The 243,793-nt window shown below is 45.3% G+C and overlaps 1 protein-coding gene across 3 annotated transcripts; it reads left to right on the forward strand.

Annotated features, from left to right (window-relative positions):
* Nucleotides 1–85,070: 85,070 nt before the first annotated feature.
* NTNG1 (netrin G1) lies at nt 85,071–241,080 on the forward strand. Of its 3 annotated transcripts, XM_086753343.1 has the most exons (10): nt 85,071–85,169; nt 90,945–91,652; nt 153,930–154,570; nt 182,617–182,789; nt 193,619–193,645; nt 203,064–203,129; nt 205,074–205,133; nt 210,186–210,353; nt 215,734–215,871; nt 239,859–241,080. In XM_086753343.1, the coding sequence occupies exons 2-10, from the start codon at nt 91,407–91,409 to the stop codon at nt 240,098–240,100; spliced, it is 1,761 nt and encodes a 586-aa protein (XP_086609469.1). In that variant the 5' UTR covers nt 85,071–85,169; nt 90,945–91,406; the 3' UTR covers nt 240,101–241,080. The 3 variants fall into 3 exon arrangements, with proteins under 3 accessions (XP_086609469.1, XP_086609467.1, XP_086609468.1); XM_086753342.1 differs by lacking the exons at nt 85,071–85,169; nt 203,064–203,129; nt 205,074–205,133; nt 210,186–210,353 and adding exons at nt 85,737–85,841; nt 85,995–86,119; XM_086753341.1 differs by lacking the exons at nt 203,064–203,129; nt 205,074–205,133; nt 210,186–210,353.
* The last annotated feature ends 2,713 nt before the right edge of the window (nt 241,081–243,793 follow it).

The raw sequence follows: 243,793 nt of genomic DNA on the forward strand, positions 1-243,793 counted from the left end.
AAATCTGGATAAAATAAGATTTTACTGGATTTGGGCCAAATGGCTAGATATAGCACTCCTTTATCCCTATTCAGGAACTCACATATACTTGAGAATCAATCTGATATTTACTCCTGCCTAGAATTTATGAAGGCAAAACCGTGAAATATTTTTGATCTGAAGGATCTGAGGTCTGCCTGATTTCTGCCCCAAAAACCTAGAAAGAGCACCCTTCTTAGTATGAATTACTAATATGAATCTAGTGGTTTATCTAAAGGGAGAAAAACCTTTAAAATTGTAATGTTTTTTCCTTACAACCTACCAAACCAACATACAAATTTTACATTGACAATGGACAAATCTTGAAATTCAGATATCTACACATGGAATTGGGAAAATTTTTTGTTTTGTCCATTTCTGTTTAAAACCTCTCCTACTAAGACAAAAGTCTCTAAAGATGTCTAAAAATTAAAATCTGCAACACTATCTTACCGTGGCCTCCCTTACTCCTGCCTCTCTGGATTCTCTCCTCTCTCTGTTTACTCCTTTCCAGTTTCATCTCTATTTGTCTCCAAATTTCTGTGGTGGTTCCAAAGGCCCTTTTTATATTCAGCCCTTATTCCTGCTAGTTTGATCATAAGCACTAGTTTAGCTATTGGCTTGATATTGAGAATCCAAAGCTGGGGATGTAAGGGGTCTGTAGTACAAAAGACAAACGAAAATCTTAATCACTACAATATTCACCAAGTTCTAGCTGCCAGATGAATGTCCTGTGTGAAATTCCCACTGAGTAGATGCAACAACAGACAACTCTGAAATGCAGAGGGAAAATAACAACAAAAAATAACAACAAAATCTATGGAAATTAAGTACCTATACTAGAACAAGTTATGACATACTGCAACTTGATACATGGTGGAGATTTCTTTGTTCTCTTAAACCTCTGTTTTGTTATGCCACCACTATTATGATATAACATCAAAAATTACTTTAACAAAGTTCTGCTGTGACCCACTTTCCTTTACCTGAGAGCCACCCTCTCTCTAGAACCATCACAGCCTCCAATCATTTTTGGACAGAGTTTGGTCCGCTCAATTTCCAGTTGCTCTGACACCCCTTTTTTAGGGTTTGCATCCTACTTGTACCCAGCTGAAATGCTCCTGTGAAAATAATTCCATGTCTGGCACTGTACCCATTGCTCTTTGCACAGTAACATGTATCTCTGTTCACAGAAATGTCTTTGAAAACAATGAATCTGGCATATAATTCATTTAGTGCCTGAGCTCTAATAAGTGCTATATAATGCAAAGTTGTATATAACAGAAAGATCTAAGTAGCTGGTACCTAATCCTGCAAAAGTACAGTTCTCCCTCTCCACCCCGGCATCTATCATCCCGGACATAACAGTTGGGTGTTTCTTCTTTTGGGGCTCTGTCTCTCTCACACAGGACCTAGACCACCCCGATCAGGGACGGCCGGTCACCCCTACCCCATCTCACCTTCCTGGGCTCTAAAGGATCTGCCCAGATTTAATAGTCCTTAGGAGATTCTAAACTACATTAATTTGCTCCATCATATTTAGCACTCACAATATTCTGCAGAAAGAGTTCATAGGTTAATTCCCTTCATAACAGCTAATTTTTAAACTGCCGTTTGCTGGGGGCCCGAGGCTGTTCGGTGATACGGCAACCAGTGCTCAAAACACAGTTCACACAGTAGGGTCTGTCCATGCAACGGCCTGGCACCAGCATCTGTGCCGTAAAGCCCGTCTTTATACACACTGTAATGCCCACTGTGTCCTTTTCTGTTCATTCTCATCTTCTGTGTTGATCAGCCCTTTATTAATACATTACCCACAAGTTAAAGTACATTTAATTTCCAGTTTCTGTCCGCGTCACCAGATTGTTTGTACGTTGTTGTGTATATGAACATCCCCACACCCATGTACCCTCATTGTGCATGCAATGTTCATGCAGATACGCAGCAAGACCGCCGATGTCCGGTCCTGGGCACGTCTGTTAGTCCAACAGAAGCCTCGGTGCATGTGACAGTGTATCCCGGTTAATGTGCATTCATCTGCCTGCTTCCATTCCTCCCTCAAAATTTCCATCATTCCATCAGACAGAGAAAACCCTGCAATTCTTCTACCTCAGACCTACCTATCACAGTACAACTTTACCTCTGAAACAGTCAGTTATCGGCTTAACCTTGCAATGGTGATGTATTATTTGAGGAATACACCTAAACTTTCAGAGTAGGACTGGGTATTTGTCTTCAGGTCATTTCTTTAGTCTAAGCTCCATTTTTTGCTCTTTGTGAAGACTTTTCCATATCAAGCATCCCGCTAGGTGTCCCAGGTCATCAGGGCCACGTCCCCGGATCCCTTCACATGGGAAGGGACCAGCGGGCTGCCAAGGGCCTTCATACTCCTTCCTTGAAAGCTTGCTTGTTGCCTTCCATCGCTCTTATACCCTTCTCCTCACGATGTGCCTTCGCACAAAATTAAAGTCATTGCAAAAGACATGTTGCATAGCTAAGCTGTGAACCATAGAAACCACTTATAGCACCTCCAGTAGTACTTTGGGTGCCTAAAACGATCATTACTGAAGTGTTTACCTTCCTATGCCACTTCTTATAAGCTTCTTATTTTGTGAGCTTATTATGGAGGTATCATCAGGCTCTCTACTGTAACCTACACAACAGTGGATAACTTTCTACAGCTGTCTTCAGAGCCAATGGTTCTGCCAGAAAAGACACCAACAGAAGCAGTTTCTTGGTTAGGAAAAAATCTTTTCTCAGTATTTTTTCAGAAATCGCTTTACATCCGACTCATGCTGGTGCCTCACTGAGGGAGCCTTGGGAGAGCGTTCGTAAACATTACTCGCATATGGAAACTTTAGTATCTGGTTTGGGGAAAGTTCTTCTCTGGAGGGAGGGCAGTGGGTTTTTTTTGGAGGGCTTTAACTTTGGTTTTTACTTGTTAGGTTAATACTCCTGACACTGCATTCAATATTTAAATGTTTCATTTGAGAATAGCAATAGGGAAACGTGGCCAGTCACAGCTGGGTGAATCCACCTTGAACTTCCCCTTTTTAAGTGCCTGTCCAAATGTTTGCTCGTAACACGGCAGCGAGTGCGAGGACTGCTTTCCATCCCTAAACTGAAACTTGTTCTCAGCATGCCTTAGTCCCACTCTAAGAACCTGTTTATAACCACTGAGCATTGTAATTATTGGGCTCTTATTAGGGTTTTTTCTGTGAAACAGCCCTTCGAGATAACAGGATGCTGAAGAAGAATGTAATTCTCTGCCGCTCAATGGGTGCAGCAGAGGGATCTGCTCTCTCTCTTTTGCTTTAGGTTTGCATTTTGAAGCACGCAGTGTGAAGCAGGCTTAACTGCCAGCTTATATCCCCTCTTCTTGGATTTCTTTTACAGAAGGAGAAAGGTTGGAGGACAGTTGTCCTTGCAATCCCAGAGGGAAGGGAAAAAAAAAAAAAAAGGAAAAAAAACAAGCAAGCAATTTCTTGGTTCACTTTTTGGAAACTAAAGTTCCATCAAGAGTAACTTTTTCGTTTTCTTTTTTCCACTCCCCAAGGTATGAACTTTACTTGGCATAATATGAAAAAACACCTTCAAATATGTCATGCATTTTATTTACCTTCATCAGTAAAAAATAAAAAAAAAATAAGTCAGTTATGCTTTACACTTTAGGAAATAAAAAACAGCCAGATGACATCTTCCTTCTTTTATTAACTGGGCAACTTAAAATAATTTAATTTCCACTAAGCTCTCATCTCCTTTTTTAATATATCTAGCAGAGTTTTTAAAATCTTACATTATATTCACACAGAGTATTACCACACTCTCCTTCAGACCCTTAAATCCGTTAAAGCTGCTGTTGCTTCAGCACCCTCAGAGCTTGATTTCCTCAGCTACGCACCCACCATACCGTTTCTTACTACTTCTTTACCCTCAGCCCAGGGTGTCTGTCACGGCTAGGGGTTGATAACGAAACCCGGATTCCCTGGGTGGGTGTAAGGCACCGTTTCCTTCTCTTACATCCCCTAAGGGCTAATTCTGATGAGAGTGAATTAATGAATAATGACTTTTATTATCACAATGCTTATGCATTAGAAGGGAAAAACAGAATACAACAAAAACATGCCAACTATTTCATGTCAAATTCTGGCATGGAAACATTTTGCACTGATCTCTGATCTGTCGCTCTGCAATTTTGGATTACTTTCTTGTGATCACTCACACCGGTTAGAGCTCCAGCCATGCTGCTAGTTTGCCGCACTATGGTATTATTGCCGTCCTTCTATTTCTGAGATGATTTTTAGTGCTTGATGTGATGGGTTTGTTTCCTTTTTTGGATTTATACACAACAGCAAAATCCTTTACAGAGTCGTTCCTTTTTAGTTTTTCATCTTCTGACCTAGAGTGAGTGTAGGTCGGAGTCGTTTGTAGTTTGGGGTGGAAAGGAGTTAATTTGGTTCTTGCTTTTTAAATGTAATAATTAAATCCATTTACACAACAAGTGTTCCATCATTTGAGACATTAAAAAAAAATTCTCTTCATTTTTTGCCAGCTTTCTCACATCTTTTACTCTGCATATTTAAATCTGCAGAGTCACGTATTGGCTATTGCCATACCCGTCAGTCTCAGAACTCCCAAGGCCCCCGAGCATGTTAGTTATTTATTCCACACAAGTTTGTTTTCAGGTCTTACTGAGGATTATTATCAATAGTGCTAGGAAAGCCAAGACAATTCCATGAAAGCAGCATAAACACAGTATCCCAAAGGTGGGGCTGCCTATATAAATATTCTGAGACTGACTTGTACATGTTTCACAGTCTGAAGAATTTATAATTTTCAGTTTTCCTCTGCCAGCATGAATTTTCAATGATAGAGTTACAATAGGGCCTTTAAAAAAAAAACATAAAGTGGTGGACAATTTACTTTTGGAAGCAAAACATTCAAAACAGTCAAACGAAATGTGAGAAGTAGCAGTGTCAAAGACTCATAGGGGTGAAAATGGGGAAAAAGTAGGACTGCACCTTTGATGGGATACGGCATACACTGTGTGTGGTTCTGGGCTCCACAATAAAATGATATTAAAAAATATTAGAGTGTGTCCAAAGGAGGGCCACAAAGATGGTGAAAAGACTAGAGGGTGTGACTTAGGAAGAGCGGCTGAGGAGATTGAGGGGTGACCTCATTGCTGTGTACAACTTCCTCCGAGGTGGAACAGAGAGGGAGGTGCTGATCTCTTCTCTCTGGCATCCAGTGAGAGGATAGAAGGGAAGGGACTAAAGCTGTGTCAGGGGAAATTCAGATTGGATATTCGGAAAGAGTTCTTCACTGAAAAGGTCGAGCACTGGAACAAGCTCCTCTGGGAAGTGGTCATGACCCCAAGGCTATCTGTGCTCAAGAAGCACTTAGACAATGTTTTTTTATGTTTTAACAGGTTGCCCCGTGTGGAGTCAGGAGTTGGACTCAATGATCCTCATTGGGTCCCTTTACAACTCGGGATAGTTTGTGATTCTAGGAAGGGAACATTCCCACTTTGGGCTTCATATGCAAATGAAGTACCATAAGCACAGAGCTGATGGTCCATTTCTTGGTGGCTAGTCAGACTGCACAAACCAGGCAAGATCAGAAAGGAAAAAAACAAACCCCCAAACCACACCAAAGCATAAATTATTAGTTGGGAGATTTTCTTAAATGATTAAATAGCAAATCTCTAAATACCCTAGTTAAGCACTGTTCATGGCAGAATTACATCAGCATCTTCGAAAGATGTAATCCTAAGTGGCTATCAACATATGGCAGTGTTGTTTTTGTTGGATTTTTGTGGGGTTGTTTTTTTTTTTTTTTTGTAGTTTTGTTTTGTCTTGGTTTTTTAATCCTTTCTTAAGGGTTTTGTTTCCTGTTTCGAACCCAGTTCATTATTTTGAAATTCAGTTTATGTGTAGGAGCCTAGTGACTAGGCTCAGCTAGGAAGGTTTTTGTCATATGTCTAAAGACCAAGACTAGAAAAAAAATTGCAGTGACATAAATGTGACATATGACACAAGTACAAGTTAGATCAAATTAAGAATATGATAAAAATAGCTGAATGCCAAAACATCCAGAGATACAAGGAACTAGGTCATCTAGACCCCCTGTATAAAACTACAGACTCAAGAGAAACCTAGAGATAGCAGGGAAGGGAAGAGAAACTAATTGACCTCTTACATCCTATCTTTTCATTTCTAATATTTTAAATTCAGTATTTTCCACAGAAACAAATTCTGACAATGTTCGATTGAAATGAACTGCTTGGAGTGAAGCTGGTGTAAAGCCAGTCAGAATCAGGAAGGGATCCCTAGATCTGCGAATCTGTGATGTTTTTACTTCTCCCCTCATGCCAAATTTGGAGATTCATTACTTTGGCTCCAAAAAAAAAAAAAGCTCAGGATTAATATTTTGGAGGCAAATGAAAGCATTCCCATTAGCTTTAATAAACTTCTTAAGCTACTTGAGATTTCTTTTATGACGTTCTCGTAAGGTTAGAGCTACAGACAGAAGACAAATAATGCATTGTAGCATGGGAGAAATGGATTAGTTAGAAATGACTTGAAACAGTTCAAATTCTATTTAGGGAAGGAATGTGGAAATGTATACACATTTGGTGGAAAGCACTTAATAGAGGTACTTGCTTATAACTGTGCACAGATGAAGAACCTGGAAAAAGTACCCAAAAACTTTTTTGCCATAGTTGAGGAAAAAAAAAAAATTGAAGAACGTCGTGCAATTGCATATGCATACCTCAAAGTCTTTTTGAGTGCAACTGCTCATCATCCTTCCAAGGTGTGGTTTTCAGTAAAAGGTAAGCAATCAGTAATAGTGACTACCAGTGATTTACTGGAAGGCCCAACTTAGAGATTATCTGAGGGTTATGTGATAGAGCCAGAAATTCTAACAGCCTGGCAAGAAAACCTACTTAGTAAAGCAGTATTGCAATAGTTCATAGTGCTATAGCTTGATTTGGCCAACAACACAGTGTATGAAGGGAAGAATTCAAAATGGATCTGGGTAGAGCAACTTTTTATTATTACTTTAGATTTCAAAAGGGTAGATGTAAAAATACATAAACTGTGGTAAGTATTCTCGAGTGGCAATATAGAATCATAGAATCACAGAATGGTTAGGGTTGGAAGGGACCTTCAAAGGTCATCTAGTCCAACCCCCCTGCAAGGAGCAGGGACATCCCCGACTAGGTCAGGTTGCTCAGAGCCTCATCCAGCCTGGCCTTGAACGTTTCCAGAGATGGGGCCTCCACCACCTTTCTGGGCAACCTGTTCCAGTGTTCTATAACCCGCATCGTAAAAAATTTTTTCCTAATTTCTAATCTAAATCTACCCCCCTCTATTTTAAAACCATTACCTCTCGTCCTATCGCAACAGGCCCTACTGAACAGCCTATCCCCATCTTTCTTTCTGTATCATACAGAAAAATCTGGTTTAGTACTATAACTTGAAAATACCCTTCTTTTATGAGTAAATATTTTAAAATATAAACATTTCTGATTTTTCAGTCCTTAAACATGTCACAAGCGTACTTTTATACTTTTAGATTTTTTACTTTGACAAAACAACTCTGATTATTAATAGCATGGCCTACAGCTAATGTTCACCAAACTCTTGCATTCATTGCTTTAGTGGGAATTTTAAATACAGATTATGTGGTCTCTGCCTTGCAAAATGCCCTTGTACTGCAGGGAATTTTATTAGCATGTGCCCTGATCTTGTCCTCCAAACCCTCATCGCTTTAGATAAGCACGGATTTAATTGAGAGAAAACCAAGCTGTGACTGTGGCTCAGGTGTGAAGGCTGTTTCCCTCAGCAAATTAAATCCAATGTAATGATTGAGCTCTCTTTTCTTTACTGTTCACTTATGAGAGATTTAATACTGCATGTTAATTATGTTGGGCTGTTTTACTATGATGTTGTTTTTCCCATCGTTTTGTGGGAGATTGATGCACAGATAAAACTGTTTAATGTACTGTGAGGATGATTAACACCTTGAGGATGGATCACAAGGTTATAAGTCACTAATTTTTATATGACTTCACTTTAAACCATGAAACTCAACAAATGGTAGCCCCTGCTGATACCATGTTGTATTTGCCTGAGCCCCATAGCCCCTGGTTTCTCCAGAGGCCTGACAGAGGTTTCTCCAGAAAGGCCTGACAATCTCTAGTCCTCTGTACTTGTGGGGAGCTCTCAAAGCACCATGAACTCCCACATTCATGTCCAATAACTAACCCCTATTTGTCAGCAGTGCTGATTCCAATTGTCACAGTTTAACCCAAGCCAGCAACTAAGTACCACGCAGCCACTTGCTCATCCTCCCTGCTCCCAGGTGGGATGGGGGAGAGAAATCGGAAAGAAAGGAAAACTCAAGGGTTGAGATAAAGATAGTTTACTAGGAAGAAGAAGAAGAAAATAATAAGTATGTAATAATATGTATTAATAATGATAATAAAAATAAAAAATACAACTATGATAGAATATACAAAACAAATTGTGCACAATTTCTCACCACCTGATGACTGATACAGCCCATCCTGAGCAGCAGTCACGGAATGGAACCAAGACCGAACTTGGAATGATCCCGAGAGAGAGTTGCCCACCTGTCAACCCCCCCTATATAGTGAGCATGACGTTTATGGTACGGAACGCTTCCTTTGGCCAGTTTGGGTCAGCTGTACTGGCTGCACCCCTCCCACCTTCCTGCACCTGCACATTAGCAAAACCTGGGAAGCTGCAAAAAGTCCTCGATCTCTTAACAACAACTCATAACATCAGTGTATTATCAACAGCCTTCACGTACCAAATCCCATACTAAATCCAAACCACAGCAGCTACTGGGAAGAAAATTAGCTCCAGCCCAGCCCAAATCAGGACACAAATACTCAGAGGTAGTAGCCTCAGTCAAAACTCAATTTATGGTACCTCCAACCCCAGAATAAACTACACAGGTATGAACCAGCTATCCACCTTTGAAAAAAAAAAAAAGGCTGCAGCCCGTTGGAGATATTGCCCCAGCAGAAGGGATTTAAGAAGTCAGACAAACAGGGCTCTGCTTTCAGCATGGAAAGTGTTTCAGCAGCTTGAATCTGAGCTACCAGGCCTGATCTACCCAAAATGTGCATTATGGTCACTAAATGTGAATAAAAGCTAAACATCTCTGATATACCACATGATGAGTACATGCCATGCGTGCACACGTGTACAGACACACGCACACCAAATTCATTAATCCGAAAGGTAAAGCACCATTTCTCACTTCCAGTCATCTGGAGTGAAGCAATATAATCTTTCTGCTGGGGATGTAAGCAGTAGCTACACCTGCATGTAAATCCTGTTTATAACTATTGCCTTCAGGTTTATGGGCACATAAATTTCTTTTCATAATACTTTTTCATCAGAGATCAATAAGCAGCCAGTAGCAAATCACCAAAAAAGAAATGAATTTATATAATTGACTTGCTATATTACATTGAGGAAATCATTCTAAAGAGTTTCCTATACGGCATGCAAAGTCTTAATTCTAAGGAATTCAGTAAATGACAGGAATTTAAGGAAGATCAGCCGTAGTAAATCTACTGAGCCTTTTGTCGCTGAGTATCAAACCCAAGCACATTATTTATCTTGCATTGTAAGATCTTCTGTGCATGGACCACATTGTTAAGCATGTTAGAGTCAAGCAGACAGGACCAGCTATTGAGAAGATTATGATAAATTAAATGGATTTATAATCCTATAAATTATAACCCAGGGCAGAGATTTGTACTTAAATGGTGAGGAGGAGGAAGTTCATTAGGTAGCCTAGCACCATGAAGTCAGCATTTGGACAATATGGCACATTTGCCACCCACTGGGTCAGAATGAATTGAATGGCTCTAGAACACCAAATAAAATATTTTATCTTCTCTCCTGAACCCAAGGCTAAAAAGTCAATACAAACTGTATACTCTTAAGTGCCTGAATTGATAACAAATCTGATCATAAGCAGAAAAATTGTTACAAACTCCATTGTAGTCCTTCCCTACCCATCATCCAAACTTCTCCAACACCACTCTCCATGTCACTTCTTCCATGTGTATTCTGTGCTTGCTATTTTGTAACTCAGTCCTTCAGAAAAAGTAAGCGTTGATCACATGGTTTAGGGGGAAAAAAAATCTTTCAGCAATTGATTTGCCTTATTTTTCTCAATTCAAAAAAATGTGTTTATACACATCAAATGACATGTTCTTAAAAAGCTTAGCAAGAACTATAGCTCTGACTGACCTCAGTGAATAAAGTCCTCAATGAATAGAACTGTTCTTAAAAAATCCCACAGTCCCCCCAAAAAAAACCCACACCTCCCAAAAATAACTAAAAAAAAACAACAACATGTGTCATCTCCCCCCTCCAAGAAAACCAGACCCACCCCAACTAAGACTCCATTGGCTATGGGGTAGCAGAAGCCCCATTTCTTCATAAAAATGGATTTGGATTGCTCAGCTAACACAAGGGGCGTAGCCCGTTGACTTGAAAAGGAAAGAGACCAATTTGCCTTGGCTGAAAATCTAGCTTTGTGCTTTAGGCAAACTTGCTATGAACTCCTAAGATGGTAGTATTCTTCCACATTACATTACAAGCACTCCTCCTCTCAGGTTCATCCCCTAAACCACGCAAAAGCCTGTTTGTAGTCCTGCTAACAAGAACACCACAGAAGTTGGCTGGAGTGACCTTAACCTGCACCTCCATCACTCAGAAGTCTCTGGTTTCATTGACATTCAGCCTTGACAGTGCATTTGATGGCATTTCAAACTTTGTGAGGGTGGTGCAGGGTTTTATACATGTATATATAAAACCACAAAATCACACACTATATATACAATACATATGCAATATTCTTTTAATACTCTTCATCCTTAAATTACTCCTGTGTTCTCAAACTTATTAAGACTTTAACAAGCTATTTTGGATGGGAAACTGCACAGCAAGAGATCACATACTTCCTCTCTGAGATTTCCTGAAAAGTTCCAAATGATTGCACTGAAGGACAACAGAAAAAACTGAAAACCAGGAAAGCAAGCAAGCCTGTTGAATCAATAATAGACTGTTTCACTCAGAAGTACTCTGAAGAGACTGCTCTCGGGTCACGAGCCCGGGCAGGTTTCTGAACACCCCCCTCTTCAGAGGATTTAGCCTTTTGGCTTTCCCTGTTCAATGTAAAAGTCATCTAGCTGCCAAGACTGTAAGACGGTATCTCAATCAATATCTGCTTTAAATATTTCTGGCAGGCACTCTGCTCTGGTTGACAACAATCTAATTTTATTTTATTTTATTTTATTTTTTGTGCTGATTTCAGCCAGAATTTCCTTGCTATTGAATGTTTCACAGGGAAAAAATATTTATGGAAGGTTAGTATTCTAGTATGAGGCTTATTTTCAAAAACTTTTTAAAACTTTTTCATAGCATCTAGAAATGAGTTAACTAAGAACTTACTTTTTCTTTCACTGTTATCAGTAAGAATTAATAGCTTTTCAAACACAAGTTTTATTTATCTATAAAGCATAGTAAACTGTTTTACAATAAATAAGAATAGCATCTTTTTCACAAATAGAAGAATTATTTATAATTAACAGCCCAGGACAGATATCAGTCCTTCTTCAGGTTGGCAAAATGTAAAATTTAGGCTGGTCTTAAACAGCTAAGGATCCAACCCATTGTTTCCCAGGGCAGAAGTCCCTCTGTCCTTATAAAAGGTAAAGGTTTGCTCTTCGTGTGGGAGAAGTGAGTGACAAAGTTCATGGACTTCCCTCTGGATTGGACGGGCGACGCCGGTGGCCTTTCACTAATCCCAGGAACATCTCCAGCATCAGCATTTTATTTTTGTTTTTATTCATTTAAAATATTTCTCTCATTAAACGCAACTCTTATTTTCACTCTTACCTCCAGGTAGCTGGAGAGATTTAGGTCATAATTTAGCAAAGCATTTAGATGGGTATGTGAGTCCTAAGACATTCGGTGAGAAGGCTTAAACACACCTAAAATTAATTCTTATTATACACTTTCCTGTACTAGAAAGTTCTCCTGCATTTCTTCTTCAGTGCTCTTTACAGACTGAGTCGCTGTTTTGCAATATTTTCTAGTAATTGTATAGCAGTTATCAACACAGACGGGTTTAACTGGCATGTTCTGTGGTAATAACCAATGTGGGGTGCATAAATGTTTGCAGTCATGAATATTTTCAATATATTCTCCCCTTTTTGTCAATATTATTTCTGTGTACCATTTTCATAGCAGAGAATTGCTGAGCTGCAGGAAAATAACAGGAACAAATAATGACTGCAGGAAAACTGCAGGTAAGTGGCTAAAATGGGACTACTGTAAACATTTGCAGTTTTAATATAGCAAGTAGCACTTCAAAAACATTTTCACTATTTGAAGCTTAGCATGCTGCCATCCTGCTCTGTCCAAGGAAAGCAAGCTGCTCCGGGGAGTCTGGGACCAGCTGTTTATTTTAGGCCACAGTCAACCACCTTCCGCAAAACCACGTTTTCTGTATCAGTTTAAAACTTTAATCACAAAAGTCTCTGAGTACAAGTCATGTTCAGATCCTTAGAAAGAACAAAAGCAGGACAGTTTCAGATGATGCCACTAAACATGAAGCCATGCAGGACCTGAGTTTTGCTGGCTTACTGCATTTTATTACCACTGAGAAATTAAGATGACCTACTTCACCCTTTGGGGGAGCTGGAGGAACAACCCAGACCTCCAGGCAAGTAGGAATTCTTCTCCTTCATTATAAGCCTGACTTTGTCATCCTGTATAGCCGCTGCTCCCAACCCACCACTTATTGCTCAAACTCATGTTTGCACAGCCTCAGAGATGCTGGTTAAAAATAAGTTGTTCCACAAAAGGTTTAGATATCACACCAGTGGCTCCAGAATAATCTTCTCATTGGAGCTAGTTGATGAAAGGAGCGACAACTTCACTGAGCTAACAGAAAAATTTAAGTTACTTAGAATACGGGATGAGACTCACTGCCCCATCACTGATCCCTCACCTTAGCTCCAGAATCACAATTATCCTGCAGCCTCTCCATCGCAGAGGAGAGGGCGACATCTCCACCAGGAAAGGACAGTGCTGGTGCAGAAGCAGATGGCTCCTGTTTGACCAAGAGAGACATGATTCAGCACCTGTCCCTGGGCAGGAGAAACTCATTCATTTGGCAGAGCGCTGCAGTAGAGCCTTGAGCAGCCTTGTAAAGCCACCCTCCCGCCCCTCCGCAATGCAGCTGCTTTCCAAGGGTGCGAACCGGTGCCAAACTGCCTAGGGCCAGATTCATAGCTAAGATTCAGTTTACGTTTCTTTGATTTATTTTGTTTTCCATTACTCGCTTGCTGCTCTTTTTTTTCCAGACAGCAACCTATGATTTTAATAGAAGATGCCTTGTTAAACGCTGTTTAACGCTATGAATGCACCCCTCATATCCATTTTGCCTATTTTAAAGTGGTGCTACAAAGCTTCTAAATCTGTATCTTGGCTATTAAAAAAAAAAAAAAACAAAAAAAACTTTCTTTGTTTAATAGATTACAAGTGAACTAGTCAGCCCAGGTTCCTGGAATAGCTATAGGGAAATAGCAAATATACACTTATAAACATTTTCTACAAATGAGTTGTTATATCCATACAGTCATGTATCTCCAACAGAGAAGTGCGTAAATGAAAGACAGAGCTTGCTGGAGCACTGGAAGAATGAGTTTGAGAGAGGCCATTTTGCAAGCCACCATTAGCACACTGCACAGAACCATCATGTGCAGATGCAACAAGGATTCGTATCTATAAACAGTGTGCGTTGCACAGTAGAATCATAGAATCACAGACTGGTTTGGGTGGGAAGGGACAGTTAAAGTCCACCCAGTCCAACCCCCCTGCCAGGTGCAGGGACATCTCCAACCAGATCAGGTTGCTCAGAGCCCTGGCCAGCCTGGCCTGGAATGTTTCCAGGGATGGGGCATCCACCACCGCTCTGGGAAACCTGGGCCAGTGCTCCAGCACCCTCAGTGTAAAACATTTCTTCCTAATGTCCAGTCTGAATCTGCCTCCCTCTATTTTAAAAACATTACCCCTCGTCCTGTCACACCAGGCCCTGCTGAAGAGTCTCTCCCCACCTTTCCTGCAGCCCCCTTCAGGCACTGGGAGCCGCTCTCAGGTCTCCCCGGAGCCTCCTCTTCTCCAGGCTGAACAGCCCCAGCCCTCTCAGCCTGTGCTCACAGCAGAGGTGCTCCAGCCCTCTGAGCATCTTTGCAGCCTCCTCTTGACTCGTTTCAGAGGTCCAGTAAATCACTTGTAGAGCTCTACCCTATCTAACACTACTTGATGATATCTATAGCTCTTGCCTAGTTCATGGGAGGGTGTCTCTCCTATGCAAAAGCACTTGGTGTGCCTGCTAATTCTGAGTACATGAGAAATAGCGAGTGTTGCTGCAGGTGTTCACAGACCTCCTCATTCCTCAAGCCTACTCCCCAGGAAGGGAATAACTGCAGATAGCATTTTTTTTCCTCTCCTTTTTTTTGCCAGCAGTGAAAGCAAATCAGGACACGCTTGCCTCAAGCACTTAACAGTTATCTGAAATTGTTAAGTTGAAATTTAACTTGCTGCAAGATTTTTTATGCAGTAACAGCAGTGGTTAATTTTAATTTTAACCAACTAAAATAATATTAAGATAATGCTGTAAGTCACACAAAACATGCTCTAAAAGTCATAGCAGAAGTTTTTCCAAGCTAATTGTAACCACTTAGAAAAAAAAAAAAGATTAAGAATGCTATGGAATGCAAGAGTGAAAAAAGAAGTTCCCATGGTGGTATCCTTTGAAAAGATACCCAGAATTATTGCACAAAGAATGATAAAGTATCACAGTAACATTTGACAGCAGACGTCAAAATCATATGTAAAGGCAGTGGCAGAGAAAACTTACACCGTGCATTTGAAATCAAACACCGTAACAAGAAAGGCAGGTCTTGGGATTAGTCCCGCTCATTTCCAAGGCTTATTATGAATGACATCATGGGGTTTTTTCTTCTGTGTCAGAAATATTCGTTTCTGTTTTGATTGCTATTTTGGTTTCCTTCACTTCTTGTTTTCTCTTTTTGCACTGACACCACGTGGACTCATCATTGATTCTGTGCTGGGTCAGTGAAAGCCTGAATCCACACCGCACTCCAGGAGTTTCACTGCCTTCTACAAGTGCCCCTGGGTTATGTCAGCATCAGACCCACAGCATGATGTGAATCTCTTATCTTTGTGAAACACCAAATCCAAACTAATTTTGTTGTTGTTGTTGTTGTTTGCATTTCAGTGCCTGAAAACTAAGATGAAGTCTCTCCCTCTCCTTCTACGAAAACCCCAGGAATGGGATTTTTGCAAATACTACCCAGTAACAGTAGCCTAAAAAAGTACCCTTTCAAACAGTGATCTACTTAGAAAGATTAGTCCAAGACCTAGAAATGCAGAAGATGCAGGTAGAAGCATAAAACTCCAAGGGATTTCCTGGAAAAGGTCATTTTGCAATCACTCACAACGAAACTGAGGCATCCAAACATCAGAGGGATGTAGGGAAATTAGGGATGAGCAGTCTCTGTCCTACAGAGATACAGGTTGTGAGGGAGAGGCCTCAAAAAGAAAAGCCTTTGTATTTAACGGGTGGCAGGTTATCACTGGTTAAACTAGGTGACATAATCTTTGAGCCCCAGGCATCAAGAGGAATGAGTAATTATTTATGGGACAGATGTTGCTCTCTCAATACTCCTTCTGTTTCTCCAGGTATTAAAAGGTTCACCAAGGACAAGTTGGGGATATTCCCTTAGGTTAATGAATATCCACAGATAAAAAATGTGATCATTTTAATGTACTTCTGTGTAGAGAGGATGATATGCTCCATTAGGATAAACCCAGCGAGGTCAAAGCTGCCAGAAGAGAATCTGACTCCCAGTGCTTATCTTACTGCAAATTGGAGAGACCACAGCAGAAAGTTCTGCTCAATTACTGTGCTGGCAATACCCAGGCAAATTATTCAACAATGCAATAGAAACCGAGAAGTAATGCACACTGTACAAGCTGTATGTGACAGTTTACATCTAAATTGTTTATCAACATAATTACAAGAATCTACAGACCAAAATTAAAAGTTTTTAGAGATTACGGCTAAAGTCTTGAAAGTACATATTGAAAGCGTGTAATGGTTTGCAGTGAGTCAAAGCATCGTTTTAGCAAAACCACAAATTATTTATAACAATAGGTAAAGTGTATCATTAATTATAACCATTTATATACGGGTTGAACTCTCTCAGCCAGTGGATCACTGAGTGTTTTACTGTCCGTATTCATGGCACAAACCCACTGTCTGCATAAGTGGGCTTTCATTCGGGAAAACGTTGAAGAAGTAATTGATTGCAAGGCTCATCTTCGTTCTCAATTGCACCAATGACTTTTGTGCGTGACATCAGCTAAGCTATTATCTTCCCTGCGCTCGTCCCAGCGCAGGCTCGCGCTCTTAGGAACTCCTCATGATATCCCAGAGTTTTTGTGTTGTTAGCAAAGGAACTAGCAAACTAAGTTAAATATAATAAATGGGGTGAAGGCAGACCAGGGTCCTGCGGTGACCTCCTGACCTGCTGAGGCTGAAAGGGAGTTTTGAATGGAGCTCTTCCCAACATCACCAGGAGGTAAAGCCAAGGATGGAGCAGGGGGCGTGGCGGGAAATTAAAAGTGCCCTCAGATGGAATCTGCTTCTAACTAATTATTTTTTAAACTTACTTCTCCAAACTTAGACAAAGTGAAAAGCATAGAACAACCACTGTCTTCGTAAAAACTGCTCTGCTGACAGGGAGAAAAATGTCTCCCAACATTTAATCAACCTTTTTGTTTTTATTATTTGCTGTGAAAAAGATATCATGTTTCAAACAAAACAGAATGATGTGAAATACACCGAAGAGGTTTGTAATGGTATGTTAACAGATTAATAATACTTTTCTTACTCCCCCAAATGTATTTATGCTTATAGCAACACACACAGCATAATTACAGAACGTGATAACCAATTCTAAATGAATTCAACAAGGAATGCAAATCTGCATAGCGAGAGCTCACTCCCAGCACTTCCAGATCGAACAGATGCAGACCCAGGCTTTCAGAAGAGCCCAGGGAGTTGTTTTCAAGGGCTCAGCACCCCCAGCAGTGAACAGATTTTCAATATGCCAAGGTCATATTTAGACACTTTCATGGTTGCCGGATCCGGAGCAGCAGCTCTCCCCCCGTTGCCCCAGCAGTGCCTTGGAGATCAGCGCTCTGCACACCCCCCCACCACGGAGCTCTTTGGTTGAATATGGTTGCTTTGTTTTGGTGCCTAAAGCGGGGATGAGCGTTTTGCTGGAAGTCTGGCTCATATTGTGGATAATGACTTTCTTTCAAAAATCTGGCCCACAGAGCATTCTTTGGATTACTGACAAGAAACCCCTTTCTCATCTAAATCCAGACAGACCAGCTGGGTGACCCGCTGTGCATAGTTACACGGAAGCCGAAAGCTCATTGCTCTATCCGAAGGGTGTGCTGGCCAAGCATCCTAACTAGAACACAAGTTGTCGCTTTTCCCTCTTTGGTTCATTTGTAAAATTCTCAGGTTTCCCGTCCTTCTAGAAGAGGTTGTGTGGTGCTACAGAAACACCTGCAAGCTTTACAAACGAGCCCTGTGATACTGCATTACTGCCACAACCAAAGGCTCCAACCCATATTGGGCCCTAACGTGCTGACTGTAGGACAAAGGATGTTGAGACAGGCTCACACGCACAAAGATTTATTCTAGGGTCCATATGTATGCTAATGGCATACGCTAACTCTAATGGTTAAAGTTACTTTGGTGAAAAAAAGGTACAAGAAAAGGACAAAGAGAAAAGGGAAATGCAATCTCTCTCCAGTGGCCAACTGGGGGGAGATGAGCATCCCACCCTGGGCATCCTTGCCAGTGCAGCAGGTTGCCTACCCCAATACATCTCCTATCTTGTTTCCATCAGGGCCTGATCAAACTCCCAGCAGGTTGCTCCTGCTGATGATGCTGCTTGCAATGACTGGAGCACATGTTAATCCGGGGCAGGAGCTGCACAGCAGCTCATTTGCAATCTTTACACACATATATCATTGGGTTCCCTGCCGTAAACCAAGAGCTACAGCCAACTGTCAGGAGAAAGGGGGTGGGCCGTGAAAGACAAGGCATCGCTTCCTATGAGAACTGTCAGCCCCTGATTTGAGGTTTGCAGGTGCACAGCCAGGAAAAAGGCAGCCCAAGAGCAAGGGGCGAACACTGCTGCAGCGGCGCGGGAAGAGGTCGCAGAGGTGACAACGAGGTAGGCCGCAGCAGTGCGTGTCAGCCCCTGATTTGGGGTTTGCAGGTGCACAGCCAGGAAAGAGGCAGCCCAAGAGCAAGGGGTGAACACTGCTGCAGCGGCGCGGGAAGAGGTCGCAGAGGTGCCGACGAGGTAGGTCGCAGAGGTGCCGACGAGGTGGGCCGCAGCAGTGCGTGGGGTGCTGCGGCCAGACAAAGGCTACGGCACTGTGTGGCACAGTCACTGTTTGGTTACCAAGAGGTCAGGCTCTCATTATGAAAAATACAGAAAGAAACAGGAAGGTACCACATCTTGCCCCAAACCTCACCACTGTTCAAACAAGGGAAAGGGAACCAAAGCAACATTATCTCAGCTGAGCATCCCAGCCGGGACAGAGCGTTTCCTTGTGCCTTCCAGGTCATTCCAAATCTGTGTCACTTACATAGCAGTGGCTCTGTACAACTGTTTTCCACACTCTCACAATGTACTCACTCTGCCTGTGCTCCAAAATGAGCAGGGGAGTGGGGCAGGCTGGAAAAAGTGTAGACACATCTATACTGGTGCTAAGGAAAATTCTACCTAGAGTGTGGGAGAAAGAGTGGACTGTAACACTTATTTTGTGCTTTATACACGTTCCCTCAAAGGTTTTGAGGCCTAAAAAGAGACTTTGAGAGGTATAGGTACATCTATATTTGAAGGTAATATAATTCATACACTTTTATCCTTCAGCATTAGGATGAGCACACACACTCAGAAATTTCCAGATAGTAAAAGACATGATGCTTTCAGCTACACAAAGCTATGTTTTCTCCTCAGAGATGCAAAAAAAAATACCCCCCCCCCAAAAAAAAAACAGCAACAAAAAAAATCCCACACCACTGGAAGACAGTGAAATTCCTGATCAGCCAATAAAACAATGAGTGCCTCATCAAGTAGGCATTTCCATCTGCTGAATACAAGGATCTATACAAGGAGCTGATATTCTGTGAGATCACTTCCTAATAGGTGCTGTAAAATGGTATCCACCAAAGCCTGATATGTAGGAAACTGGCTGTCAAAGAAGCGGCTAACAGCTACCAAACTCCACCAGGAAACAGGTACTTACAGCCACCAATGCAGCGTGGGAGTTCTGCTCGCTAAGCTCTGAAGTACCGTCCATGCCAACTCAAACACCTTTGTTGGATCTTCACAAAATCCCCAACAAGAGCTGGATTCATGGAAAGCCCACAGGTCAAATCAACACCACACAGCAGGGAACAACTCAGACAACAATTACACCATTGCGAAAACTGGAAGCTACCAGCTGCAGAGTACTAAGGGGAACACACATTGCTCTTGAAGAACCATTTCTACATGATGATGCCGCTGCCCAATGTGGATGGCTCTCTACACTTCAAACCACACAGGGAGTTGTATGTTGTGTTATTCTGCAGGTTGCAGACACACCTAAAATGTTATTCAGATTAGGTGCAATGGACCCTACATTCATCTTTCCTTTGTACCAGAAGCTGTGGGAAAGGCAGCAATGACTTGCTATCGCTATTATGAGAACAAAGACTATACTAATGTTTTGTGCACCAAGGATCTTCACCATCTTTTAATAACTGTGGATAAATCTAGGGATCTGTAACTGATTCTCTGATTCTCTGAGAATGCTTTGCTCAATTATTTGCTGTAAACCCACAGAAACGTCAGATAAGCCCAATGGGTAAATCACTGTGGAAAAAGATGTTGAGGCCCCTGGGCACACACGTAGTGCTCATGGTTAGAGAGGACAGGGCAAGCAAGGCAAAATTGCAAGCACCTGTTTCTGTTTTTTGTGGAAGCATTGTTTGACTTGTGGGAAAGCCAGTTTGTCAGAGCACTACCTGAGTTTTGTGTTCTTCTCATAGGAGTTAATTCAAAAATTACCTCCTGTTTACCTTAATTCATAAAAGTATTGACCCCTTAAAATAAGGAGTCAATACTCCCTGGCTTTCAGAGAGAGCCGCCACCCCAAGGAGTTTGCAGGGGTTTGCTGTGTTTGTGCAGCACCTGGCTACAGCGGAGCACAAGTCGGTAACTGGTGCTCCTCAGGAATGCTGCAGTAAAAATAAAGACAGTACATTTCTCTGCCATGTTACAGGATATGTCATGATGTACTTTACCACTCTCTCAGGAGAGATGAGTGGAGGAGTGAGGAAACTCAGCGATTAAACAGTATTCCCTCCCACTCTCTTGTTAAGGGTGCTTTAAGCTTTAACTTTTTGACAGGCTGCTCCTATTTCTCCTTCCCCGTTGCTCCCTGTGTGGGTGTGAAAAGGCTCTTGTGGGCCTGGACTCCTCCGGCTTACACGTCTGCTCCCTCATGGGCAGATGGCGACCCAGGCACCACCCTCCCTCAAGGGCTTCTGCATTCGGCCTGCCAAATGGGACGGGCAGAGCCAACCCCTTCATCCTCCGAGAGACAGCCACGGGCTGGGAGCTTGAGCCTGCTGACTAGATTAAATCCTGTGGGCAGAAGGACGCTGGCATCAACCCGGAGGCAGACATTCACACGGGAGGAGCAGTTAGTCCTTACCTCTGTAAGGAACATTTGGCTTGGGAACATCTCACTTCCTGGGGATGTCACCTGTCAGTCCTCGAAGCTCTTACCTAGATTTCTTGGTCAGTGGCCTCACTTTGCTCTCCCTGCCGCATGGTGGACCCCGTAACGCCCTTCTGAGAAATGGCGTCAAGGCAAAGGCAGTTCTACAAACCCCCCTCGAGGGAAGTCACCTGGGCTGAAGGCACATCTGAACCCATCAGCCTGCATGGCTCGGCAGCTTCAGCGCTTAACAGGTCTCCATGTTTCCTGGGATGAGGGGGAATCTCATTCTTCCTCAATAAAGGTCCTGGCTGAGAGCATGGCCCCACCTCAGCGTCCTGGGGCAATCCCACAGCAACCTCTGACCCTCAGCCAGCTCCAGCCCTTCTCCTGGACCTTCTATGCTCACTAAAGCACTGGAGGCTAAAAAGTGACGTTTTCTTCTTTTCATCCCAAGGGAGCCACATCTTCCTGCCCACACTCAGACAGGAGGGAGAGGCAGGGAGGGCCAGGCCTGGGGAAGACAGGAGGAGCAGGGCACAAAATGGCTGGCGGACACTGCCTCGTCCAGGGCGCTGTCCAGAAGCACACCGCAGCAGTATCACAACATCTCCCAGGCTCTCGAAGGACAAAAAACATATGTCAGACTCTGGCACTGACTCCTGCATGATTTTTGACAAAATATCCTTGATCTCTTTGCCTTCAGCCGTCTTTGATAAAATAATGTAGCGCACTGCTGTGTGGCTCAAGAGAGGTCAGGCTCTGGTCCCAGCAGTGGGGGCTGTCAGGAACATTCCAAAACCAAGATTTACCTGGGCTATAGACCCTGGTTTAAGTTTCTCAGGTTTCTTTCAAAGAGCCTGTCCTGTTTTATTCGTGAAGCAGTGAGGTAGGCACAACAGGCCTTTACACTCACAGTAATGAAAATCCAGGCCTCCACTGCTGGTAAATCAGCCATAATCAGCATAAAAGATGTTTTCTTTTTTTTTTTTTCATCTTGTTGTAATGTTTTCAAATTACCTTAACACACTGTCTGGCATGACAATTTTCTAAAATTACCATAACAGTTACTATAAAAAAGCTAGAAGATATTACTCCACTTTTTCATCTTTTTTTCCCAAATAAAATGGGAAGCTGCAAGCAAATAGTGTTATAGAAAAAAGACAAACAAACAAGTGGAAATCGACCAAAACTGTGAATATTTAAAAAAAAATTACTAAATCCCACTTTCATTTCTGTAAGGTTGTTAAATACTTATTTCTTCTATTTGGTGGTAAGTGCTTAACAAATATAATCTATGTATTGGGTTTGGGAGAGCCCTATTTGTGGTGTAGACAAAATAATTTTGTTCTCAGTTCCCCCATACAAAGCTGTAACAAAAACTGACTCTGTGGTGTTCCTCTACATTCATCGGAGCGCAACTGAGTCTAGTAGACCCTGGCTCTTGAATTGTTCGCTGTGGTATCAAGAATGCAATACAGCCCTTATTACTCTTGATAATAGTCACATTAGTAGAGTGCGTACTTGAAATCATGCAAAGTGCCTCTTCGATAATGCCGCTTATGAAGCTACATCATGTTTGGTTCATGATGGATAGCTTTGACACTTGTTCAGTGCTGAGGAAGAGTTCCTAGAGAATGCAACAAAGGAGATCCATGGGATAGCTATGTTACTGAAACAAATAAAATCACTTTGAAGAAGAGAAAACATCCAGATGGATGAGATGAGACAGCTACAATTACACAGTGACCAGCAGTTTTGTGACAGATACCCAAAACAGAAAGAGATCTGTACACAACAGAAGGAACTTGCATTGACAATGCTTTTAAGAAAACATTTCCGAAAATACCCTTTGTTCTAGGACCAAAATGTTTTCCAGGACCATTATATCTTCCAGGCTCCTCACTCCCTTCATTTTTAATTAGCTTTTTTCTTAGCTGTGCTTGGTTCCATTTCCTCTGTAATAGCTGTCTTTCTTGCTGTCCTTGTACCAGAAAGTTTGCAGGCAATCAGTGCTCTTTGAACAGGGATTTGGATCAGAAAGGCACAGAGAAGCAGATTTAAGGGCCAGGCTTCCCCTGCCTTTGGGCAGTGAGCTGGTCTGAGTAGGGGGGGTCTAGTCAAAATTGGCCACAGACACATCTGGCTGTACCTAGTTATCTACTCATGGGTAGAAACAGAGCTGCTTCAGAGAAATAATGAGGCAAATACTTGGATGTGTATTGTTTGAAGAGTAAATATAACTCCACAAGCAGAACTCAAGTCACCACAGCCACAAGGTCAGATATTGTTAGTTACACTTCTGTAACGCCATTCATTTTTATAAAGTGATTCCTGGCTTCTACCATTGTGTCTTAGACCAGAACCTAACCTCTAGCTTTCTCCAACAGGAATAAATAAATGAACTCCCTTTTACACTGTCTCCTTTCCATTATGCTCTGAAAGTGTTAAGCTTCTGAAAGGGCTGATTCTGGGGATTTTGGATTCATTTCCTCAAATTCCCTGAAACATTTTGTCATGCTGTAGTTTTATCTCCCCAGCTACAATTGTTTGCTCTCTCCCAAGTGGAGTTTCAGCCAGTAGCAAGAAATCCATGTTAAGAGTATGCCAATATGGGAGAAGTAGACAGCAACTAACATCCAGTAGCCATTTTAGCTGTTCTCATTGTACTTGAGCACAAACTTGGTAGAAGTCAGAGATTTTGTGCTCTCCACATTCTCAGATCACTCAGTTCTGCTGTCACTTCTGGTAAGGCGTGTTCCAGAGGGAATCAAGAACCACCACCTTTTTACCGCTGACAAAGGACATTCCCAATGGCAGCAGTGTCCGCAAGCAACCGCAGGAGCTGATGCTGGGATGCTGTTGTTCCATTCGGTTCCCTACCATAGCTGTTTGTAAACACTACAGCAGACAAGACCACAGGAAAAAAAAAACATTCCATACAGAAAGCTCTCTGCAAACAGTCAGAAGAGGAGGGAATAGCGGTGATAGGACAAATGAAAAACCACCCAAACAAAACACCCCAAAAATCCAAAAACATGCATGCACACAACTGAGTATCCAAACTACACATGCAGAAGCAAAGAGGCAAAAAACACCAAAGATCACCAAAAAATGAATGTCATAGAGACTCCCAAATATCTTTCCCTAAGCTTAGAGCACTAAACCATTTCCATCTCCAGAATTACCTTGTTTATGACACATTTCCATGCTTTCTGGTCTCTACGAACCTCAGGAGATACCACAATATGCAAAAATGATTATCAGTTTCTCAAGCCTTCAGTATTTTTAATATTAGCTATAGGTTCAGTTTAATGCTATTTTTATCTGAACTAGTCTGTCCATATCTAATGGCCTAGTTATATTCCAAAAAAAACCCTCCCTTTCTAATTTTAGAACAGAGATTGCAACTCATTCTTCTCCTCATTTATAAATGTTTAAAGGTCTCCATACTACAGGTTTTTCCTCCCTTCTGTGTTAGTAAGGAAAGGTGTAGTTTCTGTTTCAAGCTGCTTAATTAACACAGTCACTTTGTAAAATATTTGGCAGTAGTAACTCCCTCAAAATGATGATCTTGCAATTATGTGTCTTAAGTTGTAACAACAGAAGGCCAATTCAGTTGCCGCAGAATTAACAACGTTGGCATCAAAGGGCTGTCTCCCTGAGCCTGTTTACTCTTATCTACTGATCTTTTAGAATTCTTATCAAGAGCGTAATAAATTATTAAGATGTATGACAACAAAGACTCCTCCTTGAATGAAACTACAAAGACGTTCCTCTAATGCTAAAATTCTGCTCCTTAGCAAAGAAATTGTAGGAGGGGGGAAGATGAAGGAGAGCCCTGCGTAAGATTCATTTTAGGAAGATGTGTGCTTGAGGTCCTGTAAGGAGAGAGGAGAGCCAGTCAGGGGAGAACACTGAAGCTGAGGCGTTTCACCCTAACGTTATCCTCATCTTCCATTCAGACAGCAACTGCGGAAACTGCTGAAGGAAAAGGTTATGATCCAGTATTCTGCTGGCAAAGTACAGTCACTGTCGCTTACTTTATCATCCTAATAGCCCTTGGCAGGCTATCCTTCCCAGCAATACAACAAACATTTTAAACGTCTTTTAAACCTTGGGAGAGCTGTGCAAAAATAAACCGCAAGTAAGCACTTTCAACCCAAGAGTTAAAACAACAGTAATTATTACTTAATTCCCACTCATTTGCATCTCCTATTGTGCAGCACAAAGGAGGCGGCCAGTGGGGATTCATGGCTGAGGCACAGGTGACACACAAAAGGGATCAGCTGCTTAGTTGTCAACAGAGATGATCAAATTTTCACTGCATTTGCTTAGTGGCATAGAGTTGATAAAATCTTTGGGATGAGGAGCCAGCGATTGGCCATGAATACTAAATGACTACTGAAAAGACCCACAGATTGCTAGTAAACAAATGTTTCAGACCACCAGCACCAGTGTGTACTGGATTTGAATCAACAGCAAGCTTTCAGCCCACAAGGTTGTCTTCACTTTCATTTTGTACTTAAAACTCCCATCTTCTTCTAGAATATACGATCATTTTTCTACCAGTTGAAATCGTACCTTTCTCAAGAACATTCTCACTTCTACTGAGGAGATCCACCTTGCTGCTGACTGTAGGAAAGGAGCGTTTTCATGGAAAGGGATCAAGGAGAGAAGAGACACTCAAGTGCTCTGTTACAAAAACTAGTAGTAGTGGAAGTGATTGTTTTTCTCCAATCTCGGACCAATCACAGCTTCAGTCTTTCTGAGTCTCAGTCTCTAGCATTTGATAAGCCTTCAAGACCTTGAAAAAAAATATTTTCTCCAGATCAAGAGGTTACTATCATTCATCTGTAGTCTTCCTATTGGTTTAATGGGGATAAGACTCAATTGTAAATGCATGTGATGCCCAGAAGCAGCAAAGGAAATCAGTGTGACAGTTAGAAATCAGTTAGACAGTTCACCCGGTAGGCACTAAACAGATGCACAAGCCTAGACCCAACTGCTCCGCAACGCACGTTCCCTGAATGATATGCTCTAATGCAGCAGAGGATCTATGCTGACTACAGAGGCACAGACTTTGCCCTTCAAAGTGTGACTAAACACACTCACCAGATATACAATTTTGAGAAATAACATGTTCTTTAGGATAAAGTATGGATGATTACAGAACTGGAACTGACTGGACACCCAGTCCAGTCTGGGCCCCATGATTTCCATTTTCAAGGTCAATCTGCCTCCCTTTTCGGTACCAAGGTGAGAGCCCCCCTGCAGCACCCACTAAGAGGAACGCAGAGGCACAGCCGGCCTGGTTGCTTTGCCCTTTCCGTGGAAGGCAGAGGAAGGGTCTTGCCCCCTGTCTGCTTTCACCTGCAGCCATACGGCTCGATTTCCCACTTACGAGTCTCGCTGGAAGGATGCTCCAGGCCCTCACTCCAGGAAGATTAGAAATCTATTTCTAAATCACAACCTAAGCAGTCACAATTTTTCTAGATTTTATTTCCTTGACATTAAATTAAACATGCATGATGTTTCCAGTCTTCATATATTTGTGATTCTCCATTGTATTTCCCTCCAAATACTTTTACAGCATTCCCTTCCAAATATTTCCCTGCTAACCAAAATGATGAAATACAGTGCATTCCCTTTGTCCGTCACCTTATCAATGTACGATACCAGTTTAATCTACCATTGGTGACCTCATTCTGATTGTGTACTGTTTATTTTTCTCTTCTCATGTATCGCTATTTTTTTTTCCTTTCCAAATTTGTTAGGGATTTGCAAGCTTCACGGTCAAAGAAGGCTGTACCAGTTAAGTGGCTAAATACTGTACTTTTCTAAAATGATTGAATTTCACTGACATTAAGTGCCTGTTCTTAAATAAGCAACCTGAACGGCAATCTCGTTATCAGAGTTAAAAACCTTTTACATTTTGCTCCCGCAAATCTCTTTTCTGATCCTACCTCTACAAGAGAAAGAGCAACAGGAACGACTGGGCTGCTTGAGAACGTGCCTTACAAGCCTGATCTTGCAAGGTGATGAGTCATTAATCCCGACTGAATTTAGCAAGAGTTCAAGTTCTCGGCAGGTTTTGGGTTACAGCCCCCGAGCTCAGAACTGAACGCTTTGGTGAGGTGTTTTCAGTGAACATCCACTGTGCAGCCATCGAGAACAGGAAGACTGAAGAGTTTACAGAAGAGTAGGTAAAAGGACAGGAAAACCGGAGAAAAATAATTTGAACATAAATCTTTAAACACCTAAAAATCCAGACTAGCAGCCAATGCATATGCTGAATAAATGAGCCATTTTTCTTACTCAAATAACCACAGCAGCATGCATTTGGGTGCCTGTTTGAAGAGATTAGAGCGGTGATAATAATATTAGAGTTGGTAAACAACTAGCGTACGTATATTAGTACTCCACATCGTATTACTTAACCCTTTGGAATAGCAATTAGTCTTCAGTTTAATTGACCAAATAAAGTCGGTGGAAAATTTAAAATGTCGTTTCCAAATGACAAAACTGAGGGATTTTATTGATCATAAAGGTTCTTAATGCAAAGTGAGGACTGCTGAGGTAGCAGAACTGTCGACAATAGGTTACAGCGCACAGCGATAAACTTCCCATCTCCTCTCGAGCCTTCAGCGTGCTGTTCACTATGCAGTCTTTATCTTCCCGTGCTGACACATGTAATCTAACATCCTCACTTTGCCACAGTAGGAGCAATTGCTTGACAATTTGATTACGGTTTCCTGTCAGCTCATACACAGAATATTCTTTGAGCTTTCAAGTATTGCAAAATATTTTGATTTTACAATGATAATAATCTTCTGGGGAAAACATCATTTAAAATATTGATTTCTGATGGTAAGCCTACTCCAGATCTGCATGCAGAAAGTGCTCTGAACATCTAGAAGCTGATATGCCGCACATGAGAAGAGAGGCAGAAATGACAGTGATGTGCAAATACCAGGGGGAGAGGGTGGGTGAATGGAAGCACGCGCTATCTGACAGCTGCTCCGTGCCCTGTGTGAAACGTGTGGATGGTGCCCGTCTGGGCTGTGGGAGAGAGGCATCCTCCCCACAAAACTCCAGACAACAGGCTGAGCATAGAGGCCAAATCCTGAAAGGACGTGAGGGCACCTTTATCCCCAAAACTAGCTCTGGCAGGTCCCAGGTGAGGTTCATGGGCACAAGTGGAAGACATGGCGGGTTGCTGCCTTTTTGCTTGCATCGTTGAGGCAATGAGCACTCCACAGCAATCGCTGTCAGTCTAGCACATCTGGGTTGTTTTTCAGGACAATATGTTATATAGCTTGTCGCAGGTGTGTTGCAGCCAAAGAGCTATTGCCGTGTCAGAGGCTGGGGCCCAAACTGAACTGATGCCCCCTTTGCCCTGTGCTGGTATTAAATTGCTCCCCCCATGATTTGTTCCGTTTTACATTAATTGTCAAACCCCCCAGTGGGTCCAGGTGATACCTGTCACCATGCAGCACCATGGTCAAATGCTCTGGCTCTGGCCATGTCCTAGAAGCTTGGTGTTCACTCTGATCTCTCGGTACGAGCCAGAGGTACCAGCAAAACAGGCAGAGCGGCTGCGACACGCCTGGTAAATTAAGCCCATGTAGTTTTGTAGAGATAGCACGAGGGGTGATGGCTTTAAACTGGAAAAGGGTAGGTTTAGATTAGACATAAGGAAGAAATTCTTCACTGTGAGGGCAGTGAGGCACTGGGGCGGGTTGCCCAGAGAAGCTGTGGATGCCCCATCCCTAGCAGCATTCCAGGCCAGGCTGGACGGGGCTCTGAGCAACCCGGTCCGGTGCAAGGTGTCCCTGCTCAGGGCAGGGGGGTTGGAACGAGATGATCTTTAAGGTCCCTTCCAACTCAAACCGTTCTGTGATTCATTCTATGTTTGTTGCCTTCAAACAAAATTTCCAGAAACATTTTTTGTAACAGAAGAGCACACTTTCTATAAGTTTCACTGAATGTCAAGTGATAGGGAGGTCTACATCCTGAGGAACAGACTGTGACCAGTTTCTTTCACCATATAATCTGGACTTCTATCTCCAATTGAAGCAAATGGGAGACAGACATCTAAATAGTTTTACCTATGTGGCTGTTAAGTATTTGTGAAAACATTATCCTAAAAGCCAAATTGCCTTGTCACAACAAAGTCAAAGTAGGCCTTTTACTTGCTTAAAAAGTAAAGGTTTGTGGGTTGGGTTTTTCTGGTTGTTTAGATTGCTATTTTCATCAAGACACCAAAATACATTTTCTTTTCATTCTTCTCGTTGTTGTTGTCCCTGAGGTATGACAGTTACATGAAAGAGAACAAGGGAATAACTACAAAGGGAGTGATGCAGGACAGGGCACTCTTAGACATCTAGAATCAGACCGAAAAGTGAAGACATTAACATGGAAGAGACATCACGGAAAATAATCTTATTACTGAAACTGCATGACTAACCATAATTTATATGCACCCAGGAACATATGTGCACCCCTAGAACACAATCAATCACTTCACCTGGAATTCAGCCACTCAGCATTACAATATTCATACATACAAGCTGTTAGCTACCATTAATCAAAAAGCTTTTAACTAATTACTTAAACTTTTAAACAACAATTTTATGAATTTGCACTAAATTATCAAATTACCATCATATCTTGTTTTTATCAATAGGTGTTCAGCTAATATCTTGCATTCTGCCGAATGCTGCAGACAATCTAGATGAGTCATGAGAGGGAAATATGTCAAATTAGACAGCCAGTACCGTGAAAACCTTTGCAAGTCTGAAGAGCTGTGACATGCTCTGAGGTGGAGAAGTCTCAGCAGAGATTAAGAGCCACATGGACCTCAGCAGATTTAGAGTTTCACTCCCTTACATGTAAGGGATGACAAGAAGTCTCCAGATACAAAATATCCAAAAGAAAGTCATCATCTTCACTTGCACTGCTATATACCACAATTTATTGAAGTCAATTAATTGTTGAACAGGACAAAGGGCTTAGCAAGCAGCCTTCTTTATACTGCACTAGATAGCTCTCTCTTCCAGCACACAGAAAAGTAGAAAAAGCATCATAGAACAGTTTGGGTGGGAAGGGACCTTGAAAGCCCACCCAGCCCAACCCCCCTGCCAGGAGCAGGGACATCTCCAACCAGATCAGGTTGCTCACAGCCCCGGCCAACCTGGCCTGGAATGTTTCCAGGGATGGGACATCCACCGCCTCGCCAGGCAACCTGGGACACTGCTCCACCACCCTCAGTGTAAAACATTTCTTCCTGATGTCCAGTCTGAATCCCTCCCTCTATTTTAAAACCATTACCACTTGTCCTATTGAAGCAGGCCCTACTGGAGAGTCTCTCCCCATCTTTCCTGGAGCCCCCTTTAGGCACTGGGAGCCGCTCTCAGGTCTCCCTGGAGCCTCCTCTTCTCCAGGCTGAACAGCCCCAGCTCTCTCAGCCTGGCCTCACAGCAGAGCTGCTCCAGCCCTCTGATCATTTTCGTAGCCTCCTCTGGACCTTCTCCAACTGGTCCACGTCCTTCTGATGTTGAGGGCTCCAGAACTGGACACAGTACTCCAGGTGCGGTCTCACCAGGACAGAGTAAAGGGGGAGAATCAGCTCCCTCGACCTGCTGGCCACGCTCCTCTTGATGCAGCCCAGGATGTGGTTGGCCTTCTGGGCCACAAGGGCTCATGCTGAGCTTCTTCTCTACCAGCACCCCTGTTGTACTTCAGCCCCGATCAGGACCAGACTACGCAGTCTCTCTCTCACTCCGCCCACCCTCCAAGAGAACAGGGAGAGATAATATAAGGAAAAACGTCTCGAGGTTTGAGATAAGGACAGGGAGATACTCCTTAAAGTTACCGTTACAGGCAAAACAGACTTGACTTGGGGAAAAGTATTCATTTATTACTACAAACAGCAGGATAATGAGACAGGGAACAAGATAACCTCGCCCCACCCCTCCCTTTTCCCGGGCTTAACATTATCTCTACTACCCTCCCCCCCGCGAGTGTCACAGAGGGGAAGAGGGAATGGGGGTTGCAGTCAGTCCATCACACGTTGTTTTACGCTGCTGCTTCCTCCTCGGGGGAAGAACTCCTCACATTCCTCCCCTGCTCCAGCGTGGGGTCCCACCCATGGGCCACAGTCCTTCCTGAAACTGCTCCGGCGTGGGTCATCTCTTCCATGGGTGCAGCCCCTCCAGAACGGCTGCCCCAGCGGGGCCTCCACGGGCCACAGCCTCCTTCAGGCACCCGCCTGCCCCGGCGTGGCGTCCACCCCGGGCTGCAGGGGGACAACCTGCTCCACCATGGTCGTCACCACAGGCTGCAGGGGAATCCTGGCCAGGAGCCGCATTACTGCTCCCCCTCCTTCTGAACTGACCTTGGCGCCTGCAGCTGTTCCTCGCACAAGAAAAGTTCTTCACAACAGGCTGGCAGATGCCTCTCAGAATCTCTTCACATCATCCATCTCATCTCCTCTGTGCTTCTTGCAGCCAGGCTGGGCCGAGTTGTGCCCAGTCGGTCACCTGGCGAGAGGTCAGAGGATGAGGCCTGCGCCTCCCCCTCTGCACCTCTACCCCCACTCAGCTTCTTCACATCTTCTCTTCTCTCTTTTTTTTTTTTTTTTCTGTTTCCCCTTCTTAAATCTTTTATCGCAGAGGCGTTATCAGGGAACAGTCTGCTACCAATTGGCTCAGCCTTGGCCAGCAGCGGGTCCGCCCTAGGCCCGGCCGAGTCCACTGAACAAAGGGGAGCAACTTCTAGCAGTTTCCTACAGAAGCTGCCACCTTAGGGTGTCATCCCCCCCCCCCACTAAACAAAACCACAACAACCCCCAAGTCGTTCTCCTCAGGACTTGATCCAGTCTCCACCCAGTCTGTATTTGCACCCGGGATTGTCCCGACCTTTCCCTCAGCCTTCTTAGATGAGACTGTCTAACCTACTGCACTATAGTTTGTAGAGGAATTTTTTAGTTGTTACCAGCTGATTCCGCTGTGGTGCTGTAGCTAGCCTTGCCAAGAGTGTTAAAATACCATTACTACTTCAAGACAGATTTTTTTGGTAAGAAAAGAGAAACAGGACAGCCTGCATGAGAAAGGAGTATGAACTGCTACAGCTGAGTAATTTGACAAATGGAGTTTCAGATTAGATTAAATTGCAATTATTGAATTTTTTAAAATATAAAATGTATACATTTTATAAGTAGTGATGACTTATACAAATGAAAAATGGAAAGCAAAATGTAGCTCAGCTTTTTGAATTCATATGAAACTTTCCATCTTTAAAGTGATCCAAAATTTAAACGGAAGCGCTGTTCTAGATGATGTCGAAATGGCTGAAGGGGCTTCTTTTCTGTTTGTTCCAGCTTAACGTTTTGGTGACCAATACAGCATTTCTCACCAAATTGTTCATTTCAGAAGAGACCCAACGTCTGACGCTGCGCTGCCCAGCAGCGTAAATGCGACGTTGTGATAAAACACTGCAGGAGTATTTTTCTTCCACCATTCTGTTTCCAGGACTATGCAGACACCCTTCCCAGAAACTGCAGGGAAGCCACGAATTGAGTGGCATCAAAACCACATCATTGGTGCTTTGCAGTCAGATCTAATAAACGTTGAGAACACAGAGAGATTACCAAAAAGAAATGCCTCTCATCTCTCTGGTTGACTCCCTGAAGCATATAATTTGTTTTAAAAATGAAGAAAATATATTTTTATAATTGCAGCAGGTGTGGAATATAGATGCCTCTATTTATGCTAATAATTAAAAATAAATGTCAGACCTACCACATCCCTGACCATTTAAGTCACTTTAATGATACATGAAATATAAAAGAAGACTTCACTAAAGGTCTCTAAAGAGAAAAGGGCAACACCACTAAATAAAGAAGGATTGTCGTGCTGGGGCAAACTTGAAAGGAGACGGCATTCATACAAAATGCAATTTACTTTGACAGTAATTTTCTGTATTCCCCTGCTATTATTGAAGATATATGTGTTTGAATAAGAGCTTTTTTTCCTTCAAGAAGTCAGCTGTTCATTCTCTTTGGTCTGCAGTTAAGTCATATTGTCCTGTGTTAATGGCTTCACCATTTATTACATAAGAAAAATTATTATGATGTCATCAATTTGTCATTTAGAGCCCTGCTTCAGGGTCAAGTAGCTGAAGGGTGTCTTGAGAAACTGAACTTCAGTGTGCCTTGAGAAAAATCATTGCTTTCAGAACTTTGGGGGAAGTTTATTTTGTTTACATGGTGAACAAAAAAATATGAGGAAAGGCACACGCAGTTCCTCAGAGGTATATATGCTTTTATGTGGGTGCTATAGAGACTTATTTCAATGTCCATTTTCAGTTTTTTGGCATTAATGTTCTTGAATACACTGCTTACCCTTAAATCAGGACCAGCGCTCTCTTTCCTACCTCTTTGTTCAGAGTGGTCACACGTGGTTACGAATGTCCTCACAGAGTTTTAATTTCAAAAAAGTTTGACAAAACATTTGCCCCTCAGCATTCACTATACATCAGGGTGTTTTTCCTTCCAAAAAGCTCTGTCCCTTTGTGGTGGGCATTATCCAGCTTATTGTCATGTCAACAGCATGGGCAAGTACAGTTCTGCCTAAAACACCTCAGTGTGAGCGGCAGAGGGGACGATGAGGCCTTCTCCAAACTGCTGTGCAAGGACAGACCCTGGGTGGACAGGCAGGTGACCTGCAGCAGGACAGGAATATCCGCTTTCATTGAGTCCTACAGACAGATGAGATGAGTGCCGGCAAGGTCCCACTCGGAGGTTCTCAAGCTCAGGAGAACAACATTCCTCCCAAGCAGCAATTCTGGCCCCAAAGTTCTTGGAGACTCTTGGAAATCAAATATAATTTGACAAAGACTGATTTAAAAAAAGAGAAACTAACAATATGGAAAGGTCAATATGGAAAGGTCAAACAGAATACAAAACAGACCAGGCTGAAGAACCATCCAAACAGATTCACTGCTCCAGAAAGGGTGCTTACAGTTAGGTGTCTGAGTCCGTTTAAGATGGAAAAGTTACTTAAGGCAATTGACACACTACAGCTATTAGCATAGCCCTGTAAAAATAGTGCATTGATCTTCAAGGTCGGAATATTTCGCTTTCCTTCCCAGTTGTAATACTCAAAATACTGAATTGATCGTCACTATGTGCAAGTTGCCTTTTGCCTTACAGATGTTATCCAATTATGTATAAACACCTCAGGTACACACAGCTCAGCACCATTATTCCTCCTTTTTAGAGCGCCATAAAATACAGCTAACAAGCCTTCTTGTTAGAACATAGGTGTCCAGAGCTCTTATCCTGGCCTCTAATGATGAGACCCTGTGGCTTCCTTTACAGGCGAGAACGGCTACAAGACCGTGCTTTGCTTGGGGATTAACTGCGGCGTTTCCTGTAGTTCTCATTTAAAAATTCTTAAACTGTCTGAAACTGTAAACTGCAATTCAGTCCCTTCTCAGTCAGCTCTTTGCACAGAGAAGCCAATGGTCATCTTCCAGTCATGGTTATACTGAATGCTTCCCATGTGCAGGGTTAACTGACATTGTGGAGAAAAGAACTCGCAGCTCTAATTGAATTCTTGTTTGTCATCATTGAAGTTCTTGAACTGATTTCAAATATGCAGCCCTAAAAGGGAAAAAGAGTTGACCCCAATAACTCCATTATCTTTGGATTCTATACATCCCCAAATGAGCAGATTAGATTTCACCTTAAAGGCTTACACAAAATAAAAGACCAAACATACGCAATTAAAAGGAATTACTTCACTTACACAGAGTTTAGATGTGGATGATGGATGCACAATCGTTACAGAATTCTTATTCTACCCTCAAAATGAATATGGTGCAGGCAGATAATCAACAAATCCATTTCCAGAGACTGTTTCTGAATGATCACGGATGATTATAAATATTAGTGCTAGTTCCTGTACTTTGAGCTTCAGGGACCTCAAATCACTCCAAAAGGAGAAATCTAAGGACAAAAATGAACATGATCAGGTACCACCGTGAATCCTTCCCAGCAAAACTAGGTGCGGTTGGGCACTGCAGGAAGACAGACCTCAGTGTCCACTCAGGCTCTAATGTGAAACCCTTGGATATATTCCCTGGAAGTCAGTGTAGCCTAAAAGGAAGCCATGATCATATATTCCATCTCTGATTTACAGAGGGGTGATACACTAGGTAGAGCAGAAGGCAGTGTGAATCGGTGTGCTCCTGCCTTACTCCACCCTCAAAGGAAAGGCAGAAGCATCTCTCTTTCCAAGGTCGGACACATCACCACCTCCTTACCCACCCAGTGCGACCAGCCCGCGCTCACAGCTCCCAGCTCCACGGCCCTCCGCCAGCGGCGGGCTCCGGCCTTCACTGGCGCTAGTGCACTCATGTCCACACACCCCCTCTTCAGGCTCTAAACCCTCATAGTGGAGCCTTCTGAATTAAGTTTGTCTTTGTTGTTTTTCCCTTCACTGTTCTCGTTTATAAACCACGTAGCTGTAGAACAGCCCTTTTGGGGAGAATGCTTTTAGCAACTGCATCGCCTCATGGTGCGCGTATGTAAAAATCAGGAGAGGGAACAAGCCTATCTTTATATTAATGTGATTTTTCTCTGCATAGCTTTTACAAATTACTTCCCTCTATTGGCAACCATTTATGTCCAAAAAAAAAAAAGAAGTATCTCTCAAACCATAGCAATGTTGACTTCATTGCTTCACCAGTGTGCTCTTGTACTTATGTTCTTACAAGGTAAAATTAGTATAAGTGGCAGCACGTTTCCACAAGGCACAGCCATGAAGCTGTCATATCAGGAAAGCTGGTTTGTCTCACTAAAAAAATTACAGGCAACACAAGCCACAGAAGGCTTTTGCTGAGAAACCATCTGCTTTAGCTAGCAGACCATTTCCTGCTCACTATCTTACGCTGCTGCAGGGGTAAGGATGACAAAGAATTTCTCCCCTTGTCATGCAGCCTCCTTGCATGAGAACCTGAGCTCCAGAAAGCATAGCTACGGCTCTTGTAACATCCATGATTTACAAAACTGTCTTAAAGACAGAAAAGCATGAGAGAACTGGTGGAGAAGCCTTCCTCTCGGCACAGAGAGGAGCGAGTTGCTACAGAGGGGCAGGGACCAAGCTTCATCACCTGACGGTAGAGCCACCCTCACATTCAGGACTGCAGAATTTCCCACAGCCTCTCCGGCCTGGCAGCACCCAGCTTCGGGGGACTGCCTACGTGCACACAGATAGGCTACTATTCACGCCGAGCCAAAGTGAAAATACAAGGCAGACAAGCAAGCAAGGGCAGCAGTTGCTATTTAATAGTCACAGCTTTATCCAGGGCTGCTCGTCTGCACTTCCCACTCCCTCCCTCCCTCTGACCATCTCCCTACCATCCCCGAGATCTGTGGCACTAACTGGTCTCCTGTAACGAATCCCCTCGGGGCCTTGTGCTGTCCCCCACGAGCCTCCTTCAATGGCCAGCATTTCATGTATGCTTTGTTTCTCACCGGCTACAAACTGGCTTTTTTTTCCCCCCTCTTTTAAATCCCAAACCAAATTCATGCCTTCTACTCAGTTGGTATCTGTCCACAGCCTATGTGAAATGGGTTAGCGACCACTTCCCACTTTTGCAGCAATGAACCCATTATCCCAGCTGGCACCCGTGCTCATCCCACCAGACCAAGCGTTTTGTCTGGAGTCCAGCAAGGGCCAGCCCCTGGGGGCTGTGGTGTGGTGGCTGTGGCAATGAGGAAGAGCTCAACCAAACCACCCTTGTGTTCTGAACGCAGCATCTGCACCTACTGTATAGACTTCAGTTTACCTGGAGATACCAGGAGATGGGTGGAGGAAGGAATACTTGATAATCTGTTGACTGTATCTTGTCTGCACCCCCAGTGTAAAGCCAGGAACACCAGCAACCTTACACGCTTACCAGAACAGCTAATAGAATCATAGAATCACGGAATGGTTTGGGTGGGAAGGGACCCTTAAAGCCCACCCAGTCCAACCCCCCTGCCAGGAGCAGGGACATCTCCAACCTGATCAGGTTGCTCACAGCCCCGGCCAGCCTGGCCTGGAATGTTTCCAGGGATGGGGCATCCACCACCTCTCTGGGCAACCTGGCTCAATGCTCTACAACCCTCAGCATAAAACATCTTTTCTTAATATCTAATCTGAATCTGCCTCCCTTTATTTTAAACCCATTACACCTCGTCCTGTCACAACAGGCCCTGCTGAAGAGTTTCTCCCCACCTTTCCTGTAGCCCCCTTTAGGCACTGGGAGGCCGCTCTAAGGTCTCCCCGGAGCCTCCTCTTCTCCAGGCTGAACAGCCCCAGCTCTCTCAGCCTGGCCTCACAGGAGAGCTGCTCCAGCCCTCTGATCATCTCCATGGCCTCCTCTGGACCCTCTCCAACTGGTCCATGTCCTTCTGATGGGGGCTTAATGTTGCCCACTGGAGCCGCTCTCGGTTTACCCATGACAAGGCAGCCAGGCCAGAGCTGTATTTAAAATAAGGATGTGCTGTGAGGTTACTGGCGTCTCCCTGCTAATGACAGGTTCCTGACGCAAAAAGAGCTAAGCCACACGCGCTCGTCCCACCCTGCCACGCTGCCGCTTCCACTGGCAGCGATACCAGCTCTCCCACTGCCAGATCCCCCCCTTCCCACCCAGGGAACGCAGAGAGGACTTTCACACTGCATTTAAATTAAATGCAAAAGCTCAGGAGTAACTCCGACTGTCAGGATTTATTCTGAACCACCTTTGCCTGTAATAAATAGAAGTCCAGTTCTCTCATGGTTAAACAAACTGAAATGCATGCACTGAAAAAAATAAAGCTGCTGAGCCATTCAATGGTACATAATTATGTGCGTAAGTGTTCATATTTTAATGGTGAAAGGTATGAGTGTTAGTAATTAATATTAGATGTTGCCAGTAAAGATTAAGCTTAGTTATCAGAACACTGGTTGACCTCCTGAAACTCCAGATCATTGCAAATGAGATCCTTTTTTCATTACACAGTGAGTGTTCACGTACAGCAACCTATTTCTGATGAATACAGCTGGCAGAAGGGGTATTTCTTCAGTAATTTCCCCACAGGTTTGAGAAGCCTGGAGTGGGGAAGAAAGAATTTAAACAACTAGCTGCTGACAAGTTGGTTTATACCATAATTACTGCCATAAATTATTTTTACCTGAATATTCTGCTCTGTATTCCAGTTGTGGAAGGGTGAGGTTTTTTGGGTTTTTTTTTTTTTGCACCTAACATTTGAACTACTTAGCATCTAATTTACATACCAGGCAGTGTAATTCCTAGTCTAGTTTCCAATAGGACTTCTGGAGAATTAAGGAAAAATACTTAATATCGTTCCCCAAGTGACAATTTGTGGCTGCTGAGCATAGAGCCCACAGCAGCAGATCACGTGCTGTTCAGCAGGGCCTGTTGTGACAGGACGAGGGGTCATCGTTTTAAAACAGAGGGAGATAGATTCAGATGAGATATTAGGAAGAAATGTTTTACGCTGAGGGTGGTGGAGCAGTGTTCCAGGTTGCCCAGAGAGGCGGTGGATGCCCCATCCCTGGAAACATTCCAGGCCAGGTTGGCCGGGGCTCCGAGCAACCTGATCTGCTTGGAGATGTCCCTGCTTCTGGCAGGGGGGTTGGTCTGGGCAGGCTTTAAGAGTCCCTTCCCACCCAAACTGATCTGTGATTCTATGATTCTATGCTCTCTAGGCAAAAAAGAAAAGGTGTCCTCTGCTACAAACCGCTGCTAAGGCTGGAAGTAGCCACCATGTTGTTCGCTTGCTTACCGTTGGTTTCTGTTTCCAGCAGAAAGCAGTAGATGCATTTTACGTAACGTAAAATGGCAAAAGAGAGGATCCCAGCCTATGAAATGCCGTAGTTCTGCCGTGTCTGTGTGGGGACAGGCAAAGCAAGAGCTGACTCCGCTTCCCCAGCTGTCCTCACGTCTCACCATTCCTTTCAGTGAAGCCTGCCCAGACCCTCTTGCCGCCTCTTTCACACGGCACTGCCACCAGGTTTCCTTCAGTTAAAGTTTACGGTGATACACAAAGCACTTACAAAGCTATGAAAAGTAATTAATTTACACTGACCATTCAAAATTGACAGCCGGGCTTGAACAACCCAGCTGCTCAAGCCTCCCCCCACCTCATTCTGCTGCAGCATTAGGTCATCCTGAAGTGGGGGAAAAAAAATGGGATTCATCTCAGGAAAGCACAAATAAAAGTGATTTTTCTTTTACATATCAGAACAACATTTTAAAGTGAAAGAGGAAAAAACAGCAAATACCGTTGAGTGTTTAATGCAAAATTACTAATCGAACAAAAGCCAAGCAAAGAACATACGTTCTGGAAATACTGCATTTTTTATTAATTAGCTGAAAAGAAAGAAGTCTCCTGGTAGCTTGCTCTAAGACTCACTGTTGCCTAGGAATGAGGATTTCTAAATAAGAATCATACAATCGCAGAACGGTTTGGGTGGGAAGGGACCACCAAAGGCCACCCAGTCCAACCCCCCTGCCAGGAGCAGGGACATCTCCAACCAGATCAGGTTGCTCAGAGCCTGGGAAAGATAAACTGCTTTATAATTAGCATAACTCATAATCCATTATGTATGTGAACTAATGGAGATGTAAATATCACTGTTTCTACAAATACTCCCTGAAAAAGCCCATCCATTGTGCATTATAGAAGGGAATCACACTGGGCTATATGCCACACGAAATAGTCCCCAGGGCTGAAATAGCTCTGGAGGTTCGGAAAATTCGGAGTTTTACCTGGGAATGCACTAGCTCTGCCTCATGCAGTAGCTCTGAATGACTGTTTCTGGCTATCATTCCTAACTGCCTGCCTCAGAAATACAGTGCCAAAATAAAACTGTATCCGTGGATATCTGAACCAGGCCACGGTTTGCTAGCTGACAGGCAGCCATTCAGCACGCTATGCCACACAGCGGTCATCGCCCGGCTCCGGCTCATGGGCTGGGCAAGCAGACTTGGCTGTTCTCTCCTCAGCTGTAATCGCCCCAGAGCATTTACTGGGGAGGCAGGCAATGAGGCAACACTCACCAGGATACGCAATGGGCTAAGAGAGCTCTTCGTACTTCCGAGTTCCTAGTGAAAGGAAGCATTAAACCACACAAAAAGCCATCCAACCATAGGCTTTCAGTAATTCCTCTGACTCCTATCATAAAGCCACAGGTAGGAGCTAGGTTTGTTATTCTGTCCTATTCCTGGTTTAGGAAGAGGTTTACTACAGCTTCTCGGATCACTCCCTACCCAATATTGCTGTTAAAATCAACTAAAAAAAGAAGAAAAAACCTCCTCTCCTATTCCTTCCCGATTAAGATCCATGTTTGGGAGTCCACTGGTCCTTGTACACAGCTGCTCTTTTTGCAGTTTGTTTTGTAGAATCTCAGATTTGAAAGAAAGTATGGCAGAAACTTATTTCGTTTCTGTAACACACAGATATTGACCTCCTATCGTTCAAGACCCTCTCGGAGAGGGACCCCAAGTTAGCCCCACTTGGAGCTGGCAGTCGGAAGAGCAAGGTAGTGTTGGCAGCATGACTCATGGAACCCATGTTAAACATACCTGCAGTGACCATAGGAACAGTCAGCTGGTAACTGAGTCAGTTCTAGGTGTCAGCCAGCAGAAAAACGCATGCAGCATTGCGTGCCCTGGAAAAACGGGATTAAATAGTTGGATATCTATCTATACACGAAGGTACCTAGACAATCGATCACCTGATTCTCCTGTAAGATTCTGATTACTGCAGTTGCCATCTACTAGAAGTTTCACTTACAGGTTTGTTTCCTTCTTCACTTTTCCTTTTATCAGCAGGAAACCCTTTTCCAGCTCAGGAGCGTAAGCAGGAATTGTTGACAGAGACACGGCTGCTGATGGCAGCCCGGACACCCGCTACGGTCCTTACCCAGCTCGCTCCCAGCAGGCAGGCGCTGCAGAAGCTCCACACAACTCGGGACAAGCAGGCAGTAGGTTTCCCTTCACAGCGGGTTCCCACTCGTGTGTGGAGACTGGTACCAAGTTGCCAGTGCCCGTGTTGCTCCCCCAGCTACTCAACAGGAGCAAGAACCCTACAACTCGGCTGTATTCACCCTGCAGCAGACGCAAGTCAGCCCTGTTCTTTCAGTATCAGCATTGCTGCACCAGTTTGTACCAGAGCTGGGCAGTGCCTTCACTACCACAAAAATACTTTAGATAAGTTGTTTATTAAAAACTTTGCTGCCTGTATCGTTTCAAATAGCACACACTTCTCCTTGATCAATGCCTCTATAGCATATTCACCTAAAACACAAAAGAAAGCAAATACTAGCTGAAGACCAAACTCTTCATCAGTTAAGGAAGGGGGCAGGGGGAAGGGCAAGTTTGACATTAGCTTTTAGAATTAATGCCAGTTTCGAAGTGCCACTTAACAAGATACAGCTTTCCTCCAGATGTATTCTCAACTCTTTCCTTCCATAATTCTTACGTCCGTAAGGGTATAAGCTTGGACGCTTCCAAGTTCAGGCCTAGAAACAATCTGTCCAGTCATTTCTCGTTTGACCTTTATGGGCATAGCTACATAAATGATATAATAGGAGTCTTTATTTTAAAAGCTTTTTCTCATTAGTGTCTGCTCTCAGTTCTATAAATCAGAGCTGTACATGCGATTGTGCCCTGCCATACCACTCCCAGTACAGAAGCAGACAAATGAAGCTGTTACCCACCAATACTGTTTGACATTTTTAACCCATATATTTTGAGAACTTTTTAATTACACATTTACCATGATTTCTGATTAAACTAAAATTGCTTCCCACGGCACGCAATAAATCACACCACAGAATTATTCACATTGTTCCCAAAAGTAGTGAAATGATTTGTTTGCCACATTTGCGACTGAAGTCCCTCTTACATTAAGAAGACAGTAAATTAAAAGAAATTACTTCTAGATACTCAGATAACTCCAGATCTTTCTACGGTTTGCTCTGCCCTATCTCGCTTACCCTCCGAGGGAGGATTTCTACCTCTTCTCTAGGTAAGAGACGACAGAACACACGCGTGTGCACGGCACTGCCTGCCAGTTAAGGTGGCTGTATTTGCTGCTCTGTACCGGAGCCCCTGCACGGCTGGAAGGATTGCAGTTTGTGGTCAACTTGCATCCTCATGAAAGCATTACAGCAAAAATTCAGGAGTGATCCTGCTTAGGAGTACAGATTCTCCACAGCCAAATACTTTAATGAGAAATAAAGTAACCAGTAACTTATTTTCTTCATCTGTCCAGGCCTTGTTTCTGTAAGAGGTGGCTTTTAGACTTTTCTCACAGTATCAAGCCATACAGCTCTTCTTTCCTCCTCATTTCCAACAAACACGTCAACGATGCCGCAGCCAACTTCTAGAAATACCTGGACACGAAAAAAATTGCTTGGCTTCTGAGTATTTTATGTAAAATCCAGAATTGATGACCACAATATTGAGAAATCCTTTCCTACTGGTCTAAAAGAAGTCTCATTTGATCCTTTACTCATGTGGAATATGCAAACACCCGTATTAAATAGAGTTACAATCACTTGTGTTCTCATGGGTCTGTATCCTTATATTTCATTGCAATGAAAAATACAGCCATTGCCAGCTACAGAATAGGAACTAGTAATTCATGGGGAAAAAAGCCAACTTTCCTTCAGTGCTCCTTAAACATGCCACAGCTCTTTCTCCCTCCTGAGAGGGCGTTGTGTCCCGTATCTCAGTACTCCAGAATATAATGCCACTCAACCGTTATGCAATTCTTCAAGACACAATCTAGAGTTCTTGCTGGGAAGAGGTTTTATTTACCGACCTACAGGAGATTACAAGATGAGCAATACAGACTAATAAAGGATAAAAAGTTGTGCCCGCCCAGAATTAATTTATGCTTTAAAAGCCCTCTTCAGACAGAACATTTGGGACTTTACTACCCCCGTGACAGGCTAGCTAGGGTAACGCTAACTTTGGGAGAGGGGAAGGCTGGGAAAGAGTTGCTGTAATTCTTTCTGGATTAACATGGGAAAAGACATCCCCAGTACAGAGAATATTGGAGAGACAATTACCAGCCTCCCGGTGCGCAATGGGAGCAGCCACAACAAGGCCGAGCTACAGCACGCTGGCCTGCAGTCGGAGAGTTTGCGGTGTTTGTTAACATTTCACCAAGGCTGCTGTTCACACGACCGCTGGGAGAAAAAGAGCTGTCTTCCCATTCCACAGCCCTTCCGCCAGCTCCCACAGCTACGCTCCCTTCCACGCCTGGGTTTGCGGGTGAGTTTCTGGGGAAGAAAAGGAGCCATCAACAATTCCAATTTGCCTCCTCAACCAAAACCAGAGTAAATTCCCTGGTTTGTTTACTCAGTTCTTGAGAGAAGGTCATGTTTATCACCGCTCTCCCCTAGCAAGTTGTCATTAGAACATACAAAGCCATCAGCCAAAAGCCAAAAAAGAAAGCAGTGGCATGTGCCAGCCCCGAATGTTCACAGGGCAGCCACACGTAGGTAACTGCATTGAAGGATAAAACCCCAGAATTGTGTTTTTAAATGGATCGTGCAAACCAGGCGCTTCGAAATCCTAGAAAACAGATTTTTCAAACTCTCCTGTTCTCTCAGCTGTTGGTTTCATGCCTTTCTAGGGGAATCACACCACAAAGGAATTTTAATTAGGCGCTTCTCCTTTACTGACAACCTATCTCCAGCTGAATGGCAGGAAACAATCAATGCCGTGATGAATAAACTGCCAATCAAAGCATATCCCTACCTTTGGTTACCCTGAGCTTCCCCAGCCAGAAGAGCACAGTGCGAGAGCCCTCCCGTCGTTAACCCTGTCTGCGCCGCGGCCTCAGGGACGGGGTGGTTCATCCGCTCCCCACCTTCCCCTCACACCGCTGATCAAATCCATTCTCACAACAGCAACCTTGCATTTCAGCCGCTCACTCTGCCACTTCAGACACCCCGACAAAAGACATTTTTCAGATTATTTTTTTTCTGCGGAGCCATTTCTAGCATGGTAAGTGCTAATCATACTGACCCATTTTGCAATATAAAATATTCAATTAAGCTGCACACAACATTAATGGTGATTACTAGAGATCAAACCGAAGGGCGACCAGAGTGACTCACCTATGCTCCAGCCTGCTGACCCCTTCACTCCTTGCCAGGGAACGTGAAGGAACAGATTAATCAAACACAACGGCCACATCTTTACAATTTTTTTGTTAGCAATCATCAGACTTCCACAGTCAGAAAAGCACTGACAAGCGGATGTGTGATTTTTCTCAGCACCCGCGGCCCTCAAAATCTTGTTTGTAATCAAACCACAGTAAATGGCTGCAGGTCTACCAGCCACCACTGGCTCAAAGGGAGGACAGGAGCAGCGTGCGACAATTGCGCCCAGGATGTATCCCTCACGCTGGAAAAACCAACCTTCTGAGTGAGCCGCACTGATTTAGGGTTGCTGGACTTAGAGCGGGATAGAAAGGCAGATGTGTAAGCAAAACATCAGAGAGCTACTTCAAGAGCATCAATGCTTGGCCTACATTTTCATGTGAAAAGTCACTAAGTGTAAGACATTCTTAATATAAGACCTTTGACTGAAATACCTCTACCGTTTACAATAAGATTTATAACTTGAAATTTTTCTTTCCCCCCCTCACAAGCCTCATTAAGGGGGAAATGGGGGAGAATAAACATACTGATGAGAAGAACCTTATATTAATGGATTGACAGAGACAGTTTTGTGGATGACTATACATCTGAACTTATTCATTTTTAATCATAATGTATTATACTAACCTGTGGTAGAGAAGGCCAAAGTCAGCAGTGCATTTAAGGAAGTCTTTAAATCAAAGCAGACAAACAGCCACACTACTGGCTCCTACCATCAGATCATTAAGAGATGCTTACAATTAAGCACAGGCTTAACGTATCGTTGGATTGTGGCCTTAACATTGGCAGGGCAGAAAATCCAGAATATTTAACTCATCTTACAAATATGTTCGATCATTGCAGGATTCTGAACTGTTCGAGAAAAGAGTTCCTGCAGTCCTGTGGAGTGAGGGTCGTGGGTCTAACTTTAGGAATTTCGCTGGCAGTGAGTGACATTTGAGTAGGATGCTCAGACAGCGTGGTTTACAGGAATGCATCCCAGCCTGAGCAGCTGCCGCTGTGTCCCAGCACATTATGTAGAACAATGGTTTGGACCCAGTTCTGGCACCACTGTTGTTTAAAGCTCAACCTGCAGCTGACTGGCTCTCCTGGGTTTACCTCTTTCTCTTTCCCTTTCCATTTATCTTTTTTTTTTGTCTTTTTTTAAACAAGATTTTCTCTTCTAGGCATGCAGCAAGAGGGGAAAAGCAGGAGAGAGGATAGGTTGGGCCCAATTTTCCTAACGATCAACTACTTATGCTGCTAGAAACCTAGCACGCAGGCTGGGAACCAGCGGGTACACAAATAAGTGAGCCCGCGCGTAATCCTACCGCTGAGCCGCCGAAGGATTGCCTCAAAAGCCGTATTACACAGGGGCCCAAACAACAGGTGGTTTTGTGGAGCTGCAGGATTACCCGCTTAATCTTCTTAAAGAATGAAACAGGACAGCCACAGAGGGCTCTTACAAAGGAAGATCACTAAGTTCATCAACTGAGATGTGATTATAAGAGAGCTAATCAGTTTAGTCACAAAGTAGATGATGCTATTTGTTCTTCGGAAAGCTCCTCAGCTTCCTCAGAGATTCCCTTCTCTCCCCTTTCCCTGTCCTTGTCCCCCTTCTGTTTACTTCCTTTTGTCCACACACACAGATTAACACACTAGGTTAAATGTTTCAGTTTAACCAAAGCAAAACAAGTACATGTTAAAAATATTTCCTACATACCAGTGGCATTCTAATGCAGTACAGTAAGAGCCTTATAAACCTAGGGGAGGATCACTCCAAAAATTATAATTTCTATTTGTACTTGTGGGGTTTGGATAGAAATCACAAGCTGGTGCCAGGTACCCGTCGGTGAGCAGCCAGCTCTCTGTGACCCCTCCAGCTGCTGGCCTCACAGCTCCAGCCAGGAGCTGCAACAGCCCACACGCCCAGGAACCACGCAGCCCCACTAATATTCTAAATATTTTCGTTTTCTAAGGCCTGCTCTTGAAATCTCTTACTTCACACCTGCCTGGAGGTTCCCTGGCATCACTTAGGAGATGGCATGATGGGCCTCCACCTGCAGATCCGTACGGATCAGGTGAGGCGACGCCGCTGCCAGACCCTGGCCTGGCTTTGGCATCTCGGGGGCGAAGGCGCCTTTACCACCGGGGATTGTTTCCCTGTCAGAGCGCTTACACGCCTCAAACCCCTGCTGTGGGGGAAATCCTAATAGTTCCTTTTTGCCATATTGTTTCAGTTCTTGTCACACTTCCACTCGCTGAATCAATATCATGAAGATCTGTAAGAGAGCTGTAAAAATCATGGGATATATTGATAAGTTTGTACGAGTCAAAGAAATAAAATTTTACAGAGTCTAACACGAAGCACAAATTGATGTAACTTGCATAATAAAATTTTAGCTTCGATTTATCTTTACTTGATTTTTAGCCATGTCTGAGTTCAGCTTAAGTTTAAAGTTGTGAGAGGCTTCTCTGTTTGCTACTTTGCAAAGTCATCTCAACTCTAAAATAGTTAATAATGTTTAACTACTGGGACCAATTTAAACGAATATACACACCTGCTCAGCCGCTTTCCCAGGATCTGTGCGCTTCTGTCCCAGTTCCCTGCGCAAGGGTGGCCAGCATGGGCTACCTCCACGTCTAGCAGAGGCACGGAAGGGCCGACGTAGCTGGTCTCCTGCTTCCAGCAGCACGAAGGAGCACCGCGTCGGTGTCGGTGTGCTCTGTGTGCAAGCAGATTTTCACAGAACAGTTTGGGTTGAAGGGACCATTAAAGCCCACCCAGTCCAAGCGCCCTGCCAGGAGCAGGGACATCTCCAACCGGATCAGGTTGCTCAGAGCCCCTGACTCTCAGATTTTGGATGTGTATTTACACATTTTCTTTGATCTTAGCTCAAGAAAGAACTTGCACATGTTCCACAGCCCACCTCCTCCCAGGGAAGCATGTAAACACATGCGTTGTCTTTCAGTGCTCTCCTACGGATATTTCCTTGAGTCAGGACTCGAACTGAGGTCCACAGCACGTGGTTTTCAATCATGTATTTCTTATACATGCATTTCTTTGTGACTGCGATGACGTAACTCGGCACCAGCTCCTGTGAACAGGCTGTTTTCTTTGTCATCTCTGAGGAGTGGCATTAGCCTGGGAAAACTGGGGTCACTGGGAAATGCAAAGGAATTCTGAATATGAGAATACTGTTTATGCAGCTACGTAGAGTATCCTACTTGCGGGATATTATTTCTGAGATTAAATTAAAACCATAAAAAACTTTGTCATGCGTTCCTATGGTCTCTTCAGGCAGGGCTTTATGATCAACTCTGATGATATTTCACTTGCATAGAAAAAACGCGAGCAAACTTGTCTAACTAGGCAGCCAGACTTACACTAAAACACAGTTCTTTTCAGCGAGCTGTTAAATGAAAAGACATGAGAGAAACTGAATCTGTAATCTTTACTGAAAAACAAAACCAGTACTTGTCTAAAAATGTTCAGTGCTACAGGAATTGTATGAAGAGAACCAAAATCTGCATCCCAAGCGGCTTCTGTTTAACACAGACCACGCTCCCGACTGCCTGTCAAGCTGGGGGACGCTGCAGATACGCACGCAGCCAGTGCATATGCTGGCTTTCTAAATAAAACCTGCCAGCCTCCTAGTCAAGGGTCTGGTTTCCATGTCTGTCTTCTTAGGCTCTCCATTGTAAAGTAAAAAAAGAAGTTTTTTACTGGCTGTTGCCAAGAGCAGAGACAACACTACAGATTTCTTATGGCTTCCACTGTCCGTGGCCTGGACGTACGCGGGCAGCCAGGCAGAGCTGTGGGGATGTGCCCCTCTCCGCCGCTCCCCTCCATGTCACAGCTGGGCTATTTCAGCCCCCGCTGCTGAGCTCAGCCTGTGCTTCTGGGGTGGCCCCTGCTAGAAATTACCGATTACAGCTGAAATGGTGGTCTCTTTGAAACCAAGGACAAAAATCTCAATGATTTTTCAAGATTTCTGCCACTCAGCTAAGAAGGGTCATTTTGTGTCTGTGAGTCAAATTCTTGAACAATTCATTGAAAAGTCTCTTCTCTCCTTCTGTAGAGGCTCATAAAGGAAGTTCTTGATTAGGCAAAGCAGTTAGCTACCGCTAAAGCGGTAGGTTCGTTTATTTCAAAGCCCATTTGAGTTCCTACTTTTCCCAGACTGCTGCAGACTACCTGATACCGTCTCGATATTTCTCTGAGCTCCTCCACCTAACTCCATCACCTGATTTAGTTTCAGCACCACGTTTGCCTCTCTGCCCTGCGTGTACCTAACACACAGGGTCCTCTCCGTGCCCAGAGCTGTACAGCAATCGTTGGGCTTGGAGCTAATAACTCTGACAGTGAACGTGTCCATGGGCCACTTTGGGCTCCCACGAGCGTGCTGCCAAGGGAGGACCATACACGGCTGACGTGCTCTTGGTTCCGCGCGTTAGAGTGACAATCAAGCAGGCTCTCCACAGAGGGCTCTGGATCCCAGACAGAAGCCATTAACCGGACCTTGATCGACAGGAACCCAGGCAAGGTGATGTGTTGATGCTAATCTGCATCACTCAGCCGGTAAGTGGCTTGCAGCGGTTAGAGGGTTTTCACAGTATTTATCCTCAGGCCTTGATGTAATGAATTGCAATACTGACAGTTAATAAGCTTATGTACGTGGATCGTGATTCCTGGACCTTTCTAATAAAAGGGGGCTCAGTCTTCAATCCGATCAGTGGCAAACAGAAATAGGTGCGCTTTAAACACAACAGTGCAGCATCAGGATAAGCCCGCCGGATCATTCCCTTCACAGAGGCGCTGTGGAAATGAGGCCTAAATTCATACCCTGAGAAGCCAAACAGTTAAATTACCATATTATCTTCTTAAATGAAATACTTTGTTAAAGGAATAAAACAGGATAGAATCAATTTTTATTGCTCTATCATGCCTCTAAACCGATTGCAGCCGTAATAAAATTAGGGATTCCATTTAATTTAAAGCAAGGGAAGAAATTTTATTTACTTTGTTCAGTCACACCCCCACACAAGCGCGTGCATGCACAGCGCAATCGGCTGCCGCACTTGTTACCTCGCTGATTAAATACTTTGTCACTTAACTCTGAACTAATTAAAGAGAATTGAAGCTGCCCGTGCGTCAGCCAGCGCGGCATTCACTTTAAGTGAAATTCCTGTGCTTCACTCATTCCTCGTCTGCAGAGCTGGGGGAGGGAGCTCCTTCTTGCTTCTTCCAGCCAGCAGTTCCACCAACGCCATCCTCGCCCAGCTGCTGAGATTTCCATGGTCAATAGCTTCTGATAGCTGTACTAAAGCAATAAAACTCCCCTGAATCTGCAGCTTTGTGACCCACAGGACGGGTAACGGTCCAATGCCACGGTTCTAGCCGGTATCCGATACACACCAGTGACGTGTACACAGACCCTGCTCATCCAGCCTCGGAAAACGTCTGTTTGTCAAAACAATCGCTAAGTGTTAGAACAGTTTCAAAGTCCCAGCCCCTGGATGTCCACTGATTTGTGAAAATCATAGCTGCTTTTAAAAAGTTTTTGTTGTTGTTGTTGTTTTATTTTTATTTTAAGTCACAAACTCTAAAGCCTCAAAGTCTAGAGACTAATAAAAAATGTTTTCCAAGCCTTTACATTTGAAAAACTGTGATTTCTAAGCCATCACCAGGGTTCTTGGGACTTTAACTCACCAACTTCAAATTTTGTCACCGAAGTGGAATTACAGCCCAGGGAAAACATAAAGCCCAGGAAAAGCCTTCTCACGCCAAAGTTAACTACCTTAAACGTATGGATTTGTCTTCTGCCCTCCAAATGAGGTGCAGTGTAGCGGCAAATGAAGGCTGCGTGTCTGCGTTCGTAGTTTGTGGAGCTGGTAAGTTAATCTAGACTGACGCCTTGACTACGCACACGGCACCATCACGTTTTTTGGCATGTAACCAACCAGACGGTGCACGAACATCACAATATATCCTCAGGTTCCCAGAAGGAGTTAGCCATTTTTTTCAGAAAGGCAGCTCACGATCTGTCATAACTAAGGTTGTGTCACCCTTTTCCCTATAAACTATGATTTTCAAGGGTTTGTGATGTAACCATAAAAATTCACTCAAGCTAGAAAAATAGCCTGAAACCAAGAGCTCAGTTTTTGTTGAGAAATGTCAAGCAGGCCACCCCATCATTATAAAGGTTTCATTTTTTAATTTTTCCCCATGCATTCATATAAATTGGGGGAGAAGGGAAGGGAGAGCTCCTAAAACTAAATGCGTTTTTTGAAGCAGGTAAATACTTTGTACTTTTATGTACTTTTATGCCAAATCTTAAAGAGGTTTAGTATATGCCAAACAGTTTTTTATTACACTTGTGCAGGTTATAAGCCAACAAAAGCTGGTAAGCTTAAAATAAAGAACAATATTCCTTCTTGGCCACAGCTTTTTTTTAATGTCTGAATTGGAGGGACTTTAGAGTCCAGATATTAGGGTTTTAAAATATCCATATAAAGTGTTACACCCCAAAGTTTGCTTTCTCCATGTCATCTACCAGTTTCAAATACTTTGGTCTCAGCCCCTAGGATGTTTAAAAGCAGTGGTGAAAAAAAAAAGAGAGAGCTCATTGGTATCGGCCTTAGCCAGTGCTGCCAGGCTGTAAAAGCACCATCTTGCTCCCGCTACAAGATGGGTTGACTCCACCTCCCTTCCAGAGGTGAAAGCAGAAGCAGAATAAAGTCTGGACAACGAAAGGATGAGTCTTTCCTTGAGCTTTTAAATCTACGGTCACACTGGCAAAATTTTGTTTGGGATTTTATTTTGGATGGGCTCAGGTATGTGCATACGAACACACGCACACATGCCTTTTGTTACTGTACGTTGTTTTGAATACATCAAGCCTGCCCTGCTGAGCATCCCTTGTTGGCTGTCTCTGTATTTCATTCCACTCTGTCATCCCTGCGGCTCACACCGCTATTGGCAGATTTTTGGGGCCCCGCGCAAGGTAAGATGGATAGGGCCACATCCACCTCAAACCTTGCTCTCCGTAACTCCGCAAGCTAAGCTGTGCGTTATGTCTTTTTCGAAGTGCTGCAGGTTGGACAGCAGATGAGACAAAAGAGAAAACAAAACCACGCAGCATTTCAGAGCTGCCTCCCCTATCACTGCACTCTCTGCTGCCTCTCCGGTTTCCATCTCCCTCGTGTTCCTCGTCATTTTTCTTATGTCTTTTTTTTCTTTTTTTTTCTGTTTGAGTCTGTAAAATGGGGCTTCTCTGAAAATTCCTCAGACACTCCGCGCACATTATATAAATGTGGCTTTGGTAGAAAGACACACAACGGCATGATCGTGCTGGCAACGTACTGGTCCTTGGCAAGCAGAGTGCAAACAAAGTCCCTGAACCTGCCCCGGACAGCCAGCACGGCATGGGGAGCCGGGCGGCCGAGGGAAATCACTGCGGGGCAGGCAAATTGCCACAAATTCTCTCAATTGCAGAACAAAGTTACCTGCAGTGGGAGGCCTGGGAGACATCAGTGGCTCTGCTGAGGCACAGACTCTCTCCGTGCCCCTCTCAGGAGCACAAGTGGCATACAAGCCCTACGAGTATGGAGGCCAGAAGGGACTGGCCCATAAAGGGACAAAACTGAGGAAAAACAATCATCACGGTCTTATGCCCTTGGCCTCCTGCTGTCCAAAGTCCCCAGGAGGCCACAGAGGTGAACAAGAGCAGCAGAAGCAAGCCCAGCGACAGGCTGTGACCCGAACCGTCTGTTACATACCCCATGGCAGCCCTGGGGCTCGGCTCTGGTCGCCAGGATGCCGCCATCCGCACCAACTTTCACACATGGGAACATCAGGGCCATCCTCAACTATTCCTTCATGGCGAGTTCTGGTTGGGCTGCACCAAAACAGAGGCAAAAAACGGGCTTAAGAGGACTTGTTTAATACAAGAGAAAAGTTATAGGCACATGAGACTGGAAAAAAGCTTGACATCTGTTGCAAAACAGCACTAATTAGGTATTACTTTAAACAATGAATCATGGCCCGTTCCCATGTGAGCAGCTGGCAAACGTACTGTTACAATCAGGTTGGACCTGGGGGGTTAGGGGTGTTTGTTTCTTTTTTTTAATCAAGATATTTTGTTATAATCACAGTCTATTGAGACTTTTTTATTTGTTTATTAACTTTTGCTTGTTGCATGCATGAGATACACCGAGTGTCTCATGTCCCCTTTACTAGTACTTCTATGGGATATAAAACAACGGCATTAGGGGTAAAAAAGTCCCCAAAATGCATCAATAAATACAGCCTTTTGAAAGTGCAGGCATGATTTGCACTCTTTGTGACCATTTAAGTGATGAATGACTTCTGTCCACAGCATCCTTGTTTATTCAGCTGGTTGATCGCCACATGATCAGGATTTTTTTGTTTGCCTCTTTCAGCATATGTTCCATGCCTTGGAACCGCATACTTGCGAGAAGCGCCCTGCCTTGTTTAGATCAGAGAGATTCGTACATACTGTGCTCTTTTTCCGAACAGATTTGCCTGGAATGCATTCAGGCTGACGTTAACAAGGTAAGGCAATATGCAAGAGAGCTGTGCTATACTACTTAGAACCATCGTTGAGATGAATTGTGTGCAAGTCTGGGTTGGTTTTTTCATTTAATGCAGGCCCACGCTTATCTACGATGTCAGTGGTGACCAGTGGTTTTTCACTAACGAATTTCAAACAAAGTTTTCCCTTGATCTTTCCCATGCCATAGAAAGTGAAATCTGTTGTCTTGGCATACTGAGGGAAAAACTTGGTTCAGCAGTTCCTAAATTATAATGTCATTAAGGGTACTGCAAGGGTGGTTCCTTGTATGTAGAGCTGTAGGACAGGATCAGACAATTTAGGGTTAAATGCTTCCAAAAAGATGATAAAAAATAGTTCTCTTTATATGCTCAGTGCTTATCCAGCAAAATCAAGAGAAACTATTTGCACCATTGACAGCAGAATTTGTTTTTATCTGTAACATTCCAGAAAAAAAAGAAAACTAAAAATCAGAGTAAGATTGGCATTGATGACAAACCCTTTGGGGCAAAGGCTGTCTTCTCACACAGTAGCCAAGACTCATTGACCCTGAGACATGACTCCAGCTTTTGGGCACTGGCACCAAGAGGGGTAAAACAACGACACCCATGACGCCCGTTATGTGATGTCCTGGGGTGTCTTCGCTAAGGCCCTGCGTATGGACGCTGTGTTGCCTGAGCCCCTTAGAAGAGGTGAAACACCAAGATACCTATTTTCACCGGCCTGCCGTGCACGGCATTTAGTATTTTTAAAACCCCCACTTTGACAATTGCAATTTGTCACTGTGTAAAAGATGGGAAATGTCACTTATTTTTAAAAAATGCGTTCAAATGCAGTTAAGGTTGTGACAAGCCATGAAATGTGTAAAATTGCAAATAATGCAAAATGGCTTCTCAGTCAGAGCAATCAAAAGTTTCAAAGTGCATTAAACCTTTGCCTCCTTGCCGTGTAGCGCAGCAGTGTAGAGCTGGTGGCAATCTGAACAGCTGGCGGTTTGCTCTGCCATCGGTAAAGAAAACATGTTTCCTTTTACTCCTTCTTCCCACGGAAAATTATCTTCAGGTTTATTATAATGCAGTGCAAGTATCAAGTTTATTCTTAGCAGCATTTCTCTTCAGTTGTGTTGTGAAAGTAATTGCAACAAAGGGAATATGAAAAGTATTACTAGTAAGAATAGACGTCACTTTTACGCAGATCGTTTCATCCAGAAGGGTTCCCAGTCACTCTTGCACACCACTGGCAACATCTTGTTCTCTGACAGCGTGCAGGCCCAGCGCTCGGCCCTGGCTGTGCGTGCAGGGCCCAGGCAGAAGGACCCTGGCAGCTCAGCGCAGGTGAAGAAGTCATCGTGATGAAAGCCACAGCCACCCTATGAATCTGCGATCTGATATTTACTCTAACTTCACCACTGCAAAATGCTTTACCTCTCATCGTACCCATCTCCCAATGGTTTCTGGAAAAACATCTCAAGGCCTTGGCATTTCTGCTGAAATCTTGGGTCTTCTTGCGGAACCATGGCCAAGACGCTTTCAGCTTCTGCACGCCTCTCATGTGCATGTGGCTGTTAAATTCATGAAAAGGACGCTGGAGAAGGCTGACAGACAGACCGACGATTGGCTCAGAGAAGGCAAGCTGTCTGAGGACAATTTGTACTCAAAGGCCATGGAACCTTCTCCTGATTTAAGAGTGACATACATCCAGGTCAGTTGTTCTTCCAATAGCAGAGGGAAATTTGGGCACGCTGGTGCAGCAATAGGACTCCCTCCTTTGGGCTTTATCGCATCTGTTTTATGGAACTATTGTCCACTAAAAATACCTGTTTATCTCTGTGCTTGGCCGTGATAACCACATACCCTAACAAAACGCGGTATTATGAGACAATTTCACTTACATCCACAAAGTGTTATAGCATGCTGCAGTTCTTGCTGCAGTCACCAACAAAGCAGTGTAATTACCTTCTTAGAATCTCCAAGGGGGAAAAATATAAATTAGTAAAGCATTATGTAATGATAATATTCCATCTTCCAAACAATGGTACCTTCAGCAGGCTACAGCGCTGGTTTAGTAGCAAGTTCTCATCAATGGTATTTTGATGTTGAGTGGAAGAGTCCGGTCGTGATCTTCCAAAAGCAGGACTTCAGGTTTCAAAGCACTCCACCCTCTAGCGCAGGGTGCACCCTCCAGTCTAGGAACGAAGTTGGACAGCATATAGAAGGGCCAAGAACGGAGAGCTGAAAGTGCCCATGAACGCAGGAGAAGGGAAAGGGCTGTCAGATCAAACACAGAACAAATGTTCCGAACCGGCCAAGAGGATTCCCCCAGAGCAGAACAGAAAGGACAGAGAGAAAACAGACTTTTGAGGAGACAAAAAAAAAGAAATAAGCTAGAAGAGCAAAAATGTAAACAAAAAAGTCCTAAACTAATGAAGAGAAGTGAAGAATGAGGCAACTGCGCGTGCATGTCTGCATGTGGACGCTCAACCGCCCATGCAACCAAAGTCATCCTGAGGGAAAAGTAAGCCTCTGCACCGACAAAAACATGCATCTTCCTCCCGTCTGGCTTTTATCATTTATTCAGTTTTCTGGCTAGAAATAAATGATTTGGCCACAGTAAATTGTCAAGAGAAGTAACATCTGTTATGGAAGGCAAATTGGCAAGGACCACATTAAAGAGGGATTGGAATAATGGTTGTTTTCCTCAAAATTTAGACTATTTCCATTTTTTTTTATAACTCCAGATACAATTAATGAATTCATATAAAATCAGGCCACACACTGTTTTTATTCCTGAGCTTGGACTTCAGCTATAAACAGTTATATCTGAACATGCCTCCTGATGACAATTAGGCCTAAATTGCAGTCTCCAGAATTCTCCCCCAAACTGGAAAGACTCAGAGTTAGGGCTTTATTTGCCTGAATTTTGTATTTGTTTTTCACCTTAATAAAATCTGTGGAGTTGTTTCAGATTTATCCTCATATTCTTACTAAGAAAATCCTCGTACAAACTTTGGTCCCAGACAGCAGCGTGGTATCTTGTTCTAAACCTGTTGCATTGCCCTCGTATTCGTAGTCCTGTTTCTATTCCTCATTTTCACCAGGAGTAGATCAGCCACAAATGTGATAAATACACATGCATATGCTGTATTTCTATTTATTGTACCACGGAAAAGTACTTTATGCTGTAATAAAAGCAAGTATATATAGTAGAAGGCATTAAAATGAAGGATCAGTCACTATATCTTGAAGAAAGGCTTTCTCTTTCAGCCTGTGTGGGCCTACAGCTGTTCTAATAACCACCACACCCGGGAAGTGATTCCAGTTACGTACGTTCCCGACAGCAACACCTTTACTGGAATGGTGCAGTGCAAACATGGGCAGTAGCATAAATTCTCTTGTTTATGCATTCCATTAAGATATGGAAATGTTAAGTTCGTGTTTAATCCAGACGCCTTTAGGAGTTGAGATGACACAAGGAGGAACATGTCCGCGTCCCTGCACAAGGTTCTAATTCCTGCTCGGCATTCTGGTGAGAGCAGCAGCCCTGGCAGGGAGGTTTTCCCCACCATGATTTCTTGGTTAATTGGTAGGAAGAAGTAAATTAGTAGGAAGAAGTAAATTGGTAGGAAGTCTGCAAGAAAGGCCGGAGCTGGGCAAGTTGGAGCTGCCGTCTCCGCTTCGGGGGGACTCCAGGACGGGTGCCCCAGCAGAGACAGGGGAGCGATTTGCCGCCCGGGGCCAAGGCTGCTTGGATGAACACCGTTGTGTCCTGCTCCTGCACCACACCAAATCCCTGCCCGCCCCACAGCTCACGCCGCCGGTTGCAGTTTGCCGTTGCTAGATAGCATTTTCAGAACTGAAAGCTCCAGGTCTCATACACCTGCGCTTTCAAATGTATTTTTCACGGTCTAACAACACAACTTCAGTTCTTGTTCCAATTTCACATCTTTTTCGCTGAAAGAGTCTTCCTTTGGAAAACACAGCATTGTCGATACATTATTTCTCTGCAGGAATAACTCAATTTTGTGTAAAGGTCTTTATCTTCCAGCCAGGACAACTGAAGCATAATTGTTTTAAAGTAACATTTCAAAACAGTTCTTATTTTAAATAAAAATTTGAAACAGTGACTTTTATTTCTGCTTGCTGGTTCCAAATGGGAAATTTGATTTGAACATGTGAAATGGCTTCTGACTGATGGAGCAGTCAGCGCCTCCTGCTTTGGCATTTCTGACCTAAAACTTTTCAGAAGTTTTTTCCTTTGCAGAACTGTTGAAAGTAACAACTTTCTTTCTAATTTGAACCTGAGGTAGCACCAAGTTATAACTATTCTCCCAGGAAAGGATGATTCTGTTTCAGTCACGGGCTGGGAGCAGGAGGGAACAGTAAATTGCTGCTGTGAGTGAACAGAGAAACTGCTGGTGCTTTTCTGATTTTCTTTTCTTTTTACTGCGATATATACTCATCTGCGTGCTTTACCTTAGCGGATTGCCTTTTCTAACGAGAATTATGTGGGCAGTTTATTCCAGTTTCAGACTAATGCAGGTCTTATACTCAGCGTTTAAAGGCCGAGTATTTTGCATTTTGCATCTCATTCCTCCAGGGAAATAAAGCAAGAGAGTCAGCAGTGCAATGCCCGCGAGGAGACACTTGCCCAGCCTGGCTACGTACCCCACCATGCTGAAGGGACGGAGCGCTGTGGCAGGCGTTGACAGCAACTCGAGAGCTGGCAAACCACTCTCAGAGCGTGTTGCGGCTCGCTGCCTCACGAGGCGAGGGGAGCCCGCGTAAACAGCTCCGGAAACGTGGGCCGCTGAGCCACCAGGAAAGGCAGCTTCTTCCCGGAAGGGGATCAGAAGCCATGAGGTGACCCTGGAGCCCGGCCACAGCGTCACTGCTTCGTCAGGAGCACAGCTGGAGCCCCACGGCGCAGGCTGGCACCCTGCGCCACTCCAGCCTTCTTCTCATCAAGCTGCAGGAAGACGTAGGAAGAGAGAAGGCAGTGTCAGTCAAACGGGGGCCTCCAAGGGCTTGTTCGTAGGTAGATCGCCTGCCCAGAGAGCAGGGACCCTGGCTGCCACCTCTGAGAACAGTAACACCAGGAACAAAAGCCATGTCAAGATGTTCCAGCTCCCGCTACTCCCGTTCAATAAAAAAAGCCAGCGAGAGGAAGAGTCAGAGATCCCACACAACCTTTCCGGAGCAATCCTGGTGCCCGCGTGGGGCGGGGGTGGCTGTGCCGCCACGCAGCCCAGCTTCAGGGGAAGTGTAAAGCCAAAGTGCTGGGGAGAGCCGTTGCTGGAGAGCCCGTGGCATTTTCTGCACGTGTGGGAGTGCCAAACATAACAGTATCTGGGAGAAATTTCAATTTGGATGAACTGATTTGGATAAACTAAATCACTGCTGGATTTACAGTCAGATGCAGAATCATTTTTTCTTTCTCTGCCAGATTGTTCTGTGGTACTTCTGACCTACTGCAGCCCAGACCAGAAGCGGGAGAGATGATTCCTGCCTTGGGATGAAAAGCATCTTTTCCTTCTCTCTTTTTTTTTTTTTTAAAAAAAACCAACCTTCACAAAGCAGCTGAAATTGAAATCTTGAAGCAGTGATACGATACCCATTCATTCTGTTTTGCATACGAGTAAAGCAATAATGTCTGAGGTGCCGTCATGGGATGCTTGGTTATTTCTAACAGTACTGGTGTGGGGGTGACCACCAGCTCCGCTCTGGGACGAGGAAATCCCTTATATTCTCAAAGGACCCACAGAGAGGTTATTCTCCAGCTGAAAATGTGTTTCTATCTCCCTTGTTCAAGAATTTTTATCTTCCTTGTTGTTTCTTGTCTGGTAGATTGGCCACTGTAACCCTCGGCATTCAGTGGATCACATCGAGCAGGCAACCAAAACGGTATGTGTCTATGGTAAGAGATGGTAAGGTACTGCCTTACTGCCCACGTGAAATCACTAGGTATTAAATCATTAAACACACTTATGATGTGCGTGCTTAACTTCTCTGTGCAAAACAAAGCATGTAAAAACACAGGAATTTTAAAATTATTTTCACCGAGTTTCTGCTTGTGAGCTGCAAAATACAGTTAGCTTGTTTTACTTACGATTTTCTGTGAGGATATATGGGCAGCTGTCACATTGAACGAGGCATTTCAGATGTATTTTATGCATTGGACCAAATCTGAGCATCTAAAAAAAACCCAACCCTTCACTTTGATACATCCACACAAATGGAGTAATAAGAGTAAAGGGAACCTGAAACTTAATTTAAATTTGTAAAGGTTTGTGAATTTCTCCTCTGAACACCTCTCCGGAAGAAAAAATATTTGATGCAGGAACACTAAATTACAAACCACCCTATTCTCTGATGGGAAATGAGAGAGTGTGTGACTGCCCAAATTGTGCTTCTTATTGGCTTCTGTATCATCGATTCCTTTTGGCTCTTTCTATCTAGAACACAATCAAGTTGTTCCATCTTCACCATCGCGCTACCTGCCAACCTTGGCACTGCCTGAATGGTGCTGCTTTGTTTGGAAAGAATTAAAAATTATGTATTAGAAAGGGTGAAACTGTTTGATGCTCCGGTTTCAGAATGAGCGACTGTTCTCACAGTCATCTATCAGAGCATCAAGAAGACATTATTGTTGCCTGTGCTTCATGAAAAATATGTGAGAGCCAAAACAACAAGAGTAGATTATTATTTTTTTTTGCTTTTGAAGTCTGTGCTCATGTTTAGATAAACTTTTCACTACCATGGCATCACCTGTCTGATTCTTCTCATAATCCTCAGATGACTATCACGACAGATGTTAGCATATGGGAGGTGGAGCAGTCGCAGCTCCTTCACTTCATAAAATCTTGCAGATACCCAAGCCAACAGGAGACTGTAGCCATGACTCTTCTAAAAATGCCTCAAAATGAGGTTACTTGCATTCCCAGCAGATGAAGTTGTTGCTCACCAATGACTGTGGAACACGGGCAGTAACAGACTCCTCCAACAAAGAGCCGATCAGCTGGTGATGCAAAACACTAGCTGGGAGATAGAGCGTTCGCTGCCGTCCTGATCCTATCGCATGAGTTGTGAGATGAGGAGCACTCTGCAATCCAATTTTAAGAAAAGAGCAGTATGCCTGAAAAATAACTGAGGAGAACCATGGCCAGCCATAAACGGGAAATGTCTAAGCAAGACACACTCTGAGCATGCCTCTGGCGAGAGGGGCTGCCATCAGGGCTTTATTCCCACTGATAATTACACGGAGGTGCAATTTGAAGCAACAAAAATGTGCTTTTAATTGTTCATTATTAGAGGGAGAACCCACACAGCAGCATAAATAACAACAGGCAAAGAGAGCCCGAGCGCTGCGTTGAGGAGGCAGCTCTGCTGCAAGGCTGGCAGAGAACCCAGACCAAAATTTCCCAGTGTTTCCCAACAAAAACTGCTGATGTAATGAAAGATGTGATCCTTCTAAAAACCTTGCCCCAAATCCTTAGAGCATCAGCACTACGTTAACAATACCATGAGGATCTTAGACGTACATACACACACACACACAGACAGATCTCCACGGTAAAGGCTTGTAGTGATAGGCAGATTGTTTGGGACACTTCCTAAGGTTTTTAGCACCGTAACGATCATCACGTTATCATGGAGGGGCATGACAGAAAGGAGAATTTCTCTAGCTCATTTATAATGAATAACGATCTGTCCTTATGAATGATGAGTTATGAGCTGGTGAAAATGTTTAAGTTAGAGCTACAGCAGCTCCCTCTCATCCGGGACAGACAGAACTACCAAATTCCTTCGTTTATTCGCAGTTCAGACTACAGGAACAGCACAGAAAATGCAGGCACTTTGTGTTCAAAACCAGCCCACGGAACGCAGGCAGCTCAAGCAGCCGTCTGTAGACCACACTTCGACTCCACTTCTCAGTTTTTGAGCAACTCCGTAACCCCAAAAAGCCACAGCCAAAAGCTAAAATCCCCCATTTGGAAGATCACTTTCCATGTTCCCAAAACACAGACAGTAAAATTTAACGTGAGGACTGAGGTGCGTTTGTCCGACACACAAAAGCATACCCACTCACAGGGAAGTAGCTTTTGCAAGGCAAAGTCAAATTTTTCTCTCCTTTTCCCTCTCATCCTTTTTTTTTTTTAACAGCGAGAGAATAACAGAAATGGCTTGAGCTCACTTTGCACAAGTTCAGCCTACATTAAAGTTCCAAAAGGCAAAAGCACTAAATCCTGGCGCCAGTGTTTGCCAACAACTGCACCGAGAGCAGGGACCTAACGGCAGCAAACGCCTTCCCAAAGGCGTCCCAGGTTCCCACTCCGTGACAGATCCGCCTTCCCCACCCGGCAGGCTCCAGGACTTTTGGAAGGACAAAGAACACACTCAGCCCTGCGGCGATCGGGTGCTTCTGCCAGCCGGGATTTAGGAACAGGGCTGGGCGAGGGCGTGGGCGCTGCTGCTGACTCAGCATTTGTTGGTGCCGCGGGTCGCTCCAGCGCAGAAGCCAGCAGTGACCATGGGCTGCAGAATGAGGATCAGGCAGCGGGAGAATGAGGGTCATTAAAACATTTGCAACTAAAAAAAATTTAAAATTCAGCCTAGCAAGCTTGAAAATTGCTGCAGTCAGTAGAAATTCATAAAATAAATCTTATTGTAAAATATATTTTCCTGGGGTTTTCTTTTTATAGCAAGCTTTATTTTTTCTAAATTGATATGCAGTCTTACGAGATATTTACAGCTCTTATGAGCACGGCGATTCCTGCTTTCCTTACTGTTGCGATGTTAGAACTTGAAGAACACCTTCGGATGCGTCGATCTTTATTATCAACCGCAGCTCCATTAAAAACTCACAGGGAAAAGATGTTGGCTCACCTGTTTGCGAGAGCCGTTCGTTACAATATGCAGAGGACTGGGTTGCACGCAAGCTCTAATCACAGTAAGTAGGAGGCTGGAAATGTTTGCCATTGTCAAAACAAACAAAAAAAATCCCCAAATCAGGGAACTTTCATTTTTATGATTTATTTATTGTAAAACAGCTGAGGTGATTCTACTCCGCAGACGCCGGACTCCATGCCCGTGAAGCCAATTAGCACAGTCACTGTTCGTTCATTACTCAAACCTGTGTCCTCCAATTTACACCACCCATATGCTGGGCTAATTTTGTGTGGCATAAGACACCGGAGAAAGGTGCCAGATCACTAATACATAAAAATTACAAATACTGCGGTGGCTCAGCTGACAGGCAGGACTGCTTCCAGGATGGAGCTCCGGACCAGTCTGTCACAAAATTCGCCCTGCTCATACGAATCCTTTAAATCCTTTTTTCCCAGGCTAAAATTGGATTTTAGCAATCTGAGGGGGCAGGAGGGGAAGGATTTTCCACGATAACTGATTCGGTGGTGACTGTGCAGAATTGTATGGGAGGTATTGAAGAGATTAAAAGAGATGGTCTTAAGGGGTGTGTGTGTGTAAACACGCATTTATCACAGAAATAACTCTTTTAGGACAGAAAATAGTTTTCTGCACCAATCGTTTCCTCCGTGCCACAAGCCCATGGTGTGTAACGCAAGATGGCCTTACAATGAGGCCTGCACCACGAGGCGTCGCGGACGTGCGGCTGAGGCGAGGTCTGGCAGGGGAAGGCCAGGTTTGCCCAGAGTTGACAGGGGAAGCATCTCACTGATTTTTTTCAGCAAAAATGTAAATTTTCAAGCTAAGCAGAATATAGAGAGAAATTTCTGAAAAGAAAAGCCGAGTGGTTGTGGGGTTTTTTTCCCCCTATTCCTACTAAGGAAGACCCTGCAGTGGTGCGGGGGCCGTGTGAACCTCTCCCCAGGCGGTACTGTTCACGACGGAGCCCCGTCGGACAGGGAACACCCATTGAACAGGCCACAAGAGATGCAGAGGCACCATTAGCACCTGAACAATGACTAACAAGGGCGAGGTGCAGCCCTCGGCCAGGGCAGGAATGCAGGTGCACAGCCTCCTCCGCCTTCATCATCCCGTAACGCGACCGCACGAAGCTGTAACTGGAAGATCCTCCTCACCGAGAGCGACTGCGAATGCAAAGATAACGGTCTACAGAAATTAGCAAGGCAAATAGATCAGCAGAATCTTATCAAGGCTGGTGACTGCTATTATATTTGGCTGCCGCAGCTTTCCTGGTGCATATCAAACACTAAGCGAAGGGAAAGAAAAAACAAATGTATTGCACCTTCCCCGTCAGCGAGCCATGTGCAATGCAGCCTGTAAATAGCTGAGCTAATTCACAGCTGTCACATTTATAAATGCCACTGAAATGCCAAAGAGAATGCAGACATCCGGAGCCATGCGTTGTCCCTGATCGGCAGGAACAACCCCACCAACCCCTGCTCCTCCTCTGCCAAAGGCCGCTGGGCTAATATGGCCGATGAGCGTAATTCAGAAGGCCAACTGTCAAAGCAGATGAAATGCATGTTTTCTTCCCAGCCTTGTGATGCAAATCAGTACGTCCTGTCGGAAAATGACAATTTCAGGTTTCCTCCGTGTGCTCGAATGAAAAAGCCGCCAGCTCTCCAGATAGCAGAGTCGTGTTCTCTCCACGCACAGGCCAGCGAGGGCAGCCAGCTACGCCGCGAGCCTCGCCAACATCCCCGGCCAACGCGCCTCACGCCAGACCTCGAGGTGCAGCTTTGAGGTACAGCCATGTCCACTCGGAACCACCCCAAAATCACAAATTCCCTACGTGTATATCGCTCAATCCTGGAGAAAAATGTAAACACCTGCTTGTTGCTAATTGGGAAAATGATTAGACTGTACTCAGAAGAAAAAAAAACCAAACAAACCAAAACCAAAACCAAAAGTATTTTTGCATCTTGTAACCTTGTCAAAAAGCCAACGTCACCTGTTTAGCGCGCACACAAAAACGTTGCTCATGTCTTGCCCCTGGTACAAGAACCTGATCACTTCAGAAAACACATTTAACATTATAGGAGTTTAAGCCTCTGCTGAAACATTTTAAAAACGTCACATACAGCTCTTCACAGCTCCAGTCCCAGAGTCTTCCTGAGGATAATGGAGAAGTTAAATCAACTTTACTCTGGGATTACCTTGCCCCTCCAAGTCTCCCCTTGGTCAGAAGTAATTTATTAGAAGATTACCTCCATTAAAAACAATTCTCAAGCCTCCTTGGAAGTGTTTCCTTTCAAAGAGTAAAGAGCTTATGCTAGACTTTGAAAAGCTGCTTAATCAGAAGGGCATCTCAGTTAATTTCTCTTGTGTTCTCTGCAAAGTGCTGGCATTGCCGATGCTCTGCTCAGGTGTGTGGCCAACCACCCTGTCTCCATTTTTTCCTCCATTTTCTACAGATAAATTCAGCCTCCATCAAAGCCGTGCACATAGACGTCCCAACGTCCCTGAGCAGTGAGTGGTAGGTGAGCTACCTCGTTACCAGCAACGGCTTTCAGTCGGCGCATCGGCGATCTACAGTGCAGCAGCCGGAGCTCTTTGCGTAGCCATATAGGACAGTACATAACACAACATAGGAAAGTGTGAATTAATTTGTAAAGTATGCTCACAGGCAGGGTCAATGGCATATTTATTATTTTTAAAAATAGTTCAAGCTGGCCTTGCTAGGACAGGGTAAAAGGTGGGTCTGCCAGTCGAAACGTGAAATCCCTATCTGTTAGCCTATGATACAGAGTAAGCAAAAAGAGCCAAAATATCAAGTATTCTGTGCCAAGAAAACTGTTTCAGAGAATGCGTAATTCAGTCCTTTAAAGGATGGAGATAGCTTTTTTATCTGTTTAAATTATATGTTTCTTGCTCAAGAATAACAAAATGTGAAAACAGCAGAGGCCTTAGCTCGAGGGGAAGCAAGCTGAGGAGATGTTTGCAGTCTTCCCTCACACACTGTTAAGCGCACACGGAGCGGTTCGCGATGACCAGGGACCCCGTGCAGTGCCGTGCAGCCTGATCTCCAGGCTCTGGTCGCTGGAGAGCAACCACCACAGCTAGGCAGGGAGGGAGCAGGATCAGGATCCCGGCCAGAACCCCGCAGCTCCCTGACAAACCCCAACTCCAGCTAGAACCCTGAGAAAATGAGCACGTTTCATCGGCCGAGAACGGAAAATGTTGATTCAAATACTTTGATGGTAAGCAGGCTGGATTTTATCTGTGTTGCTTTAAAAAAAAAATAACAGATACAAAAGGATCATAAAAGTGTAACTTCAGATTTCACACGCAGAAGGAGAACTGGGTGTCATCAGCGATGCACTGTCAGAAGGAGCACTAGAAGAGAGCCTTTCCCCTTCTGACACCCCTTTTATGATTTGGCGGTGTGAGCTGTACCAGTGCGGCATCTCTCTGGTATTTCAGTCGCACGTTCTACCTGCCCTCCTCTCTCCCCACCCTCCCAATACCCTGTCATTTACAAAGGGAAGGATTTTGATTAATGAGTTCTTCCTGCCAAAAAGAAACCCTCGCAAGCAGCAGAAGGAAAATACGTTAGGTTGTATGGAGCCCATAAACGCAATCCTTCTGCACAAAAATCTCCAATTAGTAGCCAAGCGCGCTCACTTGTGAGTCATTAATGAATAGTTCTATATGCTGAACGTTCACATCTTTCCGTTTGCGACACCGCCTCCGAGCTTGACCCCCTGTCATCACATCAAAAGGATCAAGGTTTTAAACGAGGTATTAGCAATTTCTTAAATAGCTTGTTTTAAATAGCATGGAACAACTATTGAACCGTGACTGTTCGGTCAGAGCTGACTGCTGAAATCTCAACACATCATCTCCTCGTTCCTTCAGCAGCTGAAGGTACGAATACCACGTGTTTCAACACACACAGCATTCCTGTACAAGAGCGCAGGGATTTTTGGTTATTTAGGTCCCAGCCACGCAGTGAAGTCTCCCTGAGCTCGTGTGGAGATCTGCAGGTACAGGCAGCAGGAAAGCCGGGCTCTGCACTGGAGGATCCCACCTGTAATTCGCTTTGACGTCTAAAAGGCAGTTTGATTCCACCAGGTATATAGATTAGAGAGTGCTTAATTAGTATGTCTTTTATTTTTCTACCCTTTTAACTAGAAGTAAAACTGCCTTTTTAATTATGTACAACCTACCCTGTATTTTAAAGTGAGGTAATGACCAAATTGGGGCAACTCACAATTTTTTTAACCTTACGACAGCTGATACCATTTGGTTCTCACACCACATCGCTACCAGCAAGACCAGTGAGTACCACAAGAGCAGCCAGTAAACAAGGGCTCTGCGTGACATGTGGAAGCGGGGAAGCAGTTTGTTTCTGCGCTCAGGCCTCCCCTGCACACCGGGATGACCCTCGTCTGGCTTGCCTTTCGCTCCATCCCCGACACATTTCACATCCCCACGTCGCTGTGGGATTAGCGTGCTGCCGGGTTTGGCACGGCAGGGCTGGGCTCGGCAGGACCCCCAGCTTTGTCCCGGTGCTGGGGACAATTCCTAGCCCCTCCACAAAGCCCCCAGGTTTGAGCACAACAGCTGTGAGATGGCGAGGTGGGAACAGGCACCACTGCCCCCCTTCCGCTCCCATGAATCAGGATTTTACTGCAATCTGGTTCACGTGAAAGCGAAGCAGTAAGATTCAGGTACGTTCAGCTGGCCTCACCGCCTAATAAATTAATGCCGTCAAAAGAAATCCAGTTCTTGTTATTTTGTGGCTTGCATAGGGTCATTGTATGATGATTGTTCCTTAGGGGAAAAAAAAAAAAAAGCAATTTCTGTGGTAGATTGCTCCTTTTAGATACGAGAAGCTGCGAAAGGCAATGGATGTTTAAAAAGAAATTGAAGAATGTGCAGAAGAGGCTCACATACATTATTTTAGGCTGGAGGAAATACCTTACCATGAGAGACCTGAACAGCTCAATCTGTTTATCTTATCAAGAAAAGATTGAGTGGCGAGTTGATTACAACAGATAAGCACCTCATGGGGAGAAAATACCAGGCACTGAAGTGATCTTTAATCTAGCAGGAAAAAGCGTAACAAGAAGCAAGGGGAGAAAGCTGAAGGCAGATTAATTCAAACTAAAAATTAAGAATGTATTTTTAATTATGAATTCAGTGAGTTAATGAGCCTGACAGCAAACGGGCACAGACTGAACAGTCTATGAGAAAGAGAAGGTCCGACGGGCTGATCTCAAGCTCCTTCTGGCCCCACACTCCGAATTTCAGAGTGGGGGGGGGGGAACGGGGAAGCATCCTAGTTAAAGAAAGTGTAATTCATACTTCTCATCAAAGTAAAGCCACTTCACTCGCTCATGCTTGATTCCTTTCTTCTGCTGGTTGGTGAAGGGGATATTGTTAATCAGGAGTATTTCAACAGCCAAATCATTCAGGTATTTTAACACACATTTGTACTGTAACTCCTGAGGAAGTCACATCCAGATAAGATGTTTATAAATACCGGCAACTAAAATTCTCCACATACACTGCACTTCTACATCCATATACGTGTTTCATAGTAACAGAAGAATAAAACTGGGGAGATAGAACTGGAACCAGACGCAGGAAAGTTTTAAAGATTCATTAAATGGGACAACTCAAAGGGGCGGGAAGAGAGGCAGCGTTCACCTCTGGAAGGCTGAGATGCACCCCTTGGCCCCCTCCGCATCCCACGGGATCCGGCCCACCTCGTGCCGGAGACACAGCACCATGGGTGGGATGGGCAGGGGGTCTCAGGCCACAGAGCGTCACGCAGACGTGGCAAGGGGCCCTCGTCTCAGGCGGGCTAGCAGAACCCTTATACGTCTCACCGGCCGTTTCCTGATCAGGCGCTTGGACCAGAGCACTGGGGAAAGCACTTTGCTTAGCTGAAAGCAACTCCTTTTGTGCATTTTCAGTTCCAGATCACTATATCCACTGGAAAACGAGCGCTGAAAAATAAAGCCTCTGTAGAAATTCACTGCTTTCATGTAGCGCTCCTTGTTGTGCTATGGGGAGCCATAAAGCTACCGATATTTGCCTTGGGTTTTATTCGTCTATTTACTGTAGATTGCAGTTAAAGCAATTGTTCTGGAAACCCTTATCCCAGTTAGTACGATCTCAGGATGTACTGTACGTTTCTTTAAAATGCACACATGCTACAAAGAATGCCAAGAGTATCATAGGAACTACTACTTTCAAATAAGAAATTGCATCTAACTAAATAAAATGTAATAAATTCAATTCCGCTCATTTTTAACAATATAATCCAAGGGACATTAGTACTATTACATTTGTGTAAATGATATAGGATTTCAGCCAGCAAAGCATGAAAAAGTCTTAATATTTACTGAAGAAACAAAGAAAGGATCCAGACTGCCATCTTCCATCACTTCCCCAACACCTACAACAGATTCTTCAGACACTAGCCCAGCTTTGCCCAGCTGGACAACTGGGTGGGTGAAGCAGCTCGGTGCCTGGGAACAAAACACAGCAATCTCCCATCTCTGTATGAGGATTTCTGATCATTCTCAAGAAGGAAGCTGCAAACATCAAAAACACAGTGTGTGTCACTACCCCAGGTAACAGCTGGGAAGCTTTGGGAATCACCAGAAAACATTTGACCAATACTTGAACTTGTTCACAGTGAGAACTGAAAGTGTAAGACTTATGTGACTATCTCAGAAAAAAAAGACAAACAGTGTAGATGCAGCATAATAGCTTATGCACTGTGAAGATCTCTTAAAGTATTTGGGATTTTAATATCTATAGTAAATGCTCTTTAGTAATCAGCTTAAATAGTGATTGTAGTTCCTGTGGACAAGAAGTCTTCTCAGGTCACACAGGACGCGGGAGCCTGCACTGATGGGCTGCCTCAACTGAAAACGCCCACAGGAAAACAAAAGATGCTTCTACACCCAGACGACACGTCAAAAAATCATCTGCAAAACATGAGTAAACATGAGATCAGAGATTTAGGCAATTAAGCAGGCAGGAGATGAAGACGTTTGGCTGAACAGAAGCCCTGTGTGTTGGTGAGGCTGCGGCAGCGCCCTGGTTGGCTAGATGAGCAGGAGGAGGCTGAAGGAGAGCAGCCCATTCCCACAGCCGTTGCGTTACCGGAGCAGAGAGCATATACTGAAGTCAGCTCACCTTGTCCGCGATACCATCTTATGGACAAAAACCATGAGACGGTTAAGGGAAGCCCGACGATGCAGAGCACTGCTGCGGGTGTGGGATCACAGGCTGAGAAACCAGTAGGTCCCAGCACAGCATTAGGCTGAGAAGGCGAGGGTGTTTCTATTCTGCAGGTTGATAAGATAGGGGCAAAGGTGAGACAAGGAACGGTTGTACCCATGATAAATTATCCACAGAAAAATCATTGCCAGCATTCAGATCTGCAAAACATAGGTAGAGGTCTGGAATAATGAATTGGAGGATTACTCAGTTTAATTCCATCTGTGATTCTGCCTGTCAGCTGATTTCCATAGGATAGAAAATATCAGAGAAAAGAGAGCTGAAAACGAGAACAGCAGACAAAAACTGCCTTTGGCTTGCGAAGAGCAACTGCAGGAACCGAATGGCCATAGTCTGGAAGCGGGAAGCTCCTGGGGAGCTGGGCACCACTGGGAAAAGCTTTTCAGGGTAACAGCTGACATAAAAGACGGGGATTCATCACAGTCTCAGAAAGCAGCATGACAAAAGATTGTGAAGCTGCAAAAGGAGAATTTTAGGGGAGGCATGACGGAGCAGGGCACCCAGGGAGCCCGCCGAAGGGAGGGTGCGGGCTGGGGACCCGGGCAGCCTCTTGCAGCCCAACCAGTGGGATTCCCCACTTCTGCTAGTGCACGGCGGCTCCCAGGGAGCGGAGGGAAAGCAGCGCACAAGCAGGCTAGCACTCAAGTTTGTGGAATTATTCTCTTAACTATCACTTATGTGGCTTCTTAATCACCACCTAAGCAGCTATTTCTTATCAGACCACTATTCTGAATGGAGCTCTCTCCATCTCCTCTCAACTTTAATTTAATCTGGAAAAAAAAAATCCCGTAATGCTGAAGGCTCGATAGTCATTGCAAGAACAGTTGCTCTTTGCCCATCTATACTTCTAATATGTTACTGATGAGTAAGGCTGAGTCAGATTTACAATTAAGATATTTGGTCATGCAATTAATGATGAAATTCTCTGACGCGTGTGTCGGTAGCGCAGCGCGGTTCCTATGGAGGCTGATAGGAGCTCTCCTTTCGACTGCAGTTGCAGCAGAGCCAGCCTAATGGTGAGCAATTCAGAGTTTTCTACCTTAAAGCTTTTATAACGCCATGAATAGCACGCTGTATCCTTGGCAGCATATCTTTGAGGCTATCTGTGGGCACGGCTTAATTATCCAGCATCAGTTTTCAATTACAAGCATACGAATTCTGACATGGCTGTTAGAAGTCTAACAGCTTTTTACCCAACATGTACGCGCATTCTCTGGTGTCCTCAGGCACAGTTTTTCTTCTCTGTCGCAGCAAAACGTGACCTCTTTACTGGCATTAGCAGTGACGCTGTAGTTCATAAACTGTCCTTAGTTGGGGTTGAAAAGCATTGTAATGATGTGAAATATTTCCCTGGGAAAAAAAATAGATTCTGCTTGCCGAGGCGCTGCCTGACAGCTTCAACACTCAAGAATCGGAATGATGAAGATATTTTAAGTCAAAGAAAGCTTGTGGTAATAAAGCACATCCTGGTGTATACAGGGAGAAGTCATTGTCTTAAGCGTGAAAATAGAAGAGGACCCTGACTTAGACTACATTTTCTCTTAGTCTTGTCATGCATCTCGTTACATCTCCCCTGCAAGCACAGCGAGCAAGGCCGGTTTAAAGCAAGCCTTCTCCCTGGCTGCGCTCCCAGAGCCCACAGCAAGTCCTGGTGTTCCCAAAGCCAGCGCGCTCCTCTGCTTAACGACGGTGAGAAAAATGGCACTGGTAGGAGCAGGCTATGGAGAAAACTGTTCTTCTAGAGAAAGGCTTCCTAATTCTATTATGATTTTCATTATGTTTCCATTTTAAAATGTCCAGATGATAAACTCGTAAAAATACATAATGAAAATAGTCAGGCCATTAACTACAGTCAAAGGCAGTGCCGCGATAATAAAACTTGCAGGTGCTCCTGTAATCAGCAAAGCAACACGATGCAGATCAAACAAGGAAGGGGGGATTCTTTCAAATCTTCTACTCCTGCTTCCAAATATTTAGAAAACGCAGCTTTAATGCTGCAAATTATGTTTCTTTATGTTGTTATTTTCCTGAACTGGATGCTGTGACAGCAGTGTGCATTTCATAAGGCAGTTTCCAACCAGCAAAATCTACTCTCAACAGGAAATACGCTCCACTTAGTCCAAATGTTCTGAGGACATCAAACATATTTGTATAAACATGCTGTATCATAATTGAGAGGCTTGCTAGCACTCAAGATTTAGGCAGCGCTTTACAGCTTCAAGGTGCTGTACAAACATTTAACTTATTTATTAATTAAATTTTCTAACTAGGGACATAACCTAGATTTAGTTGGAAGAAGGCTGTGGATGAGGGGAGGCTGGGTAAACAGGTTTATCATGTTTATGTACAAGACCATATGGAGTCCTCTTAGAAGAGCTTCCTTACCAAAACAAAAAGGTAAAACTTCTCAACAGCTCTAATTCCCAGTGGGAAGCCAGCGGGCAGCTGTATGACAGGCCAGCTTGGAGCGCCAGGCCGAGGGTTTCTGAGGTGTTTGTGACTGGTCTCCCAGAGAAGGAGGTTCAGGTTCTCCCAGAGAAGCAAAGATGCTTTCCATGGGATTCAGTGGAACCTGGAAGAATATTTTTTAAAAAATTTCTTCCTGTCACTCAGATAGCTCCTTCTCTACTCTATAAACTAGAGCACTGCAAACCAGCAGCCTCAGTAGTGCTACTCTGGCTTCTGGTTTTTATTACCACACTAGGGGATCTTTTCAAAGACTCAGTTTGACCTAGATCTGCAAAGAAATATCTAGATTTGTAATTCCTATTAGCTGCTGAATGTTCAGTGACAGCAAGAGCCTCGCTGCCCATCTCCAGCAGGGTTTTTGGTAAGAACCATTTACTTCACAACCAAATTTTGCCCAAACTACAAAATTGCTCCAGATCAAACACAGTATAGCTAAAATGTGAAACTCTCCCATCTGATACAGGAGTGTCTCTGCAACTTATTACTCTTTCATTGGCACATAGTAAATTGAGCTCTGGCAACAGCAATACTACTGGGAAATAAAGATAATTAAGAAACATAAAGCATGTCACACTTCTTGAACCCAGTTGGAATCTTGGTTTTGTGTGTCTCTCTTGTCATAGGATTATGAGCCTAGCTTTAAGTCTGTATTCTCATAATTTTACATAATTGACCATTTGCAATCTTCTGTAATCTAAAACATCTAATAACTATGCGCAGAAAGTGAGCCGTTTCCATAATATTTATAAATATTTCATATGAACTGGAGTTAATACAATTTATTTATAATGCATGGGAATCTGCAGTGGGTTTCTAAAAATAATGGGTGTTAACATGCAGTCATGATTTAATAATCAGAGTCTAATTTCTAAAATACATATGGAGAGTGGCTGGTTCCAGTAATTGGCAGCAGGACTGCGAGGTGCAGATATAGATGGATGACTGCGGTGTGGTTGATACACCACACAGGGTGGAGCAAAGAGGCATTAACAAGAACCTCATCCTAATAGTCCCCTTATTCTTTTCAGTATCTGCCAGGACAAAACTAGAACAGCTTCTCCAGAAATCATCCGGCTGCTGGATGAATTCCATCCTCCTGCTAACAACCACGGTGGTAGAGGATGATGTCACAATTATGTCACAATGGTGCAATAACACTATCCAAGGACTCCTGCCTTCTCAGAAAGCTGCCAAGGAGCCATTGAGCTATGTGAACCACTAACCATCTATTAACTAATTGATTCAAAACTGTTAAAAGGGAAAAGAAGTTCTTTATCTGTTCCACAGTGAATGCCTCTTATCTGAGACACCAAGTGATTCCCACAACACTTTAGAGATCTGCATGGCAGATGGGAGTGAAGAAGCCTTTCTGCAGGAGAAAACAGATGAAGTTATTAGATCGACTGGAGAACGTGGACACAGCTGAAACTGACCTTCTGGTTTTCATTTGCTGTGAATGAAAGGATGCAGAAATAAGCAAGTGGATGCATCTGATGGCGATAACGATAAGACCACAGCTGCGGTGGGACAATGATGCACGAGTTACCCCAGAGAGCACCACAGCAAGGGAACAGACTTCCCATGTTAATGTCCTTTTTGACACACATCTCAATTCACTTCCCATACTCTTTGTGTACAAACGACAAATGGAACGGCAATTGTTTGTGCCACCAGATGCTCATTTCTGCAGTCGGGGAAGGGGCGAGGACCTTACCACCCACAATTAGCCCACGAGACAGCCACTGCAGTCACGCACGTGCCTCCTCCCTGCAGTTCCAGCTGCACGTTGTTTATTATTCATTATGAGACTACTCACACTTTCTATGATGGTCCAATGACAAAATGACTCTAGATGTATTTCATAATGTTTTGCACTACTCAGCATCAATAAACTGTGGAATGTATTAGAAGACAACGTTTCTAATAGCTTTCTTTTAAAATATGTTTCAAGTGCTTCATGTTGCGAAATGCTTATCTTTTGAACTCTCTGATCGCTCAGCTGATCAAAACACGGACTTTTTAAAAAAAATGAAAACTAGTTCAGATCTCAATTTTAATAGATTTTTTTTTATAAGAATCTGAATGGAGTAAGCAGCTATTTTCAGGGCAGCTGGACCAACTTTCTCAGAAGTAAACGGCTGTTCAGGCAACAACTTGTGACATGACAGGACGCTAAATACTGCAGTTCCCTATTGTAAAAGACTTAGTGTTTTCTGTTTGCTAAGATACCCTGCATATTTATTTACAAAAGAATGCAATTACAAAGACAAAGAAACCCTTGAGAACTAATATGAAATTATCCCCCTAAGCAGAGTTACCTACAAGCTTCAGCATCTGCAGTTACAAGCTGTCCTGCCTCAACTCCCCGAGGAGTATTTAGCATCCTCCCGCTGGCTCCCCTGCCCTGTTTTGCCTGCCGGTGGTGCCCGTTATGGGTTGTTTCCAGCAGGGTCACTTCAGATTCCAATCACAGCAGCAATGTTTTTATTTCCTGTAAAAATATCATTTAGATCCATGCCACTATATATCTACAAATATAAAATCATATATTTATGACTGTCTATAAATAATACATTCTTTAAATGTTGCAATATATATTAGTCAAGCACACAATGTTTCTCATTCTGGATATAATTTGTGATTTCAGCCATCAGGTGAAGAATATGAAAAATTAGAACAAGTATTTTGGTTTCTGTTCTTACAGATGTGGCTATGCTCCTTCTGCTCTACAGCTTCAATTGTATGTTCCTCATAAATTTAATTACCATTTTTCTGTTTAGGAAAAAATATAAAGGGGCACTGCAAACTGGACAGTCAGAAGGACACACATGGCCAACACTTAAATTTACAGCATCAGCCGATATCGGTTCTCACCTGCATGAACCAGACTGGAAGCCAGTGGCCAGATTCCCCAGCGCGGCAGACGCTCATGTCAAAACGTGCTCTCCCCGTTCTCAGTCCCTGTGAACCCAGCCCGAGATCGGCAAAGAAAGCTGCTGAAGTCAAAGAGCCAAAGAGGGTAGAAAGCCCGAAGGACACACTGCAGGCGTCTTCGAAAGAGCCAAATCTGTGCCCTGCACCCACAGCTTTAGCATTGATGGATGCTGGATACATTGGTATTTAACTTCTGATTTCAGAAAAATTTCTTTCTAAAACTTTTTCTATGTTTGTGCATAAGTCTGAAAAAAAATTAATTCTGTTCAACTGTCGGCCTTTGGAAATCCTGTGTACTTTCTCTTTTACCAGCAGACTGTGTCCATTGCCCGGCTTTCTGCTCTTAACAAACCCCAGGTTCAGCTTGATCCAGTTTTACTTTTCTGGAATTACTTGTCTATTGCAAACAGTCTGTTTCAAGCTTTATTTTACAAAAGAAACCTCCAGGTTCACATCTTTTGTTCTCTGTACATGCCTTTTTGGAGCGTGGTACAGCAAGTACCCATACTCTCAGGTCCTGAAGTCAGTTCTCGGACCCCTCAAAAGATCCAAGCCCAGAAGAGGGGAGGGCATGCAGGCACCCTTCCCTGGTGGCATCCAGGTCATGGCTATGTGTGATGTCTAATACAATGCCTTTTCAAAGGATGTGTCAAGAAAATGAGGAACAAGGGATTCGGAAAAGAAATACTTACCCGCAGAAACCTTACTTTCAGAAGCACAGATCTCTGAAAACAAACAAAAGAAATCTCCAGAGACGCGGTGCCCTGCGGTCCGAGCTCACAAGCCCAACACAGGTCCGTGTTTTAGATGGGTCTGACCTCCTCCTGCCTTCCCTCCCCTCCAGATCTTCTTCAAGCCTTTTTTTTTTGTAGATGGAAGTCCTGCCAGTGCATGGAAAGCAGAGCTCCTCAAGGTGTCCCAGCAACTGCAGCAGCTCGGGTAATCAGAGTTTGGGCTGAAGTGCCAGGGCCCTGCTCACGTAACCTAGAATACTTGTAACACAAGAGAACACAGTAATAATGATGCATATGAGAATAAATTTGTGAACATTACTGATCAAACTTCAGATCAATTGATGTTTTACATATCAGAGTAAACATACAAACTTCAGCTCCAGCTTAAGCTTTTAATCATTTAATTCATTTGTTGATTCATTCGTCTTTTCTCTAATCTGATCTATTGGTCTGGTTGTCAAGCATAAAAACCATCACTGCAGCAAATGTCGCCATTTTAATTTGTAACTAGTGTCCCAGATGCATCCTATAAAATAATATTTTAATCCCTTAAAAGGAGAAGGGAATTTTTCATGAACTAATTGGACAGTCTTGCACAATAAATATAGTAATAAATGTCTTGTGATGCAGGTGAAATTTAAAATATAAATAAATGTTGTTGACTATAGGAATGTGAAAATCTTGATATTTATGTTTAGTTAGTACACCAGTCTGCTAGAGAAAGAAAACAACTAGAGTCATCTTGGCCCTGGCACTACCGTAAGACTGAAGGAATCGCCGGTCTGTGTGAGGGCGAGGGAACAAGGCTGGCACCTCCCGCAGAAGCGGTTCAGCAGAGCCGTCCCGGGGCGGCAGAGACAGCGCCCAGGGGATGGATGGTGTCGTGGTTCAGCCCCAGTCGGGACCAGGCTGCGCAGTCCCTCTCTCACTCCCCCACCCTCTGAGGGAATTATAACAAAAAAGGCTCGAGGTTTGAGATAAGGACAGGGAGAGATCATTGAAGTTACCGTTACGGGCAAAACAGACTTGACTTGGGGAAAAGTATTAGTTTATTATTAAAACCAAAGCCGGATAATGAGACAGAGAACAAGATAACCTCCCCCTACCCCTCCCTCTTCCCAGGCTTAACTTTATGTTCAGTTATCTCTATCCACAACGCCTCTCACATCTCATCTCCTCTCCACTTCTCTCAGCCGGGCCGGGCCGAGTCGGGCCCAGTCACCGCCCGGCGGGAGGCCAGAGGGTGAGGGGTGCAAGGCCCACAAGGCTCGCGCCTGCCCCTCTCTGCTCCTGCTCAGCTCCTTCACATCTTCACTTCCTTTTTTTTCCCTGTTTTTCTCCTTCTTAAATACATTATTGCAGAGGTGTTATCAGGGAACATTCTGCTACCAATTGGTATCCCTACCTAGGGTCCGCCCTAGGCCGGGCCGAGTCCACTGGAGAAAGGGGAAACAACTTCCAGCAGCTTCTTACAGAAACCGCCACCGTAGCCGCCCCACTACACAAAACCAACAGAGATGGCTCACCCTGAGCCTACCCCTAAGCCTTACGGCTCCCACTTGGGTCCTCTCTGTAATCAATCCTCCATAATTCAGACGTTTTACACGGGATGAATCCTTGCCCATCTCGCCCCCTCGCACCAGAAGCCCAGGTAACTCGCTCAGACCAAACACCTACTTTTCTGTGCTGCCATTCCTACTCTGTTCTCCACCACCTGGACCTTTTTTTTTTTGGGCAGGAGGGCCAGCTCTATGCCAGAATGACTTCTGTAAAGACAGCTTTAAAAAAAACCAAAAGCACTCACATCACACAGAACTTCCCAAGTACACAGTTAAGTGGCACGATCTGAATTCATGTTAGTACTTCAAATATTCAGCACAGATAAAACAACAAAAATAATTCCAGACAAAGCAAGGAGCTCTGTTAACTCTAGGAATTGTTTAAAACTTTTCCCTCAAACTTCCTTTTTGCTCACAGTGGAGGCAGATGCAATGATTACTCGTGTGTACGTCACACACCAAAACTTCTAAGGTTAAAGTAGATGCTTTTGGATTAATCGGCGAGGGCTTGCCCGACGGTCGGGCTTCACGCTCACCTTGGTCATGTGCCTGAGAAGCTCCTCAGCAGCGTACGACCCAAAGGGTCGGAGGTGCCACTCCACTCAGGACTGCTCCTGGAGACCCCAGCCCCATCTCTCCATCTCTCGTCAGCTCTGGGGACCGCCCTGGGTCTGCGCAACCCCACGGCGGAGTGGCCGGGTGGGCAGCGGCCGCGGCGGGCGGCGCGGATGTGGAGGAGACAGTAAGGCTGAATGCGCGCATGCTTGCCTGTATGAGCTGAGCCAGGATGTCTTCTCTTTAGCACTAAAACACTCCTAGTATTAGAGTTAGGATTTTTCCCTGTAAAAACGAACAGTGCTGCAAATTAATACTGTTGGTAACTATTTGGATATACACGGAGAGACCTTCCTCTAGTATGAAATCACAGTGAAGATCTTTATTTACAGGGGATTCAGTTAATCATCTAACAGGACTGATTCATCCGTTTTCCACAGCCGTGACAAATACTTCATATTCAGAATGATGTATAGCTTTGATTGTACAAGTAAATTGATGAAGTATTGGTTGCATAAACTTATAGTATAACATAGATTTCTATAGAAAAAAAAGTTTGTTAAAGTAATTTTTAAATGTGCACATGAGCATAGGACATTTAAAATCAGACTAAATAGTAGAGCACCCTTTGATTTATTCCCTCCCAAACACCAGAGTAAATAAGATAGTATTTTGAAAGAGTTTGTACAAGTTTACAGCTAAGTTTTCAGACGTGAGGAAAAAAAAAAATTTCCAATATCCTGTTATATTGAGTATGAATATGACTTTATCAGATAGACAAATCGTTATTTCCTATTAAAAAAAAAGCTGAAGGAAACTTCAGAAATAAATGAATTCATCTCATCTACCAATTTGTGCAGAAAAGTATACCTCTGGTGTTTTGAAATACAAAAGAAATCTGTATTATGGTTTACATATTTCTGATATGAACCATAATTCAATCTGCTAAAATCTGTTTTGATTTGTAGATCCCACGCTATAACCTAATAAAGCAATCGAACTGACCATACTCTTAGGAAGGGATTCAGCCTTTCAATGAATGAAATGCCCTTTCCTATAATCCGTTACAAGTAAGCTGTTAATTTGTGGCTGCAGAATTTTGCCCTGACAAATACAGAATGCTCTGGAAGTTACTGTTTTGCAGTAATGCAGCAATGCAACCAATTTCATAGCAAATCCAGTCGAACAATTAATGTTTACATCATCTTAAACCCGAAAACATAATTAGTCATCTTTCTAGTTACCTAAAACAGTTGGTTAGTGCTGCCCTTTACTGGTTCATAATGGTATACCACAAATCAAAAGTAATGGTTACCTGACAAAAGTGTGGTTCAGCCGTATGAAAACAGAGCTTTCCCTCCTTCTCTCTCCAGGAGTTCCACGCTCCCATCAAATGAGCATGCCTCTTCACAATCCGAGTTTTCAAGTAGTAAATGCTTTTATATACTTATTTCTCCTTCTCATTGGGAGGGATAAGATAATTTCAAATACTATCTCTGCCCATTGTTTTTGTGGTTTTGTCCCATGTCAGAGCGCTACTGTAACTCACTCCTGAATGTTAAATTACGCTTTTCCTCCGTGAAAGAAATTCATCAACAGTAAAACAATGAAAATCATCCCTGGAGTGTTTCTATTCAATAGCAAAATATTGGGCTGATTAGAATTGGTACAAAGCAATCTCCACATTTGCATTGGAACGCACATGAGATTGGGTAACTAACTGGTAGTCCTCAATACACACAAACAACTGGTTCTTTAACAGCAAAAATAATCGTCGTTGTACCCGAACATTAAGGTCCATTTGGGAACTCGGTTGAGACGGGCTGGTTCTTTCAGCTAGTGATCACATACATACATACTATGAGAGCTACATGTCTTCAAAAAGCTATTTTTGAAAAGGAAGGATGTTTAGGATACTGTTAACAGCTATTAGATATCTGACGACACATGATGGATTACTGTTAATTACCGTTTGTGTTATGTGTGGCAAGTCCACTCAGATGACAGCAGTGTCAGGTTCTGTACGCAAACGTACGAAGCAGTCCCCGACTCTGTGACCTGACAAATCTATCTGCTGAAAACACGAAATATTTTCAAAAAATAGAATTAAAAGATGGAACCTCCATTTCAAAACCAGGTTCAATGTTTGGACAAATAATCTATTCCTTTTTATAATCTATTATGCTTACTATTATGTTTGAAAAATGGCTGAGGCTGGCACTAGTGCTGGCCATTTCGATAGAACATCTCATTCTTACAATCCTTTTTGCAAATGCAAAAAAAGAAAAACCCTTTGCTGTGCACATTTCTGATCGATTGTATTGACAGCGGTACCCTATGGTCACTCATGTGGGTGAGTAGGCTTCCCAGGACTCGGCTCAGCTACAGCGACGTGAGCCTCCACGACGCTCCACACGCCTGCAGGTTTCCAGCAGAAAGAGTGCCCAAGCAGAAGGTGAACTGGGCAGAGAGACATTCAGAAAATGGAGAATTATAAAAACTTTCCTCCAAAGCACCTTGGACAATACCATTTCAGAGGTTTGTCATTGTAAAAATGGCTGAGTCAGCCCAGCCCAGTTACTCTGAACCCATCCTTATTAGGGCACCCTACGTCAATTTGATTAATGAGTGTTGGCCCATGAACAGCAATTGGACTTTTATGATCTTCATCTTCGACAGAATGCAGAATGATATCATGAAAATGCTTCAGATAAATATCTTTCCACTCCTCTCTTATTTCATGCTGCAATATTAAGGTTTGCCTTTTCTGGAAGGTTTGACCAATTTCTGAGGACCCTCACCTCATCCAGGCTGCTAACCATAACCAGCGAAGGGAACAGTTAAACCTTCAACAAAGGTGAGAGTTACCCAAAGAGAGAGTCATCAGTGGGTTGGAATAGTATAAATAGAAGCAGAACAAATATAGAATCCGTGAAGCCCTAACAAAACAGGCTAATAAAACAGCCCATGTTTTGTTACTCCTCTGGTGTTAGCTTATCACTGCCTTTCCCAAAAAGCCGGCTCAACCTTCTCTGGAAAGACAGCAATTTCCAGTGCAGTTTAGCGAACCACAGTTACCTGTGGCTTCACTGACGATGAGACAAACGACATTCCATCTTGTAGCAGAAATCCGTGTTAAAACATGATCCGATGTGTTAAGTGGGGCCGATGAGCACAGCTACAGCTCTCAGCCCAGCGGCTGCTGCCGGTTGCATGAACACAGTGAGGAAGAGCGGCGAGGCTGAAGCTGAGGGCAGTCACGCTGCCGGCCGCCGGGCAGGACAGCCATTAAGAGCCACGCACCCCAAAGGCTTTGTCAGGAGGTTTCTCAGCTACTGCTGGTTTCTAGGAAATGATAAAACCTAAAAATATTGGGCTCTGAGGGGAGGAATCAAAAGGTGAGAGAAGGGCGTACCTCGATCCGCTACCCTGCACCGCTCCAGTGTCCTGCTCTGCACCGCGTATAGTCACGCTCCGTCCAGCCCCGGGAGGGACTTTGACCCGAAGAAGGTCATTTCCTTCTTTCCCCTGCAGAGATCAGGACTGATGCTCTCCCATCTCACGCTCCCTTCCCTCCGCTGCTGGGATTTTCCACATTCCTGTCTGTATTTTGCTTCGGACACAGCTGCAAAGATTTTGATATAAGCCACTTCCCCTTTTTTACTAATTATTGACTATTTTTCTTTTGGAAAAAAAAAGTGTGAAGTATTTGTTATTTTCAAAGGAAAACATTTCATCTAATGACATATCTGTTCACAAAGCAAATCTCCAATGACTGAAAATAGGAAGTAAGCTACCACTTTGTGAAAGTCATTTACAGCACAGAAAGACCACTTTGGCAGACACATTTATGTCTACACAAGATTAGATTTTGCATTTATTATGGGCATGTGGCATATTATTAATTATTAAGACCAAAAATAAATGTTTATGTTTGCAGAAAAACAAGCTGCTAAATTCTGAAAAAATATTGTCAAGGATTTACACATTGTGTCATGTGTGTTATGTAAATGGAAACAGCAGAGATTCAGTATTTATTATTAGAACAAAACATTTTTCATCCTGCGAGGGGAAATCCAGGCTGTAATTTACGTGCGTCTCTGAATCAACAAGTCTGATACTTAAGAATAACCCTGAATAACTGACTTTTCCTTCTCACTGAGGGCACACCTCGCAGAATGCCTTGGCCCGCATTCCCTGGGGAACTGCAGAGGAATTACAATTCAGAGAATTCGGAGGCCCAAAATGGTTCCTTTTCTATCCTAGACCCGAGGAATGAGTAACGGGGTCCCACGCCCCGCCAGCAGGAAACAATCCTGGGCAAATGGAAAACCCTGCTGATGAGGTTGTCTCTCTTCCAGATGTCATACACACCCAATTTCAAGATTTCAGACCAAGCTGCCCTGCTCAGAGAAGCTCTCAGCCCTGAAAACATGACTGGGAAAGATATCCTTACCTTCTAAGGAGAAAAAGTCATTATCAAGCCGTATGGAAATGGAGGCAGGAGTAGGATGTCAGATTCGCGTTATCTCTTCACGGAGCGCGCATCAGTGCAACATCATACTCCCAGCTGGCCGCCCAGATTGCCTTACTCGGGGGCTGGAGGGCTTCTGAGAGCGTCACGCGCCTCCACGGCCCTTTTCCATTAAACCTCCCCAGCGCCGCCAGCCAGGTCCGCTCCGGGCAGAGCGCGGTGATGGAAGTCCTGGTCTAGACAAGGCACTTGTAGCTGCCAGCATTTCTCTGTTCTGCCATCCATCCTGCTCAGAGAAAACCTCTCGCAAACGGTACCACGATGGAGGGTTGAGAGAAAGGGGTGATGTTTTCTCCCTGTCCCCTGCCCTCAAGCTGTGTCAAAGCTCAAGTGGTGGCAGAACGCTGCTGGGGGACGTCCGCCACTTGGCTGCTTTGCTGAACAGAGTCAGGATTTGTCCCCCCTGCCTGCACGAACGCAGAAACCTTTTGATTTTGTCATTTATCTCAATACAGTTTTCCAGGCATTCTGCTGGAAATGATGCTGCTGGAGGCACTTAAGGTGCAAGCCCAGACCCACGTTCAGATCCTCGCCAGGCAAGTGACTTTACGGGAGTTAAACTGCTGTGGGCGAAGCTGCAATAAAGTGGACAGACGGGCTCCGACTCTGGGAGACTTCGCTGTTCCTTGGCTCTTTCTACCCCCGTCTCGGTTCAAACCTCCTCCAGCTGGCAGCAAAAGAGGTCAGAAACGCCTAAAACGCGTATGCAGCGTGCCAGAGGAGCAGAGCAGCATGTGGAGCCGCCGCTGCGGGGAAACATGCTAATAAAATAATTCTGCTGTATCATTAGAGGTCAACTCGGACTCAAGCAGGTAATAAAAGATTCATAACAGCACATGAGAGGATGCACTAAATATCCAAACCACAGCTTGAAATCATGCAAAGCTTGATTATGTTTAGACTCGGTTAAAAACTCGCGGTTCAGCTGGCGTTTCACAGAAAACTTGGCCACCAGCGGTACCACTTCCATATCAGCAATTTGTGCTGCTCCCAGTAGATATTATGCCTTGGAGCAAGGAGCATCCCAACAGGCATAGGTGCTCCCATGCTCAGGCCGGTAACAGGAAATTAATCCCTTTCCCAGATTCTGTTGGGGGCCAATACCAGCTATCACTGACCAGACAGAAGAAATACAGCATGCTGGAAGCACTTTCAGGATAACGTGTTCCCAGCACGTGACTCTCCACCCTTCGGTATTTAATGGCTGGTGAAATCTTAATTTTAGCCAATTTCCACCCTAGTAAAGCAAGCAGTGAGATCTGCAGTAGCCTGGAGGTTTTAAAATATTCCATTCAAACTTTGGTTAATCTTATTTTCTGTCTCAGTAGTAAATCTGCTTTAGGAATCCTGCTGAAGTCCACTCTCAGGGAGCCATGGCAGTGAGTTCCCCAGTCCATTTACACATGAACAATCGTTTCTCACTACTAAAGAGGCTGTCAGAAATTCAACACACAGTATTTTCAGTTTGATTATAAAGGCATCGTCCTTCCCGTGTTTTACTCCAGCTTATGACTCTACCAAGCACAAAAACAACAGAGGCAAGTCTCCTCTAGCTGCCAAATTCCATCTGCTTTTCCATCCTCACAACAGCCTTTGAGAAAGAATTTAAATCAGATCCCTTTTTTTTCTGATGAGCTTAAAATTTGGCTGTGACGTTTGGCCGCGTTCTCAGGTTGGATTTGATTTCTGGCCACCATTTTCACCAGTGCGGCACATCTCACCTCAGACTTGGTGGCACTGCACTCGAACCAGCTGCTCCGGCTTTGAGGCTAACACCATGAGCAGAGGCACTTAATGATGTTGGGCATGTCAAATGACTTGGTCCTGCCTTTAATCCTTCTGGCCAGCCAGTCCCACCAGCTGGTCTAAGCAGACAGGCCAAAGACTCGGCACGGACGACGGAGAACTTCCAACACAGCCCTGTCCATGAGGTTTGAGGGCCAAGCAGCACAAGCGGCAGAGTGGGTGCGTACGGCACGCCGGGCTCTGCTCTCCACGAAGTACGCCACTGCCGCCGGCATCACCGTGAGGCGAATAGCTGTGGGAAAGGCTTCCTCTCCCAATTCTACAGTGAGAAAGCCCTCCTCCCCAAACCACCCACCTCGCAGCGTCTGCAAAGATCCAGCCCAGGGCCGCCCACAGCCAGCCAAAGCCACCATGTCTTGCACTTTGCTGCACAGCCGTCCGTTTGTCTCGTAATGGGGGAAACGAGCTATTTCCCAGCCGCAGTGCCTCTCTCCTTTACAAGAGGCCCTGTGGAGCCTCAGTGCCTGAGATGCTTCCAGTTCCAGGGGAAGGAGGAGATTCCTCGGTGTCATCTCCTGCCCCTCCATATCAGCTCAGGGATGGGAGGCTGCATGCAGAGCTTCGGGGGCTGCAAAAGTCCAGAGTTGAATTTTCCCACCCCTTCGATCAATCCCGGCTTTTCTGTGCGTGTGGCACCTGCGCTAACACGGCCACAGGGGCGGAACGGAAAGAGCGAAGCAGCACCACTGCCCGCACAGGGAGACGAAAGCTGGGACGAACGAGAAAGGGTCTTTTTTACTTTGCTGGTTTAACCGGACAGAAGGGAGAGAAGTAAAATGTCCTTCTTCGTGGCTCCCGCCAGTGATTACACAGCTTACCGAATTCCACGGCCCGAGCGGAGAACCCTCCCCTACCAGAAACCCACCCCCTCGCTCCACACCGGGCCACCTCCCGGCCCCGGCCAAGCGCCGAACCTTGTCACCCGGGTCCCACGGCACTGCCGCCCACGCAAAACACGTCTGACACCTCTTCGGACGCGAAACACGCCAACGGAGGGCGAACGCCGCTCCTCAGCGCTCACGGCTGCGGGAGGGCCGTGGGGCCGTCCCGCGTGTGTCACCCACGCACCCCGCCCGTGGGGTCGGCGGGGCGGGGAGCGCGGCGGCGGCGGCGGGGGGGGGGGGGGGGCGGGCGCGGCGGCGGCGCTAGGGCCGCGCGCGGCGCGGAGGTGGGGCAGCAGCCGCCGCCCCGCTCGCCGGCAGTCGCGGGGAGGTCGCTCCGGAGCCGGGAGGAGCTGCCGCCGCCGCCCGAAGTTTGGCCGCCGGAGATCCCCGCGCCCGCAGCCCCGCTCCGCCCGCCTCATGCCGCGACCCCCCCCCGCCCTGAGCGGCGGTGGCGGGCGGGGGAGCCCCGGCGGGGCAGCACCTGCCCGGCGCCCGCCTCCGCGGCGATGACCTGCGCGCACCGCCCGCCGCCCCGCCGAGCGCCGGAGGAGAGCGGCAGCCCGCCCGCCGCCGCGCCCCGCCGAACTTCGACGCCGACAAGTGCCTAGGGCCGCCGGCGGCCCCCCGCCGAGCCGTCCCCCCGTCCCCCCACGGCAACTTTCCGGCGCCCCGGATGCCGCCGCCGCGAGAGCAGCGGCGCGGCGAGGCGAGAGCCAGCCCGCGCGGTGAGTACTGCCCGCCACCCCGCGCTCCCCGGGGCGGGGCGGGGCCGGACGGGACGAGGGGGCTGCGGGGCGCGGAGGGGGTCGGTGCGGTGCCCGTGCGTGTGTGCGGTGCGCCCCCCCCCCCCCCCGCGGACCGCGGGCGGATCGGCGCGGGCCGCGCGCCCCCTGCCGCCCGCGCGGAGCGGGGCCGGGGGCCGGGGCGGTACCTGCGCGCCGCTGCCTCCTCCGCGGAGAGCGCGCGCGGGCGGCGGGAGAGCCGCGGGCCTCGCGCCGGCGCCCACCCCTGCGCGCGGATTTTCCCGCCCGCGGAAGGGAGTCGCGCGCGGAAGACGGGCAGCCCGGAGTGAGCGGGGGCGCGGGCAGCAGCTCCCCCCCCCCCCCCGCCCCCCCCCTGCCCGGCGCGCTCCCCTCCCTTCATCGGCAACCGCGGGCGGCCCCTCCGCCCCTCCGGGCAGCGCTGCCCGGCCGAACGCGGCACACCGGATGCTTTTGTCCTCCCAAAAGTTGGTACCTGGGCGTTCTCGGCCGCCGCCGCGCACACTTGTTCTTCCTCCGTCGTCAACTTCACGGCGTTCCGCGTCTGACCCGCCGGCCGCCGGCCTGACTTCCGCGGAGGCGGAGAGGAGCGGCGGAGATGCGCGTGGAGAGGGGACAGATCCCGGCCCGGCCCGGGTGAGAGGAGCCGCGCTGGCCCGGGCAGCCGGTCCCAGGGAGGAAAACCGCGGGAGAACTTTCCCCGGCTTGTTTTCTGGTGGGGAGGGGGCTTTGGGTTTGGGGTGTGGATTTGGAAGAAACTAAAGGCTGCTTTCTGGCGTATTTTTGGAGCTTTGAAGGATGCTTACCAGAGCGTTCCCCGCAGTTAGCGGCAGTATCCTCATGGCGTCGTGGACTTTGCCGCCAGCCCTCAGCCCTGCGACGCCAGTGAGAAGTGGCACCAACTTTCTGGCTACGTACGTAAAAATCTGGCAACGGCACGAATTCGGGGTGCGGTAGGCTCTCGTTTTCCTCCGGTTTTGAGGCTCGGGACTCGCAGTTCGAAAGTCGTCAGCTCGCACCGCGGCATGGAAGCGTGGTGCCCCGGGTCCGCTGCCCGAGGAGCCTGCATTACCATGCTGAGGGTGAAAAATAACGACCGAAAAACCTGCAGCCGCCCCAAATGCTAACTTGAGTTCGGAGAGGAGAAACTCACAGCGCAGATTGATGCTAGGTACAGAGATATTTAAGGCAATAAGCCACAATTACAAAGATTCTGGAGGAAAAACTTAAAGCAGCTCCGTACGAAGCCTCTAAAATTTAAACAGCTGAAGTGCTTTTACACCATATGCTGACAGCTGATGACACCCGGCGAGTAATGGCAGTGTGAGGTGTCACTCAGCACAGAATGATATGGGAAAACCCAAAATATTTTAAGTATAGCACCGAATCCCAGGTTTTTGGGTAGCAGGATGCTGTGTTTTATTTTCTTCAACCAGTAGTTATTGACATTTTAAATTCCTCCTGAGGCAAAGAAATCTTTTTTTCTGGTTAGATAGTTAGATAAACTGGGTGAAAATAAAACCCAAACTTTGTTTGGAGCAGCGTTTGAGTCCAGAGGCACCACACCAGTTTGGAATATACTGTATTTCATGCAAGTATGATGGAGAGTGTGTATAGAATCATTAAATACAGGGTGCCTTCTTGTTTGCATGGATGAATAGTTTTGCGTTTATAAAAGAGATGGGGCTGATTTTTTTCTTCTTAGATATCGGAGCTTTATGTGGACCAGGTTCTCAAGTCATCTAGGTATAGCAAGGGATGAAACACTTGGTTTTTATTAAATGTTGTAACTTGCAGGTATGAGGACGAGTTCTGTTTTGTACTACACATTATTTCATACATTTTAAACTGTCTCTAAATAATTAATAACTGGAGCGGGCACAAAGGATCTTTCTACCTGGGTGCGGTTAGATAAATTCGTCTGGTGAAGCTGTTAGGGAAACAAACCTAAAACATTTCCTTTGGAAAAAAGCCTGTTCTGCAGATGCCCGTGCTGGGAGGTGACAGCTAGTGCTCCTTGCCTCGCTTCCCGATTTTATCCGGTTCTCCTCTGGCTGCCCTGCCTGACAGTAACGGGGTCTGGCTCTGGCTTTTACTCCTGCCCGGCGGCAGCGGTGTACACCTTGTCGAATGCACGATCTGCGCGAGAGGCGGGCGCCTGTTATGCGATTGCCTCTTTCGTGGCTGCCGCTCACTGAAGAGGGAGGCCAGGAGCCCACCTGTCAGGTCTGCACGGCGACTTCTCGGCGGGGAGCTGGCACGGGGCGTCCAGCCGACGCGGTCTGTGCGGAGGGAGTTACATGGGGAAGGGGGTGGATTTTCACGGTGATGGAAGGAGGCAGAGGAGGAGTGTTTGCTAACAACCCCTGAGGGGATCTGAAGTTCTTTACCAGCACTGATTCCGTCGAGATGCGTTTTAGCTGGTTGGTGAAGGGGGTGTCAGCTCAGGCTGCGGAGTTGAAATTCTGCGTGGGGTGTGACTTACCCACCTGGAAAGGGCTGCGTGTGCTCAGAGCCACCTTCGCCGCCGCTTTTAGTCTGCGGGTCAGCTGCGCGGCCTCCTTCTCAAACGTACGTGCTGTGGCCTGAATGCCTGGCGCTCTGCCGATGCAGCAGTGCTCTGGGGGAAGGCAGGGACAGGAGAAGTGGCCTTCAGCATCGTTGCGTCACGGTGTTTTCCGTATTACTGTGGTGCCTGGGAACGTCCAGGGCCTGAAACGCCCTGCAGTGTGTTGCCCCGCCATGGAGATCTCCAGGAGCAGCGTGCTCCAGAGGCTCTTGCGTATGGTAGCCCGTGTCCTTCCAGCAGTTCCCCGTTCCCTCGCCCTCGGCCGGTAAGGACGTCGCTCCCTCTTTGCCACCCCCGTGGGCCCAGGGTGTGCAATGAGCAGAGCACTGGAGGGTGGAGGGGATGGGGGCACCAGGCGTGAGTTACTCCTGATTTCTGCGACTGCTTTTTTGGTAAAGTCAAGCGCGCAGGCATCACTGGGGACAAAAAACATCGCTTTGTATTGCCCATGGCTCAAGGCTACGCAAGTGGTACAGCTGTAAACTTCAGAAGCATTATTCTAAATGTTTTTTTACGGAATAATTGAAATAGGTATGTCCTTGGCAATAGAGAACTGAAATGTGGAACGCGTATTGTGAGTGACTCTGCAGGAATAAATACAAGCAGGACAACTCGTATAGCTCCGTCGGAAAAACCCCGGCAGTGCTCAGCACATGATCCTTAATGTGCTCTGGTCAATATCTCTCCCTGTATCAATGGAAGCTCATTAAAAGAAGATATTGCAGACTAACTGAGCCGTGCCATATTAGTTCTTGCCAAAGCTTGACATTTTTAATACATTAGTAATATGTCTGTAATGTAATGGAAAACTATTAATCAGAACTGGTTATATGCCAGAAATTTAAGCAATAATTGGCTGCTTCTTGTCAGGAATGTCTGTCGTACGCTGCTACAGCTGCCTAGTGCTCTGATGTCTTGCACTCCTCTGCACTTTTTCCTTGTCAGTGCACTAAATTCGATTGATGTTATCGTCTATAATTCTGTGTAACGACGGTCATTATGGCTCTGGCTTACTTTAATGAGAATTCGTTACATAGGAAGTATTTTAGCGCAGGGTGTTAAGGTAGCGGCTTGCTTCATGTTGTTTTAGTCCTACCCAGTCCCATTTATTAGTGGATCCGTGTCCCAGCAGTTATAAAAGGTTACAGGTAACTGAAGAGCTAACAAGGAAAACATTAAAGAAAAAAATCTATTTTTTGCCTGAATATACAGGCTTGTAGTCTAAGGATAATTAAACTCTGTAAACTTATTTTCACACAGAAACATGATATTCATCTTCTGTTTATTGCAGCTATGACCGAACCTTCTCCAATACAGAGTATGTTTTGATTTGTCACAGATTTAAAATAATTTAGCTCCTTTTTTTAGCAGAGTAGTTGTTTCCCTTTTGTATAACAACTGTCCTGAGCTGTAGGGGTTGGGGGTGCTTTTTTTTCCCCTGCAAAATAGTAAAATATGTTGCAAAGGACTAAAGGGAAAGAGTTTGAGGTGTTTTTAAAACGACATGGAAAGCATTCCCCGAGTTACTGAATTCAAATTCCCACTGAAAACAAAGAATGTAAGGTCACTACAAAAACAGTGGTACTACACAGTGTGCTTCTAAAAAGATTTAATTTTAATTTGGTCTTAGATATTTCAGCTTTTGTGTCAAATTCAGATTTGAGGCTTAAATGTATTTGAACTATTTGAGAATTGTTACAGCATGAAAATTCAGATATTCTCCGCATATTCTGATAAAATATATGAGAGTTGTATGGTAACACTTGATAAAATGAATATAATGGAAAATTGCATTTACGTCCATACAGCAATTATTGTAAATTACTTTGCTATGGAAACACAATTCAACCATCTGTTGGCATTTCATGGTGTCTGTAGTTTAGCTCGGTTTAAGAGGAAGCATTATTTGTAGGGAGGCCATTTGCACATGGCTTTGAAGATAAGTTTTGAAAATGCTGAGGAGCTCACCAGCTCACGTACTGCTTCCCGTGGTCTAGGCGTACAGAAGGGTTTGTGGCGCTGGGCATGGTTTAGGAGGGGCAACAAGCAAAGCAGGCTGCAGAAGGTGGTGACTTACCGTTGTTTCTTAACATCTGTCTGATGGCTTTGCGTAGACTTTAGCATCCCGACCAACGGTGCAGAGGAGCTGCGGTGGCTGGCTGGCATCCTCCTCATGCAGAGCACCCAGGCTCCCCGTCCTCGGCTGGCCAGGCTGAGAGAAATGAGTCGGAGCTCCTAGCCCTGGTTTTCCTTGTCCGTCTTCAGGGTACTTAGTCAGTCCTTGCGGTTTCCCTCGTACGCAGTTTGTATTTTTACCTGTGTTTTTTAGCAAATGTGTATTTTAAGGCATTGTAATAACATCCCAGGATTTTGGACCTGTAATAATATGACTGAGGTAATACAAACCAAGGGAATTTATAGTTGCTTTCTGAAGAGAGGAAAGGGGATATATCTGCTGTGAAATAAAGGCTGAGTACACAGGTACCCCTGCCCCCAAACTTAGGACAGTAAGACTGCCATAACAGAGGGGGAAAGCTTATCGTAAGCGACGAATGAACCATTATCTTTATCAGCAGTTTATCATCAGTGTGGTCAGTAAATTGCAGTTCAAAGGGAAAAAAAAAAAGGAGCAGAGCTCCTCCAATGCTAATGAGAAATTTCAAGGAAACAGAAGTGTGCTTGCAATATCTTTGTTGCTCTTCAGAAAAAAAACCGAACAAACCTAAGGAATGCGTAAGGCTTCTGGAGCTCGCTGAGGTCCTCTTGCCAAGAGACTGTCAGCACCTGGTAGCCCTCATGCCCATCTGTGTGTCACCTCAATAAAAGGTGCTGCCCGCCTGCACGAGCTGGGCAGTGGCCGAGTTCAGTACTTTGCTCTCTGGTTTTGCTAGGGTGACAGTACAGCTTTGGAAGCAGAAACCTGTAACTCACCTGGAACGTTCCAGATCTGTCTTTGTTAGAGAAGAGTTACATCCTTCATGTCAAAATACTTTTCACTGCGAATGATTTTGGTGGTTTCTTCATTCTAGCACAGCACCCACGGTAAAGGTTATCCATATTATAGCAATTTGCTTTATATTGCAGCAAACTTCCAAAATGTCAACATATCATATATTTTTGTAACGCATTGATTCTTGGACAATAACTCTAACTCTTATTGTTTCTAAAAGGGTGCTGGTGCCAGAAGAAGAGAATGATTGATGGGAAACAGACACCAGCCTGTAGAGAATCATCCTTTTGCTTCGGATACTGATTTATCAGTGCATCTGGGCGTCCTCTGCGAGCCCCGAACACAGAGGATCACTCAGGGTTATCGACAGTGTAGCTGAAGACCTGCAACTTCACAAATTATTACCTGCTATTGGACATCTTTTACGAGAAGCCCTGACAGATAAGTTATAAGACAAAGGACAAGCGCTGCGTTGCTGTGAAAGGCTGTCATCGGGGTCTGGGTGGCTTCTACCAAAGTCTTCAACTTAGTGAAATAAACACCCTATCCTAATGCTTCATGTTTGAGTTGGAACCTATTTTATAAAATATATACATGTATATGTACATAGATGTATAATCTATAGACTGCACATACGCCGGTACTGAGCATCCTTACGAAGGTGACATAAAAGGATTTAGAAATGTATTTGTCAAGATTCCTGTCACTTCACGCCCTCTGGGTTACCGTATCGTCTGTGATGCAGCACTACCCTTCCGTGTGGGGACACTATGACGTGTGTAAGACTCAGATTTACACAGAAGAAGGCAAAATATGGGATTACATGGCCTGCCAGCCGGAAGCCAGAGACATGATCAAATACGTAAAAGTGACTCTGGATCCCCCAGACATAACGTGTGGAGACCCCCCCGAGACTTTCTGTGCAATGGTAAGGCAAGCTTTTCGTTTTGCATAATTGGTGGGTATATGTGTGTGATAGATGGCTTAAAATGGAAGCCCTAGAGTGCACATGTAATTATCCAAGAAAATCCGCATCATATTCCGAATGTGAAAGGTTCTGCTGAAGAAAATGCTGAGCAGTACATTAAACTGGGCAATGAGATGCTCTGCTTACGGTACCTAGCATGACTCTGAATTTTGTGTCTCTCTAGTTCAGCTTTTCCTGACTTAAGAAGAAAGCAGCATAAAACTCCTGGTGCCCTAACCCGTAACTGGGGTGCGTTTGCCCGGATCACAAAAGACTTGAGTGAATTGGTTCCAGTACAGTCACCTGAAAGCATCGTAGCGTGGTAGAATTCATGATTTCCAAACATGATACCACTGCTAGAAGTGCAAACTGCAGAAGCTTAAAAAGTGGTGGTGGGAGCTGGGCTGGTGGGGTTTTTCCAGCAAGCCCACACAGCTGTGGGCAGCATTGCTGGAGAGTTGCTACCGTGCACAGCAGGTCCATACCAGCTGGTCCATACCTGCGCGTATGGACAGTTCAGCAAGAAACACCGTCAGGTGGGGGCCAGCTCTGCCAACTACTAACAGCTTTCTTCTTTAACTCAAACTGTAGGCATCCAAGCCAACTGAGAGAGACCAAAGTCAAGCTCCTTAATTTAGGTGCTCTTAAAATTAGAGGCTAGTTTTGGAGTTGTTTGACTTGGTAAATAGTTGTACGGGTACAAAAAACCAGGCGGACACTGTATGTATCTCTCAGTCTTTTACAGCTGTGCTGCTCCCAAGTGTTGGATAGCTCGTGCTGTAAGAGGTCATTCGAGTTAAAGGAGATCTGCAACTTGTAGGTAACTTGGTTCTCCTCACAAACATGGAGAATTCATTCTCTTTGCCACTCAATATTTCTGTTATGTATTGGGTGGAAAATACAGTTTTCCTTGACTAGAAAATGTGAGTTTGAGATGCCAAGCATATGTACTTAGATCTATTAATAAAGCACTGGAAATGTACATCACATTACCTACGTAATTTAGATTTGAAAAGCCAATTCTGGTAAGTGAGGTTATCATAACTGAGAAAAGTCGGCAAGATATTTATTTGCCTGTGTACGAATCATCATTGCTGCGTGACAGAATTCCCACAGGAAGGAAATTTGCTTTTAAATGCCTTATGGTATCATTTTCAATTGCTACTGTTCTGCAAGGAGTTCAGGTCCAACCACACATACGTTTAGGGCATTACACGCGCGCACGCAGCTGCTTCCCACGTACATTATGGTAATAGCCACGCGATAAATTGCGGAGCTACGTGAATAAATTACATTCACTGTGAACCTTTGACTGCACCACTTGCTCTCTGCCCACTAATCCATCTCTGCTGACATGGCTTTGACACTCTAAACCTCCGGCCAGCTTCAAGCAGCCACTGTTTAAAAACAAATAAAAGCAACGTGCTGCATGTAATATGGTCTTTTTCTTTTTTTCTTTATCTTGAGATGTATGTTTTCCTTCAGAATTGTAGTAGCTGTGATTTAGCCCTCTTGGAGTGATGGTTAGTAACTCATCATGTGGTGAATAAAAATAAGTTTTTCTTTTAATGCAAAAGAAACTGCCCAGCAAAACTTATTTCTTCCTTTTAGTGCAGATACACATTGCAGCATTTCCTGTCTTAAGTAATTTAAGTTTCTGAATGCTGTGGTTATTAGTCCACTCTCTAGTTAAAATAATGATTTTAAGTAAGAAACAAAATCAAAGACATTTTGATTAAGTCTAAGTATTAAAAATGAAACGGAGTGAGAGGTTCACCCAAGACCTGCTGGGAGATTATGGTACAATCTGAGGCAGTCTGTGAGAGGGAGATGATGACAGTCTGCAGTAACACACAACGCCATCGTGCATTGCACTGCAGCAAGCGTACAGTGCGGAGGAGATGGGCAGGTAATGGTAAAATTTGCCTCCTACTTATTTCTGCGTATAAATGCTGTTACGAGTCCATCGTGAATTTTTACTTGGTGAGCTCGTTTAGTTGACAGACCGAATGACGAGGTTTTGCACATACAGTTTTCTTGCAAAATGCAACACTCCTCTGGTTGGTAGCTCAACCCAGCATGTGGCAGCTCACCGCTTTGGGTCATCCCTCTAGGACAGCGTCTGTGGGCAGCACGGGCAGCACGCAGTGGGAAAAGTATCCCGCAATTGCTTTTATGCAACCTATTCTGAGAATAACGTTATCGTTTCTGGTGACATTCAGTATTGACAACTGGTGATATTATTCTGAAACCTCAAGCCCCTGGAGTCCTATGATTATGTGAGATTCTCAGCTTTCATTTAAAACATCATCTCTATTTTCTTACTCCCTCTGGTTGCAGAGAACAGTTTGAAAATGAAACTGACAACCTCAAAAAGCAGATGCCAAATAAATAGCCCTCCAAATTGTTATTTGTTTAAAATCTCATATTTTTAAAGTCATGCTGTTTTTTTAGGGCTTGGGAAAGGATTTTGCTCGAGAGGAGAGATGCATGAAAGAATCCTATAAACAAACGAATGGCTTGGAGCAGCAACAGTCACTGTTCTGGCCGTGGAGTTGCTTATGTCTGTCAGGAGAACGTGACAGCATCCGTTCCCAAGAAGTGGTACTCCTGCCCGTGGGATCAGCAGCCCCCCGTGGAGGGGGCTGACCCGTCACCTCTGGCTTCCCTCTGCGCTTTAAAGCAATCCCTGGCTGCTGAGAGTGGGCATGCAGGCTGGCAGACAACGCACGTCTGCTTTGTTTCTTTCTGTCAAGGAAATTTGGCCGTCCTTTGTCAGTCACAGAGCTGGACTGGACGATAGGGATGTTTGAGGCAGCATGACCATTCCTGTAGGTCTGTAATTCATCAGCTTGGAGCCTTTGGCGTTGGTAAGAGCATCTCTGGCACCATACGCTCCCGCCTAGTTGGCCAGGGAGGAGAGGGAAGGAGAAGAGAAAGAAGCTACTTCACATTTTCAGAACTGCAGGATTCACTTTGCAGAGATACTGTAAGCAAATTTTTAAGTGCCGGGGCTGCCGGTTCTTGTGGCCTGCAGCATTTCAGTTTACAAAACAAATCTGCTTTAAATCCCTGGGGGTAACTAACAGTGAATCTTCTACTTCCCTCTTTGTAAGCGCTTGTTATAATTTCACAAAACTCTGTCCAGTTATGAAGAGAAACAAATCTGACTTTCCGTGACCATCACCATCTTTTGCCCTACAAGAGGAGTGCATAGGTGGCTTCTGACCTCTTTATTTCTACAAAGGGTTGCCAGCTGCGCCCCTGGTTTGAGCGTCGGGAGCCCCTGTGATGCCGCTCAGGGGTCCCTCTGACCCAGCGCTACAGCTGCCCCCACACGGGCCGGCCCCTTGGCTGAAATCCAGCCTGTAACATGGGGGCTGCGTTCAAACCTTTGCCAGGATGAGTGCCTCAATTCATCACGAGCGTAACCAGGAGACTCCTAGGGGCTGTGCTGTAATTTGCAAACTGAAGACGAATTTATGGTACCGACCTGTGTTTGCGGCTGAAACGGCAACATAAAAATACAATATTCTGCTTACGGTTAGACCTAGCTGTCATAACACTGTCCCACGTCCCAGTGGCCAAAAAATGATGAGATTATCAGCAATTATCATTGCCTGCAGCCAATCTTCTTCGTACGTTAAACAGAAGCTTGAAGAGAAGCCTACAGACAGGAGTCCTGTGCATTTGTACAGTTTATAGAGCAGAAATGCTGATGACAGGAGAAATTTGAGCCCTTGAGTGCTACTCTGTATTTCATCGCCAATCAAAACTAAATTAAGAAACAAAGATTATTAAAAAGTCTTCTGTGCGTGTAATTCTGGCATAATATTATGAGGTGGACATTAAATTTTTCCCTCTGAGACTTTCAGCATCATTAATATAGCATTTCTTTAATTACAAGTAGGCTCATATTCCTTGAAAAAGGGAAAATACTCCGTAGTGTAGTTAGTGGTACCATTATTATGTTTATTGAAATAATTAAATGAAGAGATATTCTTCTGAGTAACATATAAATCAAAATGTGAAATAAAAATTGGGCTTTTGGAAGCATTTTGGCGTGCATACGTGCATTCTTGGGTAAGACATTTTAAGAGTGTTAAACTCGTTAAGAGATGCTGATCAGAAAAAAACCTTTTTCCTTCGATGCGCTGAATGAGGACGTAACATCCTTCATTTTAGCTCCACCTGTGTGATCTTATCGGGTAGCGTGGGGTGGAATGGGAGCAGGGAGGTAAACATGAGGCTGTCATCACTGTCCCGTTTCATGTGGCTTTCCCAGTTGCACACTTTAGAAGCATACAGCTCAAAGTTAGTGCAGACTTTATTTACAATGCCTGCAGTCGTCTATTTTGAACACTTTTGAGCACATTTAATTAGTACAAGCATTGCTTTGTCATCGTTGGACAGAACCTTATCCTTCAGGGAGCCAAGGGGATTTTTTGGGTGTTCGCTCTTAAGTTACTGTTATTTCATTTCATTTTTAGTACTCCAAGACCTACCTGGTGAGCTGCAGCCCCCCCGCCCTTTCTCCTCTCCCCGCGTAGGGCAGGACACCCTGCCACCCCGTCAGAGCCCCGCTTCGGTTCTGCCATTCCGGCCTGGGACCAGAGCGGCTGGCGGGACGGGAGGGAAGCGAGAAGCACGCAGAGGCGCCAGCCTACGCCTGCCTGTGGTAGCAGCCAGCCCACCGACATGTCAGAGGCGCCTTGTTCCTCAGCCCTCATGGGAATGGAGTTCCTGGCTTCATAGAAAAGAAAAAAAATGGATATACTTAATGATGGCAGGAAGGAAAAAAATGGATTGGTAAAACTCAGGTTTTTTTCCAACTGGAAGCCATCAAAAAATTAATAATTTCTCATAAATTGAAACTGAGGATTGCCAGTAAAACAGATTTGCGTTTCATTCATTATCACACATTGAAATTCCCCCATAAATCATTAACAAAACTCTGTCTCTTTGCTTTTTTTATCTCCTCAGTTACACTTGGAGTACTGGAATGTTTTCAAACCTTAAACAAAGCAAAAGCACGCCCACAAAGTACTTAAGTTGTTAAAAATATTTGGGGGATAGAGCAGCGTTTCTAAACAAAGTCCAGGGCTTCTGCTTATTTCCAGTGGCGGGGTTTTGAGGCACGTGGCCACCACTGCGTGTGACAGGCTTTCTAGAAAGCGCGTAACCGCCGCTTTTCGCGCTGCCTTTATTGAGCGTGGTACTTGCTCTCCTCTTTTGTTTCTCCCCCTGAAGTTGGCTGGAAGTACTGGACATCTGTAGCTAACGCGATGATTGATTTATTGTAATTATAATTGATCATGGAAGCCGGGGGTTGCGGGGGGCGATGAGAGGTTCTCGCCAGCGCCTGAGCGGGTGTCCCCCCTGCTGCCCCCAGCACCCCGGGCCCCCCGAAGCGCCATCCCCCACGGCCGAGGGGGAGCTGCCCAAGTACGCTGCAGGAACTTTTGGTCTTGTCCGTGTGGAAACAGCAATTTTATAAAGAAATAAACAGCTTCCACCTTAAAATGGATACCCTGGCATCCACGGGGGAATCTGAATGGCTTGCTGTCAGCACGGCTGGACTTGAAATGTCCCCTCAGCAGTGCCTTTAGTGCCGCCTTCTGCTATAAAACAATACTGCTTTATAAATAAAATCTTTACTAGCGATGTATTGGAATTTGAGCCTCTTCTGGTGAGGCAGAGGTGATCTCAAGCCTGTGGCTCGCTGCAGAGAGACTCTCCTAACGTGATGTGCTGGGCTGCAGAGCGGCATTCCCACTGGCACGCGTGGTCCAGGGCAGGACAGTGCATCTCTCCCTCCTTCTCTGCTGGAAACCCTGAACAGAGATTTTTTTTTTTTTTTTTTTTTTTTCCGGGGGGGAAAGGCCTTTCAGCAGAGCAGCCTTTGCTTTCGAAGCCGCTGGTGTTGCGCAGGCAGCCCGGAGGTGGGGTGGTGCAGGACTGTCCCCCTCGTGGGGAGCAGCCAGTTTGCTTTCGCACGTCTCGGTCACGGGCGCGATGCCCCGCGGTCCCAAGTTGGCTGTGCAGCGTTAGGCTTTCCGGGCTGCTGCCTCATTTCGAGGACAGCATCTGAGGAGTGTGATATTGTATATCCTCCTGCTGTGATGGACAAGTCTCAGAGTGCGAATTTTGGATTTACTTGGCAGAACTGGGCAGAGCTAGTGTGCTGCTGCTTGAGTTTGTCCAAGTTATCTGGACAAACATATTTTTCTTTCTTCATTTAGTACCTGTATGTCTCTCAACCCTAGAGTTTTGTGTTGCTTTTTTGCAGGGCTTGTATTTTGTAACAGCTAAGAATCACTGGAAACCCAGTGCGGGTTCCTGAGGCCCTTCCCTGTATTAAAATTTCCGTTTGAAACAAAACCAAGAGTTCTGCAAACCCCGTGTACGTCAGGACAACCGTTCTGGTTAGTGGGCTCCCCTGGTTCCTTTGAGAAGGCAGAAGTTGACTCCCAAATAATGATTTTAACATGTAGACATTTATGTTGCTTGTAAAGCAGCCGGTCCTACGCACAGCCCAAGTCACCCCATGCAAACATTTAAGCCCACAGCGTTCTGCCAGAGCATTCGAGAAAAAATGGATGTGCAGACAGAGACAGTAACGGGGCGCTGACATCCCTTCTGCTCTGTGCTGTGGTGCAGAGGGGGGGAAATCCAGACAAGCATTAGCAGTCCCTGTTGACAAAGTACGGAAATTACGCATCTCCTTATGCAAGGATGAAAACCTCTCGTCGGTTTATATCCACGGAGCTTAGAAAGGGCTGAATTTGTGGGAGCTGCTGAATTTTAGTATGAGAACCACTGCTGCTTTTTTTTTTTTTTTTAGCAGTACTGATACTGTTTTGCCAAAGCTGCAATTCTTGATGCATAAAAAACCCCATATACCTGTTTAAAAGTAGCTAAAATCACAGAAGAGATCTATTAAACCAAATATTTATTGACTTTTTTCAAGGCCTAGAAGTACTGGCTGGATCTGAAATGTCAAAAATAATCCCAGATACTGTGAAGGTCATTGACCAACAAGACACATTCCCCTGTGTACACTGGGATGCTAATCTCACCGGCTGAAAGGCGGGAAGTAGTTCTGTACCCAATTTTCTTGTAGAAACAATGGCTGCTGATAGACATTTAAGGTACGGAAGTTTATGTTTTCACAGGTCACTTGCGGTGACACCATCTTGATCTACAAGTACGCGTGTAGCTAGGGACATGGAAATCCTTGGCGTTGAGTTGGCTTGGCAACGTGCATAAGTGATTTCGTGTAGCTTTGATGTTTGCTGTATCACATTTTCTGTAAAATGGTTTTATTTCTTATCGCCTAGTTCTTTAGGCAGATTGTTTATGTGGAATTTAGGAATAAGAAAGGAGAGGAAAGAAAAGGGTGCAAATTAACTTTAATTATATTTATTACGAGCAAGCAATTGTACTATACCAAAGACATTTTATGTCAGGCTTCAGCCCAGAGAGAATTTTTATAGCTGAGTAGTTGTAAACCCTTTAAAAGAAGACACCGTTATGATGAGAGGAGCGTTTTCTTACATGTACATACTGTGTCTTTCCAGCATCCTGGTGTATTTTAGATTTTTATCTGTAAAACTGTCAGGAGCCATCATTTTAACTCATCAATTTGATTTTTACCATCTACACCTGCTCATAAGGCGCTTTCCTCCAGTGAAAAATAGAAACAGAGCTGCTTGTGGGTGACATTTACAAATGACTGGGGGGAAAAAAAGGTAAAAAAAAAAAAAGGAATAGCAAACAAGTACACAAAAGCCCTGGTCTTTTAAAAACAACAATGTGCATAGCTATAGAAAAAAGTACAGAATGTAATTTTCTGACTGCTAAACCAACTCCTTCTACATGTGCTATTTTCCCCATCTATTTTTACCACAGCCTTCCAGACTCTGACATGCCTCTTGGCTTCTTGACCACGGGGATCTGCCAGGCAGCACGAGTACTGTAGGGACAGCCTGCAGAAATATCGCAAGGTGCCTTGCGTCGCAAGAGTTTGCTCCCACTTCTAGAAACGTTAAGTCATAGGTTTAATAGGTTTAAGGAGTTCAAGCATTGTAGCTTTCCTCACTAAAATTTGGGGGTAGATTTTTGTTTACACCTAGAGTCCTCTTTTTCCTGAAACAGAAGTGAGAGAAGCTTTTGAAAATAAAAGGTTGAGAACATAGAAGCTTTTTGTTATCGGAAGCACTGGCTTTGATTTTTAAAAAAAGGTATCCTTCAGTAACTAGAAAGGCAGGTAGGGGTGATTCATGGTGTATACTTTGTGTCTAAGAGTCAGTGTTTGACTTTCCATGAACAGGACTTAAAATATGATCTTCCATGGAAATCACCGTGCCCTGCGTAAGTCAGCAGAAGGACTTCTACTGACAGCAAGGGATCCTGCCCAAATACTGCTTCCCTCGTAGCACGTGTTGTCCTCGGTACCATACCGCTTTGAAATGCTCAACTGGAAACTTTAAAACCATCTTAAGTAAAAGCAAAATTAGTAGTATGGCTTTATCTTTTCACCTTTTGCTTGTCAGAAGCAATTTCATTAGTTCCTTTATTTCCAGCCTTTTTCGGTTATAAAATCTCCTTGGCTTATTAGGCTGGTGCTTGGTTTTGGATGGTTCACCCCTGTGAGCTTCAGTGCAAGGCTGATCATCTCCAGTGACAGGACAGGATTTGGTTAATGAGATACAACTCTTTTTTTCTCAGGTACAGTTTTGGCAATTTTGAGGTGTGCAAGAACGCACCGAAAGTGTATCTTAGACCTTCTAGCTGGAAAGTGCCAGCTAGAATTCGTATATAGAATACGTGTTAAGGTTTGCATATTGAAATACATTGTTCTAGCTTTATGCATCTCATGGCTTATTCGTAAATAATTAAAAAGGACAGAAGACTGTTATCAAATAATCTTCCCATAGTTCTCTGTAATTGCACCATCATCGGTTGCAGCACTCAGCATTAGCTGAGCATCATCGCTTATGAACTTCAGGTTTTACGGGTTTAAAAGCAAGTCTTCAAGCAGGAGTTCAACAGCTCCTGTTTTGGTTAATCTTAAAAGATGGGGTTTTAGCATAACGTTTTGTGAAATTTTAAGCCACAATAGAGTATGCCACTTTTAAATGTTAAACAATGACCAAGTGGTTGATGTCTGAAATTTGCAGGGGTTTTGTTTGTTTTTCCTCCTTCTACACCTTGTTTCTACAAGTCCCCAGCTGGTGTCAAGTGGTGCACGTGCACGGACCGTGCAGCCACCCTGGAGAAGGTGGCTCCTGCACATCTGCCGCTTGTGCTGTCCCTTTCAGCCCTCTCTCACCAGCTCGCTGAAGCGCAAGGTCTTCAAAACGATGGAGAAAAGGAAGACTGGGAACAGAAATGGGGAGTTGCTCCAAAGAACAGAAGAGCTTGGCTTCCTCCTGGCTGGATCCCTGTCTCATCACACCTTAAGGGCCCCATGGCTTGAGAAGCCACCAGAGCTGATGGGTTTGTTCTGACTTACGCTTCCACTACCCCTTTTTGGGCACCAGTCTCTTTTAAGATGATACAGCCCTCAGTTGTGGACCTTGGGTACAGGTGAAATGTTTTTGAAATCCTTTTGAAGTCTTCAGGTGAAGGAGTTCAGCAGCAGGATGGGAGGAACGCGTGCTGAAAGGTGGATCATAGAATCATAGAATCATAGAATCATAGAATGGTTAGGGTTGGAAGGGACCTTCAACGGTCATCTAGTCCAACCCCCCTGCAAGGAGCAGGGACATCCCCAACTAGATCAGGTTGCTCAGAGCCTCATCCAGCCTGGCCTTGAACAATTCCAGGGATGGGGCATCCACCACCTCTCTGGGCAACCTGTTCCAGTGCTCTACAACTCTCATTGTAAAAAATTTTTTTCTCATATCTAATCTAAACCTACCTCCTTCTAATTTTAACCCATTACCCCTTGTTCTATCACAACAGGCCCTACTGAACAGCTTCTCCCCATCTTTCCTGTAGGCCCCCTTGAGGTATTGGAAGACCGCTATCAGGTCTCCCCGGAGCCTCCTCTTCTCCAGGCTGAACAGCCCCAACTCTCTCAGCCTGGCCTCATAGGAGAGGTGCTCCAGCCCTCTGATCATCTTTGTGGCCCTCCTCTGGACCCTTTCCAACTGGTCCATGTCTTTCTTGTATTGGGGACTCCAGAACTGGACGCAGTACTCCAGGTGGGATCGGTTTATGACGGCCCCCGCATCACGGTGCTTTTCCTAGGCGCAGCCTCTGAGGGAGTAAACACATTGCAGGGGTGGAGAGAAAACAGGCACAGTCTTTTTTACAGGCAGCGTTCGACTCTCCTGATCAATAATAATCTGGCTAAGAATTTGGAGTAAATGTCATTCTGGTGACTGTATCTCGTCAAGGGCCTTGCATTGGTAAGTGATGGGGTTGGGATGATAAAACTGTACATAAGATCAAAACCAAAACTGGACAGCAGCAGGGCCCCACTGAATTTAACTTTATCCTCAGGGGGTTTTTTCAGTTCCCATCCTCAAGGTCAGTGCACCTATGCTAATGCAGCTGTCAGCATCCTCCTCCTGCCAGGCCGGTTCCTTCTGGTACCCCAAAAGAGGATTTACAGGAGCTGGCCAAGGAAAAATAATGCTTTTCACAAATTAGAGATGAATGGCACCTGTAATGACCTGGTTTAACACTTTTATTTTTAATGACACCACCTCTAAACTCCTGTCACGTAAGCCTGGCACAGTTGGTTTTGTTTGGCTGTCATCCTAGCCAACGTCCGGGGCCTCAGAAAGCGGATATAAGGGCGATGCTGAGCAAGCCTTTGCTGTCAGTGCCTTTCCTCTGGATTAGTAATTGGCTTGTTTGTAATTATGAGCTGTGTAAAGCCTTGCAGGAAGAGCAGAACGCGTTTACTTTTAGAACGATGACACAAATCATGAATCTGGAACACCTTTAGAATTCAAAAATGTCCCTCTTAACCAGGGATGAGATCCAGAGCGTTGTGCTGGGCAGTACCTGTGAACGTGGGCCGGGCCGCTGTAGCAAGGGGCTGCTGCTGAAGAGCTAAGCCCCCTCGCTCCAGCTAGTGACGGCAGCCTGCGAGGCACGGCTGGCCTTGGTGGCAGGCTGGCCTTGGTGGCAGGCCCTGCGCGGTGATCCCGCACGTCCCCAGGGCGTCCTGGGAGGTGGTGCAGCCCCTGCCCGGGGAGAGAAGCGTGCGCCAACGTTGCTGCCCACAAGAAGACAGAGTTCCTTCATATTTCTGTGCGGTTTGTAGGATAATTTGTTTGCAGGATGTAAGAAATGCTTGTGAGATTCCAACAGTGTTGTCACACAGACTTTGTCAGAAGGCACTGTGCCTGACAGTACACGTGTCTGCTTCAGCCCCGCACTCCGCAGACCTCCACGCGCCAGGCAGCTGCGTTCAGTTATTGTTGGGTTTAATAATTTGCAGCTTTCTGACCTAGGTTTCTTAATGCTTTATGCAGAGAAGCAATACGGAAAGTAAGCACACAACACAAAATATGGGCGCGCTTTACAGGTAACTTGCAGAGCCTTAACGAGAAATCAGAGTCCGTTTCTACAGGATCTGTGGTTCAGTGTCTTATTGCAACCAGTGAACCTCACAGGCGTTGAACGGATCTGCAGCCATAGAAAAGAGATATTTTCCGATTTGGCTTGGGTTTTTAGTGGAATCTTTTTAGCTTTTCTCAGTTTGAGTCAGGTTCCAACTATTTTTTTTTATAATTTGATTTTTGTTAATTGTATGTGTAAAGGTCACAGAACTAAAGCTGTAAAAAAAATCTAATTTTAACTTGCAGTTGATTTATGAAATGATACCCAATTCCTTGAGTTTGTGAAAATAACATATACCACTAATAATCTCTTGGAACTGATTTAACACCATATTCTATTGCAGTGCTAGGAAGAAGCCAAGGACTTGTAACAATCAGTCATTTGCAGTGACATTTTTATTACTCTTTCAGAAATGCTGTGCTTTAATTGTCTCCTTGCTTCAAACCAACTGCCCAGTCTGCTTTAACAGGAGTTCTTTCTCTATGGTTGTCATTGCCCTTGCCGTAAGAAACCTAAACTCTCCGTGTGCTCCTGGCGTGGTAACTGCTAACAGGAACAGGAGCAGAGAACCTATCCGTGCCCCTCTAATTTAAAAGGCTGAAGATGCTATATTGATTGCAAGTCACATTATTATGGAGTTCACACCAAGCTCCTTACAGACCTGCATCCCCGGCAATTCCCCCTTGATTCACTGGGATTCAGCCGAGAGGAAAATCCATCCAAAATAATATACTTTTTTTTTTGCAGTGTTGCGAAGTTTGCAGCAAGCTGCCCAATAGAGAAGCGGCTTTGCTTTCAACTATTAAACAGGAACTGCAAGCTCTTAATTTAGTAGCAATGTCGCTAGAGCTTTAGCATCTTCTGCGGCGTGCCTCCAAGTGATGAACTGAAGCGCAGCTATAAATAGCAATGATGTCTTTGTCAGCTTGTGAGAAAAAGGGGCTGGGGTTTGCTTTTTTTTCCCCACATTTCCTGAAAGGACATACAGTGAGACATCCCTAATCTCTTCTCCTGCTTAGCACAGACATGTGTGTGTTTGACAGGTTACTGGTTTGTTGCCTACCGGTTCACAACGTAGCTCAGCGCACAACAGGAGCGCGGCCCTAAGCTTGTGTCGGACACGATCAGCACCCCAACGTTCAGCGATTGCGCTTACGTTCTCAGCTTTACAGTCCGGGGCTTTGCGGTACCCTTCCCTTTTCAAGAGAGAGGCAGCTTCCCCCCACCCCAAAAACATGCTTGCCTGGCCAGATTGCGTAGCTGCGCATCCCCTGTGCGTCTCAGCGATGGGGGATCTCCTCCTGGCATCCTAAATCATAGAATCATAGAATCATAGAATGGTTAGGGTTGGAAGGGACCTTCAAAGGTCATCTAGTCCAACCCCCCTGCCAGGAGCAGGGGCATCCCTGACTAGATCAGGTTGCTCAGAGCCTCATCCAGCCTGGCCTTGAATGTTTCCAGGGATGGGGCCTCCACCACCTCTCTGGGAAACCTGTTCCAGTGTTCTATAACTCGCATCGTAAAAAATTTTTTCCTAATTTCCAAACTAAATCTACCCCGCCCTCTATTTTAAAACCATTACCTCTCGTCCTATCGCAACAGGCCCTACTAAACAGCCTCTCCCCGTCTTTCTTGTAGGCCCCCTTTAGGTACTGGAAGACCACTATCAGGTCTCCCCGGAGCCTCCTCTTCTCCAGGCTGAACAGCCCCAACTCTCTCAGCCTGTCCTCACAGGAGAGGTGCTCCAGCCCTTTTATCATCTTTGTGGCCCTCCTCTGGACCTTCTCCAACTGGTCCATGTCCTTCTTGTGTTGGGGGCTCCAGAACTGGACACAGTACTCCAGGTGGGGTCTCACCAGGGCAGAGTAGAGGGGCAGAATCCCCTCCCTCGACCTGCTGGCCACGCTCCTCTTGATGCAGCCCAGGATGCGGTTGGCCTTCTGGGCCACAAGGGCGCATTGCCGGCTCTTGTTGAGCTTCTCTTCCACCAGCACTCCCAAGTTCTTCTCCTCAGGGCTGCTCTCCATCCATTCTCCGCCCAGCCTGGGTTTGTGCCTGGGATTGCCATGACCCAGGTGCAGGACCTTGCACTTGGCCTGGTTGAACTTCAAGAGGTAGGCACAGGCCCACCTCTCCAGCCTGTCAAGGTCCCTCTCCATGGCATCCCTCCCTTCCAGCGTGTCGACAGCACCACACAACTTGGTGTGGTCGGCGAACTTCCTGAGGGTGCACTCTATCCCACTGTCCATGTCGCCGACAAAGATGTTGAACAGGGCCAGGCCCCAGCACGGACCCCTGAGGGACGCCACTCATGACCAGTCTCCACATGGACATTGAGCCGTTGACCACCACTCTCTGAGTGCGGCCATCCAGCCAACTCCTTATGCACCGAGTGGTCTGTCCATCAAACCCATGTATCTCTAGTTCAGAGAGAAGGATGTCGTGCGGGACAGTGTCAAAAGCCTTGCACAAGTCCAGGTAGATGATGTCAGTTGCTCGTCCCTTGTCCACCAATGCCGTCACCCCGTCATAGAAGGCCACCAAATTGGTCAAGCACGATCTGCCCTTGGTGAAGCCATGTTGGCTGTCACCAACCACCTCCTTGCTCTCCATGTGCCTTAGCATGGTTTCCAGGAGAATCTGCTCCATCACCTTGCCAGGCACAGAGGTGAGGCTGACCGGCCTGTAGTTACCCGGGTCTTCCTTGTTCCCCTTTTTAAAAATGGGGGTTATGTTCCCTCTCTTCCAGTCATCGGGGACCTCACCAGACTGCCACGACTTCTCAAATATGATGGCCAGTGGCTTGGCAACTTCATCCGCCAGTTCCCTCAGGACCCGCGGATGGATCTCATCAGGTCCCATGGACTTGTGCACCTTTAAGTTCCTCAGATGATCCCGAACCTGCTCTTCGAGTACAATGGGCGGTTCTCCATCCTTGCAGTCCCTGCTTGCACCTTCTGCAGCTTGGGTGGTGGGACAGGAACTCTTGTCGGTGAAGACTGTGGCAAAAAAGTCATTGAGAACCTCAGCCTTCTCCGTGTCCTGGGTAACCAGGACACCAGTTCCCTTCCGGAGGTGGCCTACAATTTCCCTGGACTTTCTTTTGTCCCCTATGTACCTATAGAAGCTCTTCTTGTTGCTTTTTATATCCCTGGCCAGATTCAGTTCTGCCAGGGCTTTGGCCTTCTTCACCTGATCCCTGGCCACTTGCGCAGCCTCTTTGTAGACCTCCCAGGCTCCCTGTCTCCATTTCCACCCTCTATAGGCTTCCTTTTTTACTTTCAGTTGGTCCAGGAGCTCCTTGCTCATCCACGCCGGCCTCCTGGCCTTTTTGCCCGACTTGTTCTTCGTCGGGATGCACCTCTGCTGAGCTTGGAGGAGGTGCTCCTTGAATATAGACCAACTTTCCTGGGCCCCTCTTCCCCCCAGGGCCGCCTCCCATGGCACTTGGCCCATCAGGTCCCTGAAGAGGACGAAGTCCGCCTTCCTGAAGTCTAGGGCAGAGAGCTTGCCATGTATTTTCTTTGCTGCCCTGTGGATCTTGAACTCCACCATGTCATGGTCCTTGGGAGAACCCTTTCACGGCTGGGCTGCTCCTTCACTGCTCTGGATCTGATAACTAAGGAGCTGTCTGAGGAGCAAATGGCTTTGTTAGAGCAGGTCTGCCTGCTCTGTTTTTTAAGAGAGTACCTGTCAGAAAAGCCTTAAGTTTCACAGATCCCTAGGTTGGGAACCCGATGGAGTGACGAAGAGGAGGGACTTGACGACGGCTGTGGCAATGCATCTGGTCCGCACACTGAGAGCTAAGGTGTTAATGGAGCAGCTGAAATCTGTCCTGGATGCCGAATCACAAATGCAGTAACAATTGGGGGAAAAATAAAAATTAACTGTTAATTTTCAGGACTTGCATGCCTTCAGGTTTGGTTGCTTGAGAATATGTTTGGAGGGTAGTGTTAGATGCCAAGGGGAAGTTACAGCAAGGCTTGTGACTAATGGATAAGGTGGGGTGTGCTCCGTGGCGCTACGAGAAAAATGCTGATGCAGTTAACTGATAGCACAGAGATAAAGCAGCACTAGCATTTAAAAAAAAAACAACCCCAAACTGCAAAATTTTATAAAGTTTTTGAGATCCCATCTTGGTATCATTTTGGAGGATGATTCGAAGTAGTAGCCGCTCAAGTAATTGCAGATTACAATGTCGTACAACTCCATTAACTAGGTGAAGGAAAAATAGCAACATTTTCATTTTAATGAGATGTCTGCTCTCTCCTCCTCTGTACCCTGCATCTTAATGTACCTTGCTGTCTGCACTGACTTGGGGCTCCAAGGCTTTGTCATTTCTTGGCAATTCCATTCTCTAATTTCTTCTGACACATGGTGCTTAAATCCACAAAGAAATGCGAGGTGAGGCAGAGAGGATTCCTGCAGACTGCCGCGCCGTAAGAGGAGCACTCATTTGCATTATTCATTAGATAAAGACATTGATTTGCATCTCATTTTGGTCGTCTCCATTTCCAGGCAGAGGATGTAGGGAATTTGCAGAATTTCTGGGTTTTCATGGTTTTAATAGTGTTCATTTGGGATTAAGTCTCCATTGTCTGCTGCCCCATATTTTGTCCCACCCTTATCTTAAATACCTACAGAAATGACATTCTTTTGTTCTTTTGATAATGAACTGTAGCTATTTACTGCATAGTGAAAGAGTGCTAATTTGTTTATCATTGCAATTTTGAAAGTGTTTTATATCAAAGCCATAATTCTATACTTGGCCGTTATTTGTAATTAGATTATTATGATCGTTTTCCCCGTTGTTCTGAGGTTACGGTTCAAAAGCAAAGCCTGTAAAGCAGCTGCAGTGATTATGTGTGATCTGACAGTATCGAGGAATTTTTTTTTTGCTGCTCAGTATTCTTAAGCAGTAAGCTTTTAAGAACTGTGTGCCTTCTGTTAAGTATCATGTTAACACAGTAAAGTTGAGAAATAGAATAGCCCTAGATAACTTCCAACACAGTTTTGTTCTTTTCTAAGCTTTATGAACCAATTTACATTATGCTTGCTTTAATACTCGATTCAGAAACCTGTGCTGTGAAAAGGAGGGGGACTGGTCTGGCCGCAGCGCGTTGTGGGGGTGGTTTTGGCACCGTTGAGCTCATTCATCCTGTTATTAAACAGGCAACTGGCTGGGGAAATTGGGAATTCTAGCAAAGACAGGTATTGTTATTTCATATATGCTTTTTGAGAAAATATAAGTGATAAACACCATAGAAAACGTTGCTGAAACTCAGAGCCATTCCCTGCCCCGTCATTTACTTCTGTAAATGGCTAAAACAAACGGTGGCTTGTTCTGACTCTCAAAGCCCTCAGTTAGGCTTGGTGCTTCGCTGGGCTGGAGACTGTCCGAAAACAAGGGAAGGCATTGTCCCCGTTTTAAACAGCTTACCGTATGATTGAAACACTGATGTAAAAAGTAATCTAAGAAGTTGGGATCTGAAGGCTGACTTTAGCAAGATGAGGTGCTGAGGCTGGCGATCGAGCATTATTTCTGGTTTTTACTGTAATTGTGGCGTGGCTCTATGGCTGATGCTGTAGTGGTCTGATTTCCCGGGGGTGCCACGCCAGACAAATTCACCTTGGGCTCAGATTAGCAGGTGGGAAAGGCAGCAGCCCCGAGCAGTTGGTGAGGACTTCATCTGTAAGCAGCGTTATAGCAGAAAATACAATGCAAATGGCGTATGAAACTGAAACCGGCTTGTACTAGGACCCTGCCTAATACACAGCTTAATTATAATTGGGTGTGCCACAAGTTAGTGACATCGCTGAATCCAAACAAATCACCTAGGTGCTGCGCTGATTGCGCTAACAGCAGTTGTTGTCAGGGGTGGAAGATGCCATATGGCTCCTCTTCTCTACCCAGGTCAAAATATTGTTAGGAAGAAGCTGAAATACATCAACACAAATGAGGAGTTAGCCGATCTGGCTTTCCTTCAGCCTGCCGCGCGCGTGCACATCCCGGGGGCTGGCCATTCCCAGGCGCGGTCCAGGCGTGGTGAGGGGGCTACCCCGATTTTCCCAGAACGTGCCGAGTGGAGGAGTATCACGGTACTTGAGGACAAGCAAAGGCAGCTGGCGCTCGGTCGCGTTGCTCAGGCACGGCTCAGCTCTCCAAGACGTGTCCGGATTACGTTTGGGCAGTTTGTGAGAGGAAAAGCAAGTATAAACGACACCGAATGCAAACCAGGGGGGAAGCAAGTAGTCAAGGGAGCAGGAGCCCGTCCTGCACCAGGCGGGGTGGGGTTCAGCCCCAGGGAGGGCTTTTCGTGTGCGTGGGGACACGGGTCAGACTCCACTAATGGCAGGGAATTTGGTACAAGTCTCCTAAAGTTTGTACACCCGTTTTATTTTCTTCTTTGGGAAACACACAAAACTACAGTATGAATTTTGCCATGCTGTGACCAAGATGTTCTCCCTTGCGTTCCCTTACAATTTCAAATCTCATCCATTTACAGTACATACCAAACACTAAAACCAGTCACTGATAACGTCGCAGAAGCTACTGCTCCTGTAAGGGCAGCAGAGCCTGCTACTACCACTGCTTTTAAAAGATCTTCCAGCATTTACATCCTAAACTGTGTGAGATGCTGCTCTAGGTTGCATCAGGCTGAAGCACAGCAGAAGTGGAGTTTATGCTACGTTGTTTTTAACTCCAAAATGTCACCCAAAGTATAGCGTTCTGCCAGTTTGAGTTACATACTTTTGTTACGCTTTTTGTTTTGAAAAATAGACATTTGAAATTTTTCAGTGTGCCAAGTAGGCCAGATGCTGCCCTTCAGAAACAAAAATTGCCTTAACTGATTCTGTGATGACTTGGGTTGTAGAAGAGCCGTAATATTTCTGCCAGACTTAAAATATCTTTCCTTGAACACTGGTCCCGCTGTGCTGATCTTGCTGTCAGCACGGGTTTGCAGGTCCTTGGTTATGAAACACCTTGTCACCACTCACCCAGCAGCTCGCTCCCGCGCCACTGTGAAGTTTCTTAAAGTACTTTGTTCAGATTTTTAAGTGTAGGGTGGGTTTCCTAATGATTTTCTTAATAAAAAGGTTGTGTACAGTCCTTCCATAGAGCTCAGGGTAGCCGTTCTGAAGCGTGTTACGCAAGCAGTGGATAATCCGAAGGTTTCTGCACAATGGATTATTCTGAACAATATTTACCCTTAAAAATGTCCTTGTCTAGTGCAAAGTGAGGAGAGCAGCTGTTCAGCGTTTATTTTTATCTTCACTCTTCAATGGATATTAGACCTCTGCCTCTTTTGGGGCTTGCCACAGTATCCCTGGTGAGTTTACTGCAGGACTCTACCTCATTCATTACAAACCAGCTACTCTGTCTGTCAGGAGCCTCTCCACACCCTCAGCCACACCTGGGAGAGCTTGGACCAAGGCCACCGCAGGCACTGCAGGAGCGCCTAGACCCTGCTTTGGGTGCTGCATGCCACCTTGGCCATGCAAAGTAGCCAAAAAACAGACTTGAGAATAGAGCAGAGGATTTTTACTGGCACAGAAGAATTCTTCCAGTGGCAGAGGAGTGGCAAAGCCAGCTCAGTGCCATCTGCTCTTTGATCCTCCTCTTATTTCAGAAAGACGTTAAGGAGACGGACTGTGCCAGCAGCTGGAGGATGTGGAGCCGACCTGACAAAAACCCTTCCAGACGGTCAGTGCAGCCAGTACGCTGGGACTTACGTGGCCAACATGAGCTGGAACAGCCTTTAGGCTGCTCTGAGTTATGCCTAGACTTGTTCCAAGTCTTCAACAGGACAACATGCTTTTTAGGACTGCTTTTCTCCCTCTTCATTTGGGATGAGCGTACACTGGAAACCAAAATCCATGAATTTGCTCCACACTGTGGGTAACAATTTCTACAATATATTCATAAATTAAAAATATTAAGCTGTTTCATACAAGCTTCGAGAATGATAACTGGAATAAAACTGTCAGTCTAGCGGGTCATGCCAAGAGCAGGTCTTGGGTACTTCTTGGCACTGAGAACACTGTTGTTCGCTGCACAGGTGACCTTACAGGATCCAGCCCTCCTAACAAGCCTCACTAATTACAGAAAGCTGGTCCTCGTGTGCTCATCCCTCATGTGTGAAATTCTGACAGCTGAATCAAATTAAGTTCCAAATATACTTTCAGTTTTTGTTGAGAGATGCCACTGTTTCAGCGAGTCCGAGAGAAAAGGAATATTGCTTTCTTTCGAGCAACACGAACAACACTGCAAGGAGATTACATCTGTTAGAAGAGTAAAATGCCATCTTTATGCCATTTTGTAAGGCAGCCAATGGCTAATGGACAGGAAGTCTTTCAGGAAGTTTTGCAAATCCACATAATATTCCCGAGTACTGGAGCATGCATTCGAATTGCCTCGGTGACTGAGGATGTGAAGCTGAAGGACAGCCTTGGCTGCAGCAACCATGACACGGTGGAGTTCAAGATCCACGGGGCAGCAAGGAAACTACATGGCAAGCTCTCTGCCCTAGACTTCAGGAAGGCGGACTTCGACCTCTTCAGGGACCTGATGGGCAAAGTGCCATGGGAGGACGGCCCTGGAGGGAAGAGGGGCCCAGGAAAGTTGGTCTATATTCAAGGAGCACCTCCTCCAAGCTCAGCAGAGGTGCATCCCGACGAAAAACAAGTCAGGCAAAAAGGCCAGGAGGCCGGCGTGGATGAGCAAGGAGCTCCTGAACCAACTGAAAGTAAAAAAGGAAGCCTACAGAGGATGGAAACGGAGACAGGTAGCCTGGGAGGTCTACAGAGAGGCTGTGCGAGTGGCCAGGGATCAGGTGAGGAAGGCCAAAGCCCTGGCAGAACTGAATCTGGCCAGGGATATAAAAAGCAACAAGAAGAGCTTCTATAGGTATGTAGGAGACAAAAGAAAGTCCAGGGAAAATGTAGGCCACCTCCGGAAGGGAACTGGTGTCCTGGTTACCCAGGACATGGAGAAGGCTGAGGTTCTCAATGACTTTTTTGCCTCAGTCTTCACCGATAAGGGCTCTTGTCCCACCACACAAGCTGCAGAAGGTGCAAGCAGGGACTGCAAGAATGAAGAACCGCCCACTGTACTCGAAGAGCAGGTTCGGGATCATCTGAGGAACTTAAAGGTGCACAAGTCCATGGGACCTGATGAGATCCATCCGCGGGTCCTGAGGGAACTGGCGGATGAAGTTGCCAAGCCACTGGCTATCATATTTGAGAAATCGTGGCAGTCTGGTGAGGTCCCCGATGACTGGAAGAGAGGGAACATAACCCCATTTTTAAAAAGGGGAATAAGGAAGACACGGGTAACTACAGGCCGGTCAGCCTCACCTCTGTGCCTGACAAGGTGATGGAGCAGATTCTCCTGGAAACCATGCTAAGGCACATGGAGAGCAAGGAGGTGGTTGGTGACAGCCAACATGGCTTCACTAAGGGCAGATCGTGCTTGACCAATTTGGTGGCCTTCTATGACGGGGTGATGGCATTGGTGGACAAGGGACGAGCAACGGACATCATCTACCTGGACTTGTGCAAAGCTTTTGACACTGTCCCGCATGACATCCTTCTCTCTAAACTGGAGAGACATGGGTTTGATGGACGGCGCACTCGGTGGATAAGGAGTTGGCCGCACTCAAGAGAGTGGTGGTCAACGGCTCAATGTGCATGTGGAGACCGGTCACGAGTGGCGTCCCTCAGGGGTCCATGTTGGGCCCGGCCCCGTTCAACATCTTTGTTGGCGACATGGACAGTGGGATAGAGTGCACCCTCAGCAAGTTCGCCAACCACGCCAAGTTGTGTGGTGCCGTTGACACGCTGGAAGGGAGGGATGCCATCCAGAGGGACCTTGACAGGCTGGAGAGGTGGGCCCTGTGCCAACCTCTTGAAGTTCAACCAGGCCAAGTGCAAGGTCCTGCACCTGGGTCATGGCAATCCCAGGCACAAATCCAGGCTGGGCGGGGAACGGATTGAGAGCAGCCCTGAGGAGAGGGACTTGGGAGTGCTGGTGGATGAGAAGCTCAACATGAGCCGGCAATGCGCCCTTGTGGCCCAGAAGGCCAACCGCATCCTGGGCTGCATCAAGAGGAGCGTGGCCAGCAGGTCGAGGGAGGTGATTCTCCCCCTCTACTCTGCCCTGGTGAGACCCCACCTGGAGTCCTGTGTCCAGTTCTGGAGCCCCCAACACAAGGACATGGACCAGTTGGAGAAGGTCCAGAGGAGGCCACGCAGATGATAAAAGGGCTGGAGCAGCTCTGCTGTGAGGCCAGGCTGAGAGAGTTGGGGCTGTTCAGCCTGGAGAAGAGGAGGCTCCGGGGAGACCTGATAGCGGCCTTCCAGTGCCTAAAGGGGGCTGCAGGAAAGATGGGGAGAGGCTGTTCAGTAGGGCCTGTTGCGATAGGACAAGGAGTAATGGTTTTAAAATAGAGGGGGGTAGATTTAGATTGGAAATTAGGAAAAAATTTTTTACGATGCGAGTTATAGAACACTGGAACAGGTTGCCCAGAAAGGTGGTGGAGGCCCCATCCCTGGAAACGTTCCAGGCCAGGCTGGATGAGGCTCTGAGCAACCTGATCTGGTTGGGGATGTCCCTGCTTCTTGCAGGGGGGTTGGACTAGATGACCTTTGAAGGTCCCTTCCAACCCAAACCATTCTATGATTCTATGATTTAACCGAGAGAAGAAAAGTGGGGGGGATTGGTACAGCCAGATAGCTTGCTGTTGGCTGTGTATCTGAGAAGGATCAAGACCGTAAGGCTTGCCAGGTAAAAATAGCATTACCTTAAGTTTAAAGTACTCCCCTCTGAGGTTCCTTTTCAGTTCATAGCATGTAAACCCCTGCTGCTGCTCGCCCTTCGGAGCGGACCAAAGCATTTTTAGGTGTTTTGCTGTGATACGCCTGGAGACCTGCGAGTGTGTGGAGGCAGTCCCTTCTCCAGAGACTCGACTCGCGTGTAACTGGGGAGGCTGATGGAAATCCTAGAGATGGATGAACTAATCTACGTTACAAGGGCCAGAAATGAAGATCTACAGTGGCAGCTGGCTACGCTGTGGTTTCTTACCATGACCTGAAGCACAGAGCAAAGTTGGAAAACCGCTTTGAGAAATGCAGCTGTGCAGCCTGCGATGACTTCCATTGCACTTAATATTTGTGTAGTGGATTCCATGCGTGGTAGGGGCACTCTCTAAAATTTGAAGACCTCTATCTCAAATAATGTGATTGGTACCATGATCTTTCAGTTCATCTGGAGCACAGTCCCTGTAGTTTCAGGGGTGCTCAGTGACCAGGAGGTCACTGCAGGCCTGCACCTCGTCTCACAGCCATTCCAGGGATGAGCTGGCAGCTTCCCACCGTACCGCAGTGCTTCCGAACGTTCTGGTGTGCACGCTCCTAGGGAACACTGTGCTCAAGGATTCTCCCAGAGGAAAACTAATATAAGAAAATTATGGGAAACCATAATTCTTATTTCCTTTACTGTCTCACTGTTCACTTTCGGTATCTTCGGAAGAATTAAGTGTGTTTTTTAGAGCTGTAGAGGCTCTGCTTTTGTACAGAATTCTTGAAAGACGCTCACTGTGGTAGCTTTCAAGGAATAACCTTTGCGTTTGCCATGCCAACTAAGTATAAAAAAAATACTATTACAACTCAGGCATTCCAATAAGTTTTTTTTTTAAATAAGTTGATAAGCTGTTGTAACAGCACCGATATACTTCCTGTCTTTGTGTTTCTTATCATTTCTCAGGCGTCTCCTTGTTCAGCTAAGCAGTCCGCCCTTCTGAGATTCTCTTTGTCAAAAAAAAAAAAAAAAAAATCATCTTTCCGTGTCTCTCATCCTTTTTTTGTCACAAGGGAATCAGAGTCCTCTGAACATCAAAATAGCGTGATAATAACCAACAGTGACAAATGTCCAGAGAGTTGCAGGAGTCTGCAGAGGAAGTCAGGCGGAGGGTGATCTTGCACTCCGCACCGGCGCTTCACCGCACATCGTTTCCATAAACTTAGTGAAGGCAGGGGTTTAACTGGCTGGTTCCTGAGTGAGCAGTTTCTGCAGTGCCGCTATAAAAGATATTTATACAACCATATTTTTTAGGAGCACTTGTATTTATGAGCCCTCCTTGTGCTAGCTGGGTGCTGTGCAAACAGCTGGATGATCCCTTGCCCCAAATGCAAGCTCTCATTTTAAGGAGACAAGAAGCATGGACAAACTGTGGAGCATAAAGTAGTGAGGGGTCAGCACGGCAGACAGGAGTCGAAATACAGCGCACGATTAATATTTAGTACTACATTTCCACTAGTCATCACTGCAAAAGACAGACTTTTAAGGAGATAAACTGAGGGAGATTAATGATCTCATGTCGCTGGTGTTTATGGAGGAGAACTCCCAGGCGTGAAAAGCAGTTTGGGAGAGAGCACGAGGGTGCCTGTGTAATAAATAAGCAGATAAAAATCAAGAAGGCGAGGAGTGAAGGCTTTTACCTCCAGGCAGCGATAGGAGGGAAGAGCTGGCTTCCTGGTACCAAACCGGGGGTGATGAGCGGGGCGGGAAAAGGCTGGGAGGGGTTTTGAAAGTGAGGGCGAGGAGCCGATGGTTCAGACAGAGAAGGGGGAGCTGGTGCTGGAGCGCAACGGGAGCATGCGGTGGCTGAAGCAGTGAGCTAGAAAAATGATCTTTGCGGCGGCGTTCGGGATGGTTATCAACAGGGCAAGATTGCATTTGTCAAGGCCAGAGAAAAGGTTGGTGCTGTAATCAAGACATGGTACGGCGAGAGCCTGAATGAGAGTTTAAGTGGGAAGATGGATAGGAAAGACCGTATCGTAGAGGTATGGAAGTGATGTAGCGTGGAAGCCATAAATCATCTGGCGGAGCCAGCGCGCGCTCAGCAAGGTCAGTTAGCCCATGATGAGCCCTGCGTTGCCATAGCTGGGCGGCTGCTGCTGCTACCCAAGCTATCAGGTTTGTAACTATTGCAGGAACACCTAAACTACAGATTTATAGCTAGCTTGTGCCTCTGCTCTGCGCAGCTAAATACAGCGTAAACATATTTAGCCTAAGTGTGACTACCAGAGTCATTCCACCTGGCAGGGAGGAGGTGCAGCAGATCCTGCTCAGTTTAAGTCACTCTTTGCAGAATGTTTCCTGCAATTCTACATTTCCTTCTTTACTTGCAGTCCAGCTTTTAGCTCCGAGTTTTCTATTGCTGTCACTTACAGCCTCTATCCGGTTGCTGATCAGCTGCCCTACCGCAACCCTTTTTCCTCCCCCAGTGCCTCGTGTTTAAAACTGAGGGTCAAGTTCTGCTTTGTCTTCCACCTCACTGGGGAACACTGTTCTACCGTGATGAAAAATAGCTGGTCAGAAACGACGTGCGCTGGGAGGAGGGACATCCATCCATCTCTTGGAGTATCTTTTGGCTCTGTCATTCTCTAGGATTTCTGAGAAGCAGCATGTTGTGGTTTCTCTTGCCTCAGCATGGTGGATTTTCCATGGCTTTATTCAGGGCAATCAAACACAGGAGGGTTTCAGATACCTGCTTCCCAAGGCATCTACTTGTAATTCCAGGACACGCCTGCCTTGGAGTTGTTTGGCAGTCCCAGGTTCCTCACTTTCCGTCATTGGCCCAAGCTATTCCATGTGTTTACATTAAATTATTTTATATGCGTGAGAATTTGAAAGCTTTCCAGTGATGCTAATTGATAAACACAGGGAATCTGGATAGGGAAAAACATGGAATCCAAAATGCTCCTAAAAAGGTGACAAAAACCTTGCAAATTCTTGCTGTAGTACTTTGCATTGAACTACCATAATTTTATTGATTTTTTTTTTCTGAATAGCTAGGTTACAATAGTATCTTCTAAATATTTTTTATACTTGAGATGACATTTTCAGTGAGTTGTTAATTCTGTAACTTCCAGATGTTAAGCCTTTGAAGCAAAAAATTACAACAAGTGTACTGTGCTTGATTGCATAAAATAAGACCAACCTAAATGCCTGTACAAACTTGCTAAACGTTAACAGACTGTGAGTGTACAAGAGACTAGAGCTACGTTTGTTGTGCAGTGTCTGTCCACGGAACGAGAGATGTAGTGACTGAGAAAAGGAAAATGTAGTAGCTAGTTTCAAACCATTCCTCACCAGCTCAGAAGGTTGGTATTTTTACGGCTGGGGCCCATGGCAAGTGTTCTGGTCAGCATTAGACAAGCCAGAGGTCTGCACCACGTTCGTCGGTGGTGCCGCGGAGCCCTGAAAATACCTGGGTGCTGGTCCTACACCAGCAAGCTCCCAAGCTGTGGAGCCTGAGGTTTGATAGAAGCGTTAATACTGCATTGCTGTGACTGCACTATCAAGACAGATTTTGGATTCTGTTTCCCCCAATATTTACCCTTCTTCCTTCATTTCTCCCGATTTCATCCGCATGGATTTCAGCCCCCAAAGCAACCTACTTTCTTTACAAGGTGCACAACAACTTCACAGAGTGGGAGACCTCAGCTGCAGAAGGGTAACATCTAGCAATAGACTATCATGAGCATTGGATTTCCATGAAAAACTTGTATTTAGGGTTTTATCTCCATTTTATCTGCTTTAGACCAGTGCAAGTGTGACTCTCTAGAGCAATGTGGAAGAGGGAACGTGCAAGGCACGTTTCCTTTGGCACAAACTCCGGCTGTGTTTGACAGGGCAGCAGCTCCTACCCAGCATCCTCAAAGAATGCAAGCAATCCTGATTCCCTCCCCTCTCTCAAAAAAAAAAAAAGAGGAGAAAGACCTCTGCTCCCTTTGTTTTTCTGCAGAGCTGGCACTTTGGGATGCTGGACAATTAGTAGGATGTTTATAAACATCATTATTAAAAGCGGTGTTATCAGCAGAATAGATTGAAGGGTCTCGCTCATCAGTTGGAAATGAGAGTCGCGGGCCTGCCAGGTCAAAGGTACGGGCTTATGCTGTCGCTGCTTCAAAAATGCCAAGAGAGGGATTTTCACCTTAACTCCACTTTGCCCCAGGGAAAAGCCTCCTCCATTATCTTTTTAAATTAAAATGGGCACTGGAAAGCAATATTACATGAATTAAAAGAAGAGAGTTTACACTGTGGCTTGATTTGGAATAGTTATAATTGCAGGGAAGTATTTTTCCAGGTGCACTCTCTCTCCCTAATTAAACCCATGGAAATGCCTCATTTTCTGGTTATTGCCAAAGTGTGTTTAAAACTCTGATAGAAATGCTTGATTGTAATTTCGTTAGAATTCCATTTCTCCAGGCTATACAGGTGCAACGAAAGAAGAGGTAAAATTAATTAAAACTGTGGACATGTTTATTCTCACCAGGTGTCATAAAAGGTAGTGGCTGAGGCATTTTTCAAGTAATTAAGCAGACAGTTCTCCTTTTTCTGATGAGTTATTGCCCTTCCGTCCTTAATCTGTGTAAGAGATTTCATCATGAAGCTGCTGTCAGGCGACGGGAGTGCTCTCTATGATCAGCATCCCCCTCGCTCATGAAAATCCCATCGTCGCTGCGAAGGGGCAGTGCCGCACGGCTGGCACATTCCCAGAGCTGGGCGTCGTGTGCCAAGGTCTGCCCATGATTTAGGCCGGAGAGGGGATAACGCCATTTTCAGCGTAACCACGAGTGGGTTAAATAGCTGGGGTGTTTGTTGGAGGCATGGCGCAGCTCTGCATGCAGAGCTCAGTTCTCCTCAGCGAGGGCAGCGTTTAATCACATTCATAGGTGCTGGTGGTGTTTATGTTATGGGTTGTGGGGTTTTTTTTGTTTTCATTTTGTTGGTGTTTTGTCAGGAGTTTGTCTTCTGGCCATGTTGAAATAATCACTAGTTTTCCTCTGGATGTGCGAATTGCCGCGGTCGCATCCTCAGGCGGTATTGTACATGAGGCTGTAATGATGGCATTTGCTGAATTTTCAGTGCAAATTAGGAGCCAGATTTGGCACATTTTGCTTCTCTGCATTGGCAGGGGATGTAAATATGTCTCTTCGCTCTTCTCTTTGGGCTTCCAGCACTGTGAGCACAACTTCCATGTACCTGCTGCGTATGGTACGCGTACAGCCCCACGGCTGGGGGAGGAACGGGCGGTCGTAGCATCCGTGCTGCTTCCTGGGCTGGGACATGGCAGCGCGCGTCTTTGGTACGAGGGGCAGGGCCAGCCTGGTTCAGTCAGCTGTGCCCTTCCTGCATTTCAGTGTTTCACCCGTCTCTTGCAGTCCCGGAGCACTGAGGGAAATGGATAATCAAGTCCACCATGCTTTCTTAGTTAGGTAAAGTAATTAGTCATTTCTTATTTTATCTCCTATTTCAATTGGTTTGTATTTTGCAATTGCTATTGATTAAATATTTCCCAATAGGCAATTTTATTTTTTATTTTTAACATTGCAACAAAGAAGTCAGTGTAAAATAGATTGCTCTGTACTTGACTAAGCAGAACACGCTAACTGTTTTCAGTTGCCAGTGCCCATAGCAATGGACATACTTGCAGCAAAAATAATTCAGAATCTTTGTGTCAGAACGACAATATTCGCTGCGTACTTGGTTTAGTGTTAGTGCCCTCCCTGAGCGTATGTTTTTCTGGGTTTTTACTTAGTGCTCAGTCTTTGTTAGCTTTCTATCATTTTACTGGGATTTCCTTTCATAGTATTACAACATTCTCCTGCTTACAAAGGTACTCCTTACACGGTCATCTCTAATACATGACTAATGCATTTGCCTAAAAATGCACAAATAAAATATGATAGTCACATTAAAGCATATGGGACTGTGCTGCAAACGACAACTCGGTCCAAGCTTTAAAAAAAAAAAAAAAAAAAAAAATCAGTAAAACCTTGGAGATGAAAGATAAAGTCATACACTTCTAGCACCAAATTCAGCTTGTGTGTACTTTGTACCTGCTGTTCTGGGGCTGAATTTGACCTTTTGGGAGTTGAAAACAGTTTTTGAAACAGAGTTGTTACTTTTTTTCTCCTTTTCAAGTTTTAAATAGCTGCTTTATACTCTTTCAGTACTAAATTCTGCCTGCTGCAACAACCAACATAAATCCAGCATTCGCCTTGACCTGAGCGGCGCTCCCTTCTATTTCTGCTCCACGTTTGTCATCTTTTCTGCAGTGCCCAGGCTTTCAGCTAAACAGCACAGGAGTGAGTTTCATCAGTAGTACATTTTAAATATATTGCCTTTCTGTTTCACTGATTTGTCTCATTTCATTTTGTCAAAGAACAAGTAGAGCACTTCGTTTACTGCTTTTGTGCAAGTCACACTGTGCTGTTGTACTTCTCCCTAAACAATATCCAGCCCTCAGTTTTTCCTCCCGTAGAAGTCAGCCCGGGCACCTAATCCTTTCCATCACCTGATTTTGAGTCTTTTCTATTTCTGCTGCGTCCTATGGCAGGTGAAGCAAGCAAAAGAATATCTTAAGAGAGGGTGCAACAATGATTTATGGAGTGCCATCTCAATATTTCCAGTGTTTCTATCCTGTTCTTTTTACATCCTGATACTGGTTTGGTTTTTTTTCTTCTATGAAGGTTTCTGTTCCGTATGCATTATGCTGTCTCTGTGGTTCTTTTATTAACTGGAAAGGGCTTTGGTTTACCACAGAAAATATTTCAAAACTGGTTTAGTAGGCACTGAACTCCTCAAAGCTTAAGCAGAGAAACGTAGATATTAGTTTAAGTTTAAAACAGTACGGACCTTCACAAACATATCTAGGAAGAATCTTTTCTGAGAAAGTTTTAGCAATTGGTATTTTACATGGCCTACTGGAAGAGACATGTACTTTTAACACCTTGGAAAACAGCTGGTACGGCAGCCAGGTGCTTTCAGAGCATCTGATGTCACGCGCAGTCTCTTAAGATTCCCTTTTGGATTAGGGTAACTTTTGATTAATATAGAGTGTTACTTAAACTTATTTCTAGATGTCTCATTAGCAAAGCATTAAAACACATACTGTTAGAAGCTCTTCTTCTTCCACAGTACATATCAAATGTAGGTAGCCACAAGGTTAGAAATAAACCTACTGACTACCCATAAAAAGCCATCTTTAAATTAATATCCAAAAAATTCCAAGAGAGTGAAGAACTATCCAAGTCCTGTTACAAATAATTTGAAACTCGCCTTGCTTAGAAGTGACCAGAAGCCATCACAGCCTTCCAAACCCATGGTAACACCCACAGACTAGCCTTGACTGCTCACTTAAGCTCTTAGATAACGGGCACCACCACTGACCTTAACTGGGTAAATCTGTGGAGAGTCTCAAGCAGAAGTAATCATCCACACCTGATTAGCACCTTGTTCCTAGAAGCTGAGTCCATAGTGAGGAGAAGCTTGCACCATGGCTCTCAGAAGAAATGAACCTAAAAAATAGTTGAAAAAAAGAAATGCATGCTATGATACGCACAATATATTTATTCAGAAATGGAGCGTTCCATCAGTATTGTGTTTTTATATGATGAAAAATATATTTGTGTACTGAAGTTTTAGACTTACGTTTTTAGAGTTAGCAGTCTAGTGTTGAGATAACATATGATTTGAAGAATGCCTCTTTGTAGAAGGGTAGTACGCCCTTAAAAATGTGAAACTAGAAGCAAAGTGGTAGCACCTGGGAAAGATGTAGGTGGATAAAACTTCAAGAAATAAATCAAGCAGAGCAAATCCACTGTCATCCTTGGATATGTGGAGTGGGATTTTTTATGCTTTCTCAGTAGCGGATGCTTTAATTTTATAAAAAAGTACAACTTTTGCATGGTAAGAATCCAAACCCATAAATAAATAGGTATTTTAGAATAACATGCTGAGGCTTAACATTCAGACAAGCTAAGTCCTGCTGTTTGTACCTGTCCCCAGCCCACTCTTTCCCTAGCCCACGTTCCCGTGTTTTTGTGGGTATGGGATCACTGAGTTTTTGTACAGCGTGTAGGCAGTGTGCAGAAACAGGTTAATTCTGAGTAACTAAACTTCTCCACTGTAATTCACTAAGTGGGGATAAAAGAAAACAAAGTAATTGTAAGCTCTCTGTGGCAGAATCTGACGAAGCTGAGCTGTGCCAGCAGGGACTGGAAAACAAGCAGTGGGCTGCGTTTCTCTGGCTGTCCTGTCTCCTCTTCTCCCGGGACCACAGTCCTCCTCCGCTGCTGGGAAAGGCGAGCTAAACGCCATCACTCCCACGAATGGAGCCTGAGGGTGGACAAACATTTCAGTAAAGTGAAAGCTGATCTGGTGAAGCACTTGGAAGAGGGGTCGTAATCTTAGAGTATTTGTTGCTGTTGTCCTTTCTACTGGCCACCATCTCTGCAGGTTTTCTAGTTCCCTTCATTTTCCCTGCTATAGTTCCCTCATTTTCACTACTTCTACTGAAAACGGGTTTCAAGGGCCTTTTGAAACCTTGACGTTTTCACCAGGTGGTTCAAGATGGCATGTTCTTTGCTGCTGTCTCCTCCTCACTGTGGTCAGAGCCCGTTTCCCCTCAGCGGAGGCTGCAGAGGGACATCCCCACCGCTTCAGCTTGACGTCTCCTGGTTTAGCTTAAGCCGCAGCTGCCGGGGTGGTGAGCTGAGAAGATGCATTCTGCTCTGAGGGAGCAGCCGGTCTAGCCTGCCAGCTCTGCTCTGGGTGACGGCCCTCCGGGGAAGGACAGGACTCGTCCCTCCAGCCAGAGTCACTGGGGAGAAGATGTCAAAGCCCTGCATGAGCTGAAAGTGTCACCATGTCTGGCTCCAGCAGCGTTTCACGTCTCTTGGTTTTGGATGGCTGCATTTATCATTCAGATAAAGCTCCTTCTCTGTTATTTTTTTATTGCTTGCTGTTTTGGCATTTACAGAAAGAGGGACCAGATTCCTTCAGCCTCAGTTCTCCTCTGTGTGCAGTACCAGCTCTAGACATGCTGACCACCTGTTCTGGTTTTGTTTAGTGAGGGGGGGTTATGGTGGCAGTTTCTGTAAGAAGCTGCTGGAAGTTTCCCCTTTGTTCAGTGGACTCGGCCGGGCCCAGGGCAGACCTGCTGCCAGCCAGGGCCGAGCCAATTGGTAGCAGAATGTCCTGTGATAACGCCTCTGCGACAACGTATTTAAGAAGGAGAAAAACAGGGAAAAAAAAGGAAGTGAAGATGTGAAGGAGCTGAGCGGGAGCAGAGAGGGGCAGGCGCGAGCCTTGTGGGCCTTGCACCCCTCACCCTCTGGCCTCTCGCCGGGCGGTGACTGGGCCCGACTCGGCCCGGCCCGGCTGAGAGAAGTGGAGAGGAGATGAGATGTGAAGAGACCCTGAGAGGCGTCTGCCAGCCTGTTGTGAAGGATTTCTGTGAGAGGAACAGCTGCAGACATCAAGGGCAGTGCAGAAGGAGGGGAGCAGTAATGCGGCTCCTGGCCAGAATTCCCCTGCAGCCCGTGGTGCAGCCCATGGTGAGGCCGGCTGTGCCCCTGCAGCCCGGGGAGCCCACGGAGGAGCAGAGATCCCCCTGCAGCGCGGGGAGCCCACGGAGGAGCAGAGATCCCCCTGCAGCCCGGGGAGCCCACGGAGGAGCAGAGATCCCCCTGCAGCCCGGGGAGGACCCCACGCCGGGGCAGGCGGGTGCCTGAAGGCGGCTGTGGCCCGTGGAGGCCCCGCTGGGACAGCCGTTCTGGAGGGACTGCACCCGTGGAAGAGATGACCCACGCCGGAGCAGTTTCACGAAGGACTGTGGCCCGTGGGAGGGACCCCACGCTGGAGCAGGGGAGGAATGTGAGGAGTTCTTCCCCCGATGACGAAGCAGCGGCGTGAAACAACATGTGATGAACTGACCGCAACTCCCATTCCCTCTTCCCCCCTGTGCCGCTCGTGTGGAAGGTGGTAGAGATAATGTTAAGCTCGGGAAGAGGGAGGGGTGGGGGGACGTTATCTTGTTCCCTGTCTCATTCTCCTGCTATCTGTAGTAATAAATGAATAGTTTTCCCCAAGGCAAGTCTGTTTTGCCCATAATGGTAAACTTAAGGATCTCTCCCTGTCCTTATCTCAAACCTCGAGCATTTTTCCTTATATTATCTCTCCCTGTTTTCTCGGAGAGTGGGGGAGTGAGCAGGACACTGCGTAGTCTGGTCCCGAGCGGGGCTAAACTGCGACACCATGGAATAGTGAACTTGGGCTTTCTCACATCAAGTTCTCGCCCTCACTCCTTGTTTTACCTTGGCTGTGTGGCACGTCCCAGCTGGCCCTCTCAGCCAGGCCCACGTGGAGCTGTGAGATCTTGTTTCATCTCCCCTGTTCCTTCAGCAGCTGTTTTGATTTAAATCCGTGCCCAGTGTTACATCGCTGCAGGCCATAGCCCTGCCTGTCCCACTCTGGCAGAATGTAGCGTCTCCTTTGCTGCAGAAACAACTCCCCATCTTTCTTCTGGACATCTGGCTGAGGACTGCCAAAATTGTTTTGCAGCCCGAGCTCCTGCCAAGTCTCTGTCACGTTCAGGCAGTGACTTACATTGTTTGTTCTTCAGAAGGACCAAAGGCTATCCGTGAGTCCTTGCTTTCCCCAACACCGTCAGCTTCCCGAGGCGCTTGGGGTGCCCGTCCTGTGCGCTTGCAACTTACTCCTTTTCCCAGACCATTCGTATCAGCGCTCTAAATAAAGCACAAACTTGCGTTTTTAAGGAACACAGTAAAAAGCCTTTACACTCTGAGACAAAATTATCACCTTTCTTCTGTACCGGCTTGATCCCGTCCTGATTTTCTTCCTAAGATGGAGGCTTTGAACGGAGGCAGGAGCAGTCTGCCCCGGGGAGGCCGGGTCCCGCTCCCGGGGGAGTCTGAGCTGTGATTGTGCGTGACCTCTCTGAACTGCTGCTTGCTGGAAGCGAGTGGCACACGGAAATGTTTCCTTCCCCTTTTCGCTGCTTCTGCCGAAAACGGGTTTTGCAGTGAGGGATTCCTGGCTTTTTTGCTGTACACTGTGACTGATGCAGCTATTCTAGGTTTGCGTTCTTGGTATTTCAGAAATTATTCTTTAGTCCAGGAGCTTCTGATGGAGTTCATTAGTTATCAGGCTAGAAATCTGACCTAAGGGGGCTGTATATTCAATTTTATTAAAGCCCTCAGTATTTGGGCAACTCGGGATTACTATGATTGGCAGTTCAAAAATACAATGATCTTTTGTGCCTAGCGCATGTTATGCTGGAGAATATTTAAATCAATAATAATGCTATCAGAACTGGAAATCAAATGCAAAATAATTCCCTGGGCTTCCCGTGCATAATGACATTTGCTCTTTTGATGAATTGCTAATGTGTTCTTGGACAGGAGAGCCGGCAGCCCAGCCCTGCCAGCCCCGCTGGGTAAATGGCGGAGCGGGGGGAGCGGGCTGGTGTTTGCCTCTGTTTGCTGTTAACAAACCGTGCACCTTTCAGCGCGTTATCTGGCTGCTATGAATTATGCCAGTGCTGAAAAAGCAGCATCTACATAAACTTTAAGACCAGCCTTTTAAGAAATTACTGTTTTCTCCAAGGAAATGTTAGCTTGCTTTGTTTGTGTTTCAAAGTGACAGTATCAAATTGGAACATAATTATCTTTTTAAAAAGGCAAAAATGGTTTCAGCTGTGGTGCCTGCCTAATCCTCCCAGCAATCTCCATGACTAACTGTAAAGCGTTTTTCTCCTCTGCGTTCATTTCTCTCCTGTTTGTTTCTGACACCCCGCGCAGGAGCAGCAGCAGGACTCGCCGGCAGGCAGACCGGCACTGGCAGCAGCGAAACGAGCTGTATCCAAAGTACTGTCCTAGGGATGGATGATGAAAGAGGGGAAAAACAGAAAAAAAAATCCTCTGATCTTTTCATTTTATACAGGTAGTAATTCTGGGGTTTTATCTTTAGCAGTAATTGGCTACAACTCCCTTAAATAACCAAGCACAGATAAATCTGAGAGGTATTTTGCTTATTTGTTTAATAATGCTACCATAAGGATCAAAAAAAAGTGCGCTGAATTTGAGTTTTATTGCCATGAATTATAAATTTTGTCAGCATTTAAGAAGAGTACCAGCTTTGAGATTTTTTCTGAGCGTACTGCTGTGCTATGATTTCTTTTCATAGTGGATTCATAAAGATTTTAGAAGCATGAAGTATTTCTGATTCCCAAAGGACTCTGGCTTTGCTGGAAGGTGACAGCTATGAGACTGTACAGAAAACTTTATATTAGCATGGGCTCTGGTAATTTTTAGCAGATGCATCTTTTTATCTTGAGATGGAAAAGAATATTAATTCTTTATTTAATTTATTATGCTCACCATCTTAATTAAAATAATCAAATGCTCTACATTGTATTTGATACATGTGGACATGTGGCTGTGGTATGGTGACATTTGAAACCTTACTAGCTCTTTTCCAAAATCAAATACTTTTGTTTGTATTTACATACTGGTTCTTCTTCAGCTTTCCATTTAGACTGACGTATCTACCAGATATTACAGTAATACCACGCTGCAGTTGCTTATAGAAATCAAGATAAAAAAAATAAATATATGCATTTCAAAACCAGAAACATACTTTAGGGCTTTGTGCATTTTCTGATGGTTAATTTCCTAAATAATATGTTTTATTTCTTGTGAGTGATTGAATGGCTGTGACAAAATAAAGTAACAGAAACCTCACCAGGTGGAACATAACGCTTACAGCCAGAAGTTAGCCATTCACAAGACGACAGGTTCAAGGATACGTGATGCACCTATGTCTCCCCAGTAATCTCGGCACCAAAAGGGTGACGGGAATGGCCCCTTTGTGCCCCAAGGATACCGGGGACGTCCAGCCGTGAGGTGGGGTTGCAGTTGCTTTGCTGGGTGAAGACAGGTGCTGGTGGAGCCTTGGCCTGGGCTTGGGTCGCTCGGGAGGGAGAGGCAGAGCAGTGGTTTTGGAACTGATGCTCCACTGGGGTCCGTGTTTGCTACATCCCTGGTGTTGAGGCTCAGACTGCTGCTGCTCTGTACCTGTAATATTCAGGTGTTTTACAAGCTTAACTCTTATGATTCTGGTGCAATCGTATGACCAATATCTGCAGTCCCACACGCTCTACGTTAATCCAGCTCCAGTTACCTTTAGCATTTCTGTTAACTGCCACCAATTTCCACAAACTGTGCTTAAAAATGCTCAACTGTGTGATGTACAGGTTCCAGAACATCTCTCAAAAGGTGTGTTAGACTGTCAGAGGGGAACAGCCAGCACAGGGTTTCTTCACAGCAAGTATGGATTTTCTTCTTCATGACCACCAGAGTCTCTAATCTGATGAGCAAGCAGAAAAGCCGGGTGGCAATGCCCTGACAAGGCCACCATGCCAGCTGCCTGGCCGGTGGCACACACAGCCAGTTTATCTTTGACACTGTCCCACATGACATCCTCATTAATAAACTGAAGAGATATGGATTTGATGGACAGAGCACTCGGTGGATAAGGAGTTGGCCGCACTCATAGAGTGGTGGTCAACGGCTCAATGTCCATGTGGAGACTGGTCACGAGTGGCGTCCCTCAGGGGTCCGTGCTGGGCCCGGCCCTGTTCAACATCTTTGTCCGCGACATGGACAGTGGGACAGAGTGCACCCTCAGCAAGTTCACCGATGACACCAAGTTGTGTGGTGCCATTGACAGGCTGAAGGGGAGGGATGCCATCCAGAGGGACCTGGACAGGCTGGAGAGGTGGCCCTGTGCCAACCTCTTGAAGTTCAACCAGGCCAAGTGCAAGGTCCTGCACCTGGGTCATGGCAATCCCAGGCACAAATCCAGGCTGGGCAGAGGATGGATGGAGAGCAGCCCTGAGGAGAGGGACTTGGGAGTGCTGGTGGAAGAGAAGCTCAACCTGAGCTGGCAATGCACTGTTGCGGCCCAGAAAGCCAACCGCATCATGGGCTGCATCAAGAGAAGCGTGGCCAGCCGGTCGAGGGAGGGGATTCTCCCCCTCTACTCTGCCCTGGTGAGACCCCACCTGGAGTACTGTGTCCAGTTCTGAAGCCCTCAACATCAGAAGGATGGGGACTTGTTGGAGAGGGTCCAGAGAAGGCCATGGAGATGCTCAGAGGGCTGGAGCAGCTCTGCTGTGAGGCCAGGCTGGGAGAGTTGGGGCTGTTCAGCCTGGAGAAGAGGAGGCTCCGGGGAGACCTGAGAGCGGCCTCCCAGTGCCTAAAGGGGGCTGCAGGAAAGGTGGGGAGGAACTGTTTAGCAGCCTGTTGCGATAGGATGAGGGGTAATGGTTTTAAAAAAGAGAGGGAGGCAGATTCAGACTGGACATTAGGAAGAAATTTTTTACAATGAGGGTGGTGGAGCAGTGTCCCAGGTTGCCCAGAGAGGCGGTGGATGCCCCATCCCTGGAAACATTCCAGGCCAGGTTGGCCGGGGCTGTGAGCAACCTGATCTGGTTGGAGATGTCCCTGCTTCTGGCAGGGGGGTTGGACTGGGTGGGCTTTAAAGGTCCCCTCCCATCCACACTGTTCTGTGATTCTATGATCTTCCATTCATTTCTTCCCCACACAGGACCGCGGGGATGCGTGGAAGTTAAGTGGTTCCTTCTTTTGCTTTCCTGCTTTCTCTGTTGCTCCAGAGCCTCCCAGGCACAGGATTAGGCTCTTCGCTTATGTTCATTGCCACGCTCGAAATATCCCGAGTTGTGCGTCCCCGTTAAAGACTGTGGTGTGCGCTGCTGCCGCTCCCCTACCCCAGAACCACAGCCAGTTTGTTCCTTAACACCGCAAGCACAAATTTTACAGGGTGATGGATTATGTAAGAGGATTTTTCACTGACAAATCTTGTTTCCATTCCCCCTATTGATTAATTGTTTCAAAGGACCCATTACCTCTCCCATTTTCTATACCATTCTCCTAAAGGTCATATTAGTGTTTCTGGAACTTTTTGAGGAAAAAAATAAAACTGTGGGTTGTTCTTTTTTTCAGTTCTGGTAAAAGAAGACTTTCACGGCTGTTGGTGAGCGGGTTAGGAGCGTGCCAGCAGCTCTGATGATCAGTATGGGCTGCTTCTCTGCGCCTGTTCGGGGAGAGCCTGCGCGCCGTCCTGCGTGTTCCTCCAGTTCTCATTGCAGAGCCTGGCAGGATCCGGGAAAACTTTGTCTGTGGGAAAAGCAGCTGAGCGTCAGAGCGGTTTCACTGATAAGGTTCAGTCTGGCTCAGCGCTGGCGCTGGCGGAGCTTGGGCTGGCTGGCTGGTAACAGATGTGTTGGTGCTGCCTGTGTTAGCTGCTGGTACGGATGCAAGGAGTGCAATCTTGATGGCTTTGGGGTTTTGTAATGAAGCGTTTTGTGAAAAACAACTTACTAACAGAAATGCTCTGTTGGTCCCCTTTTGAGGTGTCTAAACGCTATGTGAGCTATCAGTTTAAAAGGATGTCTGCATACCTGAGGGCTGGATTGTCAACGGGTCTGTGCGTTGACGTGCGCTGGCGTTCGTCTTTTCAGAGCATTAAGCCCCGAGATGTAACTTCATCTCTGAACAGAGGTGCTTGGTAAGAAAGGTGGAGCTGAGTGGCCTCACTTGCTCTGCCCAGACTGGGGACAGCCAGCAGGGACAGGCAGTGGGACAGGCAGCGGGGACAGGCAGTGGGGACAGGCTCCTCCTGCCCTGGCAGTGGCGTGGGAGCTCGTGCCTGTGCCCGTGTGCGTACAGCTCCCCACGCCGTACCGAATCCACGAGTGGGTCAGTAAATCCAGGAGCTTTAACCTATTTCTGAGCAGCTGCTTAAATCGCACAGGCACCATGTCATTCTCAGCGTATCTGACGTGGCGCCTTGGCGGAGCGTCTCTTCCCGGGCCGTCAGTGTCATTCTCCGTGGCAGGTTCCATGCGAGATTTAAAGATGAAACCAAACCCTGGGTAAAGCGGGTGCTCTCCTGAGAGGGAGATGAAGAAGCTGCCAGCTGTTCAGTGCCAACTGCTGTGGGCATCAGGCAGCTCGCGGTGTCTTCCCCAGAAACACAGGCATGTGCTTAAAATACCCGGCTGCTCTCGCTGGGGCCCGTGTCCGTCCTACACTAGGTAGTCATCCTTCATTCCTGCCCATTCCTAATTGATAGCTGGGGTCTTCAACATGCGTCGTATCTCATGGCACATCGTAGCTGTGACTAAGCTGAAAATACAGAGATTCCTCAGAGCTGAAGATTTGAATGAGGAGGCTTCACAGATCTTCGTTTTACACCACACTGCCTTTCGTGCGGCGACTGCTGTTCTCACGCTCTTCAGACCCACGCTCTGGTTTGCACAAGTTAAACCCAGACTAACACCAGTGGCTTTGGCAGAACTAGTACGGGTTTGCTCTCATTTCCTCTCTCAGCATTGCTGTTTTTCAGCAGCTGCTCATGTCCCACCGCGATACGGGTCATGAAGCATTTAGACAAAATCTGAGCTGCAGGGAGGGCAGAGGTGGGCGAGCGGGGGATGCGACGGGGTGAGCTTTGCGCTTCCGCTCCCTCCTTCTGCGCCGTGCGCCTAGCCTGGGAGTGCTGCTGGAGCTCTCCCTTCCTCCCAGCTCTGGGAAAGCAAGCAATTCTTCACAGGGGAAGACTGTTAGTGGTGTTTCTCACTAATTTCCCTTAAGTAATAAATGATTTGTAATTGAGAAAGTTGTCGAAAGACAAAAGATCAAGGCTATGTGAATATCTCTTCTGCTGAGCTGCAACGCGGACAGCAGGCCCAAAAGAAGCTTGGAAAGCTTTCTTCCAGTCTTACCGCCTTCTTTCCTACCTTTCCTCTAAAAACCCTGCGGAAAATCCACTTGAAGTGTTGATCCATCTGAACTTTTAAGTTGACATCTGCATGAGCTTGTTACCTGAAGTTTTGGGTCAGCATCCTGGCTGCTGAATGCACTTTAACATTTTTAATCTTTCATTTTTCTAGCCTTTCTGCTCTTGCCGGATTTCAGCAGTTTTGCAATAGCATATAGGGGCACAAAAAAAAAGAAAACACCAATTTTTTTTTTTTTCCTGTTATCAATCAAGGGAAAGCAGAGAAGGAAAGAAAATGAGAAGAAAAAAAAAAAGAGAAAGAAAAAGAAACTTGAGCAAAAGTGCAAGCACTATTATTTTTAGAACAGGCAGCTGCTTCTGACGGTTCACCTGAGGTAGGTTTCTGTTTCTCCGTAGGACTCGAATTCATTCCTCTCAAGACTTCTTTATTGATCCTCGTTCTTTTCAGAGTTCCTGACCTTCTCCTCTCCTGTCCCAGCCCAGCTGGTATGCTTTCATGCGGCTCGGCTGGCTTCTCGGCGCTTGCATTTTACATTTCAGCAGGGATACCCTCAACACACTCAGTCTACTCCTTTGTACCGTAGCAACTGAGCCCGTTAGAGATAGTCTGTCGATCGGGGTTGGGATTTTTAAATAGATAGTGTTATCTTTCAAAATAAAAAATCAGGTTGATTTTGCCACAACTATGAAAAGGGAAATTGGTGAGAAATGCCACTAACAGTAATGTCTAGTGCTGCCATTCCTTGCTCTGTCTCTCCCACTTTTTTTTAATCTCTCCCCTTCCCCCCCAAAAATTTAAAGTGTTTTCTGTCAACATTTTTAACAATTTATCTGCTGGGTACAGAAATCCATGGAAATTTTCTTTCAAGAAAAATTTAAAAAATTTTGCATTTGATGTCCAGCTCAGAGCCCGGCCTTTGAAATCTCGGGCTCCTTCACGTGCTCCAGTTTCTCTCCTCCGCGAAGCACGACTGGAAGCTGCCCGACCTGCCTTCCGCAGCCTGTTCCCGTTCCCTCTCCGCAAGGGACGCTTCCGCACATCCTGTGCCTCGCTGTCCCCGTCACCATCTGAGAGCCCATCTGCCCGCCTTATGCCTCTGAGCGCGGCGGAGAAGATCCCGGAGGTGGGCTGAGGACGCGGCTGTCCCGGGGTCCCGGTGACGCGGGGCCTGGGTGGGAACGGAGCCCGCGGGAGGAGCTCTTGCTGGTGCTTGCAGGTAAGAGCGGCCGCAAACCAATCCAGAGGAAACGGCCGGGGTTGTGAGAGCAGAGGGAAGGAGGAGGCTTGCTTTCTAGACATTGCGTTTTATGCAGAATGGAGGAAAAAATAATAATAGTCTGGGAGCTGATGATTCCTTCTTGGGCCAGTAGGAAGTCAACAGGTGCTCTTTCAACAGCTGAGAAATTAGGAAAATAGTTTTTTCACTTTTCACCCTGTTTGGAGAAGCAAAACAGATGTGTTTTGAGGCATGATAGGGGAAGTGAAAACAAGAGCTGTCTGTGGAGACACCACAGAGAAGAGTGGAAAATAATTATTGAAGAGGAAAAACTTTTAATAAAATATATGTTAGTTTTATTAGTTGTGCTAGGGTGTTTCTTCAGCCACCATGAGCACGTTCCTGTTCTTGTATTCCACTCCTCCCTCTAGCCCTATTCATTTTACGATTTTTTTTCCCCGTCTTTTTCCATTCCTCCTCATCCTCTTTCTTTATGAGTAAGAGAGGTTATTGTTAACAACCGTTTTTCTTCTGGAGTTGTGACAGTTCAACAGCTGGATTTTCCCATCCTTTGGCCAGCCCTGCCTTTTCATGTACCTGGTGCAATGTGCGTAACCCAAGTGAGATTTTGAAAATTCACTTGCGTTGTAAAATTTTTAATGTTACTATTTCAGAAAAGGAAATGTATCGTCTCAAAAAAATCACATTACCTGTCTTCAGCTGGACTGAGTAAAAGGGCGCTAGGCTGACTTTGGCTGAGGACCAGCCTGTGGTTTCCAGAACGACGTGTCCTCTGAATTAATAAAGGAGAGCTGGGTTTACCCTGCCGCAGTTGAACCTGTGCCCAAACACATCTCGTTCTCCACCACTTTATGTTCACGGACTGTGGTGGCTTTGTGGTTAGAGGACTGGCTTTGCTGGGTGCTGGTGGCTTGGTAATTTTTTTTTTTTTTTTATTTCTGAGTGTGTGTTTTCTTTTTGTTCTGCTTTGACATTGATGTTGTGTGTTGCTTTAGTGTGAACACATAGGAGCAAACAACCAAAAAATGCCTACAGTCGGCACACCATTTGAAGCTGATTAAATTAATTGCTATTCAGGTCATAGCTTAGATTAATTATGGTGTTTGTGTAGGATGTTCGTTAAGCGGTTTCCTGATTGCTGTGCAGGAGATTGATTACTTGTTACATTTACCTTGTGGTTTCTGTGGGGAAAACATCTTTCAGGCTCCAGTGTTTCCAAAAGTTCTGAGGCCAGGCAGGGCCACCGAGAAGTGAGGGTGCCTACCCCTGCCGCCCTGAGAAGCCGCGGCGTACGTCTGCGTCAGCGCCAGAAGATGCGTAAAACAGACATTTGTTTTAAAGTGCCTCAGTCTAGAGATAGTAATGTAGCCTTAGGCACTGAGGTACCTCTCGTAATTACAGTAAGGGAAAAGAAATTAAAAAGCATCCAGAAAAATGCCAACTGGCATATTTGTGTAGGCGAGGCAGTGACTTACAAAAGAACCCACCTGAATCCTTGCTGTACCCTTCACACAATTTGCAAAAGTCCCAAGTTTCTGTGCCCTGAATCTCGTCACTTGACAACAGAGTGACCCAGGCTTTGCAGGCAAACGCAGCAAATTCCTTGATGTTTCTCCTAAAATTGGCTGTTTTGAGGCAGAAGTGGGCACATGAGGCTTCCTGTGAAAAAAAAAAAGCACAGTGTTCCAGTTAGTATCTGGAAGATTTCACAGGTATTTTTAGGCACATTAGTTTTAAAGGAATTCAAGAAGAAATTCAAGTGTAAGTCGGATTAGGGGACATCCTCAGTAAAGGATAAAGGCAAATGTGAACCATTAGATTTTCTTTTCTCTCCTGTAGCACTCTTGACATACGTTAATAACCAGATGGACTCTCAGTCCATGTTTCCTGGCCTGATCTTCGTCTCTTTTGTCCAAACGACAAACACATGATCATCAACAGCTGTTTACAAAACCAAAAGTGTAAGGTACTGAAAAGAAGACCACAAAAAAGTAGAATGAATGAATCATAACAGTCATAGTTGCTCTGAATATTTTTAAAGATTGCCTTATAGTATAGGGCTTAAATAATAGTAGGAGTAAGATTTGTATAATTCACTTTTCTATGTTTACTTCTATTGGGGGGTTAATAAAGCAGGAAAAAAATGAAACGCTTACTTTAAAATTCAAAGTGATCACTAGAGCCTGATGAAAGGTCTTTGCAAGCGCTCAAGATGGTAGGATCACCACAGGAGCTGTGTTTCCTACGAGTTTTCCTAGCAGAGCCAGTAGCAGCTCCAGCCAGAAAGGATTTTAGAGCTCCTGAGTATGAGGACCCTTTTATTTTCAGCAGTTAGGCTGAGATAACCTGTCAGGTAGAGGGTATTAGTTGTGGTGATGGCGGATATGACACAACAGCTCCAAACAGACCGTTAGCATAAATTAGTTTTGACTTGCCACTAAATCTTTGCATCACTGTCTTAACGCAGTGACGAGTGCGTGCCCACACACGGGTCTGTCTGTTGGGTAAGTTGATGTTGAACTGAGATCTTTCCCTCATTTGAGAACAACATATTTCAGAGGCACTAGGTGACTTATTTGCCAAACCCTGTTTACCTGCTGGAGTCGCCTGATGTGGAGTCACGGTGTCAGTGAACCAGTCCACCGGTTGATTTTGCAGTGGAAATGTATGAATCTTCCTTAGCGCGTTTGCAGTATCTTGAACTTTTTCTTCTCTATATTCTCATGCATTTAGTTTTAAAAACAACATGCTATGTAAAATTACTTAACATTGCGAGCCGTAAAAAGAAATTATGGTCAACTTCCATTAAGAGCCTGCTTCTGGTCCCCAAACATACCCTCTTTATAAGAGCACCTTCAGACTTCTGGGGGAAAGAGGGGAGGAACAAGAGGAGTTAGAAAATCGCACTGCTGGCTGCTCTGCATGAGAAGCTCTTGTGCTGGTCCTTACCGCTTGTTTTGTCATTTAGCATAATGTGCACTGAGATGGAGGAACGAGAGGAAATAGGCGGTAGGGAAAATGACTTAATGGTAATTCACGGTTTTGTAATCTACCACTTTTCCATCCCATTTTCTTCACCCATCTTAAGACAGTCACCTTTTGTTTTCTTAGGCTTTTCATCTTGTGTGCAAAATTCCTCATGATAGATAGGCTGCCGCCTTCAGACCGGACACTCGATTCTTTGCCTCGCACGCAGCAAAATGAAGGTGTGATTTTCTGTGCATGAGTGTAGCTATGCTATTTGGATTGCGTTAGCACATAGGGGGAAAAAAAAAAAAGATAGGAATGAGAAGCCAGGACCTCTGGGAACTCCAAGTGGCATGTGATCCTGTTGTGATCCTGTTACCCAACACGTTCAGGGCTGATGTCACGCCGCAGGATGGAGTCTCACTGCCACGGGTGAGCGGCTGTGTTGTAGTTACTCCCTGATTTGACGTTGTGCTAGGACTGAGGACGGGTAAAATGCTGTGCGTTTTGTTGCTGATTATGATGGGTGCCCTTCTGAGGGCTGCTCCTGAATAAAGAAATGGGGACCATGACTGAGACTGACTGTGGGCATGACTGGTCAGGAACAGAGTTTTGTTTTTGTTAGAATACCATCTTCTAGGGAAAGGAAAGGAACCGTAGCCAAACAGCTGAGAAAACCAGGAAGAGGGCTGAAAGGAAGAAGTGGGGAAAAGGTACTTTTTAGCCAGAACCTTGCCTGGAAAGATGCTTGGCCCAGTGAATGAGTAAACTGCCTCTCTATAGGTTACTCATAATGCCCGGTGAGAGGGAGCTTCGGCATACTTGTGGCGAGTAAGGAGGGCTGCATTGGCAACGTACCTTCTCCACTGTCGGTTTTCCGGAGGCACCCGCAGGACTCCCAGTATCACCTTACCATTTAGGAGAGAAAGAGCTGGCTGTGGCTTCCTGGCTTTTATAGTCAGAGAAATGATCTGAAATAACTGAGGATTAAGGAGGAGGAAAGCAGTAGCAAAAAGAAGTTGTCTTTTTAGAGCTTCAGTTGTTTTTTGCCTTTGTTTCTGTCAACCTCAGTTCTTCGTGCTCCTCCTTTCCTGTTTCGTACCATTATCACCTCTCTCGTTCAGTTTTATCCAGTGTTGCCGACAGTTATCACTAACTTGTTTCAAAATTCAGCTATACTCCTTCCCCCTCACCCCGTGACTTTCTTCTCAGACTCCTTTTTTGACCAAGGACACGCTCCACGGCGTACCTGTAGAAGTGCAGGAGTAAAGACTGCAGTGCCTTAGGGCTGCATCCCTACGAGCAGGCGCTCCCGCGACGTTCCGGTCCCATTTGTGCGGCATCACGTGTGAATCACACAGCTCTCGGATGCAGTCACAGTGACTTCAGGGAGGCTGCTTCAAGGAGTAAAGGCTCTCAGGTGTGAATAAAGAATTCACGTTTTATTCTCTGGCCAGGAGGTTTCACCAGCATGCGTCAGTAAATGCTTCCCATGAAAAGCGTTGCGCGAGTGCTGCTCCTCTGTCCCTGAAGCTTTCTGCTTCTGAAGCAGTTAACCGTTCTGTGGCACTTTGACAGGTAAAAACCCCAATAATGGTACTGGCATCAGTTGTGATCAGTCAGGCAACCGAAACGTAATTTGGTTTACGCATACTTCAGTGTCAAAATCTCCAACTTCGGGAATCTTAATGCATTTTTCAGAGAAAATTGATTTTAATTAAAGGCACTGCAGAAAAGCCTAATACATGTTTGAGGATTTCATTTCCTATTTTTCTGATCTGCTGCAGCTTTAATGAAGTCACAAAAGTTATTCCCACTTCATCCTGACTTACACAGATTTCCTGTAGCATTTCATTGAAGATGAGAATGTAAGCAGTGTAGTCCAGATTTTAACTGGACTTTCACAGTGCTAAAGAGTAAATATATATTTATCCAGAGATGTTACTCAGCCACTGCTGATACCTTCCAGGAGGCTAAAGCTGCTCTCCCCTCAAGCTCTGGAGTAGTTCAGGGATGTAGCACAGCATCTCCTTCATATGTTACCTTTCTTCATTGCATCATTTAAGAGTGGGAAAAACATGAGTTTCCTCTAAAACTGAAAAAGCGACTGTGCTGAAAGAAGGGAACTGTACTGTCCTTACGTGATTGGTCTTGGATCATTGCAAAAATTAAGTAAGCCTTCCCCAGCCCTTCTTGTTCTTAGTGCCCTACCAAAGACTCAAACCCAAACCAAACCCTTCCTGCAGCCTTCTCACCACGGACCTGACTGCCCATGCTGCAGCTGCCCTTGGAAGGGCATGAAACCACTAAAGAGACTGGGGTGCTACTTTTATGGATGAATGGTGTATTTTCTTACAAGATCACTCTCACATTTTATTATTATTCTTGGTATTTCACCAGTTCAGAAGAGTTTCATTTCCCAAGTCTGGCGTACGCGTGTGTGGCTGCTGCCTATTCTGCTGACACCGTGCAGCCTGCTCTCAAAGCAGCGCTTCCATTTGCAGAACATTCTGTCTATTCATAATCTAATTAAACCTACATGTTGAATTATTCTAAATGTCATACTTCCTAACTGGTGGCTTTTTAAAAAATGCAGATATAATAAGGAATAGTTAATTTTACATGAAGTGAAGTCCAGTAATGAAATCATTCCAAACAATAAAATGCAGTGGGAGAGAAGTCCTCCTCTGAGATGGCTGGAGGGGCACATCGCTTATCACAATAATGGCATTCTTTTAACCTTTGCAGTTGGTCATCGTTAACACACTGATTTTACTCACAGTATCACCCATTGAACACAATGGATGCCTCCGGTTTTTTTTTCTACTGTTTCTTCTGGGAGAATTTCCGCTTATAGACTTTTGCTGCTGTTCACATAATTCAGCATCTTGGAGCAAATTTGCTTTGCTTTAAATCTGTGCAAAGACTCACGCAGTCTTTAGCGGGAGTTAAGAGGGACGTGGGAAGGATCTCTCCATCCCAAACGCCAGAGTAACAGCACCAGATACACACGGCCTCACCTTCTTCTTGTTCTTTGCTTCATGAAGTTTTCCCGCTCCGGAGTGCAGGATGTGGCTGTTCTGCATCCCCATCCCCAAGGCACAGCCCCAAGCGAACACCTGAGCTTTGCTCACACCGGCGCAGTGCGGTGTGTCATTGTAACGGTGAGAAAAGAGCAGCTGGCTGTCAACAAAACAATACAGGTGCCAACCAGAAGGCTGCCGGGCCGCGGAACGCCTCGCGGCAGAGGCTGTCTGCACCCCTCTTCAGGCAGTGCCCTGGGCGGGCTGTGGGCTCGCCCCGCTCAGCGACGGGCTGCTGCAGCACCAGTGTGGGAACAAATACCAGTAATGAATACGTTCAGCAGCCCAGCTGAGAGCTTGGGTTTCCCCCCTTTCTCCGTTTACCTTAGACTGTTACATGAGTCTTGTTAGCGTAACTGAACTGTAACATGTCTTTGACGTAAAATGTGCTTTTTAATGGCAAATGTGGCCTATCCAGGACAAAAACCAGAATTTGCGCGCCATTGCTACATTACTTATCCTAATCCCTTCTGCAGTATGGTGAACTTTGTTACTGTGTGAAAGCTAACCAGAACCTCCACTTCTCAGCCTGTGGATCTCTTGTAGCTACGCCAGCCCGGGCCTGACTTCGCCCTGCTCGCCTAGACGCGGCTAACAAAGCCATGCATTCGTGGGCAGCATTGAAAAATCCGAAATCCCGTTCATGACGGGGACTGACAAACATCAAGCGCCTTAAATGAAGGTGCCCTGAAGGACTTACAGCCTGCGGTGTAATTTAATTAAGATATCAAAGCGATAGCAATCATACCACCTATGACAGCTATTTTGTTAGAAAGCATTTCTTTAATTAACAAAAGGTGATACCTGAGGAGGCAAGCGCTGCCATAAAACACGCTTGCTTTACACTTGGAGAAACACCGTTACTCTCCAGATTTACTTTTTTTACTTCGCAGCCTTTGTTTTAGTGCCTTTTTGTCTGCCTTCAGCAGGGACCGCTGCTCCCCACAGCCCCGGGTGCGGCAGGGACCCCGTCCTCAGCCCCGCCCTGTCTCCAGGCACAGAGTGATGACTTTGGGTTTTTCTCACTCAAAAACGAGTGCAGGTCACTGTCCTCCAGTGCCATCGGCAGAGAGCAGCTGACGGCGAAGCAGGCCAGCTCCAGAGAAGCGCGATCTCCGTGGAGCTGAAAGCTGCTGGGGAGTGACAGGATGATCCGGGGCCTCATAAGCACTGGGACACCTCCTGGAGCTTTTATTCAATTGCTGTTCAGGTTTTATTCAGGAAGAACAGCTGTTGGTTTCAGTGAATTCTTGACTAGAAGTTAAATTAATTGAATCTCAGGATAGGATTTGCCTCATTGAAAGGAACTTCAGAGAATTTAAATAAAACCATAAAGTTCTAATAAAATATTTTCTGTGGCACAAGGTGATTTTCTAACATTATAAATATTTAAATACCTCTTCATATATTCAGCATACTGACAGTTTAAAATGTTTTTCTTCTTTTGTGCTTGCATATACAAAAAAAAAAAAATCAGACATTCCTGTGTTTGAGCATTATAGCCAAAATTTTGGCATCAGCCAGGTTTTCGGTCATCCGGATACATACAGGCAGTTTTCCCCCGGTTTGGGGAGCACCGGCCCCTACAAGGAAATGCTAAATCGGAGTTAAAGCTATTTGCACACTTAAATATTTATTATTGTAACTGAGTTTCCAACTCTTACATCTGCAAAATAACATTTGCAAAATTAAGTCTAGGAGAGCAGACTAAGAAATACTGGAGCTTTAGAAAGGAGCTGTGCTGGGCATAATGTCAGATGGAGGAATTGATTTTATAATCTAAAGCTAGTCAGTACTGTGTTCCCAAATATATACAGACACGTATGGAGATATAGATGGTGATAGTCACAAATGTGTGCAAGGAGGAGATAAACAGTAGACTGTTTTTTTTAAACAGCTTCTGTGACAAAGACAAGTACCCCTCAGCTTGCTTATTGAATAAGTTACACTAATAAATCATTTAAAATAACCTTACTATGTCACTGAGTTGTTAAAATCGAAGATAACTTAACAGGCTTGCTGCCTTTTTCTGTACATTTTAATTGTTGGCCAAGTTTTTGAATTGGTAAGCACCCATGTAAAGTATTAGTTATTTAAATAGTGTATTCAAACACTATATAACAAAATTCACAAAAATAATCTCAAATCCATTTGAAATTATCAAGAGCCCTCTGTTGACTTCAGTTATCTGCTAAAATTCAGATTTATTTTCCATTGATTTCACTGCAGCACTCTCAGTAAACATCCAGTCAAAACTGAGGATAAATTAAAATGAAGACATCTAAGGGTATAAGTCTTTCAAGTTACTTTTTTTTTTCTTTCTTATTTTTGCATTAACGTATCACAGATGGCCGTGTTGAGCAGGGCGATTTGGTGTGCTGTCTAAAGGCATGGTTGTAAGCAGTCACTTCTTATCCCCAAAACACTTCACTGTGGCCTGAAAACGCTCAGACAGTCTATGCAAAGTGTTTTCCCATAAAAAAAAAACCATAAATGCTGCGTATCTTTAGAGGAAGAGGGCTATGGATTTGGTTTGTAGCAGAGTGCAGTCCTAAATTCTGTGTCAGAGGAAGGAACCTCCCCTTCTCTGAGTGCTTTTCTTTATACTCATTTTCTAGACAGCTGTTTTTCATTCTAAGAAGTGCGCTTCATGCAGCTCCTTTAGTGCAGGCTGGGACCCGAAACACTCTTTAGAGATAAATGCCGGGTGGCACCAGGCTGTTTAAATCGCAGAGGAACTGTCGGAATCCATGGAGGCCTATCCGTTTGTCGTAGTTCAGCCCCGATCGGGACCAGACTGCGCAGTCTCTCTCTCACTGCCCCCACCCTCCGTGAGAACAGGGGGAGATAATAAAAGAAAAAACGGCTCGAGGTTTGAGATAAGGACGGGGAGAAATCCTTAAAGTTACCGTTACGGGCAAAACAGACTTGACTTGGGGAAAACTATTCATTTATTTCTAAAACTAGCAGGAGAATGAGACAGGGAACAAGATAACCTCCCCCCACCCCTCCCTCTTCCCGAGCTTAACATTATCTCTACCACCTTCCCCCCGAGCGGCACAGGGGGGAAGAGGGAATGGGGGTTGCGGTCAGTTCATCACACGTTGTTTTAACGCTGCTGCTTCGTCATCGTGGGAAGAACTCCTCACATTCCTCCCCTGCTCCAGCGTGGGGTCCCTCCCACAGGCTGCAGTCCTTTGTGAAACTGCTCCGGCGTGGGTCATCTCTTCCACGGGTGCAGTCCCTCCAGAACGGCTGTCCCAGCGGGGCCTCCACGGGCCACAGCCTCCTTCAGGCACCCACCTGCCCCGGCGTGGGGTCCTCCCCGGGCTGCAGGGGGATCTCTGCTCCTCCGTGGGCTCCCCGGGCTGCAGGGGGATCTCTGCTCCTCCGTGGGCTCCCCGGGCTGCAGGGGGACAACCTGCTCCACCATGGGCTGCACCACGGGCTGCAGGGGAATTCTGGCCAGGAGCCGCATTACTGCTCCCCCTCCTTCTGCACTGACCTTGGCGTCTGCAGCCGTTCCTCTCGCCAGAAATCCTTCACAACAGGCTGGCAGACGCCTCTCAGGGTCTCTTCACATCTCATCTCCTCTCCACTTCTCTCAGCCGGGCCGGGCCGAGTCGGGCCCAGTCACCGCCCGGCGGGAGGCCAGAGGGTGAGGGGTGCAAGGCCCACAAGGCTCGTGCCTGCCCCCCTCTGCCCCTCTGCCCCTACTCAGCTGCTTCACATCTTCTCTTCTCTTTTTTCTGTTTTCCCCTTCCTAAATCCGTTATCGCAGAGACTTTATCACGGAACATTCTGCTACCAATTGGCTCGGCCCTGGCCCGCAGCAGGTCCGCCCTAGGCCCGGCCGAGTCCACTGAACAAAGGGGAGCGACTTCTAGCAGTTTCCTACAGAAGCTGCCACCTTAGGCGCCCCCTTACTGAACAAAACCACAACACCTTTGTCACAGAGCAGCAGCTTCACGCCTTCCTGGCTTCGGGTGCTGCCTCACCCCGTCACAAGGGCACCTGACGCCAGAAGCACGTCCGGGTGTTTGGGAGCTGATGTCGCTGTCGTGCCCCTCGCCGAGGCGGCTGGAGCTGGCGCCGGGCATCCCTCACCTCCATGGACCCCTGCACAGCCGGGTACTGACGGCTGGTCCAAGGTTTTGACCTTTCCTACACTGCTGCGTGAAGCTGAGCCACTTGGAAAGCAGTCCCGCAGTCAACCAGCAAGCCATCAAACAGCGTTTTTTCCTCAAAAATGGTTGAGCAGCTAGACAGGCTGGGATGAGGAAATGTAATTTTTCGGATTTGAAATGGCAGCAGTTAATTGCATTACTTTATCCGAGGTGTTTCTCTTTATCACATCGTCTGTAAGCCTGTGATGGGCAGAACTGATAGGGAACATAATATGCAGTAATTTATTACTTCCCAGGGAGGTACAGTGGAAGGGAGAACACTTAGAGCTTCTCTTATCAACTTACTCTGAAATAGATTGAAGTGTATTAGGATAAAAGGAATCCCTGTCCTTAAATTTTACCTTCAGGCATCCCAGCAGGCAATGGTAGAAAGTCTATTTTTTCCACTATAGAAAAATTACATTCAGGCTGTCTTTGTGAGAAACTTCCCCACCCAATGCTTACCGAAAGTAGACTCTTTTTCAGGGTGTATCCGTCCTACGCTGCTCATGAGTTACGGTTGTCTCCGCCTGGCACGTGCACCCAGGCTTAATCTCGGCGGAGGGTTAACAGCACAGGTAAGGAACTGAAATACTTTCCGGGACTGGTTTTGTCCCCAGTTCCCGTTGCTCTGAGCCTCCCGCCAGAGGCAGCAGCAGGGATCGTGCAGGGGTTGAGCCCCTGCCCGGGACAGAGGAGCGGCTGCATCCCCATGCTCTGCCACCCGGGCCGGATTCTCCCAGTTCCAACATGCTGTGCTGAAATAAGTTTTGAAAATGACAGGTTGTTATGAGTCAGCGCAACCACATACCATACCTGAACTGTCAGTCTACAGATAACAGCCGTCGTACAAATTATTGTAGGAAATAATGGTCTATTTTTCAGAGCTGTGCAGTTATTTTTTACAATGGATGTATGTAATAGAGGAGAATCCATGATAATCTCCAGCACTGAACTGATTACCAGTTTATCACCAAGTTTGTAACCCTTCCTCAAAAGGCACTGTACGTTTCTTTGATCGAATTACTTCCCTCGGCACGGTATCCTAATGTGGGTTTGATGAGCGTCTCCGTTCTCTTTCAGAGCACTGTGTGCCATAATCTGAATGTGCAGAGACACCACACGGTTCATGGGAATACTAATCAGACATCCCTTCGCTGTGTAACAAAAACCAACATTTAAATGTGTTTCTGTAACAATTCCACATCATCTAGGTATTCAGTGTGATTCATTAAAAATATTTATTTTATTGTCCTGACAAAGGCAAATGAAAGAAAAACAATGTAGCCTACCTTTTAAGAGAAATGAGGTGAAATTGGATTTCACTTACAATTGTCATTTCTGTTTATGTTGCTTTTCATTCTTCCTTTAAGTGGTTCACATACATGCCAGGGTCCTCAGCCTGGGAATTCTGTAACAAAAAATGATCAAATATAGCAGAAATGAGTGCAGATTCTGTCGTAACAGAAAGACAGATTTTTTTTAATATATATATTAAAAGCAGTGTTTCTGCATAACATCAGCAATTCTAATTGCTGTGTTTGACATTCAGTGTTAATCCACCAGCTCTAAAGCTTATTAAAAGTGGCAGTAGGCACATTGGTAATACAGGAGCAGGTCAGAAATTGTCAAAAACAATACTGACGTTAAGAATCAGAAATAAAATTACAGTTATTGTAGAAATACAATTTTGCATGAAATCCAGGGGCACAGAATCAATAACGCTCTGGAGCGGGATGTGCAGTGCCTGCAGATGCAGACGGTCCCAGAAGCACAGCTCAGATATCCCCAACAAGAAAAGAATTTCTTTCGTCTCTTTAGTCCCTTTTATTTGTTGTCTGGCTCTGCGGTTTCTTTTCTCTATGGAATTAGCCATGGAATTAATACAAAGACAAAAAAAAAAGAAAATCTCTCTTTGAGAAAAAAGCCCGGGGGCCAAAGGAGCAGGGTCTGTTCCTGGCTCAGCACTAATTACCTCCCCTCTGTGATCTCCCCGGCTGCCGCTCCGTGGGCAGCCGACCGTCCCCGCTCCTAAGTCATTTGGAGATGTGCAGCCAAAAAGCGATACCAAAGCATTACGTAACACACAGTGTTACCTCAACAGGGGTTGATGGAGTTCTCTGCAAGTGGTGCAGCTTCACTGTCCTTATTGCTGGTGGTGTGATAGCATGAGAGGTACGGGATGGTCATCCTGGGGAGGACAGCCCGCCTCGGCTTAGCAGACCTGTCTGCTTTCAACGACACCAATCTTCTGATTGTTCAGATTTGGGGAAGTAACTGTTTACCAAATTGCCCTCGGTGTTGCCCTCAGCTTCTTATTCTGGTAACGCTCTCATGAACGCGTGCGTTACTTGGGGCAGCCTGCGCAGCTGTTTGATTAGACCGGGTCTCCGAAGAGGATGACTTTCTTTTGGAAGAAATAAAGCACAACGCAAGATACTTTTTTTCATATGTTTTTTATCCCATTTGACAAAAGCCATTTAACTATTGCTACTACTTCGCAATCCTCTTTAGCAGTCTTAAAAGTCTCCCGCGGAGGAAGCGGGAGTCACCCCAGGAAAATGATTAGAGCTGGCAGTGGTTTGTCTCGGCAGCGTTAATGAATACCACGGAGGATTTGGTGTCCTTCTGCTCATTGTCTTGCCATACGTCCTACTCAGTGTCCCACAGATTATACAGAATAACTGTCTGTGGGAGCTGTGCGTTTAGGCAAGCAGATAGCATCTTTTAAGCTGGTGGAAATTGTGAGCAGGAAATAAATGGTGAGTTCTGTTTCCTCAGGGTGAGCGCTTAAACGAGGCCTCTGTCTTCCGAGAGCCAGCTAGGTTTGGTTTTGTTATTCCGCCTTTTAACTTCCTAGCACAGCAGTTGTGTGTTTTGATGCATGAAAGTAGTTTTGTACAAACTTTGTGTCAATCAGAATAGCTTGGTGTGGTATCTCAATTTCCGTGACAGTATTCAGGGTAAAATGTAAAACCTGCAATCACAACGAGCTCGTGTAACGCACCTTCCATCCAGCCCAGCCCTGCTGCCCAGCTGCAGCGGATTCCGCTTTTAGGGAAGGGTACAATTTTCAGATGAAGCAAAGAAAAAAATCTGAAGCCTGCTCACACATATGCGTACATATAGAGAAAAAAAAAGTACTGCCTGTAGAAAAAAAGAGATTTCTCACACCTGATTTTAGACTGCAGAGATTGCCACAGAAACCCTCTCAGTGCAGAACCCGGCAGTGTTTGCCGGTGCTGTGCTTACATCTGTAGGAAGAGAAATAAGCTGAATTTGTTATCCTCAATCCTGCTTCCCTTTGTAAGGCTAGTAGTGATGCCTTGGGGTGACATACGTAGTGAAAGTCATGTTGTTGGGACAGAACTGGCTGTGCCCCAGCCCAGCACGCATTTCCGCCCCCGGAATGGTCTTTTACAGCAGAAACAACACTTGCACATGCAGATAGCTGTTGGTATGTGTAAATGACCTGTTAACAGATAAGCATGAGTACGACAGCACAGGCATAATTTGGCTCTTTGTTCACAATTTAGGGAGCATTTTCGTGTTGTCCTTAAGCCAGTCAGTGTCTCTGCACTGCTTTGCTTCTGTGCCAGCGCTCACCCGGCCAAGGGGTACATCAGATCAGAGACCTGATCCTGTGGAAAGCTTAGACCGGAGAAAAAAGTACTTGCTTTCCAGATACATCAGCCCTCTCAGACAGCAGCATAATCGCTAGGTGCAAAGGTGGGATCTCCTAGATTTGCAGGAAATTTGTCCTTAGGGAGGAACTGCCGGCTCGGAAGCCGTCGGCTCCCCAGCAGAAGTGCAGGGCGGCGAGCGGGGAGAGGCTGAGCAAGCAGCGCGTGGCTGGATGGCAAGCTGATACTTGAGGCAGGGCTGAGCCCACAGCAGAGGTGCAGCTCTGAAGGATGGAGGTTTTCCAGTGGATCCACTGGAAGCTGCTGGACTGGATAGAAAAGGGGCCCGATGGTATTTCTTGAATTTTTTTCCAGTTTTTCCAAGGCCCCCTTCCAAGCCCGGAAGAGTTAAGTCTGTGCTATTTTAAAGAGTAGCCTCATTCTAATTTCGTGTAAAGATAGCGTTGGGGACTGGAAGCCCTTGGTCGGTTCTGCCGTGCTGTGAGGAAAGGGTAGGGCCCGGGCAAGTGAGCGGCGGCGAGGCCCCGGCAGGACGGGAGCCCGCTGTGCGTGTCCGCGTACGCACAGCCTCACACCCACCCTTAGGAATGTGGCCTTCAAACCGCCGCGGTGAAACGATACGACGCTGCTCTGGGACTGCAGTTTGAGCATCACTGCATCTGAAAGTCGCCAGGTCATGAGGCACTAGTTACAAAGCTGCGACCCGCCATGCTGTTCAGCCAGCCAGGCCTAACGGGTAACCCCAGCTATGGCACGAACCACCTGAGTGCCAGAGTTGTTGATGTACTCTTAGTGGGGCGCTAGCGTTTCAGCCTTCCGCTACCTAGTTTGAAATAAGGAAATAATACACGCAGCATTGTCATTAAGCTATGTAAGTGGCAATTTGATGACAGAAAGTTTTAGTCCAGCTGTATTAATGACAGCTTTTCAAATCTTGTTGTAAGCCCATTCTGTTATATCCAAAATCTTGCCATAATAAGATACAACTGACCAGTAACAGCTTCATGAAAAAGTTTCCACTGTAACTCTTTAAAATACGAATACAAAAATAATGATAATTTTCTCCTTTAATGAAGAGATCCAAACCCGTTTTGTTTTCATTTTTCAATAACTTCAGAGTTTTTAGTTGTGTTTCACCACAGCTCATTCCTAACCTCGTGCAAGAGCTAGAACGTGCATGACTGACTGGTTTTTAGGGCTGGGATTAACGGTCTGCATGAAGAGCTGGCCACATAAGATGCATTTGCTGAAATTGGCACAGGATAGGGTTGCACAGAACACTGTTGTAGCTCATCGGTTAAACACCACATCGGTGCCCGTTCTGTTCACTTAACTTGAGTTACACAGAAATCAGGTTGAATTCTTGGTCTGTATCTGAAGGTCCTCAATTGCCAGGACTCGCAGCATCAATACTTCACATGAGCTTCCACAGACCTGTCCACCACGAGGACAAGGAAACCCTTACCGCAGGAGCAGGGGCCACAGGGACAGATGACGGAGCTTCCTTGGGAACTAGTTAGAAAGCTAAGAGCAACCTTTTGCAGAAGCCACAGCCATCACGTCCCACCTGCCTCCACCAGTGCTCCGTGGCACATTTCTTCAGTCTGTCTGTGGGCAATAAACACATGGGACTAGTTACATTGACTTATATATCCAGTTGTGTTGTAGAATCACAGAAGGGTTTGGGTGGGAAGGGACTGTTAAAGCCCACCCAGTCCAACCCCCCTGATCTCCAACCAGATCAGGTTGCTCACAGCTCCATCCAGCCTGGCCTGGAATGTTTCCAGGGATGGGGCATCCACCGCCTCTCTGGGCAACATGGGACACTGCTCCGCCACCCTCAGCGTAAAAAATTTTTTCCTAATATCTGGTCTGAATCTGCCTCCCTCTATTTTAAAACCATTACCCCTGGCCTTCCCTCTGTAATCGCTGCAGCAACGGAGACCGTCTGTCCACAATGGACCAACTTGACTTTGCACTGGCTTTCCCTTGCCCAGCGATGACGCCTTCCAACCCTAACCGTTCTATGATTCTATGAATTGATGAAATGTGTCCAGTGTATAAGGAAACCCAGGTTTTCTTGCAACATTTGCCACGTTGTTCAGCCAGAGCTCAGCACGACGGGGTCCCAGCGTTATGCACCTCCTGACACTGCAAAAGCTATACATAGGAGCATGGTTATACTGCCAGATACCTGCCGATAGAAGAGGAAAAGACCAATACTGAGCTTCGGAAATAACAAAACCACGCTTGGGTCAGTGCCAGTAGCTCTGGTACCTAGTGCTAGAATGATCGAGTGGTCAAAACAACATCAGCAAGGCTGCCAAGTGAAAGATGGCCTCGGGAGCATAACAGTACCAACTAGGAATAAGTAGACTTTTCCCCCAGAAAAGTGGGCAGAGATATTTCAGGGGAAACAAAACTCCATTTGCCTCATAAATTGAAAAGCATTTCCAAAAAGTGACTAAAGTAATTAAAAAGAGAGAACGTTCTGCTAGGAGTTAAGTGCCTTTGCCAAGTGCACCCATACATTTGGTGCTGCAAATGTTAAAATGTTTCCTGTGGTACGTTTTCAGTTCGTAGAATTGGAGAGAGGCACAATCTAATAATCTGAGAGCTACTCTGCGTGCAAGAGTGCCTTCGCGTGATCTCCCCGGTGGCTTTGGAAGAAGCAGTACAATAGAGCTCGTCATGCGAAAGCGTTTCTCTCTAACTCTGCATCTGTCTGTGAATTTGGGACAGGATCCCATGCCTCATGGGGCTCTTGGCGTGAAGATTAGTTAGCTAGCTCTGTGTTCCACAAGGTGAAGTGGCAGGTCTATAGAGGCTTAAATATCTCTTTAAAATCTGAATTTTAAGGGCCTACTTGCACCGAGTTTGCTGCATAATCTGCAATGTACTTTCAAGCTTAAAAGTGCATGAAGTTGTTAAGCATTATTAATTATTTTTGGCCAGCCAGATCCTCCTTGGTTTAATCTTTTTAAGTCTCCCCAGAAGTTATTGATTTAAACATGCTTTTATTTTCTTTTTGCTGGTTTTGGAGAACATGGATTGCTCAGCCTGCAGCTCAGAGTTCAAAGTGCTTGTCTTGCCAGCCAGATGCCTCTCGCTTGGGAGCTCTGTGAAGAGAGCATCGCATCTTCCGCAGAGGCTCTAGCACTTTTTCTTTCTTAGCTTAAATCACTTTACCCTAAAATGCTGTCACTGCAGTGATGGAAGGCCGTTGACGGTAAAATGTTCTTGTCTGTAGCCGTCCCTGTCTTCATCACAACAATAATTCTGCAGACATTGACCGAGATGCTTTCCAAGCAGCTAATGGCTGCAGTGAGCTGGAGAACATCAATTACCCTGTGACGGATTCTGTGCCTCCGCCGCTGCGACCACGTGCCCTTAGTGGGACAACGCCTAAGGAGCAGTATCTCCCCACTAATGGTGTCATAACCCGGCTCCGCTGTGGTAAACAAGTAATTCTGGGTTAAAAACCACACGTGAAATGTAAGCGTTAGGGCAATTGCTGCTATTAGCTATTATGTCTAATTAGTCATCCACAATGTACAGCATGGGACCAAGCGGACTACTTGTAATGATCTCTTGGAAAGGAAAACAGAAATTCTCTGTTATTTCCAAAAGCGTGACTTGAATGCGGTAACTGCAGCCCCTCGCCCCAGACCTGCGTCAGGCTGTGTTTATTTCTTGTCCTGCGCGTCTCAGCCAGCTGCCTTGGGGCAGCCGAACAGGAATCGGTCGCTGTGACTCGCCTCTTGAAAATTTGTTTTCCTCCTTACAATCTTGGCCTGCTTGGACTCGGCAGCCTTCACCGGTGTGGAAATGCAAGTTGTAATCCTCTGCAGGGATTTAGCCAGGTGTCTATTACAGCGTGTAATCTGTGATAAAGCTTCCAGTATTCGTGCTGCAGAAAGGTTAAGCCCCTCTGTCTTTGTCCCTGAGCAGAACAGTCCATGCGGTGTTAGCGTGGACAGGAAGCAGATGGGAAGAGGCAGCGTCTTCAATCAAGCCCTGAGCCTGTGTGGGTGCCACAGAGGAGCCGTCCTGATGAGAGGCCGCGGGCTTGGCCTGAGCGGCAGCGCTGGTGCAGACAGACGTCGCTGCATGGCGAAAACAAACTAAATCCAGCTAACGGAGGGGAAACCCTGCTGGGACTGGTCAGCCCTGGCCCCCAGCTTCCCCAGTGACTCGGCTGTGTCCAGGCAGGGCTGAGCGTGATCGAATGCGTGATACGCCCGCGGGCCCTCTCCGTGCCAGCAACACCGGTACCTCTTCCTGAAGCCAGAGCTCTGAGACTGTGCCCATTACTTTGGTGATATTTTGGCCTGAAATGACATAAATAGCAGCTTAATGTCCCTGCCTGCAAGGAGCTGTTTAATATCAGTCTCCAGTGGCTGTGCAGGAAAAGAGTGGGTTTCTTCTAGATGGTCACGGTGTTGGGAAGGCCTCAGATACCTTTTACGCTAATTGGCAGTAAAGTGTTTAGAAGTATTTGTTAGTGTTTAATTATTTAGAAATCTCCTAATGGCTTAAATATCATTTTGAGAAGTTATAAATATTTTCCGCCTTGTCCAGCCCAAGAGCTGCTGCCTGGAAGGCCTCAGCGCAGATCTGTTTACAGCTGCCAACTGGTCACAGCATTACGTACAGCTGCTGATGCTCCGGTCCCTGAGGTGTTCCCAGCACGGAATGGGCTTAGTTTTCACAGCTTGGGGAAAGTTCCTCTTTATCATGTTCGTTTTACTGACATAGGGCTTTTAACGAGGATTCTCACAGAGATCAGGACATTAAAATCCCGGTTAATTGTTTTCATACTAACTAAGGGCCATTCATGTAGGGTAAGGCCCCTTTACATTGTTTCGGTAATGTGAGTGTGACTTAACGTGGAAATTACATTTAAGGGGAACTAGAAGCAGTTTAAAGGCAAGTTGCTGGTGTAGAGAAAACAGGAATCTGACTCTGAGGCTCTGAAGCAATAATCACTAAATATTTCAAGATTACCTCAGTGACTGCCATGTCAGTGGGAGGAGGGGAACTTACCTAAACCCATCATTTCTCTCCCCTTCCCTATGTTAGAACTCAGAACATTCATTTTATTGGCTTTTATCAGCCTAGTTTTTTTTTCTCCTAATTTCCTCTCTAGAATACTGAACTCCACACAGGTTATTTTGGTGTCATCAAATTGTTCGCCTCTTAAAAGAGAATAGCTTCAGCTTTCCCAAAAAGCCCTCTGCCCACAGAGGCATAGCCTGCCATTCAGCAGCAAGCTGGGGCAGATTTTGAGCATTCTCCGCACCGTTCTTTTCAGTGCCCTTATCGCTACTGAGTGTCACGATCTTGCTGTGTTCACGCTAGCTCGTGTTTTGTTAGAGCCCCGTCTCCCAGCGTTCGCTGATGATATTGGCATCTCAGCTTTTACTAAAAGGGAAAAGGTGAAAGAAAAAGGGAGCAAAAGAAATCAGCTCTTATATAGAGAGAGAACCAACACAGCCCACAGGATCTGGATTACCCGCTGGAAGCCATAAAACATTGCCTCCTCCAGCAGCCAGGGACTAACGGATCAGAGCGGCTTTGGTTTTTACCGGGGACAATCACGGCAGGCTCGGTGGTTACTTGTGGAGCAGGAACCCAAAGCCATCCCTCGGCTGTCCTTACTGCCCCTGCCTGCCTACCCAGCAGCATTTATCTATCTGCTGTGTTTCGATGCCCGTGGCCTCCGAAGTGTGAAGCTGCTTCTACCAAAGCGGTGACAGGCGCGTGCATGTTACAGGTGCGCAGGCGGCTCCGAGGTGACAGGTACAGAAGCGACAAGATTTTTCTAGTAAAGCTCAGAAAGGTGTGATTTACGCACCTCTGAGCATTTGCTGTGAAATTGATAATCACATATGGCCAAAGGGTCTGGAACCGTACGGATTTCACAATCCATGTATTTTCCCTAAGGAAAAGGCCTCAGTAAATTAGCAAGTCCTGGCATTTGTGTCTGATATATTAAATGGAGCTTGAATAATTAAAAATTTGGTGTTTTTTCTATCCTGCTTCAAACTTATTTTTGATTTTCACTGTTTTATTCAAAAGGAAGGCGTGGAAATAGCAACCGTGAGCTTGAAACCAGAGCTGTAAGAGGGACTTGTTACAGACGTGTTTTACAGGGTGTTTCCAGTTACAGCTGCGTGCTCTGAAGCTGGCGGTGTAACGAGCAGTGTGCTGCTTTACAAATAACCCTTTTGGTTGTCTTGTAGGCTTTTTCCCTAACTTCCAGTCCCCATGAATCGTTGTCAGCTTTAGCTGTATTAGTGGGAAAGAGAGAGAGAAGGAAAATAGTATTTCCCTGCCCGGGTAAGGGAGGTTGGCGGTGGGGAGGTCAGAGCGAGTGCAGAAATCCTCTTGCTGGTGCCCCGTGGGAGCACGGCAAGGAGCAGAGCGGCGGCCAGGGTGGAAACTGATGGTTGAGACCCATTTCCCACGCTGGATGGCATTGAATCGCTCCATTGCCCCGAGGCCAGGAGGTGGATAGACGCATGACTGTAATTAGAAGAAAGGAAAAGGTTGATTATCGTACCAGGGCTTGTTCTCTTTGCAGGGCGGGCGAGGGGAACTCTGATTAATGACGGTAGCAGCTACACTTCTGCCCCCGTCAAGCACTGCTAGGCACAGGCGCGTGCATCTCTTTCCCTGGCAGTGCTGGCCATCGGTGAGAAGAGGCACGGCCTCTTCCACACGCCGTGTGTAGGGCAGAGGGAAGGATTCAGAGCAGCGGTTGCTCTCGGGAGCAAACACAGAATGAACAAGTGGCAAAACACTACCGTGCTGTTGAAAGCCGAAATTAGATAGACGTGATGCAGTGCGGCCCAGGGGTCTGCTCTCTTGGCAGGACACCCCCAGTCTGCAGACAAAACAGCCTTTGTGGAGAAGCGGAAGATTGTAGTGTGCAAGTTAATGCATCAAAAGGCCAGCAAGAGAATAATTCACTTCCACCTTGCTGCGGAGGACGAGCAGCGGTAAAAGCCGTGCGCTATTCGCAAGAGTTTTTTGTTGCTGTTTTTAACTGGGCCCCCAGGTCAGAGCCCAGCACCTCGGCGGTGCTCCAGCTGCGGCCATCTCCCGCCAAACCAAGTGCTGGATTAGCTTGTCCTGATAAACTGGAGCCGGTGCCCAGTGAGAAGTCCTTCCTGAAGTACTTTGCTACCCCATAATAGGGTGGCAGATGTCTGAATCAGGCCCCAGAGCTGGCAGAGCACTGTTTTTCTAATGGCTTTTGGTGAGAAGCGCGAAAGTGTTAAGGCAAGCCGGCGCTGGGCTGGGAGCACAGTCAAGCCCGGGTGAAGGGAAACTGGGAAGCGTACTGGATATTGGTTCATTCAGAGTATGTATGGGCTGCACTGCTGACTTCTAAACACTTGCCCTAAAAATTACTTCTTTAGTGGACGCAGCTCTTGAGGAATGTACTTGTTTTGTAAAGAAATTCTCTTTGGCTGCTGTGTCTTTGTAGGAAGAGTCAGTTATTGAGTCAGCTGTTGGAGACTTGCTGTTCTTGGTCTTTTGTGACTCAATCACTGTCCGGGTAGTTCAGGGTAAATAAAATATTTTCTTTCTCTAAAATGTGCTAAGAAAAAATGTTTATGTTAGAGAAGTAAGGGCGCCATATATGTGTGTGTTTGTACCTTTACATCAACAGGTGAAACAGCCAGGATAAATCCCATTAGGATGAAGGTATTCCTTGTAAGCATTTGTTTTTCCCTCCTTGGTTTCACTCCTGGAGAAAAAGCAGCAGTTCTCGTGCGTCAGACAAGAAACATCTTTATGTGTCCCGGTCCCCTGTACATCTTGTAACGCTGCTTTTCTCTTTTCCAGGGCAATCCCTACATGTGCAATAACGAATGTGATGCGAGTACCCAGGAACTGGCTCATCCTCCAGAGCTGATGTTCGATCTTGAAGGAAGACATCCCTCCACGTTTTGGCAGTCCACGACTTGGAAGGATTATCCAAAGCCTCTTCATGTTAATATTACGCTCTCCTGGAACAAAACCATTGAGCTGACAGATAACATAGTTATCACGTTTGAATCTGGCCGTCCAGACCAAATGATCCTGGAGAAATCGCTCGACTATGGACGAACATGGCAGCCCTACCAGTACTATGCCACGGACTGCTTAGATGCTTTCCATATGGATCCAAAATCGGTGAGGGATTTATCGCAGCACACAGTCCTAGAAATCATTTGCACAGAGGAATACTCTACTGGGTACATGACAAATAGTAAAATAATCCACTTTGAAATCAAAGATAGATTTGCTTTTTTTGCTGGACCTCGGCTTCATAACATGGCCTCTCTTTATGGCCAGCTTGACACAACCAAGAAGTTAAGAGATTTCTTTACTGTCACGGATCTGAGGATAAGACTGCTCAGGCCAGGAACTGGAGAAATCTATGTAGATGAGCAACACCTGGCACGCTACTTTTATGCAATTTCGGACATAAGGGTATACGGAAGGTAAGAGAATATATACCTTTAGAAACTGGCGTGTACGTTTGGGTTTAGAGGTTATTCGAAATCGTTTATGTCCCCAGACATGACGACGTTTTCAGCCGAAACACAGTCATTGGAGATCTGGCCGTTGATGTCTGTTTGTGGTCAGACTAGAAGTTTCTGACTCAGTTCGCTGTCACTAGCCTGGGATCTTAAGCCCTCGGTCTCAAGAACAGGATAATAGTAACGATGCCTTATGTTGGCTCAGGAGTTCAGCCTGGCATTAGGACATTTTCTGCTTTTTCGCAGTTGGAGCCTCATCTGGTGGCAGTTAACTGAGAAGAGTGATTCTGTTTTATCACTGGGCTTTTCCAGGCCTTTAATGTAAGCTGTGATTGACACAGCAGCCCTCGCGTGGACCCTTCCCACCAGGTCCGGCCATGAACCGCCTGCGAACAAGGAAGGCGGCAGAGATTAAAGTCCAATTAGCTCTGAAATGCAGTGAGGTTGAAGTAAAATGGAGAAAAATAACAGTGTTTTGGAGAGAGTGATTTGAATATAACAAAGATGATTGCTCAGCTGGATTCAAGACAAATAGTCCCTCTGGGGCAAGCAGTGGCTGGTAGCAGGTGCCGTAGTCCCAAAAATAATAACTGTGCAATGATATTCCTGTTGGGAAATTTCCTATCCACCCTAAACTAGCAATTAACCGATGACCTCAGGCAGGAAGGTGATACCCCTTACATCTGTCTTGGATGCCAATTTGTTCAGAGGAGATAAACGGGACTTTCTCTGTTGGCAATTCACTCACCTCTCTGATGTACCTTCTCCTTCTCTGTTTCTTCTGTAGAGAGTTCAAATCTTCCTTTTTAAAAAGCTCTCTTTTTTTTTTTTTTTAAGAGAAGCTAAGTATCAAAATGAACAGAAAAGCTAATGTATCTTGGAAGGCTAGGGCATTTTTTGCAGACACAAGACTGAGTGAAAAAAAATAGAGACAGTGATTACATAAAGCACTGGTGACTGTATTTTTATTAGTCTTGTAGTGAGTTTGCCGTTCTCTACCTTTTTTATACAAGCCTTTCATGTTCATAAGCATTTCCATATTGCAAAAATCGACACGTAAAATCAAAATACAATCAAATTACTGTGGTGTGATCTATTGAAAAATATTCCTCTGATGCCACATACAGATTTGAATGCAGAAGCGCGTTTGCAGTGCTGATACATTTTTGTATGACATCAAAATAGGACCAGAGATTTAGATTAGAGCTACAATCACAGAAGTACGTACACATACATACAGAAAGGTGCTGTTTGAATTAGTTCAGTAACATTAGCCTCAGGATGTTAAAAGTAGCACATACGTTCTATTTAACGCGTATCCTTTCTCCATCGGGCCCCACATAGGTTAGCTCTACAGAGGGATCAAAGTTATCAAAGCTCGGGATTCGAAGGTCCTTACGCTGTAAGGAAAAGCTGCTCCCCGTCTGAAAACCCATTTGGAGCTTAGTGTGACTTCAGTTAGGCTATCGGTGCTTTATCAAAGAAAGCATGGGAAGGATTAGACAGGAGTGCATTGCATGCAAATCAGAACCAGAAACCTCCGAGCACATCTGGGGCACGGCGATCTTGTGAAAAATCGTCTGTGAAAATGAAGCGTGTCTGTACAGAGAACTTATCTGATGCTGCTGCTTGTTGTGGAAATGCTGCAGTAATTGGACACATGCTTTAAAAGAAATATCTGATGTGTAATAGCGTCTCGCTAGATTAGATTCATGTGAATTCTTATCACTCTTTGCTAATGAGAAGAAGAGCTCTCCAGGGATTCGGTGGCCTTTCCTTCGAGATGTGGCGAGCCCTCCTTGTGAAAGACTTTATGGGCTTGCTTGCTGCCACGAGCTGCGGGGCTGCGGCAGGCGGATTGTTTAGTCGCACCAAAGGGAATTCGCAGCAGGCCCGCTGTTGCCGGCCTTGCGGTGGGTTTGGTCTCCTACCAGGAACTTATCGGGGCCCCCCGAAGAGTCTCAACATCAGCGTTATGGTCGTGTGCCCCGGCATGCCCCGAGCCTGGGAATACAGTGGAGGGAAGCAAGAGTCCTCAGAGACTGGAAAATTAACTAGAATTAATTAAAAATTAACTGGAAATTTAGAATTTTTTTTTTTCCTACAGTGTTTCCTGTTCTGGGCTTTGCGACCTGGATATTTCTGTACATTCAGTAAAGCCCGACTGGACTGTTCCGTGAGGCCGGGGTACAGAGGGACGTCACCAAGGAGCTTGACGTGTGGCGGACGAGTGGTGCTGGCAGACACGTTATAAAGCTAGTTCTTTTACTGGAAAAAGTAACCTGTGGGTTAGATATATAGTTCAAGTCATCAAAGCTCATAACAGCGTATTTCTAAAGGCAGCATATAGCGTAATTTGTGTCGTGCTGTATATTAAGGACCGGTGACAGTGAAAAGCATCCATCTTAAAGCTGCCATGTTTGATATACAAGGCGCTGGCGTGGCTAATGCTTCACAAGGACTTACAGGTGAGAGATTTGGCCGCGTAGCGTAGGGTTTGTTTTGCCATTGCTTTGCAGTTCGGTGTGAAATCAGCCTGATGTATGTTGCATTAGAGATGAAAGCCCGCGTACTCACCACGAACCCCTTACCTCCGCTATTACCACCTGTTTGTTCATCTCCAATTTACCGCTTGCATTATGTGTTGATTAAGGTGATGAAAAAAAGGAAACATGGCTGTTAGCAATTTCAGCAACCCCATTGTGCTCACATTATTCAAGAAACCTAATAATCCACATGAACTAATTCTGACTTGCTGACGGTCTGCTTCACTAAATCAGGGTGGTTTTTTTCTAGTGAATAACGGACGATGCAGTGTGCCAGTACTTTAATTAAAGAGAGCCTCTCTTAGTCTTGATCTCGTTTTAATTTACAGGGTAATACTACAATAATATCACTAATGGAAGGTACATTAAAGGGCATCAAGTAGCATTAACTGTATTAAATTATGGCACTTGTGTTAATTAACTGCTGAAGCAAGATGGTCCTAATGGCTAGAAAGGTCGACCAACGCATAAATAAAGTCTTCTGGAAGGAGCAGACGTTTTTCCCCCGTCTGGCCTGGCAGCAGAGAGTTGGCGGTGTCCTGCGTGGTAGCTCGGGAAGGTTTCTGGCCTCTGCCCATCCTCAGTTCCGCGTGAGGGACAGTCCCAGCAGGAAGCTGTGAGGCACCGCTCCTTTTTTGCCTTTTTTTGTTTTGGTAGAAGTTCACTCAAATGCTGAGAACAATTCCTTTGAAGTCGAGTGAAAGGCTCCTTGCAGATTTTGAATCGAGTCGCTAAGGTTTGACTGTGTTCATTCCACAGTATTTTTGATTTAGCTGTTACGTTGTCAGTGTTGTCTGCATTTATACACTGTAAATTAACTGTAATTTGGGATGCTGGAAAAAAACTACAGCCCCAGTGGGTGACAGACTGATGAGCTGGCTGAAACAAAGGATCTTACTGCTTTTGGGTGATTAGGTTTTGATGGAAGAGTCACCAGTTCCCTTCTGCCACCGGAATATCCAGCCACTGTACAATGTTATTAAGCCCTTTGGAATTTATTTTTATACCCTTCTCTCCTTGAAGCCTCTGTATTTAAGCCCCAGGGCTTTCTGACTCGTTCGCAGCTGCGGTTGCAGTTCCAGCAGCAACAGAAACCTCTGACTGGCAGTACGCAAGTGGAAAGTATCCTGTTTTAACAGTTTCTTGCTCTCACACTCTCTCTTCTACATTTAAATCCATCTCAGAATCTGTATGAATTACGCTGAAGAAAGGCACACTTGCTGCTTTGGGGTTTCTTTTTGGGCAGCCTGCCCCTTCCGCCAGCTGTGGTACTGGGGACGGCAGGCGCCTGTCCTCCTGGGAAGGGTGGGTTTGGTTTTGTTTATAACAGAAAATGTTTTCGTTAGTGTGCTGCTCAGAAGCAGGCCGTCAGTATGAAGACATGTAGGCTTCAAGCTTTTAAGGAGACAGCTGACTACCGTTCTTGTTCCTGGTATTTATTTACCATACTTGAATACTCTTTGTTTTACGAGAACACTAGCATAATCAGCTTGTTCTCCCTTGAGATTTTCACTAATATTTGGAGGGAATCTAGCAGTTTCTCCAATTAAATTATGAACTCATTAGAGAACAGGAAAGAAAAAGAAATGTATGTATTTAAGAGCATGTCAATTTAACTCCCAAGTGCAATTAGCTTTTTAAATTTGTCTACTGTAATATGTCACTACGGAAAAGAGTCCTTCATTTTCTGTAAACAGATCTAGGATCGTCAGGAACTGAAATAATTAAATGGTCACCGTGTTTACTGACACATGAGCCATCTCCAGCAGTTTACTCAGGCCGGGTGTCCTGGGCGGGTGTTATTCGCTCGATGTCCAGACAATACTGGTCTCCACCCTCTGTCCTGGTGACCCAAGTCCTGTCCCTCAGCGCAGAGCAGTCTCAGTCTTGTGGGACATCAGAGTCTGGACGGCTGACTACGTCTAATTCTGCTCTACACTCCTGCAACCAGTGGGTGTAAATCGCCGGGTTTGACTCGCCACCTTGGCTCATTAGCATTTGATCAGCTTTTCTTGGCTCCTTTTGCAAGATGTCAAGTGTTTCCATACCGCCTTCCCCAGCTGTCTTTCAAGGAAGCTCAGTATCGAGCAGGATCCGGGTGTTGGAGGAGAGGCACCAGGCCCTTCTGTGGTATAATTCATTTTACCGTTCAGCATTAAAGAGCAGAGATGAAACTCCTGCTGAAAGAAATGAGAATGTTTCTTTCTGTATTACTTTGCATGCTGAAAAGCTATCCAAAGAGCCTTTCTGAACAAGTGCAGCGATTCCAATATCTTGCAGAAACTTTCTTTCATTTAAGCTTTTCATTTCAAAAGATTTAAATTTAATGCAAACACTGAAATTTTGGATCCTGGATCACATAGACAAATGATTCCTGGCACAGGGATGTCTTTCAGGTTAATGTTAAAGCTGGAGTGGTGCAACATTATCATCTTACAGGTTTAGACATTTCCAACTACTTCACAAGTGAGAGGAACTACCAACTTGTAGGGCTGGGTTTTTTTCTTTTGTTTTTTAAATTGATGTTCTGATCCCTTCCACGGGCACTGGTGTGGTGGGATTGCCTGCCGTTCGTTTTGTCCGGCTCAGTACCTGATCGCACGTGCTTGGGGGCTCATTTTTCCGGGTACTCCTCAGCGTGAAGTGCCTCAGAAGGCAGTAGCTGACCCCAGAATATCCACACGCTTTCTCTTGACACAGGTGATGTTTCTATCTCTGTTAAGCTTTTTTCTTAGTTGTAATAAATGAGCCGTCATTCCGCTGTGGTTTAGGGAAATATTTGAAACTACGAGAGTTAACTTTGCTGCCTTCCCTGTTATTTCCCTCTAGTACAGCACCAAAGTCAATGCTGTGTATCACTCCTTACACGATGTGAGAAGTATTGAAACGAGACCAGGCCTTTCACGTGTTTCAGATGCCATGCTGTAAATCAGGATTCATTTCAGTGAAGTTATCTGTATTAAACCGATGAGTTTCAAATGCATTCACGTAGGAGGAGTGAGGGAAAACAAGTGATGGAGAGGAAGGGAGGATGGAAGTAAGTAGGCTGTCCCAGCTTCTCTTTAAAAGAAATGAGAAAAAAACCCACACTTCTCAGTCTTTTCAGCCTCTCCCATCTTCATATAACGAGGCTGATATAAAGCAGGGCTGTTCTGCTGTGTCCAGTGACGCAGTCACACAGACACCTGTCAGAAAACTGGGAAGTGAATTAGTAAAGGTCGAGGTCTAACAGTCTCATTAGGTAGGGTCTGTGAGAACCTTTCCTCTCCTTTGCTCTTGAGTCCATTCCTGGGGTGGACGGGCCTCAGCAGTGCCCGTGCACAAAGGGAACCGCCGCGGGTCTTGCCTGAGCGCAGCAAGTGAGTCGGCACCGAAGATCCTCAGCAAAACACGGGTGAAACGTCCTGTTAACAGGGCTGAACAACAGCAAGTTTACAACACCGCCATGATTCTGTTTTCGTAGCATATCATCTCGTTCATGGAAAAGTAAGAGGAGAGCTACAGAAAGAAATGACAGTGCTGTGAACACAGCAGGCAGTAATGCGGTCAGGGAAAAGGAGACCAGGGGTTATGCTGCAGGTCAGTTCCCAAGAGAAAGTCTGGCTGCTGACGCATTCGGGAACGTGTAGCGTCAGCTGCAGCCATTTGCAGGACAGCGGCCTGTGTGCTGGTTGGCTTCACGGAATGTGGTGGAAATGAAAGGATGCTGAATGCCAAGGGGCACCCTAACGGCATCCGGAGGGAGCAGGAACTGGGGAACCTCTTGACACCACTCCTGTATGAGACCACCTTGAATTTCTGCGGCACACCAAGCCCTTGGAGCCTCACCGTCTGTCCATGAGCAGCGTCTGGCTGCTTACACACACTTCATCCAGACTTCTACGCAGGGAGCAGTGAGTGAAAAGGAATGACTGGTACAACTTCTATGCTGGAAATGCTGCCATACTGTGGAGCAACGTGAGTGAAGTGTACTTCACTGATGATTATTTTGACATTTCTAGGGTAATGACCACTGTTTCAAAGTAAGCCTAAAAACAAGCAAAAAGATTGCAGGAAGAGGCTGATAATCCCTGGGTTCGTGCTGCGGGTTAGGGCTGCTCAGGCCTCGGGACGTACTGTGGATACGCAGTACCTGTGGTACGTACACGTGCCCATCTCCCCATGCTGGGGGGCGGTTGTCTAAAGTTAGGCTCTTCCTTTGAACCCTTGAGTCTGAACTCTAACTTTGATGCTTGTGCCAACATCAGTAGCTGTCTGCTTCTTCCTTGTAAACTCCCCGGAAGACCTTGCGATTCTTTTCATTTTCACCCTTAAATCCCTTTCTGTCTCTATGGGAGCAATGTAGCGTGTCTTTCGTCTCCGCCATGCAGTACCCCTGCTTCCACCCTCTCTCGTGTGTATTGGCCTGTAATAAGAACCAGTATCTGATACATTAAGATTTATAAAATACTTTGACATACACTCAAGAAAGACTGGTAGAGAAGCACAGTGGCTTGTTGCAATCTGTCCTCCCAGCCCCATCTCATAAAACAGGGATGTGATGGGAGTGCCGGTACAGCAGTTAATGGCAGCAGTGCTGTCCCGATGGCAGAGGGACGTGTGGGTCACGTTTAGCTGCCATCGCTGTTGCTGTCACACTGCTCATTAACGAGCAAAAAGATAAAATTTGATTACAATAAGGATATATACATTGAGATATGCATCTTCACACTCAGCTAATTAGTTGCCATCGACTGTTTTCACTTTGCGCGGTGACATGCGGTATATAAATCATTACAATATGCTAAATGCAAACGGTTGCTAATAGGGGAACCATCTGCTCACTGTTGGGAACTTAGCAGAGGAGTGTAGTAAGCTGTACTTCTGATACCGATGCGGAACTCACATCCCTGAAATACCAAATACCTAAAACCAGCTGCCTCCACTAGCGCCAACATTACTAATACATCTCTTACCCTTTTCATTTTCCGAAGTAAGCCACGTACAGTAAGAGGTAATTTCGTTCTTCATCATGAACTTGGCTTCAAGGCTAGGGTCTGTAGCAGCAATGTGAACCGCCGTATCTCAGAGCTTGATCTTTTTCTTAGATTGTGTTGAGTGCTTTTGAGCAACCAGTAAATAAACAGGCTGCCCACTCTTCCCAGGACGTCTTTTCATCCACAAATATAATTAAACTCTCCTCCTCCCCTACCCCTGCTGCCAGGTCCTTTTTCAGGGATGACATTATTTCATAAGTGATAGATAGTCGGCACACTGCTGTCTGGTAACGTATTACGCTGGAGACCATCCAAGGGTGCCTTCCATCTAATAACCTGCCGTGCCCTGTGAGCGTTAAAGATCACCACTGCAAAGAGGAATCGGTTATTTTGCCACAGACATATATTATCCGGGGCGTCACGTACCTTCGTTACGAGCATCTCTGGATACCCAAGTGACAGAGTAATGTATTGGAAAATCGGTAGTGGGACCAGGGTGAAGGCCTGCCTGCCAAAGCTAAGGCTGTGCCTTCAGGCTGCTCTCCTTGCCCAGGCAGTCATCTCCTGGTCAGGGCCACTACCACAGGGCTGGCGTGCCAGCTCCGTCAGCGATCGAGCGCATCATCGCTATCAGACAGATTCATCTCTTCCCGCACTGAATTCCCACGGCATGGCTCTCGGCGTTAAAGAGGCTGAGGAATTAATTCAGCTTCTGCTGTCTGAATGGCACTTTGTGATTTCATCGAAGTCAGATGGCTAGTGCTGCCGTGGCTTTCTTAAGCCACGCTGGGAGGGGTTGGTGCTTGTTTAGGGGTGACATCGGGCGTGGCGGAGCCTGATGTAAGGTGTGCTTCCCGGGAAGCACCTGCAGCGGGCCAGTCTGCAGGAGAGCTCGTTAGCCTGGCGATTCCTCAGCCCCCGGCTGAATTACAGGGTAAGGTGCTTGCTCCATGGGGTCTCGGAAACCTGCGGCTTTGTGTGGGTGTGCTGTCCTGCGAAGCTTTCCAAGCTCAAAAAAAAAAACCCAACAAAACACGTTCCAGGGAGACATTTTCTGTGCTACCGCGTTTTCCTTTGTTGCCTTGCTGAAGGCTGCACACCTTTGTTGACTCCGTTTTGCTTCACGGCGAACATGTGCCGCCTTCAAAATGGGGCGTCCGCGCTGAGAAGGTACCTGGGGCATTCACAGGCGGAGCCGGTGCGGTGAGCAGCGCTTTATAACGCCTCGAAGGCACGGCGCCAGAGCTGGGAATTCGATAAGGCAGGCTTCCCAGTTGGATTCCAGCAATGGGCGCAAGTTTTAGGAAGCTCTCATTTGAAATTGCAAGCAGGGGGAAAACAGGATTCCTTCTCTTTAATTGCATTGGCTTTATTGAGCTGAAGCATCGCTTCGGTTCCCAGAACACTTTATATCTATTTTAATGCAAGTTACCAGAGACGGAATGCTTGCAGGACCGTTTATTGTTTCTGACTTGTATTTGGTAAAGCTGATTTCACTCATTTTCCTGCTTAACTCTCTCGTGCATTAAGAATCTTTAGACTTTGGGTAGTCGTCACAAACACAGTAAATTTAACTTCTCTGGTTTGGTAATGCTCCTGTAGTGCTTTTGTTCAGGGCTGTTGAGGAAAGCCAGGCCAAGCCAGGCGAATGTGACATCTTGTCCAGGAACCTCTGGTAGCCTTTTCTGCGGGAGAGGGAAAATGAAATTCCTTCCCTCAGGAGCTGAGCCCTTAGGTTTTATTTGATGCATGCTGCCAGCGCCCACTGCAGCCAATGTCCTGGTCACTGGATGCTTCCGGTCTGTTGTTTTGGGGGGAGAGGGAGTGTCATCTGAGAGGTGTGGTGGTTTTTAACCTTGGCTGTATTTTTATAGCCTCATCACGTTTTAATTGGCTCTAGATCTTCTCAGTGTATTTACTGAACTGTGGAACGCATCTTTGTTACTTAGAGCGAGGGATGCTGATCTTGCCATGTAAGCACAACCAGGAATTTACTCGAGAAAAAAAAAAATAATTTCAAAAAATTTCCATTCCTGTCCAGAGTTGGAGCACAGCAGGTCCCACAGCCTTCTACACCGCCGGGATCAGGATGCAGCGGTGGCAGCTGGGACGGGACAGAGCTGCAATACAAGGAGGAGTCTGTTTTGGCAGTTTGGGAAATCCCCCTTCCTCCTCCCGCACCCCGTGCACCTCCAGCTGCTCATTTCCCACCGCCTTTGCGTCTCGTGGGGCCGTCGTCGCTCCTTCAGTTGTATCGCACGGCGAGACGCTGCCCATGAGGCTCGAAGAAGGAATGGAAGCCTTCAGCAGGAACATCTCAATTTACAATGAAAAAGTAAACCTATTATTCTTTGTCAATGCAGAAAATTGCCTGTCATTTAACAAGCCTCATTACAGATACTGTGCTCATGGAACCATGCCCCTTCCTTTGAATGCCCCCAAAATAATTCTTCCTGCAGGACAGCAGAACAGCGAGGAGCCCGTTAGGTTTTTAATCACTTGTGTCCCGTAGGAACTGCAGGCTGCCGGCAAGGGCAGCTCCTTCCCCTCGGCAGCACAGGAGAAATTGCCAGGTGGGAAGCTGTGGTTCCAAACCAGTGTGTTCCACTTATTAATGAGCTAAAGACCAAACAATCTGAGTGTCATTAACTGCTAATGTTCTGCTACTGACAATATTTAACCCAATCCACAAGCCAGAGCTGGGGGAGGGGGGGGAAGGGTGCCATCTCTCCTTTCCGTTTGCTTTTTCCTGAATGGTGATTGGGGAGTGGAGAAACAGTTGGATGAAAAGTAAAATAACATTTCATTTCTCCTCTACTGTACATCTCTTAAAAGGCAGTGTTAACAGCGTAGCATCCTCACACCCCCAAACCAGTTTGCATCATTTTACCTTCCCACTGGGCAGACCAGCTGACCACTGCAGGGCTGGTAGCCCTCAACGTGGTGCGTCTGTCCGGGGTTTGTCCCTTCGGGCAGACGAGGGCAGCTGCCCCCGTTCTGACTGGTGCAAATATCTCATGTTTTAGACTCGATGTCTTAAAAAAATACATCTAGACTCTTGCTTTCTACAGATACAGTCGCTGTATTGAGAGATCAGGTTCTGAAACCTCTCGTCATTCCAGTGGCTGCTTTTGGAGGCTGATGCACCCTTTGGATTTTGTGGTCTCTGTGCGTGTTTGGCTGGTAATGCTTCATAGAATATACATGCTTTCCATCGGAGAGACGCAGGAGAGCGACACCACCAGAACGACAGAGGGATTTGCGTACCTTGATTCCACAAGCAGGTGAAGTGCACACGTTTGGCGTGTTCACTGGTTTCCGCAGCGCGGGTCATACCCAGGTTTGGACTGTCAAATGCGCAGTGGGCGTGTGGCTGGCGTTCGGCCTGTCTGTGGGCTGGGGAGAGGAGGCACCGGTGCTCTGTCTACGGGCTCCACGCAAGGAGCAGCACGTTACGGTTTTGGAGGCATTTGGCACTTAAAATGAAGCACCTAAAGGTGGTTGAGTGCTCCCTTTTAGAAAAAATAAGGGATTTTGTAAATTTTGAGTGCATTTTATTATGCCAGGACTTTGGAAAAATCTCTTGCATGCATTAGGACCACCAAAAAAAAGGGCTTGCTCCCAGAGAAAAGGTTCTGCGATTTAACGTGGGCTGAGCCTGTGCTGTGACAGGAGAGAGGCCGTTGGAGCGCCCTGCAAGTGTTGCTGCAACGGGAACACCGCTCACAGAACAGAAACTCCGGTCTCAGTGCCCTGGGTGCAGGAGCTTCCCTCTAATCCCTAACACAGAAAAGGCGTGCTTTTTTATCTCCTCACAAGCTTCGCACGTTTTAAAAGAAACCAGGTTTAAAATGAAGCTGCTCTGACTGTGTTAGGCAAACGGGAAAGGGCAAGAAGTGCTGTGAGGCGTAGGTGAGACTGCATGCGGAGACGCGCAGGCAGCAGCCCAGGGGCCTTGTCCTGGTCCTGGTCCTGGTCCTGGTCCTGGTCCTGCCTCGCAGCCGCAGGAGCAAGTGCCAGCGGCACTGAGAGGGCATGGCTGTTTTGTCACGGAGCTTGCAGGCTGCAGTGCCTGCATCTCAAGAGAAGCCTGTTAAAGACTTAAGACTTTTTTTTTCCTTATTTTATCAAGTTCTTTATCTTCAGACATAAGTCAGCATCTGCAAACCAAGAGATTATCATGAAGGGGTAAAACTGAGAAGCTGAGACGAAATGCAGGAGTGATTTGCATAGAAAAAAAAAAGGATAAAAATACTGTATTCTGAAAGCGGCATTCAACGTCTGTTACAAGGAGCTTGGAGAGGTGCCAGAAGCTTGTTCCCTTTGTGATATGATTATATGGCCACTAAATCATCTGGTTCAGTCAATTGGCTGTGTATCATGATAAATCTGTGTACAGCAGAAAATCCAGAGTTCTGCCCTTTTCCTCTCCTGAGGTTTTCTGCCCAGCATGAAAGCAGAGAATAGCTCTGACTTAAAGTCCTGCGTCACACTCCCCTCCTGCCTTGTGCGGGTCAGCAGGAGGAGGCGCTGGGCGGCCATGAGGAGAGATGAGGAGAGACGAGGAGCAGCAATGGCAGGGACAGGGGGTCAGGACTCCTCTTCAGCTTCTCCTCTGCAACTCTCTGTGTCTGAGAGTTCTAGAGATCACAGCACCAAACCGTGTCAGAAGTAAATAAATACAAACTGGTTCATCCCCGGCAGGGCTGCCTACGAAAATATTTCCTAATGACATGGCCATTATTCTTCTTGGTTTTTTATTTGCATAATTTAGGAGGTTGCTGATAATTTTGCCCAAGTTCATTAAGGATGAAGCTCTGTGTCATGCAAGAGTTCTTGTTAGGATCCTCTCAGGGCACCCTGGCCCTTCATGCTCGTCAGGTCTTCAGGATAAATCCCTCCTCCTCTTTCCAATGGACGGCAGGTCTGTCAGTGCGCAAACAAAAGCCGATCCATTTTGAGCAGTGGTCTCCCGAAGTCCATGCCCTGAAGAATGCTTTAACGCAAGGAAACTGTTGTTCACCATCTGACCCTCTATGCCCCAAACAGGATCCTGTCCAATCTTTCTAGATCTATTCCTTGTAATAGAATCACAGAATCTTGAAGGTTGGAGAAGACCTCCAAGATCATCAAGCCCAACCATCAACCCAACACCACCATGCCCACTAAACCATGTCCTGCGGTGCCACGTCTGCACGTTCTTTGAACACCTCCAGGGACGGTGACTCCACCACTGCCCTGGGCAGCCTGTTCCAGCGCCTGGCCACTCTGTCAGTAAAGAAGTGTTTCCTGGTATCCACCCTAAACCTCCCCTGCTGCGACTTGGGGCCATTTCCTCTCGTCCTGATAAGCTGCTGCTTGAGAAATAGATGCTGCTAGACATCCCTGTATTAATGACTTTTTTCTTCGCAAATCTAGGTTCTTCACCTACATCTATTAGTTCTCTAGTATTGCTCATAGAGCTATGTATTATATTTATTTTATATATATGCATACATTTTACTGCCAAATTAGCTCAAACATTCCTTGAGCACAGAAACAGCTTGTACATTTTCCATTGGAGTCTGAGGCTGAGGAAGCCTGCTTGACATTTCAGGGAAAACTGAAGTTTGCATAGGGTTTTAAAAGCGATGTTATGCAAGATGGAATGGCAGAGGTTTGTTCTTCGGGATAAACATATACTGATTGTTTTTGTCAGCAGTATTTCACAATTTGCTTTTCCCTATGAGAGTCTTACATTATTCATAACTTGCAATCTATTCCTTAAATTTTCAGTTATAAGAGTTTCCTGGTGGGAGTCACAGAATATGAAGGGAAGTATTGATTTGAAACATTTGAAATATAAATGAAGTTGTTTAGTTCTTTTGGTACACGGAATATTATAGTCACTGGATCAAATTCGACCTCCCAGCGTGTCTGTTTTCACAGACAACAAAAACACCTTCCCGACCCCTCGCTGGACAGTGCGGCTCAGCTCCAGCCTCTGTCGGAGCGTTCTTTGTTCTACCCAGGATTTGGTAAAAACACACATGAATAATAAATGCTGCAGTGCGCTTGAAGGCCAAAAGCAATCGCTGTTTTATTCTAGTCTGACATTAGATCAGAATCTTGAGACTTTGCTTTGAAACTACCAGTGCGTTGTCACTTAAACCTATGGAATAATATCAAAGCAGTATCACCAACCCCCTTTCACAGAGAGAGACGTACACGCAGTCTCTTGTCCCGTGTCGGGTGAGTCTGGGGCTAGGGCAGGCGTCAAACCCAGTGGCAGACATGTTTTGGCACTGGGGGAAAGCCGGCCAGGGTTGGCGGTGCAGTGACCGGCAGGCGTACGTGCAGGTCCGTACGGGTCTCCTGCTCGCTGCTCCGAGGCCAGTGCCGCGAGCCGGGTCTGCTCTCCCTTTCCCCGTCTCCGGTCTAGGAGCTCCTTTCCGGCTGTGTCCGATGAGCAAATAGCCTTGCCCAGCCCCGGCTACCTGCCTCTGAGAAGACCCGGTCATCCGTCAGGAGCCATACCCACAGACCATCTGTTAATTTACTGCATTCAGATTGTTCTTTGGGAAACAGCCCGTGAATTTGACCCATGATGTCATCGATCTCAAGCTTTCTAATACAAAAGAGCATTTGTAATTTTCCCTTCTTCGTGTAATTCCACTGACTTTAATAAAACATAACAAAATGTTTGCAGAGTCTAGCCAATTTAGTGGCTTCAGGATAACAATAAGTAGTGTCTAGAATTAAGCAGTAATCATGTGGTATTTTTGAAAAAGAAAACAAGTTTTATCTATGTGAAATCAGCACCTAAAGTACAGTAGGTGGAAGAAGAATTGTTTTCCTAAGTTACAGATTCGGTTAGCACTTTATTTCCTGAACCGTTCGAAAGATGAGGTGACTCAGTAGCTCTTCTTCAGCGTCTAAGTTAGCTATAGGATGCTAAGTTGCTTTTGGCGTACTTCAGACACTGTGCGCAGGCACAAACTGCTCACTTCTCATCTCGTTTTCTTCAGCAGGAGAACGGATTAGTATTTTTAAAGTACAAATTATTCACAGAAGAAACTTCTGTCAGGGACGGCTAAAAGTATCTTCAGAATTCAACCCACATTGGTGAATACTTTTGATTTTTTTTTTTCTGAAAACTCAAAAAAGGTATGCTTTTTCCTTTAGAAATATTTTTGTTCAAAAACCTGTTCAAAAATATTTTCTAGAAAGGGATTTAAAACCTGAAAATAAAACTACACATTTCATTTGACATCCCCCCCCCACCCCCCACGGCTCTACTGGCAAATAATTCTTATCATAATAATTCCAGAGGGAATTATTCTGTGACAAGGAGCTTATATTGTGTGGAATTTAAAAGCTAAAAAATTGAGGCTGGCATGATAAACAATGAGAAATGTTCTGTTCAGTTTTCTGACTTTTCTCTTTCAAATTATGACCTCCAATTGAGATGAAAAACTAAAAGAGAAAAAGGAAAAAAGAGAAACAAAAATTATTTGTGGATTTTAAAGTGGATTTGGAGTATCTGTTTTGGTAATAAGAAGCAGCCAATTCCCAGTTATTTTAGATGGAGCCTAAGCAATTTGAAAATCGGCTCTAATGAAACGCGGGAAAACAGCCGAACAAAACCGCTTTTGAAATATTGTGTCAGCTTTGTTTGCTCTGCACAGTTTGTTGATAGTTTATTCATGAATCCCTCCGAACACACTCTAGAAAAGAACATAGGTGCCTCGTGCCTTATAATTATCCCTAAATCTCAAGTTCAGCAACGTGATTTTTCAGAACGGGAGCCGTTAACCTGCCTTCGCAGGGGAGAAGCATCAGGGGGAGGTGCCGGCGGGGAGCCATGGCCGGCGGGGAGCAATGCCTGGGACCCCGGCACACGCCGAGCCTGCGCGGTGCTTCTCTCGCCGGGAACGACGGCAGCGCTGCAGCGGAGTCCTTATGCTCAGGGAACACCTAGCAGTAACGTCGGCGATAACGAACAGCAGAACGCTGAGCAGAAGAGCAGGACACGGTTACCGGGGTGAAATGGTGGCCTCAGAGTGCTTGCAGCGATGATGCTTGGGCAGCGGCTTCCGTGCCGACAAGGAGCCAGGCCTACGCCTGAAAACAGGAGTATTAAGCTAGCTCTCAGAATCAAGTGTTGGTTTTGGGCTAGGCTGTGTATTCACCAAAAACACTTTATGTATTTACCATTTCAAAATATCTACAAGAGGACAGGCCACTAAATCGTATGCCTGAAGTTTTCAGGCCTGGATTCTCAGGATTCTCAAAAGAACGGCCTGAATTACATTTCTGCTACTCCTGCGCTTCTCCCGGCGGTTTTCCTCAATGTCCGGTCAGAGCCTAGACATCTCGTGGTGATACCGAAAATTGAAGTGTGCTTCTGTCAACAGTTCTTTACCTTTCCCCACACATCTCCTGTGAAGCAAGACAGATGAAAGAAAGGAAATCTGATCTTGAAGTACGTGTCTTTTTAAAGCAGTGAAGACCTGGGCTTTTCAGGGGCTGTTAGGGTGTGTGTAACTGTACTTACCAACAGAACTTAACTGGAACGGGAACTCAACCTTCGTTCTCTGTGTCCTTTGTTGCTGTTTGTGCGTACTGGGGGCACACCTGGAGCAAAAGGTGGCCCGCGCGGCCCCAGCCTGCCCAGCTGCGTGTTTTGCGGGAGCCCCCGTGGGCTCTGACGGGGTCAGGCAGCCCCTGTGAACAATTCTGCTTTGTGTTTGCTCTTCTCTGAGTCATGACTCCTTCTCTTCTTGGAAGCAAATCTTTCCCTGTGTGTTTTTGGAAGGGAGGTGGGAGCCTCCGCAGGGCTTTGCTTGGTGCGTGAAGTCCTCTCACCGACACAAACTTAACAAGAGGGCTTAAAAGCTGAGCTGATGACAGCAGACACGTATCGGAGAGTGAGCAGGGGAGAAGGCTCCTCACAAAACCCCGATTCCAGCACCCGGAGCAAGGCCTTTCCTGTTACGGACTGCTGCAGGAACGGGACTGAGCTGTTCGTTGCATTAAAGCTATCAGAGAGGTCCCACTTTTTTAGGTGAAACCTGCTGATCAAGAGCAGGACCTGTACGTGGGATGGGCTGTTCTGCACCTTTCTGTGCCTGCGTGCAGGGATCCTGCCCCAACGGGGGGTCGATGTGAAGGGGCCGTGATGGCCGCCTGCCTCTGCACCCCAGTTCGGGCCTGCATCGACTGCTCCTCCCGGGAGCACGGCTCGGGGCAGCGCAGGGCGTGTTTCCTCTCCCGTCACAGCCCTCAGCCCGCTCTTCCGCACGTACCGGCCCTGCTGCAGGCATGTTCGAGCCTTTAAATGAGTCCATAGGAGGTCTCCTAAACAGAAATGCTTTAAAGTCTTTTGAAAAGAGCAGCAGATGTACTGCTTGACAGAACTGGTTTCCCTGGTGTCGAATTCTGCGCGCAGCATGGATATTTTTGTGCTGCTTTTCTCTATTATAGTTCTCAAAAAGTTACTGAAATCAGTATGAAATTAACCTTGCTTGTTTCTCATATAGCAGAAACGTGGCTCCCCTGACAATGGCTCATGAAAACACTTTGTTCCCTACTGTGACGTGATAGGTGCTACACTCCGAGCCTTTCTCTGAGCTTAAGGTAAAGATACTTCTGCGTCAGCCAGACCAACATTCATCGTGGACACAGATTTGCAACAGCTCCCTTGGGCTATTGCTGCATGCGAGAGTAAAATTTTTCCCACTGCAGACACTTAAGTCAGATTTTTACATGTTAGTGTAAGCGTGTTCACTTGGGTGGTGATTTAATGACTGCAGTTTTAGACCTCCCACACAACAAATTGTTCCTTTGCAGCGTTGTGCTGGGAAAAAGAATTCAGGGTACCAGCTGGCAGCTGATACGGTGAAACACCACTTACAAATAAAGAGAGGAAGCTTGGTGCAGTCGCTAGCATCTCAGAGCAACTTTCTTGGGATTGCTGCTGAGCAGATGTACCTGGTGTTAACTGGTATTAATTAAATTACACATAGAAAAATTGGTCTTGCAATAAACTTAAACGTGGCGATGCACATTACCACAATGCTAGGAATTTCAAATCTAATGTTCAGATTTGTATCAGGAGAAAAGAGAAGAAGCAGTGACTCCTAAAGACTTTTTAACTTCTTGTTTTTAAATTTGTAAGCTACGAAGCTTTGCAGTGATGTACTGCCGCACCTTTCAGCTGAGGTTTGTGTGTCACGTTCATAACGATCTAGCAGGTCATGGTACAGACTTCTGCGGTTGTGTAATCCGGTGGTTCAGTGCTGCCTGGTGGTGTTACAGTGAGGAAAATAAAAGCTGTGTCTCGGGTATCTGTTGGTGTGTGTTGACTTGCTGATAACGACTGACTGCCCCGTGGACGGGTGGCAAACTAATTCTGGCTAAGCAGGACGTCGGAGAGCAGCAAAAAAAAATTTTATGAACTTTGCTTCTTTAATACCCTGATGGCCATGAGCAGTAGCCAGGTCTCACCAGCATGCTCCGTAACCTTTTTTTGCCGTCGGACAGGCACTGACAAGGTGGTTCCAAACAGATTGCGTTACTCCGGCTGGTGGAGGGAGAGCTGCGTTCTCGTCCCCGTAGCCCTTCTCTCTGATGTACAGCAGCACAAGCGGTTGAGATGCTTTGGTTTTCACCCTCTCCTAGTTCTTCTTGATATTTAGAACAAGCCAATGAAAACATGTGTGATACCTGACAACAGCTCAGAACGCCTAAACTGTGTGGGACCTCTGCAACATACGTGCTTCCCGCTCTCCCGTCCCATCAATGTACGCAAGAGGTGGGTTGTTGCGTGGAGCACAGACTTAGTAGATGAGAGCAAGTCCAGTGAAAAGAAGGAAATTTCTAGCAGGAGAGAAGGGCAAACAGGAACTAGTTGTAACACTAACCTGCTGCTTTTTCTCCGTTCTTCAGCAGCAGTCTGGGAACCTACCAAAACAACCGATAGTGTTAAACGATCGGTTGGTAGCACTGGAAGAAACCATCACTGTTCATCCTCACCTTAGCAAGAGATTTTGCGTCCTCTCTGGGAGACACATGACTGCCGTGGTCCCCAGTTTCAGCATCCTTCAGGTAGATAGTAAAAGCTTCCTGTTTCTGAGGTTAAAGATTACAGCAACGCAGATGCGTGTGGGCAGTGTGAAATACCAGATCCTGCCTTCCCAGCAGTCGTGTCCCTCAAAGCACATCACACCTGGGTTCCTTATCCCCCACTAACGCCCCGTTTCTGTCCCGTGCTTTTTCAAGATCTCAGGCCTGCCACTTAAAATGATGAAAAGATTATCTGCCATTGTCTAAAAATACAGCCCCAAGCCTAGGATAATATGAATGAAAGCCAGAAACAAATGCGGCCACATTTCAGACAGTGTGAACTAACATAGTTGCATTGATTCTAGTGGAGCCAGATGGATTTACATCAGCTAAGAATCTGGCAAACTGTGTTCATGGGTGAAATTATTTGCAGAATATGCTGCTGGCAAACTCTAGCAGATTTTATAGCCGCTCTCTTTATTGACAGATTTCCATGAAAACTAATATCTCTGAAGAAAAAGCAAAAATGAGTATTTGGGAAGGAGATGGAAGTTAGCTCTCTACAGCAGCTACCAGCAGCTATATTTTCAGACAGATTTATTTCAGCTTTAACACTTAGGGAATGTGCGATGAAAATCAGAAATAGCATTTGGCCATTCCACTTGGCTAGGTGTATCTAAGCACTTAATATTAAGGATGGGTATTTTTTAATGTGGTAAACCGGAATAACTTGGATTCAGAATTAGCTGTTCTGTTCTGCTAGGTAATAAGCATCATTGGATTATTTTTAGACTTTGGACCTAAGAGATGGAAGTAAGCCTGAAAATTTTCAGATCTGTTGGTCTGTAACGTTTTTTATCCAGCCAAGAAATCAGAACAGTTTCAAGCGCTTCAATACTGAGGTGTTTGTAAGAGGTTTGATGGGTTCCTGCCTCCTCCTTCCTGTGTTTGAGTTCCGAGTGTTGCTGATGGAGCCTGGAAACATTTTCAGTTGCCTCTGTTTGTTTGGAAGGATGTCATCCTGTAAACTACTGCATTTCCCAAATGCTTTCAGTCTATTTGGCAAGGTAAGGTTGCTTGTGGCCCTCTCGCTGGAAGGGGCAGGGGGAAAGGAGCGCCGAAGCCAGAGGGACCTACTTCCCATTTCAATAATGAGAATACATAGAAATATTTACTAGTGTGTGACCATAATAAATCTTATTAATATGTTAATATTTAAATTTAGCGCATTGAACTCTTTATTCGGGCTGGCTTCCTACAAACAGTGAGCAGTTCCATGCCCTGCACGCTTTCTGTTTGTCTTGGAAAGTCCTCGCTCCTGTGGGAAAGGGAATTACGCTGCCCTTTTTGACTTTGTTTTCTTTTTTAATTTCAAGCTCTCCAAACTGCTTGGAAGTAGGCCACTGAGAAAGCAAAGCAAACATGCTCTCTGTGCCTGGCTTTTGCTGTTCCCCACTAGACAGATTATATTCAGCTGAGGGAGAATAAGAAGCTATTTTCCCCAATTTTCCATACTGCCTGTAGGAATCTAATTCAATTTCCTCCCAAATTTAGCAGCGAGAACCAAACAGTAAAGAATAAAGTTGAAGAGGCTTCTGTAAATCTCTGGATTCTAAGGTACTGAGGTGCAGCAGGATTACTGAGCGCAGGTTAAACTTCTTTTTGAGCCACAAAGCTACTTATAGACTTAAGAAGCTTAAAAACCTGATCCAACATTAGTCCTTGCTTTGCAAATGAAAGAATAATGCATCTACCTATACAAAGTTCCAGTTGTTATTTTTGCTTTTTTTTATCCGTTATTATTGATGTAGCCCCATTCCACAAAGGAATCTTTTTTTTCATTGGGGGATTATGGTCCGTTAGATAAATTCAGGGAAAGGGACAGGGAAAAACACTGGTGACCGAATGCGTTTCCAGAAATAAACAAATGAAAGAAAGGACTCCCATTTCAGTACTCTCGCTGCAGTGCCTACCAGCAGACCACAGGGGTCTTATTCATAACTTCCAGAGAATGATGGCGTGCCTTTTTTTGGACTTGGATTCTCTGGGAGATTCAACAGAGACCTATATGCGCCTAGTTGATACAGCAGTAAAATAAGGTCAGGAAAAGGGCAAAACACAGATGCAGGAAAAGAAACTGCACTCAGAGGCAAGAAACGAAAAATGTAATCGAGTGAGAATGAGGAAGTGGAAACGATAAGGGGAAACTGGATGAGAGCATCAATAATCAATCAGAGGTAAGCACGATCAGGGCCAACAGCCAATCATAAACATGCATGCTCGGTGTGAACAAGGAAAACATATATGATGCGAGGAGAAAGAACAATAAACGTCTCCATTTCCCCCAAACAATGGAGTCCGTGTCTCATGCCCTTCAGGATTCCATAGAGCAACGTGGACCTGAGGTATTCATATGGCTCAAAAACACTGAATGAAAAGCAGAATTTACTTTTCTGCTTCACGTGAGCTGGAACGTTTGTTCAGCAGACCTACTTGGAGCCAGCAAGCCGTGCCGTTTCCTGATTGCCAATTGTCCGTGGTTTTTTGACCCGTTTAGCTCAGAACTTCCTCAGACGGGTAGTCCCCACAGTGAGCCCTGGTAGCTTAGATCGCAGTAATTATCTCGTTACGTCTTTTGTGCATGTGTTCTCACTGTCTGTTCCATCCTTGCAGAAATAAATTGGCCAGCAATCATTTTATTTCTTCGCAGTAGTGTTCTTTGTACTTGTTTGCATCCCCACAAAATCAGCTTCAGTGGTAAGGCTGTGTGTAGACATCTAGTAAGCTTTGGAAATTAAGATGGGGACCAGCATACTTTGGTTTTCTGAGGGCACATGGAAAAATCCTATGATATAAAGGAAATGAGTAATGATATTCAGCAGACAGGGGATGCTTCTGAGACTGTGAGCCTCTACGACAAGAGGTTCCACTTGGTAGAAAGATTTAAGGGAAAAACAGAGTTTTTACCTAAGTATTTTCATTATCTTCACCTTGTACTCAATGGTACAAGAGTTTTATCGCTTACCTATACAGTTTCTCAAGTTATGATGAATTTGTCTCACAAAGTGTCAAAAAATTAAAAAAAAAAAGATGTAAAACCTGAAAAATTAATGATTCAGATGCAAAGCTGGTTTTATTGTGAAGATTTCATGGTATATGTTAAAGGTGCTTAGATTTTAACTTTCACTTTCTCAGCGTACATCTCCTCCTTCACGGCTGAAAAATGTATTTGCAACGTGGAATTTCCATCTTTCTCTACATTATATTAGAAAACTAAACCTCACTGGTGGAGCTGCCTCGAGGTCGTTAGCCAGCATGAGAGGCGTAACGTAGATGACAGCCTTAACACGTTTGATGTCGTGCGAAAGACAGCCGAGCCCTTCAGGACAGCTGTAACAAGGCCCTGGAAGCGGTCGCCGGCACTGGGGAGCTGACTAAAGCAGTGCTTTGGAACGCCCAATTAAAGCGGCGCACGGATGGCATTTTACGTTGCGTGGGCAGTCGTGTGAGGAGCAAACCTGCCGACTCCTCTGCGGGTCCAGGCTTTGCTTACCTGGGAGCTGACTCGTGGCCTGGAAAAGCGAAGAATCCGTGCAGAGGGCTTAGGAGTTGGCTTGAGGTTGATTTTCTAAACTTTGGCGATGACCTAGAATGATCCAAAGATGTATCTAAGTGAGGAGCATATGGCTAGTCATTAAAAATGTATCAAAGAGCTTCTCCTGTCTTTCCTCCCCATGGATGATCTCTTCACCATACGCCATCCCCTCGTGCGCCCCCCAGTCTGTTGGATGGCACTGGCACACGGAGCACCGCACTATTAGCAATCACCTTCGTGGTATTTACAGCATTTTAGTGTCACTTGTCTGTGAGTAAATAGAGTCTGCGAGGAACGCAGCGCTCCCGGGGCTCCTACTCCCACGCCAGCAGCACAGCTCCCTCAACACTCCGGCATGCTTCCTGCGCCTTACGTAACTGCCAAAAATACCGCTTCCGTGGCTTTATGGCAAAATAATGAGTCTGTCAAAGATTAGCGGTCAGAAAAACAAAATCATTCTCCTGCACAATTAGAGTTCATCGTGTTGGACGGCAATATCAATCTCCAGCGATTCAATATTGAACTTGCACGTTGGAGGGAAGTGTGTTCTTGCGCGTGCTGTAGCCAGGCTGCTCAGCAGGAAACGTCCTCGCAGGCCAGACCGGAAAGGTGGATATCATGTGGACGCATCGGGAGGGAAGCTTCCAAGTGCAGACAGGCGTTGTGGGGATGTGGCGTCCACTGGCACAAGCTCAGCACACCCAGAAGTGGAAGCAGTTTTTTTAGGTTTTCAGAAATTTTCCATTCTTATACATGTGGTCAAAGTGACCACGTTCTTCTAATGGAAGCATCTGCAAGGGCTGTAGGAAATTTTGCATTTAGAGTGCTTTGTATGTAAATCGCATCAAGCCTCTTGTTGCCATCTCAGATTTAAAGCAGTAACAGCTAGGAACAGCCTTTCAAAGCACGCATTTAAAGAAATGACCCGGGATTTTCAGTAATAATTTATCATCATTGATATTCACGTAAGGTAACGAAAGATTTCCTTACCTCTGGAGCAGAAAAGAAAGGTAGTCTGCCTTAAAACAAGAGATGAGAGAGATGAAGGCCTCGGAGCTCGGGCAGTGTTCCGTAGGAGGCTGATGTCCGTGTCCTGACAGCGGTGCCCAGCTGATTCACCGTTACCTGACGTGCCTGAGGTCCCGGCTCTGCTCCGTTGTGTTCACCCTGCTCACAGTCCGGTATCTCCCAGCGCAAGAGCGATTCTCTCATGCTCTGTCCGGACGGTACTTCTATCTAAATAGCCTCCTTTCTGTAACCTTAAATACTGCCATTTTCCTTACTGCTTATCCCGCAAATAGAAATGGCTTTTTATTGTACTCTGGTCGTCTCTCAGCCCCACTACGCACGTTTACCTCTTTCATTCAGCCAGAGAAGCCTGTCCCTCAAGCACAACAGGCATTCCTCTTCTCCGAGATGGTCCGTTCGTACATTCCGATGGGGTCCCTGGGACAGATTGCCAATTCCTAGTGCAGCCTTCCTACAAACCAGAGGTACACAAAATATTATTTCCTGGTTTCAGTAAAAATGTCTCTCCACATACAGCACGGAATTTGGGATTGGCTTGTTTTTCCCCAGGCAGCGTACCCGCCAGCTTGTGTTTGGTTTGCTTTCCACGGATGCTTTTTGTTCTCTCTCCGTTTCAGCCCTGTCTGCGTTTTGCGCTCATTCCGTATTCAGCTACGTCCTTGATTTGCTGTGGAAATCATGATTAATGTCTCGGAGATCTGTGACGTGACCTCAGCGAAAAATCGGTGCAAGTGTGAGGAGAACCAGAGCCTCTTGGTTCGATGCTCTGAATGTCTCTTTTTCTGCTTACGCCTCTGCTGTTTTACTCCCTATGTACAGTTACTGACAGCAGCCAGAACTGCAGCTTAATCTCTTTGGATTTCATTAATCTACAGATTTTTTCATACTTGTGTAACACTAATGATCATAGGCCAAACCCAACTTTTCTGTTGCTGTACACTAAGACAGCAAATGGGTTTTGCCAAATGTTGTCTGACCTTTTGTGGTTTGAGGGGTTTTTTTTGGTGGGTTTTTTTTTTGTTTTTAAACATTTCTTTTTGTGCCCACTTTAACTAGCTCTCATTAACTCTACATTTGACATTTTTAATATAAATGTATTTTTCTACCTTGATCTTTGATCTTTAGCTAGTCTTGTAGAAAACCACAGTGACCACATTTGTTCCTTGCGTTCTTCTCCTTGGAAATTGTACGCAGCCAAGTTTGAATTATTCTGAGCGGCTTTAGGATTTTTCGGCATTGTTGGCTCTTTTTTTGCTCCGTTGTCAACCTTAAGTTTTGACTATCCGTCCTCTGCCCACAAAGGTTTTAGATCAGTCCTTTTACTTGTTTTCAGTGATCAAATTTGCTGTTTTCTCTCGTTCACTGTAAGTCATACCCCTAGAAGGCTACACCTCTCTTCCCGTTGCTGGTTTGTTGGGGGTTTTTTGGAGGCAGTGGGGTTGTTCGGTGTTTTTTTAATGGGAGGGAGTAGAAAGTTTGGTCTCCTTTCTCTTAAATTTGGTATTATTGGCATTTTCTTTTGAGGCAGAATGTAGCATTCTGGAGGATTCTGCTAGGAAGGCTTTCAAAAATACATATAAATAATCCAAATGAGTTGCTTTGCGGAGGGACACTGATTGAATGATCTGCCATTGTTCTGCTGGTTCAGGGCAGGAAGGGCCATTTAGCAATGCCCCCGTTTAGGAAGCAGAGTGGCTAAGATGTCCCTACGTTGTCTGGTTTGTGTGTGTTGGTTCTAAATGTCCATATGCAGGCTGAGTGGTTTACATCTCAGCTAATGGGGTTTCTAAATTTGACAGAAGGTCCCCAACTACTTCCACAAGGAAATGCGTTGTGCTAGTTCTGTGAAAACCCGCCCGTATTCGGTACAAACATAGACCTCCCAAATCTGTAGTTTTCCTTTGCATATAAATATATGCCTAGGTTTTCATGAAGGGGCGTGGGACAGGACTGGATGGAAGCAGTGCAAGATGGAAAAGGCTAGAGTCCACCCGAGACTTTTAACCCTGCAAGGAAGTTGAGGAAGGGTCAGTCTGTCTCTTCAGGAACATGTGACAAGGGACTGCGAGAATGAAGAACTGCCCATTGTACTCGAAGAGCAGGTTCGGGATCATCTGAGGAACCTGAAGGTGCACAAGTCCATGGGACCTGATGAGAGTTGGGGCTGTTCAGCCTGGAGAAGAGGAGGCTCCGGGGAGACCTGATAGCGGTCTTCCAGTACCTCAAGGGGGCCTACAAGAAAGGTGGGGAGAGGCTGTTTAGTAGGGCCTGTTGCGATAGGACGAGAGGTAATGGTTTTAAAATAGAGGGGGGTAGATTTAGATTGGAAATTAGGAAAAAATTTTTTACGATGCGAGTTATAGAACACTGGAACAGGTTGCCCAGAAAGGTGGTGGAGGCCCCATCTCTGGAAAAGTTCAAGGCCAGACTGGATGAGGCTCTGAGCAACCTGATCTAGTCAGGGATGTCCCTGCTCCTTGCAGGGGGGTTGGACTGGATGACCTTTGAAGGTCCCTTCCAACCCTAACCATTCTATGATTCTATGATTCTAAGTATAGCATCTAAGAAGTGCAAACAGGCTTAGCACAAGATTTTCTGACACAACCGTTCTTCGCTTTCAGGTACGCACCAAAAGAACTGTACGCATGTCCACCCATTAGCAGCTGTACCTACAGTTCATAGAATCATAGAATCTTTAAGGTTGGAAGAGACCTCCAAGATCAAGTCCAACCATCCAACACCACCATGCCCACTAAACCATGTCCTGCAGTGCCACCTCTGCACGTTCTTTGAACACCAAGCAAAGGAGCGAAAGGGAGCCAGAGAGGGAGGAAGATGGATGCCAGGAAGGCAGATACTTGCCTTGGCCAGCCCCCACTTCTGTAATGAGCATGCCGTTCGTGGTATGGAATGCTCTCTGTGGCCAGTTGGGGTCAGTTATTCTGTCCGTCTTTCTCCCAGCTTCCTGCATCTGCACATTAGCGAGACTTGGAAAGCAGGACGGTGTCCTTGGTCTCATTCACAACAACTGGTATCATCAGGGTGTTTATCAACATTCGTCACACACGAAATCCAAAACACACCAGCTACTGAGAGGAAAATTAACTCCATGCCTGCCGAAACCAGGACAAGCACCCTTTCAAAGCTTTTCCTCAGCTGTTTTTGCCTTCCTACCTAGATCAGTTTGCCGCCTCTGACACTGATGAGTCCCTCCAATAAACCAGAAATGTCCCCCTGAAATAAATCCAATCGGTTCCCCTCTCTCATTTGTTCTAGTGACTTCACAGCCTCTCTTGCTGCTTTCTCCTCGGGCTCTCACTGTTTTTCGGTCTTGTCATTATCCTGTATCTCTCCAGTTTGGAGTCTTCCATTTTCATATTCCACCCATCACTTTTCTTAACAGCAGTGCCGTTTACCCAAATCTCTCCATGAACAGGCGTATCTCACCCCCTGACACGCAGACCGGCATCTCCAGTTCTGCAGTGGCTGAAAATTTCCTTAAGCATCAGTATTTTGGAAGTGATATAAAAACGAATCGCACGTTCCTGTGTTGAATACATTCTGGTAATTTCAATTTAAAGGGTGCCAAACCTGTTTTTCTTTCGAATGAGCATTGCTCAAATAACAGCAGTTTCATCTGCCCCACTGCTAGCATTGAGGAGATGGCTCCACCATCCACCGTACTGCGGATTCTTGTGGATTTTCTCCAGCAGTCACTTATGACAAGCGCAAGCTTGTTTTCCCCTGGGGATATGTATGTACGCGGCCGGTTGCTGCGGGTCATATTCCTTCCAAATGGAAGTCAGCCTGACAGCTGTTAATTTGCGCTTGGCCGTTCCATGTGTTGCTTTGCCCTAATTATTGGTCACCATGTGGAACAGGTGACAAATGCCCACACGAGAACCTTTCACATCACTAGATGTACGGTCATTAGGAAAACAAACAGGCAGGGTCGTTAAGTACTAGTTTTCTCTCCAGCCCCAAACAGAAGCAGATTTTAGCTGGTTTTGACAAAAATTGGAAAGGGATGGGAAGAAGTGGCAATACCTTGCTGCTTATGAAACTAGCTTCCCATTCTGTAAGTGTCCTAGTTTCAGGGGAAGAGGGGAATTTAAGGAAAATACAGTTGTTCTAAGACAGGATGCAGAATCTGGTTTATCTAATGATTTGGTTACAAGGTTCAATTAGATGGTCTTTCCGAGGTAAAACTAAATGTGCCTACCAAAATATTTCCTCTGACCTTCAGCTACTACAATTATATCAAATTAAAGCAGGCAAAAACATTTTCCTTCCTGAGAAAGAGAGTACTTGCTGAAGCAGAATGGCAAAACACCGTTATACTGAGCTTCCCTTCTCGTGGAGTGTGGCATTGCAGAGGATGTTTAATTGAAGTCTGTTTTCTCAGAGTACCAGGGCCTAATTTGGATCTTAATTTCGGCCGGGTTCTCTAAGGACGTAAGCAGAGGACTTGTTTTATTCCTGTGAGTAGCAAGGAATTCTTGAATTTCTGCAAGATTATAGACTGTGATGAACATTACACATAATGTAGTTGATCTCTTGGAGCTGCGTTCGTGAAAACAAGAAAAGATGCAGCATCTTGGAATCTTGGTGAAATTACTGCTTTCCAACTTGTGCGAGCTGGAGATATGACAACGTGCTGTTTGAGGGATTTCATGTAAAGCCTGCTAAAACAGTAATGCGTGCACGACACACAGAAACAGAGTGGTTGTCATAGGCCATGCTTTACTAAGACTTAATCTGAGTTTAAACTCACCTCTAAATAATATCCCACTTTTTTTTTTTCTTTTAAAATAGGTGTAAGTGCAACCTTCATGCTACAGGCTGTAAAGAAGAGAACAAAAGACTGCTTTGTGAATGTGAGCATAACACAACTGGCCCAGACTGTGGAAAATGCAAGAAGAATTACCAGGGCCGGCCGTGGAGCCCTGGCTCTTATCTGCCTATACCTAAGGGCACTGCTAATATCTGTAAGTAGTTCTGTGTAATAAGGGTATTTCATTAGTAGAGTTCTGCCCCGTATCGTGACTCGGAAGGAAAATTAATGCCAGCGCAGGTTTGTCATTTCGTCATGACCCACTGCAGATAGTTGACAGGGTGCCAAGCTGTGAGTGTTAATTGTAAGCAGACATAACCTGTGCAAGTAAATAACTTGCATGAGAACTGCGTGTTTGCATCCGTAGACAGATCCCTGAACACTGCGCAGAAAGGGTTACAGAATGAAAAAATTAGGACCCTTCACATAAAAAGCACACGCAGAGGAGAGAACCCGGTGGGAATATCTGCAGTGCTGCCCCAGGCACGGTGCCCTCAGCTCCCCGCTGATACACCCCTAGTGCCTCCAGGTTCACAACCTCAGCTCCACGGGGGAGATGAGGTCCTCGCTCATCTCTTGTCCATTTAAGAAACTTAAAAAAATCTCAGACCAATTTTTTGCAAGGTTGGTGAAGGACATTTGTACCTGATGTTGACCTGCAGTCCAGATTCACATGCAGTCTTGTAGATAGCCAAGGGCTGAAGGGGAAAGGCAAGGGCAAAACTTGAGTATTTAGATCTGCTTGTTTCCAGCTAATAGCCGTTCACCAACGCGCATGCCCGCTGTTCATGTTGTCCAGAAGAAATCACTAACAGCTGCATTTCCTGGACCTTGACAGGACTGGGTCGAAAAGAACACGGTGCTGAAAGAGAGGGCATGGAGACAAGTATGAGCAGCAGTTCTTTCTTTCATGCATGTGTGAAATACACAGTGGTTCGGAATCCTCCTGAACTGAGTAACAGACTTAAATTCCTTTGAAGAAAGGATTGAAGAAGATGAGGATAAATCACCAAACCTTCTGACAGAAGTTACTAGCTTCTTTTCAGAAACGAGTCCACAGTTTTGCCCTGATTAAAAGCAAAACATTCATTTTAGAGTATTAGAATATGACAATTTCCTGAGAAGTTATTTCGGAGGCGCAGAGCTATGTACCGCAGTTGAATGAAAAGTTTAAAAGCAGGAGCAATGCGCAGTGCTCAGAATGTTATCTAAGACTTCAAAGCAGCAGCTGTAAAGAATCAGAACTCAAAAATGAATATCATAGGAAGCAGGACCTTATCAAGTTAAATGGGAGAGTAATAGACCAAGTAACAAACAGTGAAGTGTGGGGGCATGAAATTATGATAAAATTCTTACTGAGCAGAGAAAAATGAACTTCCAGAAAGCGGGGAAGAAACATTTTGTGAGCCTATTCACTTTATTAAAAGTGAATGTGGCTCACAGAATTAATACTTTAAAGCTGTGTTCAGAAGAAATGGTGAGATTTACCAGGCTGGCTTTATGTTTTCAATATACGTACACATACACACATACATACATAGGTGTGCACATGTATACATTTTTTCTATAAGTGTGTATATAGAATGTAGTTGCTGCCTCAGCAATCACCTAAACCAGGGACAAGAGACATCTGAACGTGAAAGCGGGGATCTTTCCAAACGCAGCTGGCTGTGTCGGTTACGCCGTTTCCAGTCAGTTGAGCGCACACCAGGCGGAACAGTGGCGTTAGCGCCCCCTGAAAGGATGCCTGAAGCTTCTTAAAACAACTTCCAGCATTGTTAGATTCCGTCATATACAGTTACATCAAAAATCAAAATCCTTTGCAAATAACCAGTCTTTTCTGGTTTCTTATTATTATTCTTATTACTAACATTGTTATGATAGCACCATGAAAATGTAACCTTGTTTGACCTGCCGAGTGCTCCGCTTACCCCACATCCTGCCGTCAGCACTGATCAGCAGCAGGAATTCATGGCGAACAGGAAGAAGCACGGTGAATGCAGAAGGATTTCTTGTTTGCCTTCCCAGTTGCTAGCAATAACCTGGCTTTCGGAGCCGGGCCCTCCGTCACACGCTCAGTGGCTGCTGAGCAAGAGACCTAGCTGTCATACGCTTGGCGTCGGTGACATCTTATGGCAATACATTTCACGTTTTAATGACACAATGAGTGAAAGGGATTTCCTTTTGTTTGCTTTAGATGTTTTTGTTTGGGTAAGCTTGTACCTCCTCAGATAGGAAGAGTAATGCATCCCTGTTTACATCCCATACACCGTTTATGATTACATAGGCTTGACATGCCCACTCCTCCAATCTGTTTTCTAAATGGCGAATCCTGATCTGTTTAATCTTACCACGTATAAAACCATGCCACATCTCTGGTCATCTCTGCTTTCTTGCTCTCTTCTAGGGCTGTGAAGTCATTTCTTACTTGGTGAGGCTAAAACTACACGTGATGTTCTAGCCATCAAAACAACATGGATCTTTTACAGTGGCATAAAAGTGTGCCTGCTATGTATTTTGTTATTACAGGGATCAGCCCCTGAGTCCTTTTTAAAGACTGTGTCACAGTTACAACATTTCTGCTGGCATCAAGGCTGACATAAGTGACAGGTTACATGTTACAGTAGTTAGTTCAGAAAAGGCAGCTTGGAGCTCTTGTAAGACACTTCTTGGGTGAACATCACCTTATGGCAATTTGATATTGTTTTCGTCCTTTAAAACACCTTCAGGTGATGGTAGACACTGAGAAACTTCCTCGGATTGTGAGACTCTCTCTGCCCTTCTTTGTTGTGAACATCAGTGCAAACAACTGATCTAGTATTCAGTACTTTTATACCTCACTTGTCTGTCTGCCCAGTCGTCTCTGTGGGAGGCCTCCTGTATCTAGTGGTTTTTACAAAAAAAAAGAGTATTAACTTTGATGTCTGTACCAAGTTGATTCTCAAAATACTGTGGTTTATCTTTAACTTGACAGATTTTATGCTTTTTTTTCCCCCCTGTGTTTCTCCATTGAGATGACTTACACTTCTAAAGGGTGTCTTTCCAAAATCTGCTTCATGTTGCTGTTTTGGGTTGGGTGCTGAGATTTTTCTGTTGTTGTTGTTGTTTATAAGATAGTTGATTTATTATTTTTTTTTTTAATTATGGCTTATATGTGATTATTCGGAGTCTCTCATATACTTTATCTCGTATACTTTAGCCTGCCTCCATGCTGTTTGCATTAAATCTTTTCAGCTGTTCTTTTCATTTTTCTTTTAACTAACTCCCTCATTTTTATCTGCTCACTCTCTGAAAGTTAAAAATTACTGCAGTGGATTTTTTTTTTTGTCCTTTTCCTTCTCAACAAGGACGTGGACCAGTTGGAGAGGGTCCAGAGGAGGCCACGCAGATGATGGGAGGGCTGGAGCAGCTCTGCTGTGAGGCCAGGCTGAGAGAGCTGGGGCTGCTCAGCCTGGAGAAGAGGAGGCTCCGGGGAGACCTGAGAGCGGCTCCCAGTGCCTAAAGGGGGCTGCAGGAAAGGTGGGGAGAGACTCTTCAGCAGAGCCTGTTGTAATAGGACGAGGGGTCATGGTTTTAAAATAGAGGGAGGTAGATTCAGATTGGATATTAGGAAAAATTTTTTACGCTGAGGGTTGTGGAGCAGTGTCACAGGTTGCCCAGAGAGGCGGTGGATGCCCGATCCCTGGAAACGTTCAAGGCCAGGCTGGATGAGGCTCTGAGCAACCTGATCTGGTTGGAGATGTCCCTGCTCCTGGCAGGGGGGTTGGACTGGATGGGCTTTGAAGGTCCCTTCCAACCCAAACCATTCTATGATTCTGTGATTCTGTGTTGACTTTCAGTCCAGAAGTGGTTCTCTGGTAACTACTTCTTGAATCGAGTCCTGTGTACCACTCAGAACGAAACCAGCTGCTTTTCTTGTGGGCTGTTCATTTCCCTGCTACAAGCAGCAATCCTTTATGGTATGGCAAAGCTTCGTTTCTTTTGTCACTTCCTCAGTTAACGCCGCATGTGTTGGAGCGTACGAAATTTTGCGTTATTGTGTGTAAACTCTCTGCATAGCCACTGTAATTTCACTTACCGCCTTGCGTTTGTGTCACCATCTCCATCGTGTGGTCCGTAATGCAACCCTAGCAACTCTCCTTAGTCAGGTGTGAGTTCTGTAAATAGTTGCTGGAACATGTTGACAGACTTAGCTTGTCTGCTTTGACCCTAAGCTTCCCCTGTACATTACTGTAATCCCCTGGGGACACTCTGTGTAACCAGAACCCCAGTAATACAGTGTCCCTTTGATCCTCTTCCTCCTTCCAATTTGCAAAGTCTATCTAGTCCATCGAACACCAAAGTATTTTAAAGTTTAAATGGATTTGAAGGGTTTTTTTTTTTAATACGAGTGTGTTTAAATAAGGTACAACTAAAAATAGTTGTATAAATGAAACACTCTGAAATTTTTTTTTTTTTTTTTTCACAAAAGATAAAGGTCATTTTTCCTGAGATTCTCTGGGTTTGGGAAATGTGCTCAGATTGAAGAAGCAGCCTCGTGTCCATTTCAGAATCTCTCCCAGCTGGAACTTCTCTTGTTTCCACTCCTCTGCCACTGTTTTGTGGGCAGAGACTTTATGATGCCTTTTCAAGCTGCAGCTCATGAAAGAGGGTTCTTCTAGTTTATACTCTGGCCATAGCCTAAACCTCGATGTAAAGCTGTTTTCTCTGTCCTCCTCATTTTAAGTCAACATGAGTTTTTCAGGAGAAAGGAAACCAGTTTTTCCCTGCTTTGCTTGTGAAAGACAGCGAGTTTACTGGCACTAACAATATTTCCGCATTTGTTTCCCACATAGCATTTGTTTTATATTTGCAGTCTATCTTGTTGACTATTTTATGATTACATTTATTCCCCTGTGCTGCCAGTTCTATGGATAGTTTGTTCTGCAGTATGTTTTGACACTCAGCGTGAACTTATTAAATTTGTCTATGCTTGGCATTACGAGGCAGCTTTTCTCCTCAGCACTCTGACAGCACAAGCCCTTTTCTTCCTCCCATGCTTTAGATCATGTTTGGCACTCACATTCTTTGCTCCGTGAGACAGTGCTGTCTAAGACTGAGCCGGGCTCCCATCCGTCAGAGCCTGCTCGCTTTTTGTCAGTCCCTCCATAACCGATAACCTGTACCAGAAGTGCAAAAACCACCTCCCAGCTGCTACGTGACTTTCCTCGTTCGCAGTCCAACATGAAACGAAGGATTGACAAGAACACAGGGAACGCTGGTGGTTCACCAGTTAGGCAGATAGCATCAATCGATTGACTGAATTTCTGCTGTGGTGGGCCCCCCTCTGACAGCACAGCTGCCACAGAAACAGTTTCTGGCAAAAAATACGGCACGTGAAGTATTGCACTGGTGACCCTCACCTGTGTGTGCAGGTCTCCCCACAAATACCTGCTGACACAAAGCCGTCTTGAGGAGCCGGGATAAATGAAATTGGCCAAGAGGTTGTGTGATGGCAGGCCTTCCACTCAGAAATCTAAGTATAAAATAGATAGCATCCCATTTTCTATGGGCCCCATTCTCCCAGACAGCTGGAAGGGACTTTCCAGTGCCTTTTGTGTACTTTCATGACCAAGGTGGAGGCGGTGAACCCACATGATCTCAATTTGAAAGAATGGGACATTCCTGCTTAAAAGGTGATTCCTGCTCCTCGGTGGTTTTGCTGACATCTTTCGGAGAAAAGAAGGAAGACATGAATGCAATAATAAAGTTACAAAACAGCAAAGCTTCTTATTGCTCCCACTTTATGTTACACATTAATTTTGGCCCACAAAGCTTACAGACGATGTACAGCCACAGGAAGACGTCGCACAAAAGCTGTATCAAGCTGGGAAACTTGGTGGTGGGGCCAAAACCGTAGTGTATCTAGAGGACCCAGGAAGACAGAAGGTTCAGGAAAACCTGCAAGTGATGGCTGACCTCCCTCCAGCTCGGTATCCGGTGCAGAACACTGCAGGTGCGTGCCTAAAAGCCAGTGCACTCTCAATAACATGTGCAGTATTTTTTTTTTAAATGAGGCTTGAAAAATTACTCTTCAGTACTCTCTCCTCTTGCATGACCCTGCTGAGCTGGTTGGTTTTGCTGGTGATGGTGGCATCTGTTGTTGGAAATTAATTGCTTCCATCCATCAGTGGTTTCAAACAGCTCTGTTTTTGCCATATGCAGTGCAGAGGAGCAGTGGAAGAGGATTCCAGGCCTTAAGCAGCAGCAGGGGAAGGCGAAGTTACTCAAAGTTCTAGAAATGGTCTGAGTTTCAGGCTTTCTGAAGTTTCTGGTATGTAATATTCTATCAATAAGTTACGATTACTCAAAAAAAAAATCCTTTGATCTCACTGGGAGTTTCCTAGGCAGAGAGTTTTCAAAACTGGTTTGGAGTCACTGAAACATCATGAGAAAAGGCCCAGATTTTAAAAGGTGTTACCCAATAAACCAATAACGGAATGTTTGTGGGAAAGCAGAGGTGGAGGTTAACAAACTTCACCTAAGCAGTTCTTTTTCTGGGAATTGAAAACTTTTCAATCTTGACAGAGCAAGCAGCTGCAGAATTCACACTACCAGGAATTCGAGGACTCTTGCAATGAAACACAGGTGAAATTTCCCAGGAATTGTGCCTTTCGCTGCATACGGTCCTTTGGCTGAACACAGGTTTGGCAATACACGAGAAGTTTACGCCTGTGATCATAACAATCATTCCCTTTGAGGGGTTACAAGATGCTAGGTTCCTCCAGCTTCTCAGGGCTTTAAATTACCGGAGAATTCAGAGCTGCTGAATGGATGCTGAGGATCTGATACTGCAATCATGCCTCGGAGGAGTTGCAAAGGGAAAAGGACTCGCTGCGGGGAGCAGCGTGCTGCAGATATTCTCACAAAAGATCGAATGTGGCAGTAGCTCTGCTGTGGAATACAGCTCTGTATTTCATTCCTGTTTCAGCATTAAAATGTGTGGTGCAGAGTGCAGTTGTAAGGACGGCTTTTGTGTCAGAACAGCTCTCACGCAGCTTTGATCAGCAATTAGTATGAATCCGAACTTGCACTGCGTTATTTACTGCTGGATGCTGCCGTGCCTTCATAGGAGGCAGTTGTAATTCTCAGTCTCCGGGCCGTATTCACCTCACCCGGATAACACACTGCGCTTTTGGTGACCCTCCTTCCCTGGATGCGGGTGAGCGACCAGCTGGACGGCAGCCGGAGCCCGTCCCCGGCTCCCTGCCGCAGGGCAGATGCGTGTTCAGCTTGGGATGGAGAAGAGGCGGAGGAGCCCACGGGAAAGAGCATAGCCAAGACCAAGTTGACGGAATAATTCCTTCGTCCCACACGCACCCCTGTCCAGGCAGAGGTGCGGCCCGGCTGCATCAGTGGCGCTGCTGGCGGCGAGCACGCACAGGCGTTGGGGATGGGGGTGACCGGAGGGACCGCGGCGTGTGACACCCCTGAGACGGGAAGCAGCTGTGTGGCTCTTCTCACCAAAAGCTTGATGCTCTTCCTCTGCATTATGGACGTCACACAAACACAAACCACAGAAGAAATAAAAAACCTGCTTTCTTCGCTAGCATCTGATTTGCTTTTCTTCTCCATTCTCAGTAGTCAGCTCCATGGTAGCTGATAGCTAAACCAGCCCATTTCTGGAAAAAGGGGAAACGGGAAGATTACAAGGCAGATGCAGAAGACCGTATGAAAGGAAAACACCAGATTTTTCTTCTCCCAAGTAATGTATGTATATTTAGATGCACTTACAGTGAACATATAATACATCAAACCACCACCCTCGAGTCAAGTGAAAAATAAGAAACAGTGTTAGAGACTTTCTGCTGCAGTGTTTGTCATTTCAGGGCCGGTAGCTCCCCCTGAACTTCCTTTTCGTGCTTTACTTGCTGTTTCCTCACTATAACACTGTTGCCATTCATAACCATCCCAGTGATTTCAGCTGGAAGATGATTTAGACTGAACATTGCTTTGGTTGAACAGCTGAAAATACATAAATGCAGTTGCTTGGTTTTATTTACTCTTTATGTCTAGATGAGTAGAGGTGCGCATCAAGGGAAGTAATGGGCCTGATTCTTCATCCCTCTCTGTGACCTGTTCACATCATTGCGCCGCTGCAGAGTACCTACAGGGTTCAGCAGAAGGCTGACTGGAAACATAATGTCCCCAAAGGGCTGGAACGTGGGATCACAGAATCACAGAATGGTTTGGGTTGGAAGGGAGAATTCAAGCCCACCCAGTCCAACCCCCCTGCCAGCAGCAGGGACATCTCCAACCAGATCAGGTTGCTCACAGCCCCGGCCAACCTGGCCTGGAATGTTTCCAGGGATGGGGCATCCACCGCCTCTCTGGGCAACCTGGGACACTGCTCCACCACCCTCAGTGGAAAACATTTCTTCCTAATATCCAATCTGAATCTGCCTCCCTCTATTTTAAAACCATGACCCCGCGTCCTGTCACACCAGGCCCTGCTGAAGAGTTTTTCCCCACAGCTGGTGTCCCCGGCGCTGGTGCCACAGGAGGAGCCGCACGGTCCGGCCCCCGCACGCCCCTGCACTGAGAGAGGGGGAGAGGCAGCATCACCCCTCCGCTGCCTCGGGACCTAAGGACTCGCAGCGCGTGCAGCTCCGCTGAGTTCCGGAGCTAGCCTCAATATGTGACTCCAGACCGCACAAAACACTCGTACTAAGAATAATTTTCCCATCATCTGTGCAGTTTTCACAGGGTGTTAATAGATCTCGCTTCGTGGCCCTACGCAGCCCGCTCTTCCCAGACAAACTTAGATGTGCCATTCTCGCTCTTCTTAGCAGGAAGGGCAGAAAGTGGCGCGCCACCCGGGCCAGTCGGCGCACGCAGGGGTACCTGGTGTTACGGAAATCCAGCTGGTGACACAAGGTCACTCCGACCCAGAAACTCAGTGCGGAAATGGAAAAAGAGCTTTTCAAGCCCAACCTGAAGACAGCTTCACGAGGTTAATCCAGAGCCCTCCGGGCTCGCAGGCAGCTTGCTTTCATTATTCTCTGCCCAGGAAGCGTTTATCACTATGAATTCCTTGAAAATTTTGAACTACAGTAAAATGAGGAGAGCAGACCTGCAGGAAAGCCTCTCCCTTTGCTACAGTCTGTTCAGGAGAGAAAGGAAAGGCTATTTGTGTGTGCGCGTAGGAGAGAGGGAGCCGTGAGGCGGGGGCGTATAGCCAGAGGAAATACAAATACCATTTTGCAGTGGAAGTGCGGGAACGCGGTCTCTGTATTTTCTCTAATATTTGTGCCGTTTCCATCGGTGTATAGAGGAAAACAAATCCTGCTCATTTAAAACAGCTACAGTGACTTGCAAAAAATGTAAACAACCTGCTATTGAAACTTCAGGGGAAATTATTTGAAAATTGATTGCCTTTTTGGCATTTTTGACAAGGGGATAGAAGTCCTCTTACATTAAAAAGCACTGTTTGTTACTTTTAGAAGTGTAACACCATTGTTCTACTATGATGATATTGTTGTTTAGCTTTTAATACCTCATGATTCTAAAATTTTGGAAAATACATGTTAATCTCAGCAGCAGTAGAAATAATTAAGTTTGCAAACGACATCCAAGCGCGGGGCTGGGTCAGGAGCAGGCGCTGTCTGCAGCGCGGTGCCTGGGGCTTCGCCGGACCTCAGGTTCCGTGGGAGCTGGAACCAGAGCGCCGCAGCTCTGCCGCGTGCCCCGGGACTCATGCAGTGAAACGCAAAAGATCTGTTCATGGTCGCCGTTCTGCAACTGCAGTTACTACGGCATTGACCTGGCCGTGCCACGGGTTAGAAATGTTCCCAGCGTGACGTTACAGCCTTGCTTACAGAATATCATTTATCCCCAGGACGTGCCTTCGCTCCCGTGTGCTTAATTGCAGAATGAGGTCCGTGCCATCTCGGAGTAAACCAGAACTTCGGGATAGATGTTGGAAGAAGTGTAGCAGATGTTTAATGGAGAAACAGACAGATTTCTGCAGTAAAATGCATGCCATCAAAAGTCAATAAAACTCACAAAAGGCAAACTGTATTTAACTAACAGGATGCGAACATTCAGGATTAAAATACTGATCTGCAATTTGTGAGTTTATCCCAGGAGACTAGCAATAGTGCCATTAGCAATGCCATTCAAAGAAAACGGCGTTTCAGGAAAGATTTCATGTCCGCGTTTCTGTGCGACACACCTTTGAGGGCAGACCTGGCAACGTCGGGACGGCACTGTGCAACACGAGATACCGCATTGCCCATCCCGCAGAGGAGTTTTACTCCTCGGCAGCCCCATCTCCTCTGGTAAATCTCACCTGCCTCTGGAACAGTTTCCTTGCATTAATTCTGCTTAAGAATTGAAATGAAAGCAAGGGGGGTGGGGGAAAGGGAAAAAAAAATCAATGAGAGGCTTAGTCAATATGACCAACCTAATGCATTCGATTGTTTCGCTCAATTACCTTTCTTTTCCATAGCTTAATTTAGATAACCATCAGGTAAAAGAGGAAAAAATAGCTCCATACAGTTAATGCAGCAGAAGGTATCGGCTGATTTAAGCAGCTGGCCGAAGCAGTTAGCAATGCATCCATCCCTCGGTTAAATTATTCTTCTAGATCTGCATAATACATGCATGGCTGATGTTTTCATCTGGAGCGTTAAACCTAATGGCTGGTTAGCTGAAATACAAAACTCTTCTGAACAAATTCATGAAGTTAGAGAGCTGGTGGAGGTCCCAGAAATACCCATCTGTCAATACATTTGAGTGGTCCCTGCAGCCTCGTACCGAAAAATCTGCAGACTCTGCGTTTATAAAGGGCTGGGTACATACGGGCAGTTGCTTGGGTTTAACCGTGTATTGATGTGATGTTCTGAAAATCAAGAGAAAATAATTTTCGGAATCTTAGATGAAGTAGCTCAGCCAACTACAGCAAATAGCTAACTGTACTTTTTGTGTTTTCTTTCTCTGCAGGTATACCCAGTATTTCCAGTATTGGTAGTAAGTAATAAAACCAGTATTGTTTTGCATTGTCATTCAGCTTCCTGGATCTAATTTCCCAACATCCCTTTCTGCCGTAGAGAATGTTTCTCTGAAAACGTCCCTGCGGCGCAGGGGCATTGCCCTTCCTCTCTTGCTCTACCACGCGCCCGTATGGTGTGGTCCGAGAGCGCGGCACTCCTGACAACACATCTGCCTTCGGCCGCAGATGTTCTGGCCGGTTCTGATCAGCAGATAAAAACCGAGTGCTATAAACTGAGTGTTACACAGAGAACGAAGACGCTGTTCCCCAGAAAATATTTGTTGAGCATCTTTAAAAAAAAAAAGGTGTTTGCTAATACCAGAGAAGTATAGGACCATTAATTTTCATGCAAGTGTCCTGGTTTCAGCAGGGATGGAGTTAGTTTCCAGAACAGCAAGTATGTGTGTGTGTAAATTCAAAGAGCAACTGGAAGAGTTTCTAAATGGAAGAGTTTTCATTCTTATGACGTAGCTTAGCAAATGCGGTGTTTCTGCTGGAATCTTGGCATTAACTCCAGCAGCCTTTAAACTGGGATTTACTCCGCAAAATAAACAAAAAGTTTTCCCTTCACAAAAAGTTGCTTTCCTATATGCAATTAAAGCATCAAAATATTACAGGGAAACTCTAACGAAACTGTAACTCCATTATGTAAAGAGCTGCTCTCTCCATGAAACAGATGATGAATTAAATAAAACACTTCGAGGGACTCGGCGCGCAGTAGCTCCGCTGTGAGTCCAGCCGCGTCCCGTGGCTGAGAAGCGCACGCAGTCACGACGTGTTGGCTGATTGCAAATAAAGCAGGCGGGTAAAAATGGGATCCTGCTGTGTCTGACTGGAAGGATATTCCCCACAGCCTCGGCTTTTGCAGAGGCTTTAGGCGCAACTTGTGTGCCGCAGGACTGTCACCGTGGCAAAATATCACAATGGCAAAATGTGATTTGCCGTACCCGATATCCAGCTGAAAAGCTTCTAATAATTTGAGTAAAATTGCCGCGCTTCTTACGATGCAGGGTCAGGTCTGGCGATGTATAAATCAGCGCAGTTTGTTTCAGCTCCTGAACGGCGCTGATTTGTTAAGCTCCAGACAGCGAGTTAAATGCCATCAGAACTAGGCTCCTTGCAAATGAGAGCAGCATCAAGAGCTGAATGCCGCGGCATCTGTTCTGCAGCTTTAAATAGTGAAACGGCATCCAAGACAATAAGGTGCAAATGAAAGCTTTCAATCTTACTAATGTCATTTTCCTGCTGTGGTATCTCCTTTGGCATTTGCTGAACTGCAAAAGCATAGCCACATGCTATTTTCAAAACCTTGTCTTTATACCTCTATCTTATAACCAAAAAAAATGAAGTAAATGAAAGAGAAGTTCTCAGGAACATTCCTGCTGTTAATACCAGAAATGGGATGAATGGGAAAATAGCTCTGTGGAGTTTGTTGTGCTCTGGTTCCTCAGTACCGTGTTGCATGGACCCTGTGGTTGTGTGTTCACCTCGCGCTCCATACAGCCTCTGTCACCACATCGACCATTGCTGAGCATCAGCAGATGTTGGCCTTCGAAAACTTAATAGGGAAACTCAGACACCTTTTAAGCGATGGTGACCTGAAAGGATGCGTTGTTGACCTCTTTGTATTTTACGCTGGGGTGATTAGTACAGTTTATTCCAAACAGAACAAAATCCTGTTTAACATTCCATAGGAAATACAAGCGTTTCTGCAAGGCTATGCTTTATCTTTAATCTTGCTGTAAATGTCTTGAATAATATGTGGTAGAGTTCAACAAATTTCTTTGCCTACCTGGAGAGGATGAAGCATGAGCATCTCTTCATGAGCACAAGTAGATGTTGATACTCTGCTTGGTTTTTTCGTGTGTTTTTTCTTAGATAGCTCAGGCGGAAAATAGTTCTACTTGCACAATGTTCAGAACATCTTTCCTGTAGAACAGAAATAGCAGAATTGTTGTTAGACAAGGACAGAAGCCATGAATTTATCCTAGTCTCTAAGAGAATTTAACTGAAGTACAATTAACACATAAAAACAAATGAGATTAATTAGTTCTGGCTGCTTTAATGGACTCTGCATTATTTCATCCTTTGTCCACGCTAATACAATGTTTGTGTTCCTACCAGCGGAGTTTTTCCCCACCCGGGGACAGGAGGTTCCTCTCAGGAGACACAGTTTGGGTTTCACTCTGCCTGGCAGCCAACACTAACGGGGGGATGTTGGCTTTTGTGCGCTTCACGCCATTCCTAGAGTGTAAGGAAGATGGGGTGGGCAGGGGGCTGTGAGGACTAAACTGCCAGCATAGAGAAGATGCCACTGCAAGCCACATTCATTTGACACTTTTAAGACTGCAGTGAAAGCAAAGAAAAGTAGGGTATATTTACCTGTGTGCACATATATGTGTCATTCTCTGTTCCTTTTTTACCGCAGAGGATCTTGTATTAAAGCAGCTCACCGTTAAAGTTTAAACACAAAGAAGGAGTGGTCATGAAGTAAACATCCTTTCTGATCATCTAGGAAAAAAAAATTAAAAAATAACCCGAGCTTTCCCATTAAGGTCGTTTGTACCTGCTGTTGTCTGTCAGTTGAATATCAGGCTCTCTGGCCATCTCCAGCACTCTCGGTTCCAGTGCTGGCCCCTGCAGCATTTTCCAGCCATGGAAAAATACTGGTGGAAGCGTTAGCAATTAATGAGTCCCAAAACCATTTCATAATTTTAAGCAATGCTTACATACAGTATGTAAATACTCTGAGAACTACATTATTATACTTGCTAAAATAATGATTGTACAATTTTACGTAGGGCAGTGCATCCAAATGTTCATGACTGTGACCAGATACCAAAGTTACCAATCCGTACATGTATGCCTTCAAAAAGCTGAGTCTTCTAAACTGTACCTTCTGTCTTTATTCCTGTAAAGCATATCTCCACTAATTATGCTAAGCAGTTGGTTATAAAGGGTATAATTAGCTCCAGGATAGGATAGACGTGATGTGCAAATAGCTCTGTGTGGGTGATTATCACCTTAGAGCCTGCTGGTGGCAGATGAGTCAGAGTTTAGAGACAGACCCCGCACCCAAGCGCGAGATGCAATCACGATCATCAAATGGTGTTTGCCGTTTGTTCTCCATTTTTGTTCTTCTTTATAGCCAATTCCAAATTTTCAAATTTTTTTTTTTTTCTAATGATAATGAATGCAAGGCACAAAAGTAAGAAAAAAAAAAGACTGGATAGGCACTCTTATTTTATTGTTTTCTTCACCTTGAAAGATCTAGTAGGTATTTTTCTGGAACTAAAATAGTGTCAGGATGAGCGTAGCTTTATTTTTTTTACCCATTTGTTATGAAATTTGAATGTGGTAAATACATATCTTAAAAGGTTGTGGGAGCAAATAGTAGCCAATTTTTATTTTTTCTATTTTACAACACCAAGTATTTTGGCCCGGATTTTGCCCCCTTGCGGTAGCTGGGAAGTTCTCTCTTTAAACTTACAGTTGTGGGATCAAAGCCGTTGCAACGCCCATGGACGGAGCACGCACACAACACCCACGCACAGCAGGAGGATACACACACCCACAACTAGGTTGTGCATCACTTTTCTATTAATATTTGAGGTCAAGTTTTACGGAGAGACCTGTACTGCTGAGAGACCATTAAGACGTTTATCTGCTTAGCACGTCTTCCAACTATATGTATTATTTTGTACATACTAGCAAAATGTTCTCATTTCAATTCAATTTTATCCAGACCTGACATTTTCACAACTGATTCTGTTAACCGGGCTCCTAGCATAAGGCATCGTCTTAGCTCAGTAGCTGACTATAGGATCAAGCCAGTGACATCTTTGTATTCCCTCCTTTAATACCTTGAAGCACTCAGAATTTTTTGTTTTGACAATCAGATTTTCCATCCTATCAAAACATTGATACATCAAAACATTGACGGCTGAAAGAAAATACTGATAACCTGCATGGTATCATGCACTTGTTTGAACACTGGACCCGAAAGAAATTTAACACTCCAAATAAAAGCCATTGTGAGCAGTTTATTTACCCAGCAGGATTCATAACGAAGCCAGTTTTCTTCTGGATAATTGGGATTTCATGCTTGAGGTTCAGGAGGCAGTGAGCCAAATCCCTCTCTTTGGGGAGAGCTTTCCAGTGCAGGGCCAGCAGCTACCGGTGCTGCTCCAGGGACCGCTGGCCGGTTGTTGGGGTGCGATCTGGGGAGCCATTGTTTCAGATTCTGTTTTGCCAGATCCACCAATTGGAACGGATCGGAAGAGCCATTCTCACCAGCCCAGACATGGCCACGTAGAGTTTGGTGTTAGTTCTCATTCCCCATCCCGGTTTACCTTCATCAACTTGGGTTAGTTAAAAACAGTGTATAGTCAAATTGTCCGTCCCGTGCTTTTTTTATTTGCTGTAATATACGGGGAACTACTTAGCTGACAGCTACCTTGTTTTAACCATTAATAAGCAATCAAGTGATGGGACAGGATGGAAAATAAGATACCAACATTTCGGTATGTACCATGTGCAAAACACATTGCACTTGCAAAGTGCAGGTTTAGCTACAGGTACTCAGGGAGGTTTTTAGAGAGCAGACATGATCCACAAAGATATTTAAAACCCTGATTCTCTATAAAGCTCAGGGAGAAATTGCTAGAAAAAAAATGCACTTCGATATTTTACCCTCTCCTCTCTTTCTTCCTGTCCCTTGGACATGCAAGCAGTTTATTCCGTAAGGTATAAGGGAGGAATGAGGCTTCCAAATCAGCACTCTGATTTAAAAAAAAAAATCTTGATTTACTGTTCCTCATCAGTGGCGAATTACTGTACAGTAATCCTAGTCAGCCAGCCAATTTCAGCATCTTTGGAGGAAAAAGGCAGAATCAATCAAGATAAAAAGGAACAACCCCCGCAAACTATCAACGGAATAATTTACTGGTTTTGTCATGAGAAAGTACCTAAATATTTCCTTCCCAAAATACTTGAGTCCATTGTGCTCTTTTGCAAATATTTTACTGGAGGTAGTCACCGCTGAAGATTACTCCCTCAGAACTTGGAGAATTAGCCACCACCTTTGTTAAAATCAGTGGATTTTTTCTGATGCCTAAACATTTCCAGAGCTGGCTCACTGGATTATTATTTTTTTTTTTTTTAAAGCCTCTAAAGAGATCGCTTTCTTTTACTCCAAGGCAACAAGTGGGCACGCAAAGGACTAACTGCATTTAAATTCTTCCAACAGTTATAAAAGCCGTTACGGCTGCGGAGCCGCCGTAAAACAACCACATCTTCCCATTTATGCAGAATTCTCCTTTCTTCAAAGGAACAGTAGGAAACTTCCTACATTGCTCCAAAAAAACGTTGCCTAACATCGGGCAAGCGTTTTTTTTCTTACTGAAAGAAAGGGGTGATTTTAAAAGAACCAACTTTTTCAGCATTTCTTGCCTTTTGGTGAGTCAGATTTTGCAGTGTTACGGACGTGCTGAAAGGCAAGTTTTGTGTGAGGTGGGTTATCGTGAGTTCAGACAGACCTGATGAGACAGAAACGCTGTCATGATAGTGTGAGCTTTGCAGTAAGGGCTGGAATAGGATCTGGTAGAAACGCACCCGATTATTCCAGCAGTTACTAAATCTGCCATTGATTTCAGTGAGCGTCATTCTTTCTTATTCCTAATTTTTTGTCTCGTATTAACAACTGAACCCACTGTCATACATATAACTCCACTGTGCTCAGCAGACATTTATGTTTTAGAATAGATATTTACTCTCAACTACCCCTGGTTTAAACTGGGCAGTGGCAAGGCCAGTTTTCTATGACTAGAAACATGGATTATACTAGAATCACTAAGCTTACACTGAATTTTTGAGACAGATTCTCTTCATTTAATATCATAGGCAATTTTGATACTGTATATCAAAAAAAAAAGGATTGGGGGAAAATAAAGAAAAAGATCATACACCTCATAAATATCATGCAATCAGTTTCTCCTTACTTCATGAAAGTAAGATTTTTTTTCCCCCCCAAGAGTTATTTTCTGCATATAATTGCCTTTGGAACAATAGTAACTAAAAATGCAGACATTTCCAATGCAAATTTAAAATGTCACGTCTGATTTTCTGCTCAGTCATATCGCTCACATACCGCTACTCTTAAAGGTGCCTACAGTAGCTTCACTTTTAAATAATCGCGTTAAAACATACTTCAGAAACTCTTCTCACATTTCTTGGTTGCCCAGAATAACTGTCGTAGAATATGTTACAGTAGACTTACAGAGCATACCTTCTAGAATACCTACACCAAAATTCCGGCAATTATTCTGGCAAATAATGCCTGTAATTACAGAAGAGAGTCTTCACACGTGGAACTGTTTTGGGAAAGCTTGGTTTATCTAGTCAGCTTCTCTATAAATAAAAGCCTTAGTGGTGATCACCAAGGACTGGCAATATTTCCACAAGTTGCTGTAAAAGCGTAACTAGCTGCTAAATGAGTCTTGCCAGTGCCGGTTCCAGGGATGACTCATCTGCTCGGATGTTCGTGTGGGAATGACAGTCAGGGTTCTTGGACTTGGACGTCTCATATACCTTTTATATAAAGCATTTCAAGTCGTCTCCGTTAAAAAAAAAGAAAAGAAAAAGAAAATTTCAAAGACAAGAAGAAAGGCCTTTATCAAGAAAGCTGTAATCTTGGTGATAATACATTCCACGAATAAGGATATAAGAAAAAAATTGTCTTTACCAATGATTAAAAAAAAAAAAGGCACATAATGGAAGCATTAATTCTCCGGAGCGCTAACCACATTGCAGGCAGCGCAGAGACGCTGAAGGCAGTGGCTGGGCTCAGCTGGGTGTGACCCTGAACGGCCTCATCTGACTTGGAAGTTGACCCCGCTGTGAGCACAGGGTGGAAAGAAAGGACCTCCAGGAGTCCCTTCTGAGATGGCTCTGATGATCGCTAATCACTAGTAAGAATCACTAGTAGTGATACTTAATAGGTAAGCACCAGGCACGGTAAATATGCTCTTTATCGTTTGGGATGCCTGTTAAGAAACTCGGCGCAGTGTAATCTAATTTAAAGGGTCAGGGAACTTTTAATTATTTTGCGGCAAGTCACAACCTCCATTTTAAGTAAGTTTGCTAAAATGAGCACAGATCTATAGCGTTTATAGGATTGCTAAGAGATAGGTAACACTGATTTTTCTGTCATACAAGTAATGAGTTTATTTGGACAAGACAAGAGGTGACCTGGGGAAATCATCATCAGAATAAGGTTCTGTATGAAATATTACTGATCGGATGAATCAGATGATAGGAAATACCTGATCTCCTATATAGGACCTGCAGCTTATTAAATGACAGATATTCCAAGGCATTACAAAGCTTTGACGCTCTTACTAGGTAGTACCTAGGCCACTGGAACTGAAGACCGTTAAGCATGTGAATTTTTGTAGGTGTGCCACACAGTACTCAACGACAGAAGTAAGATATTGGGAGGTCCAGTCTGAAACGTTAGAGGTTTTCCACAGCAACCCCAATGGTGCAGAACGATTAAAAGAGAAGGCGGCTCAGGGGACAGCAGGACAACGTAATCCATACAGATTGCTTTTTTCCTTTTGCAGCTACTGATTTTCATCTGTATTCTCTAATGTCCAGTCCCTTTAAAATCTTTAGGTTAAGCCTAAGCATTCCTAAATCAACCAAAATTTTAACAGTGAATTAACTGAGCAAGAAATTTGTGTGGGCTTGAAGCTTCTTTGCTATAAGCAGTCAGTCAGTGTTCCGGGAGGAGGAGGAGGAAAGTGGTCTCTCAGGCGTGTGGAATCAGAGTCTGTCAGCGGCTGGGTGGTCGTGCTGGCTGGTGGTATGGCCTTTCGATACCTTTTGTCATACGCTCTGGCTGTTGGCGTTTGCATTTCCTATCTGTGTGGATTGGTGGATCTGACCGGTAGAGACAAGTTATTTGTAATCAGTACATAGACTGTTTGAGAATCGACCTAACTGACTCGGTTTTTCTTTCTTCCGTCTTCTTGATTGATAAGGAAAAAGCACAGAAATACAAGAATATGATGTAACAATGTGATTATATCACAACTTGACCGATTCAATTGCAGAAGACTCCCTCACAGTAAATGGCACAGTGCAGGTCATCCTCCTTTCCTTGAACTCTTCTCTATGTGGGAGGACTTTTGGGACAGCCAGCCCCACCCAGCCAATTTCTCTTCACCCTTGACGAATCGGTAGGAAGATACTATGTAATGTCCTCCTTCCCAGTATTTTTGTCATAGCTTCCCTGCAGGTCTTCCACTAAGATGGACATAACAGTGAATCTTCAAAAAGACCTGTAAGCCTAGACCCTGGACGCTGACCAAGTTGTGACAACTCAACTCACTACCCAACTGAATTCCTTGTAGGTAGAAATGAAGAAATAGCACTCTCCCCACTAATATCACCACTGTGTAGGCTGATGTGACCATCACAGAAAATCCTGTTCAGCTCAGAAAGAACACAACCCCTGCAGTACTCACAGAAGATGGTAAAAGTATGGTCTAAATCTGATGTTCAAAGCCAGGCAGGTGGAAAATCAGAAAAGGTTATAACAGAAAAATAAGGAGAATATAAATACCACTTCCCAGATCAGGGCCAAAATAAGAGTTTTCTCTCCTCCCCTCTCAGCTCCAACACCCAGCATGGCTCTGCTAAGGGTTATCACTCGCTGCTACCCCAGCCCCAAAACACATCAACCAAAGGAGGTGAACCTCTAGAGAGACATAGCTAGTTCCTTCACTGAGAGACAAAAAGTTCCATGAAAGTTAACACATTATGTAGGGCTTTTAAGAAATGTAGACATTTAATGTTTCTACCCAAAAAATCAAACTGTAGAATGTATCTGCAGATGCCACAGGAAATAGATATAACACATAAAAGTGTGAAAGCAAAAGAAAAGGCCCACTCTACTGGTAAATATATTTCTTCTGATAACAGAAATATAACTCACTCAAAAGTCCCTAAAACAGGATGTTACGGTAAGATGCGTGTCTTTGGTAAGATCCATATTTGTCTGATATTGTCATTTTATCTCTGCAGAGCAGATTACAGAACATGTTCCTGTTAGAACCATATATATTGGCCTAGGACAACTTCTCATGATGACAAATTCTGTTTTAAACCACAGAAGAGAAATTGTTACGCACAGTATTTTATGTCCTTTTGGTGTTTTGGGAGTCATCAATTGCTTGTTTCCTCGTTCACTGTGGAGTCGTGTACTGTGCGAGTGCGGCCTAGCCTAGCCCAGTCCTGGCTGTGTGTGACCTCTGTCTTTGTCCATGTGCTTGCCTGTTTAGAACAATATCACAAATGTAAATAACAACACCTGATTTTTCCTGATGCATGCAGATCCTCCAAAGTTTGATAGGATATGGCCGAATATTTCTTCCCTTGAGGTTTCTAAACCAAACCAAGGTAGGATGCTGTAAAATTCTTAGCGGTCTAAAGTTACTGAAATTGCTTTCAAGGGGTCCCACACTCTGGCAAAAGTAGTGACAATGATAATCCCACTGACTTTTCTCCTGGTGCTCAGTAATGCTGGTCTGTGAGGAAGTAACCATAGAACAAACCCTACCCGAAAAGGGAGTCTTCCGGCACTCAGATTACGCACATCACTGCAAAAAGCCAGGACAAGCAGACGCACAGATTACAAGTGCTGATGTACAGAAGGCCCTAGATAATGTTGGACTGTCTCAGACAGCACAGTCTATCTTTTGAGCAAGTAAGTGTTGAGATTTTGGAGTGAGGAAGATTGCCATTGTCTACATCAAACCCGTTTCTGATGTCTTGTTTCCACTTTGTTTCCCCAAGAGAGCTGAGAGGTGTTCTCAGCGTGCACGCCACCCCCAACACAAGCACGTTCTCTGCAGGATAGGCTCATGGTTTTCTGCAATTCGAGTGCCACACAAAAATTACTGACAAACTGTGGCGTGACCATTAGCACTGAAAGAGACAGAGCAGCTTTTTAAGATGAATAATAAAAGTAAGACTCTCTTTATTTGCAGTTGTGTTCAGCTATGCTTCCCTTTTCAGAACGATCGTTCATTATAAACAATAACATCCTTCTGTTCTCCTTCCTTACTGCCCTTTGCTCCCCAAAAATTCCCTGCAGAAATCCGGCCTGTGCCTTGCTTTGGCTGTCCAAAGGGTGTCATTTCTGCGCTGCAACACGTGCAGATGGGGAATGCAGTTAATGAAGAGGTGATCTAGAGAAGAGCCACTCAGCTGAACAAGCTGCACGGGGAATCCGTTGGGGAATTACACTGGAAGGGCTGCAGCTAAACCCATTGAGCGCAGTGACCAAAGCAGAACATGCGTATAAAATCTACTTGTGCAAGTTTCTGTGTGCCCAGCAAAATGGAAAATACCAATTGATCTGTGCCCTCCGTAAGGATTAGCAATGTCCTTTAGTTTGCATTATTCGCATATATTTTAAATTAAATATCCCTGATACATTTTGAATTCGATATCCCTGATGAAGTGATGCTTAGCATTCCAATAACTTCATTTAGCCTGTGTTATATTTTCCAGGCTTTTACGTGTGTTCCTTAAACAAACAAACAAAAAAAAACCAACCCCAGATTGATCTCTGCTCCTCTGCTCTCTGTAGGGATTAGCCTACATTATTCACGGGAATTTTAAATCACAACATTCCCGGAGAATTGATACTTAGCATTTCTAATGGATTTCATAGCTTAATTATACTGCTTGTGATCTAAGACTTAACTTCATTGCAAAATATGGCTTGAACAGCACAAAATTATTCGGTGTTTCTTCCCCAAAAATAAGAATTTTAGTAAATTTAGTTGGACCTTTTGTTAGGGATCACAAGGCACAAAAACTAAAAAGCATTTCTAGCCAGATCATGTGTTTGTCGCATATTGTTGCAGTGTTTAATGTTTATTGCAAATGAAAAGCTTCAGTCAAGGATAGCGTGTGAAGAGAATAATTGCTGAAATCTGCCTATACCTAGTATTATTTTATTGTGTTTTCTTTGTTTATGCTATTAGGCCAGAATAAATACAATGTACATTTAATAAAGCCCTTTGCAGACCACTCTGCATACCATATAGACATTGGCCGTGGGATGGGAGAAATCATCGAATAACCTCTAGCACAGAGCTGCCGAGGTGTGCAGATGTGGATTTCGGTCCCTTGCTTTATCTTGGATCTTACTGCTCAGATTATTCAGTACTTGATAGCACAGAACCCATTTTCCCTGCCTTTCACCCTTTCCTTACAAAACAATAACCGTTGTTAAATTAAAAGTTAGAAAATAAAGAAGTTTTGTTTTCATCTTTTGATTTGCTCCTGTACGACACCTTTTCTAATTTGCTGTTCATTTTATTACCTGCCCAGTTGCTCCCACACTAGCTATGTCAACCGTTCCTTCTGTTCCAGTTGCAAACCACAAGCGAGGTAGGAATTCTGGGATTCATACAGCGGTCGCGTAGTGCTCTGTGTTGTGAAAACACTGCGCTGTATGAATCTGGAATAGCTGTGCAGTGTACCGTCAGCGTGCTGGCGAGGCGTCCTCATTGACAAGAGAAGCGTTAAGTTGCGTTGACAGACGCCATGCAAAGAAAATAATAGATGTGCTTCTTAGACAGACGATGCTGGCATATGCAGTGACATTTGTTTTTAAAGGGGTTAGATGTACGGCTGTGACCATTCAGATTGTGGCCTGGAACGCAAAGGCTTGCTAGGCCCTCGTTTTCCTCACTGATACGCAGAAATTGTAAACGAGGATACATGAGCCGATTTGTGGAGGGCAAACATCAAACGTGAGTAGTCCGTGTCCTCAAGAAGTGTCTGTAAGTGCCATGGAGTGTAGTAGTTATGTCTTTTAACACGTCCTGAGTGTGCCTCACATCTGCATCTTACTGTCACGGTGTGCAAATTCAGTGTAGGCATGTCATTTTGAACGGATGTTGCAGTGTTTTACCAAACTAATGGAATCCTGCGGGCGTGGTGAAGGATGCCAGGCTTCTCTCTGACGCGCAGGCAGCCTGTTCCATTTGTGTATCTGTCATTCACCGCTGAACCCCGAGAGCTTCTCGTCGGTTTTCCTCATCAGTTTATCTGTACAGAGCATGTGTAAAGATGTTTTGTCTTTCTGTAGCTGTTGTGAATATCTCATTATTCATGAAATACATATTAACAGGGAATAGGGATGTTAACATGTTTGAACTTCGTTTGACCCATTCGATGAGATCGTGATAACGAGCCATATTGTTTGTTAGGAAGCAGGTCATTTCTAAGGTTACCATGAAATCTGCTTTGTTTGCCTTTTGTTAGTGTACAGAGGAGGGACACAGAGCTACTGGAAATGAAAAAAGAAAAAATATTTTAATGATTTCTGAATGCACTTTTTTAAAAATACTCTTTGTGCTTTTAATTAGAAAATCACACTGATAGCTATCATCTCCTGCATTACCTGTCTCAGGTTTAAAATGACGCTGGCCTTCTGTGTGTGTTTGCATTGTTTCATGTGATGACATTGCATGTTCTATTGGTCGCAGCGGAAGCTTCGGCTGAACCGTGTCCCCACAGCACAATAGTGTGCCATCTCAGAGATGTAAAGCCTAGCATTATAATGGGGGGGAAAGTATTCAACTTACAGAAACAGAACAATTAAATGATCAACTTCTTCATCAGCCTCCTTCCATGGGTAATTCATCAGGCGTCCTACAACGGGATCGAGATTGTGGCAGTAGAATCATTGCGTAGGAAACCGCTCGTACAGTCAATCCTGTGCGTTGGCAAGGGATCTGACAATTCCTGAATCATCCAAAGGCAATTATCCAATCTAACATGGCTATCTGTTCTCCGCTCTTCCTTCCCATTAAACCTGTCTAGCTATCATCACTTCTCCTCTAAGGTTTTATTTTCCAAACCATTTACTTATTGTTATTCACCTTTAAACTGTCTCCAGTTTTATCTGACACGTGGTGCTCAGAACCGACAGCAGCATTTCCTAGCACCGTAAGCTCACGTCATCTCGTTGCTGGTCAACCATTTGCAGCCTGATCTTGGTACTTCCCCCCAGCTCTTCCAGTGATGGCATGGCTTGGCCAGCGCATGGAAGCAGCTGGGCGGCTGGCCAGAGACACGGGCCTGAAAACCTTCCGCCGTGCGTCTGACGAGTCGGTGAGCAGGCTGCTGTCTGGCCTCGCTGCGCAGGTGAAGGTGACCCCCCTAAGCTAGAAGGGCCGTACAGCACCGCCAGGCGCCCGCTGGCGCGGCGCTGAGTGCAGTTCTACCTGTTACGCGTGGCTGGGTTAGGGCGGCACCTCGTGTAGCCGGTGGAGGAAATAATTCCATTTCAATCCTATGAGAACCCTTTACATAGCTTTTTTTTTATAAACACAGGGGGATGGAAAAATTATTCACTGATCACAGCAGTGAAGAAAACAAGTTCCTATTAGTGCACTAGCAAAATGGGGAGTGAGGGGGGAAGTCAGAACTAGCAAAAAACTGATTTAATCGTTACTTGCCATGCCTTTCCCCCCCACTTTGTGCCACTGCTAATCTTTGATCAGATGTTACACTGCTTTCGAGTTAACCACTTATTTCCTATACCGTGTAGCATTTACCAGCCTGCTGACCGAGATTCCTAGAGCTTTCCCACACCTTAGTACAAATTAACTTTGAGGCAGAGGCTCTCCCCCACACAGCACAGCGGTTACAAAAGAGCAGGGCCCACAGGAGTGCGACCCAACCAAGTCCAAGGATTGGTCTCGTTGTTCTCCTTCAGCGTCGATGAGCCGCAGCTGAACTGGGGTGGCCCTTCTGCCGGTGTGTAGGAGCATGCGTGTACATCAAACTTAGTCCTTCGTAATTACTAGATGTTTCTTCGGGCCACATCCTAACTTGGAGCGAGCCTTGTTTCGGAGTGTTACACACTTCATGCGCAGCTTTGCTTCTTGTGCTTTTTAATGGCTGGCTAGGTGCGGGAGTAACAGGGAAGGCCATACCAGCACTGCAGAGGGGAAGTAGTGCAGCCATTCATTCACAGAGTGTTCCCAGTTTCTTTCTGCTGCTTTAAACACAAATGATGATGTAGCATAATCTGGTTTACTAGCACTTCTTCATAGCCCGTGTATTTTTAAAATATAAAAATGTAGTATTTTGCTTCCTGTTACTGATTCAAAAAACACGGTAAAATTATTTCCTCTAAATTCACCTACGGTGTGATTGTTTAGCCACGAGTCTGACAAACATCCCAGTGCCGTATGGTCTCACCAGAACAAACTGTCTGATGGTAGCAGAAGACAGGTCCTTTGTCAGAGAAACTGAGACGGCATCGCTTCTGACTCCGAGATTCAGAAGCATCAGGTTGCTTATCATTCATTTTAAAAACCAAACACATAAAAACTTACAGCCGTAACAATTTTCCCGTTGACTCCCGTTAGCCAGTGCTCCAGGCAGCTTGCACTGGAGCAAACGGGGAGGAAACGCTGCTGGGCGGTGGCGGAGACGCTGAGTCACGCCGCCCAGTTGCAGAGGACAACAGACGTTAACACTTTTCCTCCCCACTCAGATACGAGGGGAGTGACACACTGCGGCTGCCACACCAAATGTCTTACTGCACTCCAGCTGCTCGAGGCACCGAAGTGATGGGATTGGCGTGAGCCACAAACCACCGGTTTCGCAGTGTAACGTGGAAGAGGATAAGGAGGCGTGTATGTTAACTAAGTGTGTGTACGTTAATTTAATTAGTTTCCTGGCAGCAGAAAGACAGCTCTCAACATTGAAGCGTATGTTGTGCTAAGGGCCGTACGGTGTAAGAGAGGATGCTGTCCGTTTACAGCCCGTTACGTCACACAGCAGCCGAAGAAGTACATGTGTGTGCGGTGTCCATCACATACTCGCAAACATGTACCAGTGTTGCTGTTTCTTTATAAAAATACACAGGCACAAACGTTGTATCTGACGCCCTGAGCCGACAGCGGTGGGCTCGTTCGGTGCCCCGGCGCGGTCGGCGGCGTACCGTAGGAAAGGCAGTGCGGGGAACTCGGCCCCTGTCCTCTGTGGAAACGTTTCACACCTCTGCTGCAGCTTTCTCTGATTACGGGCTAAGTTAACGTCAAGGCTTTAGCCTTTCCAGGCCGTGGTACCCAGTACTCCGTTGCTGCAGGAAACGTGCCGTAAGCCCTCTCACCAGTTAGTAAACTGCATCTCTGGAGCATCAGTGGGTTTGCTGACAAATGGGAGGGCTGTTAAGACCCTCAGCGCCCTACGGCTGGATCCCGTCTGCTCGTTTCCAGTGGCAGTTTCTCAGTGGCCAGTTAACCCCCGTCTGTTCTGTGCCAGTGTTCTCCATCAGCGCCGATATTCACTTAGGATGACAGAGGGCTACCTCCTTGATGTATTTATGGCCAGTCTTCAGGTTCCTGGACCAAACAAGCCAAATTATCCTAGTCTTCACTTTTTAGATAGGCTCTCTCCTTCTCTGATCATCCTAATAACCCTCCCTGCATTCATTCTGGGATCCTGATCTCAGCATTGAGGGGTCAGACCTACACAAACTTTCCACACAAGGCGTAGTTGTGTCTTCTATCATAATATTGATACATTTCTGATTTCTGCTTCTTTCTGCATAAAACCAAGCCTTGCTTGTGGTTACAGACTAAGAGGCACCAGCATCCTGTGTTTAATGATGAGGGTTTTGAAAAGCGACTATGATGCCAGCTGCGTTTCGGACGGCTGCGGTGAGCGTGCTTTCTATTCAGTACGCATTTCAGAACTTTCCTGATCTTTTCTGGCCCAATTGTTTGCCATCTCAGCATATAAAAATGGGTTACTGCTTGCCTCAGAAATAAGGTAGCAGGAGCTCTTACCTAACACCTCTCTTCTTTCCTTTGCTTCTCTGTTAATGGCTTTAGGAGGTGCTGGCCCAAATTGTCAAACTGGAGATTTGTTTGGCCTTGGACTGGTTTGGTTCCTAGGTGCCCACCAGTCACAGCACCCCGAGCTCAATAGTATTTTTGAATACCCACCATTTATGTCAGAAGAAAGCTTTTCTTTTACTTACCGTTGTGGATTTAATCATTATGAAGTCTGACAATTTTGTCCACTGTATTTAATATATTTAATATGAGGCAGTTTTTCCCACGTCTTGATTTATACTCATCCTAAATGTGCAAAAAGATGTGCCTTTCTCTCAGCGCAAACTGGGCCTCCAGTACCCCGAAAGGTTTACACCTGCCAATGCTTCAGTTCCATCAGGCCTGCCGCCAACAGCCAACCTCTGACGTCATGCCGTGGTGGTGGGGTCACGCTAACCTGCCTGAAACCAACCTCGCTCCCATTGCAGATCCACATCTGCCGTTGTCCGTGTTACGTCGGTTACCGTGTCTGTGCCATCCATTCACCCTTCTGCTCGTGGCTCATTTTCCCTAAGCATGGAATGTGCTGTTACTCTGCTGCTGGATTCAGTTGGTATACATTTCTGTTCTTCCTCGAAAGACTGCGAATGCTTCGGGCACTCCAACCGGTGCAGTTACATCGAGCTGCTCAATACGGTCATTTGCGTGAGCTGTAAGCACAACACTAGAGGTCAGCACTGCGAGTTGTGCAGGCTGGGCTACTTCAGAAATGCTTCTGCAGAGCTGGACGATGAAAATGTGTGCATAGGTCAGTCCCAGGCTAACCGCCGCTTTTCTTCTCTGCCTTTTCAGCTACTGGCACAGGCAGCTGCTAGGGACCACTGCTGCTTACCTGCCAGTTGAGCCAGAATGAGCTTTTTCAATGGATGAGAACATCTGTGTAGAGTTTTCACCTCATTTCCCTTGCCCCTGTAGCCCCGAGGAGGTATTTTGAATCCGTGTCTGACCATGAACCTCCCTGGCTAAGGGTCCCGGAATGATTTTCCCCAGAAGCCCCCAAGAAACCGATTGGGCTGTCCTTCCGCGGGAGGGAGCCACGGTGGAGTCGCACACGTGAAAACAGAAGGGTTGAGTCATAAATACCCATTCCCAGTCTAACTTTCAGAATTATGAGTACAGACTCTTGAATACTTGCCTGGAGACCTACAAAAGTTGCCAGCTGCATCACTAGGACATGGGGAGTAGTGTTTATTAACTCCTTTCATTCACGTAAATTCCGTAAAAACACGTTGCAGCTAATTCTGCTCCCGGGCACGGGGCTGTAAACGTGGTGTGGCCTCCCCTCCCCTCAGAGGAGATACTGAAATGATGCCCACGTGGTTAGGAGCAGTTTGTCAACTCAGTTTGACACGATGGCGATTTAGGAGAGGGATTCCTGGGTGGTAACGATGCTTTAGACCTAGTGTCTGCTATAAACATCCAAAATGCAGAATTAAACAAAACCTCAGAACATAATAAGAAAAGCATATTAGGAAAAAATATAGGATCTTTATCACACTAGAAGAATACGTGTTCTTCTCACGTCCCCACAGACAGCGTATAGCAAAAGTCAGGACACTTGAGGTGACGACTGAACACCGTCAATAAAGGAAGCCTCATACCATGGCCAGTAGCTAACAGGTGGCCACAAAAGACGCTGTTCTAATAGCCAGCAGAGGTGGAGAATTTCATTATGTAGTGTTTCTTATAGACATAAGCATCAGCAGAAGCTGTTCTGGATTTTCATTGTGATTTTTTTTTCTTTCCATTTTCCAGAAAGCAAAAAGAAAAGAGTAGTTGTAAGATATTCTCATGCCAAAATAGACTATGGGTGAATAAATTGTATTTTAATATTCTTTATAACCCATTGCTGATATTCACACCAGAAACTACGTAGGTTGCCATTGTTTGTTTCAGTCCGCAGCTTGACAGATTTACACTTTATTTCCTGATAAACACCCAGGTCCATCCACACACTGCATTTCACATGGCCCTCATGCGTGATGTCCTTTGACGTTAATTAGTCTGAGCTAATACGAACTTCAGTAGGCGAGTCATGGTTTTGTATGGCTGTGCTGAGGAGACTAACCCAATCAAATGTCCTTGGGGAAAACGCACTGTCCCTTACTTTTGTTTGGTGCCGATGACGGCCATCGTTGGTCTGAGGTCAGGGCTCTGTCATTTCAGCTGCCTAAATAGGCCCAGTGACTATGACAGTAAGTTACTCTAGTTGGGGTTTTTCGTCAGTAAGTTGCTTTCCCGTGTGCCCTGAGATGCTCCGACAGCACCTGTAGGTACAGAAGACAAGGACGTTCATAAACCAGGAGTCAAAATTAAGTAATTTTTCAATTAATTTAATTTTAGAATGTATTTAGAATGTCTTAGTAAAGCAATTGTGCACTTCAAAATTGCCCAGACTCTGCAGAAATAAAATTTAAAAACCTTTCCTTTAACAAGAGTCTTTAAAAAAAAAGGCAATGTGATGCATTTGCTCACTTTCCCACCCTAACGCATGCAGAACTCTTGGGCTCCCATGAGAACTGTACCATGTGAGATTTTTGAGGATCACAATGATTGTCCTGCGTACAAAACGTGTGCACGCTAGCTGCTGTGCCAGCTTAAGACGACGTCCACGTTACCTCTTGTTTAGAGTCGGAGAAGTGAGGCAGGTATCCAGGCGCTTTTCAGAAAGCAGAGAAGCTCATGCTAAAAGTGCTGTCCTGCGCTGGAGCTCCCAAGATTTAATCCTGCAAAATGTTGAGAATTTGCCCTCTGAGAGAGCTGCTGGGCTCACCATCCTTCTAGGTCAAGCACAAGAGTCTTGCTCTATTGGAAACGCTCATTGCTCTTTTCGCTGGGTTGAAAAGCAGTGTTTTGGGGTTTGAGTACAAGTGGAATGTGGGCATGAACTTTTTAATAAGCAGATTTCCGATGACGTGTGCAAGTCTTATTCCCGTATGAAAGTCTCGTTTCTCCAGGCTAATTCTTTCCTCTTCAGCCGTACGTGTAGAAAAGTAAGAAATGTTTGGATAAGGTAATTTAATGGCAGCTAACAGGGCTTTGGCTCTGATTTATCAGAACGACTTGTTTGTTATATAGTTTTCCTAAATACATTTGGTAAGTACATGGATAACTAATCTGTGACTCGTAGCCGATACTAACTAAATGGAGAAAATGTAAATGTTTCATTTTTAAAACTGGCAAGTTACAAAGAATTGAAATACTGAGAAGGTTTTTACCAGTGAACCAAATGCAATGCATTACACAGTGGGCTTCAATCTAAGTTCATTATGCCATTAATTTTCTTAGAAGCAAAATAAATTTTATTTCCTAAAATGAAATATCAAAAAGGTGCATTTGTCAGTTAACTGCAAAATTACCTCCTATCGGCAACTGCGGTTTCTAAAGAAATCAAGATATTTTAAAGTTGAAAATCAGTCACTTGACATGCTTACAGTGAAAAAATGTAACAACTTGAAGAGCTTTTTATTTTTACAAGGTCTTGATGAAGTCCTAATTCAGTGAATACACATGTTGGCAAGCATGGATAGCATGGAGACCACCAAGTAGACCCAGAGTAATAAAACATTTCCTTGGCCCTACAACATAAACGCTGAACTGGTGATTACTGTCACACCTTTCAGGTGATCAGGGAACCCCGAGCTTTGTCCCGTAGCCACTGTCAACCCAGACTGGTAAAAACAGCCAGCCTGCAGCCCATTTTCCCAACCTTTTTTTTAAATTTTCATTGCATTTTGTTGGCAGCATCACACTGATACAGTGAATCTCAGTGAGCAGATGACTATGACTGTCATCTTCCCATCCTTCATACGGTCACCAGATGAAGGTTAGGAGGAAAATCCCTTCCCAGTTCAGATCTGCAGGGTTTTTTCCCCCCACCCTGGAACTGGTGTGTGGTCTGCTTCTCAGGATGATCTGGGAATGTTAATTTAATGTTATTTAACGCCCTGTTGTGAGGGCATTGGCGAGACTGAGTGTGCCCCTGTGGCCCACTGGAGTTGTGGCTTTTGAGCCTTTTAATGCCTTAAGTATTTGGCAGGTCTTGGGGAGCACTCCACAGCCTGCGACGTTGTGTTGGCCAACGAGCTTGGGTGCTCGGACACCTCTGTAGGTGATGTATCTGCGGTATCAGTTGTGTGTGGGGAAAGAGGGAGGCTAGGTTCAGTTACTGAAGGTTGCTGGGTCTGTTTGGTGTTTTGACTTCATTGACTACTCTTACAAAAGGGCCTGGCTTAAAGTTTTGTTTCTAGTCTCTGCTTTCCCTTAAACAGCACAATATGGGCCTGATACTTCTTACGTATTTAGATGATAGAGTTCAGCAGGAAAACTTTCACCTATTCAGGGTCAGGTTCTTGTTCTTTGAAAAATACAACGTTGTTTATCTGTAAATATTCAGTATCATAGGCCATAGATTCTTTCAGAAGCACTTGTTTAAATCCCTTAACTCCAGTATGCCCAGCTTAAGCTATTTTTAATGTACAGGAATCGGGCCCTCTGCTTCAAATGCAGTTCCAGGCTTTTTGTCTTTCCGGGTTTTCTATAAACGCCTGTCAAGCAAATGTTACATCCTGCATTCAGTATGTATGTCAGCTCCCTGCCTGTTGACATACACATTTCATACATCTGATTAACATCAGAATTGCCAGCTCTTCAAATGGCCCTCGCTGTGCCGTAACTCGGCACGGTATTTTTGGCATGTTGGTTTTCAGCTCCGTTGATGAACGGTGCTAGCTAATTGACTCTGTTATTATTGTGGAGCTCTGTTTGCCAAAGGTAACTATTCTTCTTCAGCATGCCAAATGTTCCCAGTGCCATCTGTAATTTACAGTTAATAAACACTGAGACAACAGATGACAAATGTCTTCCCAGTAATTTTTTTCCTGTTACAGTTTTTCCATTGGATTTTTTTTTTTAATATTTTCCTTCCCAAGTTCAACTCCATTTTGTCATTTACAGTATTGCTGAGGTTTAACCTAATGCTGGGGAGCAATTCCCAAAGGCAGTCATCAAAGCAGCTGGGATTCACAGGCAGAAAGGCAGACTCCCAGCAGGTTGCTGGATTCGGGAATCGATTTGTGTATCTTTTGCTTTCAGCAGCAGCAGAGATCAGATGCTGCTAAAACCCGTCTGTGGTCTCAGTTGACAGTGGAGTTACTCTGGGTCTACTTGGGTCTACATAGAAATAAGATACAGCCCTTCATTTAAAAAAATAAATAAATAAATAAATAACCTGGAGAGCAGGAGTGCCAGAAATGAGCTCTGCTGCCTCCCGGCCTGTCCTCTTTGTTGGGCTGGCTGAAAGCTGAGCTCAGATCCTGTAATCACGCTAAGGGCACGGGCTGCGAGTGAGCACCGCGGTAAGTGGTGTGGGAGGAAATGGCTGCCCTGGTCCTCCCGTAATTAAGTGAGCACACGTGGAAAACACACAGTGGGGAAGAGCCTCATTGCGTTTTCCATCTGCGCTCTGGGAGGCGAGAGGAATGAGAACGGCAGCATAAAGCTGCTCTGATAAATCTGGCCTTGCATTGCCGCTCACCTCAAGCTTTTCATTGTAGAATATGTAAAAGCTTTATTAACGTCACTGATAAATACAGTCTCATCAATTTAATGGCAGATAGCCACATAAATTGTTATACTGCTCGAAACGACAAAGGAAGACTATCTTGGAAAGAAGTAAAGTGCATTTATATAGCCCTGTAAAGACATTCAGCACTGCTGGAAATACTGAGTAATACAGATAAGTCTGTTTTAATAATGCAAAACATCTCACCCTGATGGCACTTTGATATAGCCGTGCTATACAAAGCTTTTCTAATGCTCATTAAATTGTCCAAAATATCCTTACCAAAAGAGAATCTGTTCCAATCACTTCTCCTAAAAGAACATGGCATCTCCTGCTTTTATCTCTTCTCTACCTACTCTTTCTCTTCACATCCTAAAGTGTCTCTTCCCGAAATGACAAATGCAGATGGCTGGGCCTGCAGTAGCTGCGTTCACTGCTCTTGCTATCCGTAACAGACAGTCTTCCTTTTCCTTCAGCGGGTCAATGCCCCCTTTGTGGGTTTTGGATTAATTCTCGCCGTACGTGGAGCTGAATCCCGTGTGTCTGTGTTGTCTTGTTTCTGCAGACTGTTATTGTAACCCTTTTGGGTCAGTCCATGATCGCTGTAATGACAGAGGATTTTGTGAGTGTAAGGAGGGGACGTCAGGGCCCAAATGTGATAAGTGTCTGCCGGGATATATCTGGCACGGCTTGGGCTGTCAACGTAAGTAACTCAGAGTCGCCCCTCTCCCGCAACTCCGTACGCTGTCACCCACCCCTTAAGAGCAGAGAACGGGCTGTAAGAACGCCTTTCGGGGCTCCCGGACCAGGACAGTCGGCGGGCTGTGCCATTCACGCGTCTCAATGTGCTTTCAGCGGCCTTGCCGTGTCTGGAGGGGCTCCCACTGAAATATCTGAATACGCGTGTCTCGCCAACTGTGAAATACGTTTTGTATACTAAAACAGCCGCATATTGACTCCAAATTTAAATGCCTTACACAAAGACAACGTTCCCTTTTTCTGCATGTTCACTTTTTTCTGTCCTAAACTTCACCTTCCGGAGTAACTTAACTCTGCTTCCATACCCTAACACTGCGTCCCCGGGCAGCGAGCCTGCAAAACCGCGGCCTCGTTACCTGTTATAACGAGTGAAAACTAGACAAAAGCTAAAGGTTAAAAAGAAAATGGAGGTATACTTAGCATCCTTCAAAATAAGAGCTGGAATTTGGCATAAATATTGCTAGAGCAGCTGTTGTTCAATGCTTAGTTGTGTATTTAGCTGGTTAACGGGTCTGGTAAACAAGTGAGTGGAAGTACATCAGTATATATAGGGTTAGACTTTCACTGCAAATTTATTTTTGTAGTAGTGTCTTAAGATTTATTCTTTATAACCATTTTGATCACCTACTTCCAGAAACTCTGGAGCGTCCCTTCATGCTTTTCCTCCACCTTTTCTCCCTGCCTCTCTGGAGTCTCCCACACACACATTAAAGAGATTGCTACCAGAGCTTGCTTTTGATATTTAAGGGTGAGAAACACGAGAGAGAATATAATTACTGACACTGATTAGCCAAATATTATAAAATTGGCCATATAGCCACACAAATGCTCTAAAACAAATGCAAATCTTACATCATAAATTTTAAAAAGAGAACAAAAAATACCCCAACAATAAAGCTAGAGATTACCGCTGCCATTACAAGTGATGAGTACCTCTGAAGTAGACAATCTGGGCTTGTGACAATTCAGCAAATATATCTGGGAAGAAAACCAATAAATAAAGAATTTCAGGAAAGATTGTGAACATTAACCAGTTAGCATTAAAGCTACGTTAAGAGCAAGGAAGTTTGCACGGGCAACACAGTCAAACGCTACCTGAGAAAATGGGACTTCCCCAGCTTCTGCCAGAAAGCTCCTGTTCATTTCTGGCAGGTTATTTAAATCACCCTTTTCACACGTTGCTGTTAACTGTATTCTTATTTTCTGGATGCTTGCACTTGAATTTTGATTCACAAAAATTACTGAGCACTTGCAGCAGAAAGCAGGCGAAGCAGTGTTTCAAATCTCAGAGCTCTCTATTATTAATATTTTGAACAATCAGATGCTAGCTATCTCAGATGAAGCACTCAAACCCCTCTGCCTTGCGCCCCTGATGCAGAAGGAGGTTGCCACCACCCCTGTACCCTACCCTAGGTACTGGCAAAATAAGCATTAGAGGTTTTGAAGCATTGAGATGTTGTAGTGACAGGAACCACAGGGGGGAAAAAAAAATGAAAAAGGAAATGAAGATGATCCTCTGCAGCGGAATCTGAACGAAGTGCAGTGAACACCACGTCCACACAGTGGGTCTAACGAAGATATTAAGCTGAGAGATCTGAACAGGTCTGGAGTGCTGTGGAGCAAAATTTTCATCCCTGTAATTAATATAATCATCTATACACCAGCTTGTCAAACCAATTGCTTGTTAAATGCAGTATTTCCTGTCTTTTCAGGTTTGGGCATTATAACCCCAGTAATGTTCTTGTAATGAGGACTTTCTGAGCCCGATATATAATTAGTCTGGTTTTAGCTGAATCGGAGTATTTGTAAAAGCTTTAGACAGTTTCTGGAAATGCAAGCTAGTGCCTTCATATTTGCTGACAAAACTAATTAAGTTTCCCTCACTGTGTTGTAATTTTCTGAACAAATCTCAGTCTGATTGTGTAACTGTTAGAGATTCTCCAAGTTTGACCAAATTATCTGATCAAATGCGGAAGAAAACCAACTAGCTGCAGTTTTATGGAACAGACATCCAATTGCCATGTGTTACCAAGCATACACTATTTCAATTTCCTTTCAAGAGGAACAGAATTCCAATTTACATTCAGTTTTGTTGTGTAGCAATTTTAGCCTTGTTTGGTATTTTCCCACTGAAATAGAAACAAATGACTGGAGCGGGCTCAAGCTCCTGCCTTCGCCAAGCTCCAAAAGGTGCTTTCTGTGGGCGCGGAGCACGTGGGTTTGGTCTGTTCCCCTGAGCTTGTGTGGACAGAAATGTGTATATGCAAAGAGGGACACGCACACACTCAACAGGCCAATGTGTGTCTGTTTACTTCTCGTTACACGGAGCCCCTTGGCATGACTGGGGAAATCTATGCTATGGAGCTCTGCTGCTGAAAATCACCGACCTAGGGCAGCCAGAAGCTTGACCAAGAAATAAGTTCAGTCTATACAGTAGCTAGTTTAATGATTTGTATGATCGTATCAGTAAATGGAGTCGCCATCCTATTTGGGAAAAGCCAAGGCGAAAGTCCTGTTGTGTTTTCTAAGGCTCACAACACATCATTTGATAAATTACTGTTCCTAGGCTACCTTGGACCACAGGCGGGGAACAGACACCGCAGCCGTTCTCCTCGGAAGTGTTCCTTTAGGAGCCTCACGCTCACGATTCCATCCAGAGCCTTTGAGGATCCAGGCAGAGCGCTCATCGCTTGCGTCTCTGTGCATACAGAGGTCAGACGCAATTTTAGGCTTTGCGTTCCAGATAAAAAGCACGGCGATAACAGCTGTTATCTCGCCGCATTCAGGGCTTGTGCTGCGCAGACACGGCGCTCAGCAGGTCTGGTGGGTACAGGGAGGTTTGCGGCCCTCAGACGAGGAGGCGCAGTGGGTGCGACGGCGCCTGGCACTGTTCCCAGCCCTCCCCCAGAACGGTGGGTGCCGCAGGCGTTGTGCGCGGGGCAGCTGCCGGGGTTCAGCGCGCTGCCGGCCTCCCAGGGACCCGCGGGGGCTCTGTCACCGGCACGCAGGCGTAGATGAAAGCGCAAGGAGTGGGTTAAGAACAGAGCAGTCTGGTCCTGAAACCCCTTTCGTATTCCGGAAACATGAAAGAATACATAGCTGTATCTAATTTTTTCTATTTTGTAGAAATTAAATTATTTCCTTTCAAAATGAACATAAAAACAGAAGAAAAACTCCAAGCCTGGCAAGAAATTTAACCAGCACCTACAGGTGGTTTGGCCAGCCTTAAACTGAACATAGTGCTTTGCGATAAGAGGAACCTGGAACAAAAGGCAGGAACATTTACAGAGAGAAGAACCGCCTGAGTTTTTAAAAAAATGGATGAAGGCAAAATATGAATCAGGAGCATTGATTTGATTTTCTGAGTGTACTGCTCAGCTTTTGTATGCGAGTGTGCTGCACGCATCTTTTGTGTTTCTGGGCCGTGACATTTCAGGTGTCTAAATTCTGAGCATTTAAAAATAAGAGTTTTTAATTTCACACACACAAGACTTGATTCCAATGCCAGCTGCATATTTATCCAATTAGGCAAAGAGGAGGGAAAAAAAAGCAAAACACAAAAAGACTTTTTTGCCAGTCTGCGTTTCCCAGCACAGGTTGAATTTTTGTTCGGCGTGCGTGCTCACCCCCCCCCGGGAAGGTGGGGGAAGGTCCAGTGGTTGATGTTACTCACTATCTCCCTCCGTGTAGTCAGTGAGCAAATAAAGACGCCGACCCCGCAGTCCCACTCGTGCCCGAGTTCAGCTCAGCGCGTTGTTTAGTGTGAATCACTGGTTTACGTCACCTTGGTTCAAGGGTGTAAACCTTAAACAATTAGCGAGTGAGTTTTCAGCCAGATGCCTTATGCCAAGCTCTGAATAGTTTCTTTTATTTTCCTTCATTTTCAGTAGTTTGTACGAAAGCAGGCCGAGGATCACGCTCTTATCTTCAGTGCTCCAACTGCGCTGGGTGCTTGCGTCTGCCTTCCAGGCCAGCCTGCAGCACTCTGCAGCCCGCTAGATAATTCATACCCTGTCGCAGCCTGCCTTCAAAATATTATATGATTATTTAAATACAAGCTTTCTTGTCTGCATTTTATCATGCGTTACAAACGTTAGAAGCCGAGGCATTTGACCAAAACCATCATGCAGATTGAATTCCCAGAGAAAATCAAACCTGAAGTTGTAACCCTGCAACATTAACGTTTGCTTTGGGAAGTTTGTGCTTACAACTCAGCAAGAAAAGGTGCGTTACCGTCCAGTTCTTAACAAAAAAAAAAATCTTTCTTCAAAAAAGTACATCATACACTTCTGTCTGAACAGATTAATTTCATAAATGTCATTGTCCGCCCCCTTGAAGGTTAGCGGTGTTTTATATGCGTGTGCTCACGTCCTGTGAGCCCGTCACCCACTGAGCCTGTCCCTGGGGAGCTTCAGATGGCTCCAAATTTAAATCCAGAATAATTCTCCTTAAATCAACCCGGGATCCCTGTGCTGGAAGTCAAGGCAAGCGTGGCTTACAGACGTAAGACAGCCGAGGCAAGATTACAAACAAAATCACAGCGTTGCCGGGGCCGGTTCTCAGGTGGTGCCAAACACGGATTCCCCTCGCCGCAGGGGAAGCGTGCTGATGACTTACGTCGGTAATGCCATGCTGTTAACCTGGGTCTTTTAAACCTGGGAAAAGGCAACGTGAGTGTGCGTATTAACGCATTAATTCCAAAATGCATGACCTGCAGAAAAACCATGCAGGTACAGGGATCTGTAGAAAACTGCTCACCAAAGTATGAGTATCATGGAATGGTATTTTTTAACGGGATACTGGATTTGAAGGAGAAAAAGGAGGTTGATACCTCTCTGGGGAGAGGATATTTTAGTCAGAATAAACACTATATTTAACAAAAATGATTCAGTGAAGCACCTGATCGGGCACTGGAACAGGCTGCCCAGGGCAGTGGTGGAGTCACCGTCCCTGGAGGTGTTCAAAGAACGTGCAGACGTGGCACCGCAGGACATGGTTTAGTGGGCATGGTGGTGTTGGATTGATGCTTGGACTTGATGATCTTGGAGGCCTCTTCCAACCTTAAGATTCTGTGATTCTGTGATCTTTCCTCTACGATCAGCACAGAGGAGAAATTAAGTCATAGGATGCTTTCTCTATGTAGTTATTATATAGATGTGCATAGTTACTGTGGCATCCCTAGGGTGGGGATCAAGTGTCAAGCTGCTTTCAGTTCTGCCGCCTACAAAGTGCGTGGAACGTGGTGGAAATGGAAGAGCCTGCAGAGGAGCAGACTGAGGGGCACGGGTGAGAGCTCTAGGCCTTGATCTCAGTGTCAGTGCTGGAAGGCGGGCTTCTACGAACAGGACAGGGATTGTGAATTAGGGAACCAAAGCCAAAGAAAATATCAGGTCATAAATCAACCAGAGAATGAGGCACGGAGTGGGGGCTGGTTAACACCGTATGAAGAGGCACCAGGCTCTTACACTGCAGCTTTCGCTTCGGGAGATTTACTCGGATAACCTGGCGATCAGACTTGCTTTCTCCACAGTGAAAAGAAATGGCTCAGTAACAACACTTAAACACCTGACCTTTAATGGAACAATTTTTCCTCGGCAAAGTGAAGGATTGGGTTGGAGCAAAGACGTTGTTCCCTTCTTGATCTTGCCCAGGTGTCAGCCTCAGAGCTGCTGTTCCCTGGCTGCTGAACGGCTCTGATTGCGAGTGCTGCGATCCCTGTTCTCCCAGTTCCCAGCTATTTAGTCCCACACCCCTAGCAATCTCTCAGGCCCTCGTTTGACCTTTTATTGAGCCATTTCGGCTCTAACTCAGCGGGACGCTACCCGAACAAGACGAGTTTGCTGCTGTGTTAGTTCTGTGATACGAATCAGCCACGGGTTGAGCAAAGCAGGGAAAACCACTCCCCAAGCCCAAACAACCTCTGTGCACTCCCAAAAATAATTTTTAAGAAGACTAACTTACAGAAAAACAAACAGCTCTCTTAAGATTCTCTTGTAGTGAAGCAGGATCATAATTTTTTACAGGTGACAGAACTGGAATCCCGCACACGGAGCCAGAATGAGCCGTGGTGACGGACATGGGCGGAGCGCGGCCCAGAGCAGCCCAGTGTAAAAGGAGTGAATACCATTTCCAGGGTCTTTTGGTGCTGGGTCATGGGGAGTTCTGAGCAACTAAATGCCAGGAAAATAATGAAAAGTTAAACAAGCCACATTATTTGTTTCCTTTAGTCAGAGGATTTTTAAATGGTTAATATTTGATAGCACCATGATAAATATTTTAATACAGTATATTGCAGTCAGTTAGGAATAGATCAAAAAGATACAAAGTGAGCTCCACTAGATAAGCTTTTATTAGGTACATGAAACAGAACATAAAGCTTGAGAGCCATTACCATTTAGTCTGTTCACGTTTGGAAACGTATTGAAGGGGAAACTTATAACTCTGTTAGTCGTAATGAATTATTAAATGTTCATTTGAAGGGCGATGAGCAGGGCTGCGTTTCCTCTGGAAGGGCTGTCACGCTCTCCTTTTAAGCCTGCTCGGTGGCCACAACTTCTGTGTAATTCGCCTGCTCGCTGCCTTTTTGTGAGGAGAGACACAAAGAGATCAGAGCACCACGGACACGCCCAGACGGGACGGTTTTTGTGCCCATCCCACCTAACTGCAGGTAAAAACTCCTGACCTGGGGCAGTTAAAGCCAGTCAGCAATTCCTCTCTCGGCGTTGATGCAACTGACACCAGCACTTGCCGATTATTAAGATTCCAGAAGTTACTGGTTTAATTTCATTTACGCAAATACAGCTCTGCCAAGAGACCTTTCTGTTCGCAGTGCCGGCAATCTGAAAGCCAAAGTTTCGTTTAGAAGGAGCTGATAAGTTTGAACTTGCAAGGTGCTGAGTGCCTCCCCTAACAGAAGCTAAGCTCCCCCAGCATTTTTAAAAGTTGGAAAAAAAAAAAAAAAGCCTTTTAATAGTCTGCATTAATAAATGGATGCCATGGAAGTGGATATACCAAGGTTCAGCCTACCTTTAAATTTAAATTTTAAAAGATTAGCTTCTGCCTTTAGTGGATTTCAGGGCTGTTCTAGGTCCTGGGGCACACCTGATGCTGAGGTGTTTCTGCCCTGGATCTGAAGGTGCTGAAGGGATGGAATCCTGAAGCGATCAGCATTTCTAACTTCAGGTTCGTGTTTCTGCAGAGCTGAGTGTCGCAGCATCTAACACCTAGTGAACGCAAGGTGTTTTAATTAGGTATCACTACTGTTTGAGGTACTGCCCAAAAGATTTTAGATGTCTTTGCTCATTGACAGTATTTGCTATGAGTAATCTGTAGAAGTTAAAAAAAAAACAAACCCTCAGCAGACTGAAGGTTTAAAGAAATTTAGTTGAACTAAAGGAGTTCTTATTTAGTATCAATAGGTTGCATACTTCAGCAATGAATTTCTGAAAATAATCAAGACCTTTCAAAATCTGAGCTCTTAACAAAACTCTTAACCAAAGTGCCTCTTCCATTTCCCGCTCCCCCTGCACCCCGTTGTTTTCTGACCATCTTACCTAGCCTGCTTTGAGCTGGTCATCAAAACCTTCCAGTCCGTGAGTCCTGTGTTTAACTTCCTGCTCCCACGCGTGCAGACAGTAGAACAGCTACAATAGAATATAAGAAGCCTGTACGGAGTTAGACCAGGGATCAGTTTTCCCCAGTGTCCTCTATGTGACAGTAGTGGCCTTGAGTGGTGTTTCACCCAGCACAGGCACCCAAACTGTCGGTGGCTACGGCCTACAGATTTCCTTGGCCAAAGAGTTCATTAGTATCTTCACGTTTAGTTGGTCTCAGTGAGCCTTTCATTCACTGATTTGCCTAATCACTTCTTGAGGCATGCATACTTTTGTTATCCACACGTCCTGGGCACAGGTTCACAACTGCGTCAAGTGTAATACAATAATAGTAATAGTAATAATCATTTGTTTTAACTGACTGGCTGACTATTTCATTTGGTACTACCTAGGTCTCGGGAGGAAGAGTTAATAAAAATAAATGAATAATCCTTTCCAATTCACCTTTACCATAACCCTTGTGATTTTATAGATGTCTTAGAATCATGGAATCATAGAACGGTTAGGGTTGGAAGGGACCTTCAAAGGTCATCCAGTCCAACCCCCCTGCCAGGAGCAGGGACATCTTCAAGTAGATCGGAAGGGGTGCGTTACTCTTGAACACTGATTTCATCTACCATTTTACTGTGCTGTCACCCAGCACCTTAGAAATTCTTCCCGATTTCTTTTCAGCCACAATACTTTTGCAATATGAGCAAACTTTATTACATTAGTCTTCTCCCCTTCCCCCGCACCCCCAAGACATGTCCCAACCCTTCCAGTAACTTCAAATTCATCTTAATGTTAACATGCAAGTAAACACTTTGACAGGGCACACGGGTGTGCTACCATCAGGAACAAAAGCTGGATCTTATAAGCGTCACTCTGGGTTTTTGTCAGATCTCTGGCTGCTGCCCTTTACGGCACAGACTGCAGTCGAGCCGTTCGGATGCCTGGCAGCAGTGAAAGTGAGCACAGCTTCACAGGATTCAGCCAGATGGGACTGAGAGTTTATACAAAAGTGCCGTGATGTTCTGTAAAATATTACCGGCATTGTTCTTCCCATTTCTTTCATCCACGCACAATTTTGAGATCTGATTGTGTTGATTACGCACTTTTCTTCTCTCACATTGGACTACAGGCAGTGGCGTAATCATTAAAAGAGACTTTTGATGGAAGCCATGTCAAGCCCATTATCATTATCTTGGCTTCTAAAGAGAATAATTAACTTGTTAATAAAACTTTTACCTGTAATCATCAGGTGAGAAAAGAAAGATGTGACAGTGCCGGAAGCCCAAAGATTTCTACAGAGAAGGGGAAAGAGTTTGATCGTAATTCCGTTGTTGGTAATTAATGTCTATAGCAGATTACTTACAACTGAAATCAACTTGAAATAATTATATTAAAGAGACTGTGTTCATTAACATCGCTGATTCCAATACACAGCTGGGGTCCGCAACGATTAAAGCATTATGCCCAAAACTGGTTTGTATTTTAAACTACAGCTCGGACAAGCACTCCTTTTTGTGCTGTTTTTTTCTTTCTGTCTGTTCAGGTGGCAGTGGAAAACCCTCTGATGACAATTACACTGGTGCCACTGGCTGAATCTAGAGACAATATTTCGATTTGTACTTCTGTTTGCAGATCAGTTTACCCCTTTCATTCCCTTCCTAGGGACTGAGTGGAGCAACATTCCAAATCTTTCACACTTCTCAGACATTCATGAAACCCTGCTTATTTTCCAGATGTAGAAAGAATAAAGCGAAACAAGATCTGTCTGTGGATAAACCAAAATGTTGCTCCAGCTCACGGAGCCAGTGGCTGAGCTGTGTATTGAGCATCTCTGACTAGCCAAACAAAGACACCGTTATCTTTCTACAGCACGTGCGGCCAGCCCCCGTTCTTTCCTGGTTAAATCTGAAGGCTTTTCCAGTGGACTCCAGAACTTATTCTTGCACTTCAGAACTGCTCGGTTATAAGGAGCTCAGCCATCATCTCTTTGGAGGAGGAATTCTCCCTTAAATCATTATTTAGCTTAGCCTTAAGAAATAGCACCAAGCAGCTGTAGGTCAGGGATCTCCAGTCAGAAGAGCTACCAGCTTGGTTGCCCACATACGCTGACTGGTCCCCGTATACGCTGAGAGGTGCAGGAGGAACAAATGCCTCCAGTATAGAAACAGCTGTCCATAGGAGATAAATCAGCATCACCGAGCTCTGAATGTTACACATACTTTAAATGGGAAATGAACTTCCCTTTTGAGCCAGAAGATCCTTGAAATAAGGCTCTGACTTTGAAGAGGTTAGAGTTTCATCTCCAAGGAGACTGAAGAGAGTCTCACCACACGTAGCTCGCTCTTTAAAGAGCTGAAGCTGCATTTTGACAGTGAGGCAATAAGCACCGACTAGCGTCCAAGGAGAACACGTTATTCTCACAGGCTTCAAAAATCTGGCTTACTTCCTACCGATTTCAAGAACAGGAGAATCCCACGATGAGATTTAAACTGAGGCCGTTAGGGCAAGGAAATTCATATTGAGGGTAAACAGCATCCTTAGATCAGCCCCATTACGTTGTGCTGTGCGGCAACGTGCAGCTCTGCAAGGAGGCTTCGGTTCCCAGAAGCAGCATTCTGTTCTGCATATCTTTACCGGCAGATTACAATGGTGTATTACACCACAAATGTCTCAAAAATTGAGCCAGATGTTCTGAAATGCCTCCGATTACATAGGCACCCACGCCATTTGGTACACAACTGGGGAGAAACATGAAAGGCTGCATGTACGCAGTATACCTTCTGCAAAGGTTTGAAAATTTGGGTCAAGATTTACACCATCTATCAAAATAAAGCCACGTACTGCTGTAATTCTTCTGCAACGCTTAGCAGAGGTTTGCTAGTTCATGCAAGACCATTACTGATGTAAAACACAACTGAAAAGGTGCTTGGAGAAGTGTACTCCAGTTACAGCTTCTCTTCTGTTCAGTGGCAACGTGACAGCTTAGCAGTGCTGCTGCGGCCCACGCCGCTCTGCACCATCAGGCGACCTTGACCGTTTGGCAAATACGAAACATTGAGCCAGCGAAGACGCGTTGAGCACCTCCCTCACCTCCTCCCACCCATCCTGGCTTTGGCCCAAACCCCTCTGTTCCAGTTCCAACCACTTCCCTTCAGCACTCTTCTTTCTTTTTTACCCATTCTGTAGCTTTCTTGCAGTCTTCAGAAAACCGACATCCCACTCGGATCTGCCACGTTGGCACTGAGGAAATGCTGGTTCACGCAGGCGGCGTAAAACCTTGGCGTTTCACGCTCCTCTCATGCTCTCACTTCACGAGGTCTGTGTTTCAAACCTGAGCAGGGACCGTGCCGGAGTTTCCGCTGCCCAAGATGGCACGTCTGTGCAGAGGTTGGCTTTATGTGCTGGCTAGCCGTGCTTGCCACGAGGCTTCAAGGAGCTTGGTGTTTGGCCTCAGTGTTTGACCCCTCACAAGGGTCCAGGCATAGACCAGTCCTACAAAAAGTCATGCTGCCTGGAATGACAGCCTTCTCTTGCCCTCCAGTATCACGTGCGCTCTATCCAGGCATGCAGCAGACACCGGCTCCCACCGCAGGAGGCAACGTAAAGGAATACACGCAGTTCCAGAGGAGTTGTGGTCAGAGAACCACCATCTGTGGTCAGATTTCCATGGCCGTTGCTGCCAAAAGAGAAGGAGAAGCATGTGATAGGAGTTGTGGGGGTTCAGGTTGGGGCATGCCAGAGGGATGGCTGGGGGCAGAGGACAGGGCTGGACGCAAAGAGATCAACTTGTCAGGAAATACAGCTTCATCATCCACATTCTATTTCGAATCACAGAAAGGGTTGGGTGGAAAGGGACCTTTCAAGCCCATCCAGTCCAGCCCCCCTGCCAGGAGCAGGGACATCTCCAGCTATTTAGCAGAAGTCTATTTGCATTTTCTCTGAGAGTTGTACAAAGAAATATACTCAGACATTATGTTTTAAAAGAACATACAACATTCTAGAAGTGCATTTTCATAAAGTTCAGCATTTCTTGTGCGACCCTTCATTCTCTCAAGCGAAGGCGAGTATGCGAGCGCGTGACGTTGTGTGCACAGCTTCTCAGGAGCACAAGACAACGAGCACAGTTTTGGCTTTTCAGTCTTAGGGGCGAGTGGAAGGCTTTTTGCGTACCACAATTATTTCTTTTCATCGTGAAGCTTAAGGGTACTGATACAATCTGTCTTTAGAAATACATAGCACACTGACTATAGGGGAATTTATTTTGTTTAATTAATGGAGACGCCTGTCTTATTTTTCAACTCTGGCACGACTTGACAATCTGAAAATCAGAGAAAATAATTTTAAATAAAATAAAACAAGCCCTTTGGTGTGAAATCATATTTTGCAGTTATCTATTCCCTGAGGATCTCAGGTTATTTCAGTGTTCACTAATAATTAAATTGTAACACCTTGGTGCATCAGGATTGCTAAACAGAAGTACAGCTACGTTAATCAGCATGTCAAAAGTGATGCAAGAACTGTATCCAGCACGGAGGGAAACGGTGCTTACCCGTTAGAGTCTGTGGACTTTTTAATATCCTGAATTCTCTTAATGTTTTCTGATAGTGAGCAATACCAACATCCGTGTTTAGAGGCATTTTCTTTAGTTCATATGTGTGTAGGAAGAACTTTTCAGACACCAACCCAACCAAACATGCTGGGCGCTCTCTTTCTGGGTGTGAGCCTCTGCTGCAGCAAGCCGTGGAGCTGGTGAAACGAGATCAGTGCAATCCCAGTCCTGTTGCAATAACTTATTAGTAGGAGCCTGCATAATGATATTTTGAAAAATACGTAGGGTATGCAGTCTTCTTCTGTACTGCCAATGTGTAATAATGAATTATGTATTTTAACTGCGTATTGATCAAAACATCGCTTTAGAAAAGACAAATAAATAATCAGAGCCTTCGAAATTTTGTTAAGAGGCAATATAATTAGATAAACAGTTAGTTTGTGTTTTGGTGTGAGCATCTCTGGGACATTTTTGCTGAAAGATGTGATACTGTAAGTCAGCTAAAAACATGTTTCCAGCTAAAGCACTGGCTGGGTGTTCACACCGGCTACACCTGCCTGGCACGCTGCAGAAGAACCAGGGTGTGTGAAGAGGACCGTGCTGGGAAGCGAGCATCCATCAGCTGGGTTTTCCCATCTCCTGGCTGCTGTCAGGAGGAGAAATGCACACTGACACCTAGAGCAGGTCTGTGTGTCGCAGTAAATACTCTTGATGAACGCTATCGTGAAGCAGCTAATGGCTTTAATTATTTGATATATTCATTTATTAGTTCTCATTTTTGCTGAGTGCTACGTGACAGCTGTTTGAGTCGTCTTATTGATACTCTGATGAAAAGAGTAGGAAAGGAAAGCATTACGCTAATTACCAGCCCACTTACAGGAGAGCATATTAACATCCAGTGTCTCAGAAAGGAATTATGATACAAGAGTCTGCCTGTTGAGTGTCATTTTTTAATTTTACTGTAATAATATAAAAATAACAGATAATATTTTTAAAGGCCAAGATAAAGCAGAGGGGATTTAAAAAAATGTGCAAATCTTTACCATGTTCCCAATAGACGAATATGAAGCTGCTAGAGTTCTAACTGATGAGATTAGAAGGAGGGACATCCATGACATGGGTTTTGCCAATTGTCAGAATATTTAACCATTTTACGCCATCTAGGTGGACAAGAGTGCATATTCCTTCATAGTTTATACAGCTTCTCATAGCTGAGTGTCTCCAGACTCCCCTGGAAACAGTAATCAACCCTGCCAGGCTGGCCGGGGCTCTGAGCAACCCGATCTGGTTGGAGATGTCCCTGCTCCTGGCAGGGGGGTTGGACTGGGTGGCCTTTGAAGGTCCCTTCCCACCCAAACCGTTTTGTGATTCTATGATTTCTCTAATAACCAGTGCAGTCTGGTAAATAGAACTGGCATTCCCAGGCTCTGCATTCACTCCCTTCTTCTGTTAGCGCGTGCAAGTCGTTTGCCTTTCCATGGCATCAGCTTCTCCATTGTTCACTGGCAGTGGCAGCTCTTGCTGTGAGGAGCTCCGAGACCTACGGGGCAGCAGCTTCATCCCCGCGCTGGGGCTCGCGCAGCAAAAGCGCGCTGAAGGATTTCATCCGCGTTCAGAACAGCAAGGCAAGGTAGATTCGGAAGGAAGTTCTCCTCTTTCCCAGCATTGTTGCTTTAACAAGAAAAAAAAAAAAAGAAAACAAAACCCTAATTTCATATGTTTTTGTGGGAACTCTGTAAGTATTGCCCCTTTGCCGTTGCATTGTCCCTGCTGTCCACATGAACTCCGAACGTTCATCTCCGGAGAGATTCTGCACCACTCGCTGCGCACAGTGGTGTTGCGGTCTCCTAGCGCTGAGTAGCGTCCTTAAATCTTAAAGCTCTCTGCTTTGAAAAATGCACAGGAGAGGAATATGTAACGACATATGTAAATATAAGACATATTATATTTTTAATATATATATATAAATATAAGCTTACGGTCACTGTAACAGACCTGATTCTAAGTCACGCTTACAGAAGCGTGACTCGCTTATTTTAGTTGCATACCCTGTCCATTTTAATATCTGTGCTGTTTATGATAGTGTAATTAAAGATTGCTGATGTTTATTACAAACACTAGTTTGTGTAGTTTAGAAGTCGATCATATTTCCAGTAGATTTTGTTACTAATTTTCAACACGCCGCACGCAGTTGGCTTTAAGCCAAAGTAGCGAGGATAAAATTTGCAAAATTCAGATTATTCTAGATCACAAATAACTTCAGAATAGCAGTGTTCAAAATTTACCTTGACGTGAATGTAACATCTTGTGTGCAAAAAATAAATACAACTGAGTCTGCTTTTAAAATCTAGCTGTTACAACGCAAAATTGTTACTTTGAATTCAAATATTGTAAAATACAATTTGCAGAACCTGCCTTACTCCATCTGACTGATACTACACTGATTATTAAAAATTTAGCTCTTTCTTAACACCCAAACCGGGACATAGGTTATTAAGCTCCAACAGCTATGCCGCTTTGGGCAACAGGACAAGTAACTCATTAGTCTGCGCTTTTCTGTCAGACGCATCGTGAACACCTTCGCTCAGATTGCCGGAGAGCACGCACAAAAATGCGTCACCTGTTTGGGGAGCAAAAGACTAGGAGAGAATAATTTTTTTAAAATACTGACGTTAAACAACGTAAGATTACAATTTAATCTTCACGTTCTCACTCAGCGGCTCTCTGAAATAATTTTAAGTTTTATCTCTGAAAGACTTTAGGTTCTAGGGCCATGCAGATGTTTTGAAGACTACCAGTACGCCCAGTATTTGTCCAGTATGGGTACTAGTGTGGAATTAATGTCATTATTAGTATCAGCAGCGTGTGGGACTGTTTTGTGGGTTTTCAAAGTCTTCAATGCAGCATTCATTGGGAAGAGTGGCAGGAAGAGAAACTTGCGTCTTATTGTTTGCATTCTTTTGTGCCCAAAACATTACTGCAAGTCGAGCGCCCTCGGAGCTCAGGGGCAGGGACGTTCAGCCCTTTGTGTCATTTGCAGTCACGTGTGGGAATGGCCGAGCTTCGCAGGCTCCCGCTTCCGCTTGCTCCCCAGGCTTTCTTCTGCCTCGTTCTGCTCTGTAAGAGCGATGCTTGTGGCAGCTCTGTTCAACCGTTCGAGGGAATCCTGTCGCGCACGAAGGTGAAAATGCCGCTTTTCAGGCAAAGCCACCCTGCTAGCTTTTGGGTAGCAAACGCCCGGCCCTCGGCGTCCAGGGCCACTGCCAAGGAGCAATGGCGGCCGGTGGTTCCATGGGACTGCCATCCTGGCAGGCCTCCCACCACCACGCCCACACGCCGAAAACTCTCCGAGGTCTGTGACATACCTGCCAGCGCCGTGTTAATGTCACTGTCCCGCATGACATCCTTCTCTCTAAACTAGAGAGACATGGGTTTGATGGACGGACCACTCGGTGGATAAGGAGTTGGCTGGATGGCCACACTCAGAGAGTGGTGGTCAACGGCTCAATGTCCATGTGGAGACCGGTCATGAGTGGCATCCGTCCGGGGTCCGTGTTGGGCCCGGCCCTGTTCAACATCTTTGTCGGCTACGTGGACAGTGGGACAGAGTGCACCCTCAGCAAGTTTGCCGACGACACCAAGCTGTGTGATGCAATCGACACGCTGGAAGGGAGGGATGCCATCCAGAGGGACCTGGACAGGCTGGAGAGGTGAGCCTCTGCCAACCTCATGAAGTTCAACCAGGCCAAGTGCAAGGTCCTGCACCTGGGTCATGGCAATCCCAGGCACAAATCCAGGCTGGGCAGAGGATGGATGGAGAGCAGCCCTGAGGAGAAGGACTTGGGACTGATGGTGGATGAGAAGTTCAACATGAGCCGGCAATGTGCCCTTGCGGCCCAGAAGGCCAACCGCATCCTGGGCTGCATCAAGAGAAGCGTGGCCAGCAGGTCGAGGGAGGGGATTCTCCCCCTTTACTCTGCCCTGGTGAGACCCCACCTGGAGTACTGTGTCCAGTTCTGGAGCCCCCAACACAAGAAGGACATGGACCAGTTGGAGAAGGTCCAGAGGAGGGCCACAAAGATGATCAGAGGGCTGGAGCACCTCTCTTATGAGGCCAGGCTGAGAGAGTTGGGGCTGTTCAGCCTGGAGAAGAGGAGGCTCTGGGGAGACCTGATAGCGGTCTTCCAGTACCTCAAGGGGGCCTACAAGAAAGATGGGGAGAGGCTGTTTAGTAGGGCCTGTTGCAATAGGACGAGAGGTAATGGTTTTAAAATAGAGGGGGGTAGATTTAGATTAGAAATTAGGAAAAAATTTTTTACGATGCGAGTTATAGAACACTGGAACAGGTTGCCCAGAAAGGTGGTGGAGGCCCCATCCCTGGAAACATTCAAGGCCAGGCTGGATGAGGCTCTGAGCAACCTGACCTAGTCGGGGATGTCCCTGCTCCTTGCAGGGGGGTTGGACTAGATGACCTTTGAAGGTCCCTTCCAACCCTAACCATTCTATGATTCTATGATTCTATAATGTCCAAAATGCCCTCTGGCACCTCTAACGGCAGTAGCTGCTTGTATTTAGGGACCCAAATGTCACCCTCCAGCTGTTCACCCAGGCTTTTGATGACCACTTCATCTGCTGTATCTGAGGAGCTTTTGTGCTCAGCCAGTTTTTATTGATAGTGTTACATCCAAACCCTGACCTTGCTGTTGGCACTCGGCAAAAAAAAAGCCCTGTAGTTTAAATTACTTCTCCTCCTAGTTAAGGAAAGGGAAGACAGATCACGCAAGAATGTTCATTTATCTCCAGGAAGATAGAAATAACGGCAGTGCAGCGTACAGCTTTGTAGGAGGAATATGAATGATGGGGGTATGTCGTCCCTTCGGGGCCACCAAAGCTCTGATGTAGCTCATTGCTCTCCTGAGATTATCCTAAAATATGATGAGGGTCATGGCAATTCAGTGGCGATCCTCTAAGCAAAGCAATGAAAAGAATGGGGATTTTTTTTTTTTTTTTTCCACCCACTTTGGGAATGATCCTCTTTTGGAGAAGTATAAAATTGGAACCGTCAGAATTGGAAAACTGAAAGGTTAATCAATCATTTCCGGAAACCGAGGAAGACTCGAAGGTGTTATCACAACCATAATTCTTAGATAACTAAATCTGGGTTTGTTTTCAGCCAGTTTAACAAGCGATCTTGTGCTGTTTCTGCCAAAGCTGCTGTGGCTTCCCTATCATGCAAGAGTATCAGTTCCAAAATTCAGTTCTCCCCCTTGTCCTTTTGGCAGACTTGATGTATTTCTTCTCATTATCTCTTATGAATTAAATCAAAGGATTTTAGATTAAGAAGAGAGATGGAAAATGAGAAAGCACAGACGCAATCTGTGAAACAGAGTAACTTGCTACCTCTGTTATCCGTACAGCATGGTTAAAATAAAATCTGTTCTCCAGAGGATTTGTGCTTTCGGTAGTACTCAACCAAGCTCACCCCCGCGGGCGCCAGGAGAAACCGGTAGCTATTTGCCGGAGAGCGATCACCACCCGTGCTCTGGCCGTGCGCTGGGGAGGGGTCGGAATAGTGGCTGCTGCTGCTTGTAGAAGCTCTGAAGACTTCTCCTGCCATTTGATTAGAACTGGCTTCGCTTTGAGGTGAGAGTCGTGCAGAAAGAACAGAAATTAGATGTAGGCAATCTTAAAATTCTACCAGGAATTTTCAGCAAGCACAGCACCTCCATTACCACCCATTCATTTACTCCCTGGTAACTTAAAACTGGTCTGATAAAAAATCAAGGGTCATTGCAGGTGTGCCTCTCACAGGCATTTCTGAGACGAGCCAGGATGGAGATATCTGCCCGTAGAAACACTTGGTCGGTGTTTATTTTCTTGTCTTGTTGGCAGTATTATTAATCACAACGTCATTTCGACTTTGCACCAGAGATCTTTGTACTAATGTTTGTCATTTTATGACCGTAATTTCGACACAGCAAGATACGCTTTAGGCTTGTGCTTGTCTACACTGATTTGTTTTCTCTTAACGTCACAACGTGCCTTGGCAGATGTGCACAAACCAGTTTTTATTTCGTGCTGTCAAAGCATCTCCCTTGTCTTGACCTGACAGAATCCCAAGGTAGTTTTACTGGTCCCACTACAGCAAAGTAGTGAAGTTTCAGGAGTCAGTGGAGCTGCACATGGAGATGTTTAACGCATAACAAGTATAGATTGTATTTTCAGGATTGTTGCCAAACAATGGAAATAATTTGTTGTTGCTAACTCTGGCCATTTGAACAGATTTTGAATGGGGTCACTTACCTTCTGGGACAAACTGGAAACAATTTTAAACCTTTGCGTTGAATGAGACAAAGTGTTTTGCGTTCCCCAGTTCCATGAATGTCTATGTGACAAATGGTGCGAAAAATATTACTGATGCCTTCGGACTGCGGAGGATTTCCTGTGCATGTTTGCTATACGCATGTGTTCTTATTAGGCACACACCCAAGCTTCCTCATTTGCTGCAATTTCTTTTATATTCTGTGATTGTTTTTACCATTTATTGATTAAACGATCACATTTTTTAGATAATAATGCCTGCTAGTTACAGAATCTTGATAGCATTCGAGGAACTGGTTCTGTATTTGACAAGAAATCTCTTGTGCTTGGCCTCGATTTACTGAACTTACTTACGTAGCGAGATGCAGCCTCCTCATCTTGCCGTGGCGTTTCGGTGTGCTGTTCGCAGCTCGCGCTATATGTAACAGCCACTGCACACATTGAGGGTACCTACGAACATCATTACCCAAAACGTGGCCTTCACTACCCTTGGGTTTTTATTAACTTATTATGCCGAGACAGAATATTCTGTTAGCCCGTGCGCTGGAAGCTTCCTCATGCATGAATTCAAGAGACGTTCTTCACTAGGTAAGAAATACCAGGGAAACAGAGAGAAAAACCAGCCAAGAATAATTTCGTCAGCCACTAGACCTGCATGCTTTCAAAGTTAGGAACAATGGGCGGAAGGCAAGGTCAAAGAATCGCCATGATTTCAGTAGCGCCATTCCCACAAAGGACTGACGAACAGCATGGAAAACGCTCTGCAGCAGCAGCAGGGTCAGGGCTCGCAGCCGTGCTGCAGAACGGAGCCAAACCTTGGGAAAGGGCGTCAGGGCTCAGCCCGCCAGCCAGGCACTGACACGCGTGCTCTGGGAGGCAAAAAGGAGAGCAGGGAAGAGATGGGTTTGAAAAGAGAGAGGGAGAGAGAAGGCTCTAACAAGTGATACCACAAAGAGAGCACACTGGAGAAAACCAGCGATGGGAGAGATCGTATAAAACTGCTCGAAACGAAGGACTTCAGAATTGAAGTAAGGAGTCCTGATAGGACTTTCTGTGACTTGATCATTAATGGCCTTTATGCTGCTCCCACAAACAATGAACATTTCATCATAAATCCAGATTTTGATGCAGAAAGCGAACACCACCTATCCCAGACCAGTTTTTTTTTCAAATATGTACATTCATTTCTTTTTTTTTTTTTTACATCACTAGCCTGTCCTTTCTCACATCCATGTGGCTAACCCGCCTGCATAAGATGCTATGTAGGCAAGCGGTACAAAAGTTAAGGTAGCACAAAGAAAGGTACAAAGTGTACTTTCTCCCCTCTTGGGTGGCCTTCGGGAAGGACAGGAGGCAAACCGGCGTTGTGCTCAGGTCCACAGCGTACTGGTTGTGTGTCCCAGCGGCAGGCAGACCAAAAGCCCCGTGCGGTGCCGCCCAGGCTGAGGAGAACGGGGCCTGGACCTGTGTTTCTGCGCCTGGACTGCTGCTCAGCACTAGCACCAGCCACGGCTGCCCGGCCCTTCCCTTCCCACAAGCTGCAAAGGGATTCGCGTTGAGGTTTGGGCACACTCAGAAATTTCCACGTGTTGTCCAGCTTTGAACATTTAAGAGGAAAGCAGACATTTGTCAAACAACTACATATCATTAAACACCCGATACAAATTCTGTGGAACACCAACACATCACTTACCCCTTGAACTGCTCGAGCTGTGGAGAGACTGGATATTTTCCCCTTGGTTTCCTTTTTTATTCCGCTGCCAAATGGAATGCCATGGGAATTACAAATCAAGAATATTTTGTGACTTGGGGCAAGGCATCTTTCATCGTCGTTCATAGAGATCTTATGCTAAAAAAAAAGAGGCATCAATATTTTATTAATGATTACTTTGGAAAAGCTGTTTACATTTTTATTCAAAAATAATAATCTCTCTCACTAATTGCAGGGGTTTCTTGGTTTGGAGAGGGGAGGGTGGGTTGCTCCAAGGACAGACAAGCTTCAACTAGCGATCGGTTTTTACACACGGCCTCCTTCTGTCTCCTTTGTATAGCATTGTAAGGATCCCAGATTCAGACCGTGGCTTCGATTGTAAATTGATTAATTATGAAAGTAACATTTAAAGTAAAATAAAGGAAAATGTTTAATGTTTCACTTCCTGCAGTAGCACAGATCTGCAGATTGTGCTCAGAAATATCCCCCGAAAGGCCTGCAAAGCTCTCCAGGGCGAATCGGATAGCTCTGGTTTGTTTCTCAAATGATCAGCTTGGTGTCCTGCCTTCTCGTTAACGAAGATCTGCCAGCAATCACACAGCTGCTTCAGCCACACAAGCCTTAATGTGTGATCACTTCAGAGTTAGTACTTCTGCTTGCATCACTTCTCCGCGTTTCATTCTTTGGTCGGGACTTGACACCTGATACCTTTCAGATTAATTCAAACGATTTTTCATTCTGGTTGCTTCTAATGATGAAGCTACGGCAGCGCTGGTTCAACATCTCTCAGCAGTGCCTTGTGCTGGTCTTGGCAGTATGTCAGCTGCTCTGGTTTGAGGCATAGGTTTTGGTTTAAATCCCAGTGCAAGCGCTCCAGTGACAGTGCTTTTCTTTACGCTGCTGATGTGCTACACTCATTAGCTATAGCTAATCCAATTCCTAAACTGAATAAACGTCATTAGTTCATATAAAGGTCTTCAAGTTAATCCTGACCGTGCTTTCGAGAATGTGGAAATGGTCAGAGGGGGCTGGACTAAAATTTGGAGTTGGTCAGAATAAAATTAAAACAAAATTGGTTAAAAAAAATAAAAATAACATTTTCAGAATTATTTCAATTAACTTCCAAATCACCACTGTTGCTATCGACATGATACATATATGTGTGTGTGTGTGTGTGCACGAGAAAGAGATGCAAGGACAAAACTAAGGAAAAGGAAGCTGGGACGATACAAGCTGAGCAGTTCAGGAATTTTCAGCTACGCAGCCGTTCCCCGGGAACATCACAGTCTACCCGGATTCACTTTAACGCATTTCTGTGGGCAAACTTTTAAAAGCACGCAGGAATAACGAATGAGAAGCTTTTCATCCATCCCTTCCTTAGGTACATTTTTAAAACTCTCCAGTGAGAAATAACGGTCTGCTTTAAACCCAGCACCTGTGACGCTGAATGCCGGGTTTTGCCGAACAGCCGGGCCGTGGCAAAGCGCAGCTTCAGCCCCGCGTATCCCGCAATCCCTAACGGCAGGGCAGAGCCCGGGCTGATGGCCCTTAAAATCATCAGCTATAGGTGTCAAAATAAGTTTAAAAATAGCAAAGCTATTGGAAAATAAATTTGGTTTACTCAATACTTGGAAAAATTTGGATAATACATTCAGGGCCAAACACGAAGTGAAATATCTCATCTGCCGTTTAAGTGGAATTTAATTAACTATTGATTTCCACGCAGTTATCCAAGGCAAACGACGGTCGGTATTATGGGAACGAGATTTCACCACTTTCACTGCCTGAACCGTAGGGAGTGTCCCAGCGACGCGCAGTCTAGGACAACCGGATTCGGTAGCGCCCCAGCAGAGAAAGGATTTTGATTTTGCATATTGCTGTGGCTAAATAGACACACTGCGAATAATGAAAGCGGCTTCACAGACACAGAGCCTCTCTTATAAGAGGTGTAACGCTAATATTGACTTTAAAAATACAGTTCAGCCTGTTATCGTTGTATTACTCTGGGTTGTCAGGCTCATCACATTTATTTGGTGGTGATTTCCCGTACTACAGACAGTATAAACGCTATTTTTATAATGTCTGTATAGAGCATTACAGTTCAGACATACGGCTGTCATCAACAGTATGTGTAATAAAACTAATATTCAGATTTTGAAATTGCGATTCAGAAACTGGACAACAATGTTAAACCCATAACTCTTAGTAAAAAAACTGTAATTGCTAAAGGAATCACTAAAAAAAATTATTTAGCTGTTCTCTCTCAATTTTATCTATGAGTTTGTAACAGACTGCATTATCGTTTGGCCCACCTGCATGCAGAACATTAGAAAGCAGATGTCAGAGAGTCCTTCTGGAGTGGGAAAATTCTTTTTCTGAAAGCAAGTCAGGACAGATAAGATTACCAGTGAGGTTGCTGGTGCACAGAACTGCAGAGATTTATGTAGAATTGGCGTCGCTTCAGAACTCGGGCTGTTTCAATTTTAGGTCTCACAATGCCTGAGTTGCTTTTAAAAATAAATAAATTAACATGAATAAAACTGCACTTTTTGTAGCAATAAATAGCAATATTTAAAGTAAATTAATATTTTCCCTATTCTGAATTATTGAGGGTGTTTTCAGGCTAATGCATAAACGGCATGTAACACGGAGTGCTTCTACAGCAGTGCTCTGATCCCTGGCGCTGCGGGACGACGCTTCCTGCTCCCTTCTGCCCGGATGGGAGGTGCCAGCGCTTTACCGGCACCGCCGCTCCTACGGCAGGCAGAGCCGTAGCCTAGCACGCGTCGCGCTGGTGGTATCATCTGGAGTGAAACACGGGCTGACACGTTTCAGTAGCATGTTCCTCGCAGCTGTACATATTTACCCAGTGAAATAGGTCACCTGGTAGTGCGTAGCACAAAGCAGAGCTGTCCCTTTGTCAGATACGCTGATATTACGCAGCGCTAAACTCTTGCCTGCATTATTTTGTCTCAACTCTTTTGTCAAATCTGACTTCTGAAGCTCTTCTATCAGGCTATGGTAGCTACCAAAGCTAGTTGTAAGATGCCAGTTACCCTTGTAGCAAAGCAGCAAAACTGATTAAGAGCAACTATTTGATCTGTAGTGGAAATAGCAACATTATCCGTTATTCCCGTGTTTACATACCGTATAATTCCCTCTGCCTAGCACGCTGCATTTCCTGACCGTGCTTGCCTTCTCTTTTTTGCCTAAGTTTTTCAGATCGGTAAAACATGCAGCTGTTTCTACTAAAACCCTGCCTTCTCATACGGATCTTTTTTACTTCGGCAAAGCCATGCTGTGTTTTTAACCACTGCTCAAGCTTTGCAATAGCTCTAGACACGTTGCCCCTTTCCCATAATAACACACCCACCTACCGTCCCCATTCAGTAGTAACTGCAAAAATGCAGGCACTGGCACAAGGCAGGTATTAATATTCATATTATTTCATTATTAATCGTTATCCATATGAATTTGTTAATTAATATTATCCTAGTTGGTGGTCTGAAGCAAATTATATGGTTCTCCAAGACTACAGCCAAGAAAAAAAAAAAAAAGGATGAGAAAATATCAAATAAAATAAAAAAAAATTCAAACTTGAAGTGCTTAAAAACCCCGCATCTCCTGTTTACATGTCCCAGGACGGGGGGGAGGTAGTGTTTTAATCCTGGGTTTAGCGCAGAGTTGCTCCTGTCGATGACCTTGTATTTATTCTGCCTGTCCCTCCCTCCCCCGCTGTCTTGCAGCAAACGTGTGCGACAACGAACTCCTGCATTGCCAGAACGGAGGAACGTGCGTCAACAACGTGCGGTGCCAGTGCCCCCCGGCTTACACTGGCATTTTGTGCGAGAAGTTGAAGTGTGAAAGGGATCCAGGAGGCTGCAGCCAAAATTCCGGCCAGGGGGCGAAACCGCCGGGGCCTCTGCTGCTGCTGGCTGCCCTGCTGGGAGCCGCGGGACTTGGCGGGTGCTGGGCTCCCTCCGCTTGACGGCATCACCTTCAGACTGCTCCAAGTGACCGCGCCACGCAAAGACAAAACAAAACCCAAGCGTTTGCTACGGAAATCTAAAAAGGAAAAAAAAAAATAAGCGGATACAAACTGAGAAGGCCTAGCTGAACTAAGCCATATGCGTCAGTTCCGGACAGGGCTGCGAGTCAAGACTGTTCCCCTCTGACTGCAGGCAGCTGCCTGTTCTGGCAAAGCAGCGCCAGCTGCAGCGCTGCCACGGGACTGAAACGGCTTGGATGGCCCCCAGAACGGGGAGAGAATTCACAAAACAGCTGCTCCTCCTACATGGTGCGCTGCCGTACCTCCGCCCGGTGCGTGGACCGACCAAATAACGGCATTCTTTGCTGTCAGTGCATTGTGGGTATAAGGAAATCTGTCAGAGCTGCCATATTGGCCTGCTTCAGTCCCCAGATCCTTTCCAACCCGTGCTTTAGTGAACGTTGCTCTGTAACCCTTGTTGGTTGAAAGATTTCTTTGTCTGATGTTAGTGATGCACATGTGTAACAGCCCCCTCGATGAAATTCAAGGCAGTCATACCCTTGTATACCTTCGCAGCACCGCATCGGTAAGATGCTGTGTTCACCTACTGTACAAGAGTGGCTCTAGGACAAAAAGTGTATTTATCCTTTTGTATTCAAATGAAGTTATTTTTCTTGAAATAATGTACAATGTAGATTTTTTGTATTCTTGCCTATTTGTGTTACCAGACAATTTGTTAATGTATTTAATTCTAATCAGATAAGAGAAAAATATTACTTCTTTTTATTTAGTCCTTTTCTTTTTCCTTTCATTTAATTGTGCAGAGATTTCTCTGTATGGGCAACGTGCTGGCATCAAAGAATATCAGTTTACATATATAACGAGTGTAATAAGATTCCACCAAAGGACATTCTAAATGTTTTCTTGTTGCTTTAACACTGGAAGATTTCAAAGAATAAAAATTCCTGCATAAACAGTTCCAGGATGACGTATTGCTATTTCTTAAGGCCTTTTTAGAAAACAAACAAAAAAATTGTGATCAGTTTACCAGCTAGTATGTGGAAGGAAACAGTGGAAATTACATCATAACAATCTAACCTGGTTTTATTTTTACTGCTGTCATTATTTTCGCAAAAAATTTTAAACGTAAAGAGCATCATTTGTTTGAGGAAGAGTTCATCAAAGCCCAAGCTTGGAAAAGGTACGAAAAGTTGACTAGTTCTCATCTTTGTTCTCTTAATGCATCACAGAAATTATTCCCAGAGTAATTTACAAGGTATTACAGGAGCTAGTCTTTAATTCATACCATTCCTGTGGGTTCTGGCAGTAATGAAGTCGATATATAGCCACAGCTTATATTGTTTCTCCAAAAGCTTCATTAAAATGAGATGTTTATATATGTAGCAGTCTGCTAAGAACTGCCAAAACGGCAGCAATCACAAAAAAGCGCCAAGATTTAACTTTTAATAAAGTCAAATTTAATATTTAGAAGGAATGTCAAAATATACAGCAGCGAGTAGATAAAAAGTGCTGCTCCAGCAAATAAAGTTTGTTTCAAGTATTGCCCAAGGTGTAATAAATTCTTGTTTCTGCCTTTTATTAGGCCAATTACTGAATGTGACAGAAAAGGACAGCAAGAATAGAGAGGCAAGCCAAAACCACAGCAGTGTTTCAAAGTCCTGGGGAAAAAAAAAATGAAATCAAAAGTTAGCAAGACGGTGTGAATTCATTTCCCGGCAATTTTCATCGTAATGGCTGTAAATATTTTACCAACGTAATAGTCTCACATGGAAAACAATTAATCAGCAGAAGGAAAATTCCCAAGAGAAATAAATTCTACCTGGCTGCCTCTTCCAAGTGCAGAATTTAGGGCGCTGCCTTCTTGATAAGCGCGTTCTGCTGAGGAAGCCAGTTTTGTGGGCCAGCACCCGGCCTCCAGCAACGGGCAGGCACAGCAGGCGGTCACTGCTGAAAGAGTCCCGTGAAGATGATGGCGGTGATGAAGACAACGAGCTGGCACTCGTTCCGGCTGCCACCTTGGCCCGTCGTGTAGAATGTTTGCTGTCGACGCCGCCGCTCGTTTTCGGTGGGCTAAATCAGGCAAGGCAAAGAGACATTAAGAGCTTGGCTGGTGGCCAGCGTGGCCTACGTGAGGCTGCAGGTGTATCTCAGAAGATGTTCACGACCATAAACAGAAAATTGTATTGCAGACTCGGTGAGGAATATAAATGCTAATACAGGTGACATGCCGAGGCGAAGATGAGCTATAATTAAGTGGATTTCTGATATTAAAATGTGGAATTTAAGCGTTCTTAAAGATTATTAGCACAGAGCAAATTCAGATTGTGTCGTTATTGGAAAAGATGCGCTTTAATTGTCACCGTGAACTCCAGGCTTTGTGACAGCGCTAAGGTGGCGTCACGCACGCTTGGGTAGAAGGGGTTCTGCTGGCAGGGCTGAGGTGTAATGAATATCAGATCGCAATCCATTCAGCTGCATTCCAATTTCATATACCTGTGATCTTCTAAACCAGCACACAATATATGGCTTTCCACGTATTTAGCTACCATTTCATGCACTTTCTCCTGCCTCACCTATTAATAAAATTATAATTCTATACAGGAGTACAGGCAGTGGAAAGTTTTCTATCAATCATCCTTTTCTTCAGCTTCATTATTTTTTTCCTCTGAACTCCACAGAACTTCACTAATTGAAAATTTTCTGCTACTGTATTCCAAGTATATTTGTAAAATTATGTGTGCATCTTTGAGAGAGGAGGAGATTTACATCCCTCAGTGTTGCTTTACCTGCTTTTTATTTAATTCAGTGAAAAAATGAAGGCAGAACCTATTCCCCATTTCAGAAGCTGTAAGGAACAACAGTCTTTCTCCTGAAGATGTGGTAGGAAATTTCTGTGACAACAGGTAGTCGCAGTATCTGCTTTATTTTTTCACCTGTCCCTGTGAATGCCTGTAAAATAGCAAACACGTACATAGAATTACAAAACGGTTTGGGTGCGAAGGGACCGTCAAAGCCCACTCAGCCCAACCCCCCTGCCAGGAGCAGGGGTATCTCCAACCGGATCAGGTTGCTCAGAGCCCCGGCCAACCTGGCCTGGAATGTTTCCAGGGATGGGGCACCCACCGCCTCTCTGGGCAACCTGGGCCAGTGCTCCACCACCCTCAGTGTAAAACACTTTTTCCTAATATCCAATCTGAATCTGCCTCCCTCTATTTTAAAACCATCACCCCTCATCCTGTCACAACAGGCCCTGCTGAAGAGCTTCTCCACAGTCAGCTTGCAATTCCCGCGTTTCTAACTAGAGAATTGGTTCTGATCCTGGATCCACATGTGTTTAATGTCTGAAAATGGGGCAGCTCATGACAAGGTGCTGCTCTCTGACACGGGAGCTGCAGAGTTTCCACTTCAAGCCAGCCGTCTTTCTCCAAGGGACGTGAAGAGAGAGGTGTCTGTCTTAGTGCTGCGTAACTGTTCCAAGACCAAACTATCCGAAGGAAAAAATTTAGTCGGATGCAAATTGACCCCAGATATTGCCCTCAAATGATAATTGATCTAATACTTTATCATGACTGAGCCACAGATGAGAAGTTATTTTGCATAGGGAAAGGAACAAAAAAAAAAAAAATGTGCAAAGGACTCCTCAATATTTAGAAAGAGCTCTTCTGCTTGCAT

Source organism: Chlamydotis macqueenii, chromosome 8 (assembly GCF_036417535.1).
Source record: "Chlamydotis macqueenii isolate bChlMac1 chromosome 8, bChlMac1.mat, whole genome shotgun sequence".
Taxonomy (NCBI): Eukaryota; Metazoa; Chordata; class Aves; order Otidiformes; family Otididae; genus Chlamydotis; species Chlamydotis macqueenii.

Excerpts from the sequence above, each read along its gene's own strand:
- NTNG1 (XM_086753343.1), top strand. The coding sequence starts at position 91,407 with ATGTATTTGTCAAGATTCCTGTCACTTCACGCCCTCTGGGTTACCGTA. Across the intron at positions 193,646-203,063 it reads CAGTATTTCCAGTATTGGTA|ATCCTCCAAAGTTTGATAGG; the intron begins GTAAGTAATAAA and ends TGATGCATGCAG. Across the intron at positions 215,872-239,858 it reads GCACGGCTTGGGCTGTCAAC|CAAACGTGTGCGACAACGAA; the intron begins GTAAGTAACTCA and ends GCTGTCTTGCAG.